Source organism: Eutrigla gurnardus, assembly GCF_963514095.1.
Source record: "Eutrigla gurnardus genome assembly, chromosome: 6".
NCBI lineage: Eukaryota > Metazoa > Chordata > Actinopteri > Perciformes > Triglidae > Eutrigla > Eutrigla gurnardus.
Window position 1 is genome coordinate 7,260,839 of NC_139920.1, and position 288,358 is coordinate 7,549,196.

The 288,358-nt window shown below is 42.9% G+C and overlaps 12 protein-coding genes across 19 annotated transcripts; 7 read left to right on the top strand and 5 right to left on the bottom strand.

The window, feature by feature from the left end:
- The first annotated feature begins 40,393 nt into the window (after positions 1-40,393).
- LOC311014340 (retrovirus-related Pol polyprotein from transposon 412) lies at positions 40,394-48,889 on the top strand. The gene is made up of 2 exons (XM_084010892.1): positions 40,394-42,626; positions 47,707-48,889. The coding sequence occupies exons 1-2, from the start codon at positions 40,445-40,447 to the stop codon at positions 48,747-48,749; spliced, it is 3,225 nt and encodes a 1,074-aa protein (XP_083867018.1). The 5' UTR covers positions 40,394-40,444; the 3' UTR covers positions 48,750-48,889.
- An 8,695-nt stretch (positions 48,890-57,584) lies between these two features.
- magoh (mago homolog, exon junction complex subunit) lies at positions 57,585-164,379 on the bottom strand. Of its 2 annotated transcripts, XM_084010655.1 has the most exons (6): positions 164,205-164,379; positions 163,797-163,855; positions 163,357-163,467; positions 162,535-162,617; positions 162,291-162,433; positions 57,585-57,602 (listed from the first exon to the last, which is right to left on the bottom strand). In XM_084010655.1, the coding sequence occupies exons 1-5, from the start codon at positions 164,293-164,295 to the stop codon at positions 162,334-162,336; spliced, it is 444 nt and encodes a 147-aa protein (XP_083866781.1). In that variant the 5' UTR covers positions 164,296-164,379; the 3' UTR covers positions 57,585-57,602; positions 162,291-162,333. The 2 variants fall into 2 exon arrangements, with proteins under 2 accessions (XP_083866781.1, XP_083866780.1); XM_084010654.1 differs by lacking the exon at positions 57,585-57,602 and having other exon boundaries at positions 162,219-162,433; positions 164,205-164,378.
- Positions 60,715-124,380, top strand: slc1a7b (solute carrier family 1 member 7b). The gene is made up of 11 exons (XM_084010704.1): positions 60,715-61,034; positions 89,728-89,807; positions 105,229-105,444; positions 116,146-116,188; positions 116,281-116,512; positions 116,629-116,728; positions 117,862-118,095; positions 119,907-120,101; positions 121,918-122,052; positions 122,191-122,290; positions 122,718-124,380. Exons 1-11 carry the CDS (start codon positions 60,894-60,896, stop codon positions 122,973-122,975), a joined length of 1,734 nt encoding a protein of 577 aa, XP_083866830.1. The 5' UTR covers positions 60,715-60,893; the 3' UTR covers positions 122,976-124,380.
- On the bottom strand, positions 124,756-141,171 carry podn (podocan). 4 transcript variants are annotated; one of them, XM_084010649.1, is made up of 11 exons: positions 141,067-141,171; positions 134,163-134,458; positions 133,939-134,032; positions 133,572-133,636; positions 130,582-130,691; positions 130,334-130,490; positions 130,103-130,218; positions 129,684-129,897; positions 129,070-129,513; positions 128,239-128,387; positions 124,756-126,567 (listed from the first exon to the last, which is right to left on the bottom strand). In XM_084010649.1, the coding sequence occupies exons 2-11, from the start codon at positions 134,433-134,435 to the stop codon at positions 126,444-126,446; spliced, it is 1,746 nt and encodes a 581-aa protein (XP_083866775.1). In that variant the 5' UTR covers positions 134,436-134,458; positions 141,067-141,171; the 3' UTR covers positions 124,756-126,443. The 4 variants fall into 4 exon arrangements, with proteins under 4 accessions (XP_083866775.1, XP_083866777.1, XP_083866776.1 ...); XM_084010651.1 differs by having other exon boundaries at positions 134,163-134,453; positions 141,067-141,163; XM_084010650.1 differs by having other exon boundaries at positions 141,062-141,160.
- On the bottom strand, positions 146,051-152,826 carry scp2b (sterol carrier protein 2b). The gene is made up of 5 exons (XM_084011969.1): positions 152,684-152,826; positions 151,870-151,960; positions 149,638-149,767; positions 149,323-149,402; positions 146,051-146,737 (listed from the first exon to the last, which is right to left on the bottom strand). The coding sequence occupies exons 1-5, from the start codon at positions 152,704-152,706 to the stop codon at positions 146,642-146,644; spliced, it is 420 nt and encodes a 139-aa protein (XP_083868095.1). The 5' UTR covers positions 152,707-152,826; the 3' UTR covers positions 146,051-146,641.
- cpt2 (carnitine palmitoyltransferase 2) lies at positions 155,651-159,279 on the top strand. Its single transcript, XM_084011063.1, has 5 exons — positions 155,651-156,135; positions 156,377-156,457; positions 156,566-156,672; positions 156,764-158,068; positions 158,368-159,279. Exons 1-5 carry the CDS (start codon positions 155,963-155,965, stop codon positions 158,694-158,696), a joined length of 1,995 nt encoding a protein of 664 aa, XP_083867189.1. The 5' UTR covers positions 155,651-155,962; the 3' UTR covers positions 158,697-159,279.
- A 481-nt stretch (positions 164,380-164,860) lies between the features above and the next one.
- On the top strand, positions 164,861-167,482 carry aatf (apoptosis antagonizing transcription factor). The gene has a single exon (XM_084010847.1). The coding sequence runs from the start codon at positions 164,919-164,921 to the stop codon at positions 166,566-166,568; it is 1,650 nt and encodes a 549-aa protein (XP_083866973.1). The 5' UTR covers positions 164,861-164,918; the 3' UTR covers positions 166,569-167,482.
- Positions 167,483-168,241: 759 nt separating this feature from the next.
- Positions 168,242-175,478, bottom strand: uck2a (uridine-cytidine kinase 2a). The gene is made up of 7 exons (XM_084012552.1): positions 175,327-175,478; positions 173,877-174,036; positions 173,566-173,662; positions 172,843-172,985; positions 172,442-172,539; positions 172,286-172,334; positions 168,242-169,443 (listed from the first exon to the last, which is right to left on the bottom strand). The coding sequence occupies exons 1-7, from the start codon at positions 175,429-175,431 to the stop codon at positions 169,307-169,309; spliced, it is 789 nt and encodes a 262-aa protein (XP_083868678.1). The 5' UTR covers positions 175,432-175,478; the 3' UTR covers positions 168,242-169,306.
- Positions 175,479-178,219: 2,741 nt separating this feature from the next.
- tmco1 (transmembrane and coiled-coil domains 1) lies at positions 178,220-182,698 on the top strand. The gene is made up of 7 exons (XM_084011506.1): positions 178,220-178,411; positions 179,862-179,939; positions 180,047-180,106; positions 180,242-180,288; positions 180,694-180,761; positions 181,617-181,761; positions 182,239-182,698. Exons 1-7 carry the CDS (start codon positions 178,342-178,344, stop codon positions 182,335-182,337), a joined length of 567 nt encoding a protein of 188 aa, XP_083867632.1. The 5' UTR covers positions 178,220-178,341; the 3' UTR covers positions 182,338-182,698.
- Positions 182,699-184,307: 1,609 nt separating this feature from the next.
- On the top strand, positions 184,308-189,614 carry aldh9a1a.1 (aldehyde dehydrogenase 9 family, member A1a, tandem duplicate 1). Its single transcript, XM_084011471.1, has 12 exons — positions 184,308-184,340; positions 184,552-184,722; positions 185,682-185,827; positions 186,182-186,311; positions 186,415-186,549; positions 186,689-186,885; positions 187,788-187,928; positions 188,011-188,199; positions 188,393-188,480; positions 188,698-188,839; positions 189,101-189,213; positions 189,359-189,614. Exons 2-12 carry the CDS (start codon positions 184,581-184,583, stop codon positions 189,451-189,453), a joined length of 1,518 nt encoding a protein of 505 aa, XP_083867597.1. The 5' UTR covers positions 184,308-184,340; positions 184,552-184,580; the 3' UTR covers positions 189,454-189,614.
- A 683-nt stretch (positions 189,615-190,297) lies between these two features.
- On the top strand, positions 190,298-193,832 carry med8 (mediator complex subunit 8). Of its 2 annotated transcripts, none has more exons than XM_084011348.1 (7): positions 190,298-190,367; positions 190,709-190,830; positions 191,369-191,513; positions 191,623-191,763; positions 191,879-191,966; positions 192,066-192,305; positions 193,456-193,832. In XM_084011348.1, exons 1-7 carry the CDS (start codon positions 190,362-190,364, stop codon positions 193,524-193,526), a joined length of 813 nt encoding a protein of 270 aa, XP_083867474.1. In that variant the 5' UTR covers positions 190,298-190,361; the 3' UTR covers positions 193,527-193,832. The 2 variants fall into 2 exon arrangements, with proteins under 2 accessions (XP_083867474.1, XP_083867473.1); XM_084011347.1 differs by having other exon boundaries at positions 192,066-192,326; positions 193,456-193,831.
- A 9,327-nt stretch (positions 193,833-203,159) lies between these two features.
- pbx1b (pre-B-cell leukemia homeobox 1b) lies at positions 203,160-266,590 on the bottom strand. Of its 3 annotated transcripts, none has more exons than XM_084010921.1 (9): positions 266,027-266,589; positions 265,144-265,217; positions 219,177-219,421; positions 217,254-217,444; positions 214,603-214,738; positions 213,116-213,164; positions 210,136-210,248; positions 208,616-208,705; positions 203,160-206,305 (listed from the first exon to the last, which is right to left on the bottom strand). In XM_084010921.1, exons 1-9 carry the CDS (start codon positions 266,212-266,214, stop codon positions 206,213-206,215), a joined length of 1,179 nt encoding a protein of 392 aa, XP_083867047.1. In that variant the 5' UTR covers positions 266,215-266,589; the 3' UTR covers positions 203,160-206,212. The 3 variants fall into 3 exon arrangements, with proteins under 3 accessions (XP_083867047.1, XP_083867046.1, XP_083867048.1); XM_084010920.1 differs by having other exon boundaries at positions 213,005-213,164; positions 266,027-266,587; XM_084010922.1 differs by lacking the exon at positions 210,136-210,248 and having other exon boundaries at positions 213,005-213,164; positions 266,027-266,590.
- Between the last annotated feature and the right edge of the window lie 21,768 nt (positions 266,591-288,358).

Consider the following 288,358-nt stretch of genomic DNA (forward strand, 5'->3'; position numbering starts at 1 on the left):
CAAGAGCCTGCACCAGAACCTTTGTCGCCTTCTAGATCCTGATGTTGTGCAGCATGTATCTGCATGATCGGGTTGTTGTGTCTGCAGTAAGGGAGAGTTGGTTGTCGGGGGTCACACCCAGGTTCCTTGCATTGAGGGTGGGGACTGCCACAGAAATGTCAATGGTGATGGTAAGGTCTTGGATGGGAGAACCCTTCCCTGGAAGGAAAAGCAGCTCGGGCTTGTCTAGGTTAAGTTTCAGGTGGTGTGTGGACATCCATTGAGAGATGTCAGTGTTTCAGACTGGGGTAAAGAGAGAATATGTTGAGTGTCGTCTGCGTAGCAACGGTAGGAAAGGCCATGTGAGTTGGTGAACAGAGACCCACGACAGAACCTTGAGGGACCCCTGGACATGGTTCTGACACAGATCCTCTCCAGGTCACCCGGTATGTGCAGGTTTAGAGGTAGGATGTGAGCAGGGACAGTGCAGGGCCTGAGACACAGATCCTGAAGGGTGGAAATAAGGATCTGGTTCACCATGTCAAACACTGCTGAAAGGTCCAAAAGGATGACCGCAGAGGAGAGAGAGGATGCTCTAGCGGTGCAGCGGAGTAGTGTGCCAGTTGGAAGAAGGTCTCATTCTGCAATAAGAGCAGAGGAAAGCTGAACTCTGTTGAATGTACTGTGTGTGCCTTCCACATTGAACCGAACTCACTGAATCCCAACAAACAACTTGAACAACCTTCTGTGAAGGACAGGAAATAATATGGCTTGTGTCCGTCCGTCTTTTGGTGAAATGTACATTTGTCACAATACATATAACCAACAAAATACATGTAAAATAACAATATAATATCACCACTGCATTTTTTTCAAATCTTGTGTCCTCGTCACCCACAAATGAATTCACTGGGGACGTCAACCTAAAAATGTAAATACATTTAAGTGATAATACTTCTGTACATATAGTTAAGTAAAACTTTGAATCCAGGATTTTTAAATTGTATATTTACATTTCAGTATTATGTTTTTGCTGGGAAAAAAAACATCTCACAAGCCTGCACAAAACAAAGTATTGGATCACTGGAGGAATGATGACGTATTGTGTAATTTGAGCAGTAACACTGATGCGCCTGATGGGGGCACCATACCTAAAGGGCAAACTGTATTGGTATGTCTTTGACAGCACCAGAGGGGATGGAGGAGTGGAGAAAAAACAAGTCACCTGCCATTTACGGCACTCTTGCTAGTGGCCAGTGCATTACTGCATTCACCATGTCAGACATTCCTTTGTTCATGACAAAAGCCATTGTTATCCAAGGATTCAAAGAAAGGCTGAATTGTGTTGAAGCCTCATGCCATTCCCTGAAATGAATGTAGCTAATAGGTCTTTCTGTAGCTACAGTGTGTATTTTACAATGTAGAATATTTTGAGATATTATTGTAAAATCTGTTCTTATATGTTTCGGAATAAAACTGGTCTTGGTATTCGTTACAGGATGAGGCTGGCAGTATTTTATCATTTTAACTTTTGTAGTATTTCTCAACAAATCCCATGAAAAGACCGAAACCAACAATGAACTGATCCTACTTGCATATGTTGTGTATGAATCCAAGGCTTGTTGTATGGAATTCCTCTGTGCCATTGAGCTGCATTGTTGTCCAAAAATTAATGAATGACTTTTTGAACCGTAATGTTGGGTGTTAAATGCCATGTTGAATACATTCCAATACATTCTTGGGCATGATTACTCACAGGTTATATCAAGTAGTCTTTAATTAAAACTGCAGAAATAAATATGAATCACAATAATAATAATAAGTACATATTTGTGACCATGACATGTCTTCAGAACAAATGGGCTTGGGGCTGAAAAATATACTTGTGAGTAGAATATTATTATACACTGTGATATTTTACTGAAGTTGATGCATTCATGAAATGTTTATCCAGAATTTGAATATAGCCACAGTGGATTTATATACTCGTGTGTAATTTAAACTATACAAATATGCTCTAACCTTGTCATTGGTTTTGTGTACAGTACAATATATCTGTCTCTCAATTGTAGTGGGCTATATGTACAGTACAGAGTAAATGACTTCCCCCTGAGGATTAACACACTGTTGGTGTAATTCTGGTTTGAATTTAAATCAAATCAGTTGTATTCAATTAATTATCAAATCATAAAGTGCAAAATTGGATGTATGGAGGAAAACAAGGGTGTGCTATAGAGCTAGCTGTTATCTTAAAAAAAAAAGAAAAAAAAAAAGGCCTGCCAGTCTCAGCTCATTCTATCTGCACAGAGAAGCAGGCAGCAGAGGCTCACACTCTGACTGACTGCCCACTGCTCTGAGGTAAAGGGCAGGTGAAGGTTGCGACTCTGATGACACCAGGGCCCAATGCTGTCATCACCACTGTATTGCATAACCACAGAGCGCTCAAGACAACTATCTTGGCACAACAGTCAACAGTAAATCAAATAGAATAAAAGCATTTGGACGTTTGGATCATATACTGTATGTCCTTGCTCTCAGTGAAATTGGTGCATTTTGGCTAAACAGGAGGCCAGTGAGCGACAGCGTTTGGGTTTTTAATGAATGAATGCATGTCAGCTTCTGGGAGGTTGTCTAATCCTGTGTAATCTCTGCCTGATGAAACCAGATAGAGTGGAAATATTGGCAAAAGAGAGGGATTAGTGACCATGGAGTCTGGCAAAACATGTGATCACAGCACGAGCACATACTATACTCACACATCAACATGCAGCTCTCCCCTGGCAGACAACACGGCACAAGCCTCCATTCATGATTCTTCCATAGGTAGCAGCATAGACGGTGTGTGTATGTGTGTGTTATTAGGCTTGAGTTTTGCCATATGAGTACAACTCAAGTCGTATGGGAGCACTGCTAAAAAAAAGACTAAACATACAACTGACAATCTGAATCTGTGTGATCTGCTGCCGTACACATGGTCTCATCCTGACGACAGACTGTGAAGGACAAAGCGACCTGAATCACTCGAGCTTTGGGCTGGCGGAAGATTAAAAACTCCTCTCTGGGTGAAATAAATAAATAAAATAAAATCTGTTCCACAGACAAAATGCTGGACTTGTGTGAATACACAGTGGGACTGTCTTAAAAACAACAATGGCAGAAATACGCACATGCTTTCTTGCAGCAAATGAGAAGATCCACACCACTTTTGTGCGTTAACTATAGAGTTTGAACATTTTACACAATGGATGTGGTCAGCCTATAGCAGAACGACTGGAAGTAAAGGGAAACCACTACTCTCGATTCAAATCTCTAAGATAAAATACATAATAATAACTTTATTGATCTCCAGCAGGGTTGTTGCAGCAACAGCAATATTGCAGATACATAGAGAAAGTAAAGGAAACAATTGAGAGGCAAAAAAATAAGGGAAAAAAGAATACAAATAAAAAATATGTTAAAAATGTACACCAGACTGATGATGTGAATAAGTAATGATATTCTGGTCAAATATATTGCAAATATCTGCAAATATATTAATAAAATTAAAAGTATTATAAAATAAATTATGATACAGTATGGGGCATGAGGTGAAAAATGGTAATATAACAATATACAGAGGAGCAACAGAGGATAAGAACAGAATGTCAAACCAAAATCATCTTGTTTTTCAATAACCCAACATCATGTTAACATATGAATTAACCCACTGAATGATATATAATTAATAGTCTTCTTATAGTTGTGGAGCCTCAGTGGTGGAACCCCCCCCCCCCCCAAAAAAAACTCTTCTATGTTCTTACCTATAGCACTTTCATCATATTCACTGAAGCCGACACTATGCTCCAACAGAACAACATAAATCAAGCTAGTGTGGCGAGGCGATAGGCGAGAGTAAATTAAACTACATAAACAAGAAAAGAAAAAGGAACCAACAACGCCACCCTAGGAATTTCACCCAGGGAATTAGTTTACGGTGCAAGGCACACAGGTACGGTCACTCATCAGAAAGGCATGAGACGTGGTTTCAATTTTACAACATACAAATTTATTAAATAATTTCTCTTTTGTTAAAAACAGACTTTTTACCATTCACACTTAAAGCAAGTAAGGGCTTGGAGCCGAGTGAGTGGACTATGACTAGTGTAGGGGGGAGGGGTTCCACCAAAATAAGAAATCAACCAAAATCACCCAACATGTGGCACACACTGACGTACACCCGCTCCCAGGACACAGCAAACGAGGAAAGGGGGGACACCACCACCAAGACACCAGCACGCCACCACCGGTCTCCAGCAACTAAAAATAGAAATAAACAAATCAGTGGACAATTGACAAAAACAACATTAAACAAAATGATTCAAAACTTAACAAAATTATGACTATTGAGCAAATAGACTTGATAACTGCTCACTACTAACTTTTATAATAACAAAATATGGAAACCAAAAACCCAACAGAAAAACACAATATAATCAAAATAATTAAACAAACTGAGGACTACGAAAATAGTCAAACCAAAGTAATTACCAAATTACTCAAATAATCAAAAACACTTTAACACACTCATTCACGCATCAACGAAGAGCTCAGGTTAAAACACCCGCGATGGGCGCTCCTGGCCGACCTACTCGGGAGGTGTGCGCCCCGAAGGACCGGCGGCAATAGGTACAATATGCCAGCCAGAGCAGAAACACGTGAGGCAACCACAGCGTGAAGCAGCAGCGAGACGAAGCAGCGGCAAGCCAAGCAGCGTGGAGCCAACAGCAATGGCGAGCAGCGGCGAGCAAAGTAGCGTGGAGACAAAGTGTCAATAAACAAAGCAGCAGCGACCCCGATAAGCTGATTGCAGATAGTCCTAATCATAAAAAATGCTAGTGTTAGTGTTGATACATATTGCAATAAATGCTGCGGTGAGTCGCTATGCTAACACACATACCTGTTTACGACCAAACACGGACACCCGCACACACCCGTTCACACAAGAGGTTTACCTGAGACCACACTAGTGTTAGCCATCAGACAGCATCCACTACATCGCCGAAAGAGAGAATACGTACCAAGCGAGCCATACCGCACAGCGCACACGGGAAACCCGGAGCAGCGACAAATAGTCACCCTGTCAGACAACACAAACGCTGTGAGCGCACAGAGAAAAGACTGAGTGACCAACGTGGGGGGGGGGGAAGCAGCAGCCATACCTGTCAGACCAGACGACCTTCTCCCCGGAAGTGAAACACCAGGGACAGGAGCGCAAAAGGAAAAGGGAGGTGGGGGATGGCTGCTTTTATACCAGCCCACCTCATGACGACCACTAGTGGTACTAAACAGTAATGGCACTCAACATGGATGGCACATCTATGCTGTTACATTCTACCCCACCTTCTTGGATCGTCGTCCCGATGATCAACTAAATAAGGTAAATGCAACAAGCTAACTCCAAGGTCTAAACCAAGCCGACACTGAATTGGACATGGGAGCAGGAGGGTTGGCCGCTTGCACCTCTCCAGCAGGCCGTGGGAGACGATGCACATTGGAGTGCTGACCCGCCGTTTGACGTGGGGTGTGGCGTGGGCCCATGTCGCTGGAATCCGGGCAAGTGACCGGAGGACATGAGGATGCTCCCAAAGTTGGAATGGATGAAGGCACCTGGGACGTAGTTGGTCTGGCCGATGGCATGGCCAAATTGGCCACAAAAGGTCGTTGGTCAAAGACTAACAAATCACACTCGAATGAAGGCTCCTTTTCTACGGATGGTTCGTCCCGGAGTGACGAGTTGTGAGAAGAGGCATGAGGTGGCGAGTCCACCCCCATGACCGCCTTCAACATAGTGCGGTGGACCTGTCTGACCTTTGTGTCATTGTCCACTGGCACAATAGTATACACTGAGCCATTCTCTTTAGGCATCCTCAACACTCGGTACTTCACCGAGCTCCACCGATCTTGGGTTTTCTGGGGCCCCCTGGCCCGAAAGTCGCGCAAGTACACCAACTGCCCTTCCTGCAGTGGCAGATCTCTTACACGCTGATCATGGACTCGCTTTCTCCGATCGGCAGCATGTTTCAAGCGCCCCTTTGCACCTTCAAAGGCCACCTGCAAGCGGGCTTGGTGCTCTTGCACCCACTCATGGATGGACCCACCAACCGGGCTCTCAACCCTACCCAACAAGAAACCGAGTGGTAGCCTTGGTTCCTGCCCGAACATCAAGAAGAAGGGAGACTCTCCTGTTGACTGGTGGGGAGTCGTGTTGTAACAATAAAGGAGGTGGGGAAGGCACATATGCCAATCCCTTTTACGAGATACTGGTAGGGTACGCAGCAGATTGTGGAGGGTCCGGTTGAACCGCTCGCATTGACCATTTCCTTCGGGATGGTATGGGGTGGTACGTGACTTTACGATGCCATACAAGCTACACAACTGTTGAATGAGAGAGCTTTCAAAGTTACGGCCCTGGTCAGAATGCAAACGAGCAGGGACACCAAACTTATAAAACCACTCTGACACCAAAACCCTTGCTAGAGTAGCCGCACGCTGGTCCTGAGTAGGGACAGCCATGGTGTACTTACTAAAGACATCAGTAAGCACCAAGACGTTCTCTACACCATTCTGGGCTGGCTCCAGAGTAGTATAGTCGATGGCAAGGATTTCGTTGGGGCGAGACGCCAAGAGATGTCCCATGACTCCGTGCGCCCTTGGGTGGACGTCTTTGGCCACTTGACACCTCTCACACTGTTGACACCAACGAGCTACATCAGAGGACATAACAGGCCAGTAGCATCGAGACCGGAGGAGCGCCAGTGTTCGCTCCACCCCCTGGTGACCATGCTCCTGGTGTACCTGGGTCAGGACCTGATCTCTCAACGCGTTAGGCAACAACAGCTGGTACATGGCTTCAGCACCATCAGGTCGAAACACCTTGCGGTACAGGACACCATCCTTCTCAAGCAGGCGGTCCCACTGCCGCAGCAACACTAGTGTAGCCTGTGAGAGCTGTGCCCGTTCGTCACGACTAGGACGCTGCTTCCTCCTCCAAAACACCAACAATTCCTGTATCACAGGGTCATTCTGCTGAGCGAGACAAAGCTCAGGTAGAGTAAGCTGTGGCATGGCTGTGATGGTAGCCTGGGTGGCCCCGGCCTTTCCCAAACCCAACGCTTGCTGCAAAGACTTCGGCATGGCGGTACCTGAAAGCATCGCCGCAACATCCTGGGGACCAGGTGGGTGCTGACGAGAGAGAGCATCGGCATTGGTGTTACTCTTCCCTGACCGATACTTGATCTCAAAATCAAAAGAGGCTAGCTGGGCTGCCCACGTCTGCTCAGTAGCAGCCAGCTTTACAGACGACAAATGACTGAGGGGGTTGTTATCAGTATACACAACGCATCTATTACCCAACAAATAATCCCTGAACTTCTCTGTCATGGCCCACTTAAGGGCCAAGAACTCCAGTTTCATCGAGCTATAGTTCGCCATGTTCCTCTCTGTAGGGCGCAGGCCCCTACTAGCATAGGCTATCGGCCTCACCTTGCCCGCCTGAGCCTGAGAGAGGACTGCGCCCAAGCCACCATAGCTTGCATCGACCTCCAAAATAAATGGAAGACTGAAGTCTGCATAAGCCAACACCGGCGCGGTGGTGAACTTCGCTTTCAATGCTTCAAAGCTCTGGTTACACTCTTCAGTCCAACACCTGAAAAAACGCAAATCAGGTTTCTTGGTGCCACCACACTCAGCCGTTTGGAAAAAGAGTGAATCCTGTCAACAACGCCAAGTTTGTGGCGAGGCGATAGGCGAGAGTAAATTAAACTACATAAACAGGAAAAGAAAAAGGAACCAACAACGCCACCCTAGGAATTTCACCCAGGGAATTAGTTTACGGTGCAAGGCACACAGGTACGGTCACTCATCAGAAAGGCATGAGACGTGGTTTCAATTTTACAACATACAAATTTATTAAATAATTTCTCTTTTGTTAAAAACAGACTTTTTACCATTCACACTTAAAGCAAGTAAGGGCTTGGAGCCGATTGAGTGGACTATGACTAGTGTAGGGGGGAGGGGTTCCACCAAAATAAGAAATCAACCAAAATCACCCAACATGTGGCACACACTGACGTACACCCGCTCCCAGGACACAGCAAACGAGGAAAGGGGGGACACCACCACCAAGACACCAGCACGCCGCCACCGGTCTCCAGCAACTAAAAATAGAAATAAACAAATCAGTGGACAATTGACAAAAACAACATTAAACAAAATGATTCAAAACTTAACAAAATTATGACTATTGAGCAAATAGACAGATAACTGCTCACTACTAACTTTTATAATAACAAAATATGGAAACCAAAAACCCAACAGAAAAACACAATATAATCAAAATAATTAAACAAACTGAGGACTACGAAAATAGTCAAACCAAAGTAATTACCAAATTACTCAAATAATCAAAAACACTTTAACACACTCATTCACGCATCAACGAAGGGCTCAGGTTAAAACACCCGCGATGGGCGCTCCTGGCCGACCTACTCAGGAGGTGTGCGCCCCGAAGGACCGGCGGCAATAGGTACAATATGCCAGCCAGAGCAGAAACACGTGAGGCAACCACAGCGTGAAGCAGCAGCGAGACGAAGCAGCGGCAAGCCAAGCAGCGTGGAGCCAACAGCAATGGCGAGCAGCGGCGAGCAAAGTAGCGTGGAGACAAAGTGTCAATAAACAAAGCAGCAGCGACCCCGATAAGCTGATTGCAGATAGTCCTAATCATAAAAAATGCTAGTGTTAGTGTTGATACATATTGCAATAAATGCTGCAGTGAGTCGCTATGCTAACACACATACCTGTTTACGACCAAACACGGACACCCGCACACACCCGTTCACACAAGAGGAGGGAGGGAGAGAGGACTCCGGCCGCCATCGGCGTTTACCTGAGACCACACTAGTGTTAGCCATCAGACAGCATCCACTACATCGCCGAAAGAGAGAATACGTACCAAGCGAGCCATACCGCACAGCGCACACGGGAAACCCGGAGCAGCGACAAATAGTCACCCTGTCAGACAACACAAACACTGTGAGCGCACAGAGAAAAGACTGAGTGACCAACGTGGGGGGGGGGGGGGGGGGGAAGCAGCAGCCATACCTGTCGGACCAGACGACCTTCTCCCCGGAAGTGAAACACCAGGGACAGGAGCGCAAAAGGAAAAGGGAGGTGGGGGATGGCTGCTTTTATACCAGCCCACCTCATGACGACCACTAGTGGTACTAAACAGTAATGGCACTCAACATGGATGGCACATCTATGCTGTTACACTAGGCACACTCCTCAAGCTAGGCATACGCTAAATGACGTTAGCAGCTGCTATCTATGAGTAAGTTAGCTAGCCTTCCTCTGTGTGGCGTGTACTCCATGCAGTTTATCGATGAGAGAAGACACGGGTCTGTTCACAGAATCTGGTGCATGCGCACTGACGAGCCCTCGATGGGAGAGAGCGGAGGAGCTCGATGGTAGAGGGGACGGAGCCCAAGAAACACAATATGCAAATGTGATTTGTCTTTGATTTGTATTTACCTGAGTTTACTCTTTTAGTTTGATCTTTTAGCAAGGTCATGACCTTTCGTTGGTGCATAATGATGGCTTGGAGGTGGGGATTTAAAGTGATCTACACTGAAAAAAATGTTTTGTTGAATTTACTTAATTTTATTTTGTCAAGGGTTGCACGTAATCATTTTCTCTAAAGCTAGATACATTTTTTATGTTGAGTGCACTAATTATTTTTAAGGAAATTCAAATAATAATATATTAGTAATTTTGTCACAACTATTTTGAGTACATTTTAATCTAATTTCTTTAGTAAGTCTAATTAAATCCATTCGAAATGTATTTAAATAAATTGTGTATGCTTTTTAGATTTTTTTGTGCTCTTTCAGATCAATTAAATTGTTCAAATACTAAAACTTTTAATTAAGTTGATTCTAATGAAATACAAATACTTAACATCTCATAACATCAGAAATCTCATGACGCAAGAACATTGTTATAAGATGAACACCTGTAAAACATGAAGTGCATAGATCGCAATACTGTTTACTTTAACAACAGATACATGAATATGTTAATAAAAGAAAAATAATTCTGTTGTTCTGATTCTCTAAACTACCATGAAGATAGAATACATACAAATTTTGACACATTTTCAATGGGGTCTCCCGATCAGAGACAAAAGGCAACTTTTGTTTTCAACATATACAATGCTTCTTATAAGACAAGAACCTGCAAAATTCAAAGCACATGAACAATACTTATTTTAACTTTTAACCCCTAGCCTCTACAAAAGAGATGAAACAGAAAGCAGAAATCTGCTGTTCAGATTTTTCACAACTATTAAGATGGAATAAACAGTATAAACTGACACATTTGTGCAGTGTCTATAATATGTCTATACCTTCGATTGAAAAAAATACCAGTGGAAAGAAAGTTTCTTGTGAACAGATATAATAAATCAAGTTGCTTTGTTCAGTGTCAGAAGATACATTTTTAGTGAATATCCTATCACTCTATTGGGTGTTGGCCTGGAACAGACAACAGTACCGATCCTTCATACTGCCATAACACACATAACTAGCAGTAATTTAGTTGTTGGGTGTAATGTCCTCACCATTGGCTGTGTGAATACTTCTATTCTGTACACACAAGCATCTTCATCATCACATAAAGTCATTAGTGTGTGGCTGATGAATTCCTACAGTCCAACATCGATTTTGTTTTTCAGGCCAAGGACTTTGGGGGAAAGCTTTTCTCCATCCATTCGCATGAGCACTTTTTGAATGAATTCATAATAGTGTCTCAGTTCCTTGGGGTAGGCCAGGTTCAATGCATAAATCACTCCAAGCATCACTGTGCAAGCCTGGGCTGCAGATCCAATGTTGTCCAGGATGATCACGCCTTCAACAAAAATTCCAATGTCATCATAATGTCCAGGTTCTCCATTCTCCTTGCTGATGACATAAATGCCAATGGTGCGCCTTTGCATGTCTGTCTGGATGTTATTTCCTTCAATGTCCTGCATATTTAAAGTAAATATGAGAAAAGAGAAACATTTGAGTGCTTTTCCATAAATAACCACTATTTTTAAGTAATACATTGTACACCTAGCGCAACAGATATTTTCAGATATCAATCAGGGCAGCTGTCCACACAAGCTACATTTGTGCCTCCAGTGATTTATGGGCATTGTGTGATCAAAGGTGTGCTTTTGAGCTTCAACTCTATGCTGGGATCTATCATATAAGCGACAGGAACAAAATATTGACTTTGTGGATTAGCATAACCTCACTACCAGTCGTTGAGTTACTCCATACTTTGACTGAAGACAAATAACCCAGAGCTCCATACAGTCATGAAGAAAAATAAGTATGTCTGATGGAAATTGTTGTCTTTTTGATGTATTTGGACACGTCCACTTTTGATCCTCTTTGAAACAGTTCCTTGATATGCGGGTGGCATTCTTGATTAACAGCTGCTTAAATTGCCCTTGTGACTTATCCTTGTTTTATACCACCATTTTCATTTTGAAAATGCCTACAAAACGTCATTTTTTAGAGTTAGATTAGTTTGTAGTATATCACCTTTTGTAGTTGGCACTATTTCAAAGAGATCAAGTGTTTGCCTGTCCAAATATGTTGAATAATCAAAAAGCCTTTGTTCACATGACTATACTATATATTTAACAAGTCATCCAGTCTCATTTACACAGGTAAAGCAACACTAGAAACATCATCATTTGTCATATAATCTATTATAGTGCACTATAACAGTAAAGTATTCTTTTACACACAATAGAAACCTCTATCTGATGTGGAAGAGACCCAGTGGCAAGTCACAACTACAGGGTAAATGACTTTAGAGTCCTAAATACAAGTTACATTCAGAACTGACTAAAAAAGTAAAGATATTTACCATATACTCGTGGATTAGATGTCCATCATCCTCACCGAGGTAGAGGCAAAGTGCCCTGAGGACTGCTGCCCTTTTCGAATGGACATCACTTGTAGCCTGTGTAAAGAGTTTCCACTGATTAAAAATATTTCATGACACTTGAATAATTACAAAAATATGTGGAATTTTCAACCTAGAGTTATACTGTAGATAACTAGGGGGGGGGGGGAGTAATTCCCAACCACAAACCAATGAAATAGTGTTAAGTTGGGATATGTTTGGGTATAGTTAATTGAATTAATTGTTGACAGATGTAAATTAGTTGTTAGATATTTTGTATCGGCCTATTCATGTTCCTACGTGTGTGTCATAGACCCTGTTCCCCTGGCCTGTGATTGGTTCAGTAGCCTAGTAGTTGTGATTGTTTGGTCGCTGTCATGGTGATGAAGCCGGCTAGTTAAGAAAGTAAACACTGAAAAGTACGTCTCCGTTTCTCCATTTGATTGTCCTGTGTACCTGGCTGAGCATCAAGAAGACATACCACCACAACGAACCCGAAATTCACAGAAGAATCTTTTATTTTAAATCACATCAAACAGTCGCACCAATCAATTGTAAAGTGTCTGCATGGAGCGGACCTGCTGACAGAATGTGCAGCTGACAGTGACGATTTCCTCATCGCTAAACCTGTGCCAACATCTGATCTGATCCTCCCTCGTTCGTGAGGACGGGTCTCCTGGACATTCTTTGTGCTTTTCCTATCTTCATTTCTAACCGGCTCCTTTTTAGTTTTTTATCGGTGCCTGATCTGGTGCGTGCGCGCTCGCCCCCGGTCGGCATAAAAAAATTAATGTTAAAAACAATATCTTGTGAGAAAAAAATAGACTTGTCGCGAAGACAATGAAATGGAAACATTGTAATAATACCTGCGACCACGCTCTATAACAGCTGTAAAAGCTGTACCGCTATACTTATTTTCCCTTGGTTATGGAAGGAAAAAAAAGTCAACTTTTAAAGATTGGAAAGTGAAATCAGTGAAAAAAAAATGCCGAGGACATGATCTCGGTGTCCTCAATGGTAGCTACGGCCTTGGCCATGAAGGTCGTCTGCAGTGGATGTGTTGTAATACGCTGAAATTCAGCATTTATCTGTTACACATAAAAGAAAGTGACAGAAGACGAGGAGCACTGTGTTTAGTCATTTCTGAAATGGTGATCCATGAAGAGGATACACTAAGACCTCATCATTAACTGAGGTTGTTTTCATGGCATATGTATTTGTGTGAAGATGTTTAGTCAACTTCTGTTAATCCATGAAGAGAAATACCATTCTTCAAATCACAACACTTATACAGTGAAACTGCCCAATGAAAAAAGGCACACAGGAAGCAAGCATGTACCTCATCAATATGGAATAGTGCAGGCCACCTCACTTTCAACTCTCCGGCACCTGGACTTCCATGCACCACTTCTTTTCTCCGGTAGGAGAATGTTTTAGACATCTTCTCTCTTACATTTGATGCCCTGTTCCTTTGTCTGACATCATTCAAAAGTTAAACTCTCAGATTTTCCAGACTTTCATCCGTTTCGCCAATGGGGTGTGAAGGACAATAGTTGACCTCTGCCTTTTTAGCCTTCTTTACATTTTTGGCTGGGAAGCATTCATCATTGGATTTGTTTTTCAATGCATTTACAGTCACTTCAGGACAACCAATGCTCCGCATCTTTGTCCGGTAATTAGCCATTTTGTATTTCAGGCTAATCATCCAGCCGTAGTACCCAGTGGCAGACGACTCTCGCAAACAGGGAAATTTCTTGATGAGTGCTGCTGCTACATCATCTATTTGGTGATTTTGTGGGTATGCTGGATACTGGAAAATCTCTTCGACTAGTTTTTCCATGATGTCCGACTTCAGCCCTGGAGTAATCTTCAGTCTTGTGCCAGTTTCTCTGAAGGTCTCATTTCCCCGCTGAAGCTGCACCTCTACACTGTATGGAAAGTGAGGAATGATGAATTCACAGGGCCATGCACGCGCTCTCAGCTCACTGTCTGAATGTGACAGATTGATGGTGTTATCTGAGTCAGATGAAGACAATGAGGACACACTGTGAGGTGTGTGAATGCTTGATGGAATTCCAGATGGCCCAGGAGTGCTTGGGGTGTTCAGCCTTGAAGAAGGACTCATATCCAGGTGACTTTGCATGTACACAAGCTTGATTTTACTTCTGTCTTGAATGTCTTGCACCGATGTAATGTTCATAAACTCATTATTGAAGTCAGGATCCATGAATTGAATGCGAAACTCTCTCTCAATTCCGAATGTATCACAAATTACATTGTGTAAGTCCATTAAAGTCTTTGGCTTTCCTGAGTGGAGATGAAGTCTTCTAAAGTCATCCTCTTCTATGATGACTCTCAGCTTCATAGGCTCTGCCACTCTTCAATCTAAATGTGAAAGAGAAAAATATACAAATGTTAAGAAAATAAATACATTGAACAAATGAGCACAACATCATTTTGTGATCTAACCTTGTATATGTATGAATCTTTCAAGTGTCACCATTCGGCGGCTTCCAATCCAGTAATCTGCCAACGGGTACTGATCCACGAGAGCACCAAGTTGAATGAGGGAGACTTGAGAAGTTGGACACAACTCAAATGCCCTAAAATGCTCCCTATACCAAGCACCAAACTCTTTAACAATGAAACTCAAACTTCCCTCCACGACAACCATCTGGACAACTTCTGCAAAGTCTGGCAAGCCGCCAGTAGAGCCACAAGCAACAATCATGCCATCTTTGTATGTCACTCCATTGACAGATGCAGTCTTAGTGAGCTGAATGTGGCTTATATCAGGGTATTTTAGCTTCAAAGCTTTCTGTACATCCTGATGCAAAATGTCAACAGAGACAGTTAAGACAGCTGAGACAGTCAAGCTAGACTTTTTGGTTGTGTTTGACTCCAAGTAATATGCCATCATGAACTGATGTTTCACCGCCAGGGATAAGAGTATATTTTTAAAGCAGTGTGTGTGACGAACAACCTGCTTTTCAAATCTCATTGTCCACAGACTGACTAGTGGACCAAAAAATCGAATCATCTGTGGATAATGTTCTACAAAATGATGTTTTGGTTTAAGTTTAATACCGGGAAACACCTCTTGTAACCTGCATCTGTGATCACAGATTCTGGCCTCAAGGAAAGCCAGTGATTGCTCTGTATGTACTGGTGTAACAGCTAATTCCACAATATCCTTCAGGTCCAAAATGACCTGCCAGGCTGGCTCACTTGGTGGCACTGACTGTCCAACCAAAAATGGGAGGAAACGCAAGAGACTCCAATTTTCGTGAGCGTTCCCTCCAATAGTTTTTTTCTTCATGAAGGTCCTCGGAATAGCATGTGGATGGTTACTCTTGTCTGCCCATTTGTAAGGAAATTTCAGAATAGACTCATTGAGACTGTCCAGTGTGAAATATTTTTGGGAAATCAAATGATTCAGGCAATGTGCCAACTCAACTGGTACTATGCCTTCAAAGATGTCATGTGCAACATCTGGAGGGTAGCCAGTGCAAACGTTGAAATGAGAAAGATGTGCAGAGAGAACACACCGCCTTTTAACACCATAACAAGGTTTCACATTGCACTGTGCTGAACTAACGTGCATTTCATGTATCTCTTTGCTTCTAAGAGTGAACACATCTGAACTAACCTCTTTCTGCTGAATTTCAGACATTTGGGCATAGACAAAAACGGCAAATGTATTCACCTACAAAATTCTCTGTTAATCCAGCAATTCCATGCGCTCCCAAATTATCTGCTATGACACACTGTACTGTGCCCTTAACAAGCTCTCCAAGATGTGCAATGAAAATACCTTGACTTTCTAAAGTCACCAGATCCTGCAACAAGGGTTCTAGGACCTTTTCATAACCATAAGGACTCACATCTTCAGACCTGCACAGTAAAGCCAAATGAATGGAAGACAATGAGGAATGGTAACCAGGCGGTACATTGCTAAGAGTCCAATAAACAGCACAGATCTTGTGTTTTTTACGAGATGTGCCCAGCGGATTACAAATCTCAAAGTCATCCACGTACAAATTTATTAACACTCTCAACTCACCTCTCGATAAAAAACTGTTTTGTTTAAAGAACAAACCATCACGATAAGACCTGTATATCACTTTATAGGTTTACTCAATATATAAAAAAAAAAATTCCTGAGTGAGGTTTAAGGTCCATGGGTTTGATGCCCGAAAAACACCATGTAGCTGAATCCAGGGTTCTAACCAGTAGTGCAGCTAGGTTTAAAGTCCGTGGGTTTGATGCCCGAAAAGCACTGTGGAGCTGCCAAGGATTGCTAGGTTTAAAGTCCGTGGGTTTGAGGCCCAAAAAGCACCATGTAGCTGAATCCAGGATTCTCAACTTGCCGAGAATGGTTTTGCCAAATAGGATGGAAACGTTTTCTACTCATTTAGCAAGACACAGAGAACTGTGTTGACGACAGTCGACCAGTTACAAAGAAAAAAGAGAAAGGAGGGATTCTCCTATCGGGGTAGTTTTGATTAGGAGGGAGTCTTGCTAAGTCAGTAAAAAAAACGAGGTCAAGCACCTCTGGATACTGGGTCTTGAGGACAGTATAAGGTACGTCTTTGGAACGACGAGACCTACTTTGATCCCTTCCTCAAAGTACTGGGTCTTGAGGCCAGTATAAACGTCTTTGGAACGACGTGAACTACTTTGATCCCCCAGGCTGCCTGAGTTATCAAAAAAAAAGGAAAAGCGCTATCACTCAGGTAAGACGAACTTAAGTTTTTTTTTGTGTATTTTCTTTTTTAAAGTTGTTAAAGTTGTTTGTGAATATATATATACAATTTATATAGAATAAAATAGAATAGAGTGAACTAGATATAAATAAAATAAAATGGGTAACAGCCATTCGTGTTGCGGCCGGAACACGGAAAGTGAGTATACAGGAGATGCAAAGTATATGCAGGGGAAAGATAAAGACAAGGTGAAGCATCTTAAATGGTGGAAGACCAAATACGAGTTCCTGGAAAAACTCAATGTGAAGGAAACTAAGCGATTGGTGGAGAAGATTGAGAGGAAAGCAAAGGGCAGTGAGAAGCAGAAAAGGAAAGATGGTTTTGAACAGGCTCAGGCCTGGTTGACGGAGGCGGAAAACAGACACAAGGGGCTGCAGAAACAGAAAGAGGAAGAAAGACATAAGAAAGTCGAACAGGAAAAGCAAGAAGAGGAAGTTAGAAAGAAAAAGTTAGAACAGGAAAAGCAGGAAAAGGAAGACAGGGATAAAAAACAAGAGCAGGAGAGAAAAGAAAAAGAAGTACCCAAACAGACAAGTTCTAATCTTTATCCTGTTCTTTATTCTTGCCGAGAGCAACGGAGAGATGAGGACGAGGTTCCCCTGTGTCCGATGCCTGTCCCTCCTCCGCAGCCTCCACCTCTCCCCGGGCCGGTTCAAGTCTCAACCCCCTCCAGGATGATAGGGCACTTTTCACCACGAGCCCCAAGACACCCATGGGATGCAGGGTGTGTGGGGGTGACCCGCAGCGGTAAGACATACAGCCCTCTTACATCACCACAATTTGAATACGACAGTACCGAATACGTAGCGAACATCTATCCTATGATTGAAATGCCAAATCCTCGCGCGGGAGTAGACCAACAGCCGCCGGTAGTCAGAGTTTACCATCCTTGGACGGACGCGGATGTAAAAGAGGCCACAGCTGGTATTCCTCACCCTCAGACCAACAGCACCGAATTTGAGACACAATTCAGGAGGGTGTGTGCCAGCTACTGGCTAAATACGCTGGAAGTAGAACGGGCGCTCCGACACGTATTAAAAGGCGATTGGTGTCTGGTTAAGGATAATTGGAATCCCCTTAATGCAGCCGATGCCAACAATCCATACGCGTTTAATACCGCCGACTGGTCAGCACACGTAGATCGGCTCTTGATAAGAGTGGTTGCGCAATACCGTGGTAGAGCAGACTACTTCAAAATAACTAATTGCAAACAAACAAAAGACGAACCAATTCTGGTATATTTCAACAGACTCAAAACAGTCTTTGATGCAAACAGTGGCATAGCTTCAGATGAGGTCGACGATAGTCCATACGCCATGCAGCTCAAAAATGCATTTTTGACAGGCATGGACTCAGATCTGGCGCAGTTCATTAAAAAACATCTGATTGGACATGCTACTACGGGCCTGCGTAACCTAAAAGAACACGCGGTACATGCCGAGGGGGTGTTTGGCTGGAGGTCTTGGTGGAAATTACCTAGGGTCCATTTCACTCCGGACCTACACTTGAAGAGAAGTGCTTTTTATTTATTTTTGTTATACCTCAGACTGATGTAAGAAGTTTTTCATTTTTACTTTATTTAGACAATGTAGACTGGTCTTAAGACAAATGTTTATTTTTTGTATTCCTTAAGAGATTAATAGAAATGTTTAAAAAAAAAATGTTTTTGTTGTGGACTTGTTTAAAGAGAAGTGTTATACTTGTTAATATAACTAATGTTCATGTTTTTGATATATCCTTTAATAAAATCCAGACATTTTTTCTGGAAGTTTTCCAAAAGGTTTTTCAGTATGTTTTTAAAAACCGAGGTTTGAACCGAACCGTGAGTCAAAAACCGAAGTCGAACCGAATCGTGGTTTTGGTGAACCGTTCCACCCCTACTGTACACCAGAGTGCCGGATGATGAGGATAAAGGTGATGCAACATCATATCTATCAGATTACAGTGACGATGAAATAACCCCTGTGAAGTGTGCTTCCCGATTCCTAGGTGAGCAGAAAGTTCCAGGTGATCTGGAACACTGCATGAAAAGTGGGATTTTCGTCAGTTAGCGGCCCTGTAAATTGACGTGGAAGTTCAGGTTTACGACTGCAAACGGCAATTTGCAGGAAACACCGAAAACTGACGTAAATTGCCGGGAATTGACGTGGGCCTTGCTTGGCAGTTGTCCCCCCATGACCCCCCTCCCCGTAATCTTAGGGGAGGCTTTAACATGTAAATGAAAATGCTGTGAGCTATACAAATGCAAATCAGGGTAGCAGGGGGAGTTTTCCCCCAGGTGACATTTTTCTGAAAGGTGTTAACTTAATTTCATCTTCATTCAAAGATATAACTTAATTTCATCTTCATTCAAAGATATAACTTAATTTCATCTTCATTCAAAGATACACAAAACAATTTGCTTCAACAATAACTTTTAATCAGGCTTTGCCACAAAGGTAAAATGTACATTCATGCAAACAACATCACAGTCTCCTAGAGCTCAACCACTGTGCATAGTGGCATGACTACAGTGACCCTTTCTGTGCTTAAATGCACAGTGGATGTGTTAACCACACATCTCCCAGCAATGCGCTCAACAGGCAGAAATGATGCTGGGTATGACGTGTCTGTTCCCTGCAAGCTCCAAACTTCTATTGGCTTTCCATAAAAATGTCTGTCCGGATGGGGATGAAGCCAGGAAACTTGCGCAGTAACATGTTTAAATACAGTACCTTTTGACACAACATTAACAACTATAAACTGCTTTATAATGGCTGGTCGTAGTTCTGCTAGAGGGTCAAGGATGGGTTCATAGATCATAGATCTCGGCTGTGTTCGAAATGCCATACTAACGTCCTACTCGTATTAATTGTGACGTAAATTTGAGTACGTAGTGCGTTCACATACAATAGAATGTGAATTTGTGCACGCGAGAAATGCCCGGATGTATACTGCATTGGCAAGAATTTCTGAGTACAGCGGACCTTGCTAAATCTACTCTCCAAAAAGGAAAGCGGCTCGTCTGACTTCACAAGTTTTGGATAATGGCGGACGACTGCGGTGATTCTGGCGACAGCCCGACACAAACCGCGTACACATGTAAGTATACTGTAACATGACTTTTATGTTTCCAGCTGACTTTTAAATCGTATTGATAATGAACGTTACTTTATTGTTGTTGGCATTGTACGTTAACGTTACGAATCGAAGGTCCTGGCAGCCGGCTAGCCTACTGACGCTAATTTACCACAGAGGTTAGCGAGCGTAAGCGAAGCGGAAAATGTGCCGTTTTTACCGACGTTAACTAATAATATAGTGCTTATGTTAAACCGTGGTTATATATTTACTAACGGTGATTAATAACGCCGTGCACCGTTGTCCGTTAAAGGGGCGGATGCAGACACCGGGCGCCTCATTCAGTGGAGGGAACGATGAGGAGACGTTCACGTCGTTCACCAGCAGCAGGAATGCTGCTCTGAGAGGCTTCACTTAAGAAAATGTGGTTTAAATGTTATAATTCTTATATCCAGGACTGCTCTCAGGATGTCCCAGGACTGCTGGAGACTCTCAGGATGATTGCGGTAAGAATATGTTCGGTGACTGCTAGCTAAGCTAAAATTAGCAAAGCAAGCCCAAGCTAAAAGTAGCTTAAAAGCTAATAGTCCAAGCTAAAAGTAGCATAGTAGCCTTGTAAAAGAACAAGAGAGAGGAACCAGTGTAACGTTAAGTTGCTTTGTTAAGTGTACGTGGTCTTTAACAGGAAGCAGTACGCCGGCTTCACAACTCGGAGACGAATTGTAGGCGCTACGAACCGGAGCAAGGGTACGATTTAAAGAATATGCTTTCATTCTGCTGTATAAGGAAATAGATGCGTTAACAGTAGATACCGATCTTAACTGTTCATTGTGTTTTCACAGACGAACCTCGCCTCATAACGAAGCTGTGACCTCTTACTTGCTCGGAGCTTTGTCCGCAAGTCCGGATTTATATGACGCCGATAGTGACGCCATTGTGTGTAAGTAACTTTTACTGTTTTCTTCTTCCTTGTTTTAATTTTACTGTGACTTAAGTTTTCTTATTCATACCACTCATTTAATTGTTTTCCAGCTGCCTGTAAGACATACTATGAAACGGTACGCAGGAGCTTCAGACACACACAGCCTGATCTCGCATCGCAGGCGGAAGCTGTGAAGAGGTCAGCTCGGAGTCTTTCCAGGAGAAAGAGGGTAAGACTTATTAGATTTATTAGATCCGTTTTTGGTCAATGTGACCAAACCTACCTAAACCTATTTTCAGGTGCATTAATAGATGTGTTGTGTCCATGCGCAGTGCATCGCGCAGTACTGATTGTCTTTATTGATTGTTTTACAGCTGCTGGAAGCGAGACGGAGTGTGCTTGCTGGCGATGAGGCGGACCGTTGGAAGTGCGCCACCACAGACATGATGTCTGATGAGGAGGACGGCGTCGTTGGCGGGGTGTCTGGATGGATTGTGCGACCTCCATCCTCTCGTAGCCAGGAGCTCACCGAGCTCTGTGCGACTCTACAGTCGCGATTAGAGAAGACTCCCAAGTACAGGCCCACGCACAGCAGGCGGCTGTAAAATTGACCAAATTCGGACAGAATGTCGCCAGTTCATTTGTTTGTTGTGTGGGCAAATTTGTACAGTTGTGTGTTGTTGTCAATAAAGCTCTTTCTTTGAATACTTCCTCCTGGCAATTCAATAAATTCATTCATATTTATAAATATATAAATAAATAAAAATAAATATATGTGTGTGTGTGTATATATATATATATATATATATATATATATATATATATATATATATATATATATATATATATATAAATATATATATATATAAATATACATATATATATATATGTATATATATATATAGTGATAGATCTGCTAACCAATCACTAGTGATTATTCTTGTTTAAAAGACCCAGTGTGACCAATAGTAACACATCTGCCAACATGGGTTGGCTTTACATTTATAATGACCAGATCTGCCAACCAATCACGAGCGATTATACTTGTTTAAAACTAGTGGTTTCATCCAATCCTGAGTGAGGATATTCAAGCCATCTCTGGCCAGGCGGGGTTTCGCCGCTATTCATATGCTAATTAGAGCCTTCGCTGTGGTTCGTTTCCGACAATTTTCGGCACAGACGAACGCGGCGTTCGCAGCCTGTAAATTGTCGTTAACTCCTGAAAATTAGGGAGATTTTCGGGCGTTTACAGGGACGAAAATCCGACTTTTCATGCAGTGGAAGCTGAGGACATGTACAAATGAATAAACACTGTCCAGCTGGACACATTAAAGTGCATGAACATTAATAACATGTCTTATGTAAACCAGGACAGTGCTTTCTGATACTGAAAAGTCAGTAGCAACTTGTTTTATGTAAACTTGGGCCCGTTTTAGTTTAACAATAGCTAAACAAGATAAGAATAACATCAGAATTAAATGAAATATTGGGCACATTTCAGTATGCAACCAATTATGTGCAGAGTTGTGTTCACCCATCCAGTATCTGGGAAGTCGGGCCTCATGCCCTCAGAGCTGGGTGAAAACCGCTTGGAGCTCACAGCAACACCGGGCAGCACACGGCTCCGCGGATCCACATATATATATATATGTTAATCACATGATGGAAGGAAGTTCGTAATGCTTTATTGTTTTCCACGAGTCTAGGGTGAGATTTTCTAGGCAGGGTCAGGTTCAACTAACGGGATTGATGGGTTGACCAGCCTGCGTTGGACAGTTTTGTATGATTTCTATTCTTCCTTCCTATTAAACTTTAAAGGTATTAAAGGTTAGTTTTACTGGATGTGCTATGTATAACTCTGTTTTGATTCACTGTATTTTCCCAATTGGACTGGAGTACCATAGGGCGGTCGCCTGTAGGCAGAGGGGCCGTGAGAGAATTTCCCTGCCCGAATGTAAAGATGGTACCGAAGTTGCTAAGAAGCTGCCTGACAGGGTTTTCGCTCTCACACTCCACAAAATTAACTAATGATTATGCTTGAGATAAGCATAAACAGGAGGGAATGTTATACGAATTTTGTATAACCTCATGTCTTAAAGTTTTCTTAGTTCAGGTTACAGCTTTATGTGTTGAACTGTTTATTACTTTAGTATCCCCATGGCTGACCTTAAATGTTATCAGAGGCCTGTAGTCATGATGTGGACTCTTAAACATTAGATCTCTCTCATCCAAAGCAGTATTAGTCAACAACTTAATATCAGATAATCATATTGATTTATTCTGCCTGACTGAAACCTGGCTGCGTGATGAAGACTATGTTTGCTTAAACGAAGCTAGTCCTCCCAGCCATATTAATACTCATATATCTCGAGGCAGCAGACGTGGAGGAGGAATTGCAGCCATTTTTGATTCAAGCCTGTCAATCAATCCTAAGCCAAAACTAAACTATAACTCATTTGAGAGTCTGATTCTCAGCCTTTCGCACTCAAACTGGAAAACAATGCAGCCAATTCTGTTTGTTATTGTGTATCGTGCTCCTGGTCCATACTCTGAATTCCTATCTGAATTCTCTGAGTTGCTATCAAGTTTAGTCCTTAAATCAGATAAAGTAATCATTGTGGGGGATTTTAATGTCCATGTGGACGTTGTGAATGACAGCCTTATTGTAGCATTTACTTCCTTAATAGATTCTATTGGCTTCAGTCAGAGTGTACATAAACCGACTCACTGTCATAGCCACACTCTCGACCTCGTCTTATCTTATGGCGTTGAAATCGAAAACTTAATAATCTTTCCTCAAAATTCTTCTTTATCCCACCATTACTTGATAACCTTTGAATTATTGTTGCTGGACTTCACTCCTCTAGGAAAAAGCTACTACTCTCGGTGTCTATCGGATAGAGCAGTAGCTAAGTTTAAGGAAGTAATTCCGCCAGTCTTGAGTTCACTTCCATGTCTTAATGAAACGGCGGACTTTTATGTTAATCTTAGTCCCTCCCAGATCGATTCTCTTATAGATGAATCTGGAAGCCTACTGCGAACGACTCTCGACTCTGTTGCTCCGCTAAAACAGAAAACTATAAAGCGTAGGAAGTTAGCTCCCTGGTATAACTCCCAAACTCGTAAATTAAAACAAAAACTGCGTAAACTTGAAACCATCTGGCGCTCCACCAAACTGGAAGAATCCCGCCTAGTTTGGCAGGACTGTCTTAAAACGTATAAGAAGGCTCTCCGTAATGCCAGAGCAGCCTACTACTCATCTTTAATAGAGGAAACTAAAAACAACCCTAGATTTCTTTTCAGTACTGTAGCCAAGCTGACAAAGAGTCACAGCTCTACTGAGCCATGCATTCCTAGAGATCTTAGTAGTAACGACTTTATGAACTTTTTTAATGATAACATTCTAGCAATCCGCGACGAAATTACTTGCATCTTGCCTTCAATTGGAACCGCGTTACCCTCAAACTCAGGAGTTTTAGAACTAGCATTAAGACCTGATATATATTTAGACTGCTTTTCTCCAATCAACCTAAACCAACTAACGTCAATGATCTCTTCTTCTAAACCTTCAACCTGTCTCCTAGACCCGATACCAACCAGGCTACTGAAAGAAGTCTTACCCTTAGTTAGCACGTCGCTATTAGATATGATCAATGTGTCTTTATTAACAGGCTATGTGCCACAGTCATTTAAAGTAGCTGTAATTAAACCTCTTCTTAAGAAGCCTACTCTAGATCCAGGGGTTTTATCAAACTACAGACCAATATCAAATCTTCCTTTTCTCTCTAAGATCCTTGAGAAAGTAATAATAATAATAATAATGAATTTTATTTGTAATGCACTTTATATTGAGCAAACAATCTCAAAGTGCTACATAAAAAAAGAAAAGTAAAAGTTAAAATTTGGAGAGAGAGCGTCTCTCCAAAGGAAACAACTAATGAAAGGCTTTTTTAAAAAGGTAGGTTTTTAGGCCTTTTTTAAAAGTGTCCAGGGTCAGTGGTGCTCTCAGGTGGTCAGGGAGAGCATTCCAAAGACAGGGAGCGGCGTGACAGAAAGCTCTGTCTCCCATGGTTCGGAGTTTGGTCCTTGGGATCTGCAGGAGGTTTGCCTGACCGGAGCGGAGGTGTCGTGAAGTGGGCTGAGGGGTGATTAGCTCCTTCAGGTAAATAGGAGCATTACCATGGAGGCACTGGTGGGTCAGTAGGGAAACCTTGTATTCAATCCTGAATGGGACAGGGAGCCAGTGGAGGGATTTGAGAATTGGTGTGATGTGGTCAAATTTTCGTGTCCTTGTAAGGATCCGGGCAGCACAGTTTTGAATGTATTGGAGTTTTTGGATGTTTTTGTTGGAGATCCCGGCAAGAAGAGCATTACAGTAGTAAAGTAGTCGCCAATCAACTGTGTGACTTTCTCAACAATAACAGTCTACTTGAGGACTTCCAGTCAGGATTTAGAGTACATCATAGCACAGAGACAGCTCTGGTAAAAATTACAAATGACCTTCTTATTGCTTCTGACAAAGGACTGGTTTCTGTACTTGTTCTGCTAGATCTTAGTGCTGCATTTGACACCATTAACCATGAGATTCTAATATGTAGACTGGAAAAATGAATTGGCATCAAAGGAAACGCATTAAGCTGGTTTAAGTCCTATTTATCCAATCGATCTCAGTTTGTGCATGTCAATGAAAAATCCTCCAGGCACACTGAAGTTAAATACGGTGTTCCTCAAGGTTCTGTGCTCGGACCAATTATTTTCAACTTATATATGCTTCCTTTAGGCAACATTATTAGAGGACACTCTATAAACTTCCATTGTTATGCTGATGATACTCAGTTATATCTATCGATCAAGCCTGAAGAAACCAATCAGCTAGTTAAACTCCAGGCATGTGTGGATGACATAAAATCCGGGCTGACCTGCAATTTCCTGATGTTAAACTCTGATAAAACGGAAGTTATTGTACTTGGGCCTAAACTCCTCCGAAGCTCGCTGTCTAAAGATATATCGACTATTGATGGGATTGCCATCGCCTCAAATACTACTGTAAGAAACCTTGGAGTTATCTTTGATCAGGACCTGTCCTTTGACTCGCATATTAAACAAACCATGAGGACAGCCTACTTTCACCTGCGTAACATTACTAAAATTAGGCCAATGCTGTCTCAAAAAGATGCAGAAAAACTCGTCCATGCATTTGTTACCTCAAGGCTGGACTATTGTAATTCTTTATCAGGCTGCTCTAATAAATCTCTTAAATCTCTCCAGCTGGTCCAGAATGCTGCAGCTCGTGTTCTGACTAAAACCAGAAGAAGGGATCACATTTCTCCTGTATTAGCTTCTCTGCACTGGCTGCCAGTAAAATCCAGAATAGAATTTAAAATCCTTCTCCTCACTTACAAGGCTCTTAATGGACTGGCACCATCATATCTTAAAGAGCTCATTAAACCCTACTGTCCTCCTAGAGCACTACGCTCTCAGAATAAAGGGTTACTTGTAGTTCCTAAAGTCTCCAAAATTAGAACAGGGGCCAGAGCTTTCAGCCATCAAGCTCCTCTTCTGTGGAACCGTCTTCCGGTTCTGGTTCGTGAGGCAGACACTGTTCCCACATTTAAGAGTAGGCTTAAAACCTTTCTCTTTGACACCGCTTATAGCTAGGGCTGGCTCAGGTTTGCCCTGAGCCAGCTCTTGGTTAAGCTGCTATAGGCCTAGACTGCTGGGGGATTATAGTGGCACACTGAGCCTCTCTCTCTCTCTCTCTCTCTCTCTCGCGCTCTCTCTGTGTATGTTCCCCCGGAGTCCCTGTGCTTTCTGGTCTACGGCGATGTGGTTGGGATGGATCCATCTCGGCGTGGCTGTGCCTGCTGCCATGGACTACTACTGTTGATACTATTGCTTCTGTTAATACCACCACTACTGTTAATGCTACTACTACCATACTACCAACACCAAATGCAGTTGGAACCCAAGGGCCTGGGCTGCACAAGATTTCTGCCTAAAAGCCTATTAAGGCAGTTTTTTCTCGCCACTGTCGCTGTAACGCTTGCCCCTGGGTGATATTGGGAATTTGAAATTGTGTTGACTCTTGAAATTTTGAGCGTATTCTAGTCCTGCTCAATGTGTTAAGTGTCCTGAGATGACTTCTGTTGTGATTTGACACTATAAATAAAATTGAATTGAATTGATGTCTTGTTCTACATGAAGGTTAACTGTCAGTGACGCGTTATCTCCTGTGCCTTTAAAAGACTCAAGTCACAACAGTGATTTGAGCACTTCCTCTGTAGCATCCTCACACATTGTTGCATTGTAACTGCTCCTCTTGATCAAGATTAAAGTCAGACGTCGACTTTACTTATGTCTCCGATCTCCTCCTTGGGTGAATTTATTCGTTTACGGAAAAATTATTTTAACAGTTACCTCAGGGGATCCAACTTCGATTAAAATCCAAGCCTGCAGATGAAAAAAACTACTTTACTCTACTTACTCTACTTTACTTACTACTTTACTGTAATTTTGTAATGTAACATTAAAACCTCTATAGTTTAGGAGTTAGAGTAAGGCTGCCAACAAATGCTAATAGGTTACTGTTACACACTTATACACAGCTTTACTTGTTAGAATCATTTATCCTTGGCACAACTGGCAGATTTATTAATCAAATTAATATAAGATGTAAACTGACTGATTGTTTAATTACGTCTGTGAAGAATCTGTATACTTACCAAAACAATATAAAGGTTCCAAACTTGTGTTGAAAATCAGATATGAGAAAAGCCTGCCAAGTAAGAACACAATATAAAAAAACATGTTACCAACTTTGCATCTGTAAAGAAATCTTAAGCTTATCATTCAGTGCAAAATCAAGTGTGGAAAAAGTCTACATCTCAATTATGCCTCAGCATCACTGAAATATGAAACAGATGACAGATTAGAGGCAGGGATAGGAAAATATGCTACATTATTACCAGTGTTTCCCCAAATTTTTTTTTGTAGCAGCGGTGCGGCATGCACTTATTCATTATTAACATTTTTAATCATGAGAGAGAATGTGTGTGACTGATCATGCAGCGCGACCACACGCAGTTCTCAACGGGTCGGGTCAGCCCAACAAACCCGAAGGGACCCGCAGGTTCGGGTTTAAAATATAAGCAATTGACTCCGGTCAGAACTCGGCTTTATTAAAAAAAAAATATTAATCATCGCTGCGTGCACACCTTTAAGCCCAAGTAAAGGCGTTGTGTCGACACGGAAGCATAATGGTACAGACACACCAACTCCGGCAACAGACGTTAAGTCAACGGATATGTAGAGCAGGAGCTCCGCATGATGGATACAGCAAGTCGAGTTGACTGCCCTGTCGCCGTATGTGAATTTGCATAAAGTTCGATAGATTGAACTTCATGCAAATGACGTCCGTCCAACGCAAAGCCGCCGGCTCCAGAAACTTCGTTCAAACTATCAAACTAGGCAGTGTTGATCAAATATGAATCCTGATTCTGTTACTGCACTACACATTTCCCGCCTCAAATGTTTTCAGAAACATGCTTTAGTGTGTAGTTTAACTGTAAAATGAGATCGTTTGTGGCCTGGCCGCCATGTTGGAAACGGCAGAGCGAAACTCAAGTCCCGCCCACTTCGCAGGACGTCTATCCAATTGATCCAACTTGAACACAGAACTGCCCACTCGCCGGTTCGTTCGGCGGTCCGTTGCGTCCATATCCGTCGCTGCCGGAGTTGGTGTGTCTGTACCATAACTTTATGCTTCCGCGTTGACACAACGCAAGGGGGCTTGCGGACCCCTTACGTCCAACGCAAGGGCCTGATGTGCACCTCCCAAAAATCCTAGAAACCAACGCAACACCAACGCAGCGGCATTGGCTGTGATTGGTCCGCTAACTACATCCGCTGGAGACCGCTTTTCCGGTTTCCACTCACAAGTACCGCCATTTAAACTTTTAATAGGCTACTTTTATTGTTTGCACCTTGTTTTATTGTTTGCACCTTGTCGCTTTTGCACAAAGAAATAAAACACCAAGTTCTGAAAAATTGTGGATGTTTAAAGCCAGAAGGTAAACAAATAGGCTATAACGAGGCTAACGACGATATACGTCAAGAGTCTTGGTCGGTCGGTCAGTCTTTACAAAAAACATAGCGCCCTTTACCGGTGTGGCATTGAATTGCATTTCGACACGTAAACCCAACGCAGAACCATCACGGTCTCCAAGCAACTGCGTGGCCATTGCGTGGCCATTGCGTGATCACTATGCGGAAGCATAACCGAGGCTTTAGCCTGGAGAAGTAGATGGAGTTGGTGAAAAGTATACATGCCGCAGGTGAATTCACCGTTGCCGTCTACTGGTCATGATAAAACGTGTATGAGAGAGAGAGGAAAAAAAGGGTGGGGGGCGGCGGCGTCGGGCCGCGGGCCGGGTTCGGGCAGATAATCCATGTTGATGTGTAGGGTTACATCGCGTCCGGGCTTTAAAAGCCACGGGCCGGGTCGGGTCGGGTTGTAATTTTCAGGCCCGTTGAGAACTCTACACGCAGTTTCTCTCGCGCACGCACTCTTACTCGCTCGCTAAAACTTCCAGCATATTATTTGCGGGAGACTCCGAGACTCACACTTCGGTGTGCTTAAACGAGGATAAATGTAGAAACATATACACACAGTACATGAGTGAAGAGCGGGACTGAACTGCACCCGAGCCGTACGTTGTTCGCTGCGAAGAAGGTGATAATGGCCGAGCAGACACACTGTCACCACCTCCCGTGCAGCCAAGACTGGATTAGGGGTCCCAAGTCGCAACTAATTCAAACGAGTTCGCTAGTGTTTAACCACAGGGACAATGGATATCTTATAATGTATTAGGAGCATGTTAACATATGGTAGCTAGCCTAGGTAATACATGTGACTAGCTTAACCTTCTGAACAGGCTCATAGCTGTAACTACTCGGTTTTCGATCAAAACATTTGAAAAATGTAAATACACTGTGGTAAAAGTAAAACTATGACATACAAATGATAACTAAAACGTATTTGTTGTACTTTGCCCTCTGGCAATACGTTTTAATATTTAATAAACCGCTGACACTGGCTTGCGTGTACTCTTGTTTATTCCGCCATCTTGAATCACGTACACCCGAACATTCTCGCGTGAGTTGTCACACACCTACGGTGGCCGTAGTGGCCGGAATGTTACATCTCCCTTCTTAACAAAAAACAGGGTTATTCACTTACACACAGGGAACAAGTATTTGTAGGTGCATTTAAAACAAGTGCAACAATCTTTGTAACTCTGGACCAATGTCCTTCACATTAGTGTTTTTTCACAGTGCATGCAACGCTACTTATGTAAACGCAAAATTAGGAAAAACATTTCAAGTACATCCATTATGTCGGATATGTAAACTTCATTCCTTGATTATTGTATTCAACCAACAGGTAAGTAACAGGTAAGTATTTCTTTTTAACAGGTAAGTGCTTTCCTTCTACAGGTACATACTTTTTCCCCTTTTTTTTTTTTTTACACAAGTACATTTGTTTGAACAGGTAAATATTTCTTTTTTAACAGATACATTTTTAACAGGTAAGTGTTTTTTTTTTTTTTTTAACAGGGCAGCGATCCGCCTACACCCTTTACAATGTTTACATGTCCAGGACTTGTCTCGGCCTGATGGTGCGGCCGGATCTTGTCGTGTGACCAGGTGGCTGGCTGTCTGGCGGTGGTTGGTCCACAGGCTCGGGGTGTGGGGGCTGTATGTTTTTGACAGGTGAGTGCTGTTGTATGTTGTTGGTGTGTGCGTGTTGGGTGTCTGTGGTGTTTGTGTTTCCCTTGCTTTCGTGGAGGTGCCGTCTGTTGCGTCGGAACGTCTGGCCCTCGCTTGTTTGGATGTGATAGCTTCTTTGTGTGTCTGCCAGTTGTGTTACCGTTGCTGGTTTCCAAGACCCGTCATCTTGCTGGAAACGGACAGGAGCGCCGACAGGTAGGTGGGAGAGTGGTCTTGCAGATCTGTCGTAGTATACCTGCTGGCGGTGCTGGCATACTTCTCTCCTCTCACGTACAACTTTTTGATGTGTCACTTGTGGCTTCAGCTGTCTCGCAGTCACTGGGAGTTGGGCAGGGGACTTCAAGTTGTGTTGGTGTTCCTGTGTTCTAGCAGACTCAGGTGGTGGTCTTTCTTCCCAGCTTTGGCCTTGTCTAGGATGTGTTTTGCCGTCTGGACTGTTCTTTCGGCGAGGCCGTTGCTTTGTGGGTAGCGCGGGCTTGAGGTGACGTGCTTAAAGTCCCACTCGTTTGCGAAGAGGCGGAACTCAGTGGAGCTGTAGCACGGCCGGTTGTCGCTGACCACAATGTCCGGGATGCCGTGGCGTGCTAATGACGCTTTGCACTTTGTGATGACTGACGACGACGTGCAGCTGGTAAGTTTCTCCATCTCAAAATACCTGCTGTAGTAGTCAACAATGATGATGAAGTCTTGTGAGTTCCATGTGAACAGGTCGGTTCCCACTACCTGCCATGGTCTCTCTGGTATGGCGTACGAGAGGAGTGGCTCTTTGGTGTTGGAGCTGCGTCGTTCCTGGCATATGTCGCACTTTGCCACGGATACTTCAATTTGCTTCCCCATGCCGGGCCAGAAGAGGATGTCGCGAGCGCGACTCTTGCTTTTCTCTACGTCCATATATCCTGTGTGTATGCGGGCAATCATGTCGTCTCTGAGGGTGTGAGGGATGATGATTTTCTCACCTTTGAACAGTATGCCGTTGACTTCAGCGATTTCGTTCCTGTGGTTCCAATATTCCTGGATGTTGAGTGGACACTTTCTCCTTTCGTCGGGCCAACCGGATCTCGTGGTGTTCCTCAGTGTGGTAAGCTGGGCATCTTGGGCTGTTGCCTCTCTGATTTCCTGCAGTTTGGTCTTACTCACCGGGACGTTGCTGATGAGCGTGTGCACCTGTGCCTCTAATCCTTCTGTTATGCTGCTGTCGTGGTACTGTATCGACTTTCGTGACAGGGTGTCGGCCACTGGGATGTCTTTCCCAGGGCGGTGAATGATCTGAATGTCGTATCTTTGTAATTGCAGTATCATCCTTTGGAGCCGTGGGGGCGCTGCAGCCAGGGGTTTGCGTAGTATGGCTTCTAATGGCTTGTGGTCCGACTCAACGATCACCCTGCGGCCATACATATATTCGTGAAAACGCTTGCACCCAAACAGCACCGCATATAGCTCTTTTTCTATTTGTGCGTAGTTTTCCTCTGTGCTGTTGAGTGATTTGGATGCGTACGCCACAGGTCTTTCGTCTTGAAGCATGACTGCTCCCAGGCCGCATTTCGATGCATCTACCTGGAGCCTCAACTCCTTCTTTGGATCGAAGAATGTGAGCACAGGGTGGTGCGTTATCAGCTCTTTGATCCGTTTGAACGCCTCCTCCTGCTGCTGGTCCCATGCAAACTCGTTTTCATGTTTCAGGAGCAGCCGTAACGGTTTGTTTATCTGAGACAGGTGAGGTGCGAATCTGGCCAGGTAATTGATCATCCCTAGGATAGTCTCCAGCTCGGCTTTGTTCTTCAGCGGTGGCATCTCTTGGATGGCTTTTACCTTTGCGGGGTCTGGTTTGATACCCTCACGGGACAGCGTATGTCCGAAATACTTGACCTCAGGCACGCAGATCTGGCACTTTTCTGGATTCAGTCGCACCCCTCTCTCTCTTGTGCGCTGCAACATGGCCCTGAGGTTCTCGTTGTGCTCTTCCCTCGTCTTTCCGAACACCAAGATGTCGTCGACGATGGCTGTTACTCCGCTGAGGCCTTCGTACGTCTCATCGACTCGCCTCTGGAACTCGTCTTGGGCCGTGTTAAGCCCGAAAGGTAACCTGAGGAATCGATATCTGCCGAACGGCGTGTTGAACGTCGTCAGCACGGATGACTTTGGGCACAGCTTGATTGTCCAGTAGCCAGACCTGGCGTCCAGGACGCTGAAAAACTGTGCGCCAGCTAGCTTCGTCGTGGCGTCCTCTAGCGTGGGCAGTGGGTAGTGAGGTCTTTGAAGTGCCTTGTTGAGGTCCCTGGGGTCCAGGCATACTCTCAACTTGCCACTGTGTGGCTTCTCCACTACCACTAACGCGTTCACCCACTCGGTGGGCTCAGTCACCTTACACATGATGTTGGACTTTTCCATCTTGTCCAGCTCCTGCTTGAGCCTGCCGCGCAGTGCGATGGGGACGCGGCGTGGCGGGTATGCCACGGGCGTGGCATCCGGGTCAACGTGGAGGCGACATTCGCCTGGGAATTCTCCGATGCCCTGGAAAACGTCTGCATACTCCTCTAGTAGACTCTGTGCCTCGTCCTCTCTTGCTACTGCCAATATCAGCTTGATCAGGTTCAGGTCCAAGCTGGCCCTCATGCCTAGTATGGGTGGCGCTTTGGTGTCGACGATGTGGAACTCCAACGTCGCTGAGTGGTCTTTGTGCTTACACCTTAGCTGACAGGTGCCGCTCACCTTCAGCTGCTCTCCTCCATAGGACGTGAGCCTCTGCGTAGCTGGCTGTAGAGCTATGTCTTTGAATAGCCGTCGGAACATGTATTCAGGAATGGCGTTAGTCTGTGCACCAGTGTCTATTTTGAATTTAATGTTCTGTGTGGCTACCTTTATCTCTGCATAGGCTTGTTCGATGTCTTTGCCAGCGTTCTCCGTCGTGAGCCCGTCTATGAAGAGTTCTTGTTCCTCCTCGTCGCTCGCTTCCATCACGGTGTGTATGGCTTTACGGTGGCGCGGCGTAGCAGTCTTTGCTTTACACACTTTGGCGAAGTGATTTAACTTACTGCAGTTTAAGCATTGCTTGCCTTTTGCCGGGCACGTGTCTTTGACGCTGTGTTGGCCTCCGCATCTGCCACAGCCTGTGTGGGCTGAGGTAGGCTCCTTTGGTCTTGCTCCTCTTTTAAATGGTCTCCTGTTGTCAGGTCTCTTGCTAATGGCGTGCACAGCTTCACTAGCATGGTCCTTATTTCCTGCCATTTCTTTCATTTGTGCTTGGGCTAGCTCGTATGACCGTGCTATGTTGATAGTCTTTTCTAGCGTGAGCTCTGCTCCATAGCTGAGTAGCTTCTCGCGTACACGCGGAGAGTTGGTTGCGATGACTATCCAGTCTCTCACCATTTCATCGCTGTTTGGATAGCTGCAGTCCCTCACGAGTAGTTTCTACTCGGTAATGAAATGCTCAAACGTTTACTTATCGCCTTGCGTCTTCTCATGAAAACGGTATCTAGCGTAAATGGGGTTGGACTTGGGAGTGAGATATTTCGTGTACGAGTCGTAGTACGTCTGTAGCTTTTTAGCGTCATCTGCCGACAATGTCCACGTGTTATATACATCCCTGCCTTTCTCTCCGACCCACAACAACAGGTAACTGCACTTATCCTTCTCTGCTTTCTCTTGCAGGGGTCCCGAGAACATCAGTTCGGCGTGTTGTTGGAAACGACGCCATGCCTCCGGGAGGTTCGCCGAATCCCAGTCCATCCTGGGTGTAGGAACGCCAAACGTCTCCATTCCGGTCTTGCTGTGTGAGTATACTACCTCTACTCTGACACCATGTTGTACTTTGCCCTCTGGCAATAAGTTTTAATATTTAATAAACCGCTGACACTGGCTTGCGTGTACTCTTGTTTATTCCGCCATCTTGAATCACGTACACCCGAACATTCTCGCGTGAGTTGTCACACACCTACGGTGGCCGTAGTGGCCGGAATGTTACAGTATTAAAGACTTACCCAAACAATGCGAAATTCAGCCATTGAATTAGTGTAACAGGCGGCAGGTCTCCCAGAGTGAACACCAACTTCTGTCCCAAGGTCCTGAAGTGGCGGTATGTAAGTAAGCATGCGCCAAAAATTCAAACAGTATGCAAATTAGGATAGGCGTATCTTTTTCAAGCTACATTTAATTAAACAAAATAAGATTGTCATAATTTTGACATTATATGATGGAATTAATAAAATGTTATAAGGAAAATGTATTAACACACATATTTCTATTAAAATATGCTTGATTAGTGCATGTAGCGTTTAAGAGGGGTCAGAATAATTTATTTCAGTGTAGAGGTATTAAAGGAGAAATCCGGTCATTTTTGACCCCATTTCCGTTGTCCTCAGGGTTATCCCGACTTATTAGAAGCAAAAAACCCGACAAAAATTGACGTTGCCTAGCCCGAGATCTGTACCTGCCTGGCAGCCTTCCAGACTCGCTCCAATGCTAACCCATTGGGGCACGTTATATCTGCTTTCCTGGGCCTCAGAAAACAATTCCAAGACCTGTGCAACACAGGTTGGGTCCGTACGAGACCCCACGGCGCTCGTTTAGCTCAAATAGTGTTGCAAAACGACATAAATATGTGTGTTTTAGCATGAAGTTACTCACCTCAAAACACCCCGTAGACATTAGCAGTAGATAGCCGAGCGCCTGTCGTCCCTCCCAGTCACCGCAGGAACGAAAACGTTTTCCTTGTAGTTTTGATTTTGTATCCATAAAGAAACGACCGAGCAGTGCAGTCGTCCTGTCCGTAATAAATCCAGGAAGCTGTTATGTCCATATGTATGACTATGTTACAACATATGGATTTATTACGGACATGACGACTGCACTGCTCGATCGTTTCTTTATGGATACAAAATCTACGAGGAAAACTGTTCGTTGTAACAGTCATACATATGGACATAACAGCTTCATGGATTTATTACGGACATGACGACTGCACTGCTTGATCAATTCTTTATGGATACAAAATCAAAACTACGAGGAAAGCGTTTTCGTTTCTGCGGTGACTGGGACGGACGAGCGCCCAGCACGTTACTAGCTGAAGCTATCGTTGCTATGTTGTAACAGTCATACATATGGACATAACAGCTTCATGGATTTATTACGGACATGACGACTGCACTGCTTGATCAATTCTTTATGGATACAAAATCAAAACTACGAGGAAAGCGTTTTCGTTTCTGCGGTGACTGGGACGGACGAGCGCCCGGCACGTTACTAGCTGAAGCTATCGTTGCTATGTTGTAACATAGTCATACATATGGACATAACAGCTTCCTGGATTTATTACGGACAGGACGACTGCACTGCTCGGTCGTTTCTTTATGGATACAAAATCAAAACTACGAGGAAAACTTTTCGTTTCTGCGGTGACTGGGAGGGACGACAGGCGCTCGGCTATCTTCTGCTAATGTCTACGGGGTGATTTGAGGTGAGTAACTTCATGCTAAAACACACATATTTATGTCGTTTTGCAACACTGTTTGAGCTAAACGAGCGCCGTGGTGTCTCGTACGGACCCAACCTGTGTTGCATAGGTCTTGGAATTGTTTTCTGAGGCCCAGGAAAGCAGATATAACGTGCCCCAATGGGTTAGCATTGGAGCGAGTCTGGAAGGCTGCCAGGCAGGTACAGATCTCGGGCTACACAACGTCAATTTTTGTCGGGTTTTTTGCTTCTAATAAGTCGGGATGACCCTGAGGACAACGGAAATGGGATCAAAAATGACCGGATTTCTCCTTTAAAGTATATTTTGTTTTTGCTTTTTGTTATTATTTGTGTGTAGCCCGGTGGAAATTTAGGAAGATTAAAACGAAATATGTTCAAATAAATGGGTTAATTGCATAATAAAAGTTATGTTCATGGTTAAGAGATGTCATTTAAGGTTGAAAAAATAAAGTTAATGTCATTGAGTTTAAGGAGTGAATGCTGTGTGATGTTTTTGGTATGTGGAGCTATGCCTTTAATATGTTGGTTATTTGTTGTTTGTAAATATAACTGTGGTTTAACTATGCCTGAAAGTACAGGAAGACATAGACACACAAATGTTTTGAATGTATTTTATTTTGAAAGGGGTGAGAGTGAGCCGATGATCCGGTGGTAGGAAAAAACACGAGGGAGACGACGCAGAAAAACGCGGTGAAAAGAGGAATAGACTGTCGAGTGAATGTCCGTCACCAGGGTCGTGGAGGTGTTCGACCAGAACTCCACGAGAGACTTTGGGGTGAGGTTGCTGTCTGTTTGAGCGGACTGCTCAACTTAAGAGAAGCGAAAGCTAGCGGCTGGACAAGTGGCTAGTAGTTTCCACGGACTTTGCTAATAGGCTAGCGGCTAGCGACCCCTACGGCAGAGCCTGTGGGACAGTGTGTGTGTGCTGCGGACAACGGAGCCGAGTCACGGCGAGAGCGACAGCGACGCGGACGACGACGCCGAGCCATGGTGGGTTCGGCGGCGGCGTGTGTCTTCTTTTCCTCTGGGTGGATCATCTCTTCCCGCTTCGGCCGTTCTTCAGCGCAGGCGTGTGAGGCTTCAACACCTGTGGATTACGGTACCCCTTCTTTTCTTTTGCCCTCGTGGCGAAGCCGCCATTTGTTTGAGGATACAACGTACCCGAGCTGCATTCAGGCCTGCCCTGGTTGAACGGTATATTTGAACAATTGAGTTTTCATTTCTTTGCCAGCTATTTTATTTTCCTGGGGCCCATTAAAGTGTCATGGTGACATGTATTCTTTTTTGGCAATGTCTTTGAAAAGTGTGTGTGTACCTGCTGAATAATTTGTGAGTAAATGGTTCATTTTTTATTTATACTGAACAGTTGTGGTCACTTGAGTTACTATTTCAAGTTCATTGAGGTCAAAAAGAATAAGCTATGTTAAAAGGTGATTAAAAAGTAATATTATAAAAGTATTTAAGTTAATCCGAGAGTAAAATTGATGGTTAAAAACTTGATTTAACGGGGAAGTCAAGACCACATTTAAAATTCTCCGTTCGCACCTACTGTTGTTGTATATGTTGAAGTTTATTACCGAAACCCTATCTTGTTGTTTAAGAGTAACGAAAGAGCTCAGGTTAGCCACCTCTCACAATAGTTTCATACACTAGAGAGGCGCTACATAAAATGGAGGCACCGCTGGGATATTAGTGTGGATTTTTAGTGTGGGTTTCTGGTGTTTTGTATATATTCTGGGGAAATTTTGAAGGTTTTAAATAGTGCTAACTGTTAACCTAAAATGGCAACTCAAGCTGAGCTAGTATCAGAGTTAAAGGGATGGTGCCGTGGCGAGGCATTAGATGAGGCTCATGCAGTTATGGTTATCATTCAAGAAGATGTAAGCTCTGATGCAGTTGAAGAGACAATGCAAACAGTGAAGAGTTGGGGATGGGTGCGTGTCCGAGGTGGAACCTTCAACTTACGGCACAACCGGTACTATGTTTTGTGCGAATGTCGGGAAGCTGTTAAAAGTGACATGGTTCCCCTGAAGTGGCTCCTATTGACGGTGGGGAGCGTTGGTCTGTCATCTTAGCAGATAAAGATACTCAAGACAATACGCAAGTGTCTGGGTCATCACCAACAGACAGTCAGCACGTGGAAGACCTCCGCACATTGTTCCCTGCCGAAGAGGCTGCAGCCAAGTCAACAGAGGCTATACTTCGGGCAGTGAATGATTTGCTCGACAAGACATCCAAGTCATCAAGTGAACATGGAAGCTATCAACGCCTACGAGTTTTCTGTGGGTTATCTCCCATGCCAGCTGGAGAAGAGCAGTTTGAACACTGGCTGGGTCAAGCACGGCTCATGGTGGAAGAGTGCGACTGCTCGCCAAAAGAGAAAAGGCGGAGATTGATGGAAAGTGTTAGAGGTCCTGCTCTTGACATTTTAAAAGCTGTGCGAGCTAGTGATCCTGAGGTGAGCCCTGAAGACTGTTTAGAGGCACTTGAGCATGCATTTGGGACAGCGGAGTCAGGTGAAGAGTTATACTTTGCTTTCCGTTTACTGCAGCAACAACCAGGTGAGAAGCTGTCGGACTTCCTTAGACGGTTAGAACAGTCGTTGGGTAGGGTTGTGCAGAGAGGCGGTCTTCCCTCTGGTTATGCAGATCGAGCAAGGCTTGAACAGTTATTGCGTGGTGCTATAGCCTCTGATCTGATGCTCCTCAATCTTCGTCTGAGAGAGAGGAAGGAAAAGCCCCCAACCTTCCTCCAGCTGTTAAAAGAGATACCCACAGAAGAAGAGTATGAGGCATCAAGAAAGCAGATTACACCTGTCGTGCACAGTTCATATAAGCAAAATGTGGATGCAAAGCAAATTGACATACAGAACTTGAAGTCTGAGATCAAAGAACTCAAGACACTCATTGCTGCTGTTGTGTCTAAACCAGCTCAAGAAGGGTCAGCTAGCGATGAGAAAACTCCCCCAAAAGTTTCCAGTGAGTCTATTTCTGATAGTGAGATAACAGCTTTAAAAAAACAGTTAAAGCACCTACAGCAGAAGTTCACTAATAAAGTAGCTGAACCTCGAGCCTCTGTTTCAGCTGTTAATGTGGCAAAGCCAGTTGCAAGCTCTCCCCAAAGATCTTTCAAAGTCCCAGAGGAACATTTTTGTTATCGATGTGGGGAAAATGGGCATTATGCTGGGAAGTGCCAAAACCCAGAAAACCAGGCTAAAGTTATCAAACGGCTCATTCAGGCCCTGAAACTGTCAAAAAACAACAAGTTGTCAAGTGATGCCACAGTGAGTAGAGTTAACTGCTTTGTGAAGAAAGGTGCTGCTGACAGGTCAGACAAAGTATGTATTCCAGATGGTTTGGTTGGTCCGCCTAGCCTGGTGCCATTGAAGGTAAACGGACAACCCTGCACTGCTTTGTTAGATAGTGGCTCGCAGGTGACGATCATTTTTGAGCCCTGGTACCAAAAACACCTACCTGATATCCCTATTCAGCCGGTGTCCGGTCTTTCCCTGTGGGGATTAAGTGAGTCTGGAGTTGGTTACCCTTACCGTGGTTATGTGGTGGTTGACTTGGAGTATCCAGCTGAGGTGGTAGGGATCAGTCAGACTGTTACTGTCCTTGCACTCATTTGTCCTAACCCCAAGACAGGAGATGATGAGACATCTGTTGTTGTGGGCACCATAGCTAGCCATGTTAGACGCTTGGTGAACCAATGCAAGGAAAATGGCGTTGATGTCACGAAGACACTTGGGTTTCGAGTTAGTGTCAAGGAGGGTCAGCCTGCCCTCAATGGGACTGCTGCCTCCACCTGGGAAGGTGAGGCTGGTTGGATCAGATGGATGGGTCCAGGCCCTTTGATCTTACCATCAGATGGTGGCACTCATGTGGTGTGTAAGGTTGAGTTGAACCAACCAGTTGGACAAGAAATTCTGATGGTAGATTCGGGACCAGCAGCTGCCTTACCTGCTGATGTGTTTCTCCATCCCATGGTTGTGCCCAGTGGGGCTTTGGATGTCAACAGTTTGAGAGTGTTAGTCAAGAATGATTCTTCGAGAGAGACTTCCATACCTCCGGGAACGGTGATTGGAGGTATGTACCTCATCGACTCTGTTACTACTATTCCCCCCAAAGAGACTGTTCCCCCAGAGTTTGATGAGAGTGTGATAAACTTTGGAGACTCTCCTATCTCTGAACAATGGAAAAACAGACTACGAAGGAAGCTGGCTCAGAAGTCTCATGTGTTCTCCATGAGTGAGTGGGACGTGGGATTAGCCAAAGGTGTGGAGCACAAAATCCGGCTCTCTGATTCCCGGCCTTTCCGTCAACGATCACGCAGGCTTGCCCCTGCAGACATCGAAGATGTTCGAAAACATTTACAAGATTTGCTGCAAGCGGGGATCATAACTGAGTTGCGAAGCCCCTATGCTTCCCCAATAGTTGTCGTCCGTAAAAAGACTGGAGCTATTAGGATGTGCATAGATTACAGGTTGTTGAATAGCCGAACCATACCTGACCAATATACGACCCCCTGCATTGAGGATGCACTAAATGCTCTCACAGGGAGTCAGTGGTTCTCTGTTTTGGATTTACGTTCAGGCTATTATCAGATGGCTATGTCCGAAGAGGACAAAGAAAAAACGGCATTTATTTGCCCATTAGGATTTTTCCAGTTTGAGCGCATGCCGCAGGGCATTACAGGGGCTCCAGCAACCTTTCAGAGGTTGATGGAGAGGGCGGTAGGAGACATGAACCTCTTACAAGTGTTGGTGTACCTTGAGGATTTGATTGTGTTTGGAAAGACGCTTGAGGAACACGAAGAGAGACTGCTCAAGGTCTTGGATCGTCTTGGTGAAGTTGGGCTGAAACTTTCAGTGGACAAATGTCAGATCTGTTTGCCAAAGGTTAAGTACCTAGGGCATATTGTGTCTGCGGAAGGTGTCGCGCCCGATCCAGACAAGATTGAGGCCGTTACCACCTGGCCTAAGCCCACTAACCTGAAGACGTTGCAGTCTTTCCTTGGATTTTGCGGTTATTACCGTAGGTTCATACAGAACTATTCTGCAATCGTTAGACCGCTGACTGAACTCACCAAGGGTTATGCTCCGACTCAGAAGAGAAACAAGCATGCCCCAGATGTAGACAAAGTCTACTTGAAGGAATCAGAGCCCTTTGGAGATAGATGGGACAAATCCTGTACAGATGCATTTCACCAGATCATCTGCTGTTTGACCCATGCACCTGTTCTGGCGTTCGCTAATTCACAAAAGCCATACATTCTGCATGTCGATGCAAGCTTAAAGGGTCTTGGGGCTGTATTGAACCAAGAGTATCCTGAAGGCCTGAGACCGGTTGCTTTTGCGAGCCGAAAGCTGAGTTCCGCTGAGAAAAATTACCCCATACATCAGTTGGAATTCTTGTCGCTCAAGTGGGCTGTAGTTGACAAATTCCATGACTACTTGTATGGGGCAAGATTTACAGTACGTACAGATAACAATCCGCTGACGTACGTGCTGAGTACAGCAAAGCTCAATGCGGTAGGGCATCGCTGGCTAGCTGCTCTATCAACATATGAGTTTGATGTTCAGTATCGTCCGGGGCGACAGAACATTGACGCTGACCTGTTGTCAAGAAACATGTCAGGTGCAGATGGTGATAGTTGGGTGACTATCCCACAGTCTGGGGTCAAAACGATCTGCCAGAAGGTCTGCGCCTCAGTAGCTGATTGCAGTACGCCTGTTTATGTTGCACAGCTTGGGGCGTCCTCCCACAGTATACCTGACATTTATACGTTTCCAACGCACATGGAGTTAAAGTCACTGGAACTCATGAGTAAGTCAAATCTGAAGAATGCTCAAGAAAATGATGAGGCCATCGGACCAGCCATCAAGGCTCTTAAGAATGGAGGCTGGCCAGAGGAGGCAAACATGAGTCCAGAGTTGTCAAGGTTGAAAAGAGAATCAGGGAAGCTGTCCATGAAAGATGGACTACTGTACCGTTACAGTAAAAGACCCTCCAGGGAGGTGGTCGGTCAGTTGGTCCTCCCCAAGGAGTTCCGGGAGATTATCTTGAAGGCCATGCATGATGACCTTGGGCACCTTGGGCAGGAGAGAACGGTTGATCTGCTCCGCAGTAGATTCTTTTGGCCTAAGATGTTGTTGGATGTGGAAGAGTACATCAGGAATTGTGTTGCATCACTCACAAGACCACCGGTACAGAGAGCTGCTCCATTGCACCAGATCGTTAGCCATGGGCCTATGGATTTAGTGTGCATGGATTTCCTTTCCATGGAACCTGACTCCAAAGGTATAAGCAATGTGTTGGTGGTCACTGACCATTTTACGAGATACGCGCAGGCTTTCCCAACTAAAAGTCAGAAGGCACCAGTTGTGGCAAAAGTCCTGCTGGAGAAATACTTTGTACACTATGGACTACCCTCGAGGATCCATTCGGATCAGGGAAGGGATTTTGAGAGCCGGTTGATCAGGGAACTGTTGACCTTGATGGGAATACGCAAGTCGCGGACAACACCTTATCATCCGCAGGGAGACCCTCAGCCGGAAAGATTCAATCGGACATTGCTCTCCATGCTGGGTACGCTAGGGTGGGAAAAGAAGCGTTCATGGAGCCAACATGTGCCTTACTTGGTCCATGCGTACTGTGACAGTTTGACCACTGTCCCTGGCTGTTTAGCTGCCTATCGGTGGCGCGCATTGATGGATGGTGTCAGGAAACACCTGCTGCCACTTAGTGGCCCAAATTGGGCCAAACCATTTTCCCTTGTGTCAAAGGGGGACACGGGACATTGACATTGGACATTAATGAGCGACAGGCCTAAATACACTAGTGAAAATCACTAATCTACAAAATGAAGTGAACTTTAACATGCATGCTGTACTTTTGATGAGTTTATTCATGGTTGACTTGCAAAATGCCACAGTGTTATAATCCCCCTGTTGATTGGGCCTGTCTAGTGGGAGGGGCCATGGGGTATAAAAGGGGTGAGCTGCTGTCCTTCGGACAGTCTGCTGTATGCTGTTGCCAGAAGAGGTTGTCTGTGTTGAGCAGGGTGCTCGGCTCTCCACGAGATGCTAAATATCTACTGAGGTGATTATTCCATTATGTCGTAAATTATGGTTCAATGCATTCAGTAATTTAGTTTAATTTGCATTTATTGTGCTAATGGATTATTTGATTTATTGACATTGATTATTTGAAGTACCGGTATTTGATTTTGAATATGCTTGATTTATTATAGAGAATATTTGATTATTGATTATTTGAATTGATTGAATTATTTGATTTTGGAATTGGTTTTGAATGTTTTATTTTAATATTTTCAGATATTTGGGTGTTGGCCTCCTCTGTATGTTTTGGCACTTATCTGACACTTTGGGGGAATAAATGTTGTTGAAAACCAATTTGCAACTGTGTGCCTTGCCATCCTTTGGGTTTGAAAGTCCGGTGTATTGAGGTTACATTACCTTCACCCGAGGCGGGGTGTGACAATTGGTGGCAGTGGTGGGATGGCAGGCCACAGAGGTTTTAACAAGCCTGGCAGAGGCAGAGCGAGGAGTGGGTTACGATCCCAAGTGTCAGTGCTAGCAATTACAGAGGAGGCTGAAGAGGTGGCCAATCCGAGGGCCATGGCTATGGAGCTGGAAGGGGCGGCGGCCATTGTTGAGGATCGTGAAGGATTTGGATGGAATACCGAGGAGTCTGAAGAAGATGTTCAAAGTTATGAGAACTCGGGGGCTAGGCCTAAGCGGGACAAAAAGGGGTCTAGAAAGGCTAGGTGGTCTGCTGAGCCACCGGGGCCTGCAACAATGCCAGGTGAACCTACACTGGTTGACATGTTCAAAAACTTTTTGATTGGCCAGCAACGTAGGGAGGGTGTATTGGTCCGTGAAATTCAGCAGTTAAAAACTGCCATTACAGTGCCGAACATAACCTCCGTTAGCCAAAATGCTAACCCTCCTCTTAACCTTCCTTCTGATGGTAGTCTTCGTGTGCAGACGCCCACAGCCATTCCCAGATCTCAAGCTTCAACACCAAATCCTCCTCCGTCTCCGTCCAGAGATTCTTCCAACACACCTCTGCGTCCAGGGCCAAAGATGCTTCCTTTCCAAGAGGGAGAGGACCTTGAGAACTTTCTTGTGCGCTTTGAGCGGATCGCTCGCACCTGGGGCTGGCCTCCGTCTGAATGGGCTTGTCGGCTCATTCCTCTCTTGACAGGTAAAGCCCTGGATGCCTACTCCGCGATGGAGGAAGACGACTCCAACGTCTACGCTAGCCTTAAAGAAGCACTCCTTGAAAAATTCGACATCTCTCCTGAGACATACAGACTTCAGTTCCGGTCAACCTACATTCCCCCTGGTGAATCTCCCAGGGAGACTTATAACAGACTCAAAGGACTCTACAGAAGATGGATCAAGCCAGAGCAGCGGTCCAAAGATGACATCGCCGAGCTTGTCATTCTTGAGCAAATGCTGCGCATGCTTCCCAACGAAATGAAGACCTGGGTCAAGGAACACGAGCCAGACGATGGACTTACTGCGGCTAAGCTTGCAGGCCAGTACTTGAATGCACGCAAAGGTCTCAGAATGCCAAGGCAACAGAATACCCGAGTAGGAGCCCAAGGGGCAGCTGACGTGTCTCACAAAGGAGGTGAGCACAGAGCCAGTGGTCCCGTGAGTGTTCCAGGCACCTTTGGGGAGAAAGGATTCTCGAGACCGGGTCCAGTGAAGGATCTCATCTGCTTCCACTGTCAACAGCCAGGGCATTGGGCCTCAGTCTGTCCTTTGAAAGGGCCCAAACTGTCCAGCTTCTGTCATGTGCCGCATACATCTCACCCAGCTTCAGTTGTGGCACCGTTCCGAGCACCAGATCCTGAACCTGATACTGAGCCTATCATGATCCCAGCTCGTGTTAACGGTCGTCAAGTGCAAGCATTACTTGACACAGGTAGCTCTATGACACTGCTTAACCATTCCTTTGTCTTGCTTGGCAATCTTGACTATCGGCATGCCACAGCCATACAGTGTGTCCATGGTGATCAAAGAAGATATCCAGTGACTGATGTGACCGTCGTCATTGAAGACCAGGCTTTCTTGCTCCGGGTGGGGGTTCTTGAAGACATGCCCCAGGACATGATCTTAGGCAGAGACTTTCCCATTCTCCATGACCTTGTGCATCAGGCATGCCAGAAGCGGGTGAATTCCAATTCAACCCCAGCCATTCAAGAGGCTTATCCAGTACTTACCCGTTCCCAGGTATACCACATCAACCTTCTAAAGGAATGGAAGGAGAGGAAAGGATCTGTGGAAGGAACTGACGTCCAGGACAGTCGAGGACTTACTCGGAACAAGGAGTTACGAGTGGAAAAAGTGATGCTGGCACGGGAAGTGGAAATGGAGGATGCCGACGAGGATACAGATCTAGCCATGCTTACTACATCACAGCAACCTGACGTGAGTCACTTGCATGAACAACCCGCCCTTGAACTCTTGCAGGTGTGTGAGGAGTTCCCAGACCTTTTCAGTGGAAAGCCCGGGAAAACTCCACTAATCGAGCATGTCATTCGGTTAAAGAACCCTACCCCTATCCGTCAACGCCCATACAGGGTGCCTGAGCGTATGACGGAACCCCTCAACAATGAGATACAAACCATGCTGGATCTAGGAGTGATCGAACCCTCAGACAGTGAGTGGTGTAATCCCATTGTTCTTGTTCCAAAGAAGGACAACACTATACGACTCTGTAATGACCTACGAAAAGTGAATGCAGTTTCTAAATTCGATGCTTATCCTATGCCACGAATTGATGAACTCCTTGAGAAGCTTGGCAAAGCTGTGTTCATTACCACCCTTGACCTGTGTAAAGGATATTGGCAAGTGCCTTTCGAGAAGGAATCAAGGGAGTACACTGCCTTCCGTGGCCCAAAGGGTCTCTATCATTACACAGTCATGCCTTTCGGACTCCATGGAGCCCCTGCCACTTTTCAGCGGCTTATGGATCGAGCGCTGCAGGGATGTGCCCAGTTTTCCGCTGCGTATCTTGATGACGTGGTGGTCTTTAGTACTTCCTGGGAAGACCATCTTATTCACCTGCGTCAGATCTTGCTCCGGATCCATTCCGCTGGCCTCACACTTAACACCCAGAAATGTGAGTGGGCCAAAACGGAGGTTTGTTATCTGGGCTACCATCTTGGCAATGGCCAAATACGTCCTCAGGTGGACAAGGTGAAGGCAATCCGAGACAGTCCTAGACCACGGACAAAGAAGCAAGTCCGGTCATTCTTGGGGCTTTCTGGGTGGTACAGGAGATTTGTGCCACATTTCTCTACCATCACGGCTCCTCTTGTAGATCTGACTACCAAAGCATCCCCTAATCCGGTGAAATGGTCAGAAAGATGTGAAACTGCCTTCTCCAATGTCAAAGCCATCTTGTGCTCTTCGCCGGTCTTGCAAAGTCCTGACTTTAACCAAAGATTCCTTGTTCAAGTTGATGCCTCTGGAGTGGGCCTTGGAGCCGTCCTAGCACAAGGAAAGGAGGGTGAGGAATGCCCTCTTCTCTATTTGAGCCGTAAACTGCATCCCAGAGAAACTAGGTACTCTGCAATTGAAAAGGAATGCCTTGCCATCAAGTGGGCATTGGACAGCCTTCGGTATTATCTTCTTGGACGGACCTTTGATTTGGAAACGGACCACCGGGCATTGAGCTGGATCAACTCCATGAGGGATAAGAACTCCCGTGTCACCAGATGGTACTTGGCATTACAGCCGTATTGCTTCAATATTACTCACAGAGCTGGAAAAACGAACTTGCTTGCCGATTACCTGTCCCGCCTTCCTGAACTTGCAGTTCCTGGAGAGGAGGGAGGTGATGTGACAGTTTGACCACTGTCCCTGGCTGTTTAGCTGCCTATCGGTGGCGCGCATTGATGGATGGTGTCAGGAAACACCTGCTGCCACTTAGTGGCCCAAATTGGGCCAAACCATTTTCCCTTGTGTCAAAGGGGGACACGGGACATTGACATTGGACATTAATGAGCGACAGGCCTAAATACACTAGTGAAAATCACTAATCTACAAAATGAAGTGAACTTTAACATGCATGCTGTACTTTTGATGAGTTTATTCATGGTTGACTTGCAAAATGCCACAGTGTTATAATCCCCCTGTTGATTGGGCCTGTCTAGTGGGAGGGGCCATGGGGTATAAAAGGGGTGAGCTGCTGTCCTTCGGACAGTCTGCTGTATGCTGTTGCCAGAAGAGGTTGTCTGTGTTGAGCAGGGTGCTCGGCTCTCCACGAGATGCTAAATATCTACTGAGGTGATTATTCCATTATGTCGTAAATTATGGTTCAATGCATTCAGTAATTTAGTTTAATTTGCATTTATTGTGCTAATGGATTATTTGATTTATTGACATTGATTATTTGAAGTACCGGTATTTGATTTTGAATATGCTTGATTTATTATAGAGAATATTTGATTATTGATTATTTGAATTGATTGAATTATTTGATTTTGGAATTGGTTTTGAATGTTTTATTTTAATATTTTCAGATATTTGGGTGTTGGCCTCCTCTGTATGTTTTGGCACTTATCTGACACTTTGGGGGAATAAATGTTGTTGAAAACCAATTTGCAACTGTGTGCCTTGCCATCCTTTGGGTTTGAAAGTCCGGTGTATTGAGGTTACATTACCTTCACCCGAGGCGGGGTGTGACACGTACAATAGTACAAAGTGTGACGCCACGGGGTACTCCCCATACCACCTAATGTTTGGCCGAGAAGCGAGGCTTCCTGCGGATCTATGCTTTGGGACGTCTCCGGATGGCATTGAAGATGCATGTCACACCCAATATGTCACAAAACTGAAAGAAGACTTAAAACAGGCCTACCAGTTAGCCTCAGAGGCTGCAAACAAAAGGCATCAGAGAAACCGGAGGTTGTATGACCGCAAAGTCACCTTTCAGTCCATAGAGATTGGCGACAGAGTTCTGCTCCGGAACTTGGGCCTAAGAGGCAAGCACAAGCTGGAGAGTAAGTGGAATCCTGCCCCCTATGTTGTCATGGGAAAAATGCCAAACCTACCTGTGTTCAAGATCAAAAGGGAGGATGGAACACCAGGGACAAAGACCATCCACAGGGACCACCTTCTTCCTATAGGGCAGTTTGTGAGAATACCACCCACTAATCAGGGTGAAGATCCACCTGCTAGGCCAAAGACCAGAGCCGTCACTCATAGGCAACGTCAAAGAGAAGCAAGACCAGAGACTCAGGAGTTTTCTGACTCGTCCTCTGACATGGAGTATCATGTCACTCATCCTGCCAAACGGAGTGACTTAGTCCTGAGAGCGACACCTGCCTCCAAGTCAGTAGTTGACACAGAACCTGACCTCGAACCAGAACGTGATGATGACTCTGAAAACGATAATGACCATGAATCTGAACCTGCCAATGAGAGTATTGCTGACCCTGAAGAGGATGATCACCAATCTGAACTCGAACCTGAGGGTGAGAAGAATGAGAAGAGTGAGAGAGAAATAACATTGGAAGAGATCAGCGAAACTGGATCTGGGTCAGACCAAGAAGAGGAAGTGGCTGAGGATCAGAACAGAAAAGTGATAACCAAACCCGAGCCTAGACCTAGATCAAAGAGAACTGCTAAGCCGACTATTAGACTTACCTATGATGAACCTGGTAGATCCAGAGATCAGCCACTGACTATTGTTCACCGAGGTATAGTCATTAAAATAGGCAAACACTAGTCATACTTTACTTTAGTTATTACACTCTTAAGACTCCTTAGTTAAGTTTGTTGTTAAGTCTGATGAGGACACACAGACATTTAAAATGGGGGAGAGTGTAGCCCGGTGGAAATTTAGGAAGATTAAAACGAAATGTGTTCAAATAAATGGGTTAATTGCATAATAAAAGTTATGTTCATGGTTAAGAGATGTCATTTAAGGTTGAAAAAATAAAGTTAATGTCATTGAGTTTAAGGAGTGAATGCTGTGTGATGTTTTTGGTATGTGGAGCTATGCCTTTAATATGTTGGTTATTTGTTGTTTGTAAATGTAACTGTGGTTTGACTATGCCTGAAAGTACAGGAAGACATAGACACACAAATGTTTTGAATGTATTTTATTTTGAAAGGGGTGAGAGTGAGCCGATGATCCGGTGGTAGGAAAAAACACGAGGGAGACGACGCAGAAAAACGCGGTGAAAAGAGGAATAGACTGTCGAGTGAATGTCCGTCACCAGGGTCGTGGAGGTGTTCGACCAGAACTCCTCGAGAGACTTTGGGGTGAGGTTGCTGTCTGTTTGAGCGGACTGCTCAACTTAAGAGAAGCGAAAGCTAGCGGCTGGACAAGTGGCTAGTAGTTTCCACGGACTTTGCTAATAGGCTAGCGGCTAGCGACCCCTACGGCAGAGCCTGTGGGACAGCGTGTGTGTGCTGCGGACAACGGAGCCGAGTCACGGCGAGAGCGACAGCGACGCGGACGACGACGTCGAGCCACGATGGGTTCGGCGGCGGCGTGTGTCTTCTTTTCCTCTGGGTGGATCACCTCTTCCCCCTTCGGCCGTTCTTCAGCGCAGGCGTGTGAGGCTTCAACACCTATGGATTACGGTACCCCTTCTTTTCTTTTGCCCTCGTGGCGAAGCCGCCATTTGTTTGAGGATACAACGTACCCGAGCTGCATTCAGGCCTGCCCTGGTTGAACGGTATATTTGAACAATTGAGTTTTCATTTCTTTGCCGGCTATTTTATTTTCCTGGGGCCCATTAAAGTGTCACGGTGACATGTATTCTTTTTTGGCAATGTCTTTGAAAAGTGTGTGTGTACCTGCTGAATAATTTGTGAGTAAATGGTTCATTTTTTATTTATACTGAACAGTTGTGGTCACTTGAGTTACTATTTCAAGTTCATTGAGGTCAAAAAGAATACGCTACGTTAAAAGGTGATTAAAAAGTAATATTATAAAAGTATTTAAGTTAATCCGAGAGTAAAATTGATGGTTAAAAACTTGATTTAACGGGGAAGTCAAGACCACATTTAAAATTCTCTGTTCGCACCTACTGTTGTTGTATATGTTGAAGTTTATTACCGAAACCCTATCTTGTTGTTTAAGAGTAAAGAAAGAGCTCAGGTTAGCCACCTCTCACAATAGTTTCATACACTAGAGAGGCGCTACATGTGTAATGGATATATAGCTCATATTCAAAATTTAGATAATGACTATTTCACACAGATATAGGAGCTATATGCAAATTGAAATTACATGTAAATTATCCTATTATCCTACCTTCTGTCCCACCTTGATTTTATTGATTTATCGATTTAATATTTTTCATAATTGTATGATATATTTCATGTCATGCAATTATTTTACTTTGCATTCATTTAGGGCATTTACATTGACATTTGCATTCGAGGAAAATAAAGATAAATCAAATCAAATAATCTTCGTCCCTCGTTGTCCACTCAAAAAACAACTTCTCACGAGATTACTCAGGTCATCAGGAAATAACGCTCAGGGGCCTCATTTATAAAGCTTGCGTACGCAACTTTTCACGCAAAGGTTGTGATCTATAAAAAAACAAACTTGACGGGAAAGTGTGCACCTGTAAGCAAACTCTGAGGCATGGGTACGCACATTCTGGAGACTGGAGGGGAATCAGCGACTCAGATGGAGCTGTGGTGAACTGAAGTCAAATTGTAGAAAGTAAATGTGAGAAGAACTATTATAGTTTTGATGACTCATACATATTTAATTTCACTCCATATCATATGTTAGATCCGCGTTATCATGAGGATGAACTCCAGCAGGGTTATTTGCTCTTGTAGGAGTGATAATTGTTTCATAAACACCTTTAAAATCCAACTCGTATGTTAAATCAAAATTATTTCTAAATATTGAATCAGCGCTGTGTCGCCGCAGGAGGAGGAGACGGCCGACTGCATGGATAGAAACAAATACCCTCCCATTAGATACCTGCAGAACAGTGGAATCACTACATATTATCCTTAATTACTGTGCATATATCATCAACACAAACATAAATACAGCCATTAAGCCATCAAAAGGGTACAAGAATCCGTGAGGGTGTCATGCGGCGTTTGTTAAGTAACAATCATTGGGATCTATTATTAATTGGGCCATTTCTTGCATAACTGAGCACCCGACCGCTTGACACAGTCTCTTTCATTAATCTGTGATTTTCAGGAAATGAATGGCCAGTAGTCTTAATATTTAATTGTTTGCCATCACTGAGCATAATATTAAGTTATTTCCACTGTTTTCATGCTTTATCATCACTAAATTCTCCCTGATCTACATTCCAGACTTCTGGAAAAAATGTCCAAAATGGTGCATTATGAAGAATAAAATTCATATTATGGAGCTTTATAGTCAAAGGTCTTATTTCAGAAAGAACAAATATGTATCTTTATCTGGTATAAATCCCATTAGGATCATCAAGTGCCCACGTGGTCATTTGGGGGTCCAAATATGGGGTTCCAAAAGAGTCACGTCTGCCTGAAAGGGATTTGGACCCCCATAAAACCCCCACCAGTGGTACCGTACCCTTCAAATTAATATTGGCAAGAGCAAAGTTCACAAATATAACAAATAATCCTGTTTAGAATAAATATGATCATTCATCGTGGTGCTAGGGGCACCCAAAAAGTGAAAAATAATTGTGTCCGTCAAAAAAAAAAAATCTGCCTCCAGAACTCTGTAGTACAAACTACAATGAACTAACACACCAATTTTCAGCCTTCTATCACTATTAGAACAGAAGTTATGGGCCTCCAAAAATGCCAACAAATGAAATGCGAAATTCCAATGTGTCAAAAAGGGGTGTAGCACTTGAAATTCAAATGGACGCCACGGCAAACAGTTTGAGATATTGACCTGAAACTTCAGATTCCCTTGTTTGGTAACATAAGTTTAAGCATTTTCACCGCTTTTCAGCAAAATCTGAGAGGTACCATGTACATGGGTGGCTGAGTTGGCATGGAATGACCGATATACACTCAACAAAAATATAAACGCAACACTTTTGTTTTTGCTCCCATTTTTCATGAGATGGACTTAAAGATCTAAAATTCATTCCAGATACACAATATTACCATTTCTCTCAAACATTGTTCACAAATCTGTCTAAATGTGTGATAGTGAGCACTTCTGCTTTGCTGAGATAATCCATCCCACCTCACAGGTGTGCCACATCAAGATGCTGATCTGACATCATGATTAGTGCACAGGTGTACCTTATACTGCCCACAATAAAAGGCCACTCTGAAATGTGCAGTTTTGTCTCACAGCAAAATGCCACAGATGCCACAAGCATTGAGGGAGCGTGCAATCGGCATGCTGACAGCAGGAATGTCAACCAGATCTGTTGCTCGTGCATTGAATGTTCATTTCTCCACCATAAGCCGTCTCCAAAGGCGTTTCAGAGAATATGGCAGTACATCCAACCGGCCTCACAACCGCAGACCACGTGTAACCACACCAGCCCAGGACCTCCACATCCAGCAGGTTCATTTCCAAGATCGTCTGAGACCAGCCACTCAGACAGCTGCTGAAACAATTGGTTTGCATAACCAAACAATTTCTGCACAAACTGTCAGAAACCGTCTCAGGGAAGCTCAACTGCATGCTCGTCGTCCTCATCGGGGTCTTGACCTGACTCCAGCTCGTCACCGTAACAGACTTGAGTGGGCAAATGCTCACATTCGATGGCGTCTGGCACGTTGGAGAGGTGTTCTCTTCACGGATGAATCTCGGTTTACATTGTTCAGGGCAGATGGCAGACAGCGTGTGTGGCGTCGTGTGGGTGAGCGCTTTGCTGATGTCAATGTTGTGGATCGAGTGGCCCATGGTGGTGGTGGGGTTATGGTATGGGCAGGCATCTGTTATGGACGAAGAACACAGGTGCATTTTATTGATGGCATTTTGAATGCACAGAGATACCGTGATGAGATCTTGAGGCCCATTGTTGTGCCATACATCCATGAACATCACCTCATGTTTCAGCAAGATAATGCACGGCCCCATGTTGCAAGGATCTGTACACAATTCTTGGAAGCTGAAAATGTCCCAGTTCTTGCATGGCCAGCATACTCACCGGACATGTCACCCATTGAGCATGTTTGGGATGTGCTTGACCGGCGTATACGACAGCGTGTACCAGTTCCCACTAATATCCAGCAACTTCGCACAGCCATTGAAGAGGAGTGGACCAACATTCTACAGGCCACAATTGACAATCTGATAAACTCTATGCGAAGAAGATGTGTTGCACTGCATGAGGCAAATGGTGGTCACACCAGATACTGACTGGTTCTGAGTCCCCAGACCCCCAATAAAGCAAAAAAAATGCACATTTCAGGGTGGCCTTTTATTGTGGACAGTCTAAGGCACACCTGTGCACTAATCATGATGTCAGATCAGCATCTTGATGTGGCACACCTGTGAGGTGGGATGGATTATCTCAGCAAAGCAGAAGTGCTCACTATCACACATTTAGACTGATTTGTGAACAATGTTTGAGAGAAATGGTTATATTGTGTATCTGGAATGAATTTTAGATCTTTAAGTCCATCTCATGAAAAATGGGAGCAAAAACAAAAGTGTTGCGTTTATATTTTTGTTGAGTGTATATACAGTATATATATATATATATATATATATATATATATATATATATATATCAGGTTATTAAAAATGTATATACATGACAGTCCAGTCAAATGCATTTCTGTTAATCCCCAGGCTATTCTCTGAAGGCATTTATACATACATTACTGAATGAAACCCATCTGACCTGATAAGCCCTGATGCACACCACTTCCCTGCCACGCATCAGAGGGAGGTGATCCTTTAAATACAGATTGTCATTGGACACAGCTGCAAGACTTTCTAGTTAAACAGTCACACAATTATAAGGTGGTTCAAACGCTGAATACTGAGCATCAGCAGAGTTTACAACCTCAACATAGCATGTCTCATCACAGTGGGCACCTCTTGTCTCTGGCAGGCAGAGTGCTTTAGTGAAAGGTCAAGAAACACAATAACAAGACAACACAGAATACCAAACAGAAGATTAGCCTCATGTTAAAATGAAGATCTAATCTTTTTCATTTCATTTCAAGTGGCTGTGATCCATTTTCAAGCTGTGTGCAGCCTTCACTACACACACTGTCATTTCAGCCAGAACACATTAATTTGGGATAAGAACACAGTTACTTTGAAAAAGATGATTACTGATTTAAAAAGTAACTTGATTTTAACTAAGTTATTGCAAGTTACTTTTATTCGTTACATTCAGCAGATGCCGACAACACCCCCACCGCCTCTGTTTAACACTCACTTTATTTGAAGTGCATTTTTAACGTCTGCTTCGTACCACCTGGTGGGACTTGCTAAGCTTGACTGGGCACTGCTACGACTCCAAAGGTTTCTTCAAATTTGAATTAGTGTTTTTGTAGCTAGATAGCACTTTGTTGCCACCAGAGTGTAATACGAACATTAATATTGTCATCTTTAGCTGTCACAGACTCAAAATAGTGACTTTATTTCCAGCTAGCAAACGCGCATCTCTCTCCTCCCTCCATTGTTTGTTTGTGTCTGCGTAGCCTATACGAGAACTGTCCTCATGCTGAAAACGTGACTTGTTGCGTAGGCTACATGACTTCACTCCCAGAGACGCAAGAAGAAAATATATTAAGGAAAATGACAAACATAGTAACGCACAGTGACTTGGATATGTAATTTTAATCTGATTACTGGTTTGGAAATAGTAACACATTAGATTACTCGTTACTGAAAAAAGTGGTCAGACTCTATCAGTCTCTCTGAAGAACCAGACAACTTTGCAGGTGGAACACACTTTTTGCATGGTGAATATCATTTTGACAGCAGCTGGATGATTGTGGTTGGAACCATCCGATGACTGGCAGCAAATTCATGTCCATCTAGAGTAGTCCATCTGTCACGACTGCCAAGGACAAGAGACGAGAGGAACCAACAAAGAAGGAAGAGAAAACACAGATTATCAAAAAAGTTGAAGGAGGACTGCAATTGATGAACGTGGATCCCTCCTCAACCTTCTGCATTCCTGTTGTGACTACCAAGAGAGTAAACATTGAGATACTTGAACACACTGCTAACCTAAAAAATCTCATTCCTATTCTCTCAAAATCAAAGTCAACCTCAAAGCCTGTCACTCACACCATCAGGATGGGTCTGCTAGTCAATGATTTTATTACCACTTCTAAACTTGATTTTATGTTTGAGTGAAACATGGCTAGAACAAAATAGCAATGCAAGCATTCTGATCGAGGCACCCCCCAACTATAATTTTATTGATGTATGTAGATCTGGGAAAAGAGGTGGAGGGGTTGCTGCTATATTTAAAAATACATTTCAGTGGTAACAGATGTCACTTGGTGTTTTTCCATCATTCAAATATCTTTGTGCTGTGCTGAAATGCTCTCCCAGAGTTCTCCTGTTAATTATTTAAAGGCCACCTAAATATTCATAAACATTTTTTTGATGATTTTACTGAATTATTGTCTAGCATCTCCACTGATTTTGACTGCCTAGTTATAACTGGTGACTTTAATTTTCATACTGATGATTTGAATGACAAGGGTGCAAAATAACTTTTTACTATACTAGACACATTTGACCTTTCTCAACATGTGAAAGAGGCTACTCATTGTAAGGGATGCACCCTGGACCTGATTATCACAAAAGGTCTCCATGTTTCTGATGTTTTTGTGACTGATCCTTCATTGTCTGATCACTTCTGTGTTTTCTTTAATATCTCTTTCATTCCTGACACACAAACCGAATCAAATAATGTCAAAAAGCGGTACATCAATGAACATGCCAATGTACTCTTTAAAAATGCCATCTCCTCGTTACCACCTCTAAACCCATGTCATGCTGATGATCTTGTAAACATCTTTAATTCCAAAATTCTGAATGTCATAGATGCACCTGCTACGGTTAAAACAATTTCTGGTAAGCAAAAGGCACCCTGGAGAAAAGCTGCTGTTGTGACAGCCCAGAGAAGAAAGTGCAGGAAGGCTGAACAAATCTGGCGGAGTACTTAACTTCATATTCACCATGACATCTATAAAGAGAGCCTCCGGGCCTACAATTTAGTCTTAAAAAGTGCGAGAGAAACATTCTTCTCCAATATCATAAACAACAACACTAATAAGGCGAAAACCCTATTTGCAACTGTTGACAGACTGACCAACCCCCCAACACAAATACCAGCTAAACTCCATTCCACGGAAGCTTAAATGCCATAGACTCTAAAACTCTAGTGGAAATGGTGACAAATCTAAAATCATCCACCTGCAGCCTTGATGCTTTACTTACCAACTTTTGTGACCTACTCACAACACAATGCACGGAACTTAAGATCAAGCCATGAGATCAAAGCGACCAAAATAAAAAGTATAATTTCACCACAAGGTGGCCGCCGAGTGCGGACCTGAACACACGTCATTGAACTTTTAACCAATGAGAACCATTCCACTGTAGCGGAGGTGTGGACAAGCCGGTTGCAGCCGTCGTAGACCGCGCTGCCAAGCGCTGCAAGAAGCGGCTCTTAAAAACTTGTTCCCGCGATGTTTTGGGTCACGTGATATGGACGCGACCCTGTGACGTCTTTGCAGTCGGCTGCTAAGTCGGACACAATTCTAGCCATCATGCATCGCTTTCAACCCACAATACATCACGTTAGGTAGCGCGCTGCAGGCGGCTACATCAAGTCGAATTCGCCTAATGAATGGGACGCGGGGAAACACCGCTGCCTGTGGACACGCACCTTGAGACGTGTGAAGGTGCGTGTCCACACGCGTTTAAAATCGCCCCTGTGGACACGTACCTTGACTGCTTTTTTTCATCGTAGTTCAGCGGCTACCGCGGTGAAAATGTCCAAGCAGAAACGGCTACAATTACCATCACACAAGTAAATGACGGGCACGTTGGATATGCTGGCTCGTTACCTTGAGCAGCAAGCTGCCATAGCATCACCAGCCCAGAGATAAGACAAAACTCCCGAAGCATTGATTGATACACTTGACAGCTGCGATGTCAGAGATGCTGAAGATGCTGTAGTTGCAGCATGTTGTTCATGACATACTTGGTCAGGCTCCGTTTGCACTATTTGCATTCTGTATTGACAGAGTAGAACTTTGATTTGGTTTTGCACATATTTACACTTGGGAAAAATAAATATTTAATTGTATTTTAACTTTTATAAATTTTAGTTTCAGTTTAAATTTGTGAAAGAAGAAGTTTATTAAAAGATCATGCTTACATCATGCATGTAAAGAGTTATAATAAAATATTTCAAATTGCATGTGCAACTCTGTTAAAATTAAAGTCTGTTGGTCCAGTCATATATTTTGTCATTGTAGTTTTCTTAAAATCTCGTCTCGTCTCGTTCTCGTGAACCCAATATCGTGTCTCGTCTCGTCTCGTGAGCGGAGTGTATCGTCACACCCCTAATAGATGTATTGCAAATAGTGAATAAGTCTATTCAATCAGGCAATTTCCCAAAGGCCTTCAAAACTGCAGTCATTAAACCTCTTCTAAAAAAGCGGAGCCTAGATGCCTCTATTATCAACAACTACAGACCAATTTCAAATCTACCCTTCATAAGTAAAATAATTGAGAAAGTTTTCCTCCAACAACTAAATCACTTCCTGGCTTCAACTGGCTGCCACAACAACTTCCGGTCAGGATTTTGACCTTTTCATAGCACCGAGACGGCCCTTATTAAAGGTGTATTATTATTAGACCTCAGACCGCTGCACTGGCCCCTTATAAAATCTGGAATATAATTTTGCTCCTTTTTTATTACACTTATACTTAGGGCTGGCTCAGGCTGGTCTTGGACCAGCCCTTAGTTAAGCTGCTATAGACCTAAAGTGCCTGTCAGACTTGGACAAGAAGGAGGACTCAGATGCAGAGTTAGAACGTCAAATGCTCTTTATTTTCAGCACTTCCAGCGGCAGAGTGAAAACATAAAACAAGCTATGAAAAATACTTACTAAGAACTAACGATCGCGGAAGTGCAGGAACTCAAAACACCCTAACGGGGAAAAGGTGAAATAATCTACTACATAAATGGGGGCACTATAAACGTTACAAACAAAAGGTCACTCAAAAGGAGGAATAAGGCGAGGCTATGAACGCTACGGGGGCTAGACTAGAGAGAAAAAACAGAACAAAGAAAAATCACTCCAACGGAGGAAAAAGGAACAAAACAAAAGACACTCCAACGGAGGTCAGCACAAGGCTATAAACAAAAGGGAAAAAGCTAAACTAGGGCTAACCAGAAAGGTACAACAGAAAATCACTCGTGGCGAGGTAAGCGTTAAGCGTTAAGCATTATTTCTATGCTAATAGTTCTGATTTATTTTTTAAGTTTTTAGTTGTTGTCATTATATTATATCCACTGCTGCTTTCATCATTTGTGGTCATAATACGCTTCGATTATTTCTACAATCCCTCCTACTAGGGGGGTTTCAGCTCAGGAGGTAGAGCGGGTTGGCTGGCAACCGCAAGATTGCCGGTTCGATCCCCGGCTCCTCCTAGCTGAGTGCCTGGTGTCCCTGAGCAAGACACCTCACTCTAATTGCTCCTGACGAGCTGGCTGTCGCCCTGCGTGGTTGACTCCGCCGTCAGTGTGTGAATGTGTGAATGAATGGGTGAATGTCAGTCATTGTTGTAAAATGCTTTGGACAAAAGCGCTATATAAATGAGGCCATTTTACTACTGCTTTTACTGCTCTCATTACATACTATTTCTGTCATATGGATTGATTATGTTGTAATTATTTTTTATGTTAATTCCGTACACATGATATTTATTGCACTTCTGCCCGTCCTGAGAGAGTTACCCTCCTCAGTTGCTCTCCCTGAGGTCTCTTCTTCTTTTTTTCCCTGTTGGGGCGTTCATCACCGAGGTGAAGTTCGGTGTGTCCTGCGGTGAGATAGCAGTGTTTCACAATGTCGTCGCTCAGAGTTAGACACGCAAATTGCTCTGTTGTTGGTTGTCCAAATCAACCTAAGTGCTTACATTCTGACCCAGCTACAGAAGAGCAGAAGTGGTTGCATTTTATTTTTAATGACAATGTGCCGGCTACAGTCCGTGTTAGCTTGTATGTTTGCTAACCACTTCACATCGGACTGCTTCAGTAACGAGGGTCAGTACAAAGCTGGCTTTGCCTCGACACTGACCCTCATAAAAGGATCTGTCCCAACCATACAGGACCCAGCAACTTCACCTGAGTCACATAGGCGAGCTATAGCGATACATCCACCGTATTGGCGCATGCTACCGCTAGCATAAGCGGCATCGTCTCCGTCGCTCTCCAAGTAGGTGATGACAGACGGAGCTGATTAGCATTTAAAGGTTCAGGCACAGAAACAGCCTGTTCTCAGCAGAGCTCATTTGAGCAACTTTTAGACAGCTGAAATTCAGGACCATGGATGGGTTTGGGGAAATACATATCGAATACAGTTTTGTTGGACTTCTGACAGCTGTGTGAAATTGATGAAATTCAGTGTAATAGGGGGCCTTTAAAGTGGCAGCAAAACATATTGGAATGACTTTGCCTCATATTTTGTGAATAAACAACACATTTGTATTGCATCACATGTAAGACTGATCTATTTTTAATAAATATTGTAAAGGACAAATTACAATCTCAAAGGTTATTTTCATTAAGGAGATGTTAAGCAGCCAAATCACAGCTGTCATCTTCAGGATTAGAGTCAATGAACTGGAAAAAGCTCTCTTGCTTGGGCTTCCGCTAAGATCAGTGCTGTCTGGCTTTCCCTTCACGTAGTTGCAATCATGTAGCTGCTCAGGTAATAGCTTCTGATTAAAAGAGCAGGGTGATAATTAAAATGATTGTAATTGGTGATTAATGATGATTAGAATAAAGGATAATTGTTTTTCTATTATGTTCCATATCATTCATTGTGATTTTACACATAATGTCCTATGTGGTTCTGGAGGAGCTTTGGCCAGTCTGAGAAAGTCAACCGAATTATGTCTTCAGGAGTTTCAAACTGGGGGGAACTATATGTGAAAAAAAAACACTTATCAGTCAAGGTCAAACAAAGGCATGCTATCAAGTTGCATTGTGGGGAATGTAGGCTAGTAGGGGCTAAAACACAGGATGTCTCGTGCTAGGCTGCATTCATTTTGGCTTTTCTTAATCTGTCTCACAACTCTTAAAAACATGTTATGTAATAGCTGACGTGGATCCAAACACACAAACCAACTACAAAGTCACCCTTTAAAGTCAACCTGTATTACACATAGTCACGATTATTTGCTCAGTGAGGAACCACCAACAACATCATGCGTTGGGTCACACTTTGTGAGACATCATTCTGTTGTCACTGTGTGTCGACTCCGCTGTGCCAACCATTGTAAAACTGTTCATGGACCTTTAATCCAGCCCCAGACCTGTTTAATACAGCAGCGCACTAACAGGATTGGTGATGTTAACCCCCCAGGGACATGGCTGCCAGCTGTTTCATCCCCCTGGCGGTGGGTCAGCTCACACAGGGCCGCTGATGGGTGGAGCAGGGCGGTACAGGATGCCTGGAAAATGAGAGGATCTTCTTAGCTTAGTGCAGATTGCGGCAGCGAGTGGACGAGAGAGATGCTGGGACGGCAGGTGCTTTAAAATCACGGAGGATTGGATATTTCACACAGCGTCGCTTTTTTGGAACCTGGAGTTTTTCTTGTCAACCGCTCTCTTTTTTTGCTCGCCTCTCCATCATCACACCTGGATTTGAGGCTTTGGGTTGGGTACATTTATGGGTTGCCGTTAGGACGTGGGACAGCTGACTCACGATGGCCGTGGCTCTGGACGCAGTGTGGATGAGGGTGAAGAACGTCTGCAAACAGAATGGGCTCCTCATCATGTCGGTGCTGGCTGTGGTCATTGGGTGTCTTTTGGGATTCTTCCTGAGGACACGGCGCCTCACAGAGCAGGTTAGTTTGTCTCCTCCCCCTTGACCCAGTGTGACGTCATGCAGGCAGAAGATGGTGATCTTCTATCTGTGCCTCAGACACTTACAGCAGTAGAGTGCTTCAATTATTCACCTGCTTTACTGCACTCTTTCCCACAATTTCATCCTGATCCTAGACCGCATATAAGCACTGACATCTGTGCTTTTAATCACAGCATTATCTGCGTGTTTTAGTCCTTTACTACATTTCATTATACTGTCAAATTTGCAAAAGCATATTCTCATGGAAATGTTGAGGTATTTTAATTGAGTTGTTCCTTTTTATAGCAGTGCATATATTTGACACTGGTAGCTATTACTTTTTACAGTAAGATTTTACATGAATGCTTGCAATCCGGTTAAAAATTAAAACATCACTCCCTCTTTTTTATTGCCTTTTGTGTCTGGTTGGTGTCCCATTTTAGCCGTCTATGAGTAGCTGGCAGTTCCACTGCAGAGACATTCTCCCTCCAAACTTCTCACATGGTTTCATTTAAATAACCGTATGAGGCAGATGGAATTTTCCAAGACGTCACAAAAGAAACAAAGCTTAGAAAAAGTAGGACTGTGTCAGGACTTGTTTCTCTGCCTTCCTCACAGCCCATTTATCAAGTCACAACTGCACATGCTGCTTTCACATTGATGCATCAGTGTTAATCTTATAATGGCATGTCATCGTAAAAAAAAAATTCATTCTGCAGAACAAGAGCTTTGAATTTTTATTAATCTTTATTTATGCAGGAAGGACTCATGATAATCTTATTAAAGATGATGTGATTATTTTTCCACTTATAAGGATATTCACTAAAAAAAGATGTCTATTGGTTTCTTTACAAAATGTGAAGTGATTCGAGTATGTTTAATAACCAATTTAAAAATGTAAATAATATTTTCATGATTACCGGGATAATATCATAAATCTCAATTATTTTGGACTTAATCGTGAAATGACATTTTCATATTGTCCCATGTGCAGACTTTCTTTAGGGTAGAATCTGTAGTCACATTGTCAGGTGCTATTTGTAAAAGCAAAATAAGATTGTTGTTGATATTGTTGTTATTAATACCTTTTATCTATCTGCTCTTAGAAGCAACAATAGTAAACCTTTGAAAACAATAAAGCAGGTGATGCTCACTGGGATGAATCGCCTTTCAAATAAAATGTCTGCCAGTTGACTTTCATACCACAGTGATTTGTAATTATTAAAAACAGAGCTGCCTGGAGAGCGAAGTCTTTAGTGACATTCCCCCCAGATGATTGAAAATCTCAAGACCTGCGTAACATCCTTTTCCGATATACTGCTTTCTGTTTACTTCTTCAGCGAGGCGACCAATTACAGATATAACACTTCACTTCAGCCTGTTGACAGATAAATGTTTTACACAGATGATGAACAACAGATTCTGCTTTTTTGAGGGATTTGAGTTTGCTCTATGGTGACTCCATGTTGTGTAGTGAGATGAGCCTCCCGGATTTGCACCCAAAATGCTGTTAAATCATTCATTTATCATTTCAAACGCAGCTTCCATAATTTTTAACTGGGAAATGTCAACCGAATCATTGAGACGCCGATTTGCACAGGACTCGTATCATCAGATGGCCACGGTGTTTGCCGTATTGTAGGTAATTTGTGCTGGAATTTTTACTTTACAAATGACAGACATGGCCGATTTGCAAAGGATTAACATCACGGATGCTGTCTGCAATTACTACAAATTACCAGAGGTCCATGGGTAATACTAGTCCCGTGCAAATAGGGCTTTAGGGGGCTTTCACTCCTGTAGTTGAGTTAATTTGATCCAAGGGGAAACAATTATACAAAGTTGCTTTTTGGTTCTACTCCGGTTCCTTTCAGATGATCTTGTTGATTGGACAGTTTTGGCGATTCTCATCCTGCAACATCAGGAGGCATGGGACCATATGAAAATGTCATACGTCAAGATTGTCCTCGCCCAGATAATTAATTGCGATTTACGATATTAGACACATTTTTATTACAACACATAAATAACATTTTGTTTTTATTAAGTGAAGCAGGAAGCCTTTTTTAAATTTTTAATCAGGCTCCATTTTTCTCTCTAAATGATAGACAGCAACACATTTATCACACTAATCACCCCTAATTAGGACCAATGTGGGGAAAGGAAACTCTCCATTTAATGCTTCTGATGTTCATAATATCTTCTATAACACATGATTATGAGCATCATAGATGTTATTAAATTGGCCGCATGTTTTGATGAATAATGCAAAGACTGGACTGGACAAAAGCTGATGACTGATGGGAATGATAGTGTGAACACTATTGGACTTACAGTTTTTTTCTATTGCTAAACGTCCGCGGGCACAACTGCAGCTACATGTGCAAAACTCTAACTACAGTCTGCACAGCAGCAGTTCATGTGGAACAAACTCCTTTTTCATTGCTTGTGTGGATTTACAGCTCTTTGTTCAAATGCTTAACAAAGCTATCAGAAATGTAAACCACACATTCAAAACAGGAAACAGGAACACTGATGATTGCAACTTCAGCTGAAAGCCTCAGCAGGTGTCTTGTTTTAGACGAGTTGGTGAACACATATAGATAAGGGAAAGACAGGAAATACTGTTTTAGGAAATGGACCAAGGAAGACAGGTTGGTGGAGGCAGAAGTGTGGCAGGGAGACAGGTTAGTGGAGGGAGAAGCGTGGCAGGGAGACAGGTTGGTAGAGGGAGAAGTGTGGCAGGAAGACAGGTTAGTGGAGGGAGAAGTGTGGCAGGAAGACGGGTTGGTGGAGGGAGAAGTGTGGCAGGGAGAGAGGTTGGTGGTGGGAGAAGTGTGGCAGAAAGACAGGTTAGTGGAGGGAGAAGTGTGGCAGCGAGACAGGTTAGTGGAGGGAGAAGTGTGGCAGGAAGACAGGTTAGTGGAGGGAGAAGTGTGGCAGGGAGACAGGTTAGTGGAGGGAGAAGTGTGGCAGGGAGACAGGTTGGTGGAGGGAGAAGTGTGGCAGGGAGACAGGTTAGTGGAGGGAGAAGTGTGGCAGGGAGACAGGTTGGTGGAGGCAAAAGAGTGACAGGAAGACAGGTTGGTGGAGGGAGAAGTGTGGCAGGGAGACAGGTTGGTGGTGGGAGAAGAGTGGCAGGAAGACAGGTTAGTGGAGGGAGAAGTGTGGCAGGGAGACAGGTTGGTGGTGGGAGAAGTGTGGCAGGAAGACAGGTTAGTGGAGGGAGAAGTGTGGCAGGGAGACAGGTTGGTGGTGGGAGAAGTGTGGCAGGAAGACGGGTTAGTGGAGGGAGAAGTGTGGCAGGAAGATGGGTTGGTGCAGGGAGAAGTGTGGCAGGAAGACAGGTTAGTGGAGGGAGAAGTGTGGCAGGGAGACAGGTTGGTGGAGGGAGAAGCGTGGCAGGGAGACAGGTTGGTGGAGGGAGAAGTGTGGCAGGAAGACGGGTTGGTGGAGGGAGAAGTGTGGCAGGGAGACAGGTTGGTAGAGGGAGAAGTGTGGCAGGAAGACAGGTTAGTGGAGGGAGAAGTGTGGCAGGGAGACAGGTTAGTGGAGGGAGAAGCGTGGCAGGGAGACAGGTTAGTGGAGGGAGAAGTGTGGCAGGAAGACAGGTTAGTGAAGGGAGAAGTGTGGCAGGGAGACAGGTTGGTGGAGGGAGAAGCGTGGCAGGAAGACGGGTTGGTGGAGGGAGAAGTGTGGCAGGGAGACAGGTTGGTGGAGGGAGAAGCGTGGCAGGGAGACAGGTTGGTAGAGGGAGAAGTGTGGCAGGAAGACTGGTTGGTGGAGGGAGAAGTGTGGCAGGGAGACAGGTTGGTAGAGGGAGGAGTGTGGCAGGAAGACAGGTTAGTGGAGGGAGAAGTGTGGCAGGGAGACAGGTTAGTGGAGGGAGAAGCGTGGCAGGGAGACAGGTTGGTGGAGGCAAAAGAGTGACAGGAAGACAGGTTGGTGGAGGGAGAAGTGTGGCAGGGAGACAGGTTGGTGGAGGGAGAAGCGTGGCAGGGAGACAGGTTGGTGGAGGCAAAAGAGTGACAGGAAGACAGGTTGGTGGAGGGAGAAGTGTGGCAGGAAGACGGGTTGGTGGAGGGAGAAGTGTGGCAGGAAGACGGGTTGGTGGAGGGAGAAGTGTGGCAGGAAGACAGGTTGGTGGAGGGAGAAGTGTGGCAGGGAGACAGGTTGGTGGAGGGAGAAGAGTGGCAGGAAGACAGGTTGGTAGAGGGAGAAGTGTAGCAGGAAGACGGGTTGGTGGAGGGAGAAGTGTGGCAGGAAGACGGGTTGGTGGAGGGAGAAGTGTGGCAGGAAGACAGGTTGGTGGAGGGAGAAGTGTGGCAGGAAGACGGGTTGGTGGAGGGAGAAGTGTGGCAGGGAGACAGGTTGGTGGAGGGAGAAGAGTGGCAGGAAGACAGGTTGGTAGAGGGAGAAGTGTGGCAGGAAGACGGGTTGGTGGAGGGAGAAGTGTGGCAGGAAGACGGGTTGGTGGAGGGAGAAGTGTGGCAGGGAGACAGGTTGGTAGAGGGAGAAGTGTGGCAGGGAGACAGGTTGGTGGAGGGAGAAGAGTGGCAGGGAGACAGGTTGGTAGAGGGAGAAGTGTGGCAGGGAGACAGGTTGGTGGAGGGAGAAGAGTGGTAGGGAGACAGGTTAGTGGAGGGAGAAGTGTGGCAGGGAGACAGGTTGGTGGAGGGAGAAGTGTGGCAGGGAGACAGGTTGGTGGAGGGAGAAGTGTGGCTGGGAGACAGGTTGGTGGAGGGAGAATAGTGGCAGGGAGACAGGTTGGTGGAGGGAGAAGAGTGGCAGGGAGACAGGTTGGTAGAGGGAGAAGTGTGGCAGGGAGACAGGTTGGAGGAGGAAGACCTAGAAAAAGAGCTGTTACTGCTGATGAAATAGTATGTATATATATATATATATATATATATATATATACCAGAATTTCTTTTTACTCAACATTGAAATCGGCCCCAAAAATCCCATATGTGTCCAGCTCTACCACGGACATATTTAAACTGGTGAGCAGTGTCACTAGTAACTAACTTTTGACCTAAAATCAGAATACACAAGCTGTTTCAAGCTGTTTCCTGCAGCGAACACATCGATGCACAAATCCAGGCTAAAACAAACCCCCAAGCTTACTGTAGATACACTGACGCTAATACATGTCACAGCTTCAGCACACTGCTCTAAATACAGCCAAGCAGCTTTATGGAGGGGCTCCATAAACAAAATGCAGCCTTTTCTTTCCCATCACCCCTCTGACTGAAGCTCAGTCATATCCTCAAATAGACCTAAAAATAGCTATGGCTCCTTGACACTCACAATAGGGGATTACAATCCAATCAATCAAATGCTTTCTCTAATTGTATATCAAATAAGAGTGCCTGTCAAATTCTAAAGGAGGCACAGTCCTTTATGTTTTCAGACAATTATAGAGGCCTGATCCTTTATGTGTGTGTGTGTGTGTGTGTGTGTGTGTGTGTGTGTGTGTGTGTGTGTGTGTGTGTGTGTGTGTGTGTGTGTGTGTGTCTGTGTGTGTGTTTCTGAGGTGAAAGTACACAGCAAAATGTGGAAGGGTTAGCCAGAAAGTAAAAAAGAATGTGAATTTAAAATTACGCAACGTATGTAAACATGCTGAACATGCTGAACATGCCAAGCAGAGTCCACACAAGAACAAGCTGAGTAGAAATGAATGAGTGAATCTATGACATAAGTCTGGATTAGGAGGGTCTGCAGAGTCACAGCTGCAGATTTTCCAGTCTGAAGCACATCCATCCATCCATCTATCCATCTATCCATCTATCCATCTATCCATCCATCCATCTATCCATCTATCCATCTATCCATCTATCCATCCATCCATCCATCCATCGTCTACCGCTTATCCTGTATTCAGGGTCACGGGGGGCTGGAGCCAATCCCAGCTACAGGAAATATCAGTATATGGAAATAATGAACTGTTAGTATGATTCAATACTGAAATCACATATGGGATTTGAAACTCTACATGACATGCTGCTTTTTTATCTTTGTTGTGTTTTACCCCTTATGTCCAGTAAGACTGACTTCTTTGAAGACAAACAGCACTAATAATTCATTATTTTACCCCACAACAACGGCATCCGTCAAACAGACTCTCTCTGCACAGTCTCCAAGCGAATACATTCCTTCTTGTATAACTTATTTAAGAAAAGGTTGTGCCAGGTTTAACATTCTTTATTCTCACATGAAGGCAATATTTTATTATTTACTTACTAAAATAACAAATAAATATTTCTGAAATGTAGCCTACTGATGAACAAGTTGTCACAACTCCCCACCAACCTGGTATTTCACTTACTGGGTTAACTTTGGTGTAACAGGTATAACTGTGTAACTAATTCTCTAGGCTTTAGGGTTGGGGACAATGCACATTTGAATGTTTGGAGTTGGCCACCACACTGTGTGATGCTCAGCCTACCTCGCTCTCGCCGACAGGTTATTTGTCCGACTTCTTCGGAGTTCAGTTCATTTAAATTGACACGACGATAACTATAAATAAGTACCTGGAAGGGTGTGATGAAGAGTTTTCGGACAGACATGTATTCGTCTTTTCCTTTTGCTTTTGACTCAGCGTTTTCCCATTGGCCCCGCTCCATCCTATGATGTCACCCTTTATGCTGTCTGGTTGACAACCACCCAGCTCCTCCCATCACACAGTGTGGCAGCCAGTTAATTATGAGTGTCCTGATTAAAAGTGCGTGCAACATTTCCTCTCTCCATAAACAAAAATAACAAACCTAACACACTAGACAACATACAATTTTCCTTAAGTCAGGTCTCTTTTACATTTAACCCTCAGCTATAACCCTACACCTTATCCCCATTCTCTCAGCCACACATCTGCGATAATATTGTTCTTGCCCGCGATGTGCTTGACTTCGATATTGTATGGCTGCAACATCAGGCTCTATCTGAGCACTCTTGCACTCGCACTCTTAAACTTGGCAAGGAAACCCAAGGGATTGTGGTCTGAGCCACCACTTTTCCACCACTTGACACGTAAACTAAAATGTTTCACAGCTAAAACCAAAGCCAAAGCTTCCTTCTCCACTGTGGAGTATGCCCTCTGATGTTCATCTTCTTTGAAAAGTAAGCCACTGGCTTCTCAAAACCCCCATCATCTGCTTGAAAGAGAACTGCTCCAACCCCCTCATCACAAGCATCAACAGCAAGCTGAAATGGACAAAATTACCTTCACTTTGACCAAAGCTGACACTCCTCTGACCACTTCCCCTGACATCCTTACTCAACAAGTTAGTCAAAGGACCTGCAATGGCTGCAAAATTTGGGCAAAATTTGGGCAAAGAACCCACACATCCCCAAAATCCGCATTAGTGAAGTGCGAGTAGGGTGAAAAATGTGGTTTTCCCGAACAGAGGGGAGCACCAGTTACCACTGTCATTATGCCTCTGTGACCGCTTCTCCTGCCTATCTCTAAATGCCTTCCTCCTGCCTACAGTAACTGAGCTACCAACATGGGCCACTTCCTTGCTGTCTGCTAGTTTAAGAAATCATAAGCCGTACTTGAATTTATCCAGCGGTAAAAACCCACTTCCTGTTTGTGCCATAAATCCAAATAAGAGTCTCCATGTTGTCTTCTTAGCTATCTGAACTATCTCCTATAAGCTTCGGGAACAATACCATAAGCCTCCATTACTGCTTTCCTAAGGGCCTCATAGTCAAGTCCTATCCTAACATCCAAGGCTGCAACCGCTCTTTGGGCTTCCCTGTCAGAACAGTCTGTATCAACAATGGCCACTAATCTTCAGGCCACTCACAGTCCTTCGCCACCTTCTCAAACATTTCAAAGAACATATCCACATCACCTTTGTTAAACACAGGCATGAAGGCCCTAGCCTTATTCAAATCAAACCCAAGCTCCGGTTTACGGTCGATAGCCGAAGTCTTTTCCACCTCGAACCGGGCATTTTCTCTAGGTGAGCTCTCTCCTTGTCCTTATACTGGACATCATGTAGTTCTCTCCCTTTTCTCTGCCTATTCCCTCTGCTCAGTCTCCTTCTCTGCCCACACCTCCTCCAGTCTCAACTCTGCACTTTATCTGGCTGCAATTTCTGGCTTCCTTAATTTGTCGTCCAAAAAAACCTCTTCAGCTATTGCTATCAGCTTTATAAACTGATCTCAGGTCATGTCATAGACCACCAACACATTGTCCGACACCTCTGCCATTATTTCTCCGAGATACAAGCAAAAATGCCCCAACCACAAATGCAACTTGCACATAATCACATTGTTACCTGTCAAGTTTACGTAACTCGTGTGATGGAGCTACTCCAACCATAAACACCCCACTCAATGACAAAGCTAATCCCCGACTCTGCGAAAGAAGAGGATCCAGACTCATTGGGCTAATCCGAACACAAGTGTACACTCATAAATCTAACCTTGCAGTATACTTTTTTTGATGAGCTGCCCAAAACGACTCTGTCACTTTTCTGACAGTCAACAACGTTTTATGCTAATGCTAATGGTCTGCTATCCGCTACCATCCTAACTCACAAACTTTAACGATGCCGGACCAATATTTTTATTATTTACTTACTAAAAAAACAAATATATATTTCTGACATGCAGTCTGCTGATAAACAAGTTGTCACAACTCCCCACCAACCTGGTATTTCACTTACTGGGTTAACTTTGGTGTAACAGGCTCCTAATTATCTAGGCTTCAGGGTTGAGGACTACACATATTTTAATGTTTGGAGTTGGCCACCACACTGTGATGCTCAGCAGCCTACCTCGATCTCGCCGACAGCCAGAGCAGAGTTAAGTTCATTTAAATTGACGCGACAATAACTATAAATAAATACCTGGGAGGGTGTGATGTAGGGTTTTCGGACAGACACGTAATCGTCTTTTCCTTTCGCTCCTTTTTTTTTTATGCTATCTGGTTGACAACCACCCAGCTCCTCCCATCACACAGTGTGGCAGCCACTTAATTATCAGTGTCTTAATTAATAGTGTGCGCAACAACGTCCACATTTGTAGAAGAGAACAAAATAAGAATCCGGATGTTTTCCCAGGAAAATTGCATTCATGTATCCCTCACCAACAAGATGAAGTTTGTGCTCTTCTGTCTCTGCACCACCTGAACCAGTCATTTGCAAACACGCTGTATAAGGCATTAACAACATGCCAAACTTCCCTTAGAATTGGCACCGCAGCTGCTCTGAAACCAGTAATTGTGTTGCAGATTCTTTTAGTTGGGTATTTTTAAATTACATCATTTGGAGCTTTCAAAAAAATATTCTATCCTGTTTAAATTGGGAATGTTCATAGTATCGACCTGTCCAGGGTGTACCCTGCCTTCGCCCAATGACAGCTGGGATCGGCCCCCCCGCGACCCTGAATACAGGATAAGCGGTAGACAATGGATGGATGGATGGATGGATGTTCATAGTATGTCAATGGGGGAAAATAAAAAATGGAAATGGAAAACGACCATCAGTTATTGAAACATGGTTGAATCATTAGATTCAATTAATTCAGCTAAAACATGACCAGCCTTGACCTGCAGGCTGTACATTGGAAGCAGCAGTAGTTTACTGTTGAGCTAACACACACACACACACACACACACACACACACACACACACACACACACAGTATTGAAATGGTTTGAATAAATGTTGGCAAAAGATGGTTGACGTCAGAGAACGCTATTGTCAAAGTGCTGTTGCAAGGACAGCATAGCTGTGTGATTTACTGTGTGATTACTGTGTGCAGCCTCCGCCTGAAAAACAACGGAGATTCTACTGAAAGTAAAATGTAACTCAACCTCAAACATTCATCTCTCCTGGTCCTCATGAATTCTATCAGAGATTTATAACACCGATTACATAAGCAGCAGCAGCAGTATAAGTAGTTTGACTTAAGCTCGTCTCCTGTCTTCCCACTGTAAGTGGTGGAAGAGCTATTCAAACTGTTGACTTCAGTAAAAGCAGCAATGCCATACTATTAAAATGCTCCATTAAAAATGTCACCTCCATATAAAACTATGATTATATCACATTCAGAGAATCTGGTGAGAACACTTCTGTCCGAAGGCAATACCAAGGAAAATTATTCATGTGGGTGTTGACATGAAAAGCGATCACATGGTCAGCGTTGAGTCTCTGTTTATCTGTTCATCTCCATGCCCTCATAAATACACACTCTTTGTTCGGTAGGCATTATTAAACGTTTGAAAACCCAGATAAACGTAGGTCTCAGTCCAAAATCCAAAAATGGATTAAATATAGTGAAATCATTTCCAAAATTCAATCTAATGAAAATGTCCTGGTTCAATCCATATTTGTTGGCGTTTTACATTTTCAGAACAGCAACCAGCCGGATTAAGAGACAATCTAAGCTTCATTCAATAAACTCAAGAGAAGCTTTGAGTGTTAAATACAAAGAAGTGACATCCGGTGCAGCCTTTAGTGGCTCGGTTCGATCCACTTTGCTTAATTCCATTTACCGAGCCAGAGGCTGCTACAGAACGGACAGCTAGAGGAATGGAGGAGATAATTCACAGAATTTGACAAAAATTGTATTGGATTTAAATATGTTCAGGCAATGTCTTATTATAATTAAAACAACCAGAAAGTCTAATGCAACCACTAGGTACTAAAATTTGGGTTTTGGCTGAAGTGGATCTAATTTTTTCAAATGTACATTTTGTTTTTTTCCCATATATTAAGAGATGCACCAACCAACCAGCACCCCTTCAAAACAAGGTGGTTTTAAGGTGATCAGTGATCAGTCATGACCAAACATTTACACATGTGTCACATGATAGTTTCAGGGTGGCACATGGATAAAGCCAGATGCAGCAAGGTTGGTGCCGCTCTGCTGCAAAGTTAAAGGAAACATTTATTATGTTTGAGGGTTTAAACCGACTTCAGGAAGGTTGGAATCATTTTTCAGGGCGGTGGTGAAAAGTCTTAGTCAGGAGCCCTGTTGTCAAATACAATCTGTGCATCTCTACTGGTTATATCCTTCAAAACACATCTTGTACTTGTGTCTGATAATATCTCTTCAGGGAGTGCAGTAAGTGACAATCTGGGCTCCATGGTAACCATGACAGCTTGACGTAGTGGCAGCTGGGCGGGGCTTAAAGAGTCAAATGAACAAAGCTCGTAGTTTAGCTATATTTTCAAGGAAGAATGTGTTATGTATTCTTCATGAGAACATGGATAGAAATCATAAGATATAAACTGCTGTTTGGTGACAAAAACCTGTCAAACTGCAGCTGCCCTGTTGACTGGTCAAAAAAACAGCTGCACCGCAGACAACACACTTCCAGACACACATGCAGGCGAACACACACCGGCCCATACACACGAGTACAAGATGAGCAGAGTGGAGAGAAACCCCTGCTGGCTGTGTGCGAGTGTTGATCCTGCTCTTATACAGGAAACTAAGCTCTCTCTGCTTAATGCCCAACAGAAAAGCTCTTTAACTGTCATTATGCCATGAACTCGCCTTGAAGCCCCTCAATCCACCATCCTCTCGTGTTCCGATGTCCTCGTCCATGCATACAATACACGGCTCTATCGGATCGATACTGTGCCGGGTCTCGGCCTAATGTGTGTGCATCTTGTTCATCCCAACTCCTTAAACAACAATGACTTATAGGTTTAGTCAGCCAAGTCTCACTTAATCCAAGCTTTTACAATAACAAGATACAAGATAGCTATAATATCATGATAATACTACAATGTCTGTGACAGTTGCAGGCTGACAGCAGATGATATTCCAGATTATCACATTTAATATGGAGAAGGGCAGGACTGATGGAGGAAAGTCAGCCTCACGTTGCTTTAGGATATGGACTGGCCCTTCGGACTTTTGGTGTTTGACTTGGGACTTTGAGAATTACTTATTACTAGCAAGACTTTGTCCCCTGCTGCTACATGTACTGAATTGGCAATGTAACAATGTATGACAGATATCTGATATCTTAAAAATATTTTATCCAAGTATGTTTCCTTACAATGGGCTTACTTGGATAAGGACTTTTTTATATGGATCACAGACCTGTATAATCAGCCTATCTGACCCTGTGTGCACTGAGGGAGCTGCTCTTCACTATAGTTTCCAAATTAGTTTCGCATTAAAACTATTCATGCCAGCAGCAATGTGAATTTGCAACAATTGCAATGTTTTGAAAGAAAGGTTTGATTGGAGACACGCAGCAGTGGACCATTGAATTTTAGTTCCTTCTGGTAAAGAGTTAGGCAGTGTTTATGTTCAGGACTTTTATTTTGTAAAAGCCTTGTAATGAGCCTTTGTGTGTCAATCATTGTCATTGTCATGTCATTAAGTATAATCCAAAAAAATCCAAAATAATGTCGGCCAAACTTTTTGCATCTTCTCATTTTGAGTCATTGTTGAAACCCACACCTCAATCTTCAATAGAAACAAAATAGAATACACGAACAAATAAGCCCACAAACCAAATTATTAATCTACTCATAATATACACTATATTGTGTGCCAACTTTTATGTAGCACATTCAGGTACTCAGTAGTAAAAATGTCAATTCAAACTCCTCCCCATGAACTGTTGAGCTGTGTGAAGAACATTTACGGTTCGATGTGCAGGATCAAACACTACTTCGGTGGCAGATCTCCTATAAAACAAACTGTGACAACAGAGAGGAGTTGGGCAGAGAAGAAGCCTTTCCAAAAGCTTGATACACTGCCAGGTTGATCTTGACAGAGTGGAGATATGAGGTCTGGCTGCAGGCGGCTGGAGCAACACGGACGATGGAGAACAGCTGTCCAATGTGCTGGAAACAGGCAGGTGGTGGTTAAAGCCCAGTGGACACGAAAAAAATACACAAAAAGGCTGTGCGATCTGAACGACTTCTGTCAAACTGTCCCCCAAAACTCCTGGTGCCATGGAAACCTGTCGCTGGAGTTTCAACTGTTATGATGTGGCTGCGCTCCTATTCTTTTGAAGTCTGGTTAACCTGTCTGTGTTCAGCTGTGACTCTCTTTCATATAGGGCCCTAGTTTCGTAGACTAGGCGTAATCAGCGCGCAGCGCACGTGCGCCACGCCGACGGGGTGTGTTGAAACTTGCATTACGCCAGCTCCGCCACCCTGCGCAGCCCTGCGCTGCGCCACGAAACTAGGGCCCATAATGTTCAATTACCTTCTGTGATAGTTTTTTTTAACTTATTAATCCTTTAACAATAATATTCACTAATTTACTTATTTGGTATCAACGGTAATTAGTTGTGTATTAATACTTTAATATTATTATATGATTATCAATATCAATCCCAACTCCTCAATCCAAAACCAGCAGAGAAAATAATTTATGAAGTCACATGTCAGCCCTGTGATAGACTGGTTACCTGTCTGTCTCTACATGTCAGCCCTGTGATAGACTGGTTACCTGTCTGTCTCTACATGTCAGCCCTGTGATAGACTGGTTACCTGTCTGTCTCTACATGTCGGCCCTGTGATAGACTGGTTACCTGTCTGTCTCTACATGTCGGCCCTGTGATAGACCGGTTACCTGTCTGTCTCTACATGTCGGCCCTGTGATAGACCGGTTACCTGTCTGTCTCTACATGTCGGCCCTGTGATAGACCGGTTACCTGTCTGTCTCTACATGTCGGCCCTGTGATAGACCGGTTACCTGTCTGTCTCTACATGTCGGCCCTGTGATAGACCGGTTACCTGTCTGTCTCTACATGTCGGCCCTGTGATAGACCGGTTACCTGTCTGTCTCTACATGTCGGCCCTGTGATAGCCCGGTTACCTGTCTGTCTCTACATGTCAGCCCTGTGATAGACTGGTTACCTGTCCAGGGTGTACTCTGCCTTCCCTCAATGACAGCTGGGATCCAGCCCCCCCAGGACCCTGAATACAGGATAAGCGGTTGGGGATGGATGGGTGGATTTCATAGCAAACTTCAATATCTTTGATTTTTCACATGTGCTTACATCAGCTAGTACCAACGAATTTCAACCAATAATATAAGAGCTAAAGAAGGTCATGAGCTTATCTTTTCAAAGACTAAATTAAATTCCTCCTGATGTTATCCTGCTTCTCTCAGAAATGTCACCGCATGGAAGATACATACTCTTGAAATGCCGTTTGAGCTCAACTCAGCAGGAAAGTCAGTAAATCAGAAGCCTCTGAAGGTAGCAGGACACATATGTTTATAAGTCTGCAGCCTCTGAAGAGTGCAGAGCCGGAAATACCGGCTGCCTGGAAATTCACTAAAGTTCAACTCGACGGCATGTAGAATGCATTCTGCCCTGCCGCTCGTTGAAGTCACCATTACATGAACTTACCTGTTCTTATTGTGTTCTGGTAACACAGCATTACTATTATAAGTGAATGTCATATACTTAAAATATATATTACATATCATATGGAAGTTGATCATATATATTTCATATTATATATATATATATATATATATATATATATATATATATATATATATATATATATATATATATATATATATATATATATATATATTATTATTATTATTATTATTATTATTTTTATTTTTTTCTGACAAATAAATGACATCATGGCATTTGTAAATGTCAGACAGATTACAATACAATCTTAAAGGGATAGTTCGGAATTTTGGACATAAGACCTATTTTCCAACTCAGCCGGTGTGTTCGAGACGTCTGGAGACGTTTTCAAGACATTCCATTCAGTTCTTCTAGTTGCCGAGTTCGCTTGTGCTATGGCTAGCGCAAGTCAATTGTTCTAGCTAGCATGGCATTAAAAACACTCACACTGACTCCAAAGTGCACCCGAGGCAAATCAATTAAAACACTATCAGAATCAGCTTTTTATTGGCCAAGTATGCACACATACAAGGAATTTGACTCCGGTAGAGTGGACACTCTCTCAGACAGTAGACAATAGACGTACATACAAACATACACATACATACACACAACAATAAAGACATTTTCCACATAGGTAAGATAGACAATCTTATGTACAAAATATACATAGTATATTAATTATGCATATATATGTGGCGGGGGGGGGTTTACGACTGAGTAATGCTGACAACGCCACCCCTAGGGCAAGAGCAGGGGAACTCTATTTTACTCCAGAAACGCACGCACAGGCTTGACTTACAGGTATAAAAATATATTCTTTATTCTCATTTAATTAAAAGTTAGTCGCTGTAGGTCGTCAATAAAATAGGACGCCCATTAGTACATTAAACAAAACAAAACAAAAACAAAGGGATAAGCCTTGGTAGGTGGGCAAAGGAAAAGCAGCCTGACCGGGTCTCAGTTTCAATATCACGCGTGAGACACACCAAGCTTAGTCAACACTACAATCCACTACAATCCACACAAGCAATATTGAACACGGCACACTTCACATATTCCCTACCCGGGGTGATAAACAAAACAAAACCAAACACCGGGAGTATAGCCTATGGGCCCACCTAAACCTAGGCTGTTAGGGACAGGAGGGGACGACAAACCAAAAGAAAGAAAATGTAAGTTAACAAAAAGGGGGCCCCGCTAGCCGGTGGTCACAATTAGTCTACCAGCACAAATCTCAAAGTCCACCGACTAGGGGGAAAGAAAGAAACAAAAGAAACACATGAAGCAAACAACCAAACGAACAGAAATACAAAACGCGTCCTAAAAGCAGCACCTGCACGTATCTCATTCACCTCAATCACGAGAACAGCAGCCGACACTCGGATTGCCGGTAGCGTCTATAAACAAAAAAAGGAAACGAGAGACCCAGTTGCGTGATCCATACATATTCGGTTCATAGGCTAACTATTTACCACACCACAACCGGATTAATAAAACGCCTATTCAATAAAGCACAGCCAAAACATACCTTGTTCCTTCTCCCATCGGGATCGCTGAACGCAGACCCAGGCTCGTCCCTCGCACGGACAGCGTCACCGTCGGCGAGCACTCAACGACCACTAGCCCAATGGAAACACAATTAAATCCCCCGTAGTGCACTGGCCAAATAACTATCATAATTCCCCAATGAGGTAATTAAGACATACCTTGCGCTGCGACCCACACCTCTAAACACTGCCGCTACCGGCATGAGGACCCTGTGTGCCTTACCGGCATGAGGACCCCGGGTGCCTTTACACCTGCCTGATCGCAACCGCCCACCGGTCCCACCCCTATTAGGTGATGTCAGCGGTACGGGGAAAGAGAACGTGTAACAGGGAACATCAGCACGAGACCGAGAGAGAAGACCTAATCCCAGAGGCCACAATCCACCCCCTCCAAATGAATCGGCGGCCCGACGATGACGCCTCATGTCCGGGAGTCTTCACCCTCTATGCCTGATGGACTGTCATCCATGACACTCATTGTCTTGGGTAGACGGTGCGGATTGGAATGCTGCCCTGCTGTAGGCCTCGCTGAGCGGCGCACCGCCACTGTGGTTTCCTCCGGCATCTCAGCCGCATCTTCCATGTCAATTTCTTCTGCCACTGAGGGACAGGTGGGAGCAGGTTGGGGTTCTTGGGGTTCATGTTCCGCATCATACCAGATGACTGCATCTCGGGTCTCATCGTCATTCCCGGCAGGGGGTTCGTCCCGAGCAGGGGAGTCGATGGGGATCTCGCCTTCCTGAGCGAAGCCAGGGATGCCACTTTGTCCAGGCTGTACTCCTGCGGGGACGCCACGCATCTCAGAACGATGCACCTGTCGGACAGGTCCACCCTCAGCTGCCGGGGTTACTGTGTATACCGCTCCGGTACCAGAAGGGCCACGCACGACTCTGTAGGCTACAGGATTCCAGTGGTCCTGGATTTTATTTCTCCCCGGTGGATGGCTCTGCAAATAGACAAAATCTCCGTCTTGGAAGCCAGCGTCATTCACCTGAGCATTATGGTTCTGGTTCCGTCGGAGGGCCAGTTCTTCTGATCTTTGCCTGACGTGTTCCTTAGTAATTTTGACGCTTTCCTGGTGCCTTTCAACCCATTCTTCAAGGGTATGGGTATCTGGGGCAGCCTCCCTGGAGCCAAGCAAAAAATCAACTGGCAATCTTGGATGACAGCCAAACATCAGAAAATATGGTGTATAACCCGTGGTCTGGTGTGGGGTAGTGTTATAGGAGAAGGTGAGCTGTGGCAGATGGTGTGGCCACCGACGCTTCTCTGCCTGGGGTAGTGTGCGCAGCAAGTCGTGGAGTGTGCGGTTGAACCGCTCACACTGGGCGTTCCCTTGCGGGTGGTATGGAGTTGTGCGGCTCTTTTGTATCCCGTACATCTGACACAGTTGCTGGATAAGGAGGCTCTCAAAGTTTCGTCCCCGGTCGGAGTGTATACGGGCTGGAGGACCAAATCTATGGAACCATTGCTCCACCAAGGCCTTGGCCACTGTGGGAGCTTTCCGATCTTTAGTAGGGATAGCCTGCGAATACTTTGTGAAGATGTCTGTAAGGATCAGGACATTCTCTCGTCCATCGCTGGCCAGCTCCAGCTGAGTGAAGTCAAGGGCCAGAATCTCATTTGGTCGAGTGGCTTGCATTGAGCTCCAATACGTACGGACTTTAGGTTGAACGGCCTTCCCCAGCACGCATCGCTGGCACCCCTGACACCACTGTTCAACATTTTTAGCCATACCAGGCCAAAAACATCGGCTTCGGAGTAGCTGGAGTGTTCGTTCTGTGCCTTGGTGTCCCTGCTCGTCATGGACACTACGTAGGACTTCGGTTTGCAGGCAGTGGGGCAGCAATAGTTGGAGAGTCTCGGGGCCACCTCCTGGTGTGTGAATTAGGCGGTACAGAACTCCTTCCTCGTTGATTAGACGGTCCCATTGCCTAAGCAAAACTCTGCTTCCCTGCGGTAACGCTTCGCGTTCCGCTGCGCTTGGCCGTCGCCCCTCTCGGTAGTACTTCCTCAAGGGCCCGATGACCGGGTCAGCTCCCTGGAGCACGCTGAGGTCTTGAGGTGTACGCCCCGGTAGGGCTACCACCTCCCTGCACAGGCCCTCTATGGCAGGCATTGGAACAAGACTGGTCAATGTGCCCAATGCAGGGACCTCGGTCCCAAAGGTGAAGCGCTCCAAATACTGCCGAGAGAGGGCATCGGCATTCTGATTGTTCTTACCCGGCCGGTATCGGAGGGTAAAATTGAACGACCCCAGTTGAGAGGCCCACCGTTGCTCCGTGGCTCCCAGCTTTGCCGTGTGCAGGTGGCTCAGTGGGTTATTGTCAGTGAGGATCATGAAATGGTTCCCCAGCAAATATTCACGGAACATTTCCGTTACTGCCCACTTTACTGCAAGCAGTTCAAGCTTCATGGAGCTGTAGTTTTCCATGTTTCTTTCAGCCGCCCTGAGTCCCCGACTGGCAAATGCGACAGGTCGTACCTTCCCTTGGTGTTCTTGCGAGAGGATTGCACCAAGACCCCCGTGGCTGGCATCCACCTCCAAGATGAAGGGCTTTGAAAAGTCGGCATATGCCAGAACTGGAGCAGAGGTGAGTCGCTCCTTCAAGGACAAGAACGCATGTTCACACTCTTCGTCCCAGGTCGAGGCCAGAGGAACAGGGGGTGTCTTTCCCTTCTTGCGGGGTCCATTGAGTCTCCCCACCAGATGGTGGAGTGGGGCTGCCAGCTTTGAAAAGCCTTCCACAAAGCGGCTATAGTAGCTAGCAAAGCCGAGAAACGATCGTAACTCGGCTAGGTGTCCAGGGCGCCTCCACTCACTGACTACCTCTATTTTGGCAGGATCCGTGGAAACTCCTTCCCTGGAGACTACATGCCCCAAGTAGCTGACCTGATGCTGGAAGAAGCTGCATTTTGATACTTTTACTTTCAGTCCCTGCTTTTGCAGGCGGGAAAACACTTCTCCTAGCCTCTCCAGGTGCTGTTGGACGGTGGTGGAAAAGACGATAACATCATCCAGGTACAGTAGGACGGACTGGTATCTGCAATCCCCGAACATGCGTTCCATCAAGCGCTGGAATGTTCCAGGTGCGTTACACAGGCCAAAGGCCATTCTATTGAACTCGAACAGACCAAAAGGCGTACAGAAGGCAGTCTTCGGTATATCCCGTTCCACCATTGGGACCTGATTATAGCCACTCGCAAGGTCCAAGGTAGAAAACCATTTCGCTCCTGAAAGGGCATCTAGAGACTCTTCTATACGAGGAAGGGGGTAAGCGTCACAGCGGGTTTTTGCATTTAGTTGCCGATAATCAACGCAAAGGCGCAAACTCCCATCCTTCTTGGTCACCAGGACTATAGGAGAAGAGTAGGGGCTGCTACTCTCTCTGATGACTTGGCTATCCAAGAGCTGTTGAATGTGTGCCTTTACGGTTTCATACTGAGAGGGTGGGATTCTTCGGTATGGTTGCCGAACCGGAGCATCATCGAGCAGGGGAATCTCGTGGCTGATTAAAGACGTGCATCCTAGATCTCCATCCCCTCGGGAAAAGATGTCGCTGTACTGGGCAAAAAGAGCACTGGCCTCAGCAGCTTGTTGCTGAGACAACCCCTGGAAGGCTGGCATCATGGGCTCGGGACCACTAGAGCACTCAGCCACCTCCTGTGTGGAAACATAGGCCTGACACTCTTCCCATGATGGATTGACTGATATGGAGGCAGCGGTTTCTGTCACAGCCGCAGCCACAACTTGTACAGTGCCAATGGGGCGCCGTGGGGACAGCCACACTTTTGTGCTCCCGACATTAACTACCGGTGCATATAGGAATCCCCTTTTTGCCGGCACCAAGGTAGGGGACAGCAGTAGACCTTCGGGCAACTGCTCTCCGTCAAAGCCCAAGGGCTCCAGCAAAAACTCTGCAGACTCGAGCTGGGGGCATGTAACTGGGACCATGGTTAGGGCTCCTGCCTCGAGGCAGACTGGCAACTTCCCATGGACTTTCACTTTGAACGGCTTCGGTGCATTTTCAATGGCCTGGATCTGTTCACAGTGTCTCAGTGCGCGTCGGGCTGCTGGCGCCGCCGACTGCACCGGAGGGGAGAGGAAGAGCTGTGGCCCATGTTGTCTAAAAAGAATCTGATAACACTCCCCAATTACATTCATTCCCAGTATCCCTGGGGTCAAGAGCTTGCGGTCTTTAAGAGTGCTATTCTCTGGGTCTTTAACAATTAAGATACCCCTTCCCGGAATGCATTGCCCCAGTACCCGTACGTCCAACTCTATGTAGCCAATATAGGGGATGTCTAATCCATTAGTGGCCTTAAGCCTGAGCCATTTACAGTCCCTCGTTTGTAGATGATGAAAATGTTTTCTGAAGAAACTCTCGGTGATGGTAGTCACCATTGACCCAGTGTCAATCAAGCAGGGAACAGTTACATCTCCCATAGACACAGACAATACAGGGCAGGTTTTGACTAACTTTTCCAAAGATTGAGGATGCCTTGAGCCAGACACATCCCCTCCCAGTGTATGGCTCTGCACACTGGGAGTTGCTAGTTTCCCGATCGGCTATTATGGCTATTGGGGCCTTGTGTAGGGGGGTCACCAGGGGGCCAGCGCAAGGCTGACGCATTATTGTGGTGGGAGGGAGCTACCTGGCAGTAGCGAGCTATGTGCCCTGGTTGATCACACCGTATGCAAATGGGCTGACCATTGGGGGCGCGTTTGTATCGCCCATCCCGTTGTAGTGGAGGGGCCTGCGATCTACCATTAGGGTGTCCTAACTGCCTTACAAGCGTGTCCAGCTGCGCTTGTTGTTTAAGAACCAAGTCTTTTAGTTCCACAAATTCTAATGACGGAGGGGCTGCAACACATTGTGATACGACCTGAGCTTCACTGCTTGCACCTGGGGCACGGTAACTACGGTCTCGATGAGACTGACCTTCCTGCACCCACCTTATAGCTTCCTTCCTTACATCTAAAAGAGTCAACACACTATCTCCCCGTACCAATCTCTTAAGTTCCCGCCGTAACATGGGATCACTGACATTTTCGCAAAACTGGTCTCTCAGAACAATATCAGGGTTTCTGACGGCACCTTCATTTGACTGTTTTACTTTCTCTAACATTTCCATTAAAGCATGAGAGAACTCAAACAAACTTTCATTGTCCTTTTGCTTTCTGTTAAAGAAACGCTGTTGCCAGTACACATACGATTTAGCACACCCATATACTTCCTTTAAGACTTCAATTATTAAATCAGGGTTCTCACGTGTAGATACAGGACGATACTTGATCTCATTACGGGCTTCGCCCTCCAAGTGATCGAACAAAAACAAAGCCTTATCAAAGCCAGTCATATGCGTTGCCCGAATACAACTTTGCGCTTCTTCAATCCACTCTTCGACGGACAGAGAGCCTGCAGATGCAGATACCGAAAACTTTGAGCAACGCCGTTCTCGGGGTATAAAGAGTGCTCGCTCCCGTTGGACGGGCTGGGAACTAGTATCAACGCCCGCTCCTCCTCTCCCCGAAAGTCTCTCATTTTCAGCCTGTAGCTGCTCCAAGCGTCGTCGCAGCTGCTGAAGCTCCACCGTAGACCTCTCTTCCTCGTTCATCTTGCTGCCAGCTGCTGTTCTCGCGTTGGCACACTCCCAGACCCAGACACACACACACACACACACACACACACGCACACAGGTGCTGCTTAAATAGACTAACCTAGTAGCGACACAATGTAATCCTGTCAACAACGCCAAATGTGGCGGGGGGGGGGTTTACGACTGAGTAATGCTGACAACGCCACCCCTAGGGCAAGAGCAGGGGCACTCTATTTTACTCCAGAAACGCACGCACAGGCTTGACTTACAGGTATAAAAATATATTCTTTATTCTCATTTAATTAAAAGTTAGTCGCTGTAGGTCGTCAATAAAATAGGACGCCCATTAGTACATTAAACAAAACAAAACAAAAACAAAGGGATAAGCCTTGGTAGGTGGGCAAAGGAAAAGCAGCCTGACCGGGTCTCAGTTTCAATATCACGCGTGAGACACACCAAGCTTAGTCAACACTACAATCCACTACAATCCACACAAGCAATATTGAACACGGCACACTTCACATATTCCCTACCCGGGGTGATAAACAAAACAAAACCAAACTGAAACACCGGGAGTATAGCCTATGGGCCCACCTAAACCTAGGCTGTTAGGGACAGGAGGGGACGACAAACCAAAAGAAAGAAAATGTAAGTTAACAAAAAGGGGGCCCCGCTAGCCGGTGGTCACAATTAGTCTACCAGCACAAATTTCAAAGACACCGACTAGGGGGAAAGAAAGAAACAAAAGAAACACATGAAGCAAACAACCAAACGAACAGAAATACAAAACGCGTCCTAAAAGCAGCACCTGCACGTATCTCATTCACCTCAATCACGAGAACAGCAGCCGACACTCGGATTGCCGGTAGCGTCTATAAACAAAAAAAGGAAACGAGAGACCCAGTTGCGTGATCCATACATATCCGGTTCATAGGCTAACTATTTACCACACCACAACCGGATTAATAAAACGCCTATTCAATAAAGCACAGCCAAAACATACCTTGTTCCTTCTCCCATCGGGATCGCTGAACGCAGACCCAGGCTCGTCCCTCGCACGGACAGCGTCACCGTCGGCGAGCACTCAACGACCACTAGCCCAATGGAAACACAATTAAATCCCCCGTAGTGCACTGGCCAAATAACTATCATAATTCCCCAATGAGGTAATTAAGACATACCTTGCGCTGCGACCCACACCTCTAAACACTGCCGCTACCGGCACGAGGACCCCGTGTGCCTTACCGGCATGAGGACCCCGGGTGCCTTTACACCTGCCTGATCGCAACCGCCCACCGGTCCCACCCCTATTAGGTGACGTCAGCGGTACGGGGAAAGAGAACGTGTAACAGGGAACATCAGCACGAGACCGAGAGAGAAGACCTAATCCCACAGGCCACATATACATATATAAATATGGGCTGAATATGTACAGAATGTGTAGCGAAAGGGCAGCAGTGTACAGTGCAACAGTGTACAGTACAAGGGGACTAGCTGTTCATTAGCTTGATGGCAGAGGGGAAGAAGCTGTGTTTGTGTCTGGAAGTATTGGCATACAGTGATCTGTAGCGTCTGCCAGAGGGGAGGAGTTCAAAGAGGTGGTGCCCGGGGTGATTGGGGCCACTGATAATCTTCCCAGCCCGCTTTTTGGTTCTTGCAAGATACAAGTCCTGAAGGGAGGGCAGGGGGATGCCAATGACCTTCTCCGCTGATCTGATGATGCGCTGGAGTCTGTTTATCAAAACTCAAAACTCTAAGACGCGCTGCTTGGAATCCAGCCGGTAAATACACACCTGAACACCGCCGATTTGTCGGCACTCTTGCCCCCAAGGCTGTCTGAAAAGCCCTTGGAGCTCACACAAACACCGGCCAGCCCACGGCCACGCGAACCCACAATTACGCACCGCGCACCCGAACCTCTGCTCCGTCCGGAGAACCGGAAACCCTCGGAAGCATTGCGGGGGATTCCCTCCTGACACCACCAGTCTCCGTTTGTTCGGTCCCGGTTCTCAGCTCCAGCGGGGGCAATCTCGGTCTCCACAGACACTCGTTCACGTTCTGCCCTTTGAGCATTCCTCTCGCGCAATTCTTCCTCTGTATATTAAGGCTCGTACAGGTACGGTTGGGTTTGGGTGGAAAAAAACTCCTCATCAGAGTCTTCAAAAGTTTCAGTATATTCTCCAAAAGCGTCCATTTCTGTGAGATTGAAGAAACTAGTACTGCAGGCTACTCTGCGTCTGTAGCAATTACAGCAGGTAAACAAACTATTATAGAACCGGTAACTTATAAGTGCTAGGTGATATCAGTCCGCCATAGCCTACTAGGAAGTATGACACGCTGCTGCTGCTGCTGAGACATAAATCCTTAAAAATGCAAGGTTGGTTTTATTTCAAACATTCTATCAACACATATGTACAGTGTTGGGAGTAACGCGTTACAAAAGTAATGCATTACTGTAATGCATTACGTTTTGCTGTAACGCGGTAATGTAAGGCATTACAAAAAAAAAAACTGGTAATATTTTACTCGGTACAAATCTCAGTAACGCGCGTGCAATGCATTTTAAACCCGAAATCAATTGACTCTACATTCGCGATCGCGAGATGGGCATACGCTCCACTTTTGGAAAAGCGTGAAAGCCGGTCCGTGTAACTCTACACTATGGGCCCTAGTTTCGTGGCGCAGCGCAGGGCTGCGTAGGGTGGCGGAGCTGGCGCAATGCAAGTTTCGACCCGCGCAGCCTTGCGCACTGTCAGTTTGGCAGTTTGGTGGATTGCCTGCGCCAAGATGGGTGTGGCGGCGCAGCAGGGGGAGGCGTCACAGATTCAGCTTGGCGTAGCGGAAGTTTCGTGGCAAAAAGCCTCGCCGAGACTGCGCTGAAAGCTCGCCAGCTCCAACCTGGTCTACTTTCGGCGCAAGGCGCAAGGCGTAAATAAAGTCCATTCATTCAATGCGAATCACAGCTGGCGGAGTGGAAGTTTGGCTGACTGCGCACAGTGCGCACACGTCACCGAGACCTCACAGGCAGGATTCCACAGTTCCAGGCACATTTAAATGCAATACATAATCACAACAAACACTATTTAATGCAACTAATTGAATCAACACGTGAATTTATATCTATATAGATTGTCCCGTCACATCTGACGTCAGATCAAAGGCGGATGGCACGCGTAATGGAAACTCAGCCTCTCGGACCAAAACATCTCCCTCTCTCTCTCCTGTTTTTTATAATATCGGCATTGTTATTATTATGACTATACGCACGCACAGCGCGTGATGAGCGTGGTGGGAGCGGCGGCGCTGCTTCTGTCATCGGGTTGTCAAGTGACGGATCTTGCACTGAAGGTGCGTGTCCACAGGGGCGATTTTAAACGCGAGTGGACGCGCCGCTTCCCGGTATTGCAGGCTTGGCAGGCTGCCACGAGAGGATGATTGACAGGCGCTCTCCTTTAAACAACAACTTTTTGCGAGTTTTCGCGAGCGTTCCCGAGGCGGCGAGTCGAGCCCGGCGCCTCTGATTAGCATAAAGTAGATTCGACTTCAACTTTAGGCAAATGAGGAGCGGCCAACTCGCGCGCCGTCTCTCGACATTCGCCGCGACGCTACCAGAATGCATTGCACAGCTTTTCACATAGACAATGAATGGGACGCGGGGAAACACCGCTGCCTGTGGACACGCACCTTGAACCTCCCCTAACGCATTAAAGGAGAGGAGAGGAGCTCATTTGATTGGTGAAGATCTGAATGGCTGTATTAATCCCAGTCCATGCCTCGTCTCCTCCTCGTCTCCCACTCACGCCTTCTTCTCCTCCCTCTTTCCCACTTGCGCCGGTGGGCGAGACGGAAGGCGTGCCTGCGCAAGCCTGCGCGAGCCTGCGCGAGCCTGCGCGAGCCTGCGCGGCGCACGAAACTTGCAAAGTCCAGGCGGACACACCCCGTCGGCGCGGCGCAGGTGTGCTGAAAGCTGACTGCGCCTGGTCTACGAAACTAGGGCCCTATGTAAGCGCTGTTGTTAGCAGGCTCCATGAGCTGGACACCGACTCACGGAGCGGCTCCCGGTCGGTCAGAGCGCAGCCGACCCGGCACACCGAGGATCAACAGCTGAGGGGCGGCGGCTCCGATTCTCCCCGTCGGTTTTGAACCGCTTTTATGTCCGCGTCATAACGCTTTTGGTGCGAGTTTAAAACAGTAGGTTAATTTCAAAACGCGAGTGTCAGACGCTGTCAGAGCGTTAATGAACAGTGTTTTAGAGCTCCCCTAAATGTCTCAGGTAGGCTTTCAGGTAATTTTGCAGCATACAGCGCCTTCAAGGTCATTAAAAAAGACAAACGGCAAATCTGGAATGAAAAATGGCCCTGTTATTTCATCCCCGAATCCCATTCATGAACACAATATCTAATATCAGTTAACGAGTCGTTTCGTCTCGTTCTTTTATTTTGAAGCGAATAACATCACATCCTGCTGTGTAATGAGCTGCATTGAACACAAGAAGATCTATTGAGAACAATAGAATTTCCTTTTATTTTTGCGAAAAGTATTGCAAAAGTAATGTAAAGTAGTGTAATGCCTTACAATTCAAAGACAGTAATATTGTAATGTAACTAATGACTTTGAAATGACAGTAATAATGAATAAATAATACATTACACTTTTGAAGTAACTTGCCCAACACTGCATATGTATCGATAATCTGCCCTTTCAATTGATTTGCCTCGGGTGCACTGTGGAGTCAGTATGAGTGTTTTTAATGCCATGCTAACTAGAACCATTGACTTGCGCTAGCCATAGCATAAGCGAACTCGGCAACTAGAAGAACTGAATGAAATTTCTTGAAAACGTCTCCAGACGTCTCGAACACACCGGCTCACTTGGAAAATAGGTCTTATGTCCAAAATTCTGAACTATCCCTTTAAATGAGAATTTCCGTGTTATTTTGTTGACTGTGTTCGATAGCACTAAAGGTTTACAGTTAACAGGCTGCCGTATACTGTATGTGTATGCATGTCTTTAGTGAAGGAGTTGACCTTAAAATATTTGTTGGATCTCACCGGCTGAACTCACCATATATGGACGTGTCTTACATTATCAGGTCATGTTGTGGCATAGTTAAATAGTAAAATACATTTTTATAATAATTTCGTTGATGGAAAGGTTTGCTTTGTTGCTACTTTCTTTCTCGTACATGCATTTATTAAAGCTAATCAGTGTATTTAGATCAAATTGTGTGGGATGTCAGGATGACATTCATATTAAATAATCACTCAGCTGAGTTCAGAGGATTTCCTTTCAGCAGGGCAGCTGCTTTCAGAGAAATGGTTATAATTATGTCCACGTTGAGACTGCCCAGCAACAAATGGCAGCCAATGTCATCACTAGCTGCTGAATGTAGTGAAGCATTCAGCAGGAGTCAGATGTTTCCTTCAGGTGTGTGTGAAGGGTGCCGCTGCGCCACTGCCGCCGCTGTTGCTGCTTTGTACATGTTCTGAAGTCCCAGATATGCCGGGAAACCAAACGGCGTCCTATCGGAGTTCAACCAGAGGTGCTCAGTGAATTTCACCAAGATGTATTCACTGTATCTGACACTTCAGCTGGTTAACCACTGCTGGATGAACACAAAATAAACTATTTAGCTAGGATTTAATAGCAATAGCTAAAAAACAGATGCTCAAATCACACTGATTGTGATTTGTACAAAGTCTGAATCATGCTAACAATGCATGACAAATGCTCGTTTTCTGAAGGGAGTTTGGATCGATCAGCGCTAGGCTAGGCTAACGTTACAGCTGCTCCTTCAACACATAACAAATATGGCACTCCAGAAACTCCAGATATCACATATATCTTGCTCCAACAAATACTTAATTCTCTTGCGCAGTGACAAACAAATGCATATCTGATGACGTAGTGGTGTGAAACGAGGCTTTTCTACATCTTGTTCAAACCATCAAGCTGAAAGTGAGAAATATATCTGCATATTTCTATTTCTATATAGAAATATAGTTCTATGTAGAAATATGAGGGTAATCTCAGTCAGCATCTCTCTCTCCCCTCTTACCGTGCACATGCATGCAGGAGTGACACAGTTACTATGGTTACGTACATGTGTCTCTAAATCCTTCTTGCAGTTTCCATAGCAGCATCAATCTAACTGATCAACACAAGTGTAGTCGGCTGTTTCTTGACTTCATCCAAAAGTTTAAGTGTTGCAGGAAATGTATTTAAATTACATTCATTTTTATTTTTTATATCCCTCATTTGCTCCCCTCTTTAAAAATATAACTAGCCACCAAAGTGAGAAGCATAGATTTATTATACGGTTTTGAAGAAAAATATGTCTGGAGCGTATGTCAGAAATTGTACCCCATAAATACAAATTAGCAAAAAGACAGAATTTCAGAAAGGGGACAGGAAGGGGTTGAATGGTTAGTGGCTTCTGATTCAGCAACATCATGACATCTGTGGCGACAGGAGGAGAATCTCCGGACTGATTTCAGGCCACTGATTCAGGACACAGCATCACATGGATTTCTTGCCCAAGTTGAAATCGGTTTTCAGGCATTCGTCTCATTCACGTGACATAATCAGCATCTGTTCACATCTTTGCACTGACTTAGTGCGATCCCACATGAAAAACATGCTTTGTGTTTGGTGTGAACACAGAAACAAATAAATGTGCATGTCCAGTCTGACTTTTGATGCTCTGTAACAAAGAAACATAAAACTAATTTCTATTATTTGGAAAATGGTATGCCGACAAGGAAGATGAAAAGTACATATGTGTGTGTCTGTGTGTGTGTGTGTGTGTGTGTGTGCGTGCGTGCGTGCGTGTGTGTGTGTGTGTGCGTGTGTGTGTGTGCGTGTGTGTGTGTGTGCATGTGTGTGTGTGCGTGTGTGTGTGTAGTGTTGTATTATATTGTCCCAAAGTGAAGGGAGTAGAGGATTCAAAGATGGCAGTGGTCCATTGGTACATTCACAAAGCAAATCAAACAAAATGGCCTCAATGAAGGAAAATGAGAGAGGAAAAAAAGTTATCCTTCAATCTCTTCAGTCACTTCTGTCCAGACATCCTAAAAATGCCATCTTATTGTTCATTATTTTGTATGAAACAGCTAATTCAATGCACCTCCTCAAATGACCTGACCAAATGACCTCAACAATTTGTTTTTCTCTCATGCTGACAGGAGGTGAAGTACTTTCAGTTTCCCGGAGAGCTACTGATGAGGATGCTGAAGATGCTGATCCTCCCACTCGTCGTGTCCAGGTACTGACATCGGTCTCCTGCAATTCATTATAACCCTTGCAGCTTTACATAAGAGGAGTTTCACGGACATTCTCCTGTCATATCCTGTAATTTCACATCAAAGAACTTTTGCGTGCACTAATAAAGCCCTTTCAATTTTGCCATTGAAATCCACATTCAATCCAAGTATCAAAAAAATATGTTTCAAAGTGCAATGAACAGCTTTGGGAGCCGAAACATGTAATTCTCCGATCACACTTTTCGAAAACAAACCAGGCCTACAAAAGAATAAGGAATTACTAACTTCCACTATAATTTACCTTTTAAAAATAAATAAAAGTTGTCTCTTGAAAAAAGTTGTATCCCTGATATGGATGTGTCCATATCAGGGATAACCACGACCGCCGTTGGTCGCATCGGTCCTGCCTGGCCGATCGCTCGAGCTCACATGCGGCGATTCAGAGGCCAAGTGCTTGCTAGAAATATGTGCAGACACGACTTGTCAGTAAAGTTACAGTCATGTTCTCTGTGTTGTTTGGCATATACGAGGCATTCGGGCCGTGGCGCCAAAAAGTCACTGTCTGCCTTTTCTCAGTCAAGAAGGCCATCAAATTCGAAATGTATTTTACATTCCCACTACATATATGACCAACAATCCAGATTCATGTTTCCACCGGTGAAGTATTCCTTTATCTATGGTGCGTGCCCGTTTTTTGCATGGCCACCTTCAGAAAGGGCTGATTGCTTTGCTCCTGGTATTGCTGCTTGCTTGCAAGCTTGGCCATGAAGAAACACGCGTGCTGAGGACCACACATTGCTTGTTGACTCAACGGATGCATAAAGAGAGCTGGATAAAAGGTTCCCATGAAAGTTGCTCTCTGGTGATATGCAAAAGAAATATACGGATACAGAGATTAATTTTCCTGATCTGTTTGTTGTTGTATTAGATACTTTGATTCACACAGCACTGTCGCTATTACTATCTATTCATCACCCTCTGAATGTGCATGTGTGTGTGTGTGTGTGTGTGTGTGTGTGTGTGTGTGTGTGTGTGTGTGTGTGTGTGTGTTATATTCTGTCTCTGAATGAAAGCAGTGCGGGATTAAGCATCTTTACATTCACAAGAGAAATCCAACAAAGTACTAATACTGATCTGATGCCAGCCTGGCTCTGTGATTAAAATGTTGTTTATGTGGTTGCCAGTCGCCCCTCTGGTGGGAAAATACTCATAATACTACTCTGACTCAACGGCTTACATGTGAGGACTTGCCAATACCGTGTACCGATATCAGTGCTCAATAATACCATTACAGTTAACAATTATGATTAATTTCCATCTTCCGACTGTAACAAGTGAAATATATTGATGCAGTAGGAGAGGCAATATTAATAGTTAACCGTTAACCATGCTGTCCGTTCCACAGTTGAAAGGCAGAGCAAAACGTAAATGAGAGCGCTGGGCCACCTAAAAGGTCAGCCCACGTTAAGTGTGCCTGAGCCGGAGCGGCTGCTAATTTCAGGGTTAACTGCCTTCACATGAATCGTCAGCAGGCTGACAAGGAAGCCACGGTAACTTAGCTTCGGTCTCCTTGCAGTTCTTGATCAGTTGTTGTAAATATATTCACGAGAAAAAAAAACGACACCCACTTCACTGCTACGTCCGCAGCTGTAACGTTACTGCTGACTTCATATTCGTCATCAGTAAATCTCAATGGGGCACACATTAATTAGTATGACACAATCTAAAATAATTCAGGAGACCTGTTACTACCACTTCGTTAAATGGTTGCAAATTAAAAAATCAAATTTATTGAGGTAGATGCAACTTTTAAGTTGTAAACATTATTTCGATGAGTTGTGTTGACATAATAATGTTGGTAGTTACGTTGCTCTACCTCCGGCTGTGGCTCAGAGGTAGAGAGAGTCGTCGTCAAATTGGAAGATCGGCGGTTCGAATTCCGGCTATTGTGAGACATTTAAACTCAAACTTTTGTGTAAATTAATTTCAAACTAAATTCAAGTCGCAATTACTTAATTAAATTGGCTTGATGACTTAATTTTTTACAACCTTAAGTTCAGGATTTCAAGTCCCCTCCCCTGCCAACTCAACACGCCTGGACAAGTTCACAGTTAAGAGTCAGAGAACCTGTCAGCTGAACAGATACCTTACAAAGGAGATTTTCAAGGTGAGCATCATTCATTTTCAAAACATTTTGACTAAAGCAATGAATTTGGGCATATTCTGAAAACAACTGTAAATACAGTTGATGGAATATGTTGTACTACTACATGTAGCTAACCCTATTCATATTTAGTAGAGCTGTCAATGTTCCTCTATATTGTCTACCGCTTATCCTGTATTCAGGGTCGCGGGGGGGCTGGAGCCGATCCCAGCGGTCATTGGGCGAAGGCACCTACGGGCAATTTAGAGTCATCAATTAACCTATCCCCATCCTGCATGTCTTTGGACTGTGGGAGGAAGCCAGAGAACCCGGAGAGAACCCACGCTAACACGGCTAACACGGGGAGAACATGCAAACACACAGAACTAACCCGGGCCCGACCCGGGAATCGAACCCTCTTGCTGTGAGGCGAAAGTGCAGCACTTGTTCCTCTATAATACTATTCAAATTTCATTATGTTTGTGTGTATTTGAATTATATTCAAATATTTATTGCTCAAATTCAGCTTATTATTAATATGAACTACACTGGACAGGCTTTTACGTTGAAAAAGCCATTATTTGACTTCCTGTCCACTAGAGGGCCTTCCAAAAACATTAACAATATGTTGAATTACCAACAGCTTTATATATAAGTAATAATTAAGAAAGTAAAACAACAACATTGCCGTTCTCCTGGAGACGCTGTGTCCCTGTTGCTATAGCTACGCCCTCCTTGTCTCACCGTCAGCTCTACTTTCACGTTCTCACGTAATCCTGCTGCTGGTCTCGTTCCGGATGAATCAGTCGATGGAGACGGGGGTCGATCTAGCTAGCAGTAAGCAGCATGAATGCATCTTTGTCATGATGTCTTCGCTTCTAGCCTTTGTGTCGTGTTCGTTTCTCCCCCCTTACTTTAGTGTTCCCGGTCAAATTTGACCGGCCTGTTTTAACTGCTCTTACATTAACACAAAAACCACTGATCATCACCAAATTTATTTTACTCCCCTTTAAGCTGTTAACAATGTCTCAGACTACTGGTTTACATGAATAACTGCAGTGAATATTGAAATTGTACACTTTATTCCAAAATGTGCGTGTATTGTAAAAAAAAAAAATCAAAACAGAGACCAAATTCACAAAACATCAGAACATCAGCATGAACACATCATCCATGTGTGAGTGTGTGTGTGTGTGTGTGTGGGGTGTGTGTGTGTGTGTGTGTGTTTGTGTGTGTGCGTGTGTGTGTGTGTGTGTATGTGTCTTCACACACAGGATTGGCATTTTGCAATCAGGTCGGAATGCGCCTTGCAAACGTAGGCAAGGTCGGAAAGTTGTGAAGTTCTGTCATCAAATCGGATAACTTGTGAGTGGACATGAAACTGTTGCAGGGACATAGTTGATGAGAATATAGGCCTCCCTGACTCCGCATCCCACAGACCTTTTGTAGCCTCATTGTTGGATCGATATACTCCTGCTGAAATCAACAGACCCATGTAGGCTTGGAGGTCTACCTGGTTCAATGCTTTCCATGGGTCTGCAAACACACGCCTCCCCTCCAGGTTTGTCATCAGTATAATTTCCATAATGGACTCTGGTAAAAAGAGTTGGAAGCTGGACTTGTTGTCATCCACATGAGATGTTGTGTTCCGTGTTGGCCCTGGCGTCATCCTAACAATATCCTAAACTCTTGCTCTGCCTCCTCTGTCCTGGGTGGATGAATACCAGAGCAAGTTAGCATCCTTGGACTGGAATGTCATCTCAGGTGCCTCTTCCCCAGGTGCCTCTTCCTCAGGTGCCTCTTCCTCACATCTGTTGACTGGTCTGTCTCACAATGGTCTGGATCAAAATCAGGATCGATGTTGTCTTCTATTTCTGAGACATCCTCCTCTATCTCCGGTTCAACTTCAATCCCTTCTTCATCAGTTTGAAAAAAAAAGGTCAAGAGCCTCTCTGGCAGAAAATCGTCTGATCAGGCGCCTACTCATTGTGTTCAGAGTAAAATGACAGCAATACGCAAATAAAGCTTTATATAGGTGGTCTGTGTGAAGATATGAAACATTTTGTATCGGAAAGTGTGGTTCACGTAGGGGAGAGGCACATAAGCGCAGGAAAGAGGTAAGAAGAGGAGACACCTAATTATTCAGTCTGAAAGGGGTTCAAGTGGGGTGTAGTGTGTGTGTGTGTGTGTGTGTGTGTGTAGTGGCGGTGGTGGATTTGTGGTTGTATACTATCTGATGGATGAACACAAACTAGGGTCACCCATTCATTTCCTATGGCGGTCATTTTTGACCGGGAACACCACAGGTGTTACAAAGTTGATTTAACCACTCAAAATTCAACGAAAGTGGTGATCATCAATTGTATATGTTCAAATGCGTAGTGTGGAGGATATCACAAGGCCTTGAGACAATAAAATGTAAAACACAATATTTATGATTGATGAAAGTAGGAAATCGGTTAGATTTGACCCGAACACGACAGAAAGGCTAGAGGTCCGTCGATATCTTTGTATTCATTTCACGTGCTGCCACGCGGTTATCTCTGCGTGTGTTATGTCCGTGTGTGTTAAACTTTATTGTTCATCAGACTTCATGTGTCAAAAGCATCCGTTTATGCAAGTAGGCCAAGGCGAGGAGGGCATGATTTCCTCACGTTTGAAAACACGTTTATAAAAAAAAAGGATACTAATATATTAATTTCAGCATTGGAATAGTAGTGAGTTTTTTTACTACTTGAATTATATTCAATTCCCAAAGTTCATTCCAACAGCCATAATATTTAGCAGTGAAATTTGCCAGAGTATTTTGTTCCGTCGAACCTCCAGCACCTTCCATAGCCTTGTTCCTGAGCCATTTGCCACGTGTGTATTTCTGTGTATTTGTTCCTCTGAAGAAGAGTGATTTTGATTTTGTAAAGTTTTTGGTCAGTATTTAAGTTTGAGCGTTCAGAGCCTTGTTGTTTTTCCTCCCAGTGGAGCGTCCTTTGTTTGTACCTTTTTATAATTCAGTTAAGTGTAGTTAAGTTTGTTTCCTTGATCCTCCATGTGAGTGACTTTTTGTTGTATTTTCCCATAGAGCTAGTTTTTCTCGAGAGTAGTAAAGAGTAGTTAAGTTTGTAGCCTTTCCCCTTGATCCTCCTAGCGAGTGACTTTTTGTTGTAATTTCCATAGAGCTTATTTCCCTTAAGAGTAGTGTAGAGTTAGAGTTTTTTTCCTCCTTCGGGAGTGACTTTCTGTTTTATTGTGTTGTTGCTGGTTTTTGTTTTCCTAGCCCTCGTCCTTCTGACGATAGAATATTTATAGCCGAATTGCTTTGCCTACACTCATTTCTGACAAGGTGCAAGTATAACCAGAATAAAGCCTGTCAATCTGCTCCCATCTGCACCTCTCCTTTGTCTGAGTCCTGACAGATAATATATAACACATTTTGTCTGGAGAAAGGAAGGAAGCTGCTTTGTCTCTTGTTGGTAAGTCAGAAACTAATTGTAGATTTGGGTTTAGGCATTGTGTGAGTAAAGCTAGTTGTAACATTTAGTCTTGTGTTAGCTTGTTGTTTAAATTCTTGTGAAGCTGTCTATGCTAAGTGAGTAATCAGCTAGTTTCAGCCAGCTCAGCTGTAGTAAATAGACTTGATGGGAGGGAGGGGTCACAGTCAGAACTTAAAGGACTGCCAGTGAATCTCCTTCAAACCACATTTTGTCTGGAGAAAGGAAGGAAGCTGCTTTGTCTCTTGTTGCGTCAGCTGCAGCGTCAGGCCATCAGAACGAAGACATCTGAACAAAGACAAAGGGAGTCTATCTGTGGGAGTCCACTGAGGTAGGCATAACATCTAACCCCCCCCCTCGCAGCCATGTGTCTTATCCCAGTCAGGACATCACACTGGAGAAGATTTTACCGAAGACCCTTCACTCGAGGCTGTAACCCATCCAATCTCTGCTACCCACCATTCTCCACCGGTAAGGAACTTGAAGTACTAGGGGGGCTGTGGAACTGCCAGTCTGCAGTCAAGAAGGCGGACACCATCTCAGCCTATGCCTCCCTGCAGACTCTCTTCCTGGCCCTTACGGAGACCTGGATCACCCCAGAAAACACTGCCACTCCAGCTGCCCTTTCAACTGCCTACTCGTTTTCACACTCCCCAAGACGAACAGGGCGAGGAGGAGGAACTGGGCTCCTCATCTCACCCAGATGGTCCTACCAGGTCCTTCCTCTGGACCACCTACCCCAATCTACACTTGAATTCCACGCCGTCTCTGTCACCCTTCCTTTCAAACTCAACATCATAGTGATCTATCTCCCTCGGTGACTTTTTGGATGAGATGGATGCCCTCCTGAGCTGCTCCCCTGATGATGGCACACCACTCGTCGTCCTCGGTGACTTCAACATCCACCCGGGAAAGCTGCATTAATCTGAATTCATTGACTTCTTTTCCGCATTTGACCGTACACTCTCCCCCTCTCCACCAACTCACCAGGCCGGGAACCAACTTGACCTTGTCTTCACAAGATCCTGTGGCATCTCGGCACTATCTGTTACCCCGCTCACCGTGTCCGACCACCACTTTGTGACTTTCTCCCTCCCCATGAAGCCCAGCACATCCCTCCCCTCTACGCCTCAAATGGTCATCAGCTGCCGCAACCTGAAATCCCTCACTCCCTCCGCTCTCTCCTCAACTGTTATATCCCTGCTACCATCCTCAGAACAGTTCTCCTTAATGCCTACTGAGGAAGCCTCCTCCATCCTGATGTCCTCACTCTCCTCTTCTTTGGACACTCTCTGTCCCCCAATCTCACGATCTGCGCGATCATCTCCCTCCCCTCCCTGGCTGTCTGAACCTCTGCGAACCAACAGATCATTGTTGCGAGCGTCAGAGAGAAAATAGAAGAATTCGGGCCAGCACGAGGACCTTGCTCACTACCACCACCTCCTCTCTGACTTCACCTCAACTGTTTCCACAGCTAAATCTGCCTTCTACCTGGCAAAGATCAACTCTTCTGCCTCCAACCCCAGGAAACTCTTCTCCATGTTCTCCTCCCTCCTCACCCCTCCTACCCCTCCCCCCCTTCCTCCCTTACTGCCGATGACTTTGCAACTTACTTTACCAAGTAAGTAAATGACATCAGCTCCTCATTCACGCCTATTCCCTCCCAGAAGACATCTCCCCCAACTCTCAACTCGGATGGTCTTACCAGCTTTAGCCCCCTCACCTCTGAAGACTTTCACGCACTTGTTACGTCTAACCGTGCCACCACCTGCTCCCTCGACCCGATTCCCTCCTCTCTTCTCCAGGACATCTCACACGACATCTTGCCATTCCTCACCACCCTGATCAACTCCTCCCTCACCTCAGGTGTCATTCCAGCAGATTTTAAGACAGCTACCGTGAAGCCTCTCCTTAAAAAACCCAGGAACGTGCCGCCTACAACCAACTGTCATCCTATCTCTCACAGAACAACCTCCTAGACCCTAATCAATTAGGATTCAGGACTGCTCACTCCACTGAGACGGCCCTCCTCACAGTGACCGAGTCCCTGCGAGACGCCAGAGCCTCATCCCACTCCTCCGTTCTCATTCTCCTCGACCTATCTGCTGCATTCGACACAGTCAACCACCAAATCCTCCTCTCCACTCTGGCTGAACTTGGCATCACTGACTCTGCTCTCACCTGGTTTACATCATACCTGACAAATCGCACCTTTCAGGTCACATGGAATGGCTCTATGTCCAAACCCTGCTCTCTGGACACGGGTGTCCCTCAAGGCTCAGTATTAGGACCGCTTCTGTTCTCACTATACACCAGATCACTAGGTTCTGTTATCACATCGCATGGATTCTCCTACCATTGCTACGCAGATGATACCCAGCTGTTCCTCTCTTTTCCCCCGTCCTCTGACACTCACATTGCAACTCGCATCTCGAACTGTCTGGCTGACATCTCTGTCTGGACAACTGCACATCACCTCAAGCTTAACCTGAATAAAACCGAACTCCTCTTCATCCCAGAGAAAGACTGCCCTTGCATGGACCTGTCGGTCACTGTCGAGGGCATCACAGTATTGCTGTCGTCAACTGCGAGGAACCTGGGTGTAATCCTCGATGACCAACTATCCTGCACCCCCAACATCACTGCTGTGGCCCGATCCTGCAGATTTGCCCTCTACAATATCCGCAGGATTCGGACCTTCCTCACAAAGGATGCAACGCAACTCCTGGTCCAAGCACTGGTCATCTCCCGCCTTGACTACTGCAACTCTCTCCTGCGATTAAACCATTGCAGCGTATCCAGAACGCTGCAGCACGCCTTATCTTCAATCTACCCAAATTCTCCCATGTGACCCCCCTCCTCCGTGACCTCCACTGGCTCCCTGTTGCAGCACGCATCCAATTCAAGATGATGACACTGGCCTTCAGGGCCATCAATGGAACGGCACCTGTCTACCTTCAAACACACGTCAAACCTCATGCCCCGAAGCGAGCACTTCGCTCCTCTACTTCAGCTGGCCGGCTGGTACCACCATCGCTGAAATCAAACAAATGTCGCTCAGCAAAGTCCAGACTCTTCTCTGTTCTGGCGCCTCAGTGGTGGAACGAACTCCCGACCAATGTCAGGACAGCAGAGTCATTTGCGATCTTCCGAAAAAGGCTCAAGACTCACCTGTTCAACCTCTTCACCTCGACTCTCAGATGAGGACCTAACACTTGTTCTATTTTTAGCTCTTACTTTATCGGCAATGATACGTTGTGGTTTCTTTGTTTCCTTCTTTTGACAAATGTACTTATTGTATGTCGCTTTGGACAAAAGCGTCTGCTAAATGACCTAAATGTAAATGTAAATGTATATGCTCTGAATCTGAGATATTGCAAGGAACTTAAATGTACTTTTGAAGTGTTTCAGTAGATGTTTCTTGACATTGATTGACTGAAAGCAAGTGCAAAAGTAATGTGTCTCAAAAACAGTATTTTCTGAAGATCTGACTATTCCACTGAAGAGGCTACAAATCTTGTTCTGACAGTATAGAAAAAACAAAGATACTTACACGCTTAAAGCTCTAGTCTACGATTTGAAAGGTTTGAAAAAAGCATCCCCCCTCCCCACACACACACCCCTCCCTTCTGTGCTCCTCCAAGCTCTATCGTTCTCCCTCGCAGCCTCCCACCTCCCTCTTATTTTATGAAAATAGTTCACCGAAATGTGTTTCTGAAAACATTTTAGGCGAGAAATAAGCTATGCAGTTGCTGAATCTGTCTTTAATTTAGATAGACAACGGTCAGTTTAAAAGATTAGGCTTCTTACATAGACAATGAATGGGAACATTCCCTCCGCTTATGAACTCAGGCAGGACGCAGTTTAGTTTCCCGGTGTGTCCGGGACATCCACAACATGTACAAAGCAGTAATAGTGTTTATTGCGGCCACAATCCCCCTTCCCTCCCCGCTGATGCCCCAGCCTCAGCCAGAATCTCACTCTGAACTCATGTGAGAGCCCTGCTCCATACGTGAACTGCTCAGGGCAACAAGCGTCTTGTCCGCTCGTAGTTTCAAACGTGGAGGTGAGTCGGGACGTGACGTGAACAGGAGCTGGAGAGTGAGCGAGGATTGGATCGGAACATTTAGCCAATAGTAGCCATGCGGACCAGATGGCTACTATTGGCTAAAATTTGGCTGTGAAAAGTGAAAAATCGTAGACTAGGCAAGGCAAGGCAACTTTATTTGTATAGCACATTTCATACACAAGGCAGACTCAAAGTGCTTCACATCATACAACAAAGTGAAAAAAAAAAGAATTAAAAGAAAATAAAGGCAAATTTAAAAATGCATTACAGAAAGAACGGAGAATAAAAACATATTTGCAATAATTAAAAACAGTGCAGACATTAAAAGATTTAGCAGAAAGCTATGGTGAACATAAAAGTTTTCAGTCTAGTTTTAAAAGTTGTCAGAGTTGGGGCAAGTCTTACATCTTCAGGAAGTTTATTCCAGCCATTTGTTGCATAGTGACTAAATTATGCTCTCCCGTGATTGTTGTTTACTCTGGGAATCACTAACAGATTGGTCTCAGAAGATCTTAGTGGTCTAAAAGGCTTATGTAGTGGGAGCATATCAGTGATATACTTCGGTCCTAGACCATGTAGTGATTTATATGTGAGCAGGAGGATTTTGAAATCAATCCTCTGACATACAGGGAGCCAATGTAAGGATTTAAGAATTGGTGTAATGTACTCACATTTTTTGGTCTTTGTAAGAACTCTAGCAGCAGCGTTCTGAACAAGCTGTAGCTGCCTGACAGTTTTTTTCGGAAGACCTGCAAGGAGACCATTACAGTAGTCTAGCCTACTAGTAATAAAGGCATGTACAAGTTTTGAGCTGACATGAGCCCTCTAAGTCTTGCTACATTTTTGAGGTGATAGTAGGCTGATTTTGTTACTGATTTAACGTGACTGTCGAAATGTAAATCAGAATCCATAATAACCCCAACATTTCTGGCTTTGTTTGAGGTTTTCAGGGACAGAGAGTGAAGGTGTTGAATTACTTTAAACCTTTCTTTTTTAGCACCAAAAACAATTATCTCAGTTTTGTCCTCATTTAGTTGTAGGAAGTTTTGGCACATCCAGTCTTTGACTTGCTCAATGCACTGGCACAGAAGATCTATGGGGCGATAGTCGTTTGGTGATAGTGCTACATAGATTTGGGTGTCATTGGCATAGCAATGGTGGTCAATGTTATTATTTTGCATGATTTGTCCTAGTGGGAGCATGTAGATGTTGAATAAAGTCGGCCCCAAGATTGAACCTTGGGGGACTCCACACGTTACATTGGTAGGTTCTGATACAAAGTCGCCAATGGAAACAAAATAGTTCCTATCTTGTAGATATGACTTGAACCAGCTTAAGACTGTGCCTGAGAGCCCCACCCAGTTTTCCAACCTGTCCAAGTGGTCGACAGTGTCAAATGCAGCACTGAGGTCTAATAGCATTAATATTGAAGTTTTGCCAGAGTCTGTGTTAAGACGGATGTCATTTACAACTTTAATAAGGGCCGTCTCGGTGCTATGAAAAGGTCGAAATCCTGACTGGAAGTTGTTGTGGCAGCCAGTTGAAGCCAGGAAGTGATTTAGTTGTTGGAGGACAACTTTCTTAATTATTTTACTTATGAAGGGTAGATTTGAAATTGGTCTGTAGTTGTTGATAATAGAGGCATCTAGGCTCCGCTTTTTTAGAAGAGGTTTAATGACTGCAGTTTTGAAGGCCTTTGGGAAATTTCCTGATTGAATGGAGTTATTAACTATTTGCAATACGTCTATTGATAGGCAGTCAAAAACATTCTTAAAAAAGTTGGTAGGTAAAGCATCAAGGCAGCAGGTGGATGATTTTAGATTTGTCACCGTTTCCACTAGAGTTTTAGAGTCTATGGCATTAAAGCTTGCCATGATTGCTGTGTTACTTTTGCCTGAACAGGGTGGTGATCCAATTTTTTTGTTTGAGATATTGATGGCGCGTCTGATGCCTTCAATTTTACATTTACATTTACATTTAGGTCATTTAGCAGACGCTTTTGTCCAAAGCGACTTACAATAAGTACATTTGTCAAAAGAAGGAAACAAGGAAACCACAACGAATCATTGCCGATAAAGTAAGAGCTAAAAGTAGAACAAGTGTTAGGTCCTCATCTGAGTAAACTAGTAGTTCAAGAGCAACAGTGCTACGATCAGAGTGCTATAGGTAAGGGTGTTTTTTTTTTTTTTTTTGGGGGGGGGGGGGGGTCATGCTAGTCGAGGTGAAGTCTGAACAGGTGAGTCTTGAGCCTTTTTCGGAAAATGGCAAATGACTCAGCTGTCCTGACATTAGTCGGGAGTTCGTTCCACCACTGAGGCGCCAGAACAGAGAAGAGTCTGGACTTTGCTGAGCGACATTTGTTTGATTTCAGCGATGGTGGTACCAGCCGGCCAGCTGAAGTAGAGGAGCGAAGTGCTCGCTTCGGGGCTTGAGGTTTGACCAGTGTTTGAAGGTAGATGGGTGCCGTTCCATTGATGGCCCTGAAGGCCAGTGTCATCGTCTTGAATTGGATGCATGCTGCAACAGGGAGCCAGTGGAGGTCACGGAGGAGGGGGGTCACATGGGAAAATTTGGGTAGATTGAAGATAAGACGTGCTGCAGCGTTCTGGATACGCTGCAATGGTTTAATCGCAGAGGCCGGGAGTCCAGCCAGGAGAGAGTTGCAGTAGTCAAGGCGGGAGATGACCAGTGCTTGGACCAAGAGTTGCGTTGCGTCCTTTGTGAGGAGGGTCCGAATCCTGCGGATGTTGTAGAGGGCAAATCTGCAGGATCGGGCTACAGCAGTGATGTTGGGGGTGCAGGATAGTTGGTCATCGAGGATTACACCCAGGTTCCTCGCAGTTGACGACGGCAATACTGTGATGCCCTCGACAGTGACCGACAGGTCCATGCGAGGGCAGTCTTTCCCTGGGATGAAGAGGAGTTCGGTTTTATTCAGGTTAAGCTTGAGGTGATGTGCAGTTGTCCAGACAGAGATGTCAGCCAGACAGTCCGAGATGCGAGTTGCAATGTGGGTGTCAGAGGACGGGGGAAAAGAGAGGAACAGCTGGGTGTCATCTGCGTAGCAATGGTAGGAGAATCCATGCGATGTGATAACAGAACCTAGTGATCTGGTGTATAGTGAGAACAGAAGCGGTCCTAATACTGAGCCTTGAGGGACACCCGTGTCCAGAGAACAGGGTTTGGACATAGAGCCATTCCATGTGACCTGAAAGGTGCGATTTGTCAGGTATGATGTAAACCAGGCGAGAGCAGAGTCAGTTAATTTTATTAGTATAAAAGAATGCAAACTCATTGCATTTCTGCGTGGAATGGAGTTTAGCTGGTATTTGTGTTGGGGGGTTGGTCAGTCTGTCAACAGTTGCAAATAGGGTTTTCGCCTTATTAGTGTTGTTGTTTATGATATTGGAGAAGTATGTTTCTCTCGCACTTTTTAAGACTAAATTGTAGGCCCGGAGGCTCTCTTTATAGATGTCATGGTGAATATGAAGTTTAGTACTCCGCCAGATTCGTTCAGCCTTCCTGCACTCTCTTCTCTGGGCTGTCACAACAGCAGCTTTTCTCCAGGGTGCCTTTTGCTTACCAGAAATCGTTTTGAACGTAGCAGGTGCAATGACATCTATGACATTCAAAATTTTGGAATTAAAGATGTTTACAAGATCATCAGCATGACATGGGTTTAGAGGTGGTAACAAGGAGATGGCATTTTTAAAGAGTACATTGGCATGTTCATTGATGTACCGCTTTTTGACCTTATTTGATTCGGTTTGTGTATCAGGAATGAAAGAGATATTAAAGAAAACACAGAAGTGATCAGACAATGAAGGATCAGTCACAAAAACATCAGAAACATGGAGACCTTTTGTGATAATCAGGTCCAGGGTGTGTCCCTTACAATGAGTAGCCTCTTTCACATGTTGAGAAAGGTCAAATGTGTCTAGAATATTAAAAAGTTCTTTTGCACCCTTGTCATTCAAATCATCAATATGAAGATTAAAGTCACCGGTTATAACTAGGCAGTCGAAATCAGTGGAGAGCTAGACAATAATTCAGTAAAATCATCGAGAAAATGTGATGAATATTTAGGTGGCCTGTAAATAATTAACAGGAGAACTCTGGGAGAGCATTTCAACACAGCACAAAGATATTCGAATGATGGAAAAACACCAAGTGACATCTGTTTCCCCTGAAATGTATTTTTAAATATAGCAGCAACCCCTCCACCTCTTTTCCCAGATCTAAGAACATCAATAAAATTATAGTTGGGGGGTGCTGTCTCGATCAGAATGCTTGCACTGTTATTTTGTTCTAGCCATGTTTCAGTTAAAAACATAGTCAAGTTTAGAAGTGGTAATAAAATCATTGACTAAGAATGATTTGTTATTAAGAGACCTAACATTTAGCAGACCCATCCTGATGGTGTTATTGACAGGCTTTGAGGTTGACTTTGATTTTGAGAGAACAGGAATGAGATTGGTTAGGTTAGCTGTGTGTTCAAGTTTCCCAATGTTTACTCTCTTAGTAGTCACAACAGGAATGCAGAAGGATTCTAGAGCTTTAATGTTGTAAGCTTACTTATGTGATTACATGTTTAGTTCAGGTAAAGTAGCTCTTGAAAAATCCCATCGCATGTTGGGTTTGGCTGTTATCTCCACTCAGGTTTTGAAGTGGTACCAATTATTTAGGAGGTATTTAGATGTGTTCCAAAATCTTTATTTGATCCTAAAATGGGTGTTCAAGTGAATGACCAAGCATTGTGTGATAAAAAGTTTCAGTCTGTTTAAAGACGTGTGCAGTTTTTGTACATTTATCTAAATGTTTTTTACTATATTGTGATACAAAAAAAGGTTGCAGGACCAAATACAAGTTGTCACAAGATTGCTGCAAACTTTAGAGATGAATGGGAGCTTCATGGTTTCCAGTTCTACTTCCTTTTCAAATTTCAACGTCTCCAACTGTATTTGCAAGCAGCAACTCCTCCTGTTGTTCAAACGTTAGAGTTCCAGGGTTAGGCATCACACTGGTCACCGGACTGCTAACTGGCTGCCGGCACAAGACTCCAGTCTCAAACAGACCATCCTTTAAACATGTTCTCACACACTACTTATCAGGAATGTCAACGTCATAGTGCTCTGCAATCCTCAGAAGTTGTTATTTAGTACACTGCTCTGGCAAAGACTGGCAACAGTGTGAAGAAAGCAACAAGAAGACTGGCAACCCTCTCACAACCACTGAGATGCTCCAGAGCTAAAAGCTCAACCCACCTTCGCCACCACCTAAAGTAGTCACCACGAGTCCCCTAGAGGAACCTGCTGCCAGGCCTAACAGGGGAGAAGGAGCTCACCACAAAGCCTCAGTCAAGTCCAATCAAGCTCACGACAAACTAACAGAAAGGGACCCCCCTCCAAAAAAAAACAACAAAAAAAAGCTATGTCCAAAAACAACTAGTGTAACACTCCGACAAGGCAAACCAAAGACCATTGTCTGCTGCAGTACGAAGAAGCACCAACCTTAGCCGGGCCAATTTACCAGTTGACAGTTGAAAAGTTGATATTTAGAAGATACACAATTCTGCACCTCACAAGATTACCAACATTAGTTGTCAAATTGGGGAGAATGCGGGAATTGGTTGTTTGCTGATTGGCACATTTGATTTTACAGTGTTCAACATGCATTATGAACATATAGCACTAACTATGATCTAACTTGGATGCTTCCTCTTCCAGCTTGATGTCAGGACTGGCAGCCCTCGACGCCAAGTGTTCCAGTCGTCTCGGCCTGATCACAGTGTCCTATTACCTGTGGACCACCTTTGTGGCTGTGGTAGTGGGAATCATCATGGTGTCCATCATCCATCCAGGGGGTGCAGCCCAGAAAGAGGACTCCGAGGACAGTGGCAAGCCTATTATGAGTTCTGCTGATGCCCTGCTGGACCTAATCCGGTAAAACCACCATGAAATCTGACTATACACATCCCCTCTATGAACAACTAGTTCATGATTCTAACAGATGTAAGCAACCCTCGGTGCATAGCAATTTCTATCTAATCGTTTTTGTCAGACAGACAGTACAAGTGGAGCACATGCTGTTCAGTTGTTTGGATGTAAAGAAATGTCTTCAGAGCAGAAGAGGTCAAGAGCTCTATTCATCAGTGCCTTCAGTCTGTAATTCAGCTCACACCAGGGAGTGATGATGAGCATAAAACAAACAGGGCTTTGGAGGGCTGCAGATGTAACATAACACTCCTCAGAAATAACATCCACTGAAAGCATACAGATTAGTTCTGTGCTGCAGGGGATTTGTCTTGTCAGGGTTAAAGGTGATGTATGGATCTGAATTCTGAAGAAAGATAGAGATATAAGTGGGTGTGTATACATATACAGTAGACATATATGGACACAATATATATTATTTAATTATATTAATCGGATCCAGTCAGTCCTATTTTCTAGTTTTTGAGTGTTTTACTTTACTTTACAATATTCTGTGGTAAAAATCTTAGCACTGTCGCTCTTAACGTACTACTTTACTCAGATGAGGACCTAACACTTGTTCTATTTTTAGCTCTTATTTTATCGGCAATGATACGTTGTGGTTTCTTTGTTTCCTTCTTTTGACAAATGTACTTATTGTAAGTCGCTTTGGACAAAAGCGTCTGCTACATGACCTAAATGTAAATGTAACTGTAAGGTATATTTCAACTTCCATCAGGGCAGCTCATTCATGACTTCACACCTCCTGTTCTACAGTATCAAAGAACACTTGTTAAGAACTACCTAAAATAACAGAAAACATCTTTGTGAAAAATGTATTTGACGTATAATTTGACTTTTTAGTCAGTTAATCATAACATGGAGGGGACAGGGTTTGTGCCTTGTACTGTAAAAGATGTTACATTTCCCCTAACGTAATGTCCAAGTGGGAGATGTAGGGCCCTAGTTTCGTAGACCAGGCGCAGTCAGCACTCCGCCTGGACTTTGCAAGTTTCGTGCACCGCGCAGGCTCGCGCAGGCACACCTCCCGTCTCGCCCACCCACGCAAGTGGGAAAGAGGGAGGAGAAGAAGGCGTGAGTGGGAGACGAGGAGGAGACGAGGCGTGGACTGGGATTAACACAGCCGATTCAGATCTTCACCAATCAAATGAGCTCCTCTCCTCACCTTTAATGCGTTAGGGGAGGTTCAGTGCAAGTTCCGTCACTTGACAACCCGATGACAGAAGCAGCGCCGCCGCTCCCACCACGCGCATCACGCGCTGTGCGTGCGTATCATAATAATAACAATGCCGATATTATAAAAAACAGGAGAGAGAGAGGGAGATGTTTTGGTCCGAGAGGCTGAGTTTCCGTTACGCGTGCCATCCGCCTTTGATCTGACGTCAGATGTGACGGGACAATCTATATAGATATAAATTCACGCGTTGATTCAATTAGTTGCATTAAATAGTGTTTGTTGTGATTATTTATTGCATTTAAATGTGCCTGGAACTGTGGAAACCTGCCTGTGAGGTCTCGGTGACGTGTGCGCACTGCGCACCGTCAGTCAAACTTCCACTCCGCCAGCTGTGATTCGCCTTGAATGAATGGACTTTATTTGCGCCTTGCGCCGAGAGTAGACCTGAGGGGTATTCCACCAAACTCGCTAATTAAAGCGGCACTTACCTGGTTGAGCCTGGTTAGAACTAACGCCAACTTCCACTTGCGGCTAAACCCGTTCCATTAACGCATTTCAGCCGCGCCTTGTTAAGGCTAATTCAAGCCAGGTTAAAGTTGTCTTGTGTTACGCGCGTTCACGGGATATGAAGCCAGACCAGAACCGTGAATGTCGAATCATTGAGAAAATGGCAGAAAAGACCAGAGCAAAAATTATTGATGGAACTGTATGAGGAGTACAAACCCATCATAACCAAAAAAGGGAATACTGTAGTGATAAATAAAAATCGCGAGGCTGCTTGGGCAAGAATTGCCGAGCAATTAAATACGGAAGTACCGTTAAGAGTAACATGTTCTAATATAACACTGACAACAATTTCTCGAACATGAGGATAGTGTAGAGGTAACGCGCCGGCTTTGCATGCGGCCGGCCACGGTTTAATTCCCGACTATGGAACTTTGTGAAACTTCTTTCTTTGGCCGGAACTCTCTCTCTCTCTCTCTCTCTCTCTCTCTCTCTCTCTCTCTTTTTTTAGATAGGCCTAGTAAATGCATCTACATTGATCAACTCATTTATCTCAACAATTCAATGAACACATTCAATGAACCTATTAATGAACTCACTGACATTCTCACTCACATTCTCTGATCTAAAGACAATTATACAGGCAAAAAAAAAAAAAAAACACACATGAGATGTCCTCGTGGCAGGTGCATCACCACTCACCCAACTGAGGACTTTAGATAATGATATGGCCAGTCGGTCTTAAACAAAATAAACGATTTATTCATATTTTTTTTAATTGCAAGCATGTATTTTTAGACGCTTGATGAAAATATAGTCTGTTTGTACTTCATATATGTAATTTTGGTCATTTTTGGTCTTTCACGTGACGAAATCACGAGGACTAGGCTTGGCGGAACCTTCTGCTGGTACAGTTGTTTCCGACAGACGGACTTCTCTGAAACCCCCGCTAAAGTAAGCCTGATGGTTAGCCTGCCCTGGGACAGGCTAGTTTGGTCGGATAAATTCCCATGGTTACTTAGCGGAGAGTGCCTCAAGTCACGTTGATGGAACGCAACTCTCGCTAAAGGTAGCGAGGCTTATCGAAATTAGCCAGGCTTTGCACTTAGCGAGTTTGATGGAATACCCCTCAGGTTGGAGCTGGCGGGCTTTCGGCGAAGTCTCGGCGAGGCTTTTTGCCACGAAACTTCCGCTACGCCAAGCTGAATCTGTGACGCCTCCCCCTGCTGCGCCGCCACACCCATCGTGGCGCAGGCGATCCACCAAACTGCCAAACTGACCGTGCGCAAGGCTGCGCGGGTCGAAACTTGCCGAAACTTGCATTATGCCGGCTCCGCCACCCTCCGCCGTCCTGCGCTGCGCCACGAAACTAGGGCTTTTGCATTAAAAAAACTTAGCTTATAAGCAAAATAAAGAAATCATTTTTGAAAATAACAATATTTTTTCTCCTGCGCACAAAATGTGTACCGAAACAGAACTGAAACCGTAACCCAAGAACCGAGATACGTATTGAACCGTGGCTAACTGTATTGTTGCATCCCTTATAACTACTGACATCATCAGGGTTATTTTCAAACTGGAGTTCATGTGAATCTCCTTTAAAGTCAAGCAAATTAAATTTAAAGAGTATATATCTGTGGCATATTTATGAGTAAAACAGGAATGGCAGATAGTTGCAGATTGATGGATGGAGACATGTCATGATATTATTGGTTGGTTAAGAAATATATATTGCATATATTGTTGTTGTTAAATGAGTTCACAGTATGCCCAGGGATGTGATCTAAGAGGTATTTGTTATTTCAGCTGGACTTTAATGTCATTGCAGGATTGGGCTTGATCAAGCTGCAGTGTTAATTTCGTTAACGAAAACTATGACGAAATATGTTCGTCAAAAGCATTTTTTCTATGACTAAGACGAGACGATGACGAGCTAAAAATAGATCCTTGATGATAAAAACTATGACGAGATGTCTGCTTTGTTTTCGTTAACGAGACGGGACGGGACTAAAATCGATCATTATTTTCATCCGCCATCTTGCTAGTGTCGTATAGAGTTACGTTTATGCATCGGACGCTCGTAGTGGCTCCCGTAGCGGCTTTTACAGCCAATCGGAAAGCCTGATTTACGCTTGGCCGTGAGTTGTTGTGTTTTCCCAAACGGGAGACACGGAGGAGTTCACAGCAGAGCAAATGACGGTCAAAGAGTTATTGTAGTGATAGAGAAAGTTAAATACATAAATGGCACAGAAGAAGTACACTATATACACACATATTTAGGGCAGGGAGTGGAAAGGACCATTCCTGGCAACAAAACCGCCCATGGACACTACTCAAAATAATATCCATATTTCATAGACAGAAGCAGCTAGAAGCTTGATGGAATGGAATTGTCCTGTTGTAATAGCTCACCACATGCAGCCCATAGGAAAAGAATGAGACAACATAGGCCAAGTTATGGACCGGCAGCTGCGGCAGTGCTAAAATGTGACTAAAAGTAATGACTAAAAGTTGACTAAAATGTTTTTACTTTTTGTCGACTAAAACTAGACTAAAACTATGAAGGTAAACAATGACTAAAATGTGACTAAAACTAATAAGCATTTTCGTCTAAAGACTAAGACTAAGACTAAATCTAAAATAGCCGCCAAAATTAACACTGTCAAGCTGTACCTGGAGCACAACAGGGGACTTGGTTTCAGTTTTGATCTGTGAGGTGGTAAATTTGAAATTCAGACCATTAATATAGCAGAAAACAACTATTTACAACATATATAGTGGAATAATGGCATCTTCAGCAACTGTCACCGTGTTGATAGCTGTTTGGAAGCAATCTTTCAATCATAGATGTGCTCTGAATTTGGAATTTAGCTTAAATGGTTTTGAAATTGCAAATACTCTTTTACTCATTTATCTTTCTTAGTGGACCTATGATACATAACCCTATTTACCACACACTCAACATGTTCCCATGGCAATGTCATTCTGACATTTCTGGCATGCTGTCAACAACAACAAAAACACAGCTGTGAGACAAACCTCCTGAGATCCTGGACAACACAGTAGCAGTGTTGTTGTAGTTCAACATTTTAATGTGGAATATTTAACATGATGCATATGTATTTCAACTCTGATCTGAGTTTTACTTTCTCACTGTTCTATGTTACTGAATATGAGAAGAGACATTCTATGCTGTTACTTATGAATAAAAACACATCATGGAAATTAGTTCATGCTTTGTAGCCAAAGGACAATAATAAAAGCAGCCTATACAAGTTGGACCAGACTAGAGTTGTTGGTTTAGGGATGTTTCTTTGTGACCATACTATTTAATGACCATGGTATTGGCGTGTAATCCCTATGATTTTTTTCTTTTTAATGGGATGATATTTTATCATATTCTAGCTGAGCTGACTGGAAGGTTAGACTGTAACACTGCCCACCTCACAACTCACATAAAATTTGCAAGTAATAACACCTCACTACACAGGACGTCAACCCCACAGTATCCTACTTTTAAAGACTGTTTGGATTTTTCACAAATCCTGAGACTAGATTAAAAGCATTGGTTGCCTTAAGCTTTTCAGTTCCCATATTCTGGGATGACTTCATTGTTGACTAAAAAATGTAATCTTCTTTAAAGGAGATGGTTTCTCAGACCCAGGATCAGTAAACAGGACTATTAACAGTCACCTGTCATACAAATCAAAGCATTTATGCTTTCAGGACGAACACTGGTTCAAAAGGTGTAATTAAGCTGAGTAAATAAAAAATTAATATTAGTAGCAATTCCTATTTGACTTTTTTATCCATCAATATAATCATATGGTGTTGTACATTTCGAGAATCATCTGACAGTGCGTTACTCTTCATACATGATAAACTATGACATTCAGTGCACTCGACCAATGTCATCATAACTTCGTCTTTACCACACATTAGTACTGACCATATAACTCATAACTGCTCTAGAACTACTTTGGCCACAATCGACAATTAAAATAATACATAGGTCATCGTAATGAAAAACCATGTATAATAAGCTTTTGTCTGCATTTTTGAAATGTTTGTGAAATGTTTGTGAAAAAGATAATATTTTAAGTCTAGAAAGTTTCTTGAGAAAGATCTCTTGTAGCGCAAAGTACATCACCAACATGGCCGTTACCTTAGGTTGCTAGCTACGTAACTTAGCTATATTTAATGCACAAATGTAACGTTATCTTACCTTATGTGTTTTACCAGCCACTGTTTTTATCAGCTATGAAGAGAAAGAATGAGCAAGACCTGCTTAGGATTCAATGTAGAAAAGACAGTGGTCAGCGATCAACTTAACAACATGTTTGAATATAATGGCCCCAAATCCGTACAAGCCTGAAATTCACACAAGCCCAAGATCTAACTTTCAGCCAACCCTTGACCCTCTTTATACTTTGGTTCCGCCCTCTGAACAATCATAACATAGCCAAGAGTGTTGTTGGGCCGAATGTTATTCTAGTCAAATGCCTATTAAAATGTTTTTTTTACAAGAACTGAATTTCTAACTGCAATTTGAGCTAGACGGAGGATTTTAATGATGAGATGAGTTTTAACTTGACAAACATTTTCAGGTATATTCTGACACGTTTATTGATTATGCAAACTCTGGTATGGTCCTTACGATGAGTGTTTGCATTGTAAGGTTTGGTTATATTTCAGTGTACAGGCAGGTGTGTTCATGCTCATTTTAATAATCAGGAGCAGAGATGAAATGGTCTGTTTTGGCCATTATTGTCAAACCTTAAACACCCCACTCTCTCCCAACAGTAGGCTGTCTGGTGGGTAGAGTGCAGATGTTTTGTTCAAATTACTTTTTGGAAAGCAACAAACATTTTCAGGTATATTCTGACACGTTTATTGATTATGCAAACTCTGGTATGGTCCTTACGATGAGTGTTTGCATTGTAAGGTTTGGTTATATTTCAGTGTACAGGCAGGTGTGTTCATGCTCATTTTAATAATCAGGAGCAGAGATGAAATGGTCTGTTTTGGCCATTATTGTCAAACCTTAAACACCCCACTCTCTCCCAACAGTAGGCTGTCTGGTGGGTAGAGTGCAGATGTTTTGTTCAAATTACTTTTTGGAAAGCAACAGTGTTGTGTGGGATAAAAGTTAAATGTCAGCTTGTGAACGGCCAGCGCAGCCAGCCCACAATACCGGATGTGGGCGAGATGTTGGAGGTGGAAAGGATGTGGAGGAGAGGAATTTGACGTTTCAAAATGATGAGATTTTATTTTCCCATTCAGATCGTCATTTGCATTTTCAGTAATAATAAAGAAACAAACCACTTTTCAAACTAAAATAAATTCAGCTTTCAAACTGAGCATAGCGTCCTAGACATTTTTGGCAAAGCACTCTACCTCACAGCAGGTAGGCCCCGAGCCCTTCTTTTCGGGCGACTGACCTAGGGTGCAGTCGAATAGTCAAAAAATAAGGTCCTAACTCCTATTCTTAACTCCTATTCCTAACTCCTATTCTTAACTCCTATTCCTTGACCTCTGGGGAAAACGTCACGGGGTTAAGGAAAGGCGATAGGAGAACTCAATTATTATAACGCGGCCGCTGATGATTGACAGCTGATGATTGGCACCGGTGATTGACGTGCGTCTGCGCTGGAGAAACTACAATAATGGACTACAAAAATCGCATCGTCCACTTCTCCACATGTTGGTTCTATAAACAGCTGGTTCACTGACCGGCTTCAGGTCCAGCAGCTCCTCCTTCCTGTTTGACCGTTTGCTGTATTTACATTTAATTTGTGGTTTTAGTTTAGTTTTTGTCAAACATTTGTAACATGATTGAAATAAATAAAAAATATCATTAAATTATTATCACTGTCCTCACAGATTTATCAACACAATTCCAATTACTATGTCTGCTTGGAAGTAATTCTTAAATATGCAAATGCACATATCGTTTGTTTTCACGAACGGCCGAGGTGTGCGGCACTTTAAATTTTGCTCTCGCAAAGAATTGTGGGTCGGCGTAATCTCCTTTCCTTTCGCATAGGAAGGTCCGTTGCATCCTATGCTAAAGGACCTCTGAAAGGAAGCAATGGCTGCATGCGTTTGGGATTTGCGTGCACGAGACTTGAGAGGATCCGCCGGAACTCGTCATAAACACGTCAAGTTCCCACCACGTCAAGTCGGACACAGGTGCACTTCACGGACCTTTTTTTATTTATTTTTTATTTAAACTTTATTAATAATTATATACATAACAAAAACTGTCGCTCCAGGGGAAACTTCACAGACTTTGCACAAAGAATATGGCCTGCTCAGTGGCGCTGGCTTTCTTCGTCGCTGACGAATTCGAGCTGAGGCATTTGAACTCCCCTTGTTGACGGAGGCTGAGGAATTTTCTCACGTGGGAAATACAACATTATAATTCTAACCAACTAGGGGTCCTTTCTTTGCATTTTGAGAATCCGAACGGCTCTTATCATGGCGGCCACTTGTTTACTTCCGGGTCACTTCTTCAGTTAGGAACCTTCCTAAGCAAAATAGACTATTCATCTGCACCCATAGCCTCCTTAAGTAGGCCTCTCCATGAAGACAAATTGTCCCAATAGGGCCAAACCACCATGTAAGGTAAGCACTAAACATATTGTTCAATATTAGCATGGATACATTTCGTGAACAGATGTATTACAATAACCCTTTTAAATAATATCAATCCAATTACTCATTACACACAATATGTACAATACTCAGGCCCTGCGATAGACTGGCGGCCTGTCCAGGGTGTACCCTGCCTTCGCCCAATGACAGCTGGGATTGGCTCCAGCCCCCCCGCGACCCTAAATACAGGATAAGCGGTAGACAATGGATGGATGGATGGATGGATGTACAATACTCATATACATGATTATTATTAAACATACGGACTATGGGCCCTAGTTTCGTGGCGCAGCGCAGGGCGGCGGAGGGTGGCGGAGCCGGTGTAATGCAAGTTTCGCCTGCGCGGTGCACGAAACTTGCAAAGTCCAGGCGGACACACCCCGTCGGCGTGGCGCAGGTGCGCTGAGAGCTGACTGCGCCTGGTCTACGAAACTAGGGCCCTCAAACTTCATGTGGATTTCAGATTAGCTCAAGAACAGCATAGAGAGCTTCATGGAATGGGTTTCCATGGCGATCAGCTGCAACCAAGCCATACATCAGCAAATGCAATGCAAAACGTCGAATGCAGTGGTGTAAAGCATGCTGCCACCGGACTCTAGAGCAGTGGAGACGTTCTCTGGAGTGACCAATCACGCTTCTCCATCTGGCAATCTGATGGAGTCTGGGTTTGGCGGTTGCCAGGACAACGGTACTTGTCTGACTGCATTGTGCCACGTGTAAAGTTGGTGGAGGGGGATTATGGTGTGGGGTTGTTTTTCAGGAGCTGGGCTTGGCCCCTTAGTTCCAGTGAAAGGAACTCTGAATACTTCAGCATACCAACAGATGTTGGACAATTCCATGCTCCCAACTTTGTGGAACAGTTTGGGGATGACCCCTTCCTGTTCCAACATGACTGTGCACCAGTGTACAAAGCAAGGTCCATAAAGACATGGATGAGAGAGTTTTATTTTGTGTATGCATCCTGCCACCAAACCTCTTGGAAAGAGGTTAAAGCAAGATTTTCAATCTTGCAGGCTCCTGCTGTTATGCTGTTATGTCAGCTTGTCCAAATCACTGTTATATTCAGAGCCTGCTGACTGACTCACTTCCATTTTCAGTTACAATGCAAGGACCTCTAAAATATCTGAGTGTTCTGCAGCTGTGTAGAGGAGAAGGATCTGATGAAAAATAAATCAATGTATAATATGCCCCCAAAATCAGACAGTATCCATTAGTTTGCTTGAATTCCTACATTTACATTTCGGGCATTCAGACACTTTTCTCCAAAGCGACTTCAATAAGTACATTTGTCGGAAGAAAGAAACCACAACATAATTTCTGATAAAGTAAGAGCGAAAAAATAGAAACAATTTTCCTCGTCTGAGTAAAGTAGTAGCTGTTCAGCAAGGATACCTTTAGGTACAACAGTGCTATGATCAAAATGCTACAGGTAAGAACATAAAAAGTGCTTTTTTTTTTGGGGGGGGGGGGGGGGGGGGGGGGGTTAGTGGGTCATGCTATGCAGAGTCGAGGTTAAGTCTGAAGAGATGAGTCTTGAGTCTTTTTCAGAAGATGGCAGTGACTGCTGTCCTGACATTGGTCGGGAGTTCGTTCCACCACTGAGGCGCCAGAACAGAGAAGAGTCTGGACTTTGCTGAGTGACATTTGTTTGATTTTAGCGATGGTGGTACCAGCCGGCCAGCTGAAGTCGAGGAGCAAAGTGCTTGGGTCGGAGCGTGTGGTTTCACTGGTGTTTGGAGGTAGAGTGCCATCCATTGATGGCCTTGAATGCCAGTGCCATCGTCTTGAATTGGAGCCAGTGGAGGTCACGAAGGAGAGAGGTCACATGGGAGAATTTGGGTAGATTGAAGATAAGGCGTGCTGCAGCATTCTGGATACGCTGCAATGGTTTAATCGCAGAGGCCGGGAGTCCAGCCAGGAGAGACTTGCAGTAGTCAAGGCGGTAGATGACCAGTGCTTGGACCAGGAGTTGCGTTGCATCCTTTGTGAGGAAGGTCCGAACCCTGCAGAATATTGTAGAGGGCAAATCTGCAGGATCGGGCCACAGCAGTGATGTTGGGGGTGCAGGATAGTTGGTCATTGAGGATTACACCCAGGTTCCTCGCAGTTGGTAAAGGCAATACTGTGATGCCCTCGACAGTGACCGACAGGTCCATGCGAGGGCAGTCTTTCCCCGGGATGAAGAGGAGTTGGTTTTATTCAGGTTAAGCTTTAGGTGATGTGCAGTTGTCCAGTTGTTATTGATCAACCTTTTCAACGATACAACACTGTATTAATATGTCTGTGCGTGTGTGTGTGTCTTTCCCTTGCAGCAACATGTTCCCATCTAATTTGGTCCAGGCTACATTTCAGCAGGTGAGAAAATCACACACTGCTCACTTACAAATACACAGGTGTGGCTTTTTTATTGTTCTCGTTCTGATTCTATTTCTATTCCCCTGCAACAGTATCGAACAAGTAGCGAGTACCTTGTGAAACCCAAGCCAACAATGAGTCAGGCCCAATCAGAATCCACCACGCGGCGAACACTAATATACGGTATCCAGGACGATAATGGAACTGACATCCAGAACTTTGCCCTGGACCTGACTCCACCGCCTGATGTGCTCATACGTATTCGTGAAGGAACTAGTGATGGAATGAATGTCCTTGGAATTGTTATATTTTCAGCCACCATGGGTAAAAAATATGAGTCATTTGTCTCCAGATTTTGTTGTGGCTTTAAGTAGAATGTATCACTGCAATTGATAATGCTCTCATCCATCATGTTAAAGAATGTGCTTTATATTTAACAGGTATTATGTTGGGAAGGATGGGGCCAAATGGCAGCGCCTTGGTGAACTTCTGCCAGAGCCTGAATGAGGCAGTCCTCAGAATTGTTGCCATTGTTATATGGTAATGATTTCCATACACATACCAGTTAAATTAACAACAGCTTTCCCCTTTACAAACAATAATGGCGGGTCAAAAATTCACAATGTTAAGATGGCAATGTTGGTGTCGATGTGGGTTTTCTCTTTTCATAAGCTCATCGCCATCGCCAACTAGCTACAGTGTCCTGATACTAAAATATCACCTAAACTTAACTGTAATCGCTGAGCATGTGTATATCAGATGATAGATCATCACAATTAAAAGGGAATATACTAAACCTATACAGTACTTGCACAATTATGATGAAACCTCTGTTTATAGAATTATTTACAACATAATTTTCCTCAGGACATATGGGCATTTTGTATTCAGACTAAATTTTTTATTAAGTTTTGTAGTAAAAATCTGTGTTTAGTGTGTGTGGCACACGTCTCCTTTTTTTACTACACACTTTTTGCCACACTTTTATAGACATCTGTTTGCCAGCTATCATGACCTATATTGAAAATGGCATCTAGCTGTAGAAACAACACAAATATAGCTCCTCAAGTAATGAGAAATGTCTCAGATTATAAACAGCCAATACAGTAATCCCCCAAGTGCAATTACATTCATTTTATTTACAGTTTATGGATGTTGGCATAAAAGTGTAAAGTTAGCTGACATGGTATGCTTGTCTCTAGATAGAAACATGTATGCCTAATAGCATAAAAAAGGTAAGATTAGCATAGACATGTCCTGCTGCACAAGCATGGCTGCCTTATTGTGGATATTTATACCATTAGCATGTATAAACGTTAGCATTAGAAAAAAATAACGTCATATAAAATCTCTGCAGTTTTCCTGTTGCACGAGTAAAGAGCTGGCAAAGGATATGTATAACATTAGCATGTGAGCAAATCCTAATGTTTACCTTCAAGACATACAAGTGGCAGATGTATGCTAGGTGTGTTAGGTTTGTGAACAAACCTCATATGTCTATAGGCCTACAGGGAAAGTCCTCAGCAACTTTTTACATTTATTCACATTAAAGCCTTTTTAAATACACAATTTTTCACATCACATACAAACTCAAAACATAAGTCAAATTGATCACCAAAGCATTGATCATAGAGGCTAACAAACTTACATTTAGCTACTTCTCACCCTTACAGGTACTTCCCGTTTGGCATTGTGTTCCTGGTGGCTGGTAAGATCCTGGAGATGAGTGATCCGTCAGCCATGGGGAAAAAGCTGGGCTTCTACGCCGTCACTGTGGTGTTTGGTCTGGTGTTGCACGGCTTGTTCATCCTGCCTGCCATGTACTTCTTCATCACCAAAAAGAGCCCCATCGTTTACATACGAGGAATCCTACAAGCCCTACTCATCGCCCTGGCAACTTCTTCCAGGTAGGGAAGTGACCGGCAGGGTGAACAAACTAATCTGACTCGGCATTTGTTTACTGTACATGGATGTTTTGTGCATGTGTATTGTTTTCTCATGTGAATCAAAGTGATATATCCTTGAGACCTTATCAGCCTAATCGATTTGATTTAGACTCAAATAGATCATAAAGCTTTAGAGTGTTGCTACTACTAATGCAATCAGCTAATAAGATGACTTTAACACTTAGCTGAAAAGTTGACCTTGAATTACGAAGCCAGATGCAGTGAGGTCGCCGCTCTGCCGCTTGTGTTTGTCACCCGTTGTTCCTCTCCAGTCTAAATATGGTCACTTCTTTTCACTGGTGGCAGATTTTGCTTGTTGCCTTGATGGCAACAGGCAAAATCCAATATGGCGATGGCCAATATGCCAAACTCAAAGCTTCAAAACCATATTCCACTCACCAATGCAGTGTTACTCACAATTGTTTCAAGTAGACCACACTTACAAGACAAAGTCCGCAGGAGAGCCACCTCAACTGCAAAATACCAAAAGCTATCTCCAACTAAGCGTATGAGTTTACTTATTTGTAATCCCACTAAACATACAGTATATTTAATGCATCCAGCTATCATTTAGGGCCCTAGATTCTTGAGGGTTGAGTCATTCTTATGTTGACAAAACTCAGAGAAAAGTTAGAATAATTGTCTTCGTCATGACTAGCGATCACTGTGTGTATGTGTGTGTGTGTGTGTGTGTGTGTATGCGTGTGTATGCGTGTGTCTCAGCCCCGCCCCCCGGTGAAACAGACTGAGCAGACGCTGGATGAAGCGGTGGTTAATTACACTCATAGGCCCTACTATTATTTTACCACTGATGCGAGCCACAAGAGGTGTGTGTGTGTGTGTGTGAGAGAGAGAGAGACCGGCTGCGTGCACGTTCAACATTCACTGTTCAACCCATATGGAAATTAATGAAATCATAGCAGCTGCCTGGAAGGTAGGAAAGCGACAAACATCTAAACAACAGCATGCTTTGGAAAATGCTCCTTAGCAGCTCATGGTTATGCGATTTTACATGAATGACTTGAAAATACGGGGCTGCACGGTGGTGTAGTGGGTAGCACTCTCGCCTCACAGCAAGAGGGTCCTGGGTTCGATTCCCGGGTCGGCCCGGGTTCCTTCTGTGTGGAGTTTGCATGTTCTCCCCGTGTAAGCGTGGGTTCTCTCCGGGTTCTCCGGCTTCCTCCCACAGTCCAAAGACATACAGGATGGGGATAGGTTCATTGGTGACTCTAAATTGCCCGTAGGTGTGAATGTGAGTGTGAATGGTTGTCTGTCTCTACATGTCAGCCCTGTGATAGACTGGCGACCTGTCCAGGGTGTACCCTGCCTTCGCCCAATGACAGCTGGGATCGGCTCCAGCCCCCCCGCGACCCTGAATACAGGATAAGCGGTAGAAAATGGATGGATGGATGGATGGACTTGAAAATACATAAAAGCCTTTGTCTGGTCCATTGAATTTTGTGAAATCAAACCTTGTTCTGGAAGCTGATTGGAGAAGGAAGTATTAAAGAGATTGATCAGAGTTTTTACACAAAGAAGAGAAAAGAAAAAGAAACGTTGGCCAGAGTAAGCCCCAGCACAGATGTTGTGTACTCAGATCGGCAAAAACATCTGAATCTCATAAAACATGATTATATTTAGTTCAGTTTCAGCTGTTCCTTTTACAATAACAAACCACTAGACTTGTTTACAGCCTTCCCCAGGAGAAAATAGGATGGTTTTGAAATTCTATTTTTACCTGTCCTTTAAATTAGCTGTTTTGTCTTCCTCAGCTCTGCCACGCTGCCTATAACCTTCAAGTGCCTCTTAGAGAACAACCACATTGACCGCCGCATCATCCGTTTTGTGCTCCCTGTGGGCGCCACCATCAATATGGACGGCACTGCTCTCTATGAGGCTGTGGCAGCCATATTCATCGCACAAGTTAACAATTACGAGCTGGACTTTGGCCAGATCATCACCATCAGGTCAGTGGACCGTGCTGTATACCATCTGTGCTTTTAAGCTCATTAACATGGTAAAGATATCATTGGGATTTCAAAGCGATGATATTAACGACCAGCAGTGTTTTACACTGAATAGCAGGAATACATTGTGCATAATAGCTTGTAAAATATTCACTTTAATTTGTGTTTTCTGTGATTTTCTGACATGATAACTTGCAGCACAAATGAAGACTGATGTCTGCCATCCGTTTAAAAATGCTCATTTTAAACTTGACAAACGAGCAATAGAGCCAGGAAGTAAAGATTGATTGTACCTCATCTTTTCATTAATTACAAACATATTGTGGAGATGTCCCTCATGCAAGACTTCTGAAAACAGACGTTATCGCCGATGCACACAAGAAAACTGGCTTTTGTTTTGACAACAATGAAAAACTTCAACTCTATGATGATGGCTCCCACCACGTCTGGCTGGCATGAACACTAATGGAGCATATAATGTTTGTAAGATGCCTGGTGCATTCAAGGACACATCTATTATTGTTAGATGACTGACTCACAGACTACCTGAAAAGAACAGTGTCATAAATTAGTATTGTTCAGAAAATGTTTCATATCACCACTCTGATCACCAGTTTACTGAAAAAAAAGGAAATTATTTTGTGTTTGTCCAACAGTCATCCTTCCCTATATTTGCCATTGTGTGTTTTTCTTTATAGACTACTGTAATTCCATACAGCAACTGTAGATTGAAAGTATCCGCTTATCTCTCTCTGAAATGAGCCATGTGGCCTCGATAAACCACCAAATCCAAGTCACGCCACCGCTGGACCTCTGACCCCAAACAACCCCCCTCCCCCACCCTCTCGCCCCTCCCCCCACCATTATGTGCTGTGGGATCAACCCATCATCAACCTCTGGATCTGCACCAGAGATCAGATGTACACTAACATGCAGTCCACTCTCCACACACACAATCTCTATATAGTTGCATTTGTCTCATTTAACAGATAGGATGCTTGTGACCGGTATGTAGGTGGATAGTTGCCCTGCCAGACAAGAGGGTTAATATAAATCATAACTGGACACCAAAGCGCCGTGCTGTGCTATTCATTAGCAAGCAGTAGCCTGGTTGTTCACACCAGAAGAACATTTCTCTGTGCCAATCAACGAGGGATTCTGCTCCTCTGCTGTTTTCTATAGAGCTAATCTCGAATTTAAAAAACCACAGTCACAAACAGCAGTGACACTAGGCTATGACTTATAAATGTAATGGATGGATTTTGAAATTTGGTCAGGAGGGGAATCAGGGAAATAGAAACTCCAGGAGAACAGCAGGAAGAGAGGGGAGGAAAGTTAAAAGTGTGGGATGGATATACAGTATATATTATAATTTATAAGAATGTGATCCTTTCTGTCATGTTTAATATATAATTTATATCATTTGTAGGAGACTATCAGTGTATTTTCTTCTTGTGGAACGCAGAGAAAATAGACCAGACTAAGAAACTGTCACTCAAGATTGTGAGCCGACCACGGACCTCCTTGCATGTTGTCTCCTTTATGAACAGTCCAATTAGTTTCCGTGGGCGTCACAAGGGCATGGGCAGCACTTCACTGAAAATCATCATCACATCCACATCCAGTCTGAAACCGGCGTAAGGCACCAATGAACTCCCTTCATTTGCAATTGGAAAAGAGGGGTGAAAATGTGGGGGAACTGAAAAGAGCTTGTCCGTGTGACCTTTACATCCCACATGAACCACTGTTATTATCTCTTCAGGTGTTACATTACATGCTGTTCTTATGAATTGACATCAGGTTTCTTAATCTACAGTATCACAGCCACTGCAGCCAGTATCGGTGCAGCAGGTATACCACAAGCTGGACTGGTCACCATGGTGATAGTGCTAACATCCGTCGGTTTGCCAACTGATGACATCACTCTCATCATTGCAGTCGACTGGGCATTGTAAGTATCACATGCGTTCACTTCCATCACGCTTGCATAACTGATCCAAGCTAATCATACCAGAGCAAAAACACATGAACCATCTTCGTCATGTCAAGAAATATTCAGGTTTAAGTCCAACTCGTCTTCCTCCAACAGAGACAGATTCCGCACCATGGTAAATGTAATGGGGGATGCTTTGGCCACAGGCATCATGGCACATATCTGCAGGAAAGACTTCATGAAAGAAGGAGATGGGGTGAGTTGTAATAATGCCTCTGCAGAAAGAGATAAAACAAACTGTGAATTGCACAATTTTGACACAAATTTAGACACAAAATTTGAAAAGTAACAAGGGCTGGTTCTGCACGATTGAGATGTTACAATCAAGGGTCGGTCACCCGTTGTACTGTCTTTGCTACTTCCTGAAACTGAAAACCAGAGGACGTCATGTTTCTGTTTCTTTTGCTATACACTCCATGATAGCAGACATACAGGAAGGATGCCTATTTGTCTGTAGGTTACTGTATTTATTAAAAAAAAAACATATTTAGAATATGATAATAAAATCATATTTATTGTGAGGGGGGAAAGTTGCTTTCAACATGTTCAATATCCTTCCTGACACGCTTTAATTTTTTTCCTCCCATGTTGTCACCCCCTTTCTGTGACCCCATTGTCCGCAGGTGCCTTTGATCTGTGAGCCCAAACCCGTGCTGGACACCCCACCACTGATGAACTGTCACAACAACGGCAACTACCGGCCCCCTTCTTCAGGGGTCAAACACGAGCTCATCCCCTCCGACGTGGCCCGGTTGATACAGCTAGAGGAGGGCGTCCGGCCACCTTCAGAGAGGAAGAAGCCTCCGATTCCCCCGAGGTACCTGAAGAAGAACAAAGAATCCTGCACCATTGACATGAATGGCCTTGAGACCAACGTATAGCCTCCTGCTTGGCGGGTTGTCTGTGTAGATGCGCTGACCTCGGATCAAAGGACACCTGTACGGGAGGGCACTCTCATCTTATTGTGGGGGAAACTCTCACTGGTGACAATGTGTCCTGAAAACGAAGAGGAGAGCCTCGTGGTGGGGAAATTATATAGCAGTGAAGTGTCAGATTGACAGTGGAATTTCCCACACCAAACTGACAATAGTATGATTTTATTCTTAAAACTCCTTCTTGGTGTGGACCTGCAGCGTGAGCTTGCACCTAAACTCAGATTACAGGTACAAGGGCTTGCATTGATGAACTCATTTCTATTTGATAGCTACATTTTATATAATTTATGACTCTTTTTTTCGTCTGTGTGCAACAGTTTCTTTTCTTTTATACTACTGCAAGCAACCGTCTGTTTGAGTCATTATAAGAGACAAGATAGTTGCTTGTGTCTAATGTGGAAGGCCCCAATTGTTTAATTTTGCCTTAACAAAGTTGGCGGTGCTAGGCTGACGGGATGACGGGGAAGAGAGGGCCCAAGAAAAAAATGTCACCTTCCATGTGGTCATATGGCATACTACGGATTTGTTTGAAATCTTGACTTCATTCATCTTTCCTGGCACTTGAACAGCCTAAAACTACCACCATTCAACATAAACAGAGTGTGGATTGTTTGTTGGTTGAGTGGATTGTATTTTTCTCCTCTATTTGCAATATATCAAACAAGATCTGAACATTCTTGATCTCCAACAAATGTTGATGCTTTGCTACTGTATCAGATTATATAACCATTATGCTCCGAAGCCATTCAGTCAAAGGTGATACAATACTCCTGCTCATACTGAAGGCACCCTGACGACTCTATTGTAAGACTGTTCATCCACTGCTCATTCATTTATAGTCACTCAATAGTTTACTCTTTAGCAGAGGTTTGCAAAGTGGGAAGCAGTCCTCCGCCCACATAAGGATTCAAGCAGACGTGGAGCTGTTGCTGTTGCTCTGCTGTTAGATGAGGAGCCTATGAAGAGCGATGGTCTTTGGTTGAAGACATACTGGAAAAAAATATGTAGTTCATCGTAATTAAAAGCCACTAATATTAATCTTTTGTCTGCATTTCCCATTGTCCATTCCTAATACCGGCATCAAACCAAAAAAGGAAGTGAATTACGTGAATAAATGGTGAATAAATAGTAAAGGCTCGATTTGATTTAGCCACTTGAATGAAAATTGTGGCCACTGTGACAAATTGGCAGCAAGTCTGAGAAAATGATGTGCATGCCATGGGAAATACTTTTCACTCAGATAAATTGGTTGATGGTATAGTTATCATACTATATACTACTGGGTGATTTCAGACATAGCCCTCCTCATTATATGGAAAAATACATCAGTGTTTTGCTTTGTGGCGAGTGTGATCAGCATGTGGATGTTGTATTATGATAGACTTGAAAAAATCAGGGGCTATATACTTTAAACCTGAATGTTACTTATAAAGACTTGTTTTCATGTATTTTGTCATTTTATCAACCATTTAATTTAATTTAATTTCTCTCGGTTTCATAGTGGAAAAGGTTGTCAACATGTTTGTGATGGGAAGATAATTGAATGTATTCTGAGATGTGTTTCCCTCTCTACAGTGTCTGGCTTATATATTATTGGACGTATAGGCCTATGTACTAGCTGCATATTGGAGACAAATAGGCAGAGACGCTACCCTGTGTGGGAGCACCTGCTGAAATATTCATCAGATGTTCCAGTGAATATGAAGAAACGCACACGTCTTCTTCGGCCTTTTCAAATAATTTATTGCTGTGTTCAATGACTGTATATGTGACAATATGATACTGCTGTATGTGCAAGTGAAACTGTATTCATAGGGATATAGTGAGTGTCATAGGATGAGTATTTTCAATGTCATATAAAAATATTTGCTATCATTTGAAAAAAAGAAAGAAATGAACTAAGGTAGCAGCAGCATGGATTTGAAGATTTATATATATTGAAATTGCTTCTGTTTGGAATATTTCATTGACAAGCATGTGGCTGAAGGATTCGATACTGCTAGCTGGCCCAGCAGCACTAAGCTAGCTAACGTTACAGCTCAGCCAAATTTGACTTCTCGAGCCGTCACGAGGTGAAAAGAGTTCCTGCATGAAACAACGGGGATCCATGAATTATCTTGACTAACCATGTCAAGATTTCAAATGCATTTTTTCTTTTTTCTTTTTTTGGCGCTTTGCGCACCACAAGCCGAGTGCCATATAGTTCCATTATACTGGAGAGAAGGCAAACGACTCTACGGCTGATATCTCCCAAACTATAGGCAACTCACACCAAAACCATCAAGATTGATAAATAGCAATACAGGTAAGAGGGAAATATTGTATGTATGTATTTTTTTTCTTTTGGGGTGGGGGTCCTACTGTGGTAACTGTTGGTGACAGCAAGTGCAATTGAATAACACAAGTACAATAGTTCTGTTGGAGCAGCAAACAGAATCTGAGTGGCTATTCCGTCTGTCGTTTGGAGAGCATCCAACAAAATTGTGGGTTAATAGAACTGATCACTTCACAATGTTTTAATAAAAAAGTCATCCAACATGGAAATAAGGAACTCATGATGAAATATGTGCAGTCTTATTAGTTCCTTGTGCGTTGATTCTCAGTTTGTGTTCCACCATAAGCGTAGTCCGCCAGTAACAATGAAAACGGCTAAATTTACAGAATGCAAATAGGCTTACACTGAATTGCTAATGATGAGGTTTTCCTCCAATTATCATAAACGGATTGGATTTTTTGGGATTGTTGACCAACATCAATTTGAAAAATCGCTTCAGGCTTGTGATGCCGTTTGTCATTTCTAGACTAAGAAAAGAGAGGATAATGTGAATTTTTTTTTTTTAAGTGCTGGATTAATCAATGACGTTATTGAAATGATTTGTTGCAGTGATCCATTCAACATTTTGAGATTACCGAGGCTTTGTTACTTCCTGCTTCCCTTGAAAAAAAACAAAATTGTTTCACAGTATTTTTAGTAAAATCACTTTTTTGAGCCAGGGACCATGCACCCATTAACAAAATGGCATAAAGGAGAGAAAGACGCACAGTGTGAACATGTCCTTTAGATTTTGGGGATTGATTCTGAAACATTTACATGTCAAAGTTCACCCTGACCTCTGTGAATGAATTTCTTAAATTAAAGCTAGAAAACACAATAAGATGAGAGATGTTATACGTCTACAGTCCAAGACAAATATTTAAAGCTCAGATATAAAGATATGCTATACTAACCAGCCCAAAAAGATGGAAACTAAAGTAACTTCATCCGGCATCCTGCACCAGAAATATATAACTCTGTGCAATACATTAATGGACCTGAGAAATTACATTTACAGGTTCATTCCCTTTAAAAAATAAAATAAAATAAAATGCAGTTCGACGTCAGATTAATGAAGCACATTTTTATGTTTCCTGCTCCTACTCCGTCTCTTCCATTTTATAGGAGAGGTCGGTGTTTCCTGCGCCAATGTCCAGCACCTGCAAGTGGGACAGGTGTGCGAAAGAGCTCTCATCCACAGAGCCCACAGCCAGGCGGTTAAACCTTGAAGGGGAAAGCAAAAGAGAGGCGTTTCGTGAGGTGTTTTTCCACATGACAGTTGATGAAAAAAAAACAGGTGACCTTACAGATGATAAAGGCAAAATATCTGCCATGCAGAACAGATAATTAACAGACAGCAGGTGACATACAAATCACTGCCATCATCCGACAGCCTTGCTCCACTCAGTAAAGTGGGCCCCATTTCTGGAAAATGGATGCCAAACTGCACCCACTAATGTTTGCGGTTCACTCACGTAACATCAAACATAGCAGCACCTGTTCTTACCTATCAGGGAAAACCCTTGCATATGTTGCCCATTAACTTTAACAACTAGCCAAACATGCAACACACATTCAATTAGTTATGGATACGCACACATAAATACACTTCCCCAATGACAAAAAGCATTCCAGCGGCTCTATATTGCATCAGGCTTAAGGCTCCCAGTTGTGGGGCGATTTTGGTGGGGGGAAAAAAACAACAAAAAATAAAACAACAACAGCTGATATGAACAACAGGAAGAGCACAACAGCCTGGAGGGGGTCATGGCCTGTAAACACGAGCAGCTAGTTTGAGGTCAGACTGACAATAAAGCAGAACAAAAGGCCTTGAAAGCACTCGTCTGAAACCTCTTTACTCTGCTGTCTGTCTGCTGCTTTCAGCTGCAGCGCTTGTCAGTATAAGCCTGCACTACGGGGGAATAAACCAAAGCACAAAGTTTGCTGAATGCACACAAGTTAGAGGAGATGGAGAGATTAGATACCACACTGCAGTACTCTGCAAAATGAGGCTCAGTCAACACATAGTAAATTTAGTTGATGAGTAATAGACCAGGAAACCAGGGAGCATTTTAAAAGTGTATCACAAGGTTTACTGTTATGTGGTAAAATCTTGGTATTACAAATCTGTGCTGTATATAACTATGTAACACTTAAAGTGACTGGAACATATTAAATTGAGCGTTAGTCGCACAACATTTTCCACTCAACTTTAACACTGTGATCGATACAGATGCAGAGAAGACCTATTGCTGGAGTTTGCTTGAATGTAAACAGTCTGCTGGACATACTCAATCGTGGGTACATACACACTGTGTGTTCGTATGTGATTTTGAATACAGCCTGCTGGTAAGCAGATTGTGTTACTTTTGGACAGAGCCACCTTGCTGTTTCCAGTCTTTATGCTAAGCTACAGTGTTAAGTATTGTACAAGCTGCTGGCTGTAGCTTGATATACCCTACAGAAAAATACACCTATTTCCCAAAATGTCAGTTCTATTTCAATGTATCCAAAGTCTGCAAAAGACCGACTTTGCTTTCATATATTGAACACGCTCCTTTCAGGGATTGTGAGCCTTATGCACCATCTTTCCTCAGACACTTTCAAAATTCACTCTGAGCTGATTGGAAAACATATGTTTTAAAAAAGGGGTTGAGAACAGTGGTGTATGTCGACCCGGCGGTGTCTTGGAGAACAGCATAAACAAAAGCAGTTTCAGCAGACAGTTTCCTCACAGCCATCCTTCGGTCGTACACTTGCATTACTATTTCCTGCATGGGGATCGATCCAAATGGGAAAAAAAGTACTCGAAAGGACTGACAATTACCGGTAAGATTAGTAAGTCTAATCACTACAACCTCCTGTTTGATCAGAAATGGATTGTGTGTCCCTTACCTGAGGAAGATGCCTTTGATGTTTGGAGTACCTTCGAATGCTGAAGCAGGAACATTGGAGATGCGGTTACTTTGCAGGTAAATATACTCCAGAGACTCAGGCAGGTCAGAGGGGATGTGCGACAGTTGGTTGCCAGAAAGGTCAAGCGTCTAAAAGTACAAGTTGCATAATTAATACAAGAACATTTTATATTTCCCTGATCTTTGTGGTACATTCTTCTTAAAACTGGAAGAATTATACAGACATATGCTTTAATATGTGTAACTAATATCCCATTTCCACTGCAGGAACAAATCTAAACTTGAATTGTTGACATTGCAACAGGTCTTGCTTTGGCTTCGACCTGTTCTCCATCCGCTGAACTCGCTTGAGAACCCAGTGACCAAGCAGAGTTAGTGGTGACTGTAACGTTCATGGCTGAAATTGTTCAGCACTGTAAACCTGTATGCTCAACTGATCTGATGAGTACGCTTGTGAGTCTAGCTCCCCTTTAAATGCACTGTTATCGATCACTTCCGGTATATGCTAAACCTCTGCTCATACACTGAGGAATATAGAAGAAGCATGAAGCGTAGATTGCTTTACTTCCACTTAATACAACACATTCTGTTTGTGTGTCTGGGACTCCTGTGGTCTAAAATTCAATGAGCTGAAATCTCAAAGTTTGATATATTTAGAGGTCCAACCCAGTAAAAATATACATCCAAAATCATTTGTAAAACACAATGGAAAGTCCAGCTGGCAGTGCATGTTAAGTTCCTGCAGTGGAGAAGGACTGCAAAAAGTCTTCCACTAATATCTGACATGTTTCTTCCTCTCCAAGCCACTCACTGTGAGCGCACTGAGCTCCATCCAGGCTCCCTGGTACACTGAATTCAGTTTCAGCTGGTTCTCGCTGAGAATGAGCTTTGTGAGCTTTTCCATGCCCGTCAGCGCACCATCCGGTATGGAGCTCAGCTGGTTGTTCTTGATTTTTAGCACCTGCAGGCTGCGAGGAAGACCAACCGGCATCGAGTGAAGGCTGTTTCCTGACAGATCCAAGGTTTCCAGATCACGCAGCTTCCTGAAGGCGTCGCGGTGCAGCTTGGAGCTGGTCAGCTTGTTGTAGCTGAGGTTGAGCTCCGTCAGGGTGTACAACAGGGCCAAGTCATTACGGCCAATTTCGGCAATGGAGTTGTGGAGCACCATTAGGGTCTTGGCCCGCTTTGGCAAGCCCCTGGGAATCCGCTCCAGCAAGTTGTTGTACATGTGGAGAGTGTGCAGTTTCTTCAAGCCCTAGTGAAAAGCCAAATGTGTTACACATAAGATCAAAAGGCAGTTGAGCATATGATATTTCCAGTCTGTTCTCATAATTGAAAATGCAATCTGAAATAGCCATGTCTTACACGGCTCAGCTAGCCTGTAAATAATCCAAAAGGATTCTGAAAATAAAAAACAAAACAAACCTGGAATGCAGCAGGGTGGATGGAACGTGAGCGCAGCTGGTTATTGTGGAGGAGCAGGTACTCAAGGTTTCGGACGGAAGTGAGAGCGTCTCCAGGGATGCTACGGATGGAGTTCTTCTCCAGGTGTAGCAGCACTAGATTGCGAGGCAGACCCTTTGGGACGACGCTAAGGTTGTTATTTGAAAGGTCCAGACACTCCAGGCTACTCAGTTGGCTGCCAGGAGAGAAGCAGAGATGGTCATTAAATCAGTTCTGCGTGCTTTCTGTCTGATGCTGCAACCCAGGAATTCACATAGACTTTGTCGAGTCGATGCTTTTGTGTGCAGACTTGAAAACAAATAGATCTAAGTCTTTCTTTGCTTACACCTAGCGATAGCATTACCATGTTAGAATATGTTAACCCACAGGGATTTGCACACCTGAAAGTCTCATTGTCCATGCCTTCATTGCTGAGGAGGTTGTTCTGGAGATACAGTTCTCTGAGTTTGGGCAAGTTGTCAAAGGCTCCTCCTGGGATTTTCTCCAGCTTGTTACTCTGTAACAACAAGAGCAGTCCTCGCGCTATCATCATTTAACATATTCATAAATAAAAAGAAACGCAATTATATATTCAGCCTAACATCTAAATGCAAAGTTAGCAGTTGTTGGACCTTCAGATGAAGACGATAAAGGCTGGAGGGCAAATTCCTTGGAACAACCCGTAGGAAGTTGCTGGACATGGTGAGGATCTCCAGGCTGTCAGAACCGTTGAACGTATGGTCAGGAAGCCCTGCGTCAGTCAACTTGTTGTTGTGGAGATACACAGATCTAGTGGCCACGATCAGAGGACATTGCCATGTTTCAATGGAAATGATTGCCGGAACGAGGGGTACATTTACAGAAACACACACAGTCGTACTTCAGTTTTGGTTTCTGGCCAAACGTATATGGGTAGATCCTTGTAAGATGATTAGCAGCAAAATCAGCACTGACCAAAGAGGGTGGTAGGGCTTTTGGTGCTGAGGTGAGCTGCAAGCACAAGAGAAGAAGCATGACATTGTTACACATCGGTCCTGAGTAGATTCTATCCAACAATATTGGATGAACTGCCATTCAATTTAGTATAGAAATTCATGGTCCCCATGTATCCTAATGGCATGTCAAAGTTTGTAGTCAGTTATCCAGTGAAGCTCACATCTTCTGGATGGATTGGCATAATTTATTCTCTTTTTTTTAACAGATATTCATGGTTCTCTGAGGATAACTGCAAATGAGGTCAAACTTTCAGGTAAATGATTTTCAAATGCCTGTTTATGTGACTTTTGATGGGAAAGTCACATAAACAGGCATTTGAAAATCATTTACCTTAATCATCACTTAGCTGACTTTGTGTTTCGTACTATTAAGTGAATGTGGGCGAGCTAAAATGTTAAACTAAAATGGTGTCTTTTTGAACACAAGTAGCTGTACTTTTACTTGAGTAAAAAAATGTCTAAACTTTTGACCTCTGCCAGCTTAATCTGGGATGTGTTAATAGTGCAACAGTGGTAATAAATGCTGAAGAGAAAATAGAGCAACAGAGTAGTGGCCAATAGTGCTTTTTTCATTTTGCAGATTAGCCCACTATATAGACCTCTATATAGAACTCCCTGAATAGCGAGTAGGGAGTAGTGAATGAGCAAGTGATTTTTGACACAAAGGCCCAAGCTCAATGTCCACACTCAACGGCGTTCGTGTTTGTCCCACTGTCAATTCGGCTGTTTTATTACTTAAAGCTATTACTTCCTTTTTCATGCGTGGTAATAGTGATAATTATGCACATTTAACTGCTATTCACACATCACACTCAAATTTCAATTAAACTGCCATAAAAAGTATTCTGGTCAGGGGATTACCTGGAAATGTTTCCTTAAAGGTACAATATATAAGAAATCTAAAGCAACTGGCCGTAAAATCATCTTAATATAGAGACTCAGGAATAATGATCATATAACATACTGAACTCACCAACAACAACAGTACAGCCAAATTATTTGCATTTAAAAAAATCTTTTGCGGACCGCAAATCATGTTTATGTTTTGAAAACATGTTTTGGCACGTGGCGCCACCCACCGGCGTCTACAAATCATTGCAGTCAGTAGAGTCTCAGCTGCCGAGCAACCACGGGTTGCCAGTTTCAACTGAGCTACAATGGCGGAGGCAACGAAACCCAAAAAGAGCTCGTTATGATTCACAAAAACGCCAAGATAAAAACCAAGGCAAAGCGAGGGTCTATATAGGGGATGCATTTGAACGGTGAAGACAGTTGAAAGCTGAGAGGAATTTGAAATCAGATGCAGAATTGGCTACACTTCTCCTAGACAGGTAAGTTGAGCTTGGCTTACTAAGTTAGCATCATAGCTTGATGGGGATGGACATTTCGAATACTTTGAACTGTCGAGTAACAAACGTTAGCAGCACAGCTAACGCTAGCAGCATTAGCACTGTCCTGTTACGGGCATCCGGCTGGACGCTCAAGTCTGGAGGGGAGGGGGTGGAGGGGGAGGCGGATACGACTCGCCGCAGTGTTTTGAATTTGAGTGTAGTACCGTTTTGGCCACATTCTTACATATGGCGCCTTTAAATTTTATGTTAAGTCTTTGGATAGTGTAGAGGAAAGTATGTTCAGTGCCTGAAGGCAGCTGCACTGCACAGTGAGGTTGTTTACTTTTTCAGCTTTGAAGACAAAATATTGTCTATATTTACAGCCAAAGAAAATATTTTTTGATCTGGAGGCCATGATAGTGAACTGGAAAACATTTAATTCCAGACCAGTGTTCTCGTGAATTCTTGAAAGTGCATGTGCATTATATATCGTTCTTTATATGTATTGAGACACATGGTGTGGTAGCACAATATAAACACAAATTTTAATCCTGCTAATAATCCCCATTTTCCAAAATGTATCTGTTATATAAATCTGTAGTGGAATACAGTTACATTTCTTTTGTATCCTAATTACGTAATGCTATTCCATGTATTCTGTTACTCCCCTAGCCTGGACATAAAGAACACACAGGAAACTCAAAGACAAAGTACTCCTCAAGGAAAAGAGTGTAAATGTTTTAGGGTGGATATAATTAATTAAGCCATTAAAAACAATTGAAAACACTATCAAGGAGTCCACCAAAGGAGGCTATAAAACCTTAATCGAGTTATTTGTATTAGTTGCCCAAATTTCACCAAAACCTTTACCACAGAGGGGGCAGAAAAAACTTACATGCATTTTTGTGATGAGCATATGGGTTGTTTTGAGGCGGTGAGAACATTTGGTTTTAGGTATAAGATCTTGTTGGATTTCTTGGTAAAATAGCAGAAATGCTGTATATGACAAGCTGTGCCCCTTAATATAAGGTTTTCTTCACTTTTGTCACTCCAACCAGAACAAGTGTACGCTGTACAAAATAGCAAATCCGAGAAGTACTGGTGAGATTAGATGTTCATTTAGAGCTCTCTCCTTTATAACATGGTTTATGGATTAAAGCAGCATGGGTGTCTTTGAGGCTTAGTGAGCACTTAAAAATCCTCTATTCTTCCTGTATCCCGTTTTTCCTATTCATCCCTGTGAAGGCACAAACAAATCTGTCCATCCTTTCTCTCTCGCTGCGTCCAAAAGGGTCAGTAACATTTTAGCTCTCACCAGCTGGCACAGCCATACTGGAAGTGATTACAAGCATAAGCTTGCATAGAGTGGATGAGGGGAGACTACCACCTCTCTCTGCCAGCTGGCACGATGGTAGTGTATCAGAAGAGAATAGAGCAAAATGATTGTGAGATGGATACAGAAAAAGATGAAGTTGTTGTTGTATCATGTAAACAGAGGTCAGCGTTGAGCGCAAACATATAAAAATGTCTGTTGTGTGACTCACCTTGTTATTTGCCAAGTATAAATAAGCCAGCTGTTCAAGCATCTCAAAACCTTCATCTTCAAGGCCTATAAAGAGGAAAACATACTGAATAGACAAGTACATAGTAGTAGGTAGTATAGTAGACTTATATGAGTAGTTTTCATCAAACACAAGGTACACAAGGAAATAATCCTAATTAAGGCATTTCAAGAAAAACCGGTATACTACATTGAATCCATTGTAAATAAACACACCTTTTAGTCCAATAATAGTTAAACTTAGTCAGGTTTTAGACAAGGGTCTTTAGCAGGACCTATGAGGTCCCCCCTCCCCCAAACACTGTACAACAGGTTTCTGCTAGGTGTTTAAAGTATTTTACAGTGTTTACCATTTGTGGTAAGCCAGTTGTTCTGAAGATTGAGAGTCTCAAGCTGATGCAGATGGGAAATGTGCTCCACTGTTATCTCCTCGATTTTGTTGTTCTGGAATCAAGGGACAAAACACAGACAGCCAACACTATGGCAGATGAGAATAGCTCCCTAATTTCTGAACAGCATTACAAAATGTGGATGTGTATTACTCCTTATGTGGTTGTGCAACTGTATGAAAGACCTGCAGAGAGAGCTGGCGAATTTTGTCAGACAGTTCAGCGGGAAACTCTGTGAGATCAACCCCAGCGCAGTCCACTGCCCCTTCTGCCGTACAGCTGCACTCGGGTGGACATTCAAGAATCTCAGATTTCTTCACCACTGTTGCAATGTCAATCTCCTTCATTGGCTCTTCCTCCTCCTCTTCTGGTTCAAGAGGGGCCTGGCAATGCACCAACACCCACGCCAAGAGCAGTACACTCAGGGCCTGCAGGATGGAATGCTTGGGAAAGTCCATGTCCAGTGTTGAGCTCTCCTGTTCTACAAGCACAGTGAGAGTAAAGTTAAAAACATCAGGAGTATTTCTTCCTGGAAACAGGATGGTAAAGCTGTAGTCTGCTTCTTTTTGGTCATTTGAAACTTCTCAATCAATGTAAGTAATTGTTATTTTCCACTGAGACCTCCAGATGAATATAAATTAAATTGACTTACAGGAAGAAGTGGACTCACCAAGGTGAGGTTTTGCAGTAACGACTAAAACAAGCAAGTTATGAAGCGTGAAGCACCAGAGTAAATTAGTAAAGTCAAATGAAAAAAAAACTTGATGCTTCGCCCACACAGCATGGGAAAGCACATTGCTATCAACAGATGAGTGACAACTTTGTCTTTCTCATTTTCTATAACCACTGTAACATTAAAGCATGGTGGAAGCTAGCTAACCCTTGGACAGCTGGCTAACTCAATAGCTTGCTTTAATGCTACACTGGTTACAGAAAATTAGGCAAACGGCGGGCTGGTGGCCAATCCGCCTCACGTCATTTTGCAAGAAGGACAAGCTATCTAGCTAACGAGCCAGGCGTCCATCTCCCTCTCTAACCAGTGAACTGCAACAACACTTTACCTTCCCACTGACGTGACTGTACCTTACACCCATTGCTCTGCCCTCAAAAGCTGGATTTAAATTGCACCTGTGATTTACTTTTTTGGTTTCCACCAACTCTAATCTTAGAACACAGATAAGACTCGGAGGACAAGGGGGTTATATTTCAGGGGTCCCGATTAGCGAATATATGGGCCAAAACTTACAAACCAGATTGTTTTTAAAAGTAGCCAATTTACAAAGCTAATTTTAGACCATTAAAAAGCTATGTTATCGTCCGATAATAGCTGGTGGGTTCTGGGATTGCATTTTAGTCTATGCATTCTGCATTAATTGCTCTCCCCAGAGACTGTTTATCTGCATTCAATGAAAGCCTGCTTAAACAGGATTGGTCAATACGACCCTAACTTCAAACAGAAACTAGAATGCTTCTGATATCAAAATATCTGGCTCATTAGCTGCTAAATATGGTGAGAGTGAACCGAGTTAAGTGGTGGGCCATAAAACCAAAATAATGAGTTGAAATATTCTAAAACATTCCATAGACTAAGCGGAGCTGCATTCAGGGAATAATTCTCTCTGGATTTCCCATCCACATGCAATTAGCCATGATGAATTGTGAAAGGAACAGTGTGTAGCATTTAGCGGGCAGGAATTGAATAAAATATTATAAGTATTTTTCCTTACTTTCTTCAAAATAAAGATTGTTGTATTTTCGTTACCTTAGAATGAGCCGTTTATATCCACATACGGAGCGGGTCCTCTTCAGGGAGTCCGCCATGTTGCTACAGTAGGCCAGAAGGGACAAACCAAACACTGGCTCTAGATAGGGCAATTCACATTTTTCTGTCGGCCACCGTAGTTCTCCTAGATTCTTGACACACGGGAGAAGTTTCAGTTTGTTGCAATCTGCAACCTCACCACTAGATGGCACCAAATGTTACACACTGCACCTTTAATGTAACACTATTGATTACAGCTACTTCATTCTAATAAAATAGGACATGGGAAGATTTCAGTTCGGATCATTTTTATTTATGTCTACAAGTTAAAATCTTAATAATCAAAAAGTAATTCAGTAAAATGTCGCCCTAAATTCATTTAAATGCAAGAAAGAGGGTTACTGGCAAACTGATGAGGTCAGTGTATTAACAGTTTTTACACAAAGTAAGTACATCAGCGTAGGCCATAAATAACAGGGAGACCAAACTAAGAGACCACAGCCAAGTCATTAAGTCTGTGAGGATGTACTTCAGCAAAATGGTGCTTTGAACAAAATAGCATGCTCACAATGACACAACATGCTGATGTTTTGCAGGTAAAATATTTATTATGTTCCCCGTCATATTTAATGTTAGCGTTCTGAAAAGTGAAGCCAAAGTGCAGTGCTTGTATTCTCTCTGCTGGCCATAAGGTTGTTAAAAAGTAGTCCAATTGCATGGAGGTCTATGAGAAAATGAGCCTACTTCTCACTTGATTTATTACCTCAAGAAACATTGTAAATATAAGTGTATGGTCTCAATCTCCAGTTTCAAGTCTTCTTCAACATATTATGATGTTCATTTTGTAAATGCTGGTCCATTTAGAGTAAAAACACACCATAACGAAGGTGATGCTTTAGGGGCATGGCTACCTGTTGATTGACAGGTTGCTACCACGGTCTCACTACTGTCACTGTATTCGCTACTAATTAGCAAAGGTGACTTTATCACTTAGCCGTGAAGTTGACCTTGAATTATAAACCAACTTTGTTAACAATTTCACACCAGATGGAGCCAGATGCAGTAAGATTGCTGTCAGGGTGCCACTCTGATGCTACTGTTTGATCCACCCGTTGCTCCTCTGCAGTACAAATATCGTCCTCGCGTTCATTGGTTGCAAAAATCCAAGATGGTGACGGCTAAAAGGCCAAATTTCAAGCTTAAAAACCATAGTCTACAAACCAATGGCTGACGTCACGATGACAACATCCCATTCTTATATACAGTCTATGGAGGCTGATTGGAATGTCATTAGTTTCACAGGTATAGGTCTTATTCCAAGCATTAGACAAATTGACCTGATGATGGTGCTTTATGAAAAGTCAGCAAGTCAAATGGATTCATCGTTTAGGGAACTTAGGGGTATGTAGCCAATTGTTTTGGCTACCCATCCAAAAGTTGTTAAGTTTGTCTGATGCAAAGTAAGTCGGAGATGCATCAAGAATCAAAAACAGGTCAGCTAGTACACTACAATCTACAGCTGTGTAGCCGAAGTTCTGCATCTTATATGTTTGCAAATACACACATTTTGTTATATCACCACAAAATCCCAAATTCCCCTGCTAACTAGCTTAGTGTGGTTCCCAGCTGAGATTCAAAACACCAGCAGCAAGCAAGAGGCAGGGGACCTTTTGTGAGCAGCTGAACAACGATATCCCCCAGAGGAAATATATACGAGAAAACAAATCCTCCTCTTGTCTTTCTTCAAAGAGCCCCTGCACAGACATGTCAAAATCCATTTTTGTAGTCAGAGGGGGTTCTACTCAGTGTTATGAAAAACGCTAGTAAAAAAATGTAAATAGGCTGTATTTCATCACATATAAGTTATGCCTTAATTAAGTAAGACTTGATTAAGTCATGAAATAAACTACATGTTGGACTGTCACAGTAGAAAAAGTACAGGTTTGCTCATGATGATTATTCATCCAATAAATGTTCAGTTTCAGGTTCCTGGTTACCTGCATGCTGGTTCATTGACAAATGGAGACTCAACAGCACAGAGACATCATTATGTTATGAATAACATCTGTGACTTTCCTGCTATGACATGTCAATATGTCTGCTGTGAATAAGATCTATTATTACATCTATAATTATCACAGCATAAAGGAGAGGGTAGGTGTTATTCTATCTTACACTATTTTTTGAGCCATGCTAAACAACGAATGACATTACTTTTATATTAGTCAGGTACAGGACTTTTTTCAGCTCATTCTTTAACTTCCCAGTGGGTAAAAAAGTAGCTGGATTAAACAGATCAGATAAGATAACGTTACGTTTCTATAGGAAGCCAATAAGCTAGGTAGCTAGCGACGGTAACGGACGCATTTGTGATGTCTATGCAACACAAGAGATGTAGTTCACTTAAAACAAAATGATACTACGACAAACTGAGTTTTGCTTGAGTTACACAATTATCTTTTAAATTGACAAATGTGTTTAATTCCTGGGACATTTTTAATGGGATCAAAACAATATTTGTCTCTTGCCGGGACTAACGCACATATTTTTTCCAAAATAAGGTCCCATTGGGAATACGGGAGGGGTTGGGAATTAGCCTCTCAGTTCTCATAACTTTAGTGATCATCTGACTTTTCCTGCCATCATCAGGTTGACGTTTCAGTTTGGTTTTGTTCAATATATTTCCATCAGTCTCAGTTGTACTTTGCAAAAACTGGTATGCTAATATGCTTAGCTAATATGGTGAAAATGTTTTGTAATTCTGAGCACATTAGCATGCTAATGTCAGCATTTAGCTCAGCACAGCCTCACAGAGCCGCGAGTGTGGCTCGTGTTATTTCTGAAGATCAGAAATCAGAAGTTGTATACATCCCATGAACAGGAGTGCTCCTCCAAATTTGTTCTTGGAGCTACATATTATCAACCCCTACTGTCATTGCATTGATCCCCCAGTTTATCAATTTGCTCATACACTTGACATAATCAATATTTTTGTATTCTCTGTAGGAGAAGCTGAGTAAAATTACTCAGAATACATCACAAGAGTAATCCCAGGTTGGGCTTGGAACCTACAAATGTTTACACATTACAAGTAACAGAACGCTTGTGTTACAAACTGGGGCATGGAGTTTAAAAGATGTAATCTGGCAATTTTGAGTGGCATTATGGGAAGTGCAGTATTCAGGATTTTTGGAGTGTGACCCATAAGCCTACTAGAGACTAAGGGCGCACTCACACCAGGGCCATTCGAGCCATACCATGCCCCCTGTGGGGGGGCAATCTTGCTCCAGCCCAAACAGGCCTCGGCCTGATTACTTGTTGTACATACGTCATGACATCGTGATACGACACACGTATGGCTTGATGTTGTTTTCAAGAAGCGGCGTCTTAAGTCATCACAAGAGAGAACAACACAGAGAACACGACTGGAACTTTACTGACACGTCCGTCTGCATTGTAGTAAACACTCGACCTGAATCATCAGCATGTGAGCGTGAGTGAGCAGGCAGAGGATTTTGGACGGAAACACAGCGGCATTTTTATTATAAAAGTACCAGTCTGGTTCCCCTCCGGTACCGCTCACACCACGAGTCTGTGGCACCAAGCCCGACCCAGAATCCTGCTGTGTCCTACACAGTCATCAACAGTATTTTCAGTCATATATCGTCTCATATATCGTAGTGAGAGATAATGAGTGGGACGGCCTATCGATTAAAGCCTATGTCATGTCAACATTGCATACCCGTGCATGTGCTCGTGGATGAAACATACCATACTCAAATCCACCTCTTCCAAGCGTGCCGGGCCGAGGCAACGTAGCCTTCTTAAGTACGGAATGGAGCATCACACTGGCCAAACAATCCAGACTTAAGGCTCAATCGTGCCTGGGCGCGGTACGGTTGGTGTAGTGTGAGTGTGCCCTAAAATTCAAGATATTCCATCTCTCTTTTTAAACCCTCTCTCTGAAGTACCCCAACCAAATACTAACTGACTAGAGTACGCCTTTTAAACAATCAAAACATGTATCTGCTTATCACAATTCCAAGTACAATATGAGTATATACCACTGCGTTTCATTACAAATAATTACAATTGATCATTTCAACACTGGTCTGTCCCTGCAGGGCCATTTCTTGCTCGTGCATTGAAAACTGTTACATTACATTTAAAAAAAATGTAATTGATGAAGAGTTTGCATTGTTTACGTACCAGGCCAATAACCAAAGACAGCCGGTTCTCTGTCCCCTCTCTGCTGTGCCTGAAGCTCAACAACTGGGAGAGCTAATTTGAAAAAACAAAGAGCACAAGCATCATCCATGGCAGCCAAATCTCTTTGTTTACCAGCTATTTCACAGACAATCATTCACAGGTATATATCATGTATTTTTCAGGTATAGATTAAATAGAATAATATGAATGTAGCCTTGCCATTAGACAGGACCCAGTCTCACGGTAGGTCTTAACCTAACTCACTGATTTTCTTGCCTAAACCTAACTAAGATGTTCTCTTGGATAAAAGTTGTGGTGAACAACACAAAAAAGTAGGCCATTTGTGTCCCTGTTCATGACTTAGTAGATGTGACTATTTCATGAACTGCTAGTGTTTTTGGCAAAGCCAGGAAAAAGCCCTCTAATCGTCCAGACCCGTGTTAATAGAAATTTTCCAAGAGAGCACTCAAGGCAAACGTCTAAAAGCCATCGGTCAGAAGAGCTTTTTCTGTTGCATCACAACAACTACTACAAGAACTGTGGTAAACACACACACACACACACACGCACGCACACACAGAGAGAGAGAGAGAGAGAGAGAGAGAGAGAGAGAGAGAGAGAGAGAGAGAGAGAGAGAGAGAGAGAGAGAGAGAGAGAGAGAGAGAGAGAGAACATCAGCAAGCACACCCATAGCAAATGAAAAATAAAAGCCTGTGCAATTCCACACACTTATTTTACATTGTGAACCCTGGATAGTCTCAAACCAGCATAACATCCAGGATTCAGAGAGGAGGTAAAAGCCTTATACAAGTCAACAGCACTCTCATGTTATCTTACAATTTGTGGCTTGAAGTCAGATGAGTATTTATTGGCAGCAATGCTAAACATTTTAAAAGTAATGATCTTCTTTTCATGCTTTCTTAGCTGAGCAGAGGTCGTCTGTTTTTAGTGCACCGTTACGTTGTCTGGATCTGGTCTGAACGACACATGTCAGATTGTCATGCACGTATCAATGACGCTGACACTTACAGCAGTCTACACTCCACATAGAATAACAGCTATCTGTAAAACATGCAGTAAAGTCTGACAAAACAATGATTTTGGATCGACTACTTTACCCCGTCCAACCAAGGTTTGCTGAAAGGCACTGAAGTCTGACGTCCAGTCCAAACACAGGCTGTCCCATAGCAGGAGAGGAGTCACACAGCCACAGATACCCTCCAGATGTGTGTGAGAGAGAGAGGGAGAGGGAAAGTTGAGAGAAAGAAAGGAAGGGGATCGGGCGAGTGTAAAAAGGAAGGGAGTGAGTAAGAGACACAGCTCTGACCTGAACGGAAGCCAAAAACACAAATTCTTTCCTATTTCCCCCCAAAATGATTTCTTTTTCCCCCTCCATGTAGCAGTTTTCATTTAATATGTTTGTGTTGTTATAACTCGGTCAATGTTCCACTAGATACAACAAAAATGTCCAATCCCATATGGTTCAAGTGAGATTAGACTCGAGATAGGAGGCCTGATCACTTCAAAAAGATATCTTGGATTAAATGAATAAATTGAAGATTTAATTATGTCCCTCTTTCTCATTATTTGTTTACGTGCATGTATTGTATGCAGTGACGTAGGCTATGTCATGTGACTTTATTCTCTCTGTTCACGAGAGCCTACTATGTTTTCCTACTTTTTCTTTTCACTGCTCGGTAGCATGCCATGTACTGAGCCTTATTCCAGTGCTATGATGTAAGTACAAGAATAATATTGACTGACCACCTCTTATTCATATGGACTAGGAGAACATTTTGAACATTAATATGGAAAGAGATGGAGTAGAGAACATAACGGGTGTAACCTATGAAAAACATATTTAGAGATGCCTTTCATTTGGGGAAGAGACAAGATTTGTCCTAAATATCCCAGTTATGAATCAAAAAGTGGAAGAGTAGCCTGCCCAAAAGTGGTGACAGGATATGTTGTAATGTCCCCCAATGTTTGTAGATGAGGTCACTCCTTCAATAATCCCACCTCCCGTTAGGTCCAGTATGTGAACATCTACTGCCAATTCCCTAAATCTCAACTGTACATGCAGAAAGGTTGAGGATTCATCATGGTCAAAACTTGCGTCTCTTAAATATTTGTTTGTTTTTGTCTGTTTTCCTTTTCTCACTTCCAAACCACAATTATTATCTTCTTCTGATTCAAGACAATTTCATTAATCTGTGTGTGAGCAGAAATGATTACAAAGCCTTTTCGTCATCTCCACTACCAGTTTGTTATTGTGAGGAAGGCATTGGAATAAAACAGGTCAAAAAAAGATATGTCCACGCTGCTCTGCAAAGCCTAAATGTATTAAATACATGGTCAAAATTGAGTTAATCTGGCTTTGTGATATCTGTACTACATCAACAACTAGGCTTTTATGTGAATGTAAGAGGGTTAAATAAGAGGATGGATGCCACTTTTTTTGTGTGTACAGTAGGAACATGAAGCTTAGCTTAGCATTAAAATTGGAAACACAGTGAAAATGCCAAAGGTCTGGCAAAGGTAACACATTTGGCCTATGCCACAACTTCTAAGGATCACAGGGTTTGGTACACGATTAGTCAGTCAGAAGAAAAGGCAAACAAATCTGGCAAGGAATGAACAATGACAAGGTCGAACGGACTGGCAAGGATACAAAAACACTACGCGATTATAAAGAATACTGGAACGACACAAGGTAGTAAGACGAACTGGCACAGAGGATGAGGAACACACAGACTAATACACTGGGGGGCATGAAAACCTGCACGTACTTAGAAGTAACTTACAAGTTAACATATAAAAAAAGCGTACCCTATGGTGATAATAAATGATAGCATATTTTCCATTTTTATGAACTGTCAAAAATTAAGGCATTATAACATTTAAATCTTTTGTGACGTTTACACAGCCATTTTAGGTATCAAGCAGCCAAATGTACCTGCATGTATTTAACAGCCAATTTTGAACTGAGGAAAAAAAGAGGCAATACTTTGTTTTAAGGGTCCCGTTAACCCACAAATATCCTGATTTGTTTTCTATTAATTTACTAGAAGGCAGCTGATATTTATATAATGATAAGGAAAATGATAACGATAATATTTAGGCTCAGAAAAAGAGCTATATAATCTAGTACGCATCCATGACAGAAACTATGAAAGTGTTTTCTACAGTAAAAATAAAAGCTAGAAGCGAGAGTGCTCTCTCCATTTGGGAGAGGAATGTTGCATTGAATTTCCCACACAGAGTTCAAAGACAAAGTGAGTGATTCATTAAGATCAGGGACATCTTCACAACCTGCTCCCTCGCCAGTAATACATACCTATACTTTCTTTTGAATCTAAAACTGAAGTCAAGTGCATCTGGACTTGCAGTGAATCTTCTAAGTCAGTGGTCCCCAACCATTTATGCTATGGACCACAGTTCTAATTATTTTTCTTCTAGAAAATAATTCTCTGCTTAAAGCTGTTTGTGTTGGAAGTGAACTGTGAGTTAAGACTGAAGACAATGATGGATGTTTGAACCTTGGTGGAAGATCACATGCCTGTATAGACCTCGGCTTGTGGCCTTGAATCCACCCAGAAATGGGAGAAAACAAGCTCTGATCCATTCTCTTGTTATTACTCATCATAGCCTACTTTTTGGCAGGTTGTTTCCCCCTCAGAGGAGCTCTGGTCGCTGCAACATGTTTTTAGTAAGTTTCCACTGTTTCATTGGAACATGTTCAGACAATTTTCTTCAAGCAACGGCCCCTCCAACAGATTCATTTGACGTCTTTTGAACATGTTTTTAGGTTTCACGTCATTCTTCAGTACAATGCACAGAACAGCAATGTATCATGGGAGCTATTACACCGAAATCTACACTGTTAAAGTGTGGACCCACAGCCAAACAGCCCCCACATGATCATACGTATTTGACAGTCTATGAATTACTGTTGGGATATTGTCTGCTCTCTTTGCACACAGCGGAGGTCCTGCCTGCATTTGTGTAATCCTTTTCATCTCTTACTTGGACAAACTATTTTCCACTGAGCACTGCTCTTTAAAGGGCAGGTCTCTTGTCCCATGTAGAAGTAGACAACAAACCAAGGCTTAAAGTCCCACCTAGAGTGTTTATAATGCAAAAAGTGTCCAATAAAATGTCTCAGCTGCTGCCCTCACAGTCATCACTGTTAAACCACCACCGCTAATCCCACAAGTGTGACATTTATTATTCCAGCATTTTCCAGGCACTATATGTATGTCGTCTATTGCAAATTGGAAGATTTTCAATGTTTCAATGTTTTCTGCTTGCATCGATGGAGAGATATTCATTTGGTGGTTGTTGCTGCTCTGAACTACCCGGTTCCTCTTCTGTTTGTTTGCACAGCATTGACGTGTAGCTGAATCACTGCTGTGATACATCACCATGTAGCACACATTCTAATCAGGTCAGGGTCGCGGTCACATCAGAAGGCCCTGGTTCCTAAACGAGATTGGATGAGACAAACAACAAAGCACTTTCCCCCAGGAGGCTACTGTCTGTTTGTGTCTCATAATGTTAACCACATTTAAAACTGTGACTGTAAACTGGTACGGATTTCCCTGGAAACAAAAGACAGTGCAGTGTAATTGTATGGAAAGGTAACTTTGTAGGAGATAGGCTTAGAGCAAGCAGTCACATCATAAAAGATGATTGCAAGCATGAACGCATATCATGACAGCGTGGAGGCAATTTCTGAAGAGAGGAATCACAAAATAAGAGTGTCTTGCCGAGCTTTACTCACATCTGCAGATGGACACACAGGCATTCACATTACACGTAAAGACTGAGTGCCTTGAGCTTCCTTCAGTCTCTTCATTTATACCTTGTGAACATTCTCCAAAGCCATAGATCTTTCACTGTCTCCAGTTTGTCTGACACTTGTAGCTTTTTAGGGCACAGCCCTCAAATGGTTAAAAGGATAGTTTATACCTAAAGAATTTGCCCTCTGTAAGCATTTTCCCATACAATCAGCACAGTAAAGCCTATTAGCAAATAAAGGCCCCCCTTGTATGGGTCACACTCATCGACTGTATATAAGAAGTGGATGTAGTCATCATGACATCACCCATTGGTTCCCGGACATTTTGGTTGAAATCTAGAGTTCAGTATTTTGACCGTCGCCATGTTGGAATTGTTGCAACCAGTGAACAGAAGTGACCATATTTAGACTGCTGAGAAGCAACGGGTGGATCTGATGAAGACAAGTGGCAGAACGGCACCCCTAACAGCAACCTTACTGGATCTGGATCCAGCATACCTGCTTGGTGGTATATGTGACTCTAAATGGACCATTATTTACTAAATGAACATCATGGTGTAAGAAACCTCCACTTTTCAGAAGCTGGCTGGTCAGTTGGTACTAGAGCCGTTCTGTAATAATTAGTCTCCAAGCCAACCCTGATGTCATCCCTGTCATCAGTTATTTTCCCAAACTAGACAATGCTCCTCCAGAGCCACACAACACATTAAACATTATAATAATTATTATAAAGAACCGGAGGTTGCCGCCTGGTTCTTACAAGCTGGGTAGTACTATCCATGACAAATTAAGTGAACTTTATGTGTAAAATTGGTGGAGTGGCTGTATAAGTACACATTTTGGAGGGAAAAACATTTTATTCAAAACATAAAATGAAATCTCAAACATGCACAAAAGCAGCATTAGTGACCACTGAAATAGCAACACTGCTCTGCAGAGTGAAAGTGTAAGAGCCGAGCCAAAGCTGCAGTGGAATCTGGGTCAGAGCTAGTTAACAGATTTGTCTTTCAGCCATGCTCCTCCATTTACCAAAGGAAAAACTACAGCGTGGCAGTCTGGAACAAGTTTGCTGCTGTTTTGGAAAAGGGGAACATACGCAGGCCTAGTCGAGAAGCCCTCATCTTCAAAATAAGGGCCAGCATGTTGTTAAGTCTCGTTTTTTGTGTCATTTCACAGATCGGCTGGTCTGGCTTTTTCATTTCGTCTTCAAAATGATTCTAAACATAAAGTCAATGGCATTATTTAAGGGTGTGTGCTCAATATATTGCCTGCTGGAGAAATAAACAGACCCAAGTCAAGACCACCCAAGGCACGTTGCAGCAAAGGCAAATTTATTTAGCAGAAATGTTTTGGAGATTCATACAATAATGACAATACAGCGGTTAATTGCAACCACCTTGGTTAAAATGTTGAGTGGGCACAGTGAAAAACATTTCTTAGTTGTTGGCTGAAACCAAAAAGTCTGGGACGAGGAGGCACTTAGACTGTAGTGTTGTGATTGTGGCCATGCACATCCATTTGCTCAACTCAAAACTTTTCCAGACAATACACTCAAGGACAGGCTTCTTTAACAACAGATCTATGGGAAGTTATTTAGTATCTGTAAGTAGGGGACACCCAACTATTGTGTACTGACAGAAGAACACAAGAGGGACTTGATTAGAAATCTAATGATCTGTCCATCTATTTAGTCACCAGTTACATTGGCAGGGTTGCTGATTAATCCCCTGGTCAGTCAGTGAGGTCTCTAGTAGGGAAAGTGGTTCATCCCTGTGATGAGAAGCGTTACAGACCTTTAACACTGATCTGAAACCACACTAGCTGTTAAATTCCCCGTGGTTAACTCTGTTCAGTGTTCGGTGTGTAGTTTCCAGTTAGTTCCGACGTCTCATCTACAGCTTGGCCTTGCCCGGCTGCAGCTGCAGGCTCTGGAGCTTCATGGCCAGTCCCATGTTCCCCGTGATCTTAAGTTTGCCCTGGAAGAACGCCTGTGAATCAGAGAAGGGGGGGGGGGGGCGTCATCCAGACAGTTGTGAATCTGAAGTACGGTCAGTCTGCATTGGAGAGAAATACATGCTGCTAGTTTTAAAGAGTTACGAGAGAGATTAACTCAACCCAGGGAAAAATGGGGCAGCAGCAACAACAGCTTATGAAACGTCAGGAGACTACATGACACACAGGCAGAGAGTGGGCAGAGTAACAGAAATTAATGTTTGTAGACCTCAGTGCAGGAGGTAATAATTGGACTGTCTGAGTGAGCAAACGTTCTCATTAGTAGAATTAAAAATGTTCATGCGAATGGAAGATTAGGTCAATTTTGTTTTATATTAAACAGAAATTTGAAGTGAGCTCCTCGTTTGCTCACCCGCCAATAAAACTCGAGCAGTGAATTCGTATCATCTGGCGGACGTTACTCTGTGTGTACTGCCCACACTAGGCTGACAAGAAGATGGTTGAAAAATGGCAAACATTTTTGTCCACTGATTTCCAAACACACATCTCTTCATATGTCTCCATATTGCTCTATGATCCACAAATGGTGACGTAATGACCAGTGTGGTTACCCGATATCTCATTTGTGACAGGAGAAACTTTGAAAAAACAAAAACAAACACAGATGTGTGTTTAAAAGGTTTTTAGATGATACATCTATGGCACAGAGGAACACTCACACACTCACACACTCACACATCAGTTAGTGGGATGAACTCATTGTTGGTTTGGGTCTTTTCATGGGATTTGCCAACAGCCTTATTCTTTCAGCACTAATGTTTATACTAAGATGATAGAGAATATCTGATGCTGAAAGAGGCCGAGACATCTGCTTTCCGTTATCACTTGCACCAGATCACATTTTAGGCATGAAAAAGTCTGAGCGCAGTAAATCACACAATGAGCCAATAATGATTCCTCTTAAAATCACCCAGGTGCTAACTAAATATCCTGCCAGTACAACATCCCACTGGCAAGAAACATGTTCCACTTTTTAGGAGAATGTTTGGAAAGGACAAAAAATACAGTGCAGGAAATGCCTACATGACTCAATTAGGAAAATACACTACACGTGCACTTTAGAGTACAGCAACTTAATAAGTAAGAAAAAAATAAATAAACTGTGTAGCCAATTAACACGATTGTGTTTCTAAGTCTGTATGCAGCTTTTATAAAGTGATACAAATAATAAACTAATACACACTGCACCATATTTTTCAACACCATTACATTGTCCTCAATAATATAAAATATAATCAATATAAAACACAAGAAGGTCAGATGTAGATATCACCAAGATGTCAACATCCTTTAAGACCCTATAAAGTGAATAATATTCTTTTTATTATTGGCCTCAAGCAGACTGAAATTGCTCCATGATGCTATAACCATCAGTAATCAATAACAATTGATTCCTGAAGAGGGTTGTTATTTTGTAATTTTATGAAAAGGAAAATCTTCCCATGTTATCCTTGTTTCTTCCTTTCTGTCTCTGTCTGTATGAAAACGTTTCGCTAAATGTTTATAAATGCTTGTATTAAAACAAGCATTTATAAAAATGTGTTGACCTGATAATACAAGCATATATTATATCAGACTTTTTCCATCGTTTTCTTATTTTGTTTTGTGTGCATGTACCCTCTTAGTGATAAATCAATATAAAATGTTATAAAGGAGGACTGAAATGTACAAATGTAACCCTGGATGTCCTTGAGAATTATGAACAAAAAATTCCTTATATTGTTTGTTTTTGCAATGAGGAGCCATGTTTTTACGCCGTTGCCCATCATCTGTGATGTGAAAATATCAAATTTCCACACAGCAATGCAAAGTGTGCGTGCTGATTATATTTCAGTTATGAAGTCCTTGCGAACCATAAAGCATCTCTCCTGATTTGAGATTTCATCAGACTTCCCTATTTCTAGTTTTGTAGTTTATATACAGTATATTTAAAGACAAGTTGATTGGCTGGCATGCAGTTGCTGCATTGCTCTTTTACAATGACAAAGACTGAAACACAGCAGAGAACGATAGACCAGACAGTTAACAAAGGCATGTCTTTTACTTTATATGTTGGCTACAGTCTATTCATTTATATAATTGTTTGTAGGCCTAGTTACAAGTATATTTGTTTTTATGGGCTAATTTCGTTCCAATAAAAAGGAAAATCACATTAGTAATAACCGCAGAGTAAAGTACAATATACGTCAATAATAGTTGCAAGTTTGAGGAAACTTTGACAGCTTGTGATGTCATTATGGCCCCCCCTCCCACCACGAAATATAGGCATATACAGTATCATTGAATGTCCTACGTCAGAAATGCAGGCTGCTCTGACAAAAACAGATCCGGTGTGGAAGGATAACAGAGAGGAGTAAAGAGCTTCATATGGCGAGACGCTCGGGATGTGCAACCAGTGGACGTCGGCACATTGGGAGTAAGGCAGGTACATTCTAAATACCCCCACAGACTTTTGCCTTGTGAAGACAAATATGTAAATGATGTACCAGCTGAATCAGAATCCTCATTAATACTACGTGAAAACAAGTCCACACAGACCACACTGAGACTGAATACTCACCGTCTGCGGGTTCATCTTCCCTGTCATCAAGGCCAATAAGTCTGTATCTGACATGGAAATGGTGCAATCTGCTTTCTTAGCTGCAGGGCAGAGATACACACAGCTCAACTTAAAAGCAGAGACATGCATTGCAGAGATATTAATTCAGACTTGTAGGTATTTGAAGGTGTTAAGGCAAACATCAAATAGTAATATTAGAATAAAAGTCTGTGCAGTCCAAGCATTAAAGTGCATTTCCAGCCATGGTTGAATATAAACGTGACAATAACTTCCCCACTGTCATGTGAGACATGAGAAAGCCCTGATATTGTTTACCTGCATCATTGTGAACACAGCCTTTGCCGTTCTTCACGTCCACAAACCAAGTTGCCTCCTGTCCATTTGGGCCGTCCTTTACTTTGAAGGCAAATACTCCTCCGATCTTTTTCACAAACTGCTCCCCTTCCTGTTTAAAGTACACAGACATTTGTCATTTAACTAATATGTCGGTACAAAGTGGGACAACAGATTCTCTCACTAAATATAAGCTCTGCATCAAAAATTTAAATCTGTTTGTCTGATCAGTTGCCTGAGATATTACACTAAACTGCTCCGCTGTTGCCATTTTCTCATTGATGACAAATCCCATTCATTACATAGACAGCACTGCCGGAAGGCTCAAGATGAATCTGGTGTGATTGAGGTCATCCAAAGGTAACTGCTTAAAAACACTGACTTTTGGAGGAAACCATTTGTCTGATTGAGTCAAGATAAGCTTGAAATTAATTTTGTGCTATGAAAGTCAGGCCTCAACATTATTGTCCTCTTGCCTGGGGCAAGTAAACTCTGTGTTCATGCAAGCAGAATGCCTGAAAATAAATCTGATCTATATTAGGGGCTAATAATCAGTAAAAAATATATAATAGAGAGATTGGTATTAATGCTTTCTAGTCGACAATCCCTAAATACTGCTGCATTGTGAACAACAAATCTGTTGAAATTGGCAAGAGGAGATGGAGTTCATATTGGCTAAAGAACAGAGCTAACAGCATAGCAACATTTGGAACAACTAACTTAACAACAACATAGCCTTATATAATCATGTAATTAATTCCCATCATGCCGCTCAGATTTATCCCAGTGACTGGCTTTTGTACCGACAGCAGGGCTCTAGAAAGCGACTATTTTGGGTACACGTGCGACCAAAAATTTTGTTTTTGCGACTAAATATGTTCCTTGGTCGCACCGGTGCGCCTAACATGCAGCTGATCTGTTTATGTGTGTAGCGAAATGTTGTTGTTTTTTTTCTCACAGCATACACGAAGAAGAAATACCACAGTCTGATCCAATCAGAGGACGAGTAGGGGCGGGCCTTCGTCTCTGATTGGCTCTGACCAGTCTCTATTTCGCTGAATATTGGTGGGAATAGTAATCAGGCGGAGTGACTTGAGCATCAAAAATTAAGACAACTGTCGATCATTTATTTTGATCCAAATGTGCCACCAAGAGGCTGTCTCTCCTGGAAAAGGGATCCGTCCTTTTTTGCTCTTCTTGAAGTGTTTTCCATTTGTTCACTGTTTTTGTTCAGTTTTTTCTTATCTGGAGTGAAATTAGTCTCCAAATTATGTACAAATAAAAGATAATAGATAGTTGTGTTGATTTGTGGGTAATGCTATGTGTCAAGTCTATTCTGTCTTGCCACAGTTTCATTATGAACCAAAACTATTTTACACCTCTCAAGGGGTGGCTGGCTGGTTCTTTCTGGCCCCATTTCCTCTGTAGCCGTCCAGCTCTAGACCGCCTCGAGGTTAAAGGGGCTTGTGGCTCTGGTTATGTCGTTTTTACAGCACCCTCGCCTGGACTTTGCCGTTTCCTAGGCCCGTTAACTTAGTGCTCACTTTTTGTCATTACCATTCATGGTTATAAAACCAATGTCTTTAGATCTAAATTATTTACAACAACACAGTGTAAAAGTACAATTAAAAGTCCTGCATTCAAAATGTGACATAAGCAAAAGTATGGCAGTATTAATGTCAAAATAAACGCATGATTTCAAATCAGGAAAATACAAGAAAATGTCACAAATATTTGAATTCCTCACTTGGATACACATACGCATTAAAAGTTTAAAATATGCACGGAAACATTATCTAGATTGTGACTGCTTCACACATGTTCAAATTGTTTGGCATTTGTGTAGATTGTAAAACGCTTTTGTGAGTATGCAAAATGACACACAAATCGTCGTACAGGTTTGGAAATCTCATGTTTTGCTTGTTGATCATGTAGTGGACATTAGTGACCAATTCGATTTCACTCTATAGAAACGAAGGTCTAAGGACAGAATGTAGAGCCCCTTCAGGCTAAACTGTGATATTGGGCTATATAAAATGAACTGACTTTACTTGATTTGATCAGACTTAGAAACACTGTAAATGCCTAGATGGATTGATATATGCTTTTGGGAAACAAATTAACTGAAAAACAAAAACGGTTGAGCAAAAAGTGATAATAATTATAATCGAGTTACAAGTCATCAATTAACAACATTGTACGTCATTGAATCACCTCCTGGAGCTTCTTGTTGATTTCCTGGAATACAGCATGTGCCTTGAACCCCTCCAGTCCGTCACTAGCACTGGTGATAATGGCTTGAATCCTTGGGTTAGCATCAAAAGAAAGTGATGAAAACATGGCACAGAAACACGTTTGCCAAAGAAGAAACAATCACCAAAACAATCATTCACATGATACTTCCATTCTTACAAATTTGTAGGAGCAAACATATTGTTTTGTATAGGTCTAACCACTGGATCATAGTGTGTGTTCACCCATGTCAATGTAATTTTATGAATACCACTTCCGAATTTCATATATTCACTGCACCACAGTTGGGATGTAAAAAAAAAACGTAATTCAAAAGAGCCGCATCCAGCTAACGCCATGCTGTCTCCACCTTGATGCACCTGTCAGCTAGCCGAGGACAAGCTGCACAATAACCCTAACCCTACACAATAAAGGAGCGAGTTAGCTGAACTCCAACTGTGCCGGTAGATTAGTCCACAAACAGCTCTGTAGGAAGATAGCGGTACACTACATGTTCAAGAATGTAACGTTAGCCTACTCTGTTTTACGTCAGTTGAAACTACACAATTAGCGTATGTGTTCATTACATTGTAAACAACGGCTAACGTTAGCTCGATTCTTCTTGTGTCGTATAAAGGAGCACTATGTTACGTTAACGTAACTACAGCTTGCGTTAGCTGTCTGTTTGACATGTCGTTGCTAGGCTGTAGTAGGTTAACCGAGAACAACGAGGGTGACCTCAATTCATTATTCATATTATATTATGTCACAATGAACCGATAGAATGTTTGCTTACCTTGTTGTCGGCATTTCAAGCATGTTGTTATAACGTTAAGACTGTCACGGCTTTGACAGACCAACAGACGCTCTGATAGTTAGCTAGCTTGTACTTTGCCTGCTGTGTGTCGGGCAACTACACTTCCCTGTTTCTTCCTTGTGTCACTGACCTTCAGACTCGACGTGTCGATGTCAGATAGCCCAGAGTAACCGAGGACTTGAAAAGAATATTATGTGTTACTACTAAAAGTGTCCCCTTATTTCTCAGATTAAAGGGTTTAAGTAAAGACCCTGCTACCATTGTCTTGCACATTTTAGCCCAGTCACTACAAATAATTTGTATATTAGCCTACACTTAACACACACAACTATCATTTCTGCAAAGCATCCTGCATTGCTTTGAATTGTTAATTGCATTGTTTTCTAAAGGCAACCATTGGTTTCCATTCATCAATGCATGCTATGAAAGTCAATGAGATAACTCTTCAAAACTGGATAGGTTGGGTTGGGTTAAACATGCCTTTCAGATAGTGTGTAACATAAGGTTTGCTCGCCTATCCTGGCTTCCATGGTTGGCATTTTGTGAAAGCAGTGTCAACCAACCAACCATGTCAGCATAACATAACAAATATAACTCATACAAAAACAGGTAATTGCCATCATGTTCCCACAGTGCTCTGTTGATTCACTATAAATATAAATGCTGGTTGATAAATGTGATGCAGATAAACATCAACAACCAACATGTGCATAACAATTTCCCATTACCTCTCTGCCGCTCCGTACCATTTTAATTATAGATGGATACACAAATTAAAGATATGGTGACAGGTGCATTGTTGCAAATAACTGCTGGATATGATGATACAATGAGACAGCCAGATGAGAGACAATGTGCAGAATCCTCTAGTTTATAAAGGCGATGCAAAGAGAGAGGGTACGTCTGTAAGTGACTCTGCATTTAAGATACATGGCATAAGTGAAGGCAAATATCAGAAAATGTCACCAATCTAATGGCAGCTGTGCACCCAACTTAATCACTTTCTCAGCTGACATAAAGCCAGGGGATGCCGTCAATTTTATTGTCATCTTTCTGGAGTGGATGTTTGGAGTTTCAGTTCAAACTAGTGAATTTAAGGCAACAACAGCCCCTAATCAGGGAAACACTGCACTCTGCTGGCCAATGGCCCACATAATATCACTCATCATCTTTATCATTGTAAATAACACAATAAAATATATATGTTTGAAATGTACTGAGACACTATTTGTAATGAGGTAAATACCTCTGTTAAAAGGGAGCTGCCTTCCTTTATAAAAGAGGTCACATCTGAGGAATATAGTTATGCTCACTGTCAAAATGTCAATGGGATTTTTGGATTGCATTTTGAATGATACGGAAGTTTGAGATAATCAGATTTAATTAGGCACCTATTGCGCTGGGATGATGCACAGGGAAATGTTCCACATATGATAAAAGACATTTGTTTCGATCATTTAATAATCGTGACGCTGATGTCAGACTCTTCAGTTTGGGCAATGATACTAAATTCTGTTGTTTGCATAACCAGGCTGAATATTGAAGGCTTCCACATCAATAGGCTATTTGAGACTCGAACTGGACCCTCAATGAACAACATCTGCCTCGGAGGGTTAAAAAAGGAGATGTCATAGCCGTTGCACAATCAGAACATAAGGATGATTGATTCATTTCACTGAGGCGTCCAGGGGGAGGGTCTCATAGTCGCTACTGTATGGGTGGGAATAAAGATTTTGCATTTTTGGAGAATATCTTTAATAAAATACCATGAACAAATGTTTTCTGTTTAAAATCACGCATTCAAGCGCAATCAAAAGGACAACCATTGAATGGATCCCAGCTCATGTAAGGTTATAGGGGAATAAGGTTGATGAGGCAGCAAAAAGAGCCATCAATAGAAAGAAAGAAGATGTTGAGGTGTATGGAAGGGCAGAGTGTAAGAGCTTGATACAGAAAGGAATAGCCAAACTACAAAAACAGGAAAAAGCAAAAGCAATGGAGAAGGGAAAACAAGGGCAGGTTTTACTTTTCAATACAGCCAACACTGAGGTGCATATTATAAGAATGGGAAGAAGAGATACAGTACAGTGATAACCAGGCTGAGGCTGGGGCAATGTGGGCTAAATCATGGGCTGGCACTGGTTGGTAAGCACCCAAATGGAAAGTGCATCTGTGGAGAGGCAGAGACTGAGACATGTTCTGATGGACTGTTACAGACAGACAGAGATGTAAGTAGATGGCGCAAGGCGGAGTCTGCAGCGTAATTCACCGGGGGCCATCTTGCCACAGTCAACTATTCTGGTACGTTCTATGGTAGCTGTCGTAAAGTGAGTGATCTGCACAAACAAAAATACTCTTAACTCGCTGGAATCTTGACGTTGTGGTTTATTACAAACATTATTAACGTGGCTATGATTCAGGAAGCTTGGACATGTTTCATTTTCTATGAAAGTCCATTATAAGTATGCAGTATCATAACTACATCTCTGACGTTTATAACAAACCAAACCGTTTAAAAAATCGGTTGAAATTGAGCAGGCTATGGTTATTTCAATAGTACATGCACCATAGACATTCATGTTGTCAGTGGGTGTGATGCATGTGGCAACAAGGCTGCCATGTGGCAACGTCAGTCTCCATTGGCCAGCAGCGCGGGTGAAACATCTAGCCTTTGTATGTCTATGGTTACAGATACCACACAGGAGAAGCCTCATGCAGGCAGAATTTACAAAAATTGGCGTTACTGAACATTCAATAAAATCAATACTCTAGATGAGGATTGAACCCAACCATTGGCGATCTACAAGTGACCTGTCGAGGGCAGCCATACGTCACTGATACGTCTAGTCTGCCGCAATACTAAAAGAAGAAGAAGAAGAAGAAGTATAAGCAGCAGCAGCTTCGGTATCTACAGAAGAAGAAGAAGTCACGTGACCAGTTTACCGGCTTAACTTCCTTTTGTCAAATCAGTTCATATTTGTTTATTTTTTGTTCTTACGTGTCATTGAATTGCGAGTGCAACAAGTCGAGAGTGGGTTTGTGTGAGGCACATATATTTGTCGAGTTGACGCACCCCAAGTGCCAAGTTTATTTTAAATGTATCAGTCAGCTAATGCTACTTGCTAATGTTGGCTAGCTATCGTAGTTATTGAGGGTGAGGGCGGTTACACGGGTGTCTTTGCTTATGCCCGTTAGCATTAGCAGGTGTGCTTTACGTGGATTGTAAGGAAGTAGGTATTCAATCTGCCAGCTAACGCCATGGCCAGTCTGCTGCCAAAATACGTTTCCTCTCTGAGGAAATCCGGAATTAATTTAAGAACTGCTGCTCTGGGCATCAATACGCGAAACTACAGCAGCGAAAAGGTACATTCAGTCGAGTACTTGCACCAAAGTGTTGTACCATCGATGCATTACCAGAAGAGTCTACCCAGGTAAGGAGCCACATGTGGAATTTTTCAGACACATTTTTGACAGTACTCTTGACATAGAGGTGGTAGTCAACATAACTTCTGTGTAATCTAAACGACCTCTTCGTTTAAGAAGACGAATGTAGGTGAAAGTGCACACTTGATGTTAGGTCTATCACCACTAGGGGGACATGACATGACATGACATTGAGATATTGGACTGTTGTGAAGCTACGTTTGATCACTCGTTTTTGTAATTGTTAAGGCTGCCCATACCGAAGCTGGAGGATACTGCTAGGAGGTATTTAGCTGCCCAGAAGCCTCTGTTGGATGATGACCAGTTCAGGTACGTTTTTAGAAAAAATAATCAATATTTCCAATTCAATCTTTTTAAACTCACTGCTCAATTCTAACTTGAGTCTTACTTGAAACAATCTTCATTGTGTATCCTTAGAACAACGGAGAAACTTGCTCAGGATTTCCAGAACGGTGTGGGGAAACAGCTGCATGAGGAACTGGAAGCTCAGGACAAAAACAATAAGCACACAAGCTACATCTCAGGTGAATCTGCCATTCTGATGATAACCATCCTGAATTTGATCACAAATGTGTACAATAATGCAATCTTGTTGAATAACTTCTTATCTTTCAGGACCATGGTTTGACATGTACCTTTCTGCTCGTGACTCTGTGGTGTTGAACTTCAACCCCTTCATGTCCTTCAATCCTGACCCTAAAACGGAGTACAATGACCAGCTTGTGCGGGCAACTAATGTGGTGTGTTCAGCAGTCCGCTTCATGAAAACACTGCGAGCCGGATTACTGGAGCCAGAGGTTTTCCACCTCAACCCAGCAAAGAGTGACACAGACGGCTTCAAAAGGTTCATCCGCTGGGTCCCGTCTTCTCTGTCTTGGTATGGAGCTTACATGGTGAATGCTTACCCCCTGGACATGTCTCAGTACTTTCGCCTATTCAACTCAACTCGGATCCCTAAGATTGGGAGAGATGAGCTCTTCACAGAGGAGAAAGCACGACATCTCCTCGTAATGAGGAATGGCAACATGTATGTGTTTGACGTTGTAGACAGGGATGGGAATAAAGTGAACCCTGCAGAGATTCACTCCCATTTGAAGTACATTTTGTCCGACCCAACGCCAGCAGCTGCCTTTCCTCTCGGGGTCCTGACCAGTGAGAACAGGGATGTGTGGGCCGGGCTGAGAGACAAGCTGATATCGGCTGGAAACGCAGAAGATTTACGGCTCGTTGACAGCGCCCTCTTCTGTCTCTGTCTGGACGATGAAAGCATGAGAGACCACATCCACATTTCCCACAACATGCTGCATGGTGATGGCTGCAACCGGTGGTACGACAAGTCCTTCAGTGTTATTCTGACCAAAGACGGACAGGCAGCCATCAATTTTGAACACTCCTGGGGCGACGGCGTAGCTGTGCTTCGATTTCAGAATGAGATCTTCAAAGACACGACAGAGCAGCCGCAGGTCCACCCGGGCTCGGCTGCTGCTGCTGTGGATTCAGCGTCTGCTGTGCGCAGACTGCAGTTTAACCTGGACAGCGAGCTGGAGAATGGCATCAAAAAAGCCAAGGATAACTTTGACTCGGCTGTATCAAAACTCACCATTGATGCCATGGAGTTCAAGAAAGGTGGCAAGGCACAGTTGAAGAAGAGCAAGTTGAGTCCAGATGCTATAGCCCAGCTGGCTTTTCAAATGGGTTTCCTGAGGCAGTATGGACAGACGGTAGCCACATATGAGTCCTGTAGCACTGCAGCATTCAGACATGGCCGCACAGAGACCATCCGGCCAGCCACCCTTCACACAGAACGATGCTCACACGCCTTTGTTCGCCAGCCAGGCAAACACAGTGTGGAACAGCTACAGGCCATGCTGACCGAGTGCTCTAAATATCATGGGCAGCTCACCAAGGAAGCTGCTATGGGTGTGTATAAGACATGTCTACTTGTTTCTGAAGGATTACAATTGTGATATTTGTGAACTATCCAAGGTATTGTCCTGTAGACGCATTTTTAAGGTCCGTCTCTGAAAACATTATCTGAAGGATTTTTATTTGTCATTAAGCTTACTATATTGGTAATTTTATAAGGTGCTTAGGACATTTCTAGACTTAATAACTTCTAATCTGTTATTACAAAAAAAGATTTCAGACAAAAATGGTGTCATAACACACAGACACCCTCTGGTCTGCTGAACTCACCATTGCTTTTTGTATCTCACTAGGTCAAGGTTTTGATCGTCACCTGTTTGCCCTGCGATACCTGGCCAATTCAAAGAGCCAGGCTCTGCACAGCCTTTACACAGACCCAGCTTATGCTGCCATCAACCACAACATCCTCTCCACCAGCACCCTCACCAGTCCAGCTGTGAACCTTGGTGGCTTTGCCCCGGTGGTGCCTGATGGGTTTGGAGTTGGCTATGGTGTCCATGAAGACTGGATCGGCTGCAATGTGTCAAGCTACCCGGCTCGCAATGTCCACGAATTCTTGCAGTGTGTCCACAAGTCCTTAGAGGACATTTTCACTGTCGTGGAAGGAAAGCCGCTCGGCTAAGAGTGTTTGTCATCAAAATGTTTGTTTTTATGGATCAGTGGTGAGTGCAATCATCATTCTCAGCTCTCAAATTGTTGATTCACTTGCAGACAGTGATATGAATATGAATATGAATATTTAATACAGAAAAAAATATAAACAGATTTACAGTGGTTAAAAATATCTCTCTATATATATATTTTAGTTATTAGATGATTGGGACTTGAAATTAGTTTTTTGAAGGGGTTTATCTTGTTAATCAAAATGCATGGGATTTTTGAATCATATACATTTTTTTTAACAAAATACTGGAAAGAATGTAGTCTTCACATTAAACTGATTAAATCCGAGACATTCGTTTGTTAAGTCAGCAGTGTACTGTAACCTGATGTTGGGTGTTTTATGTTTATATAATACTGTGACATGTGAAAAGATTCAGAGTGCTTGTTATTTATGCAGCAGGTTTTTTCGATACAGATTACAATATGGGATCAGCTTCTGTGCCTTATCAAAATTATTTAAAAAAAACATTTAATTTAATTTTCATAGTTCATCTGTACAGCCTCATTGATGTGTTGAATGTATTATAAAATAAAACTGAACTTAAATTAACAGGAGCGATGAGTATAGTGGTTGTGGTAAGGTGCCCGTTCAGCTCTGCGAAGGCATTCCCTGTCTCTGCAGTCCATCAAAAGGGGTTGTGCTGAGGTGTGAAAGCTTAACAACTGAAGGGTGAGGATGGAGCAGAGCAGAAACGTTCACTGAACGCTGCTGAAACTAATCCTTTAAAGGTTGAGGATGTGATTCTATTCAGAAACACTTTCTCTCATATTACTTGGAAGTTCTCGTAACGTACGAATAGCAATGAATACATTAAATGCACTGACATAAAAATATAATTAAATTGTCATCTGTGGCAGGACTGTAATAACCCCGTCCAGTTGGGCCGGAGAAAATAATTTGACGGCCTGCCTGTCTGTCAGTGGTTTCTTCCTGAATCCAGTTCCATGTGCAAAGGCTGTGTGTAAATGTTATTTATCTTTATGTTGTAATAGAGTATTATATTCCTTTCTTTTCAATACTGGTAAATTACTATCTTACCTCATGTTGGTCTTTGGCTGCTCCTGATTGAAATCGAGGCATCTGATTGGTCGAGAGACTGACCGGAACACCAATCTTCAAAGTGGAGGTCTGATATCATCATCATAATTGGCCCTATGCTGACAGTCATGGTGGTGTGTTGAAACATAAGAATGTGTCCTTGACGTGCACTCCTTGATTTGTTTTTATGCTTGCTTCTTTGGGCTTCTGCTTCTTGTTTAGGTGTTAGTAATTGTGCAAAATCACTTAAACTATCTTTTTGTTTTAATTCATTGTGTTGTGTATGTGTATATGTAACAGATTTAAGGCTGTTAACATCAAATGTAGGTTCAGATTCTCTGCCACACCGACACAGTGAGAAAGACACGTTCATTAAAATAGTTCCTTTATTTATAAACATGATTTCAATAAATATAATGTCACAAATAATTACTTTCCTAGAAAATACACAACAAGTAAAAGTAATGTCCTAATACGGTCAGTCCAGCAGTCGCTTCCATGAGTCCAATCCTTGATTCGGCTCCTAAGTGTCCTTTGCGCCGGAGCGTCAGGCTTCAATAGTGTGGCCAGCCGTATGCAGTCTGGCTCCAAAATCCAGCACCAGGTGATCCAGTCAGCTGGAGAGCCAGAGGAGATCTCCGCAGCGCAGTGCCATCTGACGGGGAGAGAACCGGTTCTTCTCGAGGATGCCTCTGGGGGCACCTCAACTGTACCTGGTGTACAGTTGAGGTCATTTTCACTGTCGTGGAAGGAAAGCCAATCAGCTAAGAAATGTGTTTGTCATCAAAATGTTTGATGTTATGGAGCAGTAGTGAGTGCAATCATCATTCTCAGCCCTCGACTTTGAAATCATGACATTTTTCGAACATAATACTGGAAAGAATGTGTCTTCCTATTAAACTGACATCAGTATCTTAAGTCAGCAGTGTACCGTCGTCTGATGTTCGATGTTGACTGTGTTTATATAATACAGTGACAAGATACTGAGTACTCGTTATATTATTAATGCAGCAGCGTTTTGAGATTAGGATCTTTTCAATACAGAATACGGAGTCAGCTTCTGTGCCTTATCAAAGTGTTAATTTAACAGCTCAATTGTCACTGTAATACTGACTCACTGATGTAAGAATGTATTTTGAAAAAACTTTAATTACATTTGCTCCATTCTTTCAGAAATGTTCGTATTGTGAGAACGTCATCCCATTTCAAATTGCTATTTTACTAAATGGTATTTCTATACACTAGACCATCACTGACAGGCAGCTATACTTTATTTTTCATTAATGAACTACTTTATTTTAAGATGCAATTTTAAAATGCTATTTAGATTTTTAAATGCAGCACTTATTTTCCTTAAAAAGAAAATAGTACATATCTACAATATTATATATCTGTATAGTTAAAGCTGGGGTATGTAATGTTGGAAAGCTAGCAAGAGAGCTAGCAAGATTTGAAAATAGGTCACACACTGATGTTGGACAGGAAGTCCTGGCTCTCAGTCTCCACTCTAATTCATCCCAAAGGTGTTCTATCGGGTTGAGGTCAGGACTCTGTGCAGGCCAGTCAAGTTCATCCACACCAAACTCTCTCCTCCATGTCTTTATGGACCTTGCTTTCATGTTGGAACAGGAAGGGGTCATCCCCAAACTGTTCCACAAAGTTGGGAGCATGGAATTGTCCAACATCTGTTGGTATGCTGAAGCATTCAGAGTTCCTTTCACTGGAACTAAGGGGCCAAGCCCAGCTCCTGAAGAACAACCCCACACCATAATCCCCCTCCACCAAACTTTACACGTGGCACAATGCAGTCAGACAAGTACCGTTGTCCTGGCAACCACCAAACCCAGACTCATCCTTGAGCTAATCTGAAGGCCACATGAAGTTTGGAGGTCTGTAATGATTGACTCTGCAGAAAGTTGGCGACCTCTGTGCCTCAGCATCCGCTGACCCCGCTCCGTCATTTTACGTGGTCTACCACTTCTTGGCTGAGTTGCTGTCGTTCCCAATCGCTTCCAGTTTGTTATAATCCCACTGACAGTTGACTGGAATATTTAAGAGTGAGGACATTGTGTAAGGAATTCACTGAGCTCCTGAGAGCGACCCATTCTTTCACAAATGTTTGGAGAAACAGTCTGCATGCCGAGGTGCTGCTTTTATACACCTGTTGCCATGGAAGTGATAGGAAGAGTGAGCGAATCATTTTGGCAATATAGTGTATATCCAGCCATCCATATACAGTATATCACATCACACTAAATGCAATTTAGACATTATGATGTTCCGGACCTTTGCTTAAAGACAGTTTCTCTTACTGGACCTGTTTGAATTTTAGTTGAATACCCCTGCACTAGACCATAATATAGAACATAAAGTATACAATTCTCATTGAAAGGTTAAGCATAGTGTTGATGCCAGCAAAATAAACCTCTGCAAACTAGTATATTTTTCTCACCCTTTATTTAAAATAAAAAAGTTCCACCAAAAGCAAATTTACAAATGCAGTCATACAACAACAGAAACATTAGCTAAAGCATGTAAAATTGAGAAAATTCCACATTTAGATGGGCTTGATTTTGAAGTGTAGGCCAATGAGACTGAAGACGAGACATTTCAGATCTTGCACCAGGTAGTAGAACACGCGAAGACCTTCAGGGTCCCTGAAAAACAGTGCAAAGATTCAAAGTTTTTTTTAAAAGCCTGTTCACCATTGACAAACATTCAGTGTCTAATTTCCCCATATCCCGGATAAAGTACTCACTTTGACTGGTTGACGTCAATCAAAGAGCCAATTTTGGATGTTGTGAATGAAATGTGCTCGTCTCCAATGACGATCTCCAGTTCCTATGAACAGTAGGACAAAAACAGGCACGTTATATTTCAAGTGGAGCTGAAACTGCATTTCATGAGTATCCAGCATCTGATGGTAACATATTTCTGACTTAAATAGGACAGACAGGTGGGAAATAACATTCGGCAAAATGTTATTATTTTATTAATTGAGCTCAATTATCTATCTCTGTGTTGTTAGAAGTTGCAGATTGTTTGAAGGATGGATGGATGTCATTATTAGTTGAAATTGGCTGGTTTTAGCTGATGTAAGTATGTGTTTATATTTTGTTTACCAGGAAGGAAAAACATTGGATCTGGATTTTTTTTTTAATACAAAAGAAATACCCCCCATATAGTACACTATGACCAGGGATGTGATTTAAAAAGGTAATCTTTACAGCTGAGTGTTAAATTAATCTTAGTAGCTAACTGTATTGGTAGCAAGGCCATGGTAGTGACCTGTCAATGACACGGTACCCATGCCCTAAACTTAGCATTCCCTGCTCTTGCATTTATTTTACTCAAAGTGGGACCATAACTTACAAAAATCATGTTGTATTGAAGGGGATTTAAAAATAGTAATAGAGACCATAACGGATCATTGCAAGTTTAAGGCACTTCAGCTTGGCTTCACTTTTCAGAAGAGGAGGTTTCTTCCTGGAACTATACACATTTCAGGACTGCAGAGAATATGGGTAAACATGTTCATAAAAAAGAAATCTGGTCACTGATGATGAATTAAAACACAAACCTGTCTGCCAACTCTGTCGGGGGGTGGCCACAGAGCATCATCTTCCTTGGTGATCTCACTGTCATCAATGATCCTCTTCAGCTCCTCCATCACACTTTTGTGTACATATGCCTGGGTTGGTACACAGAACACAGATGGACCCGGTTAAACATTGTGAATGGTGGAGCTGCCCCATAGTGTGAGAAATATTATATAAGCAAATATTGATTATCTTAAAATCAAAATATTGCGATTAGTACTTGCTACGAATAGTGTTTTGACAAAGACACAATTAATTCATTTCTGCTTGGTTGGCCTACATGAAGGGGGGACTACGACTTTGAAACAGTGATATCTTTGAATTAAGTCAATGGACGACAATGTAAGGAAGCCCAAAAGCATGGATTGCAGATATTTCGATTTTGAGTAACGTTAGTTACGTCTTTATAAGCACAACATACCTCTTTCCTGATCATGACGTCATTTTTGTAGTTGCTGTTGTTTGCGTACCTCAGTTTACCTGCAAGAAAATATAAAATGTACAGGAGAAATGAAAAAACAAACAAACGATGTAACACTTAACAAAAGTCAGAGTTCGTTAACATCCCTACAGGCCACATGGCGCGTATACGCTAGGGGGACATGGATTAAAACATTACAGCACTCAGGATACTTTTTATAGCGGTATTAATTAAATATATACAGGAAATATCATAATTTATAATACAGTGGAATGCAAAGAGATCATTTGGCGCTCGCAACTCGTTTCGAGTGCGCTGCGGCCTAGCAGTTACCGGGTGGCGAGCGACGTTAGCTTAACGCAGAAAGCTAACACACTTGCACTAACGTTACCGCCAAACTGAACTTACCGTCGGGTCTGAATTCAAATTCCAAGAATTCATGGCCAAACTTTCCCTTGTGGCCAACATAATATCTCAAATAGAAGTCGCTTGTTGACATATTTTCTCTCCGGTAAGTACTCTTCCCGGTCAAGTCTGCGGGACAAAACTCCGCTAGAAAGAAAAGCTATGAGCCTCGCCACAGTTGTACGCATGCGCACTGCGCAGACGTATCTAAGTTTGTTAAGTTCCTCCCCGAATCTCGTCTTCCAGGAAGTTCGTACTATACTGTGGCCGTACTTAATATCCCTCAAATGAACTCATACACCATTCGCCATTTTACATAATTTCTATAAATGTGGAATGTGGAAATGACTGCAATCATCTCTGTATCATATTTAGTTACTTAAAGGTATAAGATGCACGACTTTTCTCCTAAAACATATGTATCGACTGAAACAATCCCTCCAATCATCACCCTGTGGAAGTGTGTTGTGGTATCTGCCTTAAGAGAAACCATGCTCTCGGTCTATAAATCTCCTCTTCATTTCTTATTTTGCGGTGTTCGGGACGTTTCTTAAAGTACGGTTTCACTTCCGCCCTCATTTAACTGCCTGAAAGACCAAACCCAGGGCGTAAAAATATCCCGCGAGGGTCGTCGCATATTACTAACGTCATCACTTTCCGCACCAAGGAACGGTTCGTCCGGACTACAGTACACGTGCGGTAGTTGTACACTCATCAATGGCCGGCTCCTTTTCTCAAGAACTCGAGGATTTGTTGAATCCTTTGCCCAAATTTGCCGATCCAGAGGATGATGGCGACGAGGCGACCAAAGCCAAAGTGATAGAAAGCTTCAACCAGGACGACGGTGGACATGGGCTCGGCCTCAGCTCCCTGCGGAAGCACAACACATCCCTACTCTCAGAAACGGACAGACGGTATGTGGGGAAGACGGTCTCTCGTAAACAGCTGCTTTTGGATATTGAGGCATCTGCTAGTGAGGAGGAGGGGGATGACGATGAGGAAGAAGACCGCATTGAAGAGCTAGAAGAAGTAGAAGCTGATAATGATGACGAAGATGATGATGATAATGACGAAGAAGCTGATGATGATGATGATGATGATGATGATGATGATTTAGAGGATGAGGAGTTGGTGGACATTGATGCCAGTAAGAAAAAGGGCAATGACAAGACGTTTTCTCTGGGAGTCGACTTCCACAAACTGACAGAGGGCATGGATGACCTGGGTGTGAGTGAAGATGATGACAGCGACGGGGAGGAGAGCGAAGGCAGCGATGAAGATGAGGACGAGATGGAAGAAGATGATGAAGACGGCGAGGATGAGGGAAGTGTCCGCACATTTACCAAAGAGAAGGTAGACGAGGAGGTGGAGAAGGGGACAGCTGTGAAGGACCAGCTGGCCCTGTGGGACCAAATGCTCGAAGGTCGGATCAAAATCCAGAAAGCTCTGGTGATCGCCAACCAGCTTCCACAGCCGCAGAGCTTCCCAGAGTTCAAGAGGAGGGGTGGAGCTGAGCTTGCAGGGAAGCTGAAGAACACCCACAAAGCTTTGAAAGCTCTCCAAAGGTCCCTGCTGGAGCTGCACGATCAGCTGCTGTGCCAGAATGCAGACACGCGGTCCATCGCTCAGGGGAAGTCGCAAGCTCAGAGTGGGGATGAGGAGATAAACAGTGAGGAGGATGAAGTGGTGTCAGTGCAGGAGGTTGGAGCGCCCAAACGAAAACTGGAAATGGCAGAGTATCCGGACTTCATGGCCAAGCGCTTTGCCGCTTTCCAACCTTACCGTAACACCACGTTGCAGAAGTGGCATGACAAAACCAGACTGACTATGGGCAAAAGCAGCAAGGGTTTCGGGGCGTTTGACAGGAACATCTTGACCCAGGTGGAGCAGGTGCTGATGGACAATGAGAGACTGGTGCGGCGCACGCAGACACGACGCTCAGAATACAGAGTCCTGGGGAAAAAAGAGGTGTCTGCTCTCAAGTCCGAGACCGTCCCCACAGAGGGAGAGGAGGTGGAAGAGCAGCTGAAAGCAAACACGCATCTAAAGGATCTGGACGAGGATATATTTGATGATGATGACTTCTACCACCAGCTGCTAAGAGAGCTGATAGAGCGCAAGACGAGTGCAGCGGACCCCAATGACCAGGTGGCTATGGGCCGACAGTGGCTCGCCATCCAGAAGTTGCGCAGCAAGATCAAGAAGAAGGTAGACACCAAAGCCAGCAAGGGCCGAAAAGTCCGATTTCACATCCACAGTAAGCTGGTTAATTTTATGGCCCCCATCGACCACAGCTCAGTGAGTGATGAGGCACGCAGCGAACTGTATCGTGGCCTCTTTGGTCAGAACTCCACAGTCAGGGATTGATGTAAAGGAGACGCTCATGTACAGCACATGCTCAAGCAAAGTGCCAGGATGTAAACAAAGCAGTGCCTTTTTTTCCCTCCACGTATCCTGGAACGATGCGGAGCAGCAGCTTGTGCAACGTTGGAGTCTGAGCCTGCGTTTATGTGCTGTTGCCTCATGACCTTTTGTGATCAAATGTGTGATACATACAGCAAAACGATATGAGTGTTAAGTAGATTTGAAGGGTAAACAATTAATGTATCAATTGTTCTTCTATCACTAAGTCTGAAATCATTCAACTAAAGTGTGTGCTTCAAATTGTACTAACTGTCCAAACATAGGCACTGTGTCCCAAATCCAAAGACACACACTGTATACACTATATGTATCTTAATAGTATACTGCTTTTCTAGTTGGTATACAAGAAGTCAACATTCTCTATTGTCAAACAGCAAAATTATTTTTCAGAACAAATTATTGTTTTGTGAGATTATTCATAATCCATCCACAATTATTAAAAATAAATTCCAGTTGTGAGCATCTTCCATTTTCCATGTTTGCTTTGCTTTGTGGGAGAATCAACATCAACAGCACATTAAAAAATAAAGGCTTCCAAATCACTTATTTTCTTTTTACTTTTAAATTGTACTGCAGCTACACATACAAAGTATGATCTGTTGCATTGATGTAGTATGCACACATGCTACTTCCTCATAACATTGGATCTTAACTTTTGACCCTCTTGCTCATTTATCCATCGCGGCACGACATTTCAATGAGCCGTCATCATGCTGTGCTCAGTGTCGGCACCTCAGATCGTTGTGATGTTTCTATTCAATTCAATTTTATTTAGTGTCATATCACAACTAAGGTTATCTCAGGACACTTCACACAGAGCAGGACTAGAACACGATTGTCAGAGTTTAGGCAGAAATGTCGAGCAGACCAGGCTGTTGGGTTCCATCTGCATTTGGTGTTGGCATCCTCCGCTGTGCAGAGGATTGTGGGTAAGAAGAGCCTTAAAAATGCATGCTGGCATTTGCATACTTCAAAATGCAAGCAGATGCTGGAGGACATCCTTGTATTTTTGATATACTGTATTTTAAATACTTGGGTCATACCACATCTTTTGCTGGCATACCAAATAGCGCGTGGGTATTGGAGGGGGCCATGAGTTTTCTTCATTTTCTCACTTAAAGTGTGAGAAGTGAACACACCATTGGAAACCATCTGAGACTGGGTGTGGATCCGGGACACAGCTGAACCATAGCCAGCATCATGAGACCAAGTTCCCCCAACAGATCCCTGAACCATCTGAAAATGTTGACCACACACCAAACATTAGGTGTGGAAGTTTTTATAGTAGACATTTTGACTCACTATTAGCTGAATTCACATCATATAATGTAAAGTGTAGTGTGGAGAAAAACCAACCCTATCAGCCTCCCACTTGTAATTCTGAGTCAAATATATCAGCAATAACTGACACCAAGAATAATATCCTTGAAATAATGTGATTATTCCCCTGAAATAAATCTGACCTCTGTGTCCTCAAAGGTGACAGCCATTGCAACTGCATTACTCCTCAGTTTTCGTAACATAAAGAGTTCAACATAAGTTCAATGTTCTACCTTTTTTGGGGTTTACAATATGACACCAAATAAAACACAACACTGTCTTAATAAAAACAGAAATGTATATTTTCAAATCAAATGCAAGTGACAGATGCGTCAACTCAAGCAAACAGAGTACCTGAGAACTTTATCATGAGAAGAACGTACACAGGAAAAAACCCATTAAACATTTACAGAACACATTTACATTGCGTCTCTTCTACTTAATGACATTTTCAACTCATTGCATTTACTTTCATCATTTTCTTTCAAATAAAACTTGCATACAACACATTTGAGGATTCAAGTTTCAATCAAAAGAAAAATAATACTTTGTGGTAAATTCACAACATCAGAAGTAATTGTTTCTTACGTTACCAACATCTTGTTAAATGAGCTGCAGTAATGTCAGTATAGCCGTAAAATAATAAATCGATACACAATTAAGCCACACAGACAGTACGGAAAATGATCTTTGGTGATGTCAGACATCAGATGATTTGAGGTGGGAATCGGTTGTTTAAATTTGACAAATAACTAATTGAGTTTGTTAGATTTAGACAAGACAAAGCAAGTGCAGCTTGGGGTAATATGACGCAAACATCAGAAATCTCAACCCATTACTACACTTTTTCAAAATCTATTTGTAGGAATCAAAATAGGCTTTATACAGAGCTTGGAGAAAAAAGAAAAAAAATGTGTCAACTGCATTCATAAAGGGAATTAGTCAGGTCACATGGTGCACCTTTTAACGGTAGTGAGTGAGGGTAAGGCCCTGCCATTAAATAGCATGTCGCTACACCGCATTTATTGTAAAGTGTCCAGAAATCTTGCTTTTCGACACCATAATTGCTTCTTTAGTTAGTGCTGTGGTAAAGGCAAGTAGCAGTTTGAAAGTGAATTACAAGTTAGCCCCTTTGCATTTCTCTCCCTCCCATCTCATACAGTACACAGAGTAACGAGAACAACCTAACTGAATGCACCTTTAAACCAGCTCCACAAAGGAATGGCTTCCCTACATAATTCCTGCCATCAGTCCAAACAGAATCACATCAATAAGGCAATAAGTCCTGCCTTGTTAGCCACAATGTAGAGCACATTCGGCTCGAGGAGTCCTCCTTCCACTCTCTAGGGGGCGCTGTGCACTCAGTGGGGCCGGCTGCTGGACTCCATGTTAGGCTGCTTCTTCGTCGTTCCACAACCATTAAAACACCCGTTCAGCCGTTTGGTCAAACCACCATTTAGAATATCCTGGATGTGCTGAACTATGAGGTTTATGGCAACTGTATTATGAGACAAAGAGATTGTGTGGTCAGGGTGAGCCCCAGTTTGTGAGTCGGATGTTTCACCATTACAGCTGCATCACAAAGCTACACAGTGATCTTTGAAAAACCCAGAAGGTTATTTAACAAAACTGATCTTCCATCGTCTGCAAAAATACAATGAAATAAATTAACCCTTAAAACAAAAATAGTAGTAAATAATATCTTTGTACAATGAGTCAAAATTATGACTAATTTGTATTTTAATTACAAGATAATGCAATATTAAGCGTGCACTGTACATAAACAGCAAGATATAATTTCCGAACTGAATTAAGAAATAACATTAGCTTTGGCGTCTCATGATTTGATTTCAACTCGAGGTCACATTTCGATTTAGAATTGATTTTTAATTCAAAACTATTAAAATTCGATTTTTGAATTATTACATGCTTCGGGACATTAATTCATGCTTAACTTGCACAAACTTTTGAGTATACATTTTTTTTTTTAAGATAAGAATCATTTTTACATGAATCGCTTTATACTAAAAATACTATCACAACTTAAGAAACGCTCTAGCGCCACCATCAGGTCCAGACTTCAATTTGTCTTTCATGGAACCAGTTAGTAGTCAGAATGGCAGAAGGAAACATGCATGACAATATATGTTGCTATGGTGATAGAATAAAATATATTGAGTACAATTGTATTCTTCAATTATAAACGTTCTCCTAGCAACCTATGCAACATTTGGTTGCATACATTCCTGCAGACTGTAACATGCAATATCATCAGTATCATACTAATTAAGCCTTTTTACCGCTTTGAATTCTGTTTTTATATTTATCCTATTTTCTTTTTTTTGCTTCCAACACTGTTTCAAACCGTGCTCAAATGCTGTCATTTCCTCAATGGAATGAACAAAGTATTGTCTTCTATTCAGGCCTAGTCTATTCTATGATAAAACTACTAAGTAACACACTAACTTAAAGGGATAGTTCAGAATTTTGGACATAAGACCTATTTTCCAAGTGCGCCGGTGTGTTCGAGACGTAATGAGACGTTTTCAAGAAATTTCATTCAGTTCTTCTAGTTGCCGAGTTCGCTTATGCTATGGCTAGCGCAAGTCAATCGTTCTTAGCTAGCATGGCATTAAAAACAGTCTTGCCCACTCCACAGTGCACCCGAGGCAAATCCATTGTAACGGCAGACTATCGATGTACATATGTGTTGATAGAATGTTTGAAATAAAACCAACCTTGCATTTTTAAGGATTTATGTCTCAGCAGCAGCAGCAGCGTGTCATACTTCCTAGTAGGCTATGGCAGCGGTGGAGTGATATCACCTAGCACTTATAAGTTACCCGTTCTATAATAGTTTGTTTACCTGCTGTCATTGCTACAGATGCAGAGTAGCCTGCAGTGCTAGTTTCTTCAATCTCACAGAAATGGACACTTTTGGAGAATATACTGAAACTTTTGAAGACTCTGATGAGGAGTTTTTTTCCACCCAAACCCAACCGTACCTGTACGAGCCTGAATATACAGAGGAAGAATTGCGCGAGAGGGATGCTCAAAGGGCAGAACGTGAACGAGCGTCTACGGAGACCGAGATAGCTGGAGCTGAGAACCGGGACCAAACAAACGGAGACTGGTGGTGCCAGGAGGGAATCCCCCACAACGCGTCCGAGGGTTTTCGGGTCTACGGGCGGAGCAGAGGTCCGGGTTTGTGGTGCGTAATTGTGGGTTTGCGTGGCCGTGGGCTGCCCGGTGTTTGCGTGAGGTCCAAGGGCTTTTCACCCAGGTCTGAGGGCACGAGGCCCGAATATTCGGCGGTGTTCATGTGTCTATTTACCGGAGGGAATCCCCGCAACGCGTCCGAGGGTTACGGTTCTCCGGACGGACCAGGTTTGCGGTGCATACAGCTTTTCAGACAGCCTTGGGGGTATAAGTGCTGACAGTTTGGCCCGGTTCGATTGCCTATTTATGGGCAGTATTTCGGGCGGCGCGTCTTAGAGTTTTGAGTCCGACGGAGCAAAGTAAAGTTCCGTTGCTGCTGAGAAACTAGTTCCTCAAAAAATGGATGATTCATGCGATGCGAGGTTAGTTTTGTTTCAAATATTCTATCAACACAGATATGTACATCGACAGTCTAGTGTTTTAATGGATTTGCCTCGGGTGCACTGTGGAGTGGGCAAGACTGTTTTTAATGCTTGTCTAGCTAAGAACCATTGACTCGCGCTAGCCATAGCATAAGCGAACTCGGCAACTAGAAGAACTGAATGAAATTTCTTGAAAACGTCTCCAGACGTCTCGAACACACCAGCTCACTTGGAAACTAGGTCTTATGTCCAAAATTCTGAACTATCCCTTTAACAGAATAGACATTTTAAACTCAGTGATACGCCTGGTGATTTACACACTCTGTCGGGGACTTGTTGGACGCCTAAGAACCGCCTCACTGCTTGCATGGCAGTACACTAATCTATCAAAGATTGCTTGATTTCCCCCCAAACAACTGGATGCTAAGCTCTGAGACTTCAATATAACAGCCATACATAAGAGGCACAACATGGGTGGGTACTGGATGGAGATATTTAGACTCTACAGAGTAGTTTTCTTTTGCAATTTATTTTGGTTGGTTGAAACGTTTTTTTTTTCTCAAAACAACAGACAAAACTGTTTTGTTCTCACAGCAGATGCTTTGGCTTCCTTAGTTCTGAGAAAACAATTCTCAGCCCAGGGGCGAACAATAAACACAGCTGTGGCCTTTACGATAACACTGTTAAGACTAATGTCTAGAATACTTGGTTTGAATGTCTTTACTATCGTCTCCAAGCTCCAAAAGCACAAATACTCACCGAGATTGTCGACTCCTCTGGGTATGATCACATCAGCATACTTCTTTGTCTAAATAGTGCCAAATTAAAAAAATGGGAACAAAACGTTCGACCATGAGTCAATGCTCAGGGACACTATCATAAACGAGAGACGAGTACACAGAGAACAGCTCTTACTGGCAGACAGAACTCCTCGAATGCAGGCTTTACAAAAGTGATGTATTGTGCTAGAACACTTTCCAAGTCCCGTCCACGTTCACTTATATCTCGCAGCACTGGAGGGAAATGAGACCAGGGAGACGTTATCTTTAGGAGTTTAGTTGGTAGTTTGACAGTCTGTACATTAAATATGAAGATACCGCCCTTTTGTTTAGTATAAGACTTCCTGGAATACCCGCATGCCGGTTCTAGCTTTATATTTACTTAACAGACATGAGTGGTATCAATCTTCACATCTAATTCTCAGCAAGGAACCCAATAAGCATATTCCTCAAATTGTCCAACTCTCTATAATTAAGCGTCTTGCCTCTTGTGCCTACAAACCGAAGGGAACTGCCTGTCGTGCCCGGATGTCTCACCTCTTCTAGATAGACGTGTATCTGCGTCGGTGTCCACGAACAGCTTCATTTGGAAAAGGTCTCGGATCTCCTGAGAGTAGAACATCAGGATGCCCTCAAACAGCACCACGTCAGCAGGGTACACCGTCACCGTCTCTTTCTTCCTGCCATACAAAAAGATACAGTCGTGCTTTCAAGCGACAATGAAAATCTTATTATGTCTTCTTTTAAAAAGGTTCTCTATACGACATCCAGGGAATTGATGTAGCAGCAAACAACTGGAGAACTGTTTAGCTGAGCAGAGAATGAAGTTGCTCTCCCTCTGTCTGCTGTAATCTGAGCTTCTCTGTGATTTGTTCACATAGCGTGGCGTTTGAGTGCGTTCGAGTGCGTATGAGCGTGCACCTCGGCTAACTCATGGCCGCCACTCTGCACTGCGTTCATATGGCGGTAACATCGAGGGGGAAGTGTAGCGCCCACCCTTTGGGTTCCCCCTCAGGTAAACACACTCTCAGCACGTTTGTGCTTCTAGCACCGTTAGCTGCGAACCACAGGCTCAGCTGTAGCCATGTTGAGAGCCACACAGAAACAACAGATATGCTCTGAATTTGGCATTTAGCACCTTTAAAAGGTCATTTTACTGCTGCCTTCTAATGCACTGGAGACCTATTATATAGCCTGGACTCAAACATGCAAATGCACCTTTTATTTTGTGTGTAGCTAATTTGATAAAAACACGCTCACCTGGAATGGCAAACAAAGTCATAAACAGGGATGTGTACAGTTTTTCCTTCCTTGATGTCCCACAAAGTCGCGATTATGAGGTCGTTGTCGAATGCATCTATACAGGAGGGAAAGAGCACGAAAAAACGATTTCTAACAAAACACACACCAAGATCCTGAATCACGTACAGATCAACTGCTGGAATCGCCGCTGAATGAACAAGGCATGTGTTTCCCACAGCCAGCTCACTTCTGTCCTCGATTACCCCGTTGCCAGATGACACATGAATACAAAGGAGCTGCATCTGGTGAGGTGAATAATAGCTACACACCTGGGTGGTCGAAGTTGAACTGGCCCTTGAGTGCCTTGGCCTTCTGCTCCGGGGTGAGGACCCTGTAGAAGCTGTCTTGGCTGAGGATCGCCACCTGACGCTGGTGGTGGTCGATCTCGTTCTGGCCCAGCAGCTCCATGATCTTGCTGCACACCGACGACTGCTCACACAAGAAGAACAAAACAAGTAGTACGGCCCTCGTTATCTTATTCACCACATCCTTTCGTTTTTTTTGGATCACGAGTGTACAAATTAAACCGACACATAAAGTTTAATTTACACTTTGCATTTAGTTGATGCATGTCTTCATAGCCCGGAAGCATAGCTTGACCTGGTATCTATTTAAAGGTTGCAAACATGGATTGTCAAAATCACATCTGAACCTGGCAGACGGACTCACTCACAGACAGTCACACACAAAACTCAAGATTGCAGTTTACTCCAGATACAGATAACAGTGTGATAACAGCGTGGGAGAGCAGGTGGCTCTGTGGGCAGTAACTGTTATGGGAAATTGGGACAGAATACCACAAAGTCACACCCACAAAAACAACGACGTTTTGTTGATGTGATCATCTAGAGAATCAACCTACTGTCACCAACTGTAGCTATTTGAATACGCTGTCCAAAATGTCAGACAGGAAGGACAACTTGATTCGCTTCACCGCCTCTCGGACAGTTGGATAACCACATTTGTCACACACTAAGAAGGAATGAAGACTTTAGTTAAGTCTTGTTTTTTTATCCTGATCATCAACTATGCAATGAAAAGAATATGAACCTAGTCATACCCTGATCTTCATTCACTTATTAACAACCCTGTTGAAACAACAGGACGATATTCAATACAGAATCAAGAATGATGATGCATATATTTAGTTTCATGACAATGAAGACATAATTATTGAGCCAGCCGGGGAGATGAGGTGAAGTGTAAATGTAGCTCGAGACAGAGGTTACATCAGAAACAGCAATACAGATCGAGATATATTATATATTATATATATAAAATATTGTTTAAAGTTTTCAATGTCTATAAATGTGTATATATTTATTTTATTTTCTAATTTCCGTGAGTTTATAACCAGACCCTGCGCAGCTCCCCCTTGCCACCTCTTATATTTTTTACCCTTAAATTGAAAAATACCAAACACAATAGCATTATATTTCCTTATGTCTGATCACCCAGGCTACTTTATGATCCAGCGAAGACAATGCATATGTGGTTCTGTTATGACATCCGGCCTATATGCTGATTATGATCAACATCCTTCAGGAAGGTGATAAATAAACCGCGATTATTTTCCCAGAAGAAAAACAAATGCGCGTCATCTTCACATTTCCAAAAGCAAAATCCATTTGTGTCGGTTCAAACAGACAGACTCCAGACTTGAGTCCAACAAACAGGTTATAAAAGGCAAGAAAAAAGCCTCTACTGTGTGCTACCAACCTTGCCGCTGGCTGTCCCTCCAGCCACACCGATAAGGAAAGGCTGCCGATGAACGCTCTCATTTTCGGCTTGGTCACCTGGCTTTGTTCCGCTGTCGCCTGCCATGCTTCATCTGCGGCGCGATGCGGCCCTAACAACCACACACGGGGATGCCTGGGCACCTCGCGCGCTCCGCCCATTGGATGACGGTTCGTGACGACGACGAGGCTGACGTTAATGAGCAGCAAGGAAGCGATGATGATGAAGTGACTCGATAATGATAATTGATGATATATGATGATCATGATATACACACACACCAATAACCCTAGAATAATTGTATTCATGCCAACTGGTTTATACATGTTATTTAGAAATGTTGACCATCACAGGGTTAAATCAGGTCTCTATTCCAGCAGCAATATTTTGTTGGAGCATTTTTTTTATTGACTGGAAGAATGATTGGTCCTTGCCACAAATGTTTTAAGTTGATACAGATTCTGTCCAGTGAAACATTTCTTATAAAGTGAGAGTGATGTAGATTCATTATCCTGAAACTTGTTGTCACTTTATTTTGGTCTCTAATTTTATAGTTGGTAACATTTTCTTAGACTTTTCTATAGAATGAATGTTATATTTGGTTGGTATGATTACAGTGACAAATATGTTTAAAAAAAAATGTATTCGTCTCATTTTAATTCTTGACAAATTCCATATTCACAAATGTACCAATAAAAAATTTCTTTAAATTTATGAAGGTAAGAACTATTTCTTCCTCATAAAAAGGCTGTAAAAACATAGACTGTATTTAATATCTTTAAAGTTATTGTCCTTCCCTCATGTGTTTATTTCTAATTTACCATGCTGCCTTGAGGTACATAACAGGCTCTGCTTACAGGACTCACCAATGCACTCTATACACACTCGCTGGTTTTTTCCCCCCTTAACACCCAGAGGTTACAGCACTGGTATAAGGCTATTTTAGGCAAACTGCCTCCATATACCTCTGCTCAAAGTTTACTGCTGTTCAAACTACACATGATCTTAGAGCTAATAGCTGGTTGCGATTCAAGGTTTCCTTAATGAGGACAGAGTTAGGTATGAGAGGACCCTCTCCTTTGGGCCTTGGTCTTGGAATGACCTGCAAGTCAAGATGAGGATGGGAACTCTCATCCCTCTTTCTGGCTTTAAACAATTTCTCTCTGAACGTTTAATCACCAGTTGCACCTGTGACTCTTAGCTTTCAAACTGTATGGCACTTTTGGGGTCTCTTTTATTGTATAAATTATCATTGTTCCTTTGCTACCTGCTCTTGCTATGTATTTTCTCGCCTGTTTGGACTGATTGTTTTGTAATGCTTACTGACCAGGACATCATTGGAAAAGAGATTGTCAAATCTCAATGGATCGTTCCTGGTTAAATAAAGGTTAAATAAAAAAAAAACATTGCATCTGTAAAATTGTCTCTTTTGTCTTTGGTTCTGCTTTCTGTTTGTTCTTTTATTTTTTTGCAATGGCACATCTGTATGTGAATGTGTTCAATGTCTCCTTTTGATATTGTGCTGACATTTTAAAATAAAAAAAGCATGCTGATGTGACCTACCCTAAAAATATTATAGAGTGATTGTTACCACATCCTGGTGATGCTCATAATTATGACATGATGACTTGGATAAGTTGCATTAACAATAGTCAATACTTGTTGACTCACGCATTACTACCACATTTGAGATAAAAGTATTTACTTTGTTGTGTATTGCCAAAGCACAGGGAATCCCTTCAATACTGACATCGCCACCTCCTGTCGAGGACCAGGAGGAACCCTTTAAACCTTCATTTGTGTGACCAACTCTGATTCCCCCAATCAGGAACAATTTCCAGGAGGTGTGTATTATACAAAATATGTTGAATTTTATTACAAAATTAAAATCTCACTTAAAATAGCAGAGGTAGGTTAAGGTTGGGTCGGCTTGCACACACCCATTCCATAAATACCGAACGGTCCCTTATCATAGGGATAGAGGCACCAGGCTACACACCTGGTTTATTCATCAACCATTCATAATAATTTAGCTTATTGAAGCTAAATAAAACAAGTAAATAAATGATTTGACAATTAGGCTAGGTCTCGTCTGGGATGATAAGATCCTGGAAGACGTTCAGATCAGGCTGTAAAAATGTAAAATAAAAACTTAAACTTTTAGATAACATGTTTTTGTATCGTCAAAGTAACATGACATGTCAAGTGCTGCCCCATTAATAATTACCATTTCAAGCCCTCATTTACCTGGTGACGTCAGTGAAGTCCCCGAGGGTTCAGGGTTTAAGGCTTTAGGGGGGTCATGGGGATTGGGCCAGGGCTTTATTGTGAACAGTATTAACGAAAGGAGCCGGGCAGTAAGAATATTTTCCTAAATTAATTAATAAATACAAAGTGATGTGTGGCCTTCTGTGTTGTGATGCAATGTTATTTTTGTATAGCCTACCACAAACTGGTGCAGCTATACCTGTTCTCTTTACTCTCATCCGTCTGTCGTAAGTTAATTCTGCGCAATGCATGAGGGTATAGTGTTTTTTTGGACTATATTGAGAAAGTTAATTTACAATATAAACATAGAAAACATTTCATTAACACATCTCAGTATACATATCAGGCACATTGGATAGAAAGAATAACTTAAAATGTGTAAAACAATACTTCAGAAAGGAACAGAAATAAATTAAATACACATAAAGGGTATGTAGTGTTCGGTTAATGGCCATCGCTACTTTTCAAGATGATTATGGGATACTTTGAGTCCACTGTACAATATATTGAGTAGCGAGTGACTTCAGACGCAGTCGCGGACTTCCGCTGGAAGGTACTTTTATTTTTAGCTTGAGCAAAGCCGGTGAACCGGAAGTACTTTCCACATGCATGACCTCCTCACTAACGCTGACATAGCCCAACGAAAATCCCACCAAATGCTCATGGTGTAATCTCTAATGACAAACTGAGTATTTCTCTCTGCGGTCGGACTGACGCGACACCAACACAATGACCACCATGTTTGCTGACACTATTCTCATCGTGTTCATCTCAGTTTGTACAGCGCTGCTAGCCGAAGGTGAGTGAAATCCTCCTGACCCTTCGACAGGCAGCTAAAGAAGTAATGGATTGTACTATTGCCCAAGAAAAGCGTTGCTAAGCTTCTTCTTTCTTTCTTTTTTAAACCATTCCGCATAATTAAAAACTATTGTTAACGTTAATAATATTGATGAATTGCTGCTGTTTTTGGTTTTGAGGACCAGCAGCGTGCTAGTTAGCCGGCGCATTTAGCTAACCAAGCTAACGCCTGCCGGTGTTACGTCCTAACTGGTGTCCCTGCGCTTGCATGAGATAGGTTTACCGAGCAGCCGCGGTTGTGGACACTTTTTCATTTTACCATTGCGCAATCAAAAAAGGCACATGTCATAATCAAGGGAATACCACTTTACAATTATAACACGGTCGAGCGATAACGAAAGGATATTACAGGAATGGGAACTACTTGGTTTGAAAGCCAGTCGCAATGTAACACTGTTAGCGAGTCGTAAGGAACAAACTTCCGGTCAAATTTCCACAATAACAGAGTAGCGTCTAATTAAGTTTACGCTTTATTCATTTCCTCTGGTAAACTCGCCTTTTACTTTTTTACCCATTGTAATCAAGGAGGAAAGAAGATAAACAAAAACGGGGGTTTTAAGCCATAAACTCAATTATATAAAGAAACGCACCAATTCCCGTGTAAATATTGACGTTTCTTAACAAGATATCATGATTGAAAATGTTCAAAACGTCGCCTACTGTTTTAAATCGGCCCAAGTCTATCAGCATCCATTCTGAGATAGAGTCGACCCTTTGGGTCTAACCTACTTAACTTTTCAGTAACAACAACACAAGGCTGTTCTGTCATGTGGACTGCAAACTAAACGATAGGGAACATTACAAAACCTGGTGCTTCAGTGTTAATGTCTGATTACCAGTGTTGGGCAGTAACACTGTACTGTAATATTATTACAAGGGATGACAATTTTCAAAACGGCAGTTGTAGTAAAGTTATAAATCCAAGTGCCGCTGTCCTTCTGTGTTATCAGTTGTAACCAGTTGTTTATGTGCCAGGTAAGCTTATGTAAGCTAATGTAAAGTCATACCAGTATTTTTAAGTAAAATGTTTTAAATTTGAAAACATATTTTGATGATTATCGAAATTTTCAAAATTGTGTATGGTGAGGGTGGGCATTTTACACTCATATTGTCATTGGTGGCGATTCCAAACCGGATTTAGCACCTTTTTTTTAGTTTGTAAAATGTGTATTCTAGCACAGCATATGTTGTGTATATGATGATCTATAACATCTGCAATTAAACTCCTTACATTGATTACAAAATCAGATAGAAGTGTTTGACTGTTGGCTGATCCAACAAACAAATGATCAGATACTGAATATCATATTTACGACCAATTTTGCAACATTGTGGCAGTGGTCCAAAAGAGTTATTGTTGATAAACAACCCTCGTCTGACTTTCTCCTCAGGGATAACGTGGGTTTTAGTGTATCGCACTGAAAAATACAAGAGGCTGAAGGCTGAAGTGGAAAAACAAAGCAAAAAGCGTAAGTGACCCATATGTGAACCTTGGACATGCTACTACTGTCATTTCTGCATGGATTGTTTTCCTGTTGACTGTTCAATGCATTCTTTCTTGCTCCTGTGATATTAGTTGAGAAGAAAAAGGAAACCATCACAGAATCTGCAGGCCGTCAACAGAAGAAGAAAATTGGTAAGAACATAGCAAACGCATTGGCTAAGTTGCATTTAAGCAGACATTGATATATTGAAAGGAAAAAACCAGACAGTGTTTTTCACATTGACGGTGTAGCTTGATAAGTGATATATGCCTCTGAATGTATTACAGAAAGACAGGAAGAGAAACTGAAGAACAACAACAGAGACCTGTCTATGGTGAGAGACAATTTGGTGCAATAAATATGTAATGCTTCGAGTTAAATTCAAGGCTTCTAGGTCTCCCGCTCTTAATCCAACACACACTCCCTTCTACAATGTTGATGAGCGAATTCTGTCATATGCCATGAGTTACCCAGTATTAGAAATAAAACCATCAAATTAAGACAATATGTAACGAAATTCACGTGAGCTACTGACCGCAGCATTGAAACACGGCATCATATGAAATTAGATCATGGCCGAGATTTGGGTTGTCTCAGATGTAGTTTATAATACATTTAAAAAAACAACACTAACTGGCTTATCTACACTTTAACATGATCGATATAAAAATACGGCGGTATTTGAATGCGTCTGTATAAATCAAATTTCCATTTTAATGTTGTGTGTGTTTCTTTGCAGGTGCGCATGAAGTCTATGTTCGCCATAGGCTTCTGTTTTACAGCTTTGATGGGCATGTTCAACTCCATGTAAGTGTTGCACATAGTTACACCAGGTTGATGTAACATCTCTTTTATATATATATATATTCTTAAATCAACTAAATAAAGAGAGCATTTATTAAAAAGGTGATAAATGAGGTGGTCTGAGCACAGTTCACTTCAGGTCCTTGTTTGCAGTTCGCTGAACTCATGTGAACACGATGCGCTTCGTCTTCGATTGTATTTTAGCCCTCTAGACTTGCTGTTAGCGATGCCCCGTCTGATCAGACGTCAATCGTAGAACACTGAATAACGGAGCCAACATTCAGGGAGGTTGCATTGAGTTACTTTATGATGCGTTCAGGCTCTATTCAGTAACGCTTATAATTCGGTGAAAAATTTAAAACGTTATCATGTTGTGTTCAAATGTAACCTTGTAAAATGCCCTTTTTTTGTGAGAAACTTGACGTTGTTTTGAAGGAGGTGTTTTCACAGCAATATAAAATAGATATAGAGGAAATACACGAGGAAAAAGCAACCTAAAAAGCAACCCTAAAGCATTGACTAGCAGAGAGATGAAGGAAGAAACTATTAATGTGAACAGAAAAGGGACTGAGGCCCCATCAGAGTGGAAGAGGGCCAGAAATGGAACAGAGTCCTTTTCAAGTGAACTAATGATGTGAACACAAAGAGTCCCCTTTCTGCTGGTCCACTTTTTGGTCCACTTTAAGAGGACTGAGTTTGGTTATTTTAATGAGGACTTTATGTGAAATCACTGAGAGATCATGAATTTTTGTTACGTACATACACATATGCATTACATATTATATATTTGTTTGAAATGTCTTCATTCCAATACTTTAAACAAGCTCTCCCCACTGTCTGTCTGTTTCTTTTTTTCAGCTTTGATGGAAGAGTGGTGGCCAAATTGCCATTCGTTCCGTTGTCGTACATCCAGGGACTGTCACATCGCAACCTGCTGGGCGAGGATTACACTGACTGCTCCTTTATCTTCCTCTACATCCTCTGCACCATGTCCATCAGACAGGTAACTTCTACACAAAGTTAAGAAGCAAAGAACTTTTAAAATGCTTGTTTTCTGAATGGAGTTCAGATCGCTCAGAGGTAGCCTATGCTATATCATTATATATTAGTACATTGATGGCATGAAACCCCTTTCTGTTGACATGATTACATTCGTTGTGCGACGGCGTTTTTATTGGTATGTGGTTGCAGTCTATTGCTCCTAGTCTATTTGGGAATCCAGCATGAAATCCCCGTTTGATCTCGGCTTGTTGTGGATTCCTGTAAGGGGAGCGGATGTCTCGGGCATTTGAGATAGATCGGATCGCACGGTGGACCGGACTTGGATGTGCACAGGAATGGCTTTCGTTAGTTTCATTCTCACTCCAACATCGGTCCCAAATCATGGCACATCTCCCCATATCTTTATCATGTGAACTTTGACCATGAATAATCTTTGGTTCTCTGTTTTGTGGTCCCCTTTGCTGCGTCTTTTCTCCAGAACATTCAGAAGATGCTCGGTCTCGCCCCCTCCAGAGCTGCAACCAAACAGGCAGGAGGCTTCCTGGGACCTCCTCCCCAAGCAGCCAAGTTCTCCTGAAGCATCAGACGGGTCCAGCAGTGCCGCCGTCGTTGCACTGCGTCCATGTGCAGCCGCGGCTCCTTCCTCAGCTCAACTGAGTCAAACACATCAGCTGTTGCAGCTTCTATGTCACTACTTTCTTTTTCGGATTTTTCATTCATGTTTTGGTTATTTAACTTTAAGATCGTCTTACTTAGAAAATTACTTATTAATTACATTTATTACAAAGGATACAGATGTGTTCAGCACATGCCATACACAGTTTTATGATTTTAATTATTAATTGACACAGTAACATCTGTTCCATGTATCAGTATTATTGTATGTCATTGATCGTATCCTTATTTCTTACATATTAATAAAGTTTTATGATTACTCTTGAGTAGCATTTTTCCATTTCCCACCTTTTTTTTTCTCCCACTTTGGAAAGCCGAGTGTCCTCTGTGCTGCCCATCTTTTAGGCGTTGCTGTTCCATGACTAGCAGGTAGCGTCGTCCCATCAGCTGTCACTTTGGTCCAAAATGTTTATCTGTTGCCTTTTCCAGAAGTTAGCTTTCAACACTTAATAAATCTGGAGTGCCAAATTTTAATCGCAACACTGTTTTTGGAGTTATGGACCGTTTTTTCAAAGCAGAAATGTTTGCCTTTTAATTTGGGAAAACACAGGTATTATGTTTATAATGGCTTCATTCTATTCTATAAATGTCTCAGTGATCCATTACAGTATTTTCTTTTTAATAAAATGATCAATAACAGAATATAAGAAGGTAGGACTTTAAATGAACACCAGTTTTCAGCCACTCCTTGAAAAGTTTTATCAAGACAATTGACTTAGTAATCATAGATATCACTCTTGTACAACACGGTTCTTGTGTACCAAAGCAGTTTATTCACTTCAGAAGACCGAAGACAGCGAGCATAGCGTGTACTTGAACTCTCCAATATCAGATTTTTACTCTCCAATGTCCCCCAGAATGCATTCCTTCTCCTTCCGCTGCCTCTTACTACAGCGATGCTGTGGTCTGTACTGATGTGCACTGAAACACAAGGGCGGGTCAACCGAGGGGGGATCTGATTGGAATCCTCCCTGGCCACCCCCATCACAGAAGTCGATCAGTTTGTTTGATTAGAGTTTCAGAACTTGATCCCTCTTGGACTACGACACAAAACGTTTGCAAGAAGACCTGTCTATTTGTGTTCGGGTGCCTCAGATTGTGTGTCCACTACATAGTTATTACATGCTGTACTGTTCAATGTTGGCGAAATGAATTGTTCTGTTATTCATACCTTTGCCTACCGTTCATTACAATCCAAGACTGTAGGGCATTTTCAAAAATTGATTTCAGTGTGCCATATTAGTGTAATGATTTATTCGATGCATCGATTAATCGATTGTCATTCATAGATTCAACTAAATCGATCTGCTAAAATAAATAAATAGAATTAATCGCTTTGGCTTCACCAATCGATATAAATGCGTTAAATCTTATGAATCGGGATTCTTAATTATGATTAATCTTTGAAGACTTTTAAGACACTCTCTCCCCTGCCAGCATGTAGTCTATTGAAAAATGTAAAAAAAATAACTGAGCAATGTTTAATTTTTTTTTTTATTCAGCATAAAATATTATGCAGGACTACTTTTTTATAGAATAAATAATTCACATCCCTAGTGTGCCACCATCTACAGTGTGTGCCCCTAACTGGCCCAAGAAAAAAAATCACACGCCCCTGCTTTCACATTAAATCCGCGCTGTAAACGCAGTATCTGTCATGACGAGACAAAAATATATATATTTCATGGCAAAATTATTTACTTGCTAAATGTCTTCCTCATTTTTAAATTCTGTTTAAATCTGTTTACAGTAGCGATCTCGCGTCTGCTAATCTCTTTTATGCAGCCATGTTTCCAGCTGCTCTCTGGTGAAGGCGTGTCCTGTCTGCATGATCCGGGGCGCGACCTGATTCAACTATCTCAGTTACTTCAGAGCAAATCCAGTCCGCCTGCAGAACCTCAGACGGTGAGTTTGGAACCGTGTCTCTCTGTGTACTAGTACGTGTTTCACTGTGTACTAGTACGTGTTTCTCTGTGTACTACTACGTGTTACTGTATTCGTGTGTCGCTTTTCCTCGTGCTGGTTTAACTAACGAGCCCTATCCGAACTTCACGCTACACGTCCGCTATGATGTTCTGCAGAAAGTGGACATGCTAGTTTGCTCGTGTCCTCGCAGGTCCTCTCTCTGATCCTCTCCCTGCGACGATGGCCCAGTCACTCCTCGACAGCATGCCCGGATCCGCGACGGGGACCGTGCTGGTCCAAGATCCGCTGAGCTTCTGGGGAGGCAAGCGCGTCAAGCCCAGGGAGGAGAAGAACACGGAGCCCGTGTTTGAACCCGCGACCGGTAAATACACGTCACGCTTCAGACGTCCATGCTTTAGAATGACATTTGTGCCTAATAAGAGGTCAGTTCAAGGGGTCGCAGCGGGGTCACATGAGCACGGTTACGCAGCGGACACGCTCCCTGATTTCTTCTTCTTCGTCTTTTTTTGTGGGAGGGACGGGAGGAGTCACTTAGAACCCCTTTCAGGTCACATCCCCGTACACATTCACCTATTTAACAATCTGTGCAAAAATCCACTTAACTTTTATTGCAGCGATCATCTGTGAAATTAAAATATATCCAAAAATACATTTCAACACTTATACAACCTTTATAAGAAAATCGTCATATTTGTTAAATGTTATGTTATAAAATTTTGATGTATAAATGCCATTATTTATTTAAAAAACGTTTGTGTACATAAAAATGTATTGTTAAAATATGAAGCCACAGGTGTTCGTGAAATGATTTGGTTAGTAGATATATCTTATATTTGACAATCCTTAAAAAAAAAAGTTTTATAACTTTTATAATTCATCATCTAACTGCGTTATCCTGGCAAAATTTCCTGTGAATACTACCTAAGTACCTGTGAATGTGTTATGAAAAAAAAAAAAATTCTGAGTTGTTTTACCTTATTTTAGATTGTTTCCTTTATCAAATTAAAAGTTCCTGAACTTGGAAATTGAGCGAAATCCTAGGGTGTGACCTGGGGAGGTTCCTGAAATTTAGGTGAGTTTGCGTGGAATGACCACATTTTGAGGGCTGTTCGGGGCCGAAGCTTAATCTCGAACCGGTTCTTTGAGGTTCAACAGCTCTTGGCCGGGAAAACTGTCTCCAGAGTCGCACCAACGCTTTGGATGTACATATATACATATACACACAAGTAGAAACAGACAGTTTAACAGACAAGGAATTGTCACGCAAGATCTTTAAAGTAAAAACTGCCATTTACTGATATGTTGATCATGTATGTGCAGGCCGTGTCTTGTGTCAGATGGTGCCATGTGGGGCTGAGGAGGTGGATGAGGCCATTAACAGCGCCCACGCTGCCTACCTACAATGGAGAAAGATGTCAGGCATGGAGAGGGCTCGGGTGATGTTGGAGGCTGCCCGCATTATCAGGGTGAGGAGGTCCATCGCAGTCCAGTCTGGAAAATAGTCCATCTGATTTCAGTGTTGCGCAACATAAATTGGCCCAGGCTGTTACAACCCTGCAGTTAGAACTGGTTATTCATTAAAAGCACAGATATGCCCCCTCCCTCTACTGCTGGCCTACATTTGCACAAACTGAACCCATTGTATGTCTTTGTGTCCTCTTTTATATCACACAGGTTTGGTTTTCAACCTCAATTTGACGAGTCATTGTATAATCTTAATGCTACATACATGCACACTAATTAACGAGGATGTTTCAATAGTTCGGTCACAGTTTGCATTTCCAACTTTTGAGTCCGTTCTGTTGTTCCAATATAAATAGGAAAGAAGGGAGAATATTGCAAAGCTGGAAGTGATCAACAATGGCAAGGTCATCACTGAAGCACTGGTGGACATTGATGTTGCCTGGCAGTGCATTGAGTACTACGCCGGCCTGGCTGCTACACTGGCAGGTGAGTGCACTTTGTTTGCACTTTTATTCATCCGAAACAAAAAAGCGCGATTTGTTCAAAAGTTCTTAAACTTACTGTCGTGTTGTGTTTTTTCACAACGCAGGCCAGCACATCCAGCTTCCTGGTGGATCATTTGCTTACACCCGGAGGGAGCCGCTTGGCGTGTGCGTGGGAATCGGTGCGTGGAATTACCCCTTCCAGATCGCCGCATGGAAGTCCGCTCCAGCTCTGGCATGTGGTGAGTGTGTAACAGTGTGAATCACAACGTTGTCATAAGATTTGAGGTCATTGTTTCTGCGTGTTTGTCCAGCAAAATAAGTCACGGTACGGAAGCTGGATACTGGATAACATGCGTGTTAACATCTGGTTGTGTTCAGGTAATGCCATGGTATTCAAGCCCTCTCCCATGACTCCTGTGACCGCCGTTATTCTGGCTGAGATTTACAAAGAGGCGGGGGTGCCCGATGGGCTCTTCTGTGTGGTGCAAGGTGGAGCAGACACCGGCACCTTGCTCTGCCATCACCCGAAGGTGGCCAAAGTCTCGTTCACTGGCAGTGTGCCAACAGGCAAAAAGGTACAGAGACCGATTGTTGCCTGATTTGATCCGACGGTCCCTGCCGAGGCCGACATACTGTTATGTAATGCAGCTGCTTCAGTTCAGCTACTCGAGCCGACATCGGCGTGGTGAACGAATGAACCGGCGCAGGCCTTTATTTTGAAATGTGCACTGTCAATGCGTGAATATGAGTTGACATATATGGTTTTGTATTATTGTGGTGAAACCTTTTACATTTGCAAAACATTTATTATTTTTTTATGTGAAATTAAAATACACATTTACAGCCTAAGTTCTACATATTTGCAAATCACTCTATATTTTTGTGGATATAACTTTACAAAAAACAAATACACACGTACAAATTATTGCACCTCACATTTGTTCAGCTTTATTCTGCAGGTCCGTGGTGGTAAATGTTGGACAAAGTATGCAAGTAAATAAGAAAGAAGTAAAAAATGGTCCCTTGCTCAAATATGCAAACCGTAAATATGACTACACATTTCAGATTACGTAATACATATTTGCAAGTTAAAGAATACGTGTTTGTGGATAGAGAAATCCGTGTGAATCATGGTACACATTTGTTAATTGTATGGTTTTATGGTTGTTTTACAACATCGCTGTGCTTTTACAGATATGAACGTCCAACAAAAACTTCCATATAATCAACACCGATGCAGTTACTTAGTATGAGATTTATTGCATAACGTTTCCAAGACGATGCAGGATTTTTATACCGTGGTGGAATGAATGCAAACAAGTGGCTTGCTGGGAAGTAGGACCCCATGATTAAAGTGTAAAAATAGCAGTATTGAAAATATATTGGAGTTATGTATTTGTGCTGTTTGAATGCGCTTTATAACTGCTCTCCAAGGCTTCAGTTGTCCCAATGCTCAGTGTGTTCTCCTTCCCCTCAGGTCATGGAAATGTCTGCAAAGGGGGTGAAGCAGGTGACTCTGGAGCTTGGTGGCAAATCTCCCCTCCTGATCTTCAAAGACTGTGACCTGAAAAACGCAGTAAAGGGAGCACTCATGGCAAACTTCCTGACCCAGGGAGAGGTGAGGAATTGAGAAGAGTCCACCTCGACCTCATCACATGCAGTCGTCGTCTGCTCTGACAGCTTAAAATGTCTACGTATAGGTTTGCTGCAACGGGACCAGAGTGTATGTGCAAAGGGAGATCATGCCCAAGTTCCTTGAAGAAGTGGTGAAGATTACTAAGGCCATCCCCGTGGGTGACCCCCTGCTGGACGGCACCCGAATAGGAGCGCTGATCAGCAAGCCACACTTGGAGAAAGTGCTGGGATTTGTCAATCAGGCCAAGAAAGAGGTGTGCTAATCTAATCCGCTAATCGTTAGATCAGAGGGACATTTATGGATCCCTGTGGAAGAATTGAGCAACTGTGGAATCTATCAGCTTTTAATGCATTTCCAGCAGACCTCGCAGCAGTGGTGTGATGTTTAATTATATTGATCCCATCTTAGTTCTGATAGCTATTTGACTAATATGTCTGTTTTTCCAGGGAGCTAAAGTGCTTTGTGGAGGGGAGCCTTTTGTCCCCAGTGACCCCAAATTGAAAGGCGGCTACTTCATGTCACCATGTGTGCTTGGTCAGTCTCTTTTGTATAATCTCCAGGATGTCTGCATTTCTTTCACTTAATCTGTATTTTGACATCATATGCACCCTTTCTGTCTGAGTATGTAGGGATGGAGTTTTAAGCATATTATATTGATCATATTGAAAGTCATATTGTAAGAAAGTGAGACATTTTCATATCGTCCCATGCCTGAGCGTATGTTACATCCAGTCCTTTCCCCCGGCCACAGATAACTGCAGAGATGACATGACCTGTGTGAAGGAGGAGATTTTTGGGCCGGTCATGTCCGTGATGCCTTTCGACACAGAGGAAGAAGTGATCCAGAGAGCCAACAACACCACCTTTGGATTGGCCTCTGGAGTCTTCACCAGGTCAGCGAGGCCACGCAGGGTCACTCAGCAGCCTGTCGCACCGGCTGATTCACCATGTTAGAAGATAACCAGGATTATTGCATTCCGTTGGCTGCCGTCCAGTGTTTCCACAAAGCAACCGTCATAAATGTTGCAATCCCCAAATGGAATTCAGAGAAGAGTAGTCTCTGTGTGACGCAGCATTTTTAACTGTGTGATCAAGAAGTATATACACTTTTTTGTGCTTAAAATCTGAAAGCTGTTCCTTTCCTCCGTCTGCAGGGACATTTCTCGAGCCCATCGCGTGGCTGAGAACCTGGAGGCAGGGACCTGCTTCATCAACAACTACAACACCAGCTCCGTGGAAGTGCCATTTGGAGGATACAAGAATTCAGGTAGGGAGTTTTAAGATTAAAAAGGTCAGAATTTCTGTGCTTGTCATTGTAAATGCGGAGGAAATGCATTCATGGTGCTGAGTTATCTTTATTGAATCACTGAAATAGAATGTGTTATGACATGATCTCTACTGTGCCGTACCAGGCTTTGGCAGAGAGAACGGCCAGGTGACAATCGAGTACTACACCCAGCTGAAGACCGTGTATGTGGAAATGGGCGACGTCGACGACCACTTCTAAACTCCTCCAGCAGATTTGCACTGCTGTGCCAGAACTGTGAATGAAACACTTCAGTGCTGCCTTCAGTCATGTGCCATGCACCAGACATATATTCTGAGTGCTTGACTGACACACTTTGAAACCCTAATGCCTTTAAATCAATAAAATGTTTCAGATACAAACTCTCTGTGCCTGCTTGATTGTTCCTTCTGAATAAAACATGAATTAAGATTCAGGTTACCTTGATGATGCCAAAACATGTAATACTTTTGTAGTTTTTATTTGTATGTTTTTACTGCCTGAGCTGAATATCTTCCAGGCTCATCTTTGATAAGCAAAGAAATGGTTGATGAATGAACCAGGTTGTTTGGCCTTTCTCTGATTTCATGTATTTTATATATTATTTTTTTCTGATTAAATATAATATGCCAGGCTAAACAGCCATTTAATGATAATAAAAGTTATTGTTATCATTATTATTGAAAGGTGACAGAAGACTGAGGGCCCACAGAGCATGTTAACAATCTGGCCCCTAAACAGACCTCTTCAAATGTTGAAACTGAGTTCACACTCAAGATTTTTTGGCATAATATTGTTATGCAAAAAGCACCGCTCTTGAACTGAAAATATGCATTACTATACTATACTTCGATATGCGACATGATTTAAATAATGGCTTTAAGCCGTAATTGCCAATTAATATCTAGATTGTCTAGCTATCAGACAAAAGTAGTAAAAAATAAAAAAAAAGTATAAAGTTAAATACAATTGAAATACTCAAGTAAAGTGCAAGTTTTAGTATTTGCAGTGAAAATAAATGCAAAGCGTTTCTTCAGATTCAAAACGTGCTTTTATTTTGAAAAAGTTATCCGGAAGTGTTTCTTCCTTGCCTGACTTTTAGCATCTCACCGTTAGCTAGAAGTTCAACAATGCAGGTAATGATATTGTGTCCGTGTATTGCTATTTGCAGTATGATACCGTGTTGAATAATTCATTGATATTTGCATTGAACCTTCACCCGTATACGCTTGTAAAGCTGCTTCTGATTGACTTGTAGAGCTAGCAGCTAGCTAGCTGGCTAACAGGTAACCGCTAACGTTATGTTAGGTCGCATTTAAGCTAGGCGACGTCAGACTAACATTACAATGAAGTCAACGCTAATGTAAAAGCGAACTAACGTTAATGTGACGGAGACTGTGGCTAGAATAGTTTGGTGTGCTCGGTGTGTATTTGAGGTTTGTTTGTTGAACGCAGTATTTCTCTTTCATTCCCTCAGCAACGCGAGGAGAAGCAGCTGGAGGCGGCGGTGGAGTCTCTCATTTCTCGGGTAGCACACGTCAAAAACGCTCTTCACAGTTTCATCTACAAGCTGGAAAATGAATACGAGCGATTAACATGGTGAGTAAAGCATTTAACTTACGACTTCTAGATATCAGTCTGTGCCGTGGGATATAGAGGGGAAATCTTATCTAAATACAAGTTTGCACCAATTTCTGTTTCATAGCCAACAAATATGTAACAAAGGTCACATCAAGACTTTGAAAATTAGTTTTGTATGAACTAACATGCATTTCTGGATACCACATCTCCTGTCTCTCTGGTCAAATTCTCAAGCTAAGATTGAATTATGTTATATTAAATAAACAATAGCTGGACCAAATGTTAGTGTGGATTCTCCCTATGATCTTGAAATCTGAAATATTTTTTAAATTATTCATTTATCCGATGGGGGTAGTGAAATGCCATCTCTACTCTAACAAACGTTCTAACTTTACCCTTAAATAGATATCGTGGCACCCTCATTACCTCGTCAGCTGATAAGCGCTTGTACATCATTAAACAATGAGGTGAAACAACTTCATATGTGTGACACAAGATGCTCTGATGTTTTGTCATTAATATGTATGGATTTGTGATGTGTTTTTGTGTCATTCAGGCCTTCGGTTTTGGACAACTTCGCTCTGCTATCCGGTCAGCTGAACACTATCAACAAACTCCTCAAGAACGAGAAGACGCCATCCTTTCGCAACCAGGTTATAATACCACTACTTCTGTCTCCAGACCGAGATGAGGATTTAGCGGTGAGTATCAAAGCCACTGACTGCCTGATGTGTCCACTTTCCTGACACATTTTTTTTTTAGCATCCTCTCCGACCTGTCCATTTATGGCCTCTGCTTGTTCCCCCACAGAAACTGACAGAGCAGCGTGTCCCAGTGTTCAGCCATGAGATTGTACCAGACTACTTGCGGACCAAGCCTGACCCCGAGGTTGAAGAGCAGGAGAAACAGCTGAGTGTCGAGGCAGCGCGAATTGGCCCAGAGGCGGCACAGGTCAGTTAGCTGTCGTGTGGACTGAGTGGATCAATGCTGTCTTACTCTAATTCAAAAGTAATTTAGAGTATTTTTCACAGTTCAAACTCGCCGTTGTTTATATTTTTATCAACAGAAACAGATCCAGACGTTGAATAAACTGTGTTCCAATCTGCTGGAGAAGCTTAACAATCCTCGTGACGACAGAGATGCAGAGAGTGCAGGTGTGTTGCAATTTCACTGTTTTTAAATGAAAAATGTATTTATACATTTAAATATGTTGACACGTGAGGTCCCCCCCCCCCCCCCCCCCCCCCTCTCAGCAATACGACAGAACAAAGCGTCTTTCAACCCCGCTGACACAAACGCATTGGTTGGAGCTGTGGCATTTGGAAAGGGGCTTTCCAAATGTAGACCTCCAGGTCCAGTGGCCTCTGGACATCCAGGACAAGGGTCCATGATGACTGGAGGTCCAACCTTACAGCAGGTCACCATTGGTGGTGGTTCAAGCCAGCAAGTGGGTATGGGAGGACCTGTGGCTCCACAGCAGCAAGGGCAGCCAGGTAGGAGACCTGGAGAGCTGGGTTAGTATTTCACCTTCACTACTTTTGAGTGATTCTTGTTGGTGTTGGACTCTGAGTTTGTACTGATGTCAAAGAGAAAGGTCAAGTGGGGTTCTATGAGTTACTTATCTATAGTCAGACTTTTACCAACGTAGATGGCGGTTGGCTTTCCCCCAGTTTTGTTTTCACAAACCGGGCAAACAAACTGACGAGATGTTTGCTCTCCCACTGCCGCCCACACAAAGGGAGGCGCTCAGTTGGATTAACTGACAATATAAGCTTCATTTAAAAAACTCAAAAGAAAAGTGACATTGGGTACAACCCTAGCAGCACAGTCCGATCCCCCTTGCTTGTTCCACATTTACAGAGCCATGGCTGTGTATGAACACCAGATTTTTTTCCCGTGTGCGCACAGAGAGCGGACTACTGGTGGACCAGGAGGAGATAGTCCTTGAATTTGACAAAAAGGCTGTGTTATGTCTTATTATAATTTAAAAAATTAAAATGATGGGTAATAATAAATGAGAACAGAATTTTTACAACCCTTTCCGTCAAAATGACAGACGAAGAGAAAGTCTAACCAACCAACGACAGCGACTATGGATAGGTGCCTCGTACAGCCCCACTTATAAACACCGAGCACCTGCTGCTCTTCACCACCCTGTGCATTCAATTCAATTTTATTTTTAGTATCAAATCACAACAGAACCTATCTCAGTACACTTTACACATTGAGAAGGACTAGAACACGCTCATTATTTCTTTCAAATTCCCAACATCACCCAGGAGCAAGCAATGTGCATGTGTGTAATTCTGGGGATATTTGTACCATTTCAATTTAATTTAGTTAATAATGTCATAACACAACAACATGTTATCTCAGTTACTATAAATTGATGCTTTACATTTCTCTGGGATGTGAATGGGTTCGAGGTGGACAGGGTCTTTACATTACATTTCTAAAATAATTTAATAATTACAGTGTTTAAAATACATTCTTTAATGGTTATGCACCATACTCTTAAGTTACTTTTAAGTTGCGTGCACAACATAATAAAAACAATGTGTTGATGTGTGCTGAACTAGGATTTTGAGGACACAAATGCAAAAAGTAGTAACCAAGCATTAATTCTCTCTGTTTTTTTCTCAGGAAAAATGCCAAGCAGCATCAAGACAAACATCAAATCTGCATCCGGTTCAATGCATCCATATAACCGATGAGCTCCCTCTTTCTTATTTGTTCATCCACCGTTCCTTATAATTACTACTCACCATTGTTTTCATAGAAGACCCACTTCTACCAAACCATTACTCTGTTCTCTCTAAAGCTGTTTTTCTGACATTCTTAGTACAAAATAATCTAAAATTTAAAATGTAAATATTTGCAAACATCATGGTTCATCTTTGATACATCGCCCAAGCCACTAGATGGCAGTATGCCACCATTTGAGGGATTGGAAGAGCTTGTATTAAAACTGTACCATTCACCTTTTCTTTTTTTGTTCAATAAAAGCTGTACTAAAATAACTACTTGGTTGCTAAATCAATACATTATATCACTTTCTTGATTCTATCGATGTACTTGAGGAAAGAAATAATTCTGCAAATTTTCAAATTAAATCAGGCCTTTTAAAAAAAAAAAAAACAAGTAACCTGTGTGACTGCTTTACCAGTAGTTTATTTGTATAATCGTGTGCTGTCTACACAGCTCTGTATTGTCATAACTGTATCCTTGTTGTAATTGATCATCAGTTAACGTGTCTCGACGTAAGAGTCCAACCATCAAATGACCATCCCAACATTTCAGACATGCACCATGATCTGACGTCTGTTCACTACTTCTGCCGGTTTCTGCTTCTCTTGCTTCTCTTTGCCCATTTTGCTGCGGTACCAAAGGTGAGAATAATGAGGGTGGACGTTGCTCTGTGTGGCCTGATAATGTCAAAGTGTTTAAGGGGGCAAATGAGGAAGTATTGGTGCTGACGTGTGAGGGGGGCCTCACTCCACGCCGGCTCCCTCTGTCCGCTCTAATCCCTGTCCTGCTGCACAGCACAGTGACCGTGCTGCTGTCACAGCATGCGGGCCCGTGGCTGACCTACATACACCCTCTGTCCCCAAACAGGCAGACGTCTCGCTGTGTCAGCCACCGTGGTCAGACGCTCTGCTGAGACAGCTCAAAGCTGCACAAGGTCACAGTTGCATTCACAGATGAGTCTAAATTATAAACAAAGACCTAACAGGCAACATGCAGCAAACCTCCCAAAACAGAAAGGTTAAGTTGAGTTTTCTGCCAAACTGTCACCCAAAGAGAGAGGTTTATGCAGCTTTTTCATGCTTTTGTAATTTGCTACAAACCACACTATAGTTCACATTAACGCTGGCCATTTACAAAGCACACTGAAGATGGATTCTTAGATTTCTGATGCCTGTTTTCCATGTTTTCTTCAACTGCGGCCAGTGGTTTCCATCATCAACATACCATGAGACGTGACTGAGTTAGTTTGTCCACTAAAATAATCGTGCCTTTATTGATCACTTTGCTGTAGTAATAGAATAATAATTAAATTGAGCAATTAATGGAACTATAGCAGCCAAATAAATATATAGGGAAACTATCTTACACATGATCTGCAGAAATTGGCCAAAAACAATGGTATGTTGTATGTCGTGATTTACGTCTCTTTTACGAGAAGAGTACATCGACATTTAATTTACCCGGCTCAAATTACAATGGTCTGTGAGGGATTGCTGATATTAAATAAGTGAAGATCTGTCTTCTCAAAACAAGTAAGGTACAGTTTTGTTCTTGCATTTTTGCTCTTAAAAAGTAGAACAGAGGAGAATTGTTGGTGTAGACTTGACTAAAAACTATCTGGAACCTGCAAAGTGCATCCTGGGAAAGGACTTACACATTCTTACAGAGCCAAAAGGGACATTTTGTGAACAATGCACTCTCAAGTGCAAAAAAATGGGCTGCCATTATTACACAACCTTCAACAACCTCTTGCTCCGTGTGTAAAGGAGTAAATGATGAAACTCACTTTAGCTGTTTCATATTGTTGATGCTGGCCCACTGTCATGGTTCACTCGGACACTTGAACAGAGCTGAGCCCTCGTTAGAGTTATTAATAACTGTGCTTTACGAGAAGTCAAAAAGTCTGGCCTCAGTGTGGATCGCTCATGTGTATCATTTTTATCATGTATTTTAAAGCATGTTGTTTGACAATGATTGCATAACTTATTAATGATATGTGTTAGCTGCAGCATTTCACTGCCATTTGCTGAAAAGGAAGCTTCACTCAAGGTCCACGTACTTGCAATTTTTTAACTACTTTTTACGGATGCCAGTGAAAATTATTAAAAAGGACCAACTTTGACGCTAAACGAATGTTATCTTGTTTTCTGTTATCAGATCTGATACTGACTGTTAAATGAATCATCGTCTACTTAGGAGTTCCTATTTTACTGACCATTTCTGATTGACAATTAAGAAAGAGAGGTGGAACAGATAAAGGTTTGTTGGACGTACTTCACTTTTGTTTCATGATCTGTTGAGTTCCCTGCATCCCATTGAACACAATGATGTGCAATAAAGAAAACATTTAAGAGTTGTAGGAGCATATATGCAGGCAGGGATTTAAATTGCACTCCCCGGAGAGGCTCACATGTAGTAATGTTACTCTCACTGCCCTGACACTGCGGTCACAGCCACATTGTTTATTATTGCCTATTGTTTATTGATCCACATCAGCTATCTCATCCACAGACGAGTGCTGTTCTACCTGTGGTCAAAATTACAAATTGCTTTGTCATTTTTAGAAATAAGCATGCATTCATTCAGCATACTACACAAACAAAACATAAAAAGAGGAAATGAAAATCATTACTTGATTTAAGTTGGTTATTTTATCCTCTGATCAACCCATAGTAATAGTGCCCTTATGAGATGTAAAGGTACATAGCCTCTTTTTGGAAGAGGATGATAAAAAAAAAATAATAAAAAAAAACAATCATGCAACACCTTGTGTAAACAAATACAATTTAAATTTGATTTTAAAATCCATCTTACTTGTTTCATTAACCGAAAACGTGGTAAAGAATCCCATGCTACCATTGCTCTGTAATGCAGTGTTCTCTGCCCAGTCCCTGTTCTATAAGCAATGCAACAAAAATCTCCTCTCTGATGACTGCCGTGTAGATTTGTGTCTATCACGAGAAAACATTAAACTATTAAATAAACTAACAGGACTCTTTTTTTTAATTATATTTCTCACAAAACTAACAAGAGAGTAGTGTAACCTACCTTTAACTGGTAACCAATTCAATTTATTAAGCATCTCACATACTGTCGTTCTGTATGAGCAGTTGAGCACTATACGAGCAGCTTTGTTTTGAGCTACCTGTAGCCTATCTGCAGTTTTGTCTCTACTCTCCCTCCCCGTCTAGAGCACAATACCATGCATTTTGTCTTTTCTATGTTAAGAACCAATGTATTTATGTTAACCCATTTTCTAATTAGTACGAGCTCTTCATTTAAAACCTTTTCAAGATCTCTTGATGTTGACGCTACCGGATGAATGGTTGAGTCATCTGCATACAATGGAAGCATGGTTTAGAATTAAAGGTAAATCATTTGTAAATATTGAAAATAAAAGTGGTCCGAAACAACTCCCTTGCGGCACTCCACAGCTCATAACCCTAATTTCTGAAAAAATTAAACAATTCCCATTAAACTATACACAGTATTTCCTATTTGTGAGGTAACTATTGATCCAGGCAACAGAACCCCTATCAAAGCCGTAACATTGTAGTTTATTCACTAATAATCTATGGTCAATAATATAAAAAGCAGCACTGAAATCTAATAAAACAGATCCAACTATCTTACTTGCATCTATTTCTTTCAGCCACTCATCAGTCATTTAGGTTAGTGCAGTAGCTGTGGAGTGCCACTTCCTGTATGCATGTTGATGATCTGTGTTCAAATCATTTATACAGAAATGATTTTCTATTTGCTCATATACTATTCTTTCCATTTATTGGTCTACTGTTTTTCCCTGAAAAAAGCCACTTTCAAACTTTTCCGCGGAGCTTGGCTTTCACGGTTTCTCTCACTCCTCGCGCATGCTCAGTGCCAGTCTCTGACAGTCTGCTCTGTATTAAGCAATTAAAATATCAATGTACTCCTTGTCATAAAACTAGCATGTTGCGTCTGGCTCTGGATATGATCCATTCTTGCTGCCTCAGAAAGCCTGAACGCAGTAGCCTATCGGTGAAAATTAAGTCACATTTCAGCAAACTTCTTATCATGAAAATTATTTTACCATGTGTAATTTAAGGTGAAAGAAATCTACATAATACATTATATTTACTAGAAATCTAGTAAAACCAAACCACATTATTTTATTTTATCTTATTTTTTTTTGGCACAGATGCAAAATTGAGTCACGCCTTTTCTGGTGTCTTAAAATGTACGGTATTCATAGACAAACATTTGGTCAGAGACAAATCATTGTTTTGATCCTGTTTGAATTGTCCCATGAATTGATGTTTGTCAATTTAAAAGCAAATTTTGGACATCAATAAAGTCTAAGTTTGTTGTTTGTCAAAATATCATTTAGTTTCGTGTGAAACCGCTCAGAGAACTACATCTGTCATCTCTCACAACGTACGTCACCAACACGGCGTTAGCCTGGCTTGCTAGCTAGCCAAGCTAGCTAAGTTAGCTTGGTTCCGTCATGTGAAAGACAGAGAGAGTTGTTATTGAGAGCAACGTTAGATCCTGGTACCGAACACGGCGACATCGTAGCTTCACTTATGAGACTCGTGACTGTGTAGTCTTATTAATTATGTAATTTTCTTTGTAGTATAACTTCAACAGTTATACTGCAAAATGCAACTTTCTTAATGTGAATTATTCACTTTTAAATCTATGAACATGTGTAATTCATGCCACAATTCTGTTTCACCATTTCAATGGTTATTTGCATAATGAAACACATGTCAGATATGTGATTATCAACACCTTTGATTTTGATGCATTTCTTTGCAGGAACCAGGATAACAAGCTTGTTTTTGCCCCATAAATCCTGTACTTGAATTTGTCTCACTTAATTCTTCCATGATTTTGAACTGTCTGAGAAAATTGTCAACTCAACATTTATACTCAACATAACATTAATAATAATAATATCAAAAATGGTCTACTGATATTATACTATTATTATGTTTTTTAGTAGTAGTCTTTTTAAATTTATTTGTTTTTAATTACTACAGCGGTTCTAAAGGTTCCTCACAGAGCTTCAAAAGGTTCCTCCGTAGATTAAAATAAAAAAAGAATCTTGTTGTATTAACAGTGTAGATTGAAATATTTAACAGTCGTTAATGGTGTCTGTATTTTGGCTGCACATTTTATTATAGACTTAAAATCGGAATTGAGGTTGAACTTCCAAAATATTATTTAAAAAAACAACACCCTCAAACCCTTCGATCAAAAATGAAACAGTCAGTAAACAGTGAGCAACAATGGTTAGAAAGGCCTAAAATGCAGGTTTAACAACTTCTATATCGGTTGTACAGTTTGACGAAGAGCCTTTGAAAGACACCCAAGTCACACAGACCATGAGGGGTCAGCAGCGCGTCACTGCTGGCAGCCACCACCCCGCCACAGGCTCATTCTGTAAACACAGAATGCTTAAACCGCCTTCTGTTTTGACTATTAATTTAAATATTAATTTGAATCCATAAATCAAGATTGCGTTTGTGTGAGATAGAGAGGGAGATTGCACAGTCACACCCAGTGCATTCAGTCTGAGTCTGAGCCTCGCCGTACAGCCGGATAATGGGAAAACTCAATATGACAGCTGCCTCCTAAATTACAATATACAGTATAGCGGAGTACACAGAGCAGGGGGACTGGACAGTTTTTTTTACCAGACATAAATCCATCCTGACAACATAATCAGCATTGCTATTTTATGAAAAGACAGGAGTTCCCTCTAAAGCGACACACTGCAGTGACCAAATGTGTCAAGCGGCTTTATGTCCAGAAATGCAGGAAAAACATTTAAGAAGATGAAAACACAGACACAAACTCAAAACAAATTAGCTCACAGCTGCATGAGAATCCACATGAGCGGGCCTACTTTTGTTGTTGGATGCCAGCGCCATAATTATTGCAACAGCAGTGTATCTGAATGTCCTTGATCATCAGCGCAAAATGTTTTTTTCTGTTTTTGATTCATGTTTTGGAGAGATAACTTTCTCATTTATTTAATAAGAACAACTCTTGGCACTGTTTTAAAGGTTTTTTCTCCCTTCCCCTCCCTTCCTATAATTGAAGAACACGATAAGGTCCACATCTTGCTTATTATGAAAGCTTTAGGCAAATATAAAGAACCAGTTTACAGCCTTAAACTCCCACACCCCAAATGCACAAATTTACTGCAGAGTCTAATTCAAATGTACCACGGTTGAAAAAACTTGAAAGGCCACGATGACACACGCTGATCTGTGAAATCTTTTCCAAATGTCTTCTTTATGAAAGTTTGGATCAGAGGAATTCATTAAAGATCTGTGGGTGGTGTACGGCAACACGAAAGTTGCAAGTTTTTGCCAAACTGAGCTGTTTCCAAATTTTTTTAAATCTGCAACACATCCACAGTCAGTAATTACTTGACCCTATTCCTGCTGAACCTTCTCTTCTGGAGTTATTTCATGAGCTGTGATGGTGAGAAGACTTGCTTTGTCATATTAATGTGGACCGAGGCTCCTTGAGACAAAGCCTCACCATTACGCCGGGCCCTCAGACCTTGCATCGTCTGCTTCAGCGCTCCTCCCCTCGGGCACATGTGTGCCGCCGCGGTGTGTGCGTATCATGCTGGCAGGCGTTGACATAACTGATGCACATTAAGCGTTGTGTATGGGGCCTTATGAGCCTTGTTATTGTCATTGATATAATGTGGGCCCTGAGCCAACGTGCCACATGCATTGTGGTCTGGTTGAGGATGATTGATATGAAACTCCAGCGGTGAGAATGCTCCGATGAGATGGACCAAACCAACGAGGATGTGGCCAAAGAAGACTACCCCCCGCCTCACATCACATTGAGAGGTCTGATGCTTTATGTAAAAGAGCAATTAAGCTTTTTGCAAATCTAAATTACAGATGAAGCTTTTTCTTTTTTTAAAGTTTTGAAATAGAAATTATGAGGATGCTTTTTCTCATGATTTAGCAAGTCAGAGAGAGATATTTTTTCGATTATGTTATTTCATAAGAAGGTATGTAGCGCCGTTATTACAGCTTGTTGGCGTGTGCAGTCTGAGTGACAACCAGGGCCGGATTAATGCGCTAGAAGGGCCCTGTGAGCTGTGGGCCCCTAGAAAGAGGCGTGACATACAGCTGGGATAATCTGAAATCATGGCATGACTCTACAAATGTAGCTGTTCCGTTTGTGTTCATAAGTTGTAGTTATATAAGATGATCAAATGTGCAGCCTTTTTGCCCATCACCTTTTTGCTGTTTAAAGAGAATGTAGCTTCCGTCCCATGATGCATTTCTGAATGAAACTGGATCGGCAGACGGAACAGAAAGTTGGGAGGAAAGAAAGATATTAGATTTTGGGTAAAAGAAATTCAAATACAAATACAACAAAATAGATTTTTTGTAATTTTGTTCAGCCTATATTGTTCAATAGGTGCACAATATGACCATGGATGTGATCCAAAAGAGTTGAAAATGTATAATAGGGTCACATTGCTGGTTGCTGTTTGTTCATGGTTCAATTTATTGTCATTGTTCAACTTGCACAACAAAATTTAGTTTGTAGTCCCATGATTGCTACATAAAAAAATACACACAAACCCCCCAAAATATCACACTGTGGAGGGTGGAGGATGAATTTAGTCTCAGTCTGAGGAAAGAAGCTGCTCTGAAGTCTGCTGGTATGACAGCTGATACATCTGTATCTCTTGCCAGACGGCAGCAGGGTGAACAGGCTGCGGCTGGGTGGGTTTCGTCTTTTAATATCCTTTGTACTCTCCGTAGGCACCTCTTGTCGCCGGTGTCACTAGATGGGTACCAATGATGTTCTGGGTGGTTTTAATCACCCGCTGTAACGCCCATGTATCCAGGGTCTGTGATGTCTGTGATGCTCTGATGTCTGCATCAGGCCTGTAGGGTCTGGGAGCCCCGGTGGGCCGAGGGGCGTGACAAAACTGTGGTGTTTGACCTGGGATTGAGAACCGGCTGCTGATTGGCTGGAGGTTACAACACCACTGGGCCTAAGTGATCTTTGCTGATGCCCAGAAGAGTCCCGGACACAACAAAATAAGAGCAAGGAGAAAATACAGGCAGAGGGCGGAGTCTCTGTAGACTTCTAGTGGGTCAGAAGTGATGATATAGGGGAATTATTTTTGTGTCAGTCTATATGTTTTCTTTTTTTTAATTGTTACTCACCTTCGCCCTTAACAGGTGGTGGATATAACAATGAATTCAACATTCCTTCTCTGTTTGGCTCTGTTTTGTCTCCACCAACTCTGGCTATGGGTGGTGGGCTGTAAAACCTGCTCTGTAGAGTAGAGGGCAACTTCAGAGTCGGTATTCATCACTCAAGTGACCCCTTTCAAACTACAGTCATTTCACCCGTTATTTTAGGAGCAATATACAACAAACAGCATTCATAGAGCAGCAGAAATGATTTGCTATGTGAAGATATAGCGTATAGATATAGTAATGTCTACCTGAGCAGAGAAAGAAATTGTTTTTTCATTGGATTTTGGATTATTGCAGCTCTATGAATACAAGCCAATTACATTTTTGCACGAGTGATCTTTAACACAATGAAAAGATAATATTGTGTTATTTTTACAGGTTACATTTCATTTATTACTCTTCACCTAATAAATCAAATCATCCTGATTCTGATGATCTGTGTAGTCTTCTTTAAGAAACCTGTGTTTGTCATGACATAGTACGGTATCCATTTGTTAAAGGAATCAGACATTCAAAAGAACGTATAGTGATTTTACTCCAAATGGGATTTACACCTTTTCACCATGTAATGACTGAATCAGCCGTACAATGGCCTTTTTTTGCTCGGTAGGAGCACATGAATAAATTAAACGAGTCCAGCAGTTCTTGCCTTTCATGCCTCGAACAGTGGCCCTTTGATAGAAACAAGGAGGCTTCTCCATGTAATTACACTTGATCATGTTTGCGTATGTCACTCCCACAGTCTCCGTCACGCTCTCTGATTTTGGATGCTTCTGGGAGCGCCTCCTAATCCACGAGTTAATGTTTCAACCCCTTCCTCCTTCTTTTTTCCCCCTTCTCCCTGGGACGGATGAATTGGAGGAGCAGAATCAGACATCCTGTCTGGTTTATCTGGAGGAGAGAGATAAGTGTGGATTCTGCCTCTTTCAGGGAACGCACATTAACCATGCCTTGGAGGGAGAGCTGGGTGTGGGGACAAGAGGATGAGTTGTGGGGGGAGGGGGGGGGGGCGGGTCTGTCTGCCGGGAGCACACAGCTTTCACTCACGTCGAAAACTGTGAAAATGTCCCCTTCACACCCTCGGCCGAGCTCCGGCGCTACGTTAGTGGTTATAAAACGCCCGCGTGCAGCAGCAGCAGCAGCATAGTTGCAAGTAGGGACGTGCAATGTTATCCAGAGGTGTTGGACTGACAAGTCTACGACGTGTAAACTTGTATCCTACAGTGACTCCTGACCCTGTTACAAAAGTCTGGAGGAGACACCGTGCACAAGTTTGAGATGAAATTCAGCCGCGCGTTTGTGAGGAAAGTTGACAGAAAGCACATGAAAAACGACAAAAACTGCAATTTATGCAACAAAAGAAACTATTTATTTGGGATACGCATTGCCAGTACAAATTAAGAGACCATAAAACCTACACCTTTCAGCTATTTTTCTCCACAGAAAAGAAAAAAAAAAAAACAGGTTTTGAATTGGAATTAAAAAGACAATAGTTTTCCATGTGATACCTTTTTACATACGCAGAGATCTTAAAAGTTAAAACCTGTCAAGAAAAAAAGGCTCCACGATTTCACTCTGAAATCCTTATAAAAAAGAAGTTAACATTCAAAACACTGCAGTACGTTATTTTATTGAAGAACAAAAAGACATGCAACAAATAAAACATTTTATGTTTTACAAATTGTTCGCTTTTCTTTTCATGTCTCTTTTCCTTTTATATTCAAAAACTAAAAAGCATCATTACATGAAGCTTCGATAATATTTGACAGGCAATGTGAAAAGTAGAGTTAAGCGTTTTTTTTCTCCTTCTTTTTTCAAGGGGGTGCAAAAACAATCCTTTTGTTTGCCTTGCATGGCCGGTGCTGTCAATTCACTCCAATGACTTGAGGAGACGCGACTGAGGCAGGTTCTGTGCATCACTTCCACGGCGCTGGACCCCCTCGACTGTAAAACTGAGCCGGTGAGTCGAGGAGGAGCCGCTCCGAATGATCCGAATATGAGTTTTGTTTGGCGTGATCATGCCGTGGTTGACCTCCAGACAGCAGCTCTGAAACATCCATGATTTCATACATGTGTAATAAATACAAACACACTGACAACTGTTCAAAATGACCTGTGGTTTCAGGCTGCATGACTAGTTGGGGGATCTCGGGACTGAATTTTTGTATTCCGCAAGGGTTCGGTTCAGCTAAAAAAAACAATGCTCGAGGGCAAAGTTAACGCTAACTTTTCACGTCACCTTCGGTCGGACAGTAGCCGCCTTAGAGGCCGGCTTGTTTTGGTGGTCTGAGTACAAAATCACAATAAGGATTTCACCTTAAATCCATCTGGAAATCCATCAGGCTGCGTTAAAATGGCTACTGTCCAAAAATGCAAAAAAAGAAAAAAAAGAAAAGAGTAAAGGTGCATATCTACATACTGTATATAGAGCATTCTTGGGCTAATCCACATATAATGGTAGCATAAAAAAGAAACTGTCCTGTAGCAAAGCAAATATTAAATGAAAACCCCAACAAAAAGAGTTATTCACAAAATGGAGACATAAAAATATATCCAAACATTATCTGGATTTGTGTGCCATCAGGGTATTTGTTTCCGTTTTTAATTTATATAAACACTTCTGTATTCCAACTGCATTTTTTGGCTTTGAATACAGAGCACTAGAGCATTGAGACGCTCGCTAGTACCGTAGATAATAAAATCCTATGAAAAGAGGAAAAAGAAAATGTCAATAAAGCTGATCCCAATGTTGAGGATACAAATTCTGCCTTTTTTTTTGGTATCAAAGTATGCAAATGCTGATATCTCGTATACATGTTAGACCACACACGATACTGTACATACAACAAAGGTCACAAATTTAATTTCACATTTTGGATTGGTCTGTGTTGACGGATGTGATGTTTTTTTGAGTGTCATTTTAAAACAAAAACAAAAAAAGTGAAGGGACTCTGAAAATACAAACACTGCAGTTCTCTTCCAAATATTCTTGCTGTTATCAGAGAACAGGGGTTACGAAACAAGTAACCACGTTTTTTTTCAGCACTGACTGCGTATGGATTTATATATGTGCCACAGTCCTGAGCACCCGAAATTAGATATTTTGAGCAGAGAAAATGCTGCTTTGCTCACAAACAAAAAGGAAATTTGTATCATGTTAAGAATAATTTAATTTCAGCAAACGCAAAAACTCAAAGTGTCCCACCGGGCTCTCGGCATTGTCACACAAATGTAATTCCATGAATGAAAAGTGAATTCAGAGAGCGAACATGCAATGTGTTCCAATGTCACCCCAACAACGTGGCACTTTAAAAATCTGAATTACAACTTTCTTCTTTTGGATTTGGTTACCAGCAGTATTTGGCTCTACCAATCTCACTGATACACACTAACGATGTCCGATACTGAACGTGCACTCTCTGCCATACATGACTCCTATAGTTATATCTTATACATTTCCTCTGTGTTGTTTTCTCTGCGACATTTACAAAATGTTACCCTTTGAGTTCAATCATTAAATGTTATTGTGCTTTGATAAGTATTGACGTGCCGTAATTGCCGCTCATGTCGTCGTCATTTAGCGTTTCAGGTCAAATTTTCTCTGAATATTGTGGATGCAGCCAACAAGCATGACGGAGTCGCGCTCAATGTTTTAATTGCTTGCATAAAAATGGTGAATTCTCTGCTTTTTTGTCCTCCGTCCGAGCAGAAAACCTGCTTCTCTGGCGATAACATATAAAATGTCTCATATCTCATCGTCTGAAGTTCTGAATACAAACTATATAAATTGAGTTATTACCTGACTATCATGAATGGACTAACATAATAATACTTCACAGAGTATGGCATGGATAATGGAAGGACGTAAAAACGCAACATTATCAAAATTCACCTCCAGGGTTGAACTTTGGCACGATAGATGAACAGAACTGTGTGAACAGGGACTGAGGCGTTGACAGGGCGTGGTGCGATGTACTGTAAAATCCCAGTAATTATAAAAAATTTGTAAAACCCGGAACCATTTTTGAAATTTTCTCTGTAGTTATTTCCAATAGAGGTAGTGTGGAAGCATTTGAATTTACAAGAGGCGGGGGGGCTTTATGCTGCTAACTGTGTGACTATATGACGTAAGAGAAATACAAAGAGGCAACATGGACATCAAGTGGTAACTGTACAAACTGTGAAGTGTGGATACGAGTCCCCTACGCAGGCCGCTAACGATGCTGCCGTAGTCCAGATAGGAAAAGTGAAATATTTGTCCGTAAATGTCATCCCAGACCCCAGCTGTGTCCTGCCGCGTGACTACGTACAGTATGTCACGTCCAGTCCCGGTGGGGTTTGAGCCCAAGTTTTGGGAGATGTGGAGGGGAGGGGGCGCCATGGTGGAGGAAGTTAGGAAGCAGGAGGGGGGAGGATCAGTTGGAGGTGTCAGAGTGAACGCTTCCGGGTCCTTCTGTGGGTGAAGTCACTGATGAGGGGGTCGGAGCATCCTGCCAGCCGCCGTTTGCCTGAGAGGAGAAAAAAAAGGAGAGAAACATGACTTCCATTTTCATTCCTCAGTGCGGCCGGGTCAAACACAGTGAGGTACGAAGAATGGAGCTCCTGAGGGCAAGCTAGCGTACGGGCGCAGCGTGGGATGCTGGGATATATGCTTTTGAGATATTCACCACAGCCTTAAGCCAAATTGCCTCCTGGATTGGAGTGGAGGCTAACGCAAGCTGAAATTACTGCTAATATTTCCCGAATAAGACTGACATGAAGAAATATAAAATTGTGTTTTCAACCAAGCAGAAAGGGAGTGAATTACAGTCTCTACCCCATCACATGGCGCACACTCAAATTCCTATAATGAAGAAAACACACGGGAGGGAAAGCAGTATGCGGTTTTTGTCTTGAAATGAATTCCTGTCACTTTCATTTGAAAGAATGTGAATAATATATGTGAGTTCTATGAAAAGACTTCTGAAACAAAACAAGTACAATCAACGTCATGTGCACTAATTATGATGCTGACAGCAGGAGTGAACATACAATAAGAGCAATGGAGGTCCTTTCCACTGCCAGAGACAGGCCTGTTAGAGCATTTAGGATTATTATGAGGAAGTTTAAAGCCATCAGAGTCCACGACAGCCTTTCATTTCAAAAGCCTGTTAGGCAGACTGTAGTGTGCAATCAGAAGTGGAAGGGTCAGATTGTGGAATGGCAGACTTTTGGTGGCGCCCTGCCTGTTTTGTAAAGTTGTAATTATGTCTGTAATGATCCACAGGATGCATGATGTATCCACTCATTATCCAGTCTTTTTTAATATTTCTGATAAAATACTCTCATCATTTTCCACTCTGTGCTCATAAAATCTGTCTTCAGATGTCTGGAAAACTTCCTGGATGCAGAGTAGACATCATCTAATTAACAACATATCTGAAACACAGAGTTGAGGAAGTGTTGGGGGATTCTGAGACATCTAGGGATTATTCTTAGATGTATCTATAAATTAGTTCTTAAAATATTAAGAAAACAGTAGCATCTCTATAGTGTAATCCATTTGGAGGTGAATGCAGGACCTAAACAGGCCAGAAAAGGTTGAGATGATATATAGCGTATACACCATAATAAGATTAACAACTTTGACAGAAACCACCCCTTGGGAAAATTATCAGACAAAAACTGAGGAGCACACATTGCAGGAAAAAAGGCGAGTGAAGGAGCCAGAATTCGTAACTTACTAGCCTTAGCTACATAAATCACAGGCAAACAGCCTGGCAGACAGATATCCTGCTCTTACATTATGCATCGCAGGGCTTCTTTGCAGGGTATGAAAGTGAATAACACAGCATATTGTGGCAGTGTAAGATGTGGTAGAGCAAGCAGGCGTCCAAGGAGAACCGTATCTGTGAGGTCAAAGGACTGAGGAAGAACAGGGCCTGCATACGTTAGCGGCCGCTCAGGGCGAGCACAGCTGGCCGCGGGGATGAGCTCGGAGCAGCCGGGAAGCCCATTTGAATACACATACATGTTTTTATACGGGAGACATTTCATCTGATTATCATATGGCCACTGAGGCACGACGACGACGACAGCGGAGGAACCCAGCCGCGGCTGTGACCGTCCTCGTCCTCTCAGCGCGGCTCGCTGTCAGGGCCATTAGTGTGGCAGGAACATGATCTGAGCAATGCACTTGGATTGCTGTCCCAAGTCCACACTCTGCTCTCCTTGTGTCTGTCTTATCGATTTTCCCCTTTACGACACGGCTTGTCGCTGTGAATTTCCCTACTGTTTGCAGCCGCCAGCGAGCACCCCCCACCCCCACCCCCCTCCACAACCCCCACTCCTACCCCCTAACTGCTGCAAAATAAGACAAACACGAGGGGGACACACCCCTATGGCACACGAGGACTTGCTTCCAGTGGCGTGAGGTTTATTTTTAGTGGGGCGGCGTTGGCGGTGTCTCGGGCGGCTTTAATGGGAGCTTCCGGCCACAGGGCTGATAATCACGGGTCAGGTGGTCAGAGGGGATTTGAAGTCCGGCACAGGAGGTGTCACCTGTTTGTGCAGTTCGCTCACGGCCGACTGTACGTGGCTTCAGGTGCTACGCCAGACCTGATCCAATGTGACAGGCTCAGACGGCGGCTCTGCGTGTGTGTGGCCGGCCACATGCCGGCGTATGGCGGGCAGCATGCTGCCCGTGGCGCGAGCTATAGAGAAGCAATCAACTAGGTGACCATAGAGCAGAGACAAGTCCTACTAAGTGGCATTCTGAGCCCTATGGCTTTGAAATAATTGGTTGGCAGAGAAAGAAGAAGAAAAAACAGAATCCTTACATTGATGCCCTGCGGACTGTACATCTGGTTGGCTGAGAGTCCTTCACTGTATCCGCCTGTCTGACTGATAACATGGCGAAGGGTATCCACCTGAAACATCCAGAAACAACAAACAAAGCAAGGTCAGAGTCAACACAGGAGAGGCACAAGAGCAGAGAGGGAGGGATGACAAGACGACGAGAGAGACAACAAGAGTACACGGCTGCAAGCGTGTCCTCGGAGACAACTGGGTGGAATCAAACATAAAGACAATTCAGGGTAAAAAGCTTTCTGCTTGTTAAAAAACAGGGGAAGACATTGTGAGAGATAGCCTGCCCTTGAGAGTGTGAAGATGCTCTAAATTTCAACCAGTATGAGCCTGATTAGACCTTTTTCACCACAGACATTTTCACTTGCCACAGCAGCAAAGCCAACAGGTTTTCTGATGGCTGGGCTCCAAGCAGGAGTACTGCCATGTGGGCGTGCATGACCGGGTTAAATCATGTGCAGTGGAAATGAAGTTGAATCGATCGGTTTCACGTGGGAGCTATAAACCAACCAGGAGCGCTTTTCAATTCAGCAAAGCTGGGAATATTCATGTTCGCAAGATGTTTTAGACGGCAACATGAAACGTTAAGTCAGAGCAAATATATGAGTTAAAGCCAAAATCAAGAAAACCTGACTTAATGTTGGGATGGGAAGAAGACCTGCCTTTATCACGTTCACGCACTGTTCCAAGACGGTAACCGTTGCTAGCCTCACAAGAGCTTGACTAATGTGTTGCATTTATAGCAGTTTTTTTAACCAAATGCTAACATACAAACTCTAATCTCGACACTTAAAATGTTGCACTTTCCAGGTCATATCCAGGACATTCAGTACGGAGATCTGTCCAATGATTTTTGTGTTACAGACTGACGTTGGGTGCTCAGTCATAGTGTAAATAAATCATATCACAGACAGAATATTACCGGATGCTCCTTGAATTCATTGAATGCTGTTATAACTGTTTTCATGCTACTTCTGATGTCTCTCAGGCTGATTGGTGGTGTTTACCATTATAAAGTAGCCTGCTGAGAACGGCAGCTTTGTGGCTGCTGCCGTTTCTAATTCATCAATATTATCTCCATCATTGATTTTGCCATTGTGTGTGATAAACAGTGGAGAAAACTGATTTGAATTGAGCACTGCAGACAAGAATTCAGGAGGATTTCATCAGTCGTTCTCTTAATGTGTCCGGTTTGCTTCAAAGGGGCTCTTCGACGACGGTATTCTATAAAAATAAAGATGAAAGATTTTTTTTTTTGCAATCATGTTCCGACATCCTAAGTAATTTTTATTTCCGAAGGTGTCGTCCGTTTCAACTCGTTTGTCTGCCGCCAAATTGGTTTATCGGATTTAAGAGGAATGATGTTACTTAAAATGAGTCGTTAGTCAAATTAATGATAATAACCCAACCTTTGCGTGACAAGTGAAAATGTCTACTGGGAAGTGAAGTGGTTCTGAGCCTGTATTGTCTGCTGTGCAGCTCGCGGCCCTACCTGTGACTGCACGTTGGCTCCCACCTGAGCCCCCTGGTACGAGTCCCCATTGAGAGACTGCACGCTCATGAACAAGTCCCCGGAGTTTGACATGTTAAAAGAGCCACCAGAACCTGAAAGAAGAGAGGGAGCAGTCGCATCACAGAGAGGCAGAGAGCAAGCAGGGTAAGCAAGATGGCCGGTCCAGGCAGCAGCCTGGGGGAGTAGCATGCAGAGGTTAGCTAAGCTAGCAGCCACAACGGCTCTGTTAGATGAGAGGAGCCGTCATAGAGGAAACACATGAGGACAGGAGAGCGACAGTTGGAACCTGACCCATGAGGTGGTGTCAGGTAGACAGTTTTTTCTGCATCCAAATATAAAAATTAGCAAGTAATGTGTATGTTACAGCCCTTAAGAGGTTATTAAGCTACAACCAGGAAACAAGAATTGAAAAGAAGTTTGAATGCCCTTTCTCGCTGTCTAACCCAAGGTTATAATATGATTTATATGAGCTAAAGGTGCTAAATTCAAAATTCGGAGCATAATATTGTGTGTAGGCCCACCCAGATGGAGCAGCATCAAATTAATGTAAAAATAAAATAGTTTTTTTATTTAACTGTTTTGTCTCAGAACATTTTAGAGTTTAATATACATAACGACTGAAAATAACATCCAAAATGTCCTCACACGTGACTGACTGACGTTATTGCGCGCTGTCAGAAGGCGGTGTAATTTAGCTAGCAACCAATGCACGGAAAAACGGCTAACGGCTAAAATCTGAGAAGCTTAAAAAAACATGTCTAGAGGAGGATGAACTTCGTCCCAGGAAAGCCGTGCTGGTCTCGCTAACGTAGGAATGCAGGGCCATCATAACCCGGCTCCATCAAAAGTCCTGCAGTGTTGAGAGACTTGTACTGGTTTGTGTCAGGAAGCTCTGAATTGTAGCACATTTGCAGGGTTTAATGTATTATCATTAGGGCTGTACCAATATCATATCTTTTTACATTTGAAGCATCTATTTTGTTTTTCAAAGAAAACATTGGATTTCCATAGAGTTGTGTTTAAAATGCTCTTCACCCTAAAAGTATGTATTTATTCATGTAGTTTTGTGAGATAAAAACAGGTTGTCAATTTTGGAAATGTTAACATCTATCATGTTTTTTAAATAAATGCTGACTTTGGACTTTACAACATGGAGATATTTGGATCACGTGAGTCAGAAATGAATAATAATACTCAATGTGTAGCCTCTTCTTCACTTGCAACTGTGCGGAATAAATAGACACGCAAATGAAAAACATGCGCAGCGTTCCAAAAATGATTTAGAAGAGTAGCCGAGACAATACACCTCTTTAATGTAGATTTAACCATTTATCTGAATGGTTTATTGATGTATTATAACATGTATTGATGGTAGCCTACTACAATTCACTACTGTAACTCCGTTCCCCCCCAGGTATACGCTGCTCTATCTGCATGTTTGCAGTTCGTATTTTTCGCGTTGCCAGCACTGTTAGCTGCTAGCCACCGGCTCAGCCATCGCCATGAGAGCCACGTGGAGGCAATCCCTCAATCATAGATATGCTTTGAATTTGTAATTTAGCACCTTTAAGTATAGAAGTAGGCTCAGGATTGGTGTTTGGCCTAGCAAGGAACCTTCCAACAAAGATTACGGGACTTTTTAATTTATTTGGGGACTACTTGTTAAAACAGGATACGGCATGTAAACAAATCTGCTTTCTTAGAGTTTATTTGTTATCTTTTCACAGATCTAAGCTGCTGTGTTCGTTGTTTGCATCTGTTTCTCATACGTTCCATGCTAGGCTAAACGTGCTTCCTGTTCTGACTCCTGGTAAGACGGCAAATACACACATTTCTCAAAAATAATGGGCTGTAGCTTTAAAAGATAAGGCTAGCAATGTTCATTTTTTTTTAATTGTCAACAAGTCTCATAAAAAGACCAAAATTAATTAATGAAATGTAGGGCTTTTATGACTAGAACTCAGCCTCAAACCCATTTGTTTCTATTGAAGATGAAAATCTTGGGTCATAAATATATCGTTTCAGTTTTTTTTTTAAGTTACTTCATTTCCTAAAATAGTGGGGTGCTGTTGGTCTTTGCAAATATTACCCAAACAGAAGAAAATAGTGCATATTTGTGCACAATAATACAGATTTAATAATAATAACAACACATTTTATTCATAGAGCGCTGTTCATATTCATTATAGCGTATTTCCATGGGATTCACTCAATGACAACCACAGTTTCCATTTTCATGCTAATGAGGTGCGACAGTGTGGCTCATTGATGTGATTTCACTATTTTCTTGTTGACAACAACGGTGCTCTATTGGCACAGAGGAAGAGGCTGTGCTAGGCAGTACATTGTTGGTTTTCTCTTTTCATGTGATTTGTTGACAATGAGAAAAAAGTATGGAAAAATCACCAGACCTATCCTTTGAATGTCAGTACAGCAGAACATGATGGATATAGAGTTGCAGTCATAGTCATACAGAGTTAGTCAAACACGGAGAATGTGATTCATTGAGATGAAGACAAAAAGACAGTAAGCATAGGGAGACTTGGCACGGGGCTCAGGTTGGCGGATCTCTGACACAGCTTTGCTCAAGAGGGGCAGTTGTTCTTGTGAAGGTGAAATGTTTAACCTGTTCAATATCATAATGGTGCATTACAAGGTGATAGGCGTAGTCCCTTGTACAAGAACTGCCCTTTTTGTTGTTAGTCCTAATTCATTCCCTGCAAATCACAAGCACCAGCATTGAAATAGCCTCAGACTGATATACTGAAATGGTTGTTTAGTTGTGGTAATGCACAGAGAGGAGGTACATGTCTAATAGCTGAGCAGAGCCAGGGACTTCCTGTCTCACCTGCAGAGTTTGGAGTTGAGGGTGAATTTGCTTGGCTTCCATGTGAGGATGCATTAGCCGCATTCACGGCAGTTCTCGCAGCGTACATGTTGGCTTCTTCTTGGAACTTACCAATGTTTTTCTTGTATCTGATTCTTTTATTCCCAAACCAGTTGGAAACCTAGGCAGACAAACAAGAGAAAGTAGTTTAGTGCTCGCGAAATCTCAACACACGGAGCCTTGCCACATCAGGGGGGGCATTCAATAGAGATATCAGAGTCTTTAGCTTGCGTGGCCTTAATGGCATGTGTAACACTGCAGAGGGCCGTTGTCAGAGGTAGGGGCTACGTCGACGCTGCTGTGAATCCGCATTAGTGCCAGAATGGAATGATTGCCAATAACAGTCTCATTATGTCACCATGACTGCAGCTATCATCAGAACTCACGCACGCACCAATCAGTCAACATCCGCTAACACCCATTACTGCTAATGGACTCCCAGATGAAGCCAGGGGGGTAATCCCAGCGCTAATGATAAACAACATTAAAATGAAAACCAAATCAATCCTGCAAAGTTTCCAATACGCAGAGTAGGTAAACATCTCCTTTGTTACGGCCAAGAAACGGGGAAAGTCTACAAATCATTCGGCCGCTCAGCAGCTTCCACAATCAGGCCCAGATGCATCCTCAAATCATTTGGTATAAATTAATGAAACCAATTGAGAAAACAATCCATTCCCAAATGATGGATTCAAAACACAAACTGCTGTTTACCTTGGCGTTGCTTCCCTTATTATCAATTCTCACAGGATTGAAACAACTTGAGCGCTAGAATGCAAAGATTGATAGAAAAAAAAAGAAGCACGGTGCCTAAATGTTTTTCCTCTTTTTGCTTGTCAGCAGCAGTGGCACAAGCACCTCGAGTGTCTTTATCTGTTTGGTAAGTTACAGTCAGATTTATAGTCCATATATAGTCCAACCATCACCGACTGCAGTGCTACTTTTCAGAGGCTAATGGTTTCGCTAATTACTTCTATTACCTTATAACTGAAACTGTTTTATTCACAGTTGATTAACCTTTTGAATCAATCAGTGATTATTATTGTCAAATGTTTTGACGAGTAGCCAAAAATGATACATCATACTTTATCACAAATGCTATCATCATATGAAACAAAACCAAAAATTATGAATTTAATCTATATCCGTCACAGCAGCACGCTTACCGACTCTGGATGTTGTGTTAATGTGTATATAAGAAACCTTGCTCCATTATATGATTGGAGGAGAGCGATGACAGCAGTGTTGCCTTTAGCTTGTGTTACTTCAATAGTTAAACAAAAGAGTCATTGGTCAAAAATAGCTTTGTCTGGTTTGAATTACAAGAAGACAAACTTATGACACGGCATATTTATACTTTGAGTCCTTTGTTGTCTCAATGAAAGGTACACCTCAAAGATTAGAGCAGCTGTCTGTACTCATGACAGTCAGAAAACATGTTAGATGACTTGCCAAGATGTCTCGCAGATTCAGCCTCAGATTAGAAATTAGCAATCGTCTTTGTGCAGTGGATTTTCCTACAGGGGTCGAGGTGTGGGATGCACTGGTCTGTGGCGTACCTGGGCAACTGTGATGGCACACTTCTTTGCCAGCTCCTCTTTAGCCTCCTCGCTGGGGTAGGGGTTACTGAGGTGCGAGTAGAAGTACTCGTTCAGGATCTCTGTTGCCTGCTTGTTGAAGTTTCGTCTTTTCCGTCTGAAAAAACAGCATCGGAAGTTAAAACAGGAGTCGGACACAGTTCATGGTCAACACAACAGCATGGGACGTCCGCCATCGCGTAGCGGTCGGATTCTCTTTGCACGATGGATGTATTTTCCTCATGAATTCTCCTCCACATCGTCCACTAGCCTGTTTTTGTTATTAGTGCTGCTAGCGTGCAACATGTTAGCTTGATAGTATACAGGTCTAATAAATAAGGCGGTCTCTTCAGGTTTCACTGGTCTTACTTGCTTTGAGAAAAACTCACACTAGAAACATTCAGTGAAGCTGCAGACGCTTGTCAAGACTCAAGAGAACACTTTGTGTTCCACTTCAACTCTAAAAAGAGTTAGAGTAGCAATAATGGCACATAGACGGCCGTTAAAATCTACTCTAATCAGTTGTTGGAAAAAAAATACATTAGCTTATATATATATATATATATATATATATAGTAAAGATAAGATAAATTATTAAAACAGCTCATGTCATGGGGGTCAAACCATAAAACTGAATGGAATGTATTGGGATTACAGAGTACTGAAAGGCCTCACATGTCTGGGCAGATCCAAATGTAATAAAAAACTGTTTTGATTCAGAAAGGTTTTGTATATTTTACATCCATGTGTGGTTTATGAAAATTTAGCATCTTTTGCTGAACGAAACAATGGGTTTGTAACGTAAATTTAATGTGCATTAACAATGTGTATATATTTTCCTTCCTCCTCTTTTTTGGCCTCTTACAAGCTGTAAATGCAACATTGACATAAGAAGTTGTTGTGGCGAACATGTTTGCACACGGTTGTTTGTTCACACATCTGGCAGACAACAACATTTGAGCACAACATTAGCTCCACCGACTCCTGAGGGGAAGATTCGGCTCTCGAGCTGCCAAATGTTCTGCCTGTGTGCGTCAGCTGGTCGCTAAGTCTGCTGTTTGTTTCTGGGCAGGTTGTGTACATCGGGTTTATCTCAGCGTCTTTGTTGCTCCTGAAAACGGATGCCTGCTGTGTCTGACATAAGATGTTATCACGCAGCGCTATTAAAACGCTCACAATTTCAAATATCGGGATAATACCAAATATCTTCAAGTGTGACTTGAAAAGGCTTTCTAGCTCGCTGTGGAGAAGAAATATATATTTATTCTTTATGCAGGGAAGACTGATCTCATTGAAGATTATTTGATTGTTTTCTCTCGCCGGAGAGGCAACATTTATTTTTTTATGATACCAGTATGTTTAAGTGCCATTTTAAGAGTTTTAAGCATAGTTTGATAAATATCAGGATAATATCGTGAATCGCAATTATTTTGGCAGGAAAATCGCTACGTGAAATTTTCATATCGTCAATCTTGATGAGACTGAACCAAAACAGTAAAGTTGCGGCCTTTAAAACCACAACAGTGCTGAAAAATGCCCCCCAAAATAATTCAGTCATTTGAATCCCTCATCCCCATCCCTCTGACCCCTTTTACATCATGCGTAGTAATTTGTTCCAAACATATTAATAAGTGCAGCTTTAAAGCAAGTATCAAAACGTGTTTTTAACTTCAAAGATATAAGCACACAGATATTCCATGTCAAATCTTAATATGCAAGCAGAAACAAGGCTGCGTTGATCAAACATGAAATATGAACACACAAAGCCTCCATATGTAAATGAACCCTGAAAGCCCCCTCACAGCAACACCTTAAAGCGGGGAGATGTCGTACGCTGATGCCCACGAGGCGACTGACCCTCTATCTCCTGCACCTATCAGGTCACGTCTGCATGTGCCACATCTAAAGAGGGCTTTGCATAAGCTGCGAGGGGGAACCCTGTAAAATCTCCATGCATGTATCCACCGGTGAGGAGATTTGTGCTAAAATCTCTGTCCCGCACTCCAAAGCCTGCTTGAGAATATGCAAATGAGCACAGCGTGAGCTCCAGCAGCCAGTAGATTAATCAGCGGCGCCGAGCGCGGCAGTGCCTCTCCACCAGTGAAAGCTTCCCTCTTCCTCTCCCTTCCCCTCTGCACCACCACAATCATTTGCAAGAGAATAGATGGGGAGCTTTGTAAGGGAGCGCATGCCTCATTTAAATGTTATGCCTCCAACTCAGACTTTGAGTGACATTTATCCTTAGAGAAATATATGCAAATCCAAAGCACGCATCAAAAGGAACAAGCGATTACATTAAAAAAGGGAAATAGTTAGCGTTATGGAGCAGGAAGGGAACTCTTATTGGCCAGTGTTGCTGGGTATGCTGGTCCAAATGGCATCCGTGGATGCAAACCAGTACGGTATGTGTGGCAAGCAGCGAAACAGCATGTGTTACAGCATGTTTATAGCATCGCAGGCCTCCCACATCAGCCATTCATATGGATATGAGGCCGAGAGGAGAAGCACATGATGATTTGCAATGTTGTTAAACTGGGAGGCTACTTGCAGCACAGGGTATGTATGGAAATGTGTACGCAAGCGCACCGTATACAGCGCCGCACGCCCACACACACACACACACACGCACACACCTGGCATCGAGGAAGCGGGAGCGCAGGATCATGACGGCCTCGCAGGTGCTCTGCTTGAGCTGCATCTGGATGGAGCTGAACTTGCGGTGGATGATGTTCACCATGCGCTCGATCTCTTTGGGCGAAATCGGCCGCGTGCGTGACTGCTCCCGCAACAGGTTCATCACGTGGGTGGTGAACTCGTTACATGCCTGTAATGAGGACACACACACACACACACACACACACACACACACACAGAGGAATACAAAAGCTTTTTAAAAACCAACAACATACAAATACACTTGTCCTGAGGCTAATAAAACTAAGGATAAGACTTTCATGTCAATGTGGCAGTATCGAATTGCAAAAGCACACACACACACACACACACACACACACACACACACACGCCATACAATGCCATACAGTATTTAAAAGTCAGAGATGAAAAAAAAAAGAAAAAAAGATCTAGCTCTTTGCTTAGTGCAGTTCTGGGGTAAGCTTTCTCACAGAGCCGAGGGGGAATATAAGCGCTGATGTATTTCATATTTAACAGAAGTGGTGATGGCAGTGTGTTGAGAGGAACCAATGACAGCTGTTCCCTTCTCAGACACACACTTTCACAGCGTAGCCACCCTGAGAGACGAACATGCCACGACGTTTCATTCATCCCCCCCTCACCACCACCACCAGCCCCCCGTGTGACACCAGGCGTGAATCTGCCACGATATTACACTTCGAGGCTGCGTCTCTTACTGTCTCCTCTTCTTTATTTCCTCTCCTCCTGTCGATCTCTCTCTGGATTTAGCCGTGTCAGGCTTTGTCTGTGTCTGTCTATCTGCATGTTCATCTGTCTTACTCACATTCATGTGAAAGGGATGCTATTGTCATGAATGCATCGGTTATCAAGGCAATGAGAAGAAATCCCCCCGCCAACAGACATTCACGACTATAGTCGGAGTGCACACAGAGGCACGCCACATATTGAATATTGCCGGACTATTCTGGGCTGAGAACACATTGTGAAGTGAATTCCTCCTGAGAGCGTTGGATACTGAATCTACAAAGGTTGCCACCCGATTGAAGGATTGAAGGATCAGAAAAAAAAAATGTGTTATCTGTGACACAATACAAATATTAGTTTCTTTTAAAAAATATAAAGTGATACCAACTTGTTTTCATACCATGTTAAGAGTTTTAAGGATATTTTGACCACGATGATATCGTAAATCGCAATTATTTTGGGCATTATAATTTTCCCATGCCTAGATGCTGTGAAATCCACTGATGTATTAAAAGGGAAGTCTACAATTTGTAATTACGTTCTATTGTATTTTTTTCCCTCACACCTGATGCTTATAGGTGAAGAGCACCACGTGGACACGTGTATGTTGTTTTACATGTTTCTGACTTCCTGTTGGAATCGGTAAGACAAATGTCCACTGACAATCAGATGATGTTGTTTGTAATGTAGTAAGGAAGAAACCTGTGAGTTTATCATTGGGGCTCTGGAGGAGCGTCGTCAACAATAGTAACCATTGACCCAAGTAGTGCTGAAACTATTTGCCGATTAATCAAGAAAAAAGGAAATATTTGAAATGGTAAATGGGCCTGCATTTCTAAAGGGCTTTCTAGTCACACTGATGGCAGGTGCTGCGGTGTAAGGCGCCGCCTGGCCATCAGGATCTAACTCATTCACACAAAACATTCACACACCGATGGCACAGGCTTTTTGGGCAATTTGGGGTTCAGTATTTTGCCCGAGGACACTTTGGTTTGCGGAAATGTTGGAGTACTTTTGTTGTTGTTACTATTTATTGTGAGAAGGGCATGAATGCTCTAATTGGAGAAAAAGTAATGTGTTACAGCTTTCTCTTGTACTTGTAAGTGCTTGATAAATATAACTAAATAATAATACAGTGTTTTCAGTAGATCTCTCACCTGTTCGTACTTCTCCAGCTCTGTGTGGTAGATCTGTCTGATCTGGGTCAGCTTGGCCCTGTAGTCGGAGTGCTCTGCGGAGTTGTCCGCCCCCGCTCCTCCCGAGGCCGCCGCTGCAGCCGCCGCCGCCGCCGAGCCACCGCCTTTCTCCGGACCGGACACGCCCTCTGCCAGCAGCATGTTGTCCAGGCGCATGAGCTGGGGATCCGGGGGCTCCTCCTCCTGGGCGCCGCGGATACTCAGCACTGCAATGACAGGGGAAGGTCAGAGGTCAGCTGCAAAGGTCACACCTACGGTGGCGTGATGCCCCGTAACAAGCTGTCAGCTGGAGAGGCTGAGTCCACGGCTGACACGGCTGAGCTGCAGATCCACCGGCTCAGTGTGTTGTAGCAGAGAAACACCAGCAGACAATAACGGAGGTGGATAAGCAACACTGCAGAGACTACAACGCATCCTTTTTTTATTCTCACATTAAAAAGGAAAAAAAATGAGTCTCCATGACTTCCTCCAGAAATGCAGCGTGACAACATTTAAAAAATGCAACAACCAAGGAGCTGTGTGAGTGTTGTGTGACTGTATCTCTGCTGTAGATGTGATCGGGAGGCTGATGATGATGAATGGGAACAGGTTTGTTTTCTTCACTTCTTGCCCAACGCTTCTTTCTTTCTGTAAATATATCTTTAATGCCCTTTCCATGGCAACGCTTTCGGGTCTCCATGAGGGCTCTGGCCTCCCATTCAATAAGCCAGACTTTTGATTCTCTAAAATAGGAAGTTCAGTCATTCGCCCTCCCATATAAACCGGATGGCTGATTTATTTAGAGGTGGATCAAATCAATTATTTGATCCACAGAAAAATAACTGTTTTGAGAATTTCAAAAGTCAGATTAAAGTCATTTTTCAGGCAGAAATGCCAAATACTTTTATGAGGATTTGCTGCTTTCATCTGATTGATATCATTGTAAAATCTTTGTGTTTTGTACAAAGCCAGATATTTGACTTATTGCCTTTGGCTTTAGGACATTTTATACACCAAGCTGATTAATCAGGAAATGCATAATGCCAAGTACAATAATCAGGAGTTGCAGCCCTAGATGTGATGAGTTACTGAATTTAGGGATGACTAGAGAGAACATGTTTTATTTGTTCGGGAATTCTTTCTTTCATCTCTACTAGTGCTATTGGATCACTCCCATAATCCATTTATTTTAAATGTCCCTTATTTCCATTGCCTTTATAATTATTACTTTTGTCATTACATTTATCATTTTTATTATCTATAATTTATGGGCCTCTTCTAGCTGCCAGAGTGGTGGTTATTTGTTTGGATGTAGTATATTGTTTGGAAATTTGGAAAGTAAATTTAAAAATAGTAATGAAATTAAACCTTGTTTAAACCTTTAATCTCATTATTAGAAAAGTGGACATATTGTGCAGTATACTCGTTACTTTGTGTGTAGATCGGGTACATAGTGAAACAAGACAAGCTGGAAACAAACAGCACAAGTGTGATTAATATGAATTGACCTGATGTGATCCGATGAAGCAAACTGTTCCTTATCCTCATAATCGGTGCAATCTTGAGATTCTTCAACAATAGTCTGGATGATACCTCTGCCTACCACTAGAGGTCTCCCTTGCCATTCTTTAAAAGATTCAAGTCCCACCTTCCATTTTCTGAGGTGAAAACCCTCCCAGCCTCTGACTCTTCCTCCTCCATCTGAGAACCATCCATTTCAATATAAAACACCTTCTCCTGTGTGGACTGTGCTGCTGCTGCTGCTGCTGCGTTTCCAAATTGATCCCAGAGTGGACATCGAAAGTGCTGCGACGGCGGCCGCCACAATGCCTCGGCCACGGCGCCAACCCGAACTGTGACTCTGTGACTCGGCGGCCGGCATGTGTCGATAGCCATTTAAAACGTTACCGTTTGTCATTTGTCTTGTTGTCACTGAATGAGAACGGACAGGCAGGGAGCACTTCATTAATTCAGAGACAATGGGAGCGCTTGGTGCATTAACCCCAGACTGCTGTCCGGGTTGGTAGGCCTGGACGGGGGGTCACTGGGATGAGAATGAGGCCTGCTGTACTAGCTGAGGAAGAGGAGGGGGGCTCCCCCTTTTGCCTTTAAGTGGGCTGGAAATGCAAATATGGCAACTGTTGGCGAGTGGAAGAGGTCAGGGGGTCAGGCCACAGGCTCAGCGGGAGGTAGATTGAGTGTGGGAGGAGTGTTGGAGGAGGAGGGTGGATCATGTGTGTGTCAGTGTGTGTGTGTGTGTGTGTGTGTGTGTGGGGAGGGGGGGGGGGGGTCTCTTGGGATGATAGGACTGTACAAACATCCTGTCTCATTACCCAGACTCCTTCATCACTCCTGTAATGTATGGACGAGCTTGGAGGGGAAAATCTCGGATGGCTTCACACCAGCCTCACCTTCGCATCGCCACGACTGCAAGCCGCGTTATGACCCGATCAGACCTGCTCCATCAGAAACTTGAAACTCGCCTGTCCACTTTAGTTAACGTACATCAGCAGAGCCCCCCCCCCCCCCCCCCCCCCCCACTGCTCCCCAGCTCCCGAACACTCACCAATATGGAGAGGCAGTTTTTCTCTATAGTTACCACCTCATAAATACCAGACTAAAGTGGGTGTTAAAATGAGAGCACACCACAATATCCCATGAAGCAAAATGAGCTGCACTTTCTGGAAGTCATTTTCAGTAGGAAAAACAACTCCTAGCAGTACATACTTATAGGAGAAGAAAGGACACACAATAACAAACCACATTTAGTCTTCCAGGCTGGATTAAACAGGAGCTTGCTTATTTTCAAATTTTGATCTCTAAATCTGGCCTCGCCATGCAACTAAGTATAATGGTAGATGGGGAAAAAATTAATACACAAAGTAAAAAGCCCAATTTAAAGAGTACCAGTGCTTGAATGTAAGGGCCCCCTCTCTTGTCAGATGTTTCTACCGGGGGGGAAAAAACCAAGGCCAGATTTCTTCCCGAACTCATAAAACGTCTAGACTGTCAAATGAAAATGGAACACAAAAATTCCCTGTGTCCAAAAAAACCCCTCTCGATTCACGTCTGCCAAGTTCCAACTTAACATTCATGAAGTGTTTATTTTACTTGGCTGGAAGCACCTCCAACATCAGTCTTATAGGAGCGGCTGTTGCAGAAGAAGGTCATTTCTGAGGAGATCTCTCAGAAAGCGAAGAGAAAAAAAATAAAATACACTCGTTGGCTGAATTATTTTAGAAAGATGGAATAAGAAAGGTCATGGAAAGCAAACGACTACATTCAACAGGGCTGGCTATATTCAAAGGCGAGCGTTACGCTCCAAATAAATAGGTTTTAAACTGACAATTAACACAAACGCCGACGTGATCCCCAGACCTCGCTTGTTGACACGTGTACACCGGCGCTAATCAGCCGCGTATCACATCCTCTCCTCACATGCAGCCCAGATCCCAGCTCCAGTCTCGCTGCTGATCCAGCTGTCTTGGAGAGCATCTGTCAGGAGACCCAGGAAGGAACAATGCATTACGCCATGTTGGCTGTGTACTGTCATCCCTCATTGACAGCACATTGTCACACTTACACAGCGTCGTCTGAGCTGGGAACAAGCTAAGTAGCTGCCGCCTATAATATCGGCTCTTCCTGCCGCCTCTTATCGCGCAATCTGATGGGAACCCGCTCCGAGTGTGGTTAATGTGGAATCCGTGGCAAAGGATGCGACGGCGTTCGTTAAAAAAAAAAAAAAGCGATTAATCAGTTTGATCCTCTGTAACGACGACAGACATAATGGTAACAATCTCTCGTCTTGCGACGGGACGTTTGCCTACGTGGAGAAAACCTGCAGCGATGGAAGCGAATGATGATTTATTTATTCCACCCTGAACCTAAAGCACATAATTAAAACCATGGAGGGATTATCTCAAACAAATAAAATTAATAAAGAAAAGCGAGGGATAATGTGCTTCCATAAAATTGGCTTTGCTGTGGGTCATAATTACACGACTCAGTGAGGGCCACTTTATTGGCTAATGGCAGCCTAATTGATTCATCCTAATGTTTTCCGAGCCTTGGGTCTGCTGGGCACTCCCTGTCCAATAGTGCCGGTGAACTTACTTACCCACCCGCAGACAAACACTGAAGGTTCTCCCAGGGATAAACAATTATCTGTGTGTATGTGTGTCTCTGTGAATTGGACTCCCCCTCCCCCCCTCAGTGAACACACATTTTCTGTATGTCTCTAATGGATGCCATTTCCCTGTTGGAGGCGTTTCAAAGATGGCTTGTTGTCAGACGATGCCTTATTCCTCCCTCCTGTTGTTGACAAGCAATTCTCACAAGGAGGCATGCGCCGGGCTTTATTGCTCCACTTTGCGAATGGAAAAAAATGTGGGCTTCTTACACAGGTTTTGGTTGCTTGACAAAATCGCTAATCAAGTACAGAATGTAGGATTGTGGCGTTGGAGGGAATCCAGCGTTTTAAATGCATCGCTGCGAGGATGGACTGGGTCAGGGTGGGTGAGCACTGGTCAGCGTTTTTACGGCTCGGCGTGTAACGCAGCGAGACAGTATGTCACCGACTGAAAAGACGAGAAAAGTAAGCTGGAATGGCAGAACATGACATTTATTTCACCCCGCAAACATCTGGCCTTTTACAAATCAAATCGATATTAAATAGAAGCCTTTTGGCTTTTGGAGAGGTGGATGTCTGGTTGTTTCTCTGGGAGTATTTATTATATTTATAAAAAGCTTCTGGTCTTTGAGGGAAAGCTGGGAATATCATGGTTGGAGATGATTTAGGTCCCTATTTGGGCGACATGAATCACGTGTTTGATGTGTACCATATATTAGTCATTCGAGTAGACTCACAGCCTCATATGAAGATGGGTGCCGGTATTAAAATATTAATTGAACTACTCGCAACAGAGATGCATCACTTCAGAGCAGCTCTGAATTTCGTGGTCTTAATTGAACAAAGACCAGAGAATAAACTCCGTCGTCTCTCTGAAGGGGAATGAACCGTGGCCAAATAAAAGTAGGCTGGCAGCCTGTGGCTAGCATCATAACTAGCCTCTGTGGAAAATCCTCATCACTGGGGGAAGGACACAGGTCTGTTACAGATTGTCACATCATCTCACCGCACATGACAGAAGTTCACGGGAGAAATATTAAAATTGACAGCAAATACAAGAAAGATCCAGGTCTAAAAATATGCTCTTGAGTCAGTGACAATATTTGGGATCGAATCAAAAGCTTGTCAGGGGATTAAGATTTCTTCCAGGACACTGCTTGCATCTTCAAAATGATTCAGTTTTTTTCCGTGGCATAACAATATCAGACTCAAAGAGTTGCAGCACACCATGCTCTGCAGTCCAGATATCTTATCCTATCAGATTAACGGAGGCAAATGGCAGGCTGTCAAAAACCATTACCATATGTAATCCCCTTCTAGATTTCGAAGGCATGTCGACAGGGACTGTTGGCATGGCAGCCTGTCGGGCGATCGGGTGATTGGGGGAAAGCCTGATGTTTAATTAATGACGTTGGGCTGTTCTGTCACAGTTAGCGAGATGGACGGCCAAACATAAAGGCCTCTGACAGAGATTGGGAGCCTCGGTTCAAACTGGCAGACACCTTTGGAGGCCCTCCGCTTTGCACCCAGACGCTGAAATGTGATCCGCTGTGTTACATCACAGGTGGCAGCGCGGGGAGAGTCGGCCAAAAGTGACACGCGATGCCGGTCAGGTGACAGCATGTCCAGGCAGATCAACAACGCCCGGCTTGACATTTCCAAGAGCACTTTGAGTAGAAAGGCAAAAGGGCACGAGACTTTAAAGTGACAAGCTGTGATGTTTTCATATCAGTTTTTCTGTTGTGTTGCCGAGCAATCAGTTCATACACAGCTTATTAAAACGTCGTCAAGAAATAAACTATTACTAAACTCCTTCAGCACAGGAAGCATCTCTCCCTGTATGCTTTCTGTGTTTTTTCAGCAGCAGCAAAAGTGTATGTGTGTGTGTGTGTGTGGCGGGGGGGGGGGGGGGGGGGTCATTAACATTAGCAGCACCCACCATCATGGTGGCTAGAAACAAGGACATTAGGCTAGTACCCAACAGGCCTGTCACTTTTTATTTGAAATTCAAACAACCGTTCAAACATGGGGAGAAAATGTAATATTCATGCTCTGTTTGACTTCAAACTTCACAGTGTAGCCTACAGGCTAGGCTATTGTTATTGTATTTGCTAATGCACAATGGTGAACACTAGCCAGGCGTGCTGAACGGATGATCACAACATCACAAACGTGATGTGAGGAAACATTATGGATTCCACAACATAGATGGGGACAAGAAACAGCGGCTAATGGGGAGGCTGTCGGCTAACAGCAACGTTAGCTAGCTCATGGCTAGCAAATGAATGGAGCCAACATCCTTTAGGGTGTAGGTTTATTACTTTTAGTTGGAATTTGTTCAGACAAAATTAAATACAATCTTTCTTCAAATGAGAAAGTGGCACGTACACACACTGTACAAACAGACAGCATTAATCAGGCAATAGCCATGTTTGCTCATATTACTTTATATTCATCATATCAAAAATATTTACAATATTGAAACATTGTCTGCCATATTACCAGTTTTTAAATGATCGAATATAATTTCATAACTAGAAGGGCACTTAAGACAATGCAGACGTACGCCAAGGCCAAATGCCACATCACAATATCATTAATATAACCGCCCCGTAATCCTGCTGACAAACAAATCCTTGTTGGAGATGATATTACGGCAGATTTACCAGACAAGGACAGACGTGGGGCAGGAGAACATTACATGTCACGATTATTCCAGCCAAAATAACAGCTTTACAGATATTATCCCCATAATCATCAAGATATGCTTAAAATGCAAAATGGCATCACACTAGACTGGAATCTCTTTACATTACATTTAGTTAAGAACAACAAACTTGTGACCATATTTGTGATTATGCTGATAATAAAAATTCAACATGATCAGATTGTCAGTGTTATTGTCCTCTCATCCCTAGACAAATATCTTTTTTTTTTTAAATATAAACAAATGTGTAGAAAGCGTTATGCAAGCTTTGGAATATGCAAACAAACATAAAATGGTAAAATATGCAGTGCAGTATCAAGTGCATATCCTAGCTGTGTAAAATCTTGCTTATTGGTTTTATGGCTTCATGCACATTAAAAACAATTTCACAAAATATTTAAAATCATGGAGTATTACATTTCGGAGTGATCGAATATATAAGATCAGCACACGATTGAAATAAATGCTAACAGCAGGGAGTCACACCTTTTACCAAACAGTTATGATGTAACCTCACTTCCAATAAACCGTCCATCCTGACAAACAGTCCGGTGGGTCTGATGAAAGCCAAACGCTCTTGCATAATTAACCCTTTCTGGTCAGGCTGCGGTTGGCCTGTCTGCTTGAATTTACAGTGACAGCCCTGGCCCTATTTGTTTGCATTGGTGCTTCAGTGGGCACACTTCATTGTGGCTTCAGCAGTTAATAAATCACAGTAGAAGCCCCCTCTCTCGACGCCAGCCTGTGCTACGGTGGTCCTGTCACAAGGCAGGCACCAGCGCCGAAGCGACAGCTACATGCTAATTCAACATCGGCATAATTCATTATACAGTCGCAAGTGTACTGGAATGGAAAGAGAACCAACATACACCAGGAGGAAGACGACAGGCATCAAACTGTTAAATCCTGCTCCCCTTAAGTCCCCTCTGTTTGCCTTTGTAAGACTCGAGCATTTAAACTCCTGCCAGCAATATAAAATTATACATTACTTATTAGATATGCACAGAAAGAGCTTCGGAATGTGTAAAGAATACCATTATTTTTTAATGCTTTTGCTTTCAAAGTGTAGACACAGAGTCGTGTAATTCATTTAGGGGAAAAAGGTTAACTGACAAAATCAAAGAGGTTAATGGACAATGAAGACAATTAAGAAGCGACTAGGCTCCTGAGCAGTGTTGTTAAAAAGCCTTTTTTATGAAATATGGTAATCTATACAGCCACTTCCTTTAAGTCATGCAAAAGCCAATGTAAAATGACATATCAAAAGGTAGAACGGGAGCTATTGCACTAAAGGGGAAATTAACAAAAAGATAAGAGTCAATTAAACCGATAAGGCCTTGTGCTCTTCAGAGGGTGAAAACCGAGGGGAGTGGAGCTGACAGCCTTCACATTAAAGCGCTGCGCTGCCATCTCAGCCTGTATGTGGCCCCTCCGCTTTCTAACCAGCAGTTCAGAGGAGGAAGAGGAGCACAGTCGCTGCTAAGGAATACTTAGCAGACACACTGTCATCTGCAGATACTGCTAATGAAGATGATTAGAATTAGGACAATTAAGGCCTCAGGCCCACTCGTAATGTCCACATAGTCTTTTGGTACAATGGGCATCTATGAAACTTTATTCCAGAGAAGAATGGTACGCTTGATGTACGTTCAGGATGATGCCTTGTTTGGTTAATGTCTACGAAGTCACGAAGAGTGCAAACTATTTTTCAAAAATAATATTTCAATATTCCTGCACAAGACTTTTGGCAAGCAGCCCTTTAAAATCAATACTTCGCCTTCACGCGATCTCTCATCACAGCTTGCATCTGCCCGACGACCTGTGAGAAGGTTGACTGAAGGTGATTTTCTTTTCTCTAATTTCTAGAGGAAAAGTATCCAGTAGCTCGCAAGAAAAACTGAGATTGTAAAAAAAAAAAAGTATGTTTGTTCTTGTACTTAACTTTGTAAACTAAAGTTAAGTACATAGCGTCAAACGCAACGTTAAAACAACTCAACCCTTCAATTTTCTTTTTACACGGACACAAACAGCTGTCTCCTGGGTGAAAGTCCTGTGTTGGTTTGACCGGCCATCCACCCTGACCTCCTCTCTACACTGTCTTATGACTTGAAACACATTTGTAACAAAACACACAAAAAAAACATATCTTGGGAGAAAATATATGTGCAATTGACCAATTGACCTTTTATTGTATGGGAATGCAATTGATGAAGACCATAAGATATTCTGTTATTATCTTGTGATGATCGATCAAATCATCGATTTTTCTGGGGGTGGGGATATAAACAGTGTAATCCTTATTATAATACTAATATATAATTATAATAATATTAATAAATAAAAATAAGTATATTATATTATAGTGTTGTTATTATTATTATTATTATTATTATTATTATTATTATTATTATTAATAATAATAATAATAATAATAATAATAATAATAATAATAATAAAACAAACTGAAAATTGGATAAATGTCATCCAGTCTGGCTGAGCTTTGGCATCCAACTAAATTATGGATGAATCTGCCATGTTGTAGACATGTCTGTTGAAGGACCAAGTAGCATCTGTCAATGTCAAATTACTATGATATGATGCAATACCAGCAGCAAAAGTTTGACTGGTCATAACTTTTTCTGGTACACTGCTCTGCTCTGTGACAGCCCCTCTGCTCCGGCTACAGGCGATGCTCATTGGAATACAAAGGAGAAGCTCTGTTGTTTTCTGCATAGCTTGTGTCCATGTTGCTGTCTTCCTCCAGTCTTCGACTGTATATTCATACACAAACACTCCAGAGTCTACTGTACCACTAGGGGTTATGGAGATTCTCTCCAACACAACCAATCCTCTGTTCATGGAATCATTAAGAATGTGATGCAGTTCATTATAATACAATGTGTGTAATTTGGTACCTGTGGTCAGGCTCCACTTTGTGATTCTGAATTTTAGGAGTTGTTCACCAAATTGACACATTTTGACAATATCCAAACCCCAAACTGAAGTTTGACAATCAAGCGAGAGGTTCTTGTTATTATATGTGACAAAACGCAGAACGATGAAGTAAAAACCAGCTCATCTCACATCCATTCTGGGTTTGAGTTCATGCTGCTGTGCAACCTCTCAGCCCACACATAGGATGGGTAGCAGTTAAAGAGCATCCACCCGAGTGTCCTGGTGCGTCCCAGGAGAGAGAGAGCGAGCGTCCAGCAGCGTGCACCAGACTGGGGCCATCCAGGCCCCCGGGCACTGTGTTGACTGGGCCTGCCATGTCATTAACAGTCGCCTTGATCCGCTCTACCTTATTAAAGCCATTCCTTCAGGAGAGCAGACGAGCATGTCAGTGTGAAACCAGGCCAAGGAGGGAAGGTGACCACACTGCCACCCTCAGCTTGTGCAGGGGGGGGGGGGCTTCACGAACACAGTGTGGTGGCTTTGTTGTCAGCCTCATCCCGGACCCCCTGATGTCCCTGCGATTCCCTTGTCAGTCCGTGTTAATGGAAGTCACAGTGGTTATGCTCCTTCACATTCTTATCTCTTGTAGCAGGACAGTTGCACAGGCCGGCCGTGTCCGTGTCGCCCCGGCGGACCGGGAGACGACCGCTGTGTTGAATATTGACGGTGTCAACAAGAAATACGTTCAGGATGAATCCTGTTTAGGAATGCTGACACTCAAACAATCTTACCGGCAGTGCAAACCGGCCCCGTGCCATTTGACCAGCATTAGCTGATGCAGAGAATTATTAGAGGTTAACGTCATTTGACTGGTGTGCTCATGAGTAAAAAAAAAAAGAAAAAAAGCTAAGGCACAAACTCGGTAAGCACCCGACTGGGAGGGCTGGCGGCTTCCAGCTCGGTCCCATTCCATCTATGTGACTCCAAACACTTGCGTGGCATTTTTCACAGAGCACAGCTCCCCTACTGCCAACCAGTTTATGTAAAAGTGATTAACAGTAATTAATCCTTAATCACCATGATTAGCCAAGTCGCAGTAAATTAAGCCACATCTGGAGCAGCTGAGGGCTGGAGAGTGGCAGCAGGCATGCTGAGTGTGAATGCCACCGTTGACGGCGGTCTACCTGAAACGTGAGTGCCAGCAGCACAGCGCACTTCTGCACTGCTTTGTTTGGACTTTGTGCTGTTGAGTGGTATGTAAATTCAGACGGTGCCCCTCCGAAGAGCAGAAGCCCTTTTATGGTCGTGTAACAAAAAGGAAAGTAGAATTCATCATCAGAGCTGGGTATCTTTTTTGAACATTTTCGATACCGATTCCGATACCTTGAATGAAAAGTCTAATCTTCAGACCAACTATGTTTCTATAAAAGACTACAGCTTTCTGTAAATTTGCTTATTATTTGAAAATTCTATTTCTCAAAATGACGGTTCATTATGGAAACTGTCATTGTGACACTAGCTGGTCGAATTTGAAACCAACATGTTGGGAACATCAAACGAAAATAACCCAATTGAACAGTCATTCTCCCACCTGCCACCACAGCAGATTAAGCACTTTAAAGTTTCTTTAAAGTCTATTTAAATATGTATCAGTTACTTTCACCAAATATTTAGCAGTCACTTCTCGAAATCCACATCAACTACTCTTCAAATTGGCATAAATGGACTGCACAGAATTTATTTAAGAAGAAAATACATCAGTTCTAAAGCTGGATCAGACTGTTAAAAGACGTGTAGCACAGCGCTCACTTCACATAAAAATAGCATCACCGAGCTGTTTTAACCAAATCTTCTCTGGTCTAGCTCAGCTGAAAACCATAATGCTGGATGGCTGGATCGATCAAACACAGGACTTTCACCCAGGAGACAGCTGTTTGTGTGTGTGAAACAAAGAGTAGTTGACTTATTTGACTGTACTTTTGTTACATGACTTGTGTACTTAACTACATAAGTTACATAGCTAGCGTACTTATTTCAAACCAAACCATGATCTTTTCCTCAACCTAATCAAGTACCGTAGTTGTTTTGACCTAAACTTACATTTATTTTGTTTCAATTCACGTTATGTTTCACTTTCACTTTCACTACGTGGTGGGCCCATCTGAAGCATTAGAAATAGAAGGATATGATAACAGCTGATAACAAGTCAACCAGCTGAAAACAATCAAAATGGGTGGGGAGTCTGAAAACTGATGCTTTTTACATGATTATAAAACATTAGCCAACCTTCATATGGTTCCTTTCCATTACTTTTTATAGATTTGACCAAGATATGTCCTGAGTTATAAATATTGTCCTCCTGGTAAGACAAACGAAAGCGATGGAGACACCATTTCTAAATAACCTCATACGTAATTTATCATTTCCATACAGCAAAATCATGTCACTTGTTGGAGTATGATACCAATATATATATGCGATGAGCTAATATCAGACAATATATCATCCTTGCCAATTCATCAGTTGGCTCTAACACAGATGATCTGCTGGAAGTGAAGAAATTTCACAGAAATGTGAAAAATTCTGGCATTCTGCAGCCTGAAGTGCATCTGCAAACGAATGCATAGAAAGAGCTGCATCTTTATACGATGATAAGCATGGTGCGTTTCTATCCTGTTATCTTTTCTGCTGCAGCCAACAAAATGTCAGCTTGACCTTGTTTAACCTGAAGTGTTTATTTTAAACAAATTACAACCTCTTCAAACCTGCTGTGTGTGTCGGAACTAATCGAAACAACATGTTTACATATTTTTTTGTCTGTGCGTATGTACATGTGTATAAATACATACATATACTTCTATTTGTATATGTAAATATGTATGGATATGTATATATGTGGGTGTTATATGTATATATTTATATATATATATACACACACATACATTTTAAGGAACTCCATGGTGACTAAAACAGCCTTCCAAGAAACCAAGAAACTGACCTTCAACATCTACAGTAAACAGACACCAGAACAGATTCCCCACATTTACAAGGACACAGACACACAGACACACACACACACACACACACCCAGCGCCCTGTGTGTACCCGCGCTGCATTGTTGATGGGCTGCGTTGCCTGAAGATGTCTCGTGTGTAGCAGCGGCGGCGCCTCTCTGTAGCTCTTCCCTGCCAGATAAATGATGCAGGAGGACTGGTTGTGTGCTGGGGAACTGGTTCCATCACAGCGGGTGTGCTGTTTCTCTCAGCCCAATGTTTCTCTTCTGCCCCCCTGGAGAGTTTCCTGCCTGCGCCCCAGTCTCTCCCTGTTACACAGCTCCAGATTAATTACACACTTTAATGAGCTGAATTATTAATGGGGCTCTTACTTGGCAGTTTAAGGAAATGCAGAGGAGAAGACAGCGTCGAGTGTCGGGAATCGGGGCCCTCATTAAAACATCACACAGCGCCTTCGGGACCAGTGTTATTTAGCTGGAGAAATGATAGGATTTGGTATTTTATATATGGGGAAGCTGCACGAGGATGAATCCACGGCGAGCGATGGAGAGAAGAGCCCTGCAGAGGCTCGTGCACGACATTATGTCATTATGATTGCAAGTCCACAGAAAATGAAAGGCCACCTAATGCAGCTGCTAGAAAAGCTTCCCTTTCTGATTGTTCAGCACAGATGGGAGCAATATTATCTGAAATGAGGTGGACTAAAGCAGAAGTGAAAATGAATGAAAGGAAAGGCCATTTCGAGGCGAATATGTCTCATTCCCATCTCCCTCGAAGGGGACGTTTTTTATCTCGCACAACTGTTAACACTTATGGCGGCGAGGATATTCATCAAGATGGAGAATAAGGGAAATTGTCATTGTGAAAGCTGTGGGAAAATGAGATTATTCACATAATATCACACTTGCTGATAAGCTAAAATCGCACGGTGGAGAGACAGGAAATGGAACCAGGAAACAAGTTCCAGAGTTGTTCCCCGCGAGTCTAAATTTATATCCTTGCTGGAGCACAATTCAATCTCCTCGCCACGTCTGTGCATGACGTGCGTATGTGCATGTGTGTGATGTATTCAAGAAGAACGCTGCGACGTCGGGATCGTGTCCAACGATGGCGCTGACACATAGGATCTGACAGGGTTGTAAAAAGAACAGAAACATTCAACTTGTTCTCTAAATGCACTTTAATGTGTCGGAGAACACAACCATCTTTTTTTTTTTTGACAAAGCATCTTCATCAAGAAGCTGCTCGTATTTCCGGTGTGATGATCGTGTTAATCAGACAGGTCTTTGCTGTGATGGCTGCTGCACTGACACGAGCTGCATGTCTTGAGAGCACCAAACGGCTTTCACGCTTGCTTGTGGAATCCACACTGGGATCCCAGGGGATCTCTCTCTCTCTCTCTCTCTCTCTCTATTTGTGTACAAGCTGCTGCCAGTGCTGACTGTTCCTGGTGGAAACAATAACGGCCTCATTGCACAGTCAGATTGCATTACAGCCCCGACGCTCCGCCAGCGATATGGACTCTGAATGGGTTTTTGGCTTTATTGCCATATTTGGGAAGACACTACAGGAGAACTGATGACACGGCGGCCTGACAAATAAGATTGAAATCTAGGCTGATGATTGTCTGCGCCTCGGTGATACAGCACATTAACACAAGCCGCTGATTAGTAATCACCGTGACGAGTAATCAGATGACCTAGAACGGCCCAGGAGGCCACGGAGCCGGGCAGGCGGGCGTCTGGACGGGACGGTGTCTTTGTGCAGCGCCTGCAGCTCCAGACACAAAGCCCCAGGGACACGGCTGAACACCCCCCCTGCAGCCCGGCATGAAAACCACACAAGTTCCAGCTCAACAAAAAAATGCCCATGCGGCTCATTACGTGGGTCCTATTTGGGTCAGGGAGCAGATGCAAATGTAGGTCAGAAGAAAACCCCTGTTGTCAATCAAGAAAGAGCGGAGAAAAGGGTGGAGAAACGGAGGAGGATGGTGCGAATGCCCCCCCCCCCCCCCCCCGGTGAAAGATCATGTGCCTGCTGCTCTCCACAGCCCATCCCTCAGGACGGAGGGTATCAAATGATATGCAGAGGAGGGGAGTGGTGCTAAGCTTCAATGAGGAAACTTAATTAGACTCATGCATGTGAGGTTAATTTGAGCTAAGTGACGCGAGTGAAAAAGGATTAAAAATGTTCCTGTGGCAGGACGGATCCAACATCAAGCCCCTTTTTTTTTCTCAGTCTGGTGCCACCAGACCATATATCACCAGCGCACCAATAAAGCTGCTTCCCATCTAGCCTATCCTGCATGTTTTGCAGTTGGATGATGAGGTCGGTCTGACCTACATGCTGCAGACCTCCAGAGAGACCAGGATCTTCCTCCTCCGCCAGCCTGAAAGGGATATAACTGTACACGTTAAGTCACCTTGAAGCACCATGCTTGAATTCCTTTAAGAATGACTTGTGTTTTTTTTTTTTAAACGCAAAAACGTTGAAGTACATAATTTCTTTCTTTTTACTCTCACACTTTTGGCCAATTCCAGCTCCTCTGCTCAAATCTCCACAGCAGCAGCGGCGGCGGCGACGGCTCCGCTGACTCTGTAGCACTTCATTTCACCTCACACTGAGCTTAGATGCAGCGCTAACTGCCTAGAGGTTGACACTTGTCTGAATAATGTTATGCTAATACTCTCGTCTACCTGTATTTACCCCTAAGTGCAGCAAGCAATCTGTTGATTGCGAGAAAGCAATTTTCCTGAAAGAGGGGGAGAGCGGGCGGCGAGAAAGACGGAATGAGAGGGTAACAAGAGATCTTCTTTAAGCTGCGGCAAAAGCAATTTACAGAGGACGACAATTTTCTCTGGCTGTGAAAGGAGCGCTCTCTCTAATTGTGCCTACGCAGAGCCATCAAGACGGGGATACAGAAAATAGCAGAGCAGGCTCACACGTCTCTCAGAGCAACTTAGAGGTATGAGCAGGAAAACAGCTATGAAGCCTTCCTTTTATTTGGTCAAATAAATTGAGATGCCCTTTAATTCTGTAGATTATAAAAAAAAGAAAGAAAAAAAGAATAGCTCACACAAACAACTTGGGGTTACATTGTGTTTCCCAGCTCAGACTAATTACCTTTAGGTTCTACATAATATGTGACAAACTACAACCAAACATAATGACGTGGATAAGAGAGAATGGCCTCCATCTCCCTGCTGTCGTTTCTTTTCTCACGCACAGGCACAACGCAACTCCAAATGCTATAAATGATGAATGAGGACATTGTCCTTTTTAATTTGTTTGTTGGTCCTTGTGTTGCCCGAGAAGGCAGATGTAGAAATTAATTGCTCTTTCTGACAAGGAGTGGGGCTGGTGTTGTGCAAATGTGTGTGTGTGTGTGTGTGTGTGTGTTTGATGGGGTGACAAGGCTTCTAAAAATAAAGCAGCAGAACCGTGTGTGTGGTGCCAGATTGGGCTCAGTGCTGTGCTCGTCTCGCTCTGGCTCGACTTCTATCTGCCCGTGTGATAAAGCTGCTAACAGGCCTTTATCGGGGAGCAAGGGGAAATATGCTCCTGCCAGATTAGGCCCCAGACTCTGCCAAGGTTATAAACAGCCTGTTATCTGTGTCCCAAACAGAGTAATCCACGCTCTATCAGCACCCAAACATATGGGCCACACAGAGCAGAGATAGCCTCTGATGGACACTTGGTTTTAATTGCAATGAGAGCCAGCGGAGCATCTCTGGGAGAGAAAAAGGGACATAAAAAAAGGTCTGTTATTGTGAACGTGTCCCGGCCCCGGTGTGGCCGGCCAACATTCACAAAGATCAACCTCGACCTTTCTGCAGCGCTGCACCTGCTCCTTCCTGTGCGCCCAGGCGATAGCGTGAACGAGCGGGGCGGCGTCGGCGGTGTTACATTTCCAGGATTCTATTAAAGCCCTGCTGGATATTTGTTTCCCATTCAAATTAATATTTTCCCTTTTCATTCTATGTCATTTGGTGTCTTTGTGCATTCCGCCAGCATGCTTAATTAGATCTTGGCGGCAGTAAGTATGCATTAATTTGATTAGGCGCTGATGGGCTATTTCAGTTCTCAACAACACAACGCGGCCATTCTTCAGTATGGAAGCTTCACAAAACATCAGTTCTCAGATGCACTCTGTCTCCCTAATCAATAACAAACTTCCCCAGACATTCTTCTGAGTAAACAAGAGCCACTCAGACGCTCACACACTCAGTAAAAGTCTGAGTGAAGTGAGGACAGCAGGCAGAGATGATGGAGGGTGAACCGGGTAGAGCCTGTGTTGAAAAGACTGCCGTGAATATCAACAGTTATATTTATATTTCAGTGTTACAGCTACAGGGAAAGGACTATGTCTTCTTTTTTTTCCAAACTAGTTTTAATGGACGTTGACTTGAACATCTGTCCGCCTGCATTCATTGATTTTTTTGTTTTTATTGACCACTTGGGGGCACAAGTTATGAACACGACATTGACATCTTATATAGTTCATATGGCGAATACAGTTGCCTAGTTACACATCTGTCAGACAAAGAGCACTATTAGTATTCTTGAAGAGTCATGTTTGTGTCCGCCTGATGAATTCAAAGTCTGATATTTACACTCCTTTTAGCTCTGGTTTGGTCTCCACCAGCTCCTGATGATTTAACTGCGAAACGCTCAACCCTGGAAACAGGGTTGATGAGAGCGGTGAGACCGAAACTAAACAGTAAAACAAAAACAATGAGATGAAGGATGCTAAAACGCTCTGTCTTACACGGTTATGGAGTCTTTTCATCCGATGTTAAACATATTAATTAGTCAAAAGCGATGTTGACATTTGTAAAATGAATGGGCACTCTTTAAGAGTTTCAATTAATTTAATTCTACTAAATTATATTCCTGTTTTGTTTTATTTACAACACAGATATTTCCATAGATTTAGTAATTATTCTCATAATAACATACTCACCCATGAGACGCTGTGATGTGAGAATATGGCGACATTGTGGAACTGGGCAAGGAACAAGTCAGTGAGACAATCAGGTTTTAAACAAAGCTCAAGGTTGGCCAAACTCATTTGGAAAAGAAAGACATACTGTATTAACTATTGACCTATTGTTACCGTTTTTGGTGAAATGAGATAACTGTCGATATTTTGGGCGTGTCAACGCCTAATTTTACCTCAAAGTTAAGTGGTTTTCTAACATTTAACTGCTGCCAACCCAATGTCAGCAATTACTTTTGTAAGTTCAGTGTTATCTGGACCTGCAACAATCAGTCAATTGATTAAAAATCAGCAAGTATTTTCAGTCATTTTTCAAGCAAGAACGCTGAAAATGTATTTGATCAATTCATTTATATTCATTGATTGTGAGGATTCACTGCTTTTCCTTTGCTTGGTCTTGATAGAAGACAAAAGATCTTTATGGTTTTAGACTTGGTTGGACAAAACAAGCAGATAGAAAGTCACAATGAGTGAGCGTGATCATGACCAATAGAAATTATACCACGAAAACTACGAGTCACGTTGTAATACATTATAATGATAGATGAATAGAAAGTGAGAATTCCAAGTATTTCTTCATTATAAAGCACGTCTGTGTGCTTTATAAATACTGTGGAATTATCAAATGAATAGACACAGGTTGAATTCAGAAAACTGCTTTAAACTTCCATAACGTTGTCGTCGGTGGAAATAACTGTGTAATCGGCTGCCGTGACGACGGCGACAGAGCAGATGCAGAATAAACCGACTGACCAACCAGAATATACTGGGCTTCTGGTGGAGAGGGCTTAAAGAGACAGGCGCTAAAACGGAGCGTTTCAGACAGAGGGCAAATACAGGTATATTCAGACAGATACTATGAGAAAAATAAAGTGTTTTTTTGAACATTAAACTATGCAAACATGTCATCAAGGAAACCCAAAGTACAATTTTGACCCTGAAAATGAGCGTGATGTGTCACCTTTAAATAGTGTTTGTTCATAACATCTCAGTAACCAAAATACAACAGAAAAATGCTTATTATAATGACAATCCTTCTCGTCTTCATCACAGTGTGAGACTATACATTCACACACCATTCACCTCTTCCTCTGTGAGGAGCGAGGCGTAACGAGCAGCAGCTCCTGCATTAATGAGGATTGAGGTAAATCAGGGAGAGATTTAGACCCTCTACTACTCTCTGTCTCCTCATATAAGCAGCAGGCTGCTCTTTCTGTCGACAGAGCTGTGATCTGAATACCTCTGCCTTCATAAAAGATTCAGGCCTTATTGACTTCCTACTTTGGTTTCCCCGCAGAGCCTACCTCCCCGCTCCTTTTAAATTCTGCTCTCGTGGCTGAGGATGCGCACCTGCCTCGGGAAGAAAAAAAGAGTCTCTGGCTAAACGCGGGGCTTTTATAGCCTTCCCTGAACCGCATCTAGAACATATCACTCTCTGTGCAGGAAATGTACACCTCGTCTCAGCGATCACATGATGACCCTGGAAATAAAAATAAAATCCTGTGCATCTGATGAACTGAAATAATAAACAACACAGAGCCGTCTCCAACCATTGTATCGTCACATTTACTAATCACTCAGCTGTTACTGGCTCACTGGGTCAGTCAGGGATTATTGGCATTATAAAATGCCACATCACATCTGTTATGTTAAATATTGATATATCATGGTCTTTTTACTTCAGCATCTGCTACCTGCTCTTTACTGCACATCATAACCGACTGACTGCGGCATTAAAACCACACGGGCTGAGCTCATCTGTCTCTCCATACTATAATATTTCAAACCCAACCTACACAAAAGGCCACAAAGTCTAATAAATTCCTCATTTTATATACTGCCCCAAGATTTCTAAGTCCTGTCCAATAAAGTTTAAAATGTCATGAAGGACCTATAATGTAGATAGTATAAACCAGAGCCAAGCAAACAACACAGTGCTCTGTCCCTTATCTTTTTATCCGATAAAGTTTTATATCTTTGAATCGACGATAAAACGGTTTGGAAACTGTCAACAAGGGGATAATTGGCCAACTTTATTGTTATGGTGATATGTCCCAAAAGGCTCATTTCTCTTTTGTGACAGTAAATGAGAAAATTGTACACTATACAATGACGTCTTTCAGTAAGCCTGTACATTCTGACTGAATATATTTAGTTTGGGATGTGTTAAAGACAGGCCTTAAAGGGACAGTGTGTAGGATTTGGTGGCATCTAGGGGCCTGGTTGCAGATTGCAACCAACTGAATACCACTCTTCTCACGATTCCCTTTCCAAGATTACGCTAATGCGAGCGCCAAGTGCGTAACTGTGGTATCTGTCAGGACCTTTGCCTTGCCTACTTTTGTGACAAGGAAAAATTCAGAAGGCGGCTTGCGATTTTGCACTTGATGGCTCGCATTAGCGCAGTTTCAAAATAGTGTCAGAGAACTACGGTGGCCTGCAGGTAACATGCAAACATGAAAGGCTATCTAGCCAGCGTTTGGTTTGTCTGTTCTGGGCTGAAGGAACATGGCGGACTTTGTGGAAGAGGACCGGAAGGGCTCAATCTAAGGTAACAAAAACACAATGTTTCTGAATAGAGCCCAACCGATTCCATCAGTTACTATTGCAGGTATATCTGTACCTGCGTATATGCTGGCCGATTTGCGTGACATTAATTAAACATTGTTTTTTTAAAGAATCTAATATAGAAAGTGCTGCAAGAGCAATTTGGAAATGGTGTCATTCCATTGCTTGCCAGCAGAGTGCGGTGCTACTGACAACCGCCACATAACCGACAATACAACACAGGCAACTGCAACGTCAACCCAAGGCACAGAGCAAGCTTTAATAGTTCAATATAATATAAGTAAATTAACTGATATGATATATCAGTATCAGTATTCTTTATTTCATTATATCAGAATTTTTGAACAAATGTGAACCAAGTTTCAGGTGTATTATACAATAATAAAATCAAATTTATGAATACTATATTCCATTTCTGCCACACTGGAAGTTTAAGTAAACACATGTGATATATATGTATATGATAAAGAGTTATACTCTCAGGTTGCCACTTGTGTAAAAGAAGCAAAAACAGACCCATAAGAAATGACAACGATGCAACGTGTTCCTGACCTCTAAAAGCAGCACTGACCTTCTGCCCAGGATTTCCGAGTTGCGTCAAACCATTCGAACAAACAAAAGCAGACCAGCATCTCCGAGGCGGAGCATTTCACACTTGGGTAGAGGCAGAGGACGGGCCTTTAATGACACACAGTCCCCCCAGTCACCTAGAATGAACACGCAGCGCTGGAAATAGACCGGAAACTCGGCCTCAACGCGGGGCAGAAACCCGGTGATGCCTGCCTGCCTGCCAAACAAAATCCGACCACTGCAGAGAGAGAAGGAGACAAACCCCCGACCATGTCTCGGCCGCACAAACCAAACATGATGGAAGCATGTTATCCACTGAGTTATAATGCTGACACCGCCGCTGAGTGATGTGTGCAGATACTGCAGCACACTCCAGTCAGCTGATGTGCTGTCCACTGATGTGTGATGATAACACCGGAGATGGCACAAAGCCCATCCGTGGATTCTCTGTCCGTGTTGTGTGCAGCTACCGACAAAACACTACACTCGCTGTACAACCGAATCCTCATCAAAACGGAGTTTGTTTCTGTCGTGGGGGGAAATGGGATGTGAGGTCTACAGTTACACTCAATCAAAGCACCCAGTTAACTACAGGGCTGAGTAGTTTCACAGTCCTAGTGCTGATGTTTACTTCTACATTTAGAAACCAAATAACATGGCAACAATTGTTTGTTTCAAACCTACAAAGATCATGTATAATGACATATATCATCATGAGAATCAGCAGCGTGGCCCATACATCTGACCCCTACCCCCTTAAAATGTACATTTAAAGTAATATTCTTATTTATTTAGACTTTTTCAGCAGTAGTATTCCCACGATTATTATATATTGTTATATATAATTTCCAAATGTGTCTGTACATTTCCATTTTTTCCTACTTACTGTTGTTACATTGAAGTATAATGTACCTCATTTGTATATTCTGATCATTTCTCTGTTATATATTTCTATGCTAGGAGGGGTGCGACTGTAACATATCCCAATTTCCCCCACGAATCAATAAAGTCATTCTGATGATGATATATATTTATAGTTTCTTTGCCTGAGAGAGGAAAGTTCACCCCAAAGCTCGCTACTGTGTTTATACACTACAGCTTGAAGAAGGATGCTTCATTTAGCTATGATTTAGTTCATTCCATGGCTGCAGACGAGTCGTCTTTCGTGCTGAGGAAGGTTCCTAACTGAGTGAAATGACCTGGAAGAAAGTGTCAGCCATGATAAGAGCTGGTCCAATTCTCTAAACGCTAAGGAAAGGTGCTTGAATGCATCCGTTCTTATCTCTAGGGTACACCGGACCATCCTTTAAGGAAGGAAAGGAGATAATGCCGTCCCAAAACTTCTTGTGGCAGCAACATTTAAAGGAATGCACCATTCGGCTGTCAATAACATACGCCATCACTGTTCAATTGACCCCTTTGCTAAGCTCCGCCCCCCCTCTGCTACTCTGACAAGCCATCAGAGCTATGGAGCCCACACTGTCACTAACAGCACTTAGGGAATAAATATTATCACAATTTTAGAAAAGGGATTTTGGAGGGAAGCAGAAAGAAAGGTCTGTGACATGTGTCCAGGATGAATCAGTAGCGACAACAGGTTAAAAGGATAAAGCTAAAGCTACAGATCACAGTGTTGAAGTGAAGCACCACATCACACGTGGTTGGTGTTGCATTACAACATTCTGCAAAGGAAGCTACAGAAATAGACCTTTAGTTTATGGGGCACAGCCCGGTAGTTGTGGGAGACTGCTCAGAGCTGGCGGATGCTACGCTATGATTAGTTAGTCAGCGTTCAAGGGGCGGGGCATAGCAAAGGGTACCAATTTCACATTATGGATAAATTGAAAAAAACATACTTCTGTGTGATTCTTACTTGAATTGTACAGCATTGAGTTTGTCACTGTATTCATGCTCTACGTGTTATAAATAAAGTTAAATAGCGTAGTGTAAGTGCAGTCGGGTTCTCTTAGCAAAGTCCTTATGAATCTTCCATCACATATTCCCTTAACGCATTGATGTTTAACATCGAAGTCAAGGAGAAGCGGTTCGGAAACGATGTAAAAATTTGAGTAAAGTATTCAAGGCCAGCTGTCAGGAGACCAGATACATCGAGGTCTTGTATCTCGACGGGACCTTCATAAAGGATAAATAAAGCAGCGATAAGGACACATCTTAGTCGGCCGCAAAAAAAAATATGAAATCCCATAATACCAAGCCTTCATAAGCAGTTGTTTTTAGGATTTCGTTTTGAATCGCCCCTGCCTCTGACTTTTCAACACATTCACCATGACATATAGGTCACTTACGTAGTATTAATACTGAGTGCTTTCGTATTGATTGTGCTTCCTTGCCGGTGGAAGCAACATGGCTGGTTTGCTGCTTGGAGACAAGCCATTTCATACATAAAGTAACTCACCTGTGCCTCTGTGCAAGGACTCCCAGTATTGAATTCCACCTTCCAAAATGGAACACCCCCCCCCCCCCCCCCCCCCCCACAGCACTAAATTTCCCAGCTTCCACCAGTCTGCCATGACAAAGGGAGTAAAGGCGAGCAGCGCTGGGGTTAAGGCTCCAGCCTCCTAACGAGCTTCTCTGTTCCAGTATGTTGCATAAACCCATTACCTCCCAGTACATTACCTCATTCATTTCTTATATGTGGATGGCTTCCCTCTCCCAGGAGCATGGCATTTCAGACACGGCTCGCGGTCTACTGTATGCACATATGCACTTATACAGTCTCACACTAAGAGTCTGTAATGTTTCTGTTGCACACAGCCATTGAGTTGACCCTGAGATATCAGACAAACACCGAGGAGGAAAAAAACCTCTGCTGGCAGGAGATGTATTATTCACAGACAAGACAAAGAGAGAAAAACTGAGAGAGAGAGAGAGAAGGGAAGAAAATGTCTCCCCTTGCAGTAGTATTATCTCAGTATGTGGCAACTATTGCAGCGTAGGATGAAAGACGCAGGTGGTAGTGAGCTCTGCTGCGCCTCAAGCTAATCTGCGGCTGCAATCCAGGATGATAGTGTCCCCAGATTCCCTCTCAATTTACCTGATGGTTGAGTACAGTAAATTCTCAAATAGATGAGGGGATTCAAACAATGGCCAAGCCTCCAATTATAGCATGAATAAATAAAGGCCAGCCGTGATAAAGTGATGGTAAACAGAAGGAAAAGCAAACATTGGGGTTTGGGGAGGATGGCATTGAAATGGATCACATTATAATGGCTCACATGGTAAATTCTAAATAATGTATCTGCTCCAAAGCACTTATTTCAGTATTCTTCATTCGCTAATTATTTCTGTGTTGCTGTTCAACTACTTTCAGTGAAACTCTACCCTTCCCGCGGATGTTTCATATTAAATGCTGCCAGGAAGGGAAGGATTGTGCTGCTGAAAGACTTTTAATGTGAAATGTTGTTTCACTGACATTGGCCTAACTGCGATTGAAAAAACAAACAAACAGCAACATAGCAATTGAATTGAATTGAATCTTATTTATAGTGTCATATCACAACAGAAGTCATCTCAGGACACAAGTAGCAGTGACTGGATTTTCTCTTTTGAACACAAATGCAATTACTCATAATTTCCAATTGCTTTTTCATTTCCCTGATCACCCTGTTAAATGGCTGGGAGTCTTTTCATATGAAACTTCAGAGCAGGAAGTGTTGTCTTTCATTGACAGTAGCTTGACAGCAATAACAAAAACCCTGGTGACTAGAATTTATTTTAAATTAATTAAGTACAATTACTACTTTGCCGTCGTTTGATCACTAACCGCGGACCAGGGAATGGTGAGATTATGTCTCTGAGCTCAGCTTACAGTTGGGGAGAAACTACTAATTTAATAGCTAACTCCATATCTCACATTGCAAAACACAACACATTCCTCGCATCTAGCAGCATTATATCTTCTTGTTAATTGACAGCATTTGCTACGGTGGCTTGTACGCTTTCTTTTCTCTTGAGTCTGTAACGTTAGATAACCTGTGTTAGCGCGGGCGAGGCGGGCTACTGTTATGTTGCGTTATGGCAACGTGGTCAGTCGCTGCCCCGGTGCTGTTGGGTTGTGCACTTTGGCACTGATTCATGTCTGGGCTTTTGCGGTGTCATTGATTGTTACTTCCCCGTGTGTTTCATGCTGTGTATCGACGTTAGTTAGTTACGGTGTTTTAGGATGGGATGATATTGCATTTATGATTTAAGATCATATATTATTAATGATGATAAGATTATTTGCTTGTTTTCCACAAAAAAAGTGCAAAATATGATAATATATGAAATAAAATATTTATTTCATGACAAAATACAAAGTGGTTCCAGTGTGTTTGTTGCTGTTTTAAGGGTTTTATGCATATTTTGATTATGTGACATTAAATTCCTATATAGTCTATTGTGGTTGTTGCTGTGAAGTTTCCAAAGTGACATGACTGTAATGGTTACTGCAGGTTTATTTAGGCGTCGGGGCATTCAACTGTTTGGAACGCCCACTGACAGGAACATCTGAGCCACTGAAAGACTGTTCAGTTTCATTGAGAGTGAAAAACAGCAAAATAGAAGGGACTGTAATTAATTTGTGAATAAAAACTTAAAGGCCAAAGTCTGGGCAACAGACGGGTGGTGAGATGACATTTTTACTTTCTCCTGAATATTATATATATTATATCCCTGTCTCTCATAAGCCTGCTTGTTCTTTGTGCACTTGATAATAATTGTAAATAATTTACTGTTTGAGAATCTAAATTATTTGTACTAACGTATACCAACAGAACGTACTGACTGTAAGTGAACATAAATAAATGAACACATCCTTCAATATCTCTCCTCACACACTCTCTTTGGCCCACATTTGTACAAATCAACACAATCAAAGATACAACCGGCATTCAAGTAACCAACCACTTCATAGAGTGTTGTCTTGATTGATTGTGGATGGCGAATAAATCTTCTCAATTATCAATTAGGCTGTACTAATCCTCTGCCTTTTCCCAACCAGAGAATATTTATGCCCGTGGAAGACAATATTAAATTACTGCGACAGCAGTCGATGTTCGCAGCGGCGTCATGTGTGGCGCAAACAGAGGACACGCATGTTGGCTCGCACTCGCAGAAGGATTAATTCAAATTCCTGACACCTTAGTTGGAAATTAGTTGGGCCTTCATTCCAGCCCGGTGTCAGAACACTTAACTTTGTCACCGTAAATCAACAGAGAACCCAGAAACAAAGGGTCTATTTCTCATTCCACGGGCGGAGACTGTGACTCTAAATAAAGCACTCAATGTGGCACGAGTGTTTACATACGTATCAATATTTAATCAGAGTTAAAGGCAGCCGAGACGATGCATGGAGTTGATATGAAACGCCGCCATCAGCTAAACACTTTGTGGAGTTTGCGTGACTGCGTTGGCGAATCTAGTAAACAACGACAGCGAATCCAGGCCTATTGGGATTCTGTACCCAATAAAGAAACGTTCTTACATTAAAAAGCGAAGACGAAGATCGTGATATCACATCTTGTGTGGAGTTGATTCATCACTCGTTTCTCCCACTTCTACACCAACCGGCGGTGAAGACGCCGACGTCTGTTGTTGTTATTGTCAAAAAGTGACGTTTCAATCCGAGCCATTTGGACTTCGTTAGCGCTCCGACCACAGCCCTCACACATCAATCAAAGGCTACATTGTGAGCAAATGTGTCCCCTCTTATAATTGGATGCAGCCCCCTTTTTGTTTTTATTCTATCACACAGTGACAGCGTATGCAGCGCTGGGAAACTGTAAAGCAACCCGCAGTGAATCATCGTGTTTGACCGGGAAATGTCTCCAATATGAAATCCATATGAACGCTTCAAAACTTCCTCCAAGTCTCCTTTTAAAAAAAAAAAAAAAACATTTTTTAAATCTTCCAATAAACTGCCGTAGAAAATGCTCACCATCTCTCCCCCCTCGGGGGGAGGATGTGAGGATTGGCCAGGCCACTGTCCTCTGCATGTGGCTGCTTTCTCTCCTCTGCTCTCGCAAGGCTAAGTCAGAAGGAAAAAAAGGGCGATCAAAATCCCAGCTTTAATAATTGAGGGAGAGACTGCAGGGTACTCTGCTCAGGCCTCCTCGATGTGAAGAGTCCTTAAAAGATGCATGGATGCCTCCCCAGAGGGAGATGGAAGGGTTTCATGGAGCCGAGGCTCTGTACACTTAAAGATTATGTGTGCATCCGCTAAAGCAAGATGACCAGAAAAATGCTCAGAGGACCATTATTCTCTACAGAGCGCTCTGAGGGATGGGCACCGAGCTGATAAGATACTATCAATATTCATGCCTCTAAATCAATTATATCCCCATGTACTTCAAATGCAAATCATCTGGCAAGCGGGACATTTCCAGAGTGACTCTGCAGACTGCAATAATTGAATGCGGGATATACAAAGCTAGGTAAACAAGCACTTAGACACAGACTTAGCTTTAGAGGAAGAGCGATAAGGATTCCAGTAAACATAAATGTGTCAGCTGTTTACAGCGAAACACATTCAGGGGTTTCTAGTTAACTCCGGCGGCGTGGCTGCAGCTCGGGCTGCGCCTTTTAAAAATGTAATCTCTGACTCAGATGTATGGCTTTCTCCTCGCTCCACCATTAAGGCTAGAGCCTAAATTATTGATCCCCCCGCCTTCATCAGCATAGCAGTCACGTCCGAGCGCAGGGGATCTAACTCCGGCTGTGTCCCCACGCTCCAGCCACTGAAATAATTAGGAGGAGTTCTCATTAAGGGAGAATGAAAGGTTGGGAAAGAGAGGAGGGGAGAGCCAGCCTGAGGGGCATTCTGTGTGTTTAATGTCTTCCCGAGGGCCCCGAGATCATTCCGATCAAATCCTGAGGCCGTGTCTAAAGACGACAGGCCGTGCCGCAGGAAAAAGAAGAAATGCCCGCTGCGTGGACACACAAATAATACATCAAGACATCAAGACGGAGGAGCGGTGAATGAATGAGACGCTGCAACCGGATTAATAATAAATTGTTAGGCTTGGGATCAATAGCGTCAGTGCGCAACATAAGCTGTATAAGTGAGGCGAAATAAGGCGACCGCAGATGCGGCGTGTTTAGTGGTGTGAATGAAGTGGAGCCATCCCTGCTCTGCTTGTTTTATTTTAGCTGCTGAGGGAATCCACGGGGCTTTGGTGCCCCGAGGTAGTTTCCTTCTTAACGCTTAGTGAATCACACAGCCTAAAACACTACACTGTGTGTGTGTGTGTGTGTGTGTGTGTGTGTGTGTGTGTGTGTGCGCTGTAATGCAAAATGTTGACTCTGAACAGAAAAGGTTGAAACTTCATGAAAAAAAAAAGAATACACTGACAATGGCGGCGTAATGAATATTTGATTTGTAACTAATTATGGAAGCCGGAGACGTTTGAGAATATGTGCCAGAAATAACAACGCGCTATACGTGTCACACACTAGACAGGAGCAACAAAACATTTCACTCAGGCCAAGATACGTGACCAAATTAGACCACAGAGGCGGCAATATGGAGATTTCTTCGTTCAATTTTTCAAGATAAGAGCGCACGACAAAGAAAATTGCATTGTCATGTCTCTCCGTGGAAGGAAACACTGAGCGGCGCCTGTAAAGTGAGTTTACAAAGGCGCCAACCAACTGAGGAATTTGCATGCCGCCGTTGCGTTCGTGCCAAAATGGCTTTCGCGAGGACTACTGAAGTCCATGAATCTTTTCCTGTCACATTGTGCTTTCAGTGTCGGCTTGCCTCACGCTGCGACTCCTGAGCTTTCTAAGTAGCTCAGTGTCGAGGCCACACCCCTCGTTAGTGGGGAGGGTTCATTATGCAAATGATCCTGCTGGAGCGGTATCAACGAGGCGCACGCTCCGTTATCATTTTCTGCCGCCGGGGCTCTTCTTCTCCCCGATCGCTCATACGGAATCATGGCCTAATAGCATCCCATTAACATAATTGCCAGCACAACTAGTGTTCCGTGTCTCAGAGCCACTCTGCTGCTCTGCCAGCCGAAAAAAGAGAGAAGAGGATGGGTGAGGGTGAAGATGGGGGGGTGGAAAAAATTTAATTAAGCCAACGCATTGGCCACTCCCTCCTACAGTAAATGTCTGTTTTCTTTTTTTTTTTTGTTCCTTTCAAAGAGGAGAGGGCAGAGCTTTTGTTTCCAGGAGACCTTGAGAGTCTCCCCGTGCTCCCGAGAAGCAGTCGAGGTGCTCAATATTCCACTGATGAGCTCACAGCAGACGCCAGGATCATGTCCAAATCCAGTCTGCCAGGCAAAATAAAACCCCCATTATTTTTTAATTAATCCTTAATTAAAATATATTACAGAGAGGATTCCGCAAATCTTTGCTAATGTGAAGACGCAGCCCATTCGAGGATATTTACACGTCATTAATTAACGCATTCTTTTAGTCTAACAAGCCGCGGACTCTTGAGCGCCGGTGCGGTCCAAAGCAGAGCGGGGATGCTGGGAAGGAGGCCCCCTCGGACACGCCCACCAAACAACAGATCGCCGCCCGCGGTCGACAAGGACGCTTTGCTTCGGGGTCTTTTTGTTGGCTGTGGACCGACGGGTGTACATTCAGGCAGTCCATTAAGGCGCTGCAGCAGCAGCGACAGCGGCGAGGGGAAATAGTTGCAGCAGGGAGCTATAATCATGTGCAGCGCTCCTCCTGCACGCTGCCATTACCACGCCCCCAGCTCTCCTCTCTGCACAGCCACCCGTGTTGCTCTGATGAATTGATTGACACCATTTTCCATCTTCTGGTGCTGTCAGAGAAAGAGAGAGAGAGCGAGAGAGAGAGAGAGAGCAGCCACACAGGGAGGCCTGCCGCTGTGACACTCAGCAGCAGCACGGTGGTCACTTCTGAAGGGCTGCACTGGCAAACGGACACATACTGTATCACACAACGTTGGCCTCGCTTAACCTCGTCCTGCATAATCATAAAGTAGACTGCCGTTGTAACAAAAGCACGCTCGCTTTACGTGTTTTAATGTAAAGATGATCAGATTCCGATCGAGAAAGAGGTAAAAAAAAGAAACCTAAACATCATCACAAAGTCAAAGTGGGGGTAAATGTGAGAAATCTGCTTCCCCGCTGCAGCCTCACAGCTCAATAACACGTCTGGCCTCGTTACGCTTCTCACAATGACAACTAAATAAGCACAATTAGCAGTCGCCCAGGCTTCTGTGGATTCCACTCCCCGAAACCATGGCGGAGATTTCCGAAATGTTAAAAGCGGCAGTTCTTCATCAAGTAGCGCGTGCTAATCACACGGCGATCATAAACCAAAAGGAAGGTTAAAGCGGCATGTTAACATCAGAGAGGAATCTGGATCAAACTCATTTCTGCAGCTTTGGTCTGTTGATGTTGTTGGCTCATTTTGTAATTGAGAGATTAATGGTTTTATTTTGCTCATTTGTTCTCGACGGTCCGGGGCAAAAGCAACACTCTCTCAATCCTCATCACTTGAAATGAATCGCCGCCCGGAACCGACTAAATAATGCAACAGAAGGGGACGCGTACATGCAATGAAACACATACAAACAAGAGCGGGATCCTCGCTCTCTTTTCCCAGGCTGTTTTAATTTGACACCTTGAGCTGGGGTAACTAGGTGGGGAGTGAGGAGCCGCAGAGGAATTCATTAGGCGCGCCACTGCAGGGTCCTGGCTCCAAGCGTTAATGACATTGGAGGATAGGGAAACGAGACAGCCCAGACGCAAAATGAAATAAACATGAGGACTGTCAGTTCTGACAGCACCAGCAAAGGGGACAGAGTCATTTGGGCCGCAGACCTTCAGCCTGTAAGTTCAGACCAGACGGCTTATGGACCAAAACAATATTAGTGTGTGAGCACAAGCATCCTCACTAGGCCCATATATTCACATTGACAGGCACTGTGTGTGTAAGCGTGTGTGTGTGTGTGTGTAAGTCTGTGTGTGTGTGTAAGCGTGTGCGTGTGTGTGTGTGTGTGTGTGTCGGCATTGATCTTTCTGGGCTTCACTCTTCATATCATTAAAAAATATCCATCACTTGGCGCTCCTGCAGCATTCAGATACACGACTGCAATTAAATTATTAATGTCACGGCACCCCCCCCCCCCCCCCCCCCCCCCCCTCGTAACCCCTCCCATTTAAACTGCACTCTTAATGGTGCTGCTGAAAGACATTAAATATACAGCAATCTTTGTCTGGCTTCGCCGAGGATCAATTTAGATGACTACCAAAATAACACGAAGAGGGAAATTAGTGATGCTAGCCACAGAGTACGAAGACACAGGGACGAGAGAGAGAGAGAGAGAGAGAGAGAGAGAGAGAGAGAGAGAGAGAGAGAGAGAGAGAGAGAGAAAATGGAACCGTAGTCATTTGGCTTTCACTATTTCTTTGAATAGAAAATGTCGTGCGCTGGCAGGTGGAGCAGCAGTGAAATATGGACACATTTGATTCTAAAATGACAGAATACTTTTGCATCCCTCTCTGTGTCTTTCCATTTATTGTAGAAGAAGAGAAGAACATTTGAAAATCGGACATTTTTTTTTTGTATCACAGCAGCATAAATATGGTGTTACACACAGTTAGCTACAAGGGACAATGCATCATATTTAAATGGATCTCTGAACTTCGTTATCTGCCGCTCAGTACTTTTGCAACTTTTATCCAGACCTCTGTCTGTGTGAGTTGTGTTCTCCTACCTGTAGGTGTCTGTCTGTATACAGGGTGCTGCAGGGATGACGTACTGTTGTAGTCCCAAATACACACCACTTTTATGCAAGGCTATAAAGGAAACTACACCAAGGCGTCATGAGCGTGACTATACCACGATGCTGTGGAGGCAGACTCGTTGGCGTGATAATGTGGCTTAACCCACTTTAGGAAATGTATACATAAGCGATGCTTTGTTAGCAGTTCAAACGCTCAGTGAAATAGGTCTACACAATAAGATAAGACATATGTAGTACTATTTTGTTTTACATATAGCTGCTAGTACTGTACCTTGGCTCCGTATGGAAATAAACTCAACTGTTCTATAATTATACTGCTTTGAATAAGATACTAATATTAATTCTTCTTGAAATTCCATGTTGCAGAGTCCTCTCAGCTTTGTAGTCAGAATGTAACGTGTCAGATACCTCCATGGCTGCTTTTGTACAATTAGAAAAAGAGTGTTGTCAGCTAAAAGACGTGGACTCTATACAAAGAAACAACAATGCGTACAAAGGAACAAGTAATTCTTCCCGAGCATTGCTGAGCATGGTCTGTGTTTGTAAGGCCTCTTCATGAGAGCCTTTCATCCCCGTTCCTCAAAGGACACAATAAAGCTGTCAGTCAGTGTGTCAGTCAGTCAGGAGGCAGCTCCAGCCTGTAATGCTCTTGGACTGGGACAGTCTCCTCTGGTGGATGCTCCATATCTGACATGAACGCTCTCACACGCTGATGGAGCTCCGGTCTCTTGGTGATATGGCGACTGTGAATGGGTGGCAGAGATGACCCTTCTTTCTAAGTTGCTCAGCTTCAAATATGTGGCTCCGTCGCAGCAGGCATCTGCCTGGACGAGTGCTAAGAGAGGGGGGGGGGGGGGGGGGGGGTTGGAGGGTTCCTGACACCTGTCTCTCCTAAGACGAGCCCTCCTTTGTGACGCGGGAGTCCGGGTTGGCTGTCGGGACGGGCCCGAGACAGATATGACAGGGCCGCTGACAAGGGCCAGGCTGCACGCTGGGAGCAACACTGCAGTCCAACACAAACAAGACTCCTGCTCTCTTTACTGGGCCGGCAGCTAGACCCACAGCTGGCAGCTGAGAAGCCTCAGGCAGCGAGCACTGAAAGCAACGCTGTGAGCCACTGGCTTCTCAACAATGCTAATCACTGTAGCATGGTCGGACCGCTGAAACTCCCAAAAACTGAAAATCAAATGCAGCTTTAACTGGATGTTAGTGGCGAAAGGCTCCGTGCTTACTTGGAGTCTTCAAACTTCAAAAGACAGAGAGAGCCTGATCTGTTCATTATGTCAGCCCCGTATGGCACGCTCATATTCTGAGCCCCAGTCAAAGGCGGATGCCGCCTAATTGTTATCAGGTCCATGTCGAGGCGGTCTGAGCAAGAGGGATGCAGATAAAACTCTCCTGGAGCTGATGAGGCACAAATAGCGGCAGAAACCAACACGTCACGGCGTAGGTGGAGAGGCTTCGGCGTGGAGGCTTTAGTGTGAAGGCTTCGGCGCGGAGGCTTAGACGTGGAGGCTTCGGTGTGGAGGCTTCGGCGTGGAGGCTTCGGCATGGAGTCTTTAACGTGGAGGCTTCAGTGTGGAGGCTTCAGTGTGGAGGCTTCGGCGTGGAGGCTTCAGTGTGGAGGCTTCGGCGTGGAGGCTTAGACGTGGAGGCTTCGGTGTGGAGGCTTCGGCGTGGAGGCTTTAACGTGGAGGCTTCGGCGTGGAGGCTTCAGTGTGGAGGCTTCAGTGTGGAGGCTTCGGCGCGGAGGCTTAGACGTGGAGGCTTCGGTGTGGAGGCTTCGGCGTGGAGGCTTTAACGTGGAGGCTTCGGCGTGGAGGCTTCAGTGTGGAGGCTTCAGTGTGGAGGCTTCGGCGCGGAGGCTTAGACGTGGAGGCTTCGGTGTGGAGGCTTCGGCGTGGAGGCTTTAACGTGGAGGCTTCGGCGTGGAGGCTTCAGTGTGGAGGCTTCAGTGTGGAGGCTTCGGCGTGGAGTCTTTAACGTGGAGGCTTCAGTGTGGAGGCTTCAGTGTGGAGGCTTCGGCGTGGAGTCTTTAACGTGGAGGCTTCGGCGTGGAGGCTTAGACGTGGAGGCTTCGGCGTGGAGGCTTAGACGTGGAGGCTTTAGTGTGAAGGCTTCAGCGGTGCGACTTGCCTTGCTCACTGACCACAGTAAGAACAATATGACTAATTGGCCTACTTTCCCTTTTAATTAATCATGCCTCGCTGACAGCTACCTGTGCCACACATCATCATTAGTCAAGAGGAGAGCAAGACCCACATATGATAAGAGGGGAGGATACCCCTCATCAACTCATTTTCCTCCATTTTTCTTTTTTTTTGTTTGCAGCAACAAAACAATCACAGAAGAAATATTTTACACCAACATCTTTACCTTGTTTTACAGAACAGTCTCAGGATAGCGTTGGGTGATCTATATGTGCTCGGAGGGAGATAGTATCCTTTTATCAGATACTTTGCTATACCCTTGACGAGAGGCTAAGCCCCTCCGCTTTCGGTGGACCATGGGACCTTATTTTGTACGGCAGTCAATGGTGACAGACATTACTTTTTGATCAGATATGAATTGTGACATTAGAGTCACATTTTGATTGTGAAAATATGCAATTAGAACCCAAAAGTTTAATCTCTGTGTCATCTCTCTCTGAACGATGTCTGTGTGTTACTCACACTAACAACAGGTCTCTCTGTGTGTTGGGTACCAGGATGTAACGTTACTATAACAACAGGTCTCTCTGTGTGTTGGGTACCAGGATGTAACGTTACTATAACAACAGGTCTCTCTGTGTGTTCAGTACCAGGATGTAACGTTACTATAACAACAGGTCTCTCTGTGTGTTGGGTACCAGGATGTAACATTACTATAACAACAGGTCTCTCTGTGTGTTGGTACCAGGATGTAACGTTACTATAACAACAGGTCTCTCTGTGTGCTCTCTCTTACTAGCTAGCTAGTAAGTCAAGCTAACGGCCATGTTAGGTTGCACGACACAGGAGACGTAGTTCACTGAGCGATTTCACACAAAATATAATGATACGAGGAGAAAGTGACTTTCTAGACTTGAAAATGAATGTGTATATTTTGTATAATATTGTATAATATATAATATATACATAATTGACAAACAAATCACTCATGTCACTAACACAGGCACAATCAAGGCTAAAAAAAATATTGAATCTCTCGCTCTACTACCCAACATATGTTTTCCTGAAATAAGGTCCATGTCACTTCACCTTCTCTATACCTTATTATCTCTGCATTTGACCACCGCTTCTCAACCTAATTTGGGGGGGGGGGGGGAGTACTATGTCTGTTTCAATGCATATCAGATGTGTTCAGTGGTCCGTGCCCATAAGACCGTGTGGTAGCGTTCCCAGATCTCAGCAGGTACTTAAATAAGTATAACATTACAACAATAACAGACATAAACAGACATATCTTTTTAAAAAGGCATTCAGACCCAATCAGAGGATCTAAATGACCTCTCTCTGCATCACAACATTCAGTCATTTCAGTTATTTGGACAACCATCTGGTCGCCTCCCGGATGACTTTAATTAAATGGAAACACTCTGTCCTCAGAACGCTCAGCAGAAATGCACATGTGTCACAACAAAAGTCATTGTTCCAGTCCGTCACTGCGACCCCGATGCCGCCTCGCAGGACTCGGGGAGCCTGCAGATGATTGACAGCACCATCTTTAAAAAGGGGCCTTCCAACAAAAAAGGCAGAAAGAGAGAGGCCATGCCCGCCCACTCAGCTGAATGCGTTTGGAGACCAATATATTTTTTTGAAAAAAAAAAGAAGCCAAATAAACCATCTTAAAGACAAATGAGAAAACAATGATGCCTTTCAGGCGCACGGAGGAGTGAGAAATACTGTTCCCAAACAACTTCTAATTGGACTCATTGTTTATCACAGGTTTTACCTTCCATGCAGGCCTTTTAACAACATCCATATGTTGCTTAATGCAACATATTTAGTATTATCTCACTCATAAAGGGATAATTACCACTTTCGTAAGGCAACAAACACCTTGTTACATTCAGGATATTGTAACCAGAGATTATGCATCCAGGACATTTTAGGCACAATAAACACAATGGAATATTGTCTCGCTGCCATTTGCAGGATATTTGAGGTGAGATGGACTACACGCATGTGGGAAGATGGTTGATGGATATCATGTGAAAAAAGCTGTTAGGGTAATAGCCTGCTTGAACATACACAGATAAATATTCACACAGCCTGTGCTGACATAGTTAAAAATGAAGAGAAATGTAGCAATGTAAAATTATCCACAAGCTGTTAATATTTCATGAGTAGCCATTCTGACACTGTCAGTATATCTAATTTGTATAGCATGCGAGGAGGGGGGAAGGGAGATGACGGGGGAGAGGAGTAAAACGGGAGGAAGACGAGGAAGAAACGGGAGAAGATGCAGGATAAAGGTGGGAAAGTGTCTCCAAAAAGACTTCAGCACGCCGTCGAGCGGCTGACAGTGGATTTTTTTGGAAGTCAGCATAGTACAAAGAACATTTGAAATGGCCCATTTAACAGCACTGTACTCCACTCCCAGCCGATGCCACCATTTGCATACTTCATATCAGACGAAGATGGATGGTGAAAATCAATGTCACTGAGATGAGCGTTTTATCAAGGTTACGCTATCCTCCAAACTCCTAAAACCTCTTTATCTCATCTCTGTTGTCGGAATATTAACTTATCAACACGATCTCTTTACAGCAGAGACAGTGGCAACGTGCATTTATCAGCCGGGTTTAGCAATGACAGGGCGGCCAGCTGGCTCCTAGAACGGCAACTAATGATTGCTCTGTCTATCAATTAATATCCCAATTATTATTTTTTGATTGATTCCTAATTATTTAGCTTTTAAAATGCCAGAAAACAGTAAAAAAATAAGTGCCATAATGGTGATGCTTTTGATTTGCTTATCATGACCGACCAAAAACACATGTTCAACTTACGATTAAACAAAAGAGTCCTCACATTTGAGAATCGTTTTTTTCTTTCTTCCTGATTTAATTTTTCTCCATCAATAAATCAATGAATTGCCTAATTGTTCCAGCACTACTGGTATTTAAGGGTTTGATCACGAACACGTCATCGGGACAATGACCCCATTAAAACATAAAATATCCCATTAACCTCCTTGTGCCCAATGTCCCCCGTACAATCAAGGGCAGGGCCAACGCTGTGAGCAGGCTGAACATTTTAATAATATACAGTTATGCTGCATTCACACAATTATGGCAGAATGGGAACTAAATTTGCTTCTTTTGTTCTGTATTTATAGCGATTCATTAACAAGTAGAAAAACAGAAATTTGCGATCTGCAACTCGTAATTACACCCAGTTTTTTTGTTTGTTTTAAGATATGAAGTGAATGCAGCATGAGCCAAACTACAAAATGTAAATGTTAGAGTTGCATTGGTGTGTTAGAAATGAAACATCATTCAATACCATTACCATTAAACCAATCATTAAAAATGACATTCCCAGGCTACAACACTGCAGTGTCACTTATCTTTGAATGTATTTCCTCCCAGATGTTTGGTCGTGTCACAAATACATTTCTAGTCAAAGTGTGTTGAAGTCTGCGTTGAAAGGAGGTCGGGATGGATGGATGGATGGGCGAAGCAAACCCAGGACTTTCACCCAGAAACCAGCTGTTAGGGTCCCGTGTCAATTATGTACATGTATAATGTAAAATGTATATGTTAAATACTGTAACAAACGTACTTATTTTAAGCCAAACCATGATGTTTTACTAATCTAACCAAGTACTTTTGTTGCATTTTTGTTTGGTCGCGTTTCAATTTAATCAATAACATGTTTAAAACTGTGAGAGTTTTTTTTCTCACTTATTTAGTGTAATCAAAAACAAAACTAGTTATGTGTACATTACAAATAATGTCTCATATCATTTGAGCAATATTGTGTAACACACAATGGGTGCCCATTTTTAACAGCTTATTTATTTATAGTAACCCCTAAAAAAGAAGTAACGGGCTCACTCTCTCCCAGACAATCCTGCCTCACACACCGTCCGAATCACAGCCTCCGCTGCTCTGCAGTCCATGTTTAGTGAAACATCATTATATCTCTCTCGCTGTCATGCTACCGAATCCTTCCCTGTCTGCATGATTAGCTGCTGGTTCCTCATTATGGAGGTGAGGACTGAACTTCCATTTCAAGCCTTTGTGACTCCCACCTTTGCTTCAGTCCACTAGTCATAAAAATGTCATGGCAGCTATAGAGCACACGGCCACGCTGGGATCTAACAGGAATCACACGCTCAGGGCCAAATCCAACAGGGCAGATACGGCCAGTGGTTACAGTTTGGAGGTCGCCGCGGCGTCTCTGCATGTGACTTTCCACATGCCCGCCCTTTCCAACCCCGACATCCGCCTGAAAGTGACTTCAACCAAGTGCACACCATTCACTCTCCCGGTGTAATGTTGCAGCGCAGAGAGAAAATGACAGACCATTTATAAAGCAGGAAGAGGAGCTAACTACAGTAAGCACAAGCTATTTCTGGAGGAGGATGTCTGCGAATAACAAAGAGCTGTCAAAGTTTAACAGGTCCACGGTGAAATAAACTCACTTAAAAAATAAATAAAAAGGCTTTGTGAGTGCGGAGGAACTGTGATCCCGCCTGCTGTGACCCCTGCCGATGCTGCAGACGATCACGCTCCACGCTTTAAAGTTCCCCGCCATGTAGCTGGTGTCGGCGCCGGGAAGGCGTCCAAAACCACAATGCATTTCTGCTATGGAACATTTGTTTCCTTTCAGGGGGGCGCAGGGCCCCGACGCGCTCCGACATTTTTTCTGTCCTGCCACATTGCATGACAGTTTATTTCGGGAAGCGCAGGTTGGCACCTGAGACACAAAGCTGACAAAGCACTCAGTGTCACTTCAATGAGGCCAGTTGGTGCCGTGACAATGCCTCTGGCCATGCAGAGCTACAAGATGGACAACACGGCGCCGGAATGTCTTGGCAAAGTGGGAAAGGAGGGATCAGCTGTTTGAGAATTCCGTCTTCGGAGGGAGAACAGAGCAACATGCAATCTGTAAATCTGAGAGGATCCGCCTCGGATTACTGGACCTTAATAAAATCTGAACTGCTGTGATGGACTATGCACCAGTTCAGGGTATTTCCCTGGCTTCAGCCCAGTGCATGCTGGGAATAGATCCAACACATCAAGCTCCTGTTGTAACAACAAGTGGGCAAGACAAATAGCTGGATGGATGGAAATCAGAAAGACGAATTCCTTTTTCTTACTGTCAGAAAATAAGGGATGAACATTAAGTGTTCAGCACGGTTCGCTAAGTTCCTCCCTTTTTGCATCAGCATTTGATGAAACACCCCCATGCTGGAGTACAAGGCTCTACCTGTTGCTTGCTGTAAATTAATAAAGATTGGACATCATTTCCCCCACATTAGGACAATACCTCAAATTTCAAATAAAAGTGACAGAATCGGTTCATATCAGATGAGATAATACTGTGTTATTTATCCAGAAACTCCACGCTTTATGTTATGAAACATTAGAAAATGTGCATTTTTATTTCTCCATATAATTAATTATTTGCACGTTTGCACAAATTTGTAAATTAAGACCAACTTGAGCTATCAAAGTTGTGATAATAAGAAGAATGAAAACGCTGATATTCATTCTTTTCAATAAGAATAGTGCAACATGTATATTTACACTTATCATAAAGGAACATTTGCATTTAAGGCATGTTTCTGAATAATCGTCCCTCAGTGTGTTTTAATGGCAGCCGGCGTAATGACTAAGAGATGAGTAGCAGCAGTTGAATTGCGGCCGACATTAGCTCGACCAATTACGGGGCTTCGTGGGACGCTTAATGTTGCCATGTGAGGAGCTGGTGAGTGACGAGTCAGCAGATCTGCAGAAGCCCCCGCTGCCAGTCCCACAAGTTAAAAGAATATTTATGATACACTGATTTGGCCGGGGATTGAACGGTGTATACTTTTAGGATTAAACGTATCAAAAAACACTCGTCTCAAAGCATGACCTTGGAGTTCACTTTCCCAGTCGTGTGTATTTTAAAACGCTACTTTCCAGAAAATGAAGTGTCGTATAAATACACTACCTGACACACACACACACACACACACACACTCAGAAGTGAAGAGTGAATGCATATCCTGTTTCCCATAATGCAGTGGCGACTGAGTGCAGATAAGATTACTGGTTGAAATGACTGTTTGAAAAACACACACGGCCAAAAAAAGAAGAAAAAAGAAAAGACAAGCCAGCGTGCACACACACACACACACACACACACACACACACACACACACACACACACACACACACACTTACTGTAAAGTGACAGAGCAACTGCTTTGCTGTGTTAAATATCAGATGCAAATGAAAAGAGAAAATCTATCATGACTCTAATGTGGCCTGATAGGAGGGGGTGCACTCTCCTCTGAGGAGCCGAGCGGTGTGAGGAGGGTGATGTATGGAGGAGCTGGATGAGAGGTGAAAAGCGTAGCGAGACGGACGAAGGGAGGGGTGGATTGCTGGGAGGGGAGAGGAGGGGGGGGCACGCAGTCCTGCCAGACTCCTGAGAGCCCAGGGCAAAAGTGGAATAAATGTTGATTAGTGTTGATTTTGTCCAACGAGCACCCGGCAACTGACAGTGGGACTAAGCTGCAGCGAAAGGGAACCATTAATCTTGGTCTGGTTTAAGTAGTGTATATTAATTTGTGTCATTTCCACTACGTGGAGAGAGGCCTCTCTTTTCTTTCTCTCCCTCCCTCCAGTGTTGGAACGCCGTGGCAGCCGAGCCGCCCTCCCGGCGAACGTACGCTGGAGGCCTGGAGGTGGCGTCTGCAAGTAGCAGCGGGGGAAAGTGGAGGAAATGAGATTCCGAACACTACATTATGGAAAATGAACTCCTGGGGGGGTTGGTATGGCAACCACATCCAAATGTGCCATTGCATGTTCAATTTAACGTGCATAACAAATTTGCAGACTTGATTAAATTCGTAACATATTAAGAAGGGCTGTGTAAGAAAAAAAAAGAAAAGAAAGAGGCAGACGGAACCTGCAAGGGAGTGAGATTGCAACGAGAGCCTTGAACGGGGTAAATGGCAGGACGGTGATATTTAAGCAGCGCGTCAGGCACAGGAGTCGACGTTCAGGTAAAAGATTGAGGCCCGGCGCTCATTTACGAGTCTACTTGGATCTCGCCTTCGTTCTGTAATCTCCGCGCTGGCAGAGCTGCTCGCAGCTAAATGTAATTTTTCTACAAACTGCATTCCAGTGGCCTTCAGCCAAGAGGGAAAAAAGCATTCATCAGTTCAGGAAATATATCAGTTAAAAGTGTAAAAACAATACAGTGCTGGGGGAAGAGAGAGAGAGAGAGGAGGCTGTCGCTGTGGAGAAACTTCTCCTGGAGAAGAAATAGATCACTTTCCTTCTACATGTGATGTCAGTGTTAATTAACAAATGGCAGCACAGTAAGATTCCTATAATTAAGCTCCTTAATATGATTAACATGTATCAATTAGGTGACTGACAATTTGCATAATGTATAATGTAAGCACATTGTTCTATACTGTAATGGTATTAACGCGCCATTTACAATGCTGTCACTCACTGATGAGTCTGCGATTAGGATTCTGCATCAAATACGGTAAAGAAAGTCCATAAACGCCTCAATCAAAACACATTTCTGCCCCAGTTGTCTACATCCTGGGAGCCGAATTAGACCCTCTCTCTCTCTCTCTCTCTCTCTCTCTCTTTCTCTCTCTCTCTCAGTGGATGATTAAGCAGAGAGATTGAGGAAACAGCTGTGGCGGCGAGCTTTGGCATCTCCCCCTGAATGCTGCTGTATCAGCATGGAGGAGGAAGGAGAAGAGGGAGACAAAAGCTGCACGTATGCGAGCAGACGTCCACATGCGACGTCCACATGCTAACCTGCACTTCTGTCGGCTCCTCGCAGCCGGACCAGGACACACAGACGCTCCTCAAGACGAATTTAGGATTTTTACGATGAAATAAATTTGAAATAAATTCCCTTTCATCACATTGCTCAATAATTTATGGAAAATCATCAAACATTTTCATTTTTTCGATAAAATGTGAACGTCAAACGTCTTGCCTTGACTCGAGCTGCAACGATCAGTCCAGTCATTGATTAGTCGATAGGCAGAAAATTCATCTGCAACTATTTTGAAAATGAACCGATCCCATGTGTTGTGATGGTTCAAGGTTTTGTTGATTTTCGTCACACATTGCATATTATTGTTTTTTGGACTGTGGGTCAGACAAACAAGACAGAGTAACCTTGGGATCGAGGATAATGTGCTGGGCTTTTGTTGCTGTTTTAAAGACCAAAGTGATGAATTGATAATTAATTGGCAGATTAATTCATTGGCAGATTAATTAATAGCGGAAACTCTTTTTAGCTGCAGCCCCGGTTTGGTCCGACTAACTGGATACAAAGCAAAACAAAGCAGCGAAAGAGAACCAGAGGATGTTTGTACACTCGTTTAATCACGACTTTACTGATTAATGACTTATCAGAACTGTTGCCGGTGCATTTTCCACCAACAGACTAATCAAGTAATGGACTAATTGTTTCAGCAGGACACCAGATTGTGCTGCTGTTGAAATGGTACCTGATCACCATGAAGGCGGTCTGGAAGTGTTTACACAGTGACGTTCAGCGCCGAGCTGCGTTCAGCCGCTGTAATACAAATAGGCAGATGCCAAGCATCTGAATGGACTGACAAGTCAATGCAGTGTAGGCTTCCATGCACCTTCCATAATCAGACCTCTGGCTCGTTTCATCCTGTCAAACTCGACTCGGCTGCCCTCCGTAAAACACCCTATTTTCACCCTTCAAGAAATAACATTACATCACTCGGCTAGTCATTTTTTATAAATGGAGGATCCCCTAGGCTTGAAACCTTACACTACACAAACACGGGCCACAAGAAAGCTGGCCTTTTGTTGAGGTTGAGAGGGAAAAAAATTAAACAGCGAGTCAGAGCAGCACATTTACCGAGCGGCTCAGTCAAGGAGTGGTTTTGTTTGACACGGCCGGAGATTTATGATGTTGGTGAAGTGTTTACAGAGGTCAAGGCGGCTCATTTTCCAAATCAGTTTGTCAAGCATTTGCTTATCTAAAGAGGCCTTTTCATCAATCATAAAAGGTGATGGCGAAGACGAAGAAAGAGCGGTCTACCTTAAAGATATCTGTGCATCGACACGGGCAGATATGTGGAAAGTGAAAACTTGGATTAAGTCGTGTCACATTTGAATTCCCTCTCTTTACTTCACTGAGGAGGATAAGGTTTCACGGGCCAATGGCGGCGCAGTCAAATTGTTTGGATATTTTTGGAAAGTCTCTGTGAGAACTTCTCCTCTCAGAGCTCACCGGCGTCGCTGGGAACGACTCAACATCAGACGAGTTCTTCACCTCTGCTCCACAGTCACATCCAGCACGATGCTTAATATACTTTTTATAATTTATGCTTCGTCTCTTCTTAGGAATGTACTGTGACACACACACATACAATCATGCACGGTGTCTGGAAAACAGTCTCCCTTTGAAGTCAAAAAGACAACCCAAATATTCCTGGAATGAATCTGGTGAAAAACGAAGCTGATGTCTATTAAAAAAAAATTACAAAAAGAGTCACTGGTTTGAATAAAGTGTTCCTTCCTTTCGCTGTTGTGGCACCATTGTGCTTGTTTATACTGCACTATTTTTCTGTTGGCCATCCCTCACTTCGGCCCAGTAAAAATACACAGACTAGGTCAGAAGTTCAGGCCCTAGATCAACACTGGCATTGTGTCCTGCAGGTGCTGTCAGCTGCTCTGGGGACAGCCAGCGATGGAAAATATACACACAAGCACACAGCAGCTCTGTGGGATGAAGAAGTTGGAGCGGCTCAGCTGCAGCTCGGAGGAGAAGCTGAGGCTGTCGGACTCGTTCGGGCCGCGTCTACGCCCGGAAATATGTGAAGGTGGAAACGGGGAAAGTTCGGCTGCACGCACGGAAAGGAGGAGACAAAGGTTTGTTTCTCGCAAGTTTCATCACTAAAATAGCGAAATGATGGCAATAACAAGAAAATAAAGAAACTTGCATCATTTATTTTTTTTTCATTTTCAGCCTTCTGTCAAATGTAATGTGAGCACAGAGGAAGAAAACCTGAAAGCCTAATGGCTGCTTTCACTAACAAGGCGCCAACTTCAAAACTACAAATACCACGGTGCCGCCAACTTCCCAGCATTGGAAAAGCAAAATAGCTCCTTAAAATTCACAAAACGTAAAGCAACTTTTAGATAAGTCAATTCATATTAAACTGGCAGCTTTTACAAAAGCATGAGCACAATCATACTTTATAACAGTCATTTCTCCAGTGAAGACTTCACAACACAGGAGAGTAAAATATGATTCACCGTATTATTAATTATTCACTGAAAGGTGATGATTTGGTGCTGTATAAACAAATTGAACATTTGAATTGAATTAATCATCAAGCCCACGTCCACGTTGTATATTTGATGAGCAGAGTAAAACGGAACATTTATGACTTTTTGTCCCCCGGTGTTTGTGTAAAATCGTATTTTTGACAGACTTGAATATACGCCTTTGTTTTATTTACACTCAAACTGAGAGCGCCGAGACGAAGGTTAAACGATGTTTGAACCACAAGGATACTGAACTTGTGATGATTTTTATATTGTGACGCCAAAAAGGCAAATAAAGCTCCAGCAGAATTAACAGAAGGCTCCTTCTGAATGGAGGTTTTGTGTCGTTTTCATTTTAAACTCGTCTGCAACAAACTCGTCTTATCTGTAACCGTGAAATGTTTCTCGCTTAGAACAAAGCTAACTGGATAAAATGGGAGACTACACAAACGAGACGAGCAGCAGATCTCCTGTGTGGAGCTCCGTAAGCTGCACCTTGTGTTTATAGGTTGCCAGCTGAAAGAGAAAAGAATGGATGTGCAGGCAGGAAGAGGTCCAAGTTACTTTGTACTCTCAACAGAGCCGAACTTTGGATGAACTCCGAGAAGCGCCAGGGAGTAAAACACTATGCATAACTGTGTCACTCCCCCCTCCAAAAAAAACCCCCTCTACCAAGACAACAAAAAAAAGGAGCGAGCCAGCAGGCTTCAAAAGGCCCCCTGCTCTCTCCTGAGGCAATGGCCGACTCAAGATAAACTGCCGGGGCTTGGGGGGGGGGTAGGTGAACTTCAATGGAAACCTCAATGAAAACATCCATGAAAGCACCAGGTGAGGAAAAGGGAAAAAAAACATTCTAAACAGCGGCCCGTTATCGCCGCCACAAAGGTCAAGTGTGAGCAAGTGCAACTTTGGAGACGAGGTGAAAAGAATATCTTCCTCATCCCTCCATCCATTCCACTTGATTTCGTGCACTAATGAGTGTGAAACGCACAGAGCGTGCCGCCTCTCTCGTAGTGAACCGGCATGCTGTGGCAACTCAATATCGCAGCGGTGCAAGTTTTGTAGGAGTCCTAACGGCACATGAGTCTAAAGACAGGAAATAAAAGATGAAATGCACGCTATCGGTCTGAAGTGCACTGAATTCTATCTGTGCCTATTTCAAACAATGTCATGGGGGGGATTTGGAAACATGACTTACGCCTCCTATGTCGCGTAATTTTCTCTCCTAGCAATTATTCTGCTGACATGCTCCCTCACAAGTGCCTTAATAGAGAGACACAATACAGAATAGAAAGAGACGTATTCACCAGGCCTGACAGTTAACTCACGAGGGGAGACATCAACGTGCTTGTGACAATTTTGCTCAATAGTCTCTATCATTCCACAATAGCATAAAAAAAACACTCGTTCATATTTTGACACCATAATTGATAAGGACCGCTCGAGGTAATTGTCCACAGTTCCTATTGTGAAATAGTTTTTTGTTTTTTTTAGACGCACAGACTTTATAGCTACAGGAGGAAACACATGTCTTGCATGTCAGTGAAATTTATATGGTGAATTGTGTTGTGACTGAATATCCGACATCAGGTTCTCCTTTGTGAATTTGAGACTGAATAGCAAATTACCCTTTGATGATAAAATAGCCCACACAGAGATGGAGCCTCTTTGGGTTTTTCTTTTTTTTTTTCACCCCCTAGCTACATACTCTATTAGTGGAAAATAGTGTGTGCAGTAATGCATTCGTTTAGCCTGGGTGAGGACTATTTCTTGGAGGCAGGGTGTAAGATGACAACAGTGCAGTGGTGAGCTTCTCTTGTTATAGAAGAAATAGGAACGTACCTGTTTTTTCTTTGATTTCACACAAGACATTGAAAAGCGCTGGCTTCATTCTGTGACAGTTGAGAGCGTGTTTCCTGAAACAGAAAAGTGGCTTCGTAATCAAATCACAGAAACATATATTATATCTAAAACATATTCAACCTCTAAATTATTGAACAAGGCTGTACTAACTATCATCACTATATATATATATATATATATATATATATATATATATATATATATATATATATATATATATATATATATATATTAATCTTTTAGATAAATACAATTACAGCTATTATATATTTACTATTACTATGTTGTAATAGATTAAGCTGTATCAATATATATACAAAGTAATATAACATTTTTTGTATTCAAAATTATTCATATATATATTATTTTTTTCTTTTTTTCCCCCCTGGACAATTTTATCAATAAACATAACATAACTTTTTCCTTCCCTTCATTTAAAGTGGATTACACGAGAAGGAAAGTTGCATTACGTTTGTTCACCGCGCTGTAAATTAGCTGTGAGACACTTTCAACTGTACATTTCACATTTAGAAATTATATTTATATGTATTTATATATTTTGTCTCGTGAACGCACCTTGCCTGTGTAAAGTGTTTTTTTCCCCGTGGGCGACACGTTGGCATGTCACAGTAATAACAGCACATTCACACACTTTCACATTCTTGTTCACATCAAACTAGTATCTGCACACATGCCATCCTGGCTTTTATCGGCTTTTGCGCACGGCTGAACATTTATATTCACATCTACACGACACTGTGTTGTAAATAGACATTTGTAATATATATATATTTTTTTTTTACATGTGTGTGTAGTTTGACGCCGCCGCCTCCCGCCGCGGGAGACGCGGCTGGATGTTTACCTGGCTTGGGCTTCGTCCAGACTCTGATCCGTGATGGTCATGATTTGCTGTAAAATGTCTCCAATGTCCTGTTTCCTCCCGTCGCCGTCCGAGCCTCCGGTGGCTTCCTGCATGTGCTGCTGCAGGCCGGGGTGCCCTGCCATGCCTACCCCGGTGTGAGAGTGCATCAACCTCGTCTGCTCGTCCATCGCTTCTTCCCTCTTATCTAATTCTCTGTGGCGCTCTCGCTGCTGAAATCCTGCAAAAATACATAAAAGAAAAAAAAAGGAAGAGGGAAAAAAATCCCGGTGTTGTTTTTAATAATTTGAGCGGCCGCGCAAACCCGGTTGTTTTTTTGTTGTTGTTGTTTTTTGTAGTTTTTTTTCTGGCGGGGATATCGGAGAGGAAAAGCGGAGACGGAGCCCTCCTCTGCTGCCTCTCTGGCTGTCTCTCTCTCAGCTGGTCGGAGCTGAATGTGAAATCTGATCTGAACTGCTGCTGCCTTCACTGGAGAGCGGCGTGCGTAAAGAAGAGAGAGACCAACATGAACTAGGGCACGTTTTTCTTGTAATTTGGCGCAATGATCCAAACCACCCCTCCCTCTTCCTGTCAAATCACTCCCCCTCACCTAAAAAAAAAAGTGGCTGTGAGAAATAAGAAGTGTGGACTTCTTTCACTCACTCACATCCCCTCGCTTTTGTCATATACAGTACAGGCTGGGCAGGCAGCGGCGTAGCAGAGAGCACGAGAGCCAGACTCCGCCCACGCGACATGATTGGGAATATAAGACCATTTAGCCCCACCTTGAGGTGCCTCTCGTGAAACGTCGATCATTGGACTGTAAAGGTGGGATGCAGAGGAGAAGCTGGGAGATGGGGCTGCTGCCTCCCGAGCGGGGAGACAGCGTGGAGAGTGGCAACAGGGTGATGAATAGAGCCCGAACTCCAAATAAATAACAGCGGCTGACACATAAGGTCTGCTTTAGTCCCCCCTTCTGACCTCAGCGAGAGCACCATCTCATTCCCAGCTGGTGCCAAGATCTAAGGTACACCCATCAAAACGATGGGCCAACCCCTTTCATTTGTAGTAATTATTAGAGAGATAATGTGATTGAAGATTTACGGCTGGAAAAAAAAAATCCATCTGCTGATGAGACGCCTTATATTTGTGATGTCAGGATTTCATTTGGATTATTCTTTCTCCCAGTCCCAACATGCTTGTTCGGTTGTAGTGGGCAGCGGGAACATCGACTTTGTTCATTCATTTTCAGGTATGTTGCAGGGCTCCGCTTGGCTGACTTTGGCAGGGTCCTCCTAATGTAAGGCGGTGGACCATGTTGGGCAGCCAAGCAGCAAGGCCCGAGTGTGTCTGGCCAGGCTGAAAAGTGCCCTTCAGGCCCAGCGCTGCCTCACTGCCGCTGCTTCCCCTCCGCCACTGAGAGCCATTCAGAGGGAAGAGAGGAGGAGGGGCGAGGAAGGAGGAAAAAAAGAGGCTCCAGTGTGGAACTAAAGTATGAACAGTGCTGTGCAAATCATCAGCCTGTGTGCATACATGTGTGACACACATAATAAGGAACCCGTGGAAATGCTTAAGAGTGGCACAGTGTTTTGATTGTGAGTGGCTTAAAATCAAACCGGAGTTAAATGTGTTGACGGCCCAACCTGCGACCACGCTGACCCTGCTGGGAATTCATTTTGATGTTAAAGAGCCAATGCATCGGTCAGACATGCAGCAAAATGACAAACTTCATGCTGAAAAGATTTAAAGATTTGGAAATCCGGTTTCCCATTTCGTGCGTTCCTTGTAAGCATTGAAGGTGCCCCATCGTAAAGCTTTATTTTTAAAGCTGCATTGTTTATAACCATTTTAGCTCCATAGTTTTCTTCTTTCCTGCATTTGTTGTTGTGCTGCAGTTTTTGGCAACATACTGCAACCTGTAGCTCAGCAACAGAACGTGAAAGCACGGCAGGGATCAGGCAGTAACCTCTGGGTGAAGTGAAGCCAAAGCTTAAGTGCCTTTCTCATGGCCATCAGGGGGCGACTCCTCTGAGAAGTCCGATTGTATGGAAGTCTGAGAAAGAGCCAAAAACTGAGGATACAGATCATTAGATATGAGGTATCAGCAGGAGGGATGCAAAAACTAGGGCTGTTATATAATAATATAATCGAATATTAAAAAAATCAGTACAATTCGAATGCTGAAATTAGTATTCGTATTAATTTTTATTTTTTTCACCCTCCTCGCCCTGGCCTACAGCATAAATGAATGCTTTTGACACATGAAGTCTGATGAACAATAACTTTTTCTGAATCACAATCTCACTAACAGAAATAGCCGACAGCAGCACATGACGAAGATAACACGCAGAGATAACATGCAGAGATAACCGCCGGCAGCACTCGGTGAAATGAAAACAAAGATATGGGCGGAGCTCTAGAAGCGATGCAAAGATGCATTCATGCTGCTTACTGCTAGCTAGATCGACCCGTGTCTCCATCAGCTGATTCATCTGGAACGAGACCAGCAGCAGGATGTACGTGAAAGTAGAGCTGACGAGGAAGGTGTAGCCATGGCAACGGGGACACATCGTCCCCAGGAGAACGGCAATGTGGTTGTTTTACTTTCTTAGTTATTACTTAGAAAGCTGTCAGCTGTTGGTAATTCAACATATTTATCTCTCGTGGACAGGAAGTAAAACAACCACATTGCAGATAATGGCATTTTCAACTTATAAGCCTGTGTAGTGTAGTTAATATTAATAATAAGCTGAATTTGAGCATTCAATATTTGAATATAATTTGAATATTGAAAAAAATATGGAGTGAAATTTGAATTGTATTATAGAGGAACATTGACAGCTCTATCTCATCCAAAAACTCAGCATGTTTAACGTTACGTATGCAGCGAGCGTTTTGACTGAAAATCAGTTTTATGCTAGCGTTATGACTGTAGGTCGACCATGTGATACTTGTGTTGCTGGAATATTGATACATCTGTTTGCAAGCTAGCTTGCTAACACATAGCTAACATTAGCTTGCTAACTTGTCCCATCCCATCATAATTTTAGTTATTAATTGCTCCCCAGGAGACATTGGGTGCTAAAATAATAATCTGACATGCTGAAATCCACCATTTACAGCTAACGTCAAACATTTTGTTAGCGTTCAGGACTTTGCAGCATTAAAATGACGACGGACGAGAGAAGAGAGCAGCCCGACACGAAACGAGGGGAACTAAAAACCTCAACAAATATGTATTTATTACGAAAAGATATGTCTGTATTTATTATGGATGGTCCACCAGCCGCTGTTGAGCTGACAAGTTTTAATTGTGCGACAGCAGTGTCGCAATTAACGACGCAGAGAAAATGAGCAGTTTTTTATTTTGCCGATGAGCTCACTATATAATCGTCTATATAGAACTCCTTGGATATTAGGGACACCACCCATGTTTTCAGGTTGTTTCTTCCTACTTTGAGTTTGAAAGGATCATGTGACCAGCAGCATATGCAACTACTGCATAATATAATAAAAGCCACTGGTTTACCATCTTATTAAGGCTGGTTCAGAGCAAAACACATCCTGGTGGGTATTAATCTATTTAAAAAACATCAAGCTGCAGAATTTTCTTCCCTCGCAATCCAAAATATCCAACTGGGATTCACCCGTTGGAATTCCTCTGTACAACTATTAGCATATTTGTGTTTGAGGTGTCGTGGCAGTGACATCTCAGACTGTCTTCCTGAGCCTCAGGTGGAGCTGCGGTACAATCCTGGAGCTAGGTACACTCCCCGTAGGAGCTCCCGCGAAACACCAGCTATGTAAATTTGGAGCAGAATATGTATGATGGATAATAGTAAGTGTGGTAAGTTTCCTTGCCATCTGCTCAGTAGTAGAATAATGAGAATACCTGAGGGGGTCTCTGTTACACCAACATCCATATGACTCCCCAACATCTGCTAAGCTACGTTAGCAGGGCATTTAGAAATCTAAATATATGCTGATACTCTCAGGCTACATGGCAGAGCAAACCTATCACAGAGCTGGCAGTGGTCTTCATCCATTCATCGCCCGGCTGATGTATGATCAGTCACTCACTAAAGATGAAGCAGGAAATGCATCGACGTCCTGTAAGATGCTTAATTTGCAGTGGAGACCTAAACGATGTATATTATGGAGCGCAGTGCTGCATGCACAAATATCCCATGGCAGAGAACCTTCCACACTAGTGGGATTCTGTGATACAGTCACAGTTATTAAAAGTAACAAAGACAGAGTCGAACAGCAGTGGCAAATATAACGTCCAGGTGTAGGACAGAACAGCAGCTTTGGCCTTCACACCTCTGCTGGAGATCCTCCAGGACACTGTGAGGCGGACAAAACCTGACTGGAGACTAACCTAATATAAATACACTTTCTGTAGTCCATTAGTCTCCAGTCAGGTTTTGTATATAAAGTATATTTATAGGGCCTATATATTTTTATATTTTTTTAATACATTAATGTCTTTATACAAGTCTATTTTATTTTTGGACAACCTATCCTTTGTCAGGGGTGAGGAGCTTATCCCAGCATGCACTGGGCAAGTGATCAGGTACACCACAGACTTGTTGCCAGTCTATCACAGGACACTTAGGCCCCATTTACACTTGTCATTTTAAGTGTTTTATATCTGGCTGAAATCCAGATACGATTTAATAAACTTTTGTTTACACTTAGCCACATAAATGCTTCTCCGTTAGCACATCATAAATCGGATTGCAACTGTCTTGGTTTTCCTGGACTGCATGCAAATCAGGTTCGGCCCCACTCTAGTCCAGAGAGGGGTGCTAACTCACCTGAAGCTTTCTGCTAACAGTAAAAACAAATGCCAGGAGAAGAATTACTTTTGCAGTGTAGTTAGCAGGCAGAACCTCCGGTTCTGACAAGTGAAGTCAAAGCTGAAATTCCTTAAATATGCATTCTCTCTGCTGGCCATCAGGGGGCGACTCCACTGCTGTTACTCTCTAGTTTCTATGCAGCATGATGTTCATTTAGTAACTTATGATTAATTTAGAGTCAAATAGACCATAAATCAGGGTATGCTTTAGGGGCGTGGCTACCTTGTGATTGAAAGCGTCGCTACAAACACAGTTAGCTACGAACACTTACTGAGTTCAACACTTAGCTGTAAAGTTGACCTTGAATTTTGGAGCTACTTTCTTCATAGCTTCACGCCAGAAGCCAGGTGGATCCGGATCCAAGGTTGCTGCTAAATTTATTTGAACTTTTTTATTAAATCAATTTTATGTTCAGCCCTCTATAAACGGATTGTGGTTTTACAGACAAACGGAGGAAGCAAACATTCTGTGGTTTCGCTTGTTTGAGAGAGGAGACTAAGTGAGGCATGGCAAGGAAAGTGTCGGCCATGTAACAGTAGCACCAGTAGTTTCTTAAGGTACATTAATAGAAGCACAAGTTCCCACAGTTTTGGAATAATCTCTTTGAAAAGTCAGACATTGAGCAGCCCTGAGAATCATCGGCAGAGTGTTGGACAGATATCTACACAGGGAAAGCACAGAGGGCGACTGGAGGACGGCGGGATAAGCAGCCACTGGTGGGCTGGTTTCCATGGCACCTGAAAGAAAGACCTTTCTACTCCAGGCCCCGGGTCACACCATGTGATGAGGTTGTGCAGATAAATCCTCTCTTTCATCCTGCCCTGTGTGGAGGCAGCGCTAATAGAAGGGATTCATACACATAAGCGCCTCTTTGATTCCAATACATTTTGACATAGAAACAAAGGAATGGGAGCTCCATGTCCACTCTGTTTTCAAACATACAACACAGGGTTTATGTACAGCAGTGACAGCAGACGCCTTGTCGTGAAAAAGCAGGAGATGACTCTTCAGATGCAATACAACCTGTATATTTTAGATAAATTCACAAAATAATGTGCTTCTGTGCAAGTGAGATTGCACTGTGGGTGCCTTGGCAATAGACTAGATACTTATTTTTTATGTTGGAATATATGACATGAAGACTTTGACCTCACCTAATAATCACTTAAGCTTTAATATGATACATTCCTACGGAGACAGAAGAGACAATCAATTGATCTGCCCGTACTTTCATTTATTCTTCCATCAAACCATTAAGTCATTAAGGATGCCGGTTGCTGCAGCGTGCAGCAGAAAGTTTGGACGGCTTCAAATGTACAGGATTTTTAATTGCTCACTAAGTCATTACAGAGGAGGAGAATGAGAGAGGTCTTGTAGCGTCCTTGTTTGCTGCTGCTGTGCGTGAGAGCGAGCACTACACGGAGATCCACGGCACAAGCTGGTTAGAGCAGAGCGAGCGCCGGTGGAGTACATTTGGGAGGAGGTCTGAATGGATCAATACATCACAGAACAAAGAGGAACTGTGCTTCAGCAGGGGCCCCAGAACAAGACAGGCCCATTGCTCAACCACTGTCACAGCGGTGTATCCCAGGCATCTCACATGCGTCCCACAGAACGAGGGGAAAGACGGATGCGAGGAAGGCTGGATAAACTGAGGAAACTTGGGACAACAAGCAGATAGACAGATAAAGTACTCGGGTGAAATATACCTGCGACGCCTGCCAGGCAATCAGTGGAGACGCGGAGAAATAGCCCGCCGCGTAACGGCGCATTTAAGAGTTTGAGAATATTTTGACTTTTAAAAAGCTTTAGAGAAAGCCCTCCCTGCACAGACCTGGCAATTAGTGAGGTGATTGTTGGATTGTCCGTCGCAGAAAGTTACGGAAGTTAAGCAAATCGGCTTTTACGCTGTGATAGATGATCTGACAAGCACTTCCTTTGAAGCCTTAAACTGCCCCAAATGCTGTAATTAGAAATACAGTGCAATGACTCACATTTGCCTGATCAGTGCTTTTCCACCTGACCAATCCTTAATGCGATAGATACAATGTCAACCCGTCACATAAAGGTTACTGACAGCCTCGTTACCCTTCACACACCAGTAGCTGCATGCCCTTTCTCTCATTCACTTTTTTTTTTAGCCACCTGTCATATTTCTTACAATATTGTTTACCTCTCATGTCAGCGCACGGCTGGCGTGTTTTCACAATACCTTATCCTCTAACCAGTGAGGTATCATAAAAGGGAAAAGGATCTCTTAACTGAACTTCCAAGAGACCCTTCCTTTCTTTTAAAGCCAACCTGTGTTATGTTTGTGTTGGTGAGCTGCTGGAGACTTAAATGAAGCTATAATCAAACCCCAAGATAAATTAAGAGGCAAGCGTTGACTCAGCATTTTGTTGCCCCAGCGATCCATTGACCCTGAGGGCCGGCAGCGAGAAAATTGAGAAATGCTTGTTTTAATGCCTATCCAATATATACGGCATCTACCTCGAGATGGGGCTGTGCAATCAACCACTAATCCATTAGACAGAGATGTTTTTCAAAGATTGACGCGTTATTGTGCTGCTGTCTGCACTGGCTCACGTTCAAGGTTAACCTTTTAGAGACGCCTGATTGTTGCTAGAAGGTTAAACAACACATTAACATGCATTAAAATATTAAATTATGGCTCCATTTACTATATGAGAGAAAAACAACAACATAAAAAAGGCTTTTAAAATTATGAAGGCAATTGATAAAGTGGGTGGCTAGCACAGGCGTTTACTCTGGGGGGGGAAAACGGGGTTGTGGAAGTGAGATGGTTTTCAAATGGGCAGAGCGGGTGCAGTTCTGGCAGAATGAGGGCTGCTTTTATTGCCGGGTTAATGAACTGATGGTGAGGTCAAGTATTGAAGTCCATTGCAATTAAGGTGACTTTTCCCATAAGAGCTGGCCAAAGCGAAGGATTAAAACAAATTGAAACAGCCCCTTCGCTCGCTGACATTTTGTCCAAATCTTTTGCAGCGGCGTGCGCTGCGGTGGAGCCTCTCGGAAAAAAGGCTACAGTCTGCGGCAGTCACAAATGGGCTACATCTGTCTTCCAGCAAGAGTAAACCTACGCTGCAGGAGGCCGGACAGAAGCCCTTCTCTGTTTCAGTGTATTGACAGTGGGAGGACTCTGGATAAGTGATGCCTCCTGTCTGCTTGAGTGAAATACAACCTCTCCCTACCAGAGGATAAGCAATTAACTAATCTGAGCGTTACAGTAGAGATACAGTGGCAGCAAAGGCTCCTTCCCTATCTTGTCCATTTAAGTAATTTAAGGACCGGAAAGGCTGTACCATTTTAAACATTATAAGGGAGCAATCCCATCATGCATGTTTTCACCCTCGATCCGTCAAACGTCTCCGACTTGCAGCACGTCCTTTTTGAGGGTCCCAGCTTCAATTTACTACGTGCAGTGCCAAATAGGGGCCGAGGTTAGGATGCACATCTCCGAAGGTTCAGCGACGTCTGGAGGAGAAGGAAAAAAGACGAGCATAGAGGGGGGGATGGAACAAGGGAAGGAGAGACGGAGGATGGGGGAGAAAGGACGGACAGAGAGACAGAGAAGGAAGAGAGAGAAGAGAGTCCTGTCAGTGGGAATCAGCATCACGGAGCAGGTGAAGAGAGATAAATGTCAAAGGACTCTCGGCGAAATAAAACAACAACTCGCCTGCACTCATCCAAGCAAACACAAGTCAGCCACAGTTCGTGAGGCTCCTGGCCTCTGGTCTAAACAGACACGCAGCAAAGGAAACCCATGAATCCCAATGCAAAGTAGAGCTGAAAATAGATGGGGGGAGGTTTTGACATGGACTCATTTAGCATAAGCAATTCAATAGCTAATTAATGCTGTGAGTGAATATATAAAACCTGTTAGGATTTTTAACTTCTCCTTCTGCTATTTTTTTAAAGCAGAGTTTGGATGTAAGAAATACACTCGTGATGTGAGGTATGATACCTGGAGAGGACACCTAAAAGTGCAGGAAAGGCTCCAAAAATGTGGTCGAGGTCCCATGTGTGTGGAGAGTGTCACAGCTGTGGTGTGACAGGTCCTCCTGAAGGCCCTATTCTCACAAACACTCTGAGGCTGCTTTTATTAACACTATACCCCCCCTCCCCCCTCCTCCAAAAATAACAGAGAACGGAGCCAGGGCTCTGGAGCCAAGTAGCTGTTGCTGGAATTTTTCTGGCCTAATTTGCATTAATAAAGAGGCTGTTCCTTGTCGGAATGTGTTTTATCCAGCTCAAAAAATCCCTGGGCGATCCCTCTCCGTAGAGCACTGGGAGAATCCGACTGTCAGAGCCGACAAGACAAATGAATCCTGGTGTCAGCGCCGAGTGGCTCCGCGTTGACAGATTGAGAAGAACTGTCCCTCTGTCGACAGGCATGCTTCATTTTCAAATTAATAAATCTGAATAAAATATTTTACCCTTCATTATGAGTGCTGCTGCTGTGACAGCTTTGCTGAACAGGGCTGGGTTGGGGATGTGTGTGTGGGGGAGGTGTGTGTGTGTGGGGGGGGGGGGGGGGGGTCTGCTGCCAGCGAAAAACAGCTTGCACCAAATCCACCTGGGCTTACGCTGTGTATTTATAATGTTTGCATGTGTGTGTGTGTGCTTATGATGTGTAGGTGTGTGTTTTTTTTGTTTGCAGTTTGTCTCCTTTTATGCACATGCACATTTTATGCGTTTTTCCATTGATCCTCCGCTCGCACATTTTCCGCTCAGCGCTCCCCGAGCCTCCCGCGCTCCACCAAAGAGGATGGGACAAACAAAAATAACTAGTGCGGCTGCAGTACAGTAGTGATAGATTCCTCACAGATTCTCCCCTCACACCTGTACAGCCATATGGAGACACGTCAACATGGCAAAAAAACTACTCTTCAATGAGACTGTTGAGCATGATGTAAATGCTGAACGGAACGTTCGGCTAATCGCAACAAAGGGAAGAAAAGGTGTCTTGAACTGTCACTTCTTACACTTACAGTCCCTGCAAATTTGGCTTGAAATAGTAAAAATGCATATACTGTGTGAGTTGAGCATCCACCAAAATATAAGTGAACATAAATGTTCATATCAATTAGGAAACAATGTATTTTGTTCTTCAACCCATTTCTCCAGACTCCTACACTTCTTTTATAAATCTATGGACCGGCTCGACAAAATGTTCTAATTGAAATTGACTTTCCATTGTTTCCATGTGACGGCGCATCAATTAAACACATTATGTGTTAATAATGTGTTAATGCCTAGTTGACACTACTTTAGTATAAATACTCAAGTAAAGTATACAGATACCTGAAAATTTGCCGACATCTTCTGATTGCATGGACTCTACGAGAAAATGACCCTACTTCTCTCTTGATTTATTATCTCAGTAAACATGAGTTTATGGTCTCAGTCTCTAGTTTCAAGTCTTATTCAATACAGCATGTTGTTCATCGAGTAAATTATGGTCCATTTAGAGTCAAATAGATCATAAAGCAGGGGATGCTTGAGGGCGGGGCTACCTGCTGATTGACAGGTCACTACTGCGGCTTCGCTATGGTTTACCATCGCTACCAATACAATCAGCTACTAAGAAGACTTCAACACTTAGGCTATAGGGAGTAAACCCGCGTTGGCTCGGCATTTACCATAACTGTCAAAAGATGCAGGCGGAGAGGATTTCTGATGCATCGACGGATCCAGCTATTTAGCATGCTAAATATAAGGACATCTCGTGGAGGGGAGGCCTCGCCTGAAGCCTTCCTGTTTAAGCTATGTCACATTTACAGTTGTCTTTGTTGCATGTAGGGTGTTGGACGTTTGCATAAATAGAGATAACACAGTGACTGATCTACATCAGGAAATAGTAAAGACGTGTGGAAACAGGCTGTTATATGAACACGTATGCTAACAGCGACAACCGGCATGACTAGCTGTGTCACTTCTGTGGCATGTTTTTGGAATAAACTGTAGTTTGGAAACCTCATCTGGGTCTCAAAGGATGTTCTAATGTCCCCCATGTCACTGACCAATGTGAACATCACGATGACTTCAACAGTCCAGATTAACTAGGGAAGGGACGATACAGGATTTAATTGCAGATCATGATAAATCTGTAAAATGAATCTGTAAATTTCCATCATCGGGATTATTGGGAATATTATAACAAGTGAAGTCAGAAAAGTGAAAAGCAAAAAAGGTCTCCAGGAATGATTGGAAAGAACTAAAACAATATACTATTTGATTTAGCCATTGTTTTATATTTGTCCTTTAAGATCTTGAAGATTTGTTTCTTGACAAAATGTGATATCGGGATAATATGGGGAATCAAACGATTTCGGTTAGCATAATAATTTTTTATCGACAATTTAACAGTCCCATGCAGGGTGTGAACTTGGTTCAAGAGGTTGTGCTCACTTCACATATTTCTGTGAGATGAGACTGACCATCACGTCAACATTTCCCTCCTTTTGATTGAGATCAAATTTATTTAACATTCGGTTCATGTTAGCATAAGCAAGTAATGTTCGCTACAAACCACGGGAGCCAAATGTTAGCCACATCCAAAAGTAAGATAACCTTCAATGTAGTCTAATAATGCTAATCAGGACAAAACAAATAATATATATACATGATATACATTTGATTCTAGCATCAGGGCTTTAGGGGTGCTTTAAAAATGGGCTAGATATGCCTATGATGCTAATGCTAATAAGTCACTGACATTTGGCTGAACTGTATGCTTAGCAACTTATATTATGAGTCTCCATGTTTGGGACTTGGCGTGGAGGGAGAGGCAGGACAGCTCCAGCTGCAACACGTAGCTGTTTTGTAAAACCTATAGCTTTGTGGGTGAAATGATTGAACCGGTCTTAGGGGAAATAAGCGTTGCCTATGAGGGAGTCAGTGTGGACGTGCACCGAGGGAGAGCAGAAATGAGTAGATGAGAGAGAGAGATGGATCAAATACAGCCGATATATACCAATATTACTAATTGCAAAAGTAGAGTTGGGAAGGGACAACATGCATGGATTCTTTAAATAATTAATTTGTGGAATTAATGTGTCATTTTTGTAAGAAATGTCCAAACATTAGCTCGCACAACTCTCCAACTATCAGAAAGATTTACAAAAACCTTCAATGTCTAACACTTTTTTGTGTGCATGAGACCCTAAATGACATAGTGGGAAGGTTTAACAATTCTCTCTTCATTCTTCAAACCGCAGCAGATCATGTGCAGGAAAGCGAATGAGGATTGATCAACAAGTCAAGTGTTCAGCGGTGAATGAACAGACAAGTCTCCCGGCAAAACACCGCGGTGGGTGGAAGGAGCTGTTGAGTGACAGATTGATGGTCTGAAAGTCATAATTGATTGAGATAAAAAAAGAAGTAGAAAGAGGGGGGATGTGTAAATATAACACACAGGGCTCATAATCCTGCAATATTACCCCTCCAGGGCGCGAGAAGGAGGCATAAAGGAGCATGGTGGGTTGGATCCAGTCAGTCATTCTGGATACTAAATTAATATGCAACAGCAAACACTAATATGCCCTTTGAGGAGGCCCAGCATATTGTGGAAGACTTTAAGCCCATGAAGTTGCCTGAGGGCAAATTCCTATGAATAACATAAAATACAACATTATGCTCTATAAATTGTGGAATTTTCATGCTGCTGTGTATCCTGCCAATTGCTTCTTTCTGCCTATTTTTTTCCTCTAACATTTATTACAAATTCCATTAAATTATGGTCTAATGTAGCAGTAGTCAATATCTGGTGGTATGAAATATTAAATGCTCACAATTTAGCCCAAAACACCGGCAACAGGAAGTAAAATAGTCAAAATTTTGAACTAATGTATAAAGATTAATGCTTTACGTATGGCTACATACAACCAGCAGAATATAAAAGAGTAAATAAGGACAATAGTGATCTGTGTCATATCAGGAAAGGTAACCCCTTTCCTTTAATCAGCATACGAAAAAACAGCACTATGCATCCAATTAATTTACACCAGCCGACACATGTATAATAATGACAGGCAGCACAAAGGACTCCATGTTCCTCCTTATGTAGGCCTTCAATATTTAAAGAAGACTACATGTTTTTGGCAAGGCTGCGGCGATGCGTGTCAGTTAAACTTCTTAGACGTCAGCCTTCCCTGTGAACATCACATCATCAAAGATGACATTTCATCAACTAACTCAATAAATAATAGAACACAGTGTCTGCCACTTGAACCTTGGGTGACAGCATCTGAGCAAATTGTCACCCTGTAATTTGTTTTTTTAGGTTTTCTGTCACCTTTTATTAGAGTTATTACCTGTATGTGTAATGTCCCAAGTACAGTGTTACTGTCATCCATTTAATCCAGCTACTGTACACATTAACCACTTCATTGTGACGTCTGTAATGACTGGAAAAGAAGCAGCCCCTCATGTTGAATAAAGTAAGAACTATGATAATATTTAGAGGCATCCCGAGAGGCTGACTTGATGTGACACCCTTGCTTTGACCACAGATAGATAGAAATCAAGTAAACAGAGCGGACAGAGAGTGACAGCACTGTATTTGTGATCTCTTTCCAGTGGACGGGGATCGTTAGGGAGGGGAGCCGGAGAAATGTGCCAGCACTAATGCCTTATGGCAACTCACGGCCAGCTGATAAGGCAGTATTTCATGTAGGGTCAGGGCCAATAAGGAGCCTTTTCAACACTACAGAGATGAAAACGGCCCGGCTGCCATGATCAAAATGCCACACACACACACACACACACACACACACACACACACACACACACACACACACACACACACACACACACACACACTGACTGAGAGTAATCAGGTCGGTGTGAACAGCCATGCTGAAAGTTGACTGACAAGACTACCTGTCTGTTAGCACTCAGATAAATGAAATGATGCTGTTTTATGGGCTTGTTTGAGTAATGTAACCTTTTATTTTAGTCTGTTGATTTAACTGTTCAGTTTGAGAAAATATGGGTCATGATTGAGATATGAAGTCACCCCATTACCCCCTATAGTGGGCCACTAACCCATCCAGTGATTAAATTGTCTATAAACTTCACTTACATGATACTGTTAAAAATAATTATTTCAGTGACTTCTTATTGATGAAAGTACACTTTCACGTCACTGCAGGATGGCGAGACTTCAACCCCTGGAGGTCACGCATTTCCAGCTACTGTTAATCACACATCACACATTAATTGCGGACTCCAGTTTTGAAACATCGAGTTTGATATTGTGACCATCATGGATTTTTGCAACCAGGAAGTGACCATATTTGAACTGTGGATTAGCGGCAGGTGTATCTGACGAACACAAGCAGTAGCCTACAGTGACACCCTGAGCAGCAACTGGATCTGGATCTGGATCCATCTGGATTCTGGTGTGAAGCTGTTAACAAGGTTAGCTTCGTAAGGTTTACAGTTAAGAATTAAAGTCATCTTAATAGCTAATTGCGTTGGTAGCGACTGTAGTGACGCCGTGGTAGCGACGCTGTGGTTGCAACCTATCGATCGAAAGGTAGCCACTCCCTAAGGCATGGACGATGGACGAAAAATGTATGATAATTTACAGAGTGAACATCCTGCATATTGAGGAAGACTTGAAACTACAGACTGACACCATACACTCATGTTTACAATGTTTAGTGAGCTAATCAATCAAGTGAAAGTAGGATTATTTTCTCATGGACTTTCATCTGATCGGACTTCTTTTTACAACCAGAGGAGTCGCCCCCTGCTGGCCAGCAGAGAAAATGCAGTTGTTGGCTTCACTTTCAGCACCAGATTGTGCCACCTGCTGTTCACCTGATTTTTAAACAATAGTGTCCCAATTCAGTGACAGCATACTTTGGCGGATGCGTCCTTTAAAGACTGCAGAGGCCAAACTGAGTGGATTTCCTGTTTGCCTCTGCCAGCTGTGGCTGACAAGAAAGAGCATAGAATGTGATATAATTTAAATGGAGTCAGAGATCATATTTTATTCTTTTTATTTCTATAATGATGGCTTCATGATATACTGTATTTCAGGCTGAGTGAGTGCTGCATCGCCCCCTGCTGATCCACTCATAGGAGCTATGGTGATTCAAATCCAATCCTTACTGCATTCATATTCTCTAGCTCTATTTTGGTCTCCACCAACTTCTGCTGGAAATATCTGGCTTTTAATTCTCCTCTATGTTGATGAATTTCAACTCACTCGTTTTGTGCTGGGCAGTTAGTGTGCGACCAACTCAATGAGCTGAATGAGGCTTAAAGAGGCAAACACTGGAAATGTTTGGACACCATAGGGAGCCACACAGTCCATTAAGAGTTTGTCAACACTGGAATCCTTTGATATGCTGACAAGTTAAAGAATGCTGTGACTGATACTAAGGTTGACCCATTTCCACACAATTGCTTCCTTTTAAAGCTCCTTCTCTGGTGCTATAAATAGTAAGCAAATTCACATGAATCATGACATTACTGGTGTCATGAGAACTTTATGGGCTAAAAATGCTCTCACGCAAAGGTCAAGAAAGCCCTTTCAAATATTAGATTACAGTTAGATTATTTGCAGTATGTCTCAGTGTCTGCTTTAGTACAGTACTTACATGGCTGCTACATTCATAAGCGATGACAATAGGTAGATAATAATAATTGTGGTCAGAATTCTTGGCCCTACACTGTTGCTGTGTACTGATAATAGGGTTACAGGCCGAGGAAGGGTTAAACCTATAAAGAGATCTACGTACCTCAGCTGTGACCCCTTGCTCTCCAAGGTATCTCCCCTGTGCAGGATTCTTATTCAACTTCAAACTGACAGTGTTTTTAATCTTTTCTTTGCTTCTCTCCTGGAGATTGGGGAAACAAAAATCAATACACTGTGGCAGGCGATCTAGAAGCCGGTGAATTACAGGGCCTGGATCCGACGGTGCCGCCTGCTCGGCAGCCTTGAGCAGGGGACCATGTGAGTATCATCAGAGACCAAGGGCAGGTCACAGGTTCAGGTCAGGAGCACAGCACGGGCGGAAAAGCAAGGTATTTACTGTCGGTGCACGAAAATGAGAAATAAGTTGCACGCTGCACCAGGGGAGCCTGGAATCTTCTCCGCTGCTTTTCCCCCCTTCTTTCTACAGTTGTGGCCTCCGTACCGCTCTCCCACCGCACTTCCCTCCTAACTCCCTTTGGATGATATACTGGGCCTGAGCCTGTGATAATGCCCACACTACAAATCTGAGCGCAGAACATATCGACACCTGGGTCTGTCATTATCCGTTAATCACGCTGCTGAGGTACGTTTCAATCCAGGCTTCTTGGCAGCCCACCAAGCTACATAAATGACATCAGATAAATCCATGGGGCCCCACAGAGCACATACCTCCATCTTAACTCCAGAGACTAACCAAACTTGCACACTAAAACTCATCGTTCTGCTTATCAGGACAGATGCACAAAGCCCACAAATTATGACACTGACCATAAACTTAACACGTGAAATGTGAGTTGATTTAATTTAACGGTCCCCAAAAGAGAAATTAAGTTCTGTTTTCAGCTGTTAAAAAAGCTCCATCTGCATTCTTTTACTGTTTTTATTTTATTTTATGGAAACGCCCACTTAGTCGTTAGCAAAAAGCAGCGATGTATGTTACCAAAGCTAGCTAATCAATAAGGTTACGAATAATGTGATCGGTAATACCAGCAAAGTTAGCTGTGCTAAGATCTCGGTATAGAAGCATTTCGGTTTCTCAATGTTGTCCGAGTATTGACCAATTATGATGGAGCAGGCTTTGACTGAATGCAGACAGACAGCATTGACGAAATGACAATGATTTAACATTTTATTATAGTGTCCAAATTTGAGTTTGGACATTTAATAAAATTGAGGAAATTGCACTATACAGCTTATTGGTGTCATGCCATTGACTGATGCCCCATTATGCCAAAACCCCAAAACTCTGAAAAATATCCCATCATACTGACAAATGTCCAAAGTTGGAAAGGCCCTTTGCTCCAAAATATGGACTCTCTCTGCAACCAACAGAAGCACATAGATAATCATTATTCAAAATAATGTCCTCAGATTGTTTTCCCTTATTGGCCAAGGCATGAATCTCCCTACTAGACTGGCTCATCCTGATATTCTTACCCTCATTATTACTACTCATGCCTTAACCTAACCAGTGTAAGCAATGAGAACTCCGAAGCCAATCAGAGATAGAGTGTGATGTCATTCTGCATACTAATTAGCCATGTGCTTCTGTTTGTTGCAGAGAGAGCAGAGAAATGCCTCCCATACAGCCTAAAACGCTGGATCAAGTATCGGCAAGTAGCCTATGCACCGATCCAATATGACATTATCATATCATTTATTAGCTCGGTTATGGAGGAACAAAAAACAACATGTGTCACTTGATGCCCGATCCATACATCTCATGTGATCGGTACTACACATTACTGCTCCATTATCCGATTTTCTCCTCCATCATCAACATCAGATATCTGATAACTCTGCTGTTGGACAAATGGGCTTTCGGTTCAATGTGAACATTTTGGACAATTGGTGTTTCTCTATTCCATTAAATGTCCTCTTATTTGGACTCTGAGGAGATTTAATCAGGTTTGAAGAGTTGTCACTATATGACCCTGCTGCCAACCTGATGACCTTTCTTTTTTTTTTACCCAAAATGCATCTGACTGGCAGGGTGAAGGAAACCCACTGCTTTAGATTTTCTAAGGTTTTTCAAAAGATGCTAAGTATTGTGTTCAAATCAAAACAGTTTGATTTGTTTCCAATGAGACTTTGTCCGTCCAACAAACAATGTCTAAAATATGCAATGCTCCATGTGTTTCTGTGACAGTGATTCAATATTTTGGACCCAGTTATTAGAGAGATATCTGTGACTTCTCGGTCTTACTAGCTGGACTGCGTTTATATCGACTGCTCTACCTTTTGCGTGTCTCTGCTTCATTGCACAGTGATTCATATTCCCTGATGTCATCTATAGGACGCATTAGTCCAGAATGAAGACATTGCTTTGTAAACACCACATCATCCACATTGCATCAAACATGGCACAGTTTGAGATTTAATAATTTTCCTCAGCAAAAAAATAATGCCTGATTAATTTCTGCTCGAGAGTCCAGCCTTAAGCACTTTGATCAATATGTGTGCAACTACCTGCCAATGCTGGACTGACTGAGTAATTAGCCAATGTGCTTGGCGGGCCTGACGGGGGTAATGAAGTCACACAGGCTAAGAGCTGCCAGGAAGAAAACAAGCCAGTTATTCCAATCCAAATAAAGACGGTTTCCCTTCAAAGCCTCGCATGTATAGATGGATAAATTGAGAGGACGCCATAAGATGCTCAGATACATCACAACATAAATCATCTGCGTCCCCGCATACGCTGACAGAAGAAGAGAGCCCGTTCATTTGCATGAATATTAATTCCATCCAAGATTGAGGAAGAGTGCTATAAATATCTGTGACCGCCTGATTGCTCTGGGAAGATCAAACAGAGACAAACAATGCACGTTCTAAACAGTTTGTTCTGAGAGAATTATGACAGGAATAACTGACAGCTCTTGATGAACAGGAACATCCAAAGATCAGACAAGTTTTTATTGCATCAGAAATTAATTCTAAAAATGATACATCACTCAATAGCATATTAAAAGCATTCAGCTCCCGCTTGAAGAATTTTTGATTTCCCTGACAACGGAGTCTAATTAGACCAAACACGTCTCTGTTTGTCTGACTGAAATAACTCAATTATAGAAACTCCAAACATCTGGCTGCACACTCGCAGAATTGATTGGAACACATTTTTTTTCCTGAAATGATTAAATAAGACAGTAATCACTTTAAAGCCGGTTCCATCTCCATTAGAAGTATGTAGAAGAAGTCAAAAGACGTGGAACCTCAACTAATCCAATCATCGCCGAGCCCACACTCCTCATTATGTGCCATTACATGTGCGGGTGACAAATAATCAAATGTGCACAAATAGGTGTAGAATGGCAGCCACGGCATGTCTTAGCCTGCTTTTTTTTACTCAGCCCGTTCTTTCATACGCAATGTCATGAGGTCCTGTTGCTTTTATTTTTAGGTTCTCATGTTTGTGACAGATTGCACAGAGCTGGTCTCTAATTGTACGATTATGTGCACATTACTGTTGGTTACATGCTTCACCGATGAATGCCGTGATGGCTGTGGACGTTTTTGAACACCACAGCCATTCTGGCATGCCTTTCAAAAAAAGCTCTGGTTTGTGGGCTTTGTTCCCTCATCTTCGTCCGCCAATCAGCCTATTACCTGTAACAGGACGGGGTAGAGGAGGACACAGCAGAATCCGCCTTTAATTTCCAGAGAAGAAAGAGAGAGGGAAAAAAACAATTGAAACTTTCTCCCAGTGATTTGCTACTTGATTTGACGCTGGGCTTACCCATTGTCACAAAATCGATAGAGGCAAGACAGGCAGGGCCTAACTGGAGAGGGCTTTTGGCTTTTCGTGCCGAGCAAAAGCGAGCGAAAGCGTCGGGGTTAAGTGATGTGTTTCTGACGCTGAGTGGGTCTGGGACACCCCATTCGCTCAGCCGCCCTCTGGAACTCGCAGGCCTAATGGGAGGGCAAATCACTGGGGGGGAGGGACTGACTGTGTGTGTGTGTAAGCGTGCATGAATGTGTGTGTGCGCTTATCTATTGTCCAAGCGTGGCTGTTTGTTTGCGTGTGTGTGTGTGTGTGTGTGCAGAGGGGAAAGTCTCTAGGGCATTGTGTCGTTCATAAAACCAAGCGAGGGCTGCAAGCATAATGACTTCACTCACCTCCCGAAATCAAAATTAAAAAGTGGGACATCACAGCGGACAGTTAGCTATTATCATTGTAATGGGATAGTCGCAATCTGCCAGCTGCTGTGCGTGTGTGTGTGTGTGTGTGTGTGTGTGTGTGTGTTAGGGTCATCTTTGTCTCTTCCCTCGTGTCACCTTTTATCTAATGAATAAATACGAATCCAAGACAAATATCACTGCTGTCAGGCCGGACTCTCCAAAATGTCAACGTGACAGAAGTAATAATCCCTAAGATTTTCATTTCATCAGATTTTTGATGCTATTTTTGTCCGGCATTTCTTCACCAGTAGCCATTCAGTGTATTTGTAGTCACCTCTGTGACTGTACAGCCGAGGACCGTGACAACCGGCCGTCTGCACAGAGTTTTCAAGTGTCGACTTTGATGTGAAAGGCTGCTGTTTGTTACCTTGAGTCTGTGTTTCTTTTGGCTGTGACCAAAAGCTAAACTATAAAGCCTAATAATGTGTGTACTTACCCCCAACCAAAGCTTAACCGTAGCAGTTTTACTAGTCTATATATCGTTGTGACATCACAACCGCACATAAAGTCCCGGCGGCTCCTTTAAAGGCGCTGTTTCTGAATACGGGCCGTGTGGATTTCTCCATGGATTGAGCGCTTCACTACTCTCACAGTATTTATATGACACCTAGATCTGCTTTATAAAAAAAAAGACATAAACCTGAGATATTTCATCAACATGGTAGTGTAGAAACATCTCCATCCACAGAGGACTCTGTAATCCTTCAAGGTAAAACATGAGCATTCCAAGGTTTCCCCTCAACAGACACATAATGCAAAACAACACATTTAAGTTGACGTTACAATGAATGATAGTAATGAAGCAACTGACACTGAGTTCGGCATAAAGGACTAGTCAAAGAGCTTTGAACCAGGAGCACAAATTCATGAGAAGCCTGAGTAAATGCTCTTAGGCAGATAGAGAAGGCCATAGCCATTTGGGTAAGTAGGGAGCAATTACACATGAGGATGATTTAGGGGGATGCTGTCACTGTGGTGAGGAGCCAGGACCTCTGCAGATGAAATGAAAATGGCCCGTATAATGGCAGAAGCGACAACGCAGCCACTTTAGATGGACTGACTATTACGGCACGTCAACACAGGCAAGAAAAAGAGCAAAACTATGAGGAGGGCAATTAGAGAACACGAAAGAAAATGGATCACGGTGGCATCGGTGCCGAGGAGAATGTTACAGCAGAGGACTTTTGAGCCGGAGTTAATGCAGTGATTTATAGATTTTGTCATCACAGACATGTATGTTATAAATTTCCTGGCTGCAGTAATAGCGATAATGAGGTCACCAACTGTACAGTGTCATCTCAGCACTTTGAGGTTCAGACACAGTATTGAGAGAGGTTACCCGACCCGCCAAACTGAATCATTAGAAGACGGCATCAGTCACTAAACATTACCTTAATACAAATGTCAGTCTGACTTTGGGCACGTCTCTATCTTGCGATAGCTCGGCGCCCTGAGACGCTCAGATTAGCAGAACAGCCAGTGATCAGTTAAGGAAGGTCATCATTCAAAATCTACAGTAAATACAGCCCAGATATGAACGCTCATCTGCATCATCATCACCATCATCATCATCATTATCCACACGACCATCATCATCATAATCATTATGTAAATATGCTCTCAATGTTTTGCATTTTGGATCCTGGACGGCACAGCAGGCCCCGTCTTGCATTCGCATGTGCATATTTCAGTGTTTTCCGAGAACGCGTCGCAGCAATTAACACAGGATTAATTGGCATCTTTATCTCATTAGGGCCAATCTGATCAGAGTATGATGAGGTTTCGGCGTGCTCCCATTTGTTTAAGCGGATTGTGGTAATTGCTGTCATTATTATGGGCTCTTTAGCGTCATCCGTGGGCCCCGTTTCCACGCCTGGACCCCATAAAGCCCAGCCATGTGTCACGGCTCAGTTTAGTTAACCCCTGGAATGAGCCCACTGGTGTCGGCGTGTGGTTAACGGCCGAGCAGTGATTAGCTCTCCACACATCAACCCATTAACACGTTGCACCCCCCCTCCCAAACTGCCTTTGTGTTCACTCCTAATTACAGCCATACCTTCCCAAATAAAAACTTTACAAGCCCCACATGAGGGGCAAAGCATGTACGCGCAGTGTGGAGTCGGGCAAACCCAGGTTGAGGATGTGGTGGTGTGTTCTACAAAGCCCAGGGGCCACATTCATCAATCCTGAAATGATGTACTTCACGACTGTGGCACGTACATGTCATAAAATACGATAGATAGACAATGAGAGGGAATTATGGTTATTTCACACACTGATATTAAGGTTCTGAGTAGGGCCGGTATTACAAACAGGGAAGAGGTCTTCCCTACTCCCCCAATATATGTTTTACAGCATCCTCACCATAATAAATATACTGTGGATCTAAAGCATGAAGCATCAAAAGACAGTATTTCTGAGAGAGGGAGCTATTACTTCAACATGAACTCAGATCTACAACCCACCAGAGAGATGTAACAGACGGATATTGAGATATAGTGTACAATAGAAAAAGGGAGCCATTGATCCCACAGAGTGCAAACTTTACACTTGCCGCTAAGT

Excerpts from the sequence above, each read along its gene's own strand:
- magoh (XM_084010655.1), bottom strand. The coding sequence starts at position 164,295 with ATGTCAACAAGCGACTTCTATTTGAGATATTATGTTGGCCACAAGGGA. Across the intron at positions 162,618-163,356 it reads CCGACAGAGTTGGCAGACAG|GAACTGGAGATCGTCATTGG; the intron begins GTTTGTGTTTTA and ends TACTGTTCATAG. Across the intron at positions 162,434-162,534 it reads ATTGACGTCAACCAGTCAAA|GGACCCTGAAGGTCTTCGCG; the intron begins GTGAGTACTTTA and ends ACTGTTTTTCAG.
- tmco1 (XM_084011506.1), top strand. The coding sequence starts at position 178,342 with ATGACCACCATGTTTGCTGACACTATTCTCATCGTGTTCATCTCAGTT. Across the intron at positions 180,762-181,616 it reads ATGGGCATGTTCAACTCCAT|CTTTGATGGAAGAGTGGTGG; the intron begins GTAAGTGTTGCA and ends TCTTTTTTTCAG. Across the intron at positions 181,762-182,238 it reads GCACCATGTCCATCAGACAG|AACATTCAGAAGATGCTCGG; the intron begins GTAACTTCTACA and ends TCTTTTCTCCAG.
- slc1a7b (XM_084010704.1), top strand. The coding sequence starts at position 60,894 with ATGGCCGTGGCTCTGGACGCAGTGTGGATGAGGGTGAAGAACGTCTGC. Across the intron at positions 116,189-116,280 it reads TCCAGGCTACATTTCAGCAG|TATCGAACAAGTAGCGAGTA; the intron begins GTGAGAAAATCA and ends CCCCTGCAACAG. Across the intron at positions 118,096-119,906 it reads GCCCTGGCAACTTCTTCCAG|CTCTGCCACGCTGCCTATAA; the intron begins GTAGGGAAGTGA and ends TGTCTTCCTCAG.
- pbx1b (XM_084010920.1), bottom strand. The coding sequence starts at position 266,214 with ATGGACGAGCAGACGAGGTTGATGCACTCTCACACCGGGGTAGGCATG. Across the intron at positions 219,422-265,143 it reads TGAAATCAAAGAAAAAACAG|TGCTGAGTATCCGCGGCGCC; the intron begins GTACGTTCCTAT and ends CTGTCATTGCAG. Across the intron at positions 214,739-217,253 it reads TCCCGCTTCCTCGATGCCAG|ACGGAAAAGACGAAACTTCA; the intron begins GTGTGTGCGTGT and ends CTGTTTTTTCAG.
- aatf (XM_084010847.1), top strand. The coding sequence starts at position 164,919 with ATGGCCGGCTCCTTTTCTCAAGAACTCGAGGATTTGTTGAATCCTTTG.
- uck2a (XM_084012552.1), bottom strand. The coding sequence starts at position 175,431 with ATGGCAGGCGACAGCGGAACAAAGCCAGGTGACCAAGCCGAAAATGAG. Across the intron at positions 172,540-172,842 it reads TACACGTCTATCTAGAAGAG|TGCTGCGAGATATAAGTGAA; the intron begins GTGAGACATCCG and ends ATTTCCCTCCAG. Across the intron at positions 172,335-172,441 it reads TCGAGGAGTTCTGTCTGCCA|ACAAAGAAGTATGCTGATGT; the intron begins GTAAGAGCTGTT and ends GGCACTATTTAG.
- cpt2 (XM_084011063.1), top strand. The coding sequence starts at position 155,963 with ATGGCCAGTCTGCTGCCAAAATACGTTTCCTCTCTGAGGAAATCCGGA. Across the intron at positions 156,136-156,376 it reads TACCAGAAGAGTCTACCCAG|GCTGCCCATACCGAAGCTGG; the intron begins GTAAGGAGCCAC and ends GTAATTGTTAAG. Across the intron at positions 156,458-156,565 it reads TTGGATGATGACCAGTTCAG|AACAACGGAGAAACTTGCTC; the intron begins GTACGTTTTTAG and ends GTGTATCCTTAG.
- podn (XM_084010649.1), bottom strand. The coding sequence starts at position 134,435 with ATGGACTTTCCCAAGCATTCCATCCTGCAGGCCCTGAGTGTACTGCTC. Across the intron at positions 134,033-134,162 it reads TTCGCCAGCTCTCTCTGCAG|AACAACAAAATCGAGGAGAT; the intron begins GTCTTTCATACA and ends CCTTGATTCCAG. Across the intron at positions 130,692-133,571 it reads TATACTTGGCAAATAACAAG|CTCACCTCAGCACCAAAAGC; the intron begins GTGAGTCACACA and ends TTGTGCTTGCAG.
- aldh9a1a.1 (XM_084011471.1), top strand. The coding sequence starts at position 184,581 with ATGGCCCAGTCACTCCTCGACAGCATGCCCGGATCCGCGACGGGGACC. Across the intron at positions 185,828-186,181 it reads AGGCTGCCCGCATTATCAGG|GAAAGAAGGGAGAATATTGC; the intron begins GTGAGGAGGTCC and ends CAATATAAATAG. Across the intron at positions 186,312-186,414 it reads CCTGGCTGCTACACTGGCAG|GCCAGCACATCCAGCTTCCT; the intron begins GTGAGTGCACTT and ends TTCACAACGCAG.
- LOC311014340 (XM_084010892.1), top strand. The coding sequence starts at position 40,445 with ATGTGCATAGATTACAGGTTGTTGAATAGCCGAACCATACCTGACCAA. Across the intron at positions 42,627-47,706 it reads TGTGCCTTACTTGGTCCATG|CGTACAATAGTACAAAGTGT; the intron begins CGTACTGTGACA and ends CGGGGTGTGACA.
- med8 (XM_084011347.1), top strand. Across the intron at positions 191,514-191,622 it reads ACCGAGATGAGGATTTAGCG|AAACTGACAGAGCAGCGTGT; the intron begins GTGAGTATCAAA and ends GTTCCCCCACAG. Across the intron at positions 191,764-191,878 it reads TTGGCCCAGAGGCGGCACAG|AAACAGATCCAGACGTTGAA; the intron begins GTCAGTTAGCTG and ends TTTTATCAACAG.
- scp2b (XM_084011969.1), bottom strand. The coding sequence starts at position 152,706 with ATGCTTGAAATGCCGACAACAAG. Across the intron at positions 151,961-152,683 it reads CTTGAAATGCCGACAACAAG|GATTCAAGCCATTATCACCA; the intron begins GTAAGCAAACAT and ends TGCTAACCCAAG. Across the intron at positions 149,768-151,869 it reads TCAACAAGAAGCTCCAGGAG|GAAGGGGAGCAGTTTGTGAA; the intron begins GTGATTCAATGA and ends TACTTTAAACAG.